This window comes from Hyaena hyaena, unplaced genomic scaffold (genome assembly GCF_003009895.1).
Source record: "Hyaena hyaena isolate Hyena2069 unplaced genomic scaffold, ASM300989v1 scaffold_0, whole genome shotgun sequence".
In the NCBI taxonomy this organism is placed as follows: domain Eukaryota; kingdom Metazoa; phylum Chordata; class Mammalia; order Carnivora; family Hyaenidae; genus Hyaena; species Hyaena hyaena.
In genome coordinates, this window is record NW_024080632.1 from 9672068 (window position 1) to 9931968 (window position 259901).

Genomic DNA, 259901 nt, shown 5'->3' on the forward strand with positions numbered 1-259901 from the left:
AAAAAAAAGAAAAAAAAAGAGAGAGAGAGAGAGAGAGAGAGAAGGAAGGAAGGAAGGAAGGAAGGAAGGAAGGAAGGAAGGAAGGAAGGAAGGAAGGAAGGAAGGAAGGGAGAGAGGAAGGAAGGAAGGAAGAAAATAGAAGGAAAATGCATTGAAAGGATTTGGGGGAGACACAGAATAGAAGTAATAGCCAAAGAATAGTTCTTGGAAGAGACAGAGACCAGAGAAGTTCTGGAGACCCAGGGGAACTAAGAGATAGTCTCTTTAGGGCTTAGACTCCGGGATGAATGAGCTCCAACCCTGTGGAGAGCTTTAAGATTCAAATTTCTGGGACAATATGTCTGGCATGGCCACAGTCCTGAGCTTACCTCTTGGCCGGAGGAGGGCAAGATGCCCTGATTAATGATACTACCAAGATAATACCCAGTGAGGGACGCTAGGTCACCAAAACAAAACTGAGTCACTCTTGACAGAAGTAAGGAGAATGGCCGCGAGGCAGGCAAAAACAGCAGGCACATTACACAACATTTAGCAAAGAACAAAATCCTTTAAGTAGGATAGGCTTTCATACTCAGAGCCTTGTGGTTTCTTTTTGATATTTAACCCCTAAATGGCAGAGCTGTCTTCTTTCCCCCCGACATCCGTGCCTTCCCCTGCGACACAGGAAGACCTTCCCCATGGTGGTTCCACTTTATGGACAGCATATAGGAATACGAACTCTGCATCAGGCCAGAAACACTGGTTTAGGGATCACTGGGAAGAGAGTCTCTGAGTCTCTGCCAGTGTTCAAGGCAGGCTTCCAGCGAATAAAACGCACTTGGGGGTGAAAGGCAAGCAAGGACCTGTGTCCTGGGAACAGAGCAAGAAAGGAAACATGTCCATTCCCCTTCCTGTACTTATAACCACCCGCAGTTGGCAACTCCTTGCCTGAAAGAGAACGTTTTGTGTTTCAAGAGTGAGCCTGTGGTGGCTGCAGGCTAGTTTATTGAGCGGCTTAGTTCAACCAGACGTATGGACAACTGCATCAACAGGTAAGGGAACCAGATGTTCTGTGCATAGATTGTTCTGAGGAAATTCTGTTACCCCCGCTCTGCCTGGAGGCTAATCAGATACGTGTGTGTGTGTCTGTGTGTACGTGCATGTGTGTGTGTACGTGCATGTGTGTGCGTGTGTACGTGCATGCGTGTGTGTGTGTTACTTCTACAAAACTCATCACCTGAAGTCCCTAAAGTTTCCACAAACATTACTTTCCTGTAGAATCATACCCATTTTAGAGATGGAAAATCTGAGGCATAGTATGTGGAACTATGAGTCAGTGGTAAAACCAAAAAACACGTTCGTGACTACAGGGTAAAGCTCTCCTGATGCGCCTTGAGGATGATGTGAAAACATGAGGGGGGGGGGAACAGAGTGAGGGAGGGAGAAAGAAAAAGAGGAAAACAAGTCTTCAAAGATGCCCGGGTTTGGGGGGGAGGGGGACTTAGGTGCTGAGAGGTGCCATTTATACACAATTGAGATTTAGACTGAAGTCACGGTCATCTCACCTCACACCACAAGCACCTTGCGTCACACAGTAAGTTTTCTCTCCAGCTTTGTGTTTTAGCTATAGGTCCTTCCTCCGGTTCAACCTAGAAGTTTCTTCATTCCTTGTGGGGCTTTTTCTTTCAAGAACAAAATCGCGATACTTCCGTGTAGTTTGAGAAGAGGCCTGATGAGGTTATACAATCACTTCCGGGAGGGGTTTTTAGGGCCTTGGGTCCTGTCTGACTGCTCTCATCGTAGGGGCTGCAGGGAGAGACGATACATTCAAAATGCTCAGAGGAAGAAGGGTAGACTTTGGAGCTCGTCTTCCAGGACAGTGGGAGAGATCTGGGAGTTAGGACAGCCTTCTGGGGAAGTGTCTAGAGCCTGTGAAATCTGTAAAGGGACAAATAATCTTATTCACAATGCCTGATGCATAGTAGGTGTTCAGTAAATGATTTGTTGAAGGAAAGAATACTTAAGTGAGTGGCTGTGAATCCCGTCGCTTCTACCCGACAGACTCCAACGCTTCCTTACCTTTGTGCATTTTTCTACCCTTTGCTGTCTGGCAACTGTGTGTGTGTGTGTGTGTGTTTTAATGTTTATTTATTTTTGAGAGACAGAGAGACAGAGCACGAGCTGGGGAGGGGTGGAGAGAGAGGGACACACAGAATCTGAAGCAGGCTCCAGGCTCTGAGCTGTCAGCACAGAGCCCAATGCGGGGCTTGAACTCACGAACCGTGAGATCATGGCCTGAGCAGAAGTTGGCACTTAACAACCAACTGAGCCACCCAGGCGCCCGATGGCAACTGTCTTTTAAGGCAATGGATCTTAATCTTTTGTGCGCTATGAACCCTTCTGAGAATCTGACAAGAGCAATGGATCCCCTTCTCAGAAAAGGCACAGACTCATACACACAGTCCTGCACATCTTTTCAAGTTGTAAGCCAATGCCCAGGACCTCGCCCATAGCTTCAGCTCCCTGATGGTCCCTTTCTTGCTCTTCTCTCCAGACTTCCTCTCCCTCTTCCCCACAAGCTTCACTGGGTTCCCACAGCACTTTTTTTGTTGTGTTTTAGTTCAGAACTAGAGATAGTTTGGGTCCACATTTTTGTCTGGGCAGGGATTAGAGGCGCCCTCTCCGTTCCACTCAGTGTTGCCGGGGCCAGAATCATCTGAATAATTGCTCACACACCTGGCTGGAGGTTGACACTGTTAAGACCTGAACAGCTGGGGAGCTGACCCCCCAAAGTTAGGGGTCTTTGGGCAGCTCTGCCTGCCTCGATTGGCCTCTCTCCTCAATCTCTCTGGCATATCCAGAGAACGTTAAACATACTTCATTGTTACTTAACACACAACACTACAGTGGTTATTCATGCCCATTGATGGTGGTAATTGTAACTGTTTCACCAGCAACACGTAAGGGCCAGAGCCTATTTATCTCTCTGTTTCCCCAGGATCCGGTGCCTTGAACATAGTAGGCATTTTACTATATGCAAATTAGAATAAAACTCAACACTCAAAAAACCCCATTTAATCCGATTAAAAAATGGGCAGAAGACATGAGCAGAAATTTCTTCAAAGAAGACATCCAGATGGCCAACAGACACATGAGAGGCTGCTCAACATCACTCATCATTGGGAAAATGAAAATCAAAACCACAAAGAGATATCACCTCACAGCTGTCAGAGCGGCTAAAATCAACCACACAAGAAACAACAGGTGTTGGCGAGGATGTGGAGAAAGGGGAACCCTCGTGCACTGTTGGTGGGAATGCAAACTGGTGCAGCCACTGTGGAAGACAGTATGGAGGCTCCCCGAAAATTTAAAAATAGAACTACCCTATGATCCAGTATTCACACTATTAGGCATTTAACCAAAGAATACAAAAACACTAACTCAAAGGAATATATGCACTGCTATGTTTATAGCGGCATTGTTTACAATAGCCAAATTATGGAAGCAGCCCAAGTGTCCATTGATCAGTGAATGGATAAAGAAGATGTGGTATATATACATATAGTGGAATATGATTCAGCCATAAAAAAGAATAAAACCTTGCATTTGCAACAACATGGCTGGAGCCACAGAGTATAATGCTAAGCGAAATAAGTCAGTCACAGAAAGACAAAAAGACAAATACCATATGATTTCACTCATATGTGCAAGTTAGGAAACAAAACAATTGAGCAAAGGGGAAAAAGAGAGAGAGAGGCAAACCAAGAAACAGACTTCACTATAGAGAACAAACTGATGGTTACCAGAGGGGCGGTGGGATGCGGATGGGTGAAATGGGTGATGGGGATTGAGGAATGCGCCTCTGATGAGCATTAAGTTATTAAAATAAAAACTTATACGTATATACACACACATGTATATGCTAGATAGAGACGCATGTAGGCATGTACTTGTTTGCTATTACATCCCACTACATTTCAAAAATAGGATTAGAAAGTGGCTTATTTACATATATCAATTCAACAAAATAAAAAATTTTAAACTAGGAAACGAAGACTAAGTGGGGAAAAAAAAAGGTAAGAAGGTGTGTTGAAATAAAGGACGAGACCGGTACCTGAAATGCACTTACCATTGGTGGTCCAGAAATCTGCTCAAGTATCCTGGTGATAAAAGCAAAGAGTTATAACCAGTTACACAATGCATGGTGTTAGACACAAACAAACTGACTGCTTAGGAAAGCACAACTTTCATTAGCAACAGACTACACAAAATTACAACCTCCTTGGGACACCTGGGTGGCTCAGTTGGAGAAGCATCCAACTCCTGATTTCAGCTCGGGTCATGATCTTACAGTTCAGGGATTCGAGCCCTGTATCTGGCTCTGCACTGACAGTGTGGAGCCTGCTTCGGATTCTCTGTCTCTCTCCCTCTCTCTGCCTCTCCCCTGCTCTCTCTCTCTCACTCTCTCTATTTCTCTCTCTCTAAAAATAAATAATATAAATAAACATTAAAAATAATCTAAAAGTACAGCCTCCTTGCGGTAAAAATTATAGCAGGTTTATACAATGAATTCCGTATAATGTCCCCCACTGCAGGTTAAGGGAAGTTCAACACAAGCAAATCCGTAAGTGGCCAAAGAAAAGGGTGCAGTTCTCTAAGAGTCTGGTTTTATCTAAGGAAAACACGTAAAACTATCTATCTAGCCCAGCCCTTTTCTAAAGGGTAGACCATGGAATACTGACCATTACTGGAGAGGTTGTGCCCATGAGGGTTTCTGTGGTCAGGAGAAGTTTGGAAACTCAACCATGGCTTCTTGGAACCTCACCGTGAACGCTGGCTTTATAAAGGCTCTGAGAAGTCCCGCAGTAAAGAATCCAGCATTTCCCAAGCTTCTTGGGCCACTGTTGTGCAAGAACCTAGCCCCAGTCTCCAAATGGCACCTAGGCTCACTGCTCCTACATGTCGTTTTTGTTTCTCATAAAAGCATATAGGATTACCAGATTGCTGTTCTTAAACAAGTTATGCCAGTATCTCTTTCCTTTGTCTTTTCTTGAAAGGACTTAGGAAAGAAAGAAATATCTGCAAACCTCCTGCTTAAATCACCTTTGTTTAAAGTCCGTTCTATTTGTTCTTCGTTACAGGCAGGACTCAAAAAAAAAAAAAAGATTAGGGAGAAATGTGTCCTCCCAAACACCGTCTAAGGCAGAAGACAGGGGTGCTTGAATGTCACCAAAAGCCCACAGTTTCTGCCCCTTGGAAAATAAAAAGGGGTCAGGACACACCTGTCCCTTGCCGATCCCGTCGGTTCTCCATAAGCCTGATCGCTAAGTGAGCAATGCTCGCTCAGAAAACTCGAGGAGCACTTTCAGCAGATGGCCGGGAGCAGCCAGGGCGGTAGCTGTTTGTTTTGGCGTCGCGTGTGAAGACAGAAAAAGGGTGTGTGCCGCCCTCTGTCCAGTTCCTGTCTCTTGGTGTGCTGGCATTTCCATCTCAAAAGAATCAAAGTGTGATCTGGTTCAAACAGGGAAGGCAGGTCTCCTTTTGGCAGGCCACAGAACTGTCCCAGAGCCTTTCCTTCACAAAGCACTTGTTAATATCCTACTTAAGATTCCGTAGAACACACTGGAGAAAACTGATGAAATGGATGGAGGGGCTGCAGAGCCTCCAGGCCAACGATTCTCAAACTGGGTTCCGTGGAGCACTAGCGCTTCTCGCGGCGTCTCAGAGAAACGAGGCAAGAGAGGAACCGAGGAGGCCCTCTGCATGCAGACTGCTGAGCCCCCAAACCCAAGTTTCTCTCTTATCTGCCTAATCATGGGTTTGGTGGGGGGAAGTGAGGGATCGGGGGATGGGGAGGGTCTGTTACTTAAAATTAGAAAATGTTGGAGAAGCCCTGCTTTAAACAAAGCACCACACATACTACTTCTCACAGCTGAGATTCTGATAAGAATTAAAAGGCAAACCGTTTTTAGTTGTGCGCTTAGCAAGAACCTGGGGACAGAAATTTAGTTTTTTTTTTTAATCAAAAGCAGAGCCACGGAAAAACATACAATAAACAAAGAAGAGATCTGCCGCCATAGAATTAACAAAGAGTTAATATTCTTAATTTATAAAATGACCCTCCACATTAATAAGAAAAAGACCAATAACCCAGGAGAAGCATGGGCCAAGGCTACAGAATTCACAGAGGCAGAAATGCAAATGGCCAATAAACATATGAAAAGATTCGCGGACTCTCTTGTCAGGGAAATGCAAATGAGAACAATGAGGTACTATTTTTTACCCATCAGATTGGCAAAAATGGAAAATATGTGTAACATCCAGAGCTGGCAAAGGGGGAAGGAATCCAGTTCTCTCAAACACCATCAGGGGAGAGGCTGTAAATTATTATAGCGTCGTGGAAAATCAACTGTTGGTATTTTTGAAAATTTCAACTGTGGCCTGGCACTCTCGCTTCTGGGAATATATCCACCAGAAATGAAAATGCCAGTCTATAAAGACATAAATATATGAAGAAGTTCATTGAAGCATCGTTTGTGATAGTTTAAAAAAAAAAACAAAAAAACACCTGGAAACAATCTGAATTAATAGGAAGATGGTGGAACAAATCATGATGTATTTATATTAAGGAATACAGTGTAGGTATTAAACATCATAAAATAAAATTATACATATTGACCGAGAGATATGCCTGTAATACTTTGCTAGATAGAATAAAAGCAAGTGTGATCCTATTTTCATTAAAAATAAAATAAAAAGACCAAAAAAAGTCACACGCTCTAAGTAGGTTTTTATATGTTTTTATAAATGCAGGAAACAGTAGGGAAACATTCAGACCAAATTGTTAACAGTGATTGCATCAGGGAGCTGGATTGGAGAGGTGCAGAGAGACTATTAATTCTATTTCAGATGTTTCTTTGTTGTTTGAATTGTTACAAAAGATATGTATTACTTTCATAATTCAAAGGATCAGAATTTTTAAAAGCAGAATTAGGAAAGAGAATTCAAAGCAAATCAAATTACTTTGAGAATCACCGGAAGGCAGGGTGGGGCTGGCCTCCTGGTATGGAATTTTAAATCTCTGAACCCAAGGGGTGTTCAGCTAATATAACACCTCCCAACTATGCATGAAGGTGAGCCTTTTAATAGGGCCGAGATCTTCCCTGAGAAACAGTCCTGACTCCTCTCTAATATACACGGAAAGATTCAATGAGGCCCCCCAAATAATATGCTATAGTACAGGAGTCAGCAAATTTTTCCAGTAGAAGACTACACAGTGCATATGTTAGGGCTCCTGGGCCAGCCTCCCTCTGTCACACCTATTCAACTCTGTTGTTGTGGTGCATCAACAGCCATAGACAACATGTATAAGGATTTATGTGAATGTGGCTGTGTCCCAATAAAACTTTATTTATAAAACAGGCAGTGGGCTGTATTTGACCCAGGGGCTAATAGTTTGCTGACCTCTGCTATAGGCCATGGGCATAACTATCTTTTAAAAGGAAACTTTTTCACTGCAGTATGAATAATATGTGTGTTACAAACATATACAAATCTGGTCAATTTTTACAAAGGGAACACAACATGTCATAATTACCACCGAGATTAAGATGTAGAACATTACCGACTCCCCAAAAGTGTTCCTCGTGCCCTCCCCAGTTATACTCATCCCCCTATCACCAAAGATAGCCACTAATTTTGCTTTTCTCCTCATAATGTGTTTTGCTTGGCTGTAAATCTAATGCAAATGGAGTCTTATGGCATTGTCTTTCACTCAGTGACATATGAGTGAGGTCCCTCCATGCTATTGTGTGGATTTGTCCAAAGTCGTTGCTATGTGTGTTCCATATACAGAATTGCAATCATAACATTGTAAGGATATGCCACACTTTATGTATCTGTTATACTATTGATGATATTTGGGTTGTTTCCAATCTGGGGCTTGCTATAGACTGAATGTTTGTGTCTCTCTAAAACTCTTATGTTCAAACCTAGTCACGAGTGTGCTGGTATTAGGAGTTGTGGCCCTTGGGAGGTGAGGGTGGAGCCCTTATGGCTGGGATTGGTGCCCTTATAATCCCTAGAGAGATCTCTGTCCCTTCCACTGGGGAGGGCACAGCAATAAGATGGTACCTATGAACCAGAAGGCAGGTCTTCACCAGACACCGAATCTAGAAGCACCCCAATCTTGGACTCCCAGTCTCTGGAACTGTGAGAAATTGATTTCTGTTTTTTATAAGGAAATCAGTCTGCGGTATTCTGCTATAGCAGCCTGAACAAACCGAGACGGCTATCACAAATGATACCTCTATGAACATTCTTGGCCATGTCTTTTGGTGCATGTATTTACACATTGCTATTGAGCATATTCATAGAGTAGATGTACTACATTTAGCTTTAGTAAATACTGCTAAATAATTTTCCAAAGTGTCTGTCGTAATTTGTACTCCTATCTTCAGTATGTGAGAGTTCTAGCTGCCCCAAGCATTGTCAACACATTAGCATCAGCAGGTTTCTTTTTTGTAATTTTAGCCATTCTTGTAGGTGTCTGTGTAAAATTCATATACAGTAAAGTCCAAAAGTGTTAGGTGTCCACCTGAAAATTTTAACATATATAATTCTCATTGTGGTTTGGGTTAAATTCCCTTAGTCACTAATGCCATTGACTCTCTTTTGATAGGCTGATTGGCCAACTGGATTTCTCTTTTGTGAAAAGCTTATTCATGTCTTTTGCTCATTTAAAAAAAAAAACAACACAACACTGGGTTGTTTGTCTTTTCCTTATTGCTTTATAGGAGGTCTTTAAATATTCTGAATGTGAGCCCTTTGTTGGTATCTTTATTCCAACCATCTTCTCCCATTATGTGGTTTGCATTTTCACTGTCTTAATGGAGTCTTTTGATGAACAGAAGTTATACTAAAGTCCATTTGGTCCGTTATTTTCTTTATGGGGGTGTGTGTGTGTGTGTGTGTGTGTGTGTGTCCTGTTTCAGAAATATGTGCTAAAGAAAAACTTTCTCTACTCACAACACTTCTGACACCAAACGTGTGGGTCCCCTCCCTCCCCACAATTCCAACCAATTCTCCAACTTTTGGGACACCAGCTGGGTATCCTAGAATTCACTTCTGACAATAACTACACACAGTTAGCATCAGACCCAAGATCCATTCCACAGGAAGTCACCCCCTCTGATGCCTGTCACAGGTAAATGGGTGCCCATGGTACCCACACTTCTGAGTTGGCTACAAAGTCAGGAGTTGCCACAACACGTCCACTAGCCCCAACCTTGGGTTTGATAATTTGCTAGGACAGCTCACAAAATTCAGGGACGCATTTATGTTTGTTTACTAACTTCTTATAAAGAATATAGATGAACCATCAGATGAAGAAGTATATGGGGCAAGACCTGGAAGTGTCCCAAGCATAGGACCTTCTGTCCCCATGGAGCCACTCTCCAAACTATGGGTGTGTTCACCTCCCCAGAAGCTATCCAAGCCCCACCATCTAGGGATTTGTATGGAGGTTTCATCATATAGGCATGGCCGACTTTTAACTCAGTCTGTAGCCCCGCTCCTCTCCCTAGAGGATGGGGGAGGGGCTCAAAGTTCTAAGCCGCTAATCCAGGTTTAATTTGTCTGGTGACCACCCCCATCCTGAATCTATTCAGGAGCCCACCGAGAGTGGGCCTCCTGAGAAGATGCTCCTATCACCCAGGAAATTCCAAGGGATTTAAGAGCTCTGTGTGAAATGATCCTATTGCACCCATCACTCAGGAAATCGTAAGGGATTTAGCAGCTTTGTGTCAGGAACCAGACGGCAGAGGCCAATAGATTATTTCTTACCCTGTCACATTTGCTTATCCAAAAGTCATGAAGATATTCTTCCATGCTATCCTCTAGAAGCTATATTACTTGCCTTGGCACATTTGAGTCCACAACCATCTTAATAATCTCAACCAGGAATGTTTAGAAGTAGGCATTACCCACTGCAATGTTTCAGTCCCTTGTAGTCTTCTAGAACCTTGCCACTTGCCATCAAGAGGTGGAGTCTACTTCTTCCTTCAACTGGGGCTGGACCCTGAGACTGCTCCGAGCAACAGAACGCAGAGTGACAGCAACAGGTAACAGACTTCCAAGGACAGGTAACAGAAAGTGCTATGGCTTCCATCTGGCTCACTCGCTCGCTCTATCTCTCTCAGGACACCTGCTTTGGTGCCTTGACCACCGTGTAAGAAGTTTAGCTGCCCTGAAGCCGCCATGCTGGAGAGACTTTGCGCAGAGACCACGCTGAGATAAAATGTGCACCCAAGGAGCCCGGCTGTCCCAGCCCTCAGCTGTACAAGCCTCCCCAATCCAGATGAGCGTGAAGGAGCCTTCCAGAGGACTCCCACCCCAGCCACATGAGATACCTGAACTGGAACTGCCTGGCCACATTGCTTCTGAATCCCTAGCTTGCAGACACCATGAAGGGTAATTAGTGCCAGTTGCTTTAAGCCACAGTGGCTAGGACTCATTACACAGCAGTGGTAACTGGACCGGCCAAGAAGGAAGCTTTCCATCTTTCCAGGCTCTGCTTTAGCATTAGTCTCACTGGGAGACCCATACCCTGTGGACCGAGGAAGGCTGGGTTCCACTCCCACTGCTTATCTGAGAGGTGTGTCTTCAACCACCTAAGGCTTTGACCTTCCTTTTTCAAGCCTCGTTTTAATCTACTCAGTGTCTATGCAAATGGAAGAGCACATTCATAAAAAGGGAAGACTCCTGGAGATTCAACAGATGGGAAAGAGAAGTGCCCCTGGGAGACTCGTGAAGAGTAGTGAAGTCTTGGTGCTCGTCCCGGCAGTAGCTGGGGATTACTTCACGAGCTGCGGTCACAAAGAAAAGACACAAAGTGGGGCTGGGGGAACCCCTGCCCCGTGCACAAGACAAAACAAGGTCAGGTTCACAAAGGGATCTCCCAGCTCTGCAGTCCCTGTCACTTAGCTTCCCTTTGGGGCCATCTAACAGCTCAGGTTAGGGAAAAGGCTCCTCCCGGCTAGGCTCCAGGTCTAACCAGGCCTCTCTGATCCATCCTCAAGGGAAGTGGCTCATTCTGCTTCCTGGAGGACCTGGAAGAACCCACAAATCAGGGTGGCGGGTTAGTTAACGGGACCGCACTTTGCGCTTTTGAAAAATGCGCTTGATATGCTAATAATGGCAATAACACCCACCTCTATCCACACAGTATTTCCCTGACTACCTGTTTACTCCCCACTACACATGGTCACAGCCCTGGGTCCTCTGGCTCCTGGCATCTCCCCTGCACCTAGCCCAGCGGCTGGCACAGAGCAAGGCTCTGAATTATTTCCTCAATGAATGGATGAATGAAGGAAGAGTGTGAATCAACGACAACGGCGACCCTTGATAGATACCTACTCCGTGGGGGCACCACCCACTGTTTCCCCTTCCTCTTCAGCTTCCCTTGAGGAAGGAGTGGTTTTCTTGGTCTTCATAGAGGTAGGAAACTTGCTCACCAATCTCAGAGTCACTAAGGGGCAGAATCGGGTTTCAAACCCAGCCCATCTGACTCACAGGCCTATGCTCTTTGACACTAAGCCTGCTCTAGGCCACCACGAGGCCTGGGGGAGGACCGCCCACCCTTTTTTCTTTTTTGAGATAAAAGTGGTTTCACAAGGGCCTCGGAGACTTGGAGGCCAGAGACCGGAGCTCTTCCAGAGCTAGCTCCGTGCAGCTCCGCTGGTGTGGACCAGGCCTCGCAGCCTCACGCAGGGCCTCCGGCTTGGGCCGGGGGGTTCCATCCCACATCTGTGGCCTGGGAACTCAGGGAAAGGGCAATTAAATTAAAGAGGTCACAGAAAGAGGAGGAGGGTGGGACACTGGTGGCCGAACCCAGAAAGGGCAGATTTCAATTTGCATAATAATTTTGTTAGCAACAATGGGTATCCAGGACATCTATTTAAAGGCTGTAATGTTAATTTAATGGGAAAAAAGCTAATACAATTCCCCCAGAATTTTTCAATTAAATTAACGTGATGGGCTTTAATGGATAGCTTAAGTAGAGAGCGCGAATAGGAAAAATATTGCATAAATTATACATACATTTATATACACATGCTGCCTGTATATATAATCTCTCTGCTCTAAGGTTTTGACCTTATGCTTAAATCTGGTAACCAGTTATAAATCTGGCAACCAGTTATAACTCTATTTCAATTAAAGTGACCCTTTTATCATCCAAAGAAGGGAAAGGCTCCTCCCTGTTCAGTTTATGCACACTCCCTCCCTCGACAACACCCTGGCTGATTCGGGTCTTAAAGAAACAGAGGACACACAGAACAATAAGCCACAAGGATACACGTGTGTGCAAAACGTCAATGATATCAGAAGTCCAGCAATGCAAAGTTCTGTTCCTTGGTCCGTGTCCCCTACAGATATCTAATGGAGCAGTCGGTAAAATGGACTGAGTTTCAAGGGCCACTTTTTTTCTGGAGCAAGTTTCCATCCATGCACATATCTCGTTCAGCAAGTGTTTGCTGGACACCCTCTAAATGCTGAGCACCTGTCTCAGGTGCTTCCCCAGGAATACTGTAGGCAAACAATCAGACATGATCCCTTCATCATGAAAAGCCCCGGATACATTCAGGTGAGATCCTCACGAGTCTGTTTTACTGCTTGTAAAATAAAGATAATGACGTGGTAGCCCTAAGTCAGCGTCCAAGATGGCCTCCAATAATCTCGCCACCTGGGGCTCCCACCTTTGTGTAGGAGTCTTCCCCCTGAATAGTGGTACCTGTAGAATGTTGCAGAAATGGAGGAGGGGGGCTGCTAAGGCAAGGTCACAAAAGACGCTGCAGCCCCTTTTTGCTCGCTTGCTCTCTCTCTCTCTGGGTTCGTTAGCTCTAAGGACAGTCAGCCACTGTGTTGTCAGGACACTCAAGGAGCCCTATGGGCAGGTCCACGTGGTGAGGGATGGAGGCCTCCTGCCAGTGGCCAGCGTCATCTTGCCGAAGCCACTGAGTGAGTCATCCCGGAGCACATCTTCCAGCCCCAGCCAAGCCTTCAGATAAGACTGCAGCTCAGGGGCGCCTGGGTGGCTTAGTCGGTTAAGCGTCCGACTTTCGCTTTGGTCATGATCCCGCGGTTTGTGGGTTCGAGCCCCGCGTCGGGCTCTGTGCTGACTGCCAGCTCAGAGCCTGGAGCCTGTTTCAGAGTCTGTGACTCCCTCTCCCTCTGACCCTCCCCTGCTCACGCTATCTCTCTCTCTCTCCTAGAAATAAATAAAACATTAAAAAAAATAATTAAAAAAAAAATAGACTGCAGCTCAGCCAGCCCTACAGACCCAGTGGTGGAACTACCTAGCTAAGTCATTCTCAGCTTCCTGATCCACAGAAACTGTGTGATAGAATAAATGGTGATTGTTGCTTTAAGCTTCTAGGCGTCAGAGTGGCCTGAAATGCACCACTGAATAGCAGACTCAATAGTCTCCCCTTGCAGCTGGCTTTGGGTGGGGCTGTGATAGAGGCAAAGTGGGTCCCCCCTTTTAGGGCCCATATCTGCTTCCAGGGTCACCTTTGTGCATCCCGGGGCTCCTTTGCTAAGCTTTTAGCTGATGCATAGGCTCAAGGATTATTATGACCGCTCTCAGAGGTACTGTCATTTTAATTAAGGTCTTTTGAAAATCAAAAAAGATTTCAGACCCAAAGAAATGAAAGACTCCAGGTGAAATCTTGGGGAAGAGAGGAGCTGTTAGGTGAGGGGAACATTCAGGGACCCTTGGATCACATCTCCAAGGGCCCCAGGCTTTCTACTCGACCCCAGCAGCCAACACAGAAAGGGCACACGTGTGCTAACACTGACTCATTTCTAGTTTTTAGCATCAATCTTGGTTTCCGTAGGCTGTTTCTTCCCTCATAGACTATTACAGTTCACGAATTGCTGATAGAGAAAATAAAACGTTAAGTGAGGTTTCCATTGATTAAACTCCAACACGGAGCAGCAGTGAGCATCAGTGAAGTCCCAGCCATGCCAGTCTGTGGAGGCAGCTGCGAATTCGCAGGGAGCCCCGGGTTTGAATCTTGGCTCCGCCGCTCACTGGCTGCACGAGCATGAGTGAGTCCCCCGACCTCACCATCTGAGCCTCATTTTCTCTTCCATGGAGTGGGGATATTAATAGGCGTCTCACGAGGGTGGGAGGGAGCCTGGCGCGTCCGGGAGTTGCACGCACGTTCCCGGCTGTTTGTCTACGGCGCCCCATGGAGCGTGTGGCAGAAAGTGGGAATGAGCCTTTCTGCTCAGCATCCAGCAAACTATCTAACTGAACCTCGAAAGAGCTGAGGCCTAAGGGAGATGATGGACCTTCAGGGCGCGTTGTGAGCGCTCTGTCCGGCGGGCCCTGCGCCCAGCTGTCAGTAACCACTGCTCGCCAGCACAGGTGGGTCCTCGGGGCTGTTTCCTGGGAGGGCTTCCCTCTGACACTGACCGCTAGGACAACAACAAGGGAATAAGGAAGCCAGATCTCCTTAGGGGAAGAGTGCAACGCTTTCCCCGGTGGGATCAACTCCCATCTGAATTGAGGTCAGGCTAAGAGCCGGAGTTTCCAAGAGCAGCACATGTAGGGAAGTCATGCTACACCACCTCCAGGGCATCGTACCCAGGTCTCCTGGGTTCTCCTGGCTTCTAAACGCCAGGGTAAGAGAGCTGCCTCTATCCACAGAGCCGGAAGGATGGGACTTGAGGGTTACCCCGGCTGTCTTCACGACTGCGGGTAAGGTCTGTCTGCAGGAAGAGAGAGAGGGGCACACAGCTCCTGCTTCTTAACCGTTTCCTTCTCTTTCTGAACAGACACCTGGCCCCCTTCTCCTCTGTGGCATGGTTTGCCACTGTCCTCAATGATAAACAGCAGAATCAGAATGGAGTTCACTAGGCAAGTGAGCATTAACTCCCTGACATTATAAAAGAAAGTGAGTAGCTTGTGTGACAGAAATCAGATAGCCAGGCAATGAAAGAATCCGTGAGCTACATTTCCCCTTGATCATTTGCCCTTGATCGTAGTGGCTCTTTGCATAGGAGACTGTGACTGAGTGTTGATCACGATAGCATCTATCAACTCACCCCTCCACCCATGCTTTTATCCATCAAATCATCTACCTATCCATCAAATCATCTACCTATCCATCAAATCATCTACCTATCCATCCATGCATCCATCCATGCATCCATCCATGCATCCATCCATGCATCCATGCATCCATCCATGCATCCACCCATCAATCCACTGTTCCATTGATTCATCTATCCACCCATTCATGCAACTACATCCATTCATGCAACTATCCACCCATGTCTCCATCCATCCATCCATCTATCCATCCAACCATCCATCCATCCAACCATCCATCCATCCAGTCATTTGTTCATTCATTCAGCAAAATTTTACAGTGTACTTACCACATCCTTGACCTTATGAGAGATTCCCAATTCAATGGACGTTTATTAAGAGACTACTTGTGGCCCACAGTGCTAGATGCTGGTTTGCAAAGGGGAACGAGCCAGGGTCCCAGAAGGAGTTTACAGTCTGGTTGTGGGTGGGGGATAGAAAAGTAAACATCCAGTAGTGTGAAGGAAGGACTACAGAAACCCAGAGGAAGCCAAACGGTCCTTGGCTCAAAAAGGCCCACTGCAGTGGGGAGGGGCTGTCCAAGGCTTTGCAGTCTTCTCACCCAGTCACCACTGTTTGTACCTGCAGAGTTGGAGAGGGGTCAGCGAAGAGGGACAGAGCTAACTCACTGCAGGGGACACATGAATTTCATTTGACCTTCTAGTGGGGCCAGTGCTCCCCCATTTTCAGTTGTTATGGTTTGGGTGGAGTTGAGTCCACTCACTGCTCCAGGTCGGGCCAAGCAGAAAACCAAAGACTTCCGGCTATAGGCATGGGTTCTGGGACATGGCCAGCAAGCCGTCCTTGGGACGTCGGCTGGAGCCTGGGGAAAGGGCAGGCTCTCCTACGAGTGCTGATGAGCCCCGCCCCAGGCTTCCGCTGTGTGGCGAGGGCGCTTCAGGAGGATGCCAATACACAGAGAAGCAGGACGGAGAGCAGGGGAGAGGGGTGGACCAGGGCTCCTGGATCTGGCTGTGCCTCTCCCAACACATGAGCCAACAGGTCTCCCTGCACTGGTTTCTGTCACCTGCAACCCAGAGTCCCCGAGAGCACGCTTGGGGACATTCAGAAATAATGTGTGTCTGTCGGAGCAGGGACTGATTTGCCAGGTAAGTCTGCTTGCTTGTTGGGAGGTAACGGGAGCACTCGGTGGATGGATGAGCTGAAGGATCCCCTCCTGATCACCAGCCAGTCAGCCGGGGCCTCCCATACAAAGAGCAGCTCCCATTAAGGACACACGGGGCTCACGGATTTAGTTTCGGCCCTGCCTCTAATCTGCTATGTGATCCTGGACTAATGACTGTCCGTCTCTGGGCCTCAGACCCTTCAACTGTAAAGTGACGATATTATGTGAGAGTCACATTTCTTGAAGCATAATCAGTACAACGGTAGGGTTGTTTGTTTGTTTTTAATGAAACGGAAAAAACGATTTACATATGTGTGTGTGCTTAGGGGTCATCGAGTTGAATTATGTCCTCCCCCCAAAAGATATAGTGAAGCCTGCTCAATACCTCAGAATGTGACCTTATTTGGAAATAGAATAATTGTAATTAGCTCACTTAGGATGAGGTCACTGTGGAGCAGAGTGGGCCTTTTATCCAACACGCCTGGTGTCCTTGTAAGCACAGGGCCATGTGAAAACACACACCCAGGGACAAGGTCATGTGGTGATGGAGGCAGAGATGGAAGGGATGGAACTGCAAGCCAAGGAATGCCCAAGACTGCCAGAAACTTCCGGAAGCCGGAAGGAGCAAGGAAGGATTCTTCCCTAGAGCCTTCAGAGAGAGCAAGGCCCTGCTGACCAACACCTTGATTTTGGCCCTCTAGCCTCCAGAGCTGTGAGAAAGGAGATTTCAGTTGTTCTAAGCTACCCAGTGTGTGGTCCTTTGTTATGGCAGCCCTAGGATACGAATAACGGAGCCAAGGACATCTACAATTCTGTTTACCGGGTCCCCTCCGAGATGTACCACACACACGCGTGCAGTAAAGGCTCTAAGAGGCCCTCCAGTGAAGGCCCATTTGGATGCATCTAAGTCAGCACCTCCAAAGTCCCTGTGATGCCTCCTAAGCTTTGATCTCTAAGAGCTGTTCCAACTGAGACCTGGTGGAATCTAATCATCTCAGAGGGAGAAGGCACGGAAGGCCAGAAACGTGGGTGGGTGTGGTCAAACTTCCAGACTTTTCTTACTTATTTATGTATATTTTAAGAACACACATATGTGTATGTGGTCTAGGGGCCGCCTGGGTGGCCCAGTCGGTTAAGCATCCGACTCTCAGTTTCGGCTCAGGTCATGATCTCAGGGTCATGAGATCCGGCCCCACCATGGGCTCCATGCTGACTGTGGAGCCTGCTTGGGATCCTCTCTCTCTGCCCCTCCCTGGCTCTCTCTCTCTCTCTCTCTCTCTCAAAATAAATAAACATTGGGGGGAAGAAAAAGAATACACGTATGTGGTCTAAAAATATTCAAACAGTAAAAAAAGCCGGGTAGTGAAAATAAATTCCTCCTCCGCACCTCTCCAGGCCCTCATAAGGCACGGCCCCCACTCTCTTACATGCTCCTCCAGAGATAACGCTGTGCACAGAGATGGACACACCCCGTGCCTTCCATAAATGGCAGCCTACTGTACTTACTGCTTTCCACAATGCCTTTTTTTTTTTTTTAGAACTTAACAAATCTTAAAGACGTCCGTATCAGCAGATGCAGATCAGGGTTCCGCAGTCTGGGTACTGCTGACGTTTTGGGTTGCAGAATTCTACGTGTGTGGGGGGGGGGCGGGGGGTGTGCTGTGCTGTGTGTTAGTTCCCCTCCCCCCTCAACTGTGACAACTGAATGTCCCTAGACATTGCCAAATGTCCTCTGTGGAGGGGAGAGGGGAGAGGTTGCCCTGAGTGAGGTCTGCTGATACACATCTAACTCATCCTTCGGAAGGGCTGTCTGGTCTTCCGTTGTGTAATCTACTTAACCAGTGCCTTGTCGCTGGCCACTTAAGTCGCTTCCAGGCTTTGGTCGGCATACACAGTGTTGAAGGGAATATTCTTGCACATGTGTCTTTGGTACATAAACACAAGTTTGCCTGTAGGCTAAATCTGTAGGACACTGTCTTGTTCACCACTCAGTAAACACTGGCTAAGTAAGTATGTTTACTTAGATAGCGACAGAAGGGAAGAATGTCAACCCAAAGCTCCCAATTCCTGGCTTTTCCACCGAGTCGGGGGAATTCTGGCCACAGCTGGGAAGAAATGAGGCCAATACAGAGACAGAAATAGCACCAAGAGACAGAGTTCTTATTTAAGCACCTTGATCCAGTCGTGCCTGAAGCCCACCAGTTATTCCTAGATTTGTGTATTCCATGAGCCAATGGATTCTCTTCATGGCTTCAGCCTGTTTTATAGTTGGGGTTTGGTAACCCACAGCTTAAGGAGGACCGAATGCCAGCAGAAGCAGTAAGTACTCCTCCAAGAAGCCGGTCCTGACCCACACCACTTCTCCAAGCTCCCACAGAACCTCCCTAATACTTCCCTCATGAGTCAGTGTCCCCTCATGGGTCTCCTCAGCCCTAGACCCAGAGCACCTGGCTCAGGCTGGATGCTCAAAAGGATCTGCTGCATGAATGGGTGTGAGCACGATACAACTCAGCCCCAGGCCTCTGCTATGCGGGGACTCGATAAATCCCTGCAAGGAGCCTTCTGGCAGCGGGAGGCTCCTCTTAACTTGATTCAGGAAGTTCTGCCAAAGGAGAAAAACAATACTGCTCCAGGGCCCGGGGCTGCGAGGGGAGGGAGGGGTTCCTAGGAGGGGCCGCCTTCCAGGAATCTCTGCTGACCTGAGCCACTAGCCGGACGTCACTGGGCAAATGGCCCAATGGCCCCTGACGGCTCTGACTGTGCTTAGCTTTCCACCAGGCTTGGCTTCACTGGGAACCATCTTGCTTCAGCAAATCATGCCCCACCTGCCACGAACAAAGTACACCATTTACGTCATTCGTGTTTATGAAGTGCTCTGAGTGTCTTGGATAAGAGCCTCCACGCGAGTACAAGGCCGGCAGAAGGGACGAGAATCTCATTGAGTGGCTTCCAATCTGTAAAGTGGCCCAGATCCATGCCAGTTCACACAAGAGGATCCCAAAAGATGAGGGAGGGAGGGAAAGCAACTCGCACCCGGGGCATCTAAGCCCTGGGCACTTTCGCATTCATCCCATTCTGTTAGATGAGGACCTACTAGGTGCCAGGCACTGTTCTAGGCACTGAGTGCTCAGAAGCTCTCATTCCTAGCAGAGGGAGGTGGACAGAGAAAGAAATGAGTCACTCCAAATGCAAATAGGGGTCACAAAGAAAAGAGAACTTGAACGTGGGATAAAGAGGGACTTGGAAGAAGTGCTACTCGAGGCTGGGAAATCGCTTTGTCACCTGCTCAATCCCCACAATGACTGGATGTCACTGTCTCCATTTTATGGGAGAGGAGGCCGCGGGTAAGGGAGCACAGTGAGCTGTGACTGTCACTCAGACAGAAAGTGCAGATTGCCGTAAGGGCACCTAGATTCGTTTTAATCAGGTGTGTAAGACACTCAGACAGGGAAGTGATGGTCATGAAGGAAGAAGGTTCTTTATGCTCACAGGTCCTAGAAACTGGGGACACAGCCCACCGTGCAGGGTCACTCAAGGAAGCACTAGGGTCAGTCGGGGGGCACAGGAAGCAGAGGAGAACATGGGTAAGAACCTTTATTGTGGTTTTTACAGGAAGGGGAGCGGGAGGGTGAGCAGGCTCATTTGAATAATTTCGGTGAGCTCTTAGGCAAAGGGGCTGCCCCTAGTTGTGAGCCCTTGGGGTGGTTAGGACAGGTGGTAAGTGGCCTGGAGTGTGAGGGCCCCTCAGAGGAGATGGTTGGAGATCTGAGCCTGGATTGGTTGGTCCGCATTTGAAAAGCACATTTCCTGGCACGCGGTTCGCTCTCTCCAGGACCTGCTAACCCTGGGAGGGGCAATCGCTTTGAAGAGCCCTCAAAGCATCTGAATGCAGAAAATGAAGGCACAGTTAACGCACAGCCTCGGCCAGGGACTCATGCTGCCCCCTGGCCGCCCACAGCCAATGCAGGGACCAAGACCCTGGCTGAGAGGGATTCCCCACCTGCGAGGGGAACACAGTAGTTTGGCTTCAGCCACAGATGGAAAGGGTTTCTTTGCCCTTACGTACTTATGACACTATCTTGGCCCTCATCAGTCTGACAAGCCTGCGCACAGAGGCTAAGATGAGGTACAGAGAGGGACTTAAATTGTGACGCGGATGAGAAGGAAAACAAGCGTGTGTTGGAATACCCAAGAATTGCTTGATTTTCTTATAAATTCTGCCCCATTTCAATTCAGAGCTTGTTGTCGAGGGCAGGGGACAAGGGTGGTGTCCTTGATTAAAACAACAGAAATACTGTTTTCAAAAATGTAGCTGGCTGGTGCCCATGTTGTTTTAATTTGCTGGGACCAGATTGTCCAGCCCTCATGTTGTTGATCCCAGGCAGGCTCGTTTCACTTACTCAGAGAAAAACTCTGTTTTCAGCCACAAACTGTACCCCTCATCCCGGCCAAATATGTTGCAATCCTCATGGAAGGTCCCAACAGCTGTTGTCCAGGAATCCTAAGACCACCTTCTGGATCCCATCTCCAAATGGTACTCGCATGCCCTCCACATGCCTGTGGTCCCAGGAGGGGACTACAGAGCTGGTTTAGGCTTAGCTTCAGACTAAAACGAGACAAGGTACACGTATATGGTAGGTACTCCATAACTGTCTGCTGAATGAATGAATGAATGAATGAATGAATGAATGAACGAACAATTGGACAGATGGATGGATGGACGGACGGACAGATGGATGGGTAAGTGGATGGATGGGTGGATGGGCAAATGGGTGGCTGGACTGGTGGATGGGTTGATTGATTGGTGGATGGGTGGATGGGTGGGTGGATGGTGGATGGGTGGATGGATGATGGATGGGCGGATGGATGGATTGATAGATGCGTGGATGGATGTGTACATTTTCTCTAGACATTTATCCATCGATGTCGCTCTGGGCTTTGGACTTGGCTCAAGTCCTACTGGGCTGGTAAAAAGAGTTTTGTCTTTTCCAATGACGTTTCCATCCCCGTTATTAACTAGCACAGCTCTCTTCTTTTTAAAGGGGCCACCTCCTTCCTCAGAAAAGTTAAAAATACAACTACCATTCGATGCAGCCATCCCACTTCTGGGTGTATCTCCAAAGGAAATGAAATCGTTATGTCAAAGAGATACCTGCACTTCCGTGATCAATGAAACATTATTTACAATAGCCAAGACCTGGGAAGAACTTAAGTGTCCAGCGGACAGATGAATGGACAAGGAACATGTGGTGTATACACACAATGGAATGTTAGTCAGCCATAAAAAAGAAGGAAATCCTGCCATTTGCAACAACAACAAAAAAAACCCTGGAGGACATCATGCGAAGTGACATAAGCCAGACACAGAAAGGCATCACTGCAGAGTATCACTTGTATGTGGAATTTTAAAAAGTCGGTCCTGCAGAAGCCGAGGGTAGCATGGTGCTTTCCAGGAGCTAGGCGGGGAGGAGAGACGGGGATGGGTTGGTGGAAGAGTTCAAACTTTCAGAGAGAAGGTGAGTAAGTTCTGGGGATCTCCCGCACAGCACGCTGACTGTAGCTAAGAATCCCACATTGCACACTTGATATTCACGAAAAGGGTAGATCTTGAGTCTTCTCACCACAAACACACGCACACACGTAACTATGAAAAGTAAAAATGAGAGGTCCGCCTCTGTCTCTTTCATTTTATTCTTTTTCTCTTACTTTGTGACTCAAAACAAGTCAGGCAGCGCGGCGTGCACAGGGAGATCACAAACAGAGTCTCTCCTTTGAAAAAAGACCACGATCTTGCTCCTCTTCCCACCCAGCGGAAGCTGGAGCACAGCTCGAGGAGACCTGCTGTCACAGGATCCTGCTTACGGCCACAAAAGCCGGGAATTTCGGAGCCAATCTGGGCCAGGGGAGGCCGGGGCTCCGAGCGGGGCCGAAATGATTCTTCCAGACTGCAGAGAGGCGAGCGGCCTGCCTGCCGGCCAGCCTGCCCAGCAGCAAACAGGAAATCCCAGAATTTATAGATGACCCCGTTACAAGGCAAATGTTTTGGAACAAATTGTTCTTCTTTTAAATCCTTGTTTTCCACTAGTTTTTCTTTCTGGACTCCCCCCTCCTTTCCACCTTCCCGCCGCCCTTGTTAAACCGGGGCCACAGCGCCACCTGCTGCCCATCGTGGGCAGCGGGACTGGGGCCAGTCCGGGGTTCTCTCCCCACCTCCCGGGACTTACGGTGGGTGGGAGAGTGGCTTTCTGGCTCCTGTCCGGAGAGTCTGTGCTTAAGATCACGTGCCCAGCCGCACGAGAGCTGCTCCTGTGGTTTTCGTGTGACCTGAGGCCTCACGGCCAGCTCTCTCCCTATCGCCCGCCCTCTGGGACAGCCATGGCTGTCTGGGGGGAGAAAGCCAGTGGTCGACCTTGCCATCCAAGGCTGGGTCTCCACTCCCGGGCGCCAGCCGTGCCAGCTTTGGCCAACCCCACCAATGCAACAGGCGTCAACTTCTTCCCCAACTACGGCTCCTTTGCCAGGGGGCACGGAAAACGTACGTGACAGGCCTGTCCCATAGAAGATGCTTCGGCAACATGGACCTGGTTTTCTCCTGTCGAGAACGAGGCGCACTGGACATGAGCAGCTTGGCGAGTCTTAGAGGCAGAGGTGCGGACCTCAGACACACGGTCTGGTCCGTTTCTCTTCCTGCAAGAGCAGCGCCCCACCGGGGCAGACCACACAGCTCACAGGACGAGGCTCAGCGAAGGCCCCACGGAGGAGCTGAGCGACCTTGAGAGCACTGCTTTTCCCTCCTGTGTCGGTTACTCACCTCTACCTGGGGACAGTAATAGGAACCATCCCCCAGTGGGTTGCCATGAGCCCTAAGATGAGGGCACGTACAGAACTTAGTAGAGGGACTTGCAGGCTGTAATCTAGCTGTGATCACTACGAGGTGAACATGCTGCCTGACAGATAATATTCAATAAAAATCCGAGTGAACGAATGAGCAAACGAATGAACGAATGAATGAAAACATCAGAAAACATAGGTCAGGAGACTCTGATTGGTTGCCGTCCAGCCACCGATGTGTCATGAGACATTAACCACTAGTGCACCTGCCCCTCCTTGTTCAGAAAACGTTCTTTATTGTGTATAGTGTCCTCTGCCTGGGACCTCAGTTTTGTGCCTGTCAGACAGGCATGACGCCTGTCTTACCTACTGATCAGAGATGCAGAGGGGATCTACCAAGTCACGAACGTCCAGCTGCTCTGAAAAGCTTAAGCGCTAAAGGAAGGAAGGAAGGAGTCTTTATTTTCAGTTGAGGTGGTTTTCTTTATCTGGTGGCTTTGCCCTCCAAGGGCTCCGGGGCTCTCTGGGACAAAGTGGGGTCCCTCCTGGCATAAAGTGGTAGCCTTCTCCCAAGCCCCAACCCACGGGGGGGAGTCAGATGAGTTTTACAATATAAACGGTATGCTAATTAACTCTTTTGCTACTGACTGACGCAAGTTGAACACCCTCTAATACCCTTCCAGGAAAGCTCCTTCTCTAACCCAGGGAGAGAGAATAGCACTTGTTGGGTCTCCAGGATGGCAAAGTTGATGTAACACCTGGCAGGAGAGTGGGGGATCAGGTGACATCAAGAAGCAAAGCTAGGGCCACCCTGAAACCGTAAGGAGACCTCATCCATCCAGTGGGCTCTGGGGAGCCATGGAAGGTTCCTAAGCAAGGGAGGAACATGTCCAGAAAGAGAATTCGGGCAACCGCGTGAGGGGCACATCCCAGCAAGGACTACACAGTTCCCCCCATGCCACATGCCCTAGAGTTAAGTGACCCACCACTCTGGTGTGCCCCGAGCCAGTGGGAGCTCCTGGAACGTATGATCTTCATGTCAGTATCTCAGAATGCCCCAGCACAAGTTGGTCACCCGAATTTCGAGGACACGGCACCTTCTGGAGCTGTGTAGGACAGTCTGACTCCTGCCCCGAACCTCCTCGCCTGCTCTCAAAAAAAACCCTCTCTCCTGCCCCATCCCCGCTCAGCTCCATTCTGCTGAGCAACAAATTTAGCAAGTTAACACATCCGCACCGGGCTGCATGCTTCTCCCTTCTAGGCAGTATCTGTGCATTTAAACAAAGCCCTCCTGGAGATAATACTTCAATGCGATGGAGTGACTGATAGTAAAAATCTTTAGCCCTGGGAGAGAGACAGGGACTATTTTAGGGGGTAAGCGGGGAGCTGCCGCGTCACCCGCATCACATGCTGTCGGCAGCGATCTGTTTTGCCTTGCACGGGGCCGGTTCTGGCTTCCTGGCTCTCGGCTCCCAGCCGGTCCTGCCAAGCCAGCCTGCAGGAGCCTGGGCTGCTTAAATATTCTGTAAATAATGCTGACTGCAGAAGTTTATAGATAGACTCACAGAGTCACGGCAACAGAATCACAGGATGTCAGGGCAGAAGCAGATGCTAGACATCATAGTGTCCAGGGTCAGAAAATACACTGCACCCGCGCCGCCATTTCCCCCTGCCATGCCCACGGCAGACATCACTAATCAATCATGACACTGTCTCGCTGAGCTCGTTCGCAGCCCGAGAATCCTTCGAGGCATTGCCAGGAAGCGACTACCAATTATCTTGGATCTACTAATAATAGTAAGGTTTACTGAATACGCTTACTGTATTATTCCTTTCTCCACACCCTTTTCCGTTATTACCATTCTAACCCCCAACTGTTTGCCAGGCCCTTTATATTAGGGTGAGATTTCTCAACCTTGGCACCAGTGACATTTGGGCCAGACAATTCTTGATTGTGGAGGGCTGCTCTGTGTGGCAGAGGATGACGCCCGTGGCAGCGCCCCCTCCCCGCCCCTGTGTGACTACAGATGTGGCCATCTGTCCCCTGGGGGGGTAAGGATGGGGGCCGGAGCATTTGTTTATATATTTTTTTCTAGTCTTTGTCACACGCCGCTGAAAAGTGGACACTGGATTTGTCTTTCACAGATGAAGGGACGGTGGCTAAGGGGGAACCCAGGACGCGCTGGCGACAGAAGCGGGATGCGGGCCCCAAGTCCCCCCTCTGCTCCCCGCTCTTCTGCCTCCGGCCAGGAAATTCCGTTGGGTTCATTGTCTTTGGCCGTGAAGTCCCCAGGGGGAGCAACGAAAACTCCAAAACTCGTGAGGCTGAGAAAAGCCAGATGCCAAATGGATGGTCCCTGCAGTGGACCAGGGTGCGGGAGGGGGCGCGGCCTAGGGTGGCGCGGAGAACGTTCCAGGCCCTCTCCCATCCTGAAAATGGCTCTGGGTGTGGACACAGCCCAGGGAAGAGGCTGTGCACGAAGCCTGTTAGAGCCGCTGTGGCAGCGCTGCTAATAAGACACCCCCCCTTGCCAACACTGACAGGCCTTTCCCCCCACTCCCTGGGAAGCGCGTGAAGACTGGCCTTGCCCCCAGAGATTCGGGATTGAGAACCTGACAGTTTGGACATACAGCCCGTGGGCAATGTTTCCCTTCTCCCGGGCCTGTGTCTGTGCCAAGAATTCCTAACAAAGGTGGGGGGGGAGATTAATTAATTTTAAAAACCCGTAAAAAATGCTCATGAAACTGACTGGTAAGAAACTGTCCATTTTTCTCCTTGGTAGCGATCAAAATGTCGCGAGTTTCTACACACATATTTTACAGACGTTGCATAAATCTTCTCGTTCTGCTTCCTCCCCATAAGTAGGGTCCCTTGGGAAGTCATTGCGTTTCCTCACTACAAGTATTCAAGAGAAAATTGGATGTAACACTTAGAGAAGGCTGCGGCCGGGGAGGGGGAGGCAGGCAGGAGGCAGGGCGACCGAGGAGAAGCCAGGCTTCAAGTTCAGTGCCAAGGACAGGGAGATCCCTTGTCTTGGAAATTCCTGAAATTTCCAAACCGTCTTTTGCTTCTAGTGCACAAATAATCTCTTTGTGCTATTTATTCTTTTTATTTCTTTCTGACCACAAAGTAAAAAAAAAAAATTTTTTTTTTTTTGCACAAAATCTGTATGGGTAGAGGAAATAAGAGAAAGAAACAAAATAGGACAGGAAAAAAAAAAACCCACCTCGAATCCCAAGGTTTCTTGTTTCGTTTTGTTTTGAAGATTTTCCTGGGCAGTTTGACGGCACCATTTCAGCAACGGGGGGCCCAACTTCTGTGTGCACGACAGGCACCCAGGGAGCTTGTTAAAACTGCAGAATTCCCAAGTCTGCGCCCCTGAGAGTGGGCGTCTGTAGGTCGGGGGCGAAGGGGGGGAAACTGGCCCCACGGATCTGTGTTTTTAATAAAGCCCCTGGGGGGCTCTGATGTGGGCAGTCACTGGACCACACTTTGAGAAATAATGAGTTTCAGGTTTTTCAAGACCCTCGGCAAATCAAGAGATGTGAAAATCCAGATTTAAAACAAAAATTGGGGGGTAATGATTTGTTTTCTGGAAGGGCTCGGCTTAAACAGGCATTTCCCTTAGTGCTGTTAACATATGATTCCGTTCACACTCGGTGATTCAGCGACGCAGCCACGACTTCATCTGTAGCACTCTGGGCCAATACGGCATACCGCCACCTTTTTACAGAGCAGCGTTGACACCCATCTGCTCAAATAAATTAACGTTTCCATCTCAAATAACTCATTTGGCTGGATCATCAAGGTTACACGCCAACTCACAGAGAGAGGGGAGGCGGCGGTACTGGGGATGGGGAGGGAAGGAGGGGCGTTGTGCGATGTATACGTCGTAAGTGACACCCACCGCTGCATTTTTGTCACCAAAAGGAGGGGTGGGTAGATGAACGCAGCCATAGTGCAAGTCACATGTCTGCTGTTACCGTCTCCTTCCGTGATTCCTACCAACACTTTGGGACAGGTCACAGGCAGAGTCGTATTAGCTGCTGGGTGCGGCGATGGTCCCTGTGCAAAGGCACTGTGTAGAATTTGTGTGAGTGTGCGTGTGTGTGCATATGTGTTGGGGGTGGGGACAGTAGTGAGAAGTGCACAAGAAGGTCAAAAAGTTCAGTGACAGGTACCGACTATATAGCGGAAAGGGGAGGTGGTTTTTTTTTTTTAACTTTTCATTTTGAAATAATTTTAGATTACAGAAAAGGTGTAAAAATAGTACAGAGATTTCCTGCACAGGCCTCATCCAGCTTTCTCTAATGCCAACATCTTACATAACTATTGTACAACGATCGAAACCAGGAAACGAACATTGGTACGTGCCCAGTAACTAAAATACAGGTCCTATTCCGACTTCACTAGTTGGTTTTTCTTTCTTCCCTACTGATGTCTTTTTTCTGGAGAACACGCGCTTTCATGCCAGCGAGATCCGGGTATGAATCCCAGTTCTGCCACCAAAACTGGCCGTCCACACTGCCAGCTCTCTGGGCCCTAGCTCCTTCTCTGTCCGATGGGTGCTGACCGCATCTAAGTACAGTCTTTGTGAAGATGACGGGCAAAAACGTGCATCCGGAGCCTGGCACACAAGTGGGCACGGATGGTGGCTTTTATCTTCCCAGCCTCTTTGAGCGGAGACTGCTCCAAACTCAAGGGCGAACAGGCATTTGCATAAATTCCTCTTGGGCCAGCTTGACTTATCCTCAGCGGCTGGATCAAGTGGCAAGGAGATTAATTAGGAAACCCTTCCGACAACCTGGGGAGGCTGGATCTGCACTGTGGCCGCGGAGAGGGAAGGGGAGGAAAGGGTTCATAAACATTTCAAGTGTGGACTGAAAAGAAGCCCGATGGATGTGGGGGGTGGAGACAGGAGGAGCCAGCAGCGAGCAGATTATATTTTTGAATGACTGGTAATCCCTTTGACTGAGATGAGCCAGAGGAACCGGCTCCAGGGCGGAGAGAGGCGAGAAGCGCAATAACCCTTCTGGGTGCTTCTTAGTGCCTGCTGCTGGCCGGCCCTCGCACTGTGCTTGGTGCTTTCCCAGCACGATGCCCCTGGATGCTCCTAATCACCCCAGAACATGGTGACACGGAGAACTTAAGTCACTTGCCCCCATGCTTTTTTTTTTTGAAAGTACTGAAGTCCAAGGTCCCTGCAGGCAGGTTGGGCTACAGGACATGCAGAGCTCCCTGCAAAGTGGAAATGACACCCCCTTGGTCAAACTTTATTAAGGATTTCACGACTGGGACAGCCGCACGGCGAACCAAGCAGGGGGGGCCTCTTTGGGGCCTCGGGAGGTAGAGCCGGCTCCGCTGCAGGAACTCCCTATGAAGGTACAAAGCCAGACCCTGGGAAGGCCGGAGAAGACCACTGAGGTAGAGGGCTGGCGACAGGCCTGTACGGAGGGCCACACTCACTGCAAGCCGAGGAAGAAACTCACGGTGGGTAGTTAGTGGGTGGGAGATGGAGTCGGAAGATGCAGTCAGAGCCATGGAGTGGGTGGAAGTCACAGGAAAGAGGGTCAGGAACGTGGGATGAAGGTGCCCCTCTGCGTGCAGAGTAGGGCACTGCTGTAGGCCTTGGAGCCCAGGGTTTCGGGAGTAGAGGAGGCGAAAGCCGGGCGGCGCTATACGGCGGACTGCACGGAGGCGGAGGTGAGGGGACGACAAAGCAGCCCCGGCCCTCTTAGCTCCAAAGGCTCTTCCGTTGTCAGGATGAGAGGGTGAGTTTGTGTCCGTTTGGAAGTGATTTTTTTTTTAAAGAAAAAATCAAACCGCGTAAAGACTGCTTCTCATTTGGGTCCCAGGGGCACAAAGAAATGCCTTCCTCCTTCTGCCCTTTCTCGTCCCACTTAGCCTCACAGATGGCTGGCTGGGTCTCTCCTTCCATTGCGGCCGGGGACGGGAGCTGAAAACGCCGTGGCGGACCCCCTGGAAGGCAACCACGAACGTCTCTTCTTGGAGCCTCAAATGCTGCCGAGGCCTCAGAGCGGTCAGGGGGGCTTGGACCCCGGAACGGGCTGCGGTCCTTTGCTGGGACAATTGCAACCAGGAGGGACAGATCATCGCAGGCTGTTTATTTATAGATATTGGCTGGGCTGCTGGTCTCCTTCTGAATAAAGACACTAAAAGGAAAAGAGGCAGCTCCCAGCTCATACAGACCCAGCTTCACAAAAATAAACTTGCCCTTGATCCCACAGACTTCTGTCTTCGGTGCTATCCTCTGGAAGGCATTTACTCCCTTTTCCTTTATGCCCAGAGACCCCAGACTACGGGGAGGCCTCCAACCGGGTTTCCACTCAAGTATGCAGGTCCACCACCAACACTGGCACCGAGCATCTAGACTTTTCACGACTGGGTAATTCCTGAGTGTAATAATCTGTGTTTTCAGGAATGTTTATGTTTCTGGAGTCTTAGGAATGGTCCATACCACAGCCAAAGTTTAATACATATATACATACATACATACATACATACACTTCAGGGGCGCCTGGGTGGCTCAGTCGGTTAAGTGTCCAACTTCCGCTCGGGTCATGATCTCACAGATTGTGGGTTCGAGCCTCGCGCTGTGCTCTCTGCTGACAGTGTGGAGCCTGCTCGACACTGTCTCTCTCTCCCTCTTTCTCTGTCCTTTCGCTGCTCTCTCAAAAATAAATAAGCTTAAAAAACACACTTCAGGGGCACCTGGGTGGCTCAGTCGGTTAAGCGTCCGACTTCAGCTCAGGTCATGATCTCACGGTTCATGGGTTCGAGTCCTGCGTAGGGCTCTGTGCTCACAGCTAGCTCAGAGCCTGCAGCATGTTTCGGATTCTGTGTCTCCCTCTCTCTCTGACCCTCCCCCGCTCACACTGTCTCTCTCTCTCTCTCTCAGAAATAAATAAAATGTTTTTTAAAAACTTATTTAAAAAACACACTTCATTTTTTTAGAGCAGTTTTAGATTCACAGCAAAACTGAGTGGCAGGTACAGAGTTCCCCACACACAGCCTCCTCCACTGTCAACATTCCCTCCCCGGCCCCGAGTAGGACCCTTATTACAATCGATGAAACTACACTGACATGTCATCGTCACCCAAAGCCCATAGTTTACATGTGGGCTCGTTCTTGATATCGAACATTCTATGCCTTTGAACAAATGTATAATGATGTGTATTTACCATTAGCCACCGTGTCATACAGACTAGTTTCATGGCCCTAAAAGTGGTAATCTCTCCCCACCCCACCACCACCCCATCACCCTCACTGATCTTTTTACTGTCTCCATAGTTTTGCCTTTCCCAGAATACCCTGAAGTCGGGGTTATATAATATGCAGGCTTTTCAGAAAAAAGTTTAATGTTTAGTCTACTTTTCTATCTCAAAATACACAAATAAATAGGAACACACTTCTTTTAGAAAAACCCAGCTGCGCAGAAGCATATGCCACCTCCAGTGTGAACCCATCTGGGTAGCTGGGCTCTGCTGCGTAACAAACATGCCCTGGAGTCTAAGCCATAAAACGTCCATCTCTCACTCACACCCGGTCTGACACTAGACAGTGGTGCCTCCCCCCAACGGCTCCTGGAGTCGCCGCAGCCAGGGAAGGCAGAGGAGAAGACTCCCACTTTTGAATAACCTCTGTCCCCAAGGGCCACATAGGTGTGCTCGCTCCTGTGGTGAGACTGCTCCTCAGCCCCAAAGTAACACCTGGAGATGAGGAAATGAGTGGGCATGGCTGCCTCTGCCACAGACTTCAGGCCACCTCCGTGCCCCGATCTCACTCTGTACTTGTACCGCACTCCTGTTAACTGCTTGGTCACTATCCTTCCAGACAGTCCTCCTAATATATGCATATTTATGTACGTGGCTCATAACTTACTCTGCTGTACGCTCATGTGTAACGCACCAAAGTTCCTTTGAGAAAAGGGGACCAAGCTTTGCGTGCCCTCTTGCAATACCAGTATGTCCTGGACACCCGTTCCAGTAGAGATGAGCTAAAATGTTGTTTAATAGTAAAATGGTGACATTAAGCTGGGTGCTCTCGGATGCCCTCTGCTCTGGCCGTGAGCTCCCAGGCCACAGGAACAGCACCCCCTCACTGCACCACTCGCTGGGACTTTGCTGGTTACCAGGCATGATGCTAAGCGACTGACCCCACTCCTGACAATGCCATGAGGTTAATACCATTATTATCTCTCGCTGGTGTTCAGACGATGTCCCTGGAGCTCAGAGAGGCGAAGAAATATCCTATCCAAGGTCCACGTACTGGTAGATATACTACCCAGTTGGTAAGTGTCTGGAGGCCATCTATGGGATTCCTTGGGCTTGGTACGTCAGAGGTGCTGCATAGTATTTACTGGATAAATGGCTAGGATGTGCTCTTTGAGTGGAACCCCCAAAGTATACAGAAATGGCCATAGGCAGCTGTAATACTTACTGCCAATACCTGCCATCAGGCTCTTAAATAGAATTTATCCTGTGTTCGTCTTCTGATGGTACTGAAGTCCCTTAAAACCCAAACCGTGTGTTTCCTGCTGAGCCCCCCGACTCCAACCGACACACAAACACTGGCAGGGTGTCCGGCGTGTAGTAGGTAAACAACTGTGTACTACTATAGGAGTTCTCCAGCTCCTGCCTCCCGCATCGCGCCTAGAGGCGCCTGCGGCCCCCCCACCCCGGCCCCTGCTCCCCCTTGCCCGCCAGAGACTGTTCTCCACCAGCGGCCAGAGGGGACCTTCAAAAGGTCAGCGAGAGGGTCACGGTCCTGTGGGGAGCCCTGGCTCCGACGCACCCCTGCAGAGATCCTCAGGCAACCTGAGCGTATGTCCCGAGGGCGTGCGCCTGCCTCACCTCTGCACCTGTCCCCTCTGCCCACAGGCGTCCTTCACTGTCCCAGCTCCCTGCTCAGATGTCCTTCCCTAGAGGCCCCCCCGGCCCCCCCCCCCCCTTGAAGAGCACACCTCCGTCCTCTGTGGGCCAGGCGTCCTCAGCCTTGCCCTAGTGACATTTGGGGCAGGTCGACTATGGTGGGGGGCTGTCCTAGGTGTCATCGGATGGGGAGCAGCATCCCTCCCCCCCCAGATCACAGTGGCACATCCCCCCCCACCCAACTGCGACAATGAAAAATGTCTCCAGACACTGCCAGTGTCCTCTGAGCCCCCCCCCCCGCCCCCACGGAGAACTCCTGCCCTAAGTGGTTAGCGTGTACACAGCTAGTCTCCTAAAAAGGTTAAAAGGATGAATCTATTCCAAAAGGCTACAATAGCCTCTAAAGATGCATTTCTCCGAGCCCTTCTGGAAGTGACCCAGACCACGAACCACGGCGGCCCTAGGAAGGACCAGTCTTCTGCTCAAACAGAATTAGATCTTCTGAGCGAAGGTCTTCTGTGAAACAGACTTGCTGGGATACGGGCGGGGGGAGGGGGGAGGGGGGGAGGGAAGTGCATGTTTTCTCTTTGCTTCCTTGCCACAGAAGGGGAAATGGATACAGGAAAGGACGGTCATTTTTCGTTGTGGCATCTGAGAATTCCTACCTGGGGCTCTCACTCAGAAACCAGGGACAGACTGCTGAGGGGACAGCTGGCCAGGACGTGGGAAGCCCCTGGCTGGCTTAAAACTCCTTCGGGGTCTGCCCTGCCCCAGAGTAAGCGGGGCTGACGCGAGCCTATCTCTGTATGTGTAACCATCACAAGACTGTGGGGAAGGAAACAGGTTCCGAAGGAGCTTACCTACAAATGGGATATACATGCTGTAAATGGTGACAGCTGGGCCAGAAGCAACAAGATGCATTCATCTGGGACACCCTCCCCCGGGTTTCTGGCTTTGCCTGGACAATCTAAAGCCGTGCTTCAGACCCTGTCATTCTTCCATGGCTATGACCCCGAGGCAGGACATGCCACGAACCAACCAGGAAGCCCCTACACGTGCTCTTAGTTTGGGCCTGGCTGCTCTAAGATGTATATTCAGCCCTCAACAGGGTAGCATGTAACTATTTTACTTTTGGGGGTGATTTTCGGATTCATTCTTCATTCAAACATTCTTCAACTGTGGACTCGATCTTTCCTGTGTTCCTGGTGGTGTATGATCTAGTGGGTAAGTGTGTCATTGGCTCTGAAAACAGACAGCTCACTTAAATGAGCTGTCACTCACACGCTGTGTGACCTTGGGAAAGTTACTCCACTTCTCTGAGCCTAAGTTTACTCATATGTAAAAGAGGGATAAAAACACCCACTCCTGAGGCAGCAATGATTAAATGAGATAATGCATGTAAAGTGCTTAGCAGAGCAGCACCAAATGGGAAGAAGACGTTGGTGCATTATTATTATTATTATTCTATTATTTGGAAAAATTTAGACAGCCCTGTAACCCCTGGACACAGTGCAAAGGGATGGTGGTAAACAACAACACCAGTTGGTAGGTAGGACAGTATCAATTTCTAACTTAGAGACTATAGAGAAGCATCAATTTCAGGCAGCAAGGAGTATTCGTGATTATTCGGCCCAACGCACTTACTTTACAAGTACGGAAATAGAGTTCAAGTATGAGGATGTGGGGTGAAGTGACTTGTCCAAGGTCACAGAGAAAGTTAAGGGCAGGCCTGGGCCAGCACTCAGACTTCCTGCCACCCAGAAGCTACTTTTCCATTGCCTTATCTATCACTGATGAGTGGACGGAAGGGAAGTATCTCCTCCCTCAGTGTAAACCAAGTCCATGGTCCCAGACAGATGTTCCAGAAACATTACTGATGGAAACTTCAAGTTGATGTATAGTATTTTTAAGGAATGTTTCCATAGAGATGCACAAATAACTGGAAACAATAATCTCTTGTGTCGACAGAAGAGAACCATTCATCCGAACAGGACACGTAGGGGGAGTGAGGGTGGCAAGCCTGTGGAGTGGTGGGCAGAGGCCAGGCTGCGACGGAGGAGATCTGGGTTTGGAGGCCAGCGTTTCTGGAAGTGGGGGCTGGAGTCTCTGCCAGCCCCGTACCTCGATGACACAGAACCTGCATGTCTCCCTAGAACAGACAGGGGCTGGTACCTTCTGGAAGCTCGGCTCTGGTTCAGGTGCTGACCCCACGACGTGAGCCCCGCTCTCGAAAAGCATTTCCACCTGCATGAGTGTGCTCTTGCTGCTGTTACATATACCTAGAGGCCCCAAACAACGTCAAGTTACTGTCCCACAGGCCACAGAAGCCTAAAATCAAGAAGGCCTGGTCCCTTCTGGAGACTTCTTTGACATCTCCCACTTCTAGAGGCTGCCCACGTTTCTTGACCTGTGGCCCCTTCCTAGAATCGCTATGGTCTCGTTTCCGTCATCACATCTCCGGCTACTGATGAAAACCCAAGCATAGGTGTGTACTCGCTGAGGCGCCGCTAGAGAGTTACTTAACTTCTCTGAGCCTGCTTCCTCATCAGAAAGATGGGGGTGATGGGAACGCGTCAAATGAAGGATGTGTAAATTCTGAGCAGTGCACCTGGCACATAGAAGGACCAAGGAAGGCTGCAGCCTCCCTCACAGCGATGCTCACTGTTAACACCACCGGTGTCACCTGACACTCACTTCCATGACAGAGCTCGGGGGACACAGATGGAGAGGTGCGATGTCCGCCTAGGGTGTCAGGAAAGACTTCGCACATCTTCTCAGAAGATGTGACCCCTGAGCTGGCCCTGATCGGATGACTCTGAAGGAATGTGACCAATGGACAGGAGGAATTGGGGTGTTCTGGACAGGGAAGCCTGCACGATGAAAGGGTGTCACAAAGTATCCGGGGGCGTTTGCAGAATTCGGGAGGGGTGAGTGCCAGGACGCAGGACGGATGGCAAGGGGCTCGGTTAGGTCTTTGGGTTCAAGACGGGCTTGGGTTCAAGTCCCATGGGCAACCCTTAAGAGATCTGTGACCTGGGGCACCTTGTTTGTCCCCTCCTACCCCCTTCATAAAAAGTGGATGGTAATAGCACCTACCTCCCGGGGTTATAGCAATTAAAGGCCACTATGGTTTCGGAGAGGCTCCAGAGGCCTCTTAGAAAGGGCTCTGAAGACCAGCTCAGGAGTTTGGATTCCGCATAATCACCCTCTCTTCCCACCTCCCCTTCATGCGCTCTCTCTCTTTCCCTCAGCCAACGGGAAGTCTGAGCCCTGACCTTCCTAATCTGACATTGCTGTCCCGGTTCTCCCGGACTTAAAAATAATAGGTTTCTCACAGGTGGAAAAGTTGTTACGAGACCTTTGCTCATCTATAAAATGTGGGTAATGATAGCACCGACCTTATATGGTTGCTCTGAGGATTCAGAGCGAACGTGCAGAAGGTGTTTGCTATTGTACTGTGGGGCGTTAGTAGCTTAGGCTCCAGGGTCGCAAGGGTTGAGCCCAAATTCTGGCTGTGTCGCTCGCTAGTCCTGTGACTGCGGGCAACTGACTTACGTTTCTTGGTTATAATTCCTCATCTGCAAAAGAAGGATAATGCCAACCACAGAGGTCCTTTTGGGGGGATACCAAGAGAATGTCTAGGATATACTCATTAATTATTAGTATACTCTTTCCATTGACACGCGAGGAGAGTCAGGCTCAGAGAGGGAAAGTGTCATGCCCAAGGTCACAAAGCAAGCAGGCACACAGGCAGCTTCCTGTAGGATCCGGGGTCCAGGCGATTTCCCGGCGTGAGTTCCAGGAACTGGAAGCTGAGACCGTGCAAAGTGCGCCCCCACTGTAGGCTGTCTTCCTGTGTGAAGGGCAAGGTGGCACCCCCCCACCTGCAGTCCACCGCCCCACCTTGGTGGCCGCTGCGTCCCAGGACTGCGAGCAGCCCTGCCTGCTGAGGAATCAGATGGCACCGGCAGACGGCCTCTCCATGCTACTGGAGCCCGCACCGCTCCCATCATTTATTTTGGACAGGACACAAGACGGGATATCAAAGGAATCAGCTGCTGGTCAGAGGAAACAGCAAAGGGGCCAGACCCCCTCCCGGGGGCTTCTAGGAGCGGAGTAAGCACCCCGTGCACATCGGAGGTCGGCTCCTCCGTTTAAACCCCACTTTGTGGCCTGAAATCACATCGATTCAAAGATATAAGAGGCAAACCCTCTTCTTGGTCTGAAGCTTTTAACAAAAATAAAGTTGCATATACATTTGTTTTTTTCTGGGGGTAGAGGTAAGCCTGGAGAGCCTCAAGCAACAGTTAAAGCCAATGAGAGAGTCGGGACTCCTGGGTCCCTACCTTCAAAGAAGCCAAAGGATGACCTTAAACACATCTACTCCGGGTTTTATTTTTTCCATCACGCTCTCCAGAATAATGGAGCTTTTCAGATCCCCCTGGACCAGATGCTGGTGTGAATGTAGCCTTCCTTTGCTCACGGCACAACACTGACATCCCCTAATGTCCAGCCAATGAACCCACAAGATTCCAGCCATTATCCAAGCCTACGGGCACCACTGCAGTGAAGAGATGATGGTCCCCAACCTGCTTTGACAGTAAGAGTGCTTAAGGAGGAGTTTCTGGGTCAGTGGCTCGTAAGGGCCATGGATGTCAGAGTTGGCTGGCTCCCATCCTGGGTGCGAGAGACCAGGTCAGGGATGGGTTGATACTGACATTTTTCTTGGTAGGACGGCACAGTGGAAAGAACATTGACTTCACGGTCAGGAGACCAGGGGTCAGATCCCAGCTGCCCGACCAAGTCTGGCCTCAGTTTCCCCGATAGGCATCTTCAGGAGCCCCTCCTCCAAGTTTTTGTTTGGTTTTTAATGGACTTCGGTTCTTAGAGCAGATTCAGCGTCTCAGAAACGCTGAGCAGAAGGTACGGAGATTTGCCATGTAATACCCTCTTCCCTCCTCCACACAGAGCCTCCCCACTACCAACATCCCTCACCAGATGGTACCTTTGTTACAATCGAGGAGCCCACACTGACACATCATTATCACCCAAAGGCCATTGTGAACATTCGGGCTCATCCTTGGTGGTTGGTGCACATTCCAAGGGTTTGGAGAAATGCATAATGACGCCATCAGATGGTAGCATATGGAATAGTTACACTGCCCTGAGAGTCCTCGGCATTCCTGTCTGCTCATCTCTCCCTGCACCTGCCCCCGGCCACCGCCAGTCTGCTGTATACTGTCTGCATGGTTTTGCTTTCTCCAGAATGTCCCATAGTTGGGATCCTACAGCATGTAGCCTTTTCGGATCGGCCTCTTTCACTTAGTAATGTGCATTTCGGCTCTTTCCGCGTCTTTTACGGCTTGCTAGCTCGTTTCCGCTTGGCACTGAGTACTATTCCATTGTGTGGATGGCTCCATGGATGGACCGATAAATAAGGGGAGCTTATTTCTCCACTCCCCTAGTGAAGGGCATCCTGGTTACTTCCAAGCTTTGAGAATTATGAATGAGGCTGCTTTAAACATCCATGAGCAGGCTTTTGTGTGGACACAAGTTTTCAACTCTCCAAGTTTCAAGCCAAACTGGCTGTGTCTCCGTCGTACAGCATCCTTCTGACTCTGGGCAAGGCTGAGGGAATCTCCTCTGCTGGGGAGGTCCCACTGGCCACTGCAATCACAGCGAACACCAGGGAAAGGGCTGGAGTGGAGGTCAGAGGGAGTGAACTGTCTTTACGCCTATGGGAAAGAGCAACCTTTTGTTCAACCGGTTTTTCATAGCAAAACCCAAAGGTTATCAAGGAACCCCCACTTCCAATCAATTACTATTGTTAGGTGAGTAACAATAGAATTGCCCTCCACTCCAGCTTGTCTGGGATTCAAAAGTGCTTTTTGAATGCTAATCCATTCATCTTCCCAGTAACCCTGGAAGCGTTCCATTAGGCAAAAATCTGTATTATTTTTACCAAGACAAAACATGTAGTGCCATTCTCTTGATGGAAAAAATAATCAAGCTATGATCTGAAAAGAATAATGGAGAGAAAATGCTGGAGGTGGTCCGAGCTCACACTGACAGCCTGAATAACTCCCACACCTGAGTGCTGCCCCGGACCTCTGCCTTGGCGGGAAATGTTGCCTTTGAAGGGTCACAGCCCTGGAAACACCGTCTGACAGCCTGAGTGCCATGGGGCCCTGGGAAGCTCTCAGGTTCACTGAGCCTGAGTCTCCTGAAATAATATTATTTTATTATTCTTGGCTATGCAACTGGCTTCCTTGCTGGGTGACTTTAGGGAATCGTGTAACTTCTCTGCTTTCCTCGCTTGTAAATGGGTTCATTGTGTTTGCCCACCTCACGCACACCCACCTCCTGACCAGCAATCGCCAGCTGGTGACCGACTTTGCAAACAGCAGATGAGTGCCCAAGGCTGGGGGGGAGGGGGGGTACCTGTGGCAATGCAGATCTGGGGTAAATGCGCGAGCTTCTGAGTCAGGAGGACCTGAACTCAAATCCCAGCCCTGCCACTTGATGACTGTGTGACCTTGAGTAAGTCAACCTGCCTCTCTGAGCCTCCATTTCTTGTTCCATGAACTTGGAAAACCTGGCTCTTAAGGTTGCTATAAGGACTAAATGAAGCATCTGGCATTAAGCAGGTGCCTGACGTAGGCAGCTATACTGAGGACCCGTCACTTCCCATCAGGTCTTACACACTTCATGCAGTGTTTCCAAAATGTGCAGTTACTTGTACCTCTCAAGGGAAACAAGAAGAGAATTTTAGTGCATGCACAAAAAATTCTCAATGTATGGAATGAAAAATAAATAGCAGAGGCGCACCGAACTTGTGACTTTATGACTGTGGCTGATTAGAATGGGGTGAAGTTTTTAGAAGGTGGATCGATTTTAAAATGATAGTAAATCAACAATTGTACAGCTGTGCACGGATAGAGTGAAACAGTTTTACGGCGGTGTAAACCCCACAAATGGCTGACGGCACAGGAAGAAGGGCTCTGGGCGAGGAGCGGGTTCTGACCTTGGGTTTGCACTCATCGGTCATAGGCCTGTAGTCGGGCTCCCAAGTCTCTCTGAGCCTCAAACTCTCTGTGTGTCAAATGGGATAGTAATACCTAGGAAGGTAAAAAGGAAGTAAACAAAAACAAAAGCTCCTGGAAAATGGCAAAAACGCAGCCCGGTATAAGTGGTTTGTTTATTATCCTGAACGTGCGTGCAGTTCGACAGAGAAGCAGCTCTTATGGATGGTTTCAGTCCTGGGCGTGCCGTCCACCTGCCCGCGGCCTTGGGCGACTTATTAGTCTCTGGGCTTCTTTGTCTTCCTCCATAATTCAACTCAAAAGGCTGAAAGGGCCAACATGCTCCCTACCCCCACCCCACCCCGCAAAAGCAGCAGGCAAAGTATGTGACATACAGCCCACCAGAAATGAAATATACAGACAGCTCTGGAACATATAAACATATTCTCTATCTCACTCAGGAGAAACATGCTGATTCAAACCACCCCGAGTATGATTTTTTTATTCTATCGTCAAATTGGCAAAGATCATCTTGACAAGGTTGTACAGGTAAGGGATGCGGAAGGGGTAGACCCTTCTACTGCAGTGAGGAGGTGAATTGTCACACGTCCTATGAACGGCAATTTAAGCTTTGAGGGAGGCTGAATTGTGGGGTCCGCATCCTAATCCCTGGCATGTGGGGATGTTACCTTACATGGCAAAAAGGATGGTGGATTCAATTAGGCTGAGAATCCGGACCTGGTAAGATTATCCCAGTTTATCCAGGAGGGAGGCAGGAGGTCAGACGCGAGAAGGCGGCGGGCTGACAGAGCAGAGATCAGAGCAATGTCTTTTGAAAACGGACTGAGGGGCTGCAAGCCAAGGAATGCAAGAGGCCACCAGAAGCTGCAAAAAACCAAGGGGACGGATTCTTCTAGAGCCTGCAGAATCAACCTGACCTGCCAATGCCTTGATGTTAGCCCAGTGAAGCGGATTTTGGACTTCCAGCCTCCAGAACAGTGAGAGCGTAAGGCTGTGTTTCCCAAAGTCACTCGTGGCTAAGCGGCCGCAGGAAACGACTACAGCCTTTGGGTCGGCAGCTGCTCTCCCGGGCTGGGCGCTACGGGCACAGGTACACAATGACTGTGCCCAGGGTTATTCACTGATACCTGCAGGTCTGCGGTCCTGTATATATCGGGGCTCGGGCTGTGATTTCATGCTGTCTGTGGGGCCTGAGTCAAACCAAGGCACGCCTGGTCTTCCCTGCTATACGGGAACCGGCCGGGGGATGCCTCTGCCAGGCACTTTCCTTCTGCCAAAACCGCATCCAGCATTTACATTACTGGCAGATCGCCACTGCGGCAGACTTCCAGCCGATGCCCCCAGGGTTAAGCACTGGGGCAAGTCCCTAATTACGGAGTCCTGAGAAGCCCACGGGGTGAGCCCAAACGGAGCTCTTCCCCTTCAACGAACATAACACACACGGTCCTTTGTCTTCGCTGCAGAAGCCGATCTTCTTCCTGACACATGAGAAATACTCCTGCATGATGCATTAAAATCCCTCAAAGAGGGAGTAAGAGGAAGGTAAAATAAATGTATTTCCATGACTTCAAGTACAAATCCCTGTGCAATCCTCGGAGCTGGGCTAGAGCTATTTTAAAACTAATGTTGTGCATGAGACAAACCTACTCGATTGAAAAATCTTCTGTTACAGGGTAGAGATGGGCGAGAAATCAGTGCTGCAGCGCTCGGAGTGCTTGATTGTGGTTATAAACATTACCGGCTGCATCAGCAAAGCTGCCGAGAGTCGACCGTAAACCTTTTGCCAGGGGGACTCGGGAGGCAGGGCTGACAAGGCAAGTTCAAAACCTGAGCCCGTTTTACTCCGAGTCTTCCCAGGCTGCTAAAAATACCCAGGGGTCGGCCCGAAGCGGGGGCAAGCTGGGGAAACCTTCGGCTCCCTGTCCCCTGAGAGAAAAGGGGGCAGAGAAGGAGGTGGGGATGGTGGGGTAGGAGGTGCATTCAACACATGCAAGGGGCAGTGGTTCCTGGCAGACCTGGCACCACGTGCCAGGGACGCAGAGGGGTCGTCCCTGTGTTGAAGGGGCTTACGTGGATGGGGAGAGCACAGCATGGGCTTTAGAGCCAGAGGGGTCTGAGTTCAGATCCCAGCTCTTCCACTTATACTCATTTGTATGGTCCTTTGGCCAAAACATGTGACTTTGTAAACCTCAGTTTTCCCATCTGTAAAGTGGAGCTAATAATAGCGACCTGTGGAGGCAAACCAAAAACCAGACTCTTAACTACAGAGAACAAACAGATGGTTACCAGAGGGGAGGTGGGGGGTGGGAGGGGATGGGTGAAATAGTTGAAGGGGATTAAGACTAGAGCTTTAGAGCCAGCTTTAGAGAGAATGAATGGCAAGCCTTTGGCACAGAGTGGCCCCTTTACATACGGTTATTATCAGTATAGCCGTCTAGCCGAGAAAGATCCTTAGAGGCAATGGGAAGGAAAACATGGAAGAAAAGCACACACAGTCACAGGGCTGTATATGCTGGACGACGAGCGTCAGGAAAATTTTCAGGAAGGAAAGGCTCCTGCTAAGGCCTCACTGAACTTCCAGTCCATAGAAAGCTCTCCTGTGCCTCCAGAGCCAGATCAAGGCTAGACTTGGCCAGGCCGGCCCGCATTCGCCAGGGCCTCGTCTTTGCTGTGTTGGGGCCAGTGCAGTGTCCGTCCCTCGGGGGCTCGGGCAGTGGGGCAGCATCATTCCCCTGGGACCCCCAGGTAGGTGGAAAATGGCAAGTGTGTGATAAGAGATCGGAGCATTTGGGGGGACACTGGGGAATGCCCTGGGTGGAGAGGGCAGGGGGCTGCCAGCAGGCAAAGCATGGCTATCAGTCGGGGTTCAGTCAGAGAGGCTGGGCCACCGTCTGTGCCTGCACACGTACACGCATGTGTACATGGAAATCTGACCCCACGTAGTCTGTGGGAGCTGGTCAGCAGTCTCTGTAAGGCCACTGTCTTCATGTCTGATGCTGGAGTGTGACGTCCTCAGGGCAGGCGTCAGGAAAGCTAAGAAGGATGTTCATCTGGTATCAACACGGGTCAGATTGCCCCGCACTTCAGACGCCAGCCGCGAGGGGGTCCCCGGGCCACCGGTGCACCTGATCAACTGGCCGCAAAACCACGGGGGTTCCCACAACACCTTTAGGTCCCGGAACTGATTAGAATGACCCATAAAGCTCCAGCAAATGCTATATGAGTGATCACAGTTTATCGCAAAGGGAAAGACACACAGAAGGAGGCCTTGGGGGGGCGAGGGGGAGCCCTGACCATGGGGTTTCCAGGCTCTCTCCCTTTGCGATCAGGGCATCATCTGTGTGCTCTGCCATCAGTGTGGATCCTGGTCTGTCGATGTATCACCATCTAGGAAGGTCCGCTGGGCTTCGGAGGGCACAGAGTTTCAACTGGGATTTGACCTCAAAGCCATGATCTACTGCATCATCAGCCACGGAGTCTCCACCCCACGCCCTCCCCAGAGGTCAGGCCAGCTCCGGGTTCCAGCCTGCTCACCAGGTAGTGGGTCTTTCTAGATGACCAGCCCTGTCCTGGTCAGACGGCCCCACCATGAGTCCTCTCACTGCTTTGCCTCAGCTCAGGTATGATCCAAGCAGCGCGTGAATGAACAAAGACACTCCTCTTACATGGGAAATTCCAAGGATTTCAATCTCGGTCCTAGAAACCAGAGATAAACACAGAGGTAAAGTGGGGGAGGTTCCATGCTGGAACACCAGGAAGGTGGACTGAAGCCCATGACTGTTTTTGCCACCCCTGGTATCAGTGGTAGGGGTATTCTGAGGAAGCAGGGCCTGGGGCGCCTGGGCGGCTCAGTCATTTGAGCGTCAGACTCTTGATTTTGGCTCAGGTCATGATTCCAGGGTCGTGGGATCAAGCCCCGTGTTGGGCTCTGTGAGGAGCACGGAACCAGCTTGAGATGTTCTCTCTCTAATAACATAAATTTTAAAAATGAGACAATATTATAAAAAAAGAAAAAGAAACAGGGAGCAGGGCCCTCCATTACAGCGCTGAACATACACACCTGGCCCAGGAGATGTCATCTCTGGAAGAGGACCCAGGAGGTGATGGGGCACCCGGCCCGGTCCCTGCCTCCAGCCAGCAAGGTGAGGCAGCAGATGAGCCACACTGCGTGCGAGCTGCAAAACGGCTACCTGCACCACTTGCACCCTCCACACCCCCTGGGGACCCCTCTGGTGGCCCCTCTCATCAGAAATATACAGGGGAGGGAACTCTCAGCCACGGTGGCGGGTAATAAAGCCATGGTGTATATGTGGGAACAGTGAGAAGCCACCACCAAAGCAAGGCCAACCCCAGTGGTAGTGGTGGAGCGCACTGATCTCCACGGTGTGAGTTAAGGAGTGGTAAGAAAGATGTTTCTAGAACAACCACAGGACCCCATTACACTGGGGTAACTCTGCCCGGTCCTTTGGTCTTTTTTAAAGATTGCAGACGCCTTATGAGGAGAAATCAAGATGCAAACCACAGAGACGGGGTGGGGGTGGGGTTCTGGCCCTTTCTCTGCGTCTACCTTGGTTTCCCATCCTTGCCTGATTCCAACTTCCAAGGCAGCAAGGCAGACTTTGATGGCTCGTGGTCCACAGAATTGAGTTATTTTTTGGGCTGTGTTTCTATATGAGCCAAAGGCAGACCCAGAAGCTCTGCATCTCCCTCACTGAATCCAGCCACCATCCCCATCACGAGCCGGGGACCACTGGCCAGGTGTAGCCCGAGACAGTCTGGTGCCTCCTTCAGGCACGGGGTGGGGGGTGGAGGGTGGGGGATGATGGGGACTCTCCCGCCGCCACCTCCCGGCAGCCTCTGCCTCTCAGCCATTTCACAGCCTGTTAGCACTTCTGTCAGAGAGGAGCGGAAACTCAAAATAGAAGCTTAGAGGGAAGGATAGAGGGGTGATGGGAGACAGGAAACTGAAATGACTCCTGTTTATCAGACCCTTTCAGCTACTCATTCCAAGTGTACCTGGGAATAATTAAGATCTATAAGGAAAGGGAAAGTCGAGGCAGAGGGATTTCTGGATAACCGATAAGCTAGGGAACAGGTAGGTGGATCCTACGTAGCCTCAGTTTTGCAGTAATTGTTTAATTTCAAAATTCCAGCCTGTTGCTGGGTAAAATATCTTTTTTTTTTTTTTTTTTTTTGCTTAAAAAAAATATGGTCGAACTATCTATAGCCTGGAAGCCAACAACTCAGCAGTCATCTGGATTCTTCTCTCCCGCTCCGCCCCCCTCCCTGCCCCCATCTAAGCCATGGGCAAGTCCTAGCTACAGGCTCTACCTCCGGGTCACACCTCAAGCCTGCTTGCGGCCCCTCCTGTACTCTCACAGCACCCGGCCAGTCCAGACTCCATCAGCTCTGGCCCGTGCGATTCTAATGGCTTCCCAACTGGTCCCGCGTATGGTTTCCCCTGCTATCGCGGTCTTGGAACATGACAGATTCTTGGCTGCCTTCTTGGAATAAAGAATTTCCATCTTTCGAGCCCACCTCCTCCATGTTTTAGGAGTCTGGATGCAAATTCCCAGGCTCTGTGTGGGCCCAGGGCCCAGTGCGTCGGCCAAGCCCCGCTACATGCTGCGTCTAGAAGGTCTGCCTTTACCGGGGCCGGCGGCAGCAGAGACTCCCGACCGCCTGTGGCCACAAGAGCAGTGGCCCACAGGTCGCCAAGCCACGATGGGACATGGGTGCCGGGGCAGTAGCGGCTGTGGGAAGCTGTGCGCCAGGCCCCGGCTCAGGAGCCGCTGCGGGGCTCAGGCACCAGGCACTTTGCAGGCACTGCTTCAGGGAGCTGCTCTTGCAAGCGAAAAGTCCATGTGTGGTTCTTTCCAGTAACTTTGCAAGAGTGACTTCATATCCTTTAATAAATAAATCTCTCTTCTGCCTAAACCAGCCAGAGCGGATTCCGTTGTTTACCCCCAAGAACTACTACAGCCTCTTCAATCTGCCCTCCAGTTGGCAGTCTAGACGATCTCCTAAAAACTGAGTCCAATTGCACCGCTTGCCTCCTTTACGAGGCCCTGCGCGGCGGGGATGCAGCTCGGTACTAATGCACGTACTTCTCTACCTCCGGGGTCCGCACCAGCCCCGCCCTCTTCATGGCAAGGTTTCCCTTCAGCTCCACACATGCTCGAGCCCTGAGTCGCCCCTGCAGTGTCACCTCTACAGGAAAGTTTGCCTGGACCACCCTGCAGCCCAGTGCATGGCCCTTTGCCACGTTCCATCTCACCACGCTGTGTGTTTCCTCCAGAGGACGCACCCCACTCTGTGCTTCTGTACTCTTCATTGACCATCTCCTCAGCCCATAGACTCTATGAGGACAGAGATCATGTTTTGTCATTAACACAAGGTCCCCAGACCTAGCACAATGCCTGATCCATTGTACGAATTCAACAGAGCTTAGGAGAATGAAAGAGTTATAATGAAAGTTAGCATTTATTGAGCAACTATGTGCTACAACTGTTTTAAGTGCTTTATATGTGTATTAATGCGTTAATACAGTCACCTTTTTCTTCCTATTTTACAGATGAGAAGATTGAGCACAGAAAGGTTAAGTGATTTGCCCAAGGGCACACAGCTAATAAGTGGGAGAGTGGAGTTTGTACCCAGATAGTCTAGTTCCAAGAGGTGCCTCAAAGAAAGGGAGGGAGAGAAGAAGGGGAGGGAGGAAGGGAGGGAGGAAATGAGTGAGTGAACGAGCACAAAGTACCACGTTAGTCCGGTATTTCCAGAAGCAGGATTACCTCTAGAGACTGCCTTGAGTCCTAGGGCTCCATTATTTGGCTGGGCAGAGGCTGGCCGGCGCTGCTGTGCTTAATGAGAATTTGCACTCATGGGGTGTTTGGGTGTTTTACCAATCCCTCTGCCAGATACTGGTAAATATTAGTACATCCATGTCTCACAAGGGAATTGGGGCTTCAAACTGTGAGTCATGGATCTTTTACTGCGTGCTGAATCACAGAGCGTCCCGTGGAGCTAGGAGATCCCCAGGGTGAGAAAAGTTCAAGCTCCCCAATCTAAACCCTGCAGGAGTAACTGGGCGGGCCCAAAGGTCTAGACTGAGGCTAAGGACAGCCCTCGAAGACACCTAACGTGTCACCTCAACACGGTCAAATGCACGCACTCAGCCAAGGATGCTCTTAGCACCCGCCCACCCCGGCCCTGCCAACACTTTTTGGAATGAATGCTGAACAAGCCCAAATGCGTGTATCTTTAGCAATGGTAGCAAACACCAAGATGTCATCAGATTATGTTCTCAATAGCAGACTCTCAGTGTTTGAGTCTCTTCCGGCTTTCCAGAACCATCATGTGAAGACACGGTGGAGACCACAGCTTTCCTCTCTCCAGGCCGTTAACGAGAGAATGAATGGAATAGACACTGGCCGGAAGACTTGCGACTTCACTGTTCTGAAGATGAACAAAGCGCCTGCACAAAAATACGGACGGTGGTTTCCATGAGGGCCGCGGCTCAAAGCCATCTCCGCTTGGCTCTCTGTCTTTATGTCCTATGTATTTCTGTCCCCTTTATATTTTTCTGCATTTCCTGAGTTTGTCGGTGTTCTTTGCTGGGGAGCACATTCTAGTTGCTTTCATAGAAAAAAAAAATAAACCTATTTTCGAACAAGCAACCAAAGGAAGGGGTTTAATAGCTAATACGGGCATCCATCACTGGGGTAATAGTGCCATTCAGTGAGGTCCATGGAGTCTCGAGGCTGAAAGGTGGGGTGGGGGGGACTCGGAACACTGTTGAATAGAGTTGGGGGGGCTTGGGCAGATGCCTGCAGACCAAAGGACCCAGGGCATGCAAAGAATGGGCCAAGCGGCTTCAGGGCTCAGGCAGGGCACAAGGGCCCCTCCCCTTCGTAGCGCTGAAAATCCCGTGTCTGGGGAAAGCCTGGGTCTGGGCCACACGGGGACAGTTGGTTACCCCACCAGGGGTGCACAGAGACAGCAAACCTACGAGGCAGCTGTTGCCGCCCTGCGACTTTGATCTGTCACCTTGGTGGACGTTCAGAGCCCTTTAATAAAATGGCCTGTCCAAGAGGCCGGGCTTTTCCCAGGGCCCGAGAGGCCCCCTTCATTTCCTGAGAGATGACTTTATTCTCCATTTGTTTTCACAGTGGTCTCTTTAAAGCCCCAGCTGTTCTGGGGAGAGTAAATAGGTTTTAAAATTAATTATCAATTACAGGGAGGTTAATTGGCACCAGGCTCGTCATCTATTTTGTCCGTAACTGAGGCAGCCCCCAACCCCTGCTCCTCAGAACCCGAGGGCCCGCGCCGGGGCTGGTGGTCCTCACAGCACAGGCTGTCCGTGTGTGAACGAGGAATTAATGAAAATAAGTCTTGGTGTTTACGCGGTAACTTTCCCCCATTGGAAGGTGAATTCTGTGGTCATTTTTGATTTTCCAGGCCATCAGTATGTAAGCCAGCCCTCCAGGTGGGCTTACCAAATTAAAAAAAAAAAAAGTGGCTTGCGAATATTTTTATTGGCATAACGATTTTTCACCAGTCCTGCTGCACTTAGGGAAATTAGCAGGATAGAGTAAATGAAAGTAGCAAGGCCCTAAAGGAACTGCACCTTCGCCACGGGGCGGGAATTTCCCCCTGTAATTAACATCCCGCTCATCTTCTCCTGTCCTGACTTCATTTAAACTCAATCGGATTTCTTCGAAACTCTCGAAAGGTGATCCTGTGCCTTCCTTGCTCCTAGGGGGAGGCAAATGTTCCCTCCAGGAGAGGAAAAGGCTGTGGTTTGGGTTAATACTGATCCTTTGCTGAATTCGTCATCTGACCTCACCGTTAATGAATATTTATGGGGAGCTGGCTGGGAGTGTCTGGAGTTCAGACCAGACAGGTGAGCACATGCGAGCAAGACAATTACGTCATCCGGTGTTACGATGTGCATGCATATTAAAATAGATCAAATTGCAAACAGGACCCAAGGGGACAGGGGCCAGCCCTTCTCTGCATTCTGTCACTAACCCAGAATGCCTTAAGATGCAGAAAACGGGACTTGAAAAAGCCAGGCGTCATTTGTGTCTTCTGGGAATATCAGCTGATGGTCTGAAACATGGCAACTCTCTCGGGAGTGCGTGCTGTGTAAGAGACGCCACTACTGGGCAAAGACACACTTGGGAACCACCCTATGGCATGGCCACGCTTGCTCCCTGCTCTCTCACGTCACGGCCCGCGGCCAGGCCCGGATGGGTAGACCTACGCACCAGTGCTGGTGAGGGATCACATCCTTGGGGCACCTCGTGAGGTCTCTCTCAGCCACCGTGTCGGGCACAGGAGGCTGATGTCAGCCCCACTGAGTGGAGGGGAAAGGGACGAAGTGGCTTGGGTAGGGGGAGCAGGCCCAGTGGAGAGAGGCAAAGCCACGGTCTTCTCCCGACTCCCGGTTGCAGTTCGGCCTGCGGCGACCTACAGTGTGCACATGCTATGGTCTCTCCTCTCCATCCGCAGTCCTCCCTTTGCCCCTCCGGTCCTCTCTTCTGCCTTGCATCCCTTAAACCGGGCTTTTCCAACCACAGCACTCTTGACACATAGGACAGGTAATTCTTCGTCATCAGAGGGTGTCCTGTGCAACCTAGAGTGTTCGGCAGGTGTCTGGTCTCCGCCCACTAGATGCTGGTGGCACAAGCTGTGACAACCACACGTCTCCAGACACTGCCACATGTGCCCTGGGGGAACCCCCCCCCGCCTCGGCTGGGAATCTCTGTGTTAGAATGACCAGTGACACTGACAGGTGTTAGTTCAGCATCCTGGCGACCCTCGCGCCTGCCGCTCCTCACCCCTCGGTTGTCCTCAGACCCCGAAGCGACACGTGTGGGTCCTAATCGCCCCCCCAAGTCTCTCCGGGAGGCACCCACTGTGTTCTCCAGTTTCACCTCCTCCTCAGCGGACGCCAGTTTACAGCCTTCTCCACAAACAAGGTGTCCCTGTAATTTCTTGTCCAAACCGGGATCCTTCTAAGAGTGAAAGTGTGTGGTGTGGATAATTACCCCGGGGTGGCAGGTGTACCGCCGAGACTGTGCTGGTCAAATGGGGATGTACGGTCACCAGAACATAAGCCTCTTCTTCTAAAGGGAAGGATGCACTTCTTCTTGCATCTAAAGTCTGACAAGGAGACTTCCCGAGTTCACGTTCAACTTCCACGTCTCCACCTGAGTCGGGTGCTCACCGTCACCGAAAGGTGGACCCAGCCCAGGATCCACTGACGGGTGAGTAGATAGCAAGACAAGGACATAGGCACGATGGGGTATCATTCAGGCATTGAAAGGAAGGAAATTCTGGCACCTGCTACCACAAGGATGAACCCTGAAGACATGCGAAGTGAAATAAGCCAGACACGAAACGGCAAACACTGGATGATTCCACTCATGTGCAGGTACCTTGCATCTAAAGTCTGACAAGGAGACTTCCCGAGTTCACGTTCAACTTCCACGTCTCCACCTGAGTCGGGTACTCACCGTCACCGAAAGGTGGACCCAGCCCAGGATCCACTGACGGGTGAGTAGATAGCAAGACAAGGACATAGGCACGATGGGGTATCATTCAGGCATTGAAAGGAAGGAAATTCTGGCACCTGCTACCACAAGGATGAACCCTGAAGACATGCGAAGTGAAATAAGCCAGACACGAAACGGCAAACACTGGATGATTCCACTCATGTGCAGGTACCTAATGGACTCAAAATCACAGAGACCAAATGTAGAGCGGAGGTTAGTGGCCAGGAGCTGGTGGTGAGTTAGTGTTTACTGGGTATGGGGTTTCAGTTCTGCAAATCAGAAAGTTCTGGAGGTCGATGGTAGTTGCACGACACTGTGAATGTACTTAATGCTACCAAACTGTACACTTAAATTTGTTTTTAATGTTTTATTTATTTCTGAGAGAGAGAGAGACAGACAGACAGCATGAGCAGGGGAGGGTCAGAGAGAGAGGGAGACACAGAATCAGAAGCAGGCTCCAGGCTCTGAGCTGTCAGCACAGAGCCCGACGCGGGGCTCGAACCCACGCACCATGAGATCATGACCTGAGCCGAAGTCTGATGCTTAACCGACTGAGCCACCCGGGCGCCCCTGAACTGTACACTTAAAAATGGTTAAGATGGTGGGGTGCCCGGGAGGCTCAGTCGGTTACGTGTCCGACTTCGGCTCAGGGCATGATCTCGTGGTTTGTGAGTTTGAGCTCCATGTCAGGGTCTGTGCTGACAGCTCAGAGCCTGGAGCCTCCTTCAGAGTCTGTGTCTCCCTCTCTCTCAAAAATAAATAAACATTAAACAACAAAAATTTTTTAAGGGTTAAGATGGTAAATTTTATGTTACGCATATTTACCACAATTAAAAATAATAACAGAAGTGATTCCAAAAAAGTCTAATAGGAATGAGGACTGTGTTCAACAGGGAAATGCCAAGGACGCGACAGAAGCACTGGGGTTGGGCCCTTGGATTCCTGTCTCATTATTCTTGTTGCTGTCCAGCCCAGGGCGGGTGGGGGGGGCAAGCATACGCCCATAGCTGCACCTGTCCTTGGAGACCAGCTCTGCTGTCTTGGGCTTGAGAGCCCCCGGACACCAGCAAGAGCCTTGGATGGCACTCTCTGTTTCTCAAATCCTACCGCTCACCCCCCAACCCCCTGTGCCCCATTGAAAAAAAAAATCACTCATCGTCCTGACCCAAGCAGCTAGCAGAAATAGCAACATCCTCCTTGAATGTTTCTGTGTTGCATCCCCGTGGTCTCCTGTTTGCAGCGATTTTCTTGAGGCACTATTTTTAAATCCCTGTTAGCAAAAATGGTGGACCACCTCTGCAGGGCCGGTACCCTCCCCACTCCGCCCAGCCCAACCCACGGACTCTTCCAAATATGAAAAACGGAGAGCAATTTGTTCCGATCTGCCACTGAGAGTTATTAGAGGGAGGCCCGGCTGTCACCTTCTCAGTGGGCTTTATGCAAAGTGCTCCCTCCAAGCCTGTGCCGCTCAGTGGCCAGACTGGCTTCGCCAGGGCTCGGCGTGGAATTTGCTGTAAATGGGGTTAATCTATATGATCCAGAAGATGAATACCGAAGGACTCGTAAAAGCGACGGAGTGCAAGATTGGAAAACCTTGACGCTCTGGTGTGCTCCAAGTGAAGCTGGCCCTGGTCAGTGATTAGGAGACGCTCTGAAGCAACCTTGAGGGGCAGAGTGTAATGGGTCATGAAGTGTGTACACAGTGGGATCAATTAAGAGGGTGGAGAGACTTTCCAGATTGCTTTAGCACTCTTTATTTACCCTGCAGAAGGAGCTATGAGTGAAATGGACAGCTGATGGTTCTGAATGGGGACATCTATTTTTGTGTGTGTGTGTGTGTGTGTGTGTGTGTGTGTGTGTGTGTAAGAGTCCAGAGTCAACTTAAGATTTCAGGCAGAAGTGAGACTCCCTGTTGCTATATCTGCCAAGCCATGAAAGTCTGTCTCAAACAACTGAAGGTCAGAGCTGGTGAGTCTGGGTAACAAATATTGGCATAGCTTTTATTTCGAGCAAAGTCAGGCTATTTCATCTTCCACCATGCTCCTTGGGAAAATATTTTCCAGGAGCCGAACTATTTCCAGACACAAAACAAAACCTGCTCGTCTCACTGGGAGTTAAAAATGGGGAAGATGGGAGTTTAGCATGTTTCCGCAAATATTCATTAATTCAGCAAAATGACCCTCTGGCAAGGCAGAGTGCTAGAGAGCTCTGCGGATATCAAGATAAGAGCATTGCAAAATGACGTATGTTTAAGAAAAAAATACCTCGTGTTTAAACACCAACTGTCTTTCCCTATTTAGGACAGAGAGTAGCTAAAGGCCCAGTGTGGCAAGTGGGAACGTAACTTTCCTTGGGTGACGGGAAGAGCTTTTTTTTTTTTCTGTTTGATGTTACTTCTGCTAACTGCGGCTCTCAGAGCGAAAGTAAACATGGTGGCCATGGGAGTTTCACAAATATTTGTTCTTTGGTTAATATTAATGTATGTTCATGTTTACTCAAATTTCAAGTATACTCTGAATTGGTACTCATTGGCCATAAATGAACTAGTAGTAGTAGTCTAACAGGTAAGAGAAGGAGAGGACAGGTGTGCATTTCTTCAAGTCCATTTTCAGAGCCCCCAAAAGGTGTCCAAGTATTTCTTTTTGTTTTTCATCTTTATCGCCAGTATTGTTCCAACTGTTAAGGACGAAGACAAGTTCAGTTACTAAGCACTCCTATGTAAGTGTTTTAAATTTGTGTCCAATTTCATAACCTTATTTTGTGCTCAGCCAGCCTCTCTGAGAGGAATTTATCATTCCTATTTTACAGACTGAGGAAATGGGCACAAAATGAAGTCAAACGTCAAATGTTTTGAGCCTGAGCGTGTCTGGCTCTGAAGCTCCCCGTGTCCGTTCAAATCAATGAAAAGATACGTTTACAAATACTTTATGAAGCATAGAACGATGGAAAAGAAATCAGAAACCAGAGTTAGTTTTCCCTGATGCATTGTAAAAGTTTGTTTTTCAGATCGCTCGTCGCTTGATAGAAAATTGGGAAGGGATGGCGAAACTGGCAACTCAAGTACCCCAAATCACTGTCGGCCAAAGAGGAAGCGTGGCTGAAATCATGAGGCTGATCGGTGGGACCATACAGGTCTGTTGGAAATGTTTGGTCTACACCCAGCTTTCAGTAAACTACTCACTGTGGCATAAATTACAATAGATCAGCAACAAGGGCAGAGAGGCAAAGGGTGTACTGAGAGGAGGAGGGGCTCTCGAGTCAGATGATCACGTTCCTGGATCCAAATGCCCTCTGCTATTAAGCTGTGTGACCTGAGGCAAACTGCTTACACTCTCTGAGTTTCAGTGTCCTCATTTATGAACTGAAAGTAACTAAGACTCACTTCAGCAGGGTTACTATGAACAGGATAAAGCAGGGGTACCTGGGTGGCTTAGTCAGTTAAGCATCTGACTTTGGCTCAGGTCCTGATCTCCGTGTTCCGTGAGTTCAAGCCCCATGCCAGGCTCTATGCTGACAGCTCGGAGCCTGGAGCCTGCTTCAGATTCTGTGTCTCTCTCTCCCCCTGCCCCTCCCCTGTTTGTGTTCCGTCTCTCTCTCAAAAATAAATAAACATTAAAATAAATAGGATAAAGCACACACACACAAAGTACCCACCTTCGTTGGGGGTAATCAATAAGTATTAATTGCCTTCTCTTCTCCAGCCACTAGATGTGTGCAATTGTTACTGAAGTGTAGGAGGCTACTCCCGAGCCTAGATTGGGAATGGTATTAATAGACTATGAAGGGTTTAGGAGACAATCCCACTGAGAAATTTATTTGAGGCAGAAAAATTGCTGTCCATTAGTCTGACCAATATATGTGCATCTGTGGCCCATATACACATACTTGTGACCCAAATGGAGATATGTCCATTTCTGGGTTTGTGTAACAAATACGCCAGCAGATATAGGTCTGCCTTCCCAAGTCAAAGAATTTGCTCCACAGAGTCCTTTCCAAAGTGTGTTGCGTAAAGCTCTCATCTCATAAATATGTCCTAAACCAAACGAGCATTCAATTGAACCTCTAGGTTTGGAAATCACCACATGCTGCATCGCTCCCCAGGAGATTTTCATACACTTAACGGGCAAGCCTATCTGACTGACCACAGAGCCCTTTTCTACCTGACACTTAACGATTCATCTTATGAAATCAGTGTCCCAATGACACACACTGGAAATGCTGGCTTTAGACCAGCTGAAACCTATTGCATTTCAACAATATGAAAAGAAAGAGATAAAAACTTCTAGTCACTTCTGACTTGACCTCTGCAATATGGGAACTAGCTCCCACTGGCTTTCTCTTTCAAAGGCGTTTCTGCTTTCACATGTGCTCACTTTAGTTTATTCTACTTAACGTAACAAGAGGCAATTCATTCCTGTTTCAGAACACGAGAGCCGGATGATTGTGCAGCGGAGGGAAGGGACACTGTCAAGAACAAGGAGCATTTCTGAACCCTAACGTCCACCATAAGGAACAAACAAAAGACTGTGCTTGCGTCCATATGGGTAGATATTCACTTTCTGTGCTTAACATTCCTTAAAAGCTCAATTGTCCATGTTTCGCACATCAAAGAGGATTTTACTGGGCACATCAGAAGAGTATTCCTTTCAAAAGAGCCACAGAATCAAACAAGGACATAAAAGTGCAATTTATCACTCTGTCAAGGTTCATCAAGGTCCTGGTCCACATGTTAGGAGCTCCTGAAGCCAAGGGGAACCATCAATTCAATAATCAATGACAAGAGTCCGTATGAGCAGTGTCAATGAATTTACAGAATGCTGTCAGACGTTCAACAGCTGTTGGCCAATGTCAGCCATAAAGCTGGAACTTTGTGCGTGGCGGCTGCATTAAAACATTTTGAAGCCGTCTCAGCAAAAGACTCATTCTCATGTTCGTGTCAAAAGCCTGGTGAGAAACAGAACTCTAAGTTGCTCCCACCCACCTGAGATTCCCAGCTCCTGCCATCCCTACACCTTTCCCAATTACACGATCAAAAACACTAGTCTAGGTACTGCTAAGTAAAGATTCTGCACACAGATGTAATTAAGGTCCCAAATCAGTTGACCTTTAGAGACAGAGATTATCTAGGGTGGGCCTCACCTAATCACATGAGCCCTGTGAAGCTGGGTCCAAACATCAGAGACAGAAAAGTGAGAGGTTCAAAGGATGAGGATGGATATGCCACTGCTGGCTGGAAGATGGAGGGGGCCATGGGGCAAGGAATGTGGGCGGCCTCTTGGAGCTGAGGGTGCTCCCCTCAGTTCTAACACCCACTGAAGACGCTGAATTCCACCACCACCAAGAATGATCATGGACACAGAATTTTCCCCAGGCCATCTAGATGGCAACTCAAGCCAGGGGACACTTTGATTCCAGACTGGTGATAGCCTGAGCAGAGAGCCCAGCTCCCCCAGTGTGTGAACTAAGAAGTCAGTGGTTATACTGAGCCACCAAGCTTGTGTAACTCGTTACACAGTAACAGAAAACACAGCGACCACTCGGCTTCATCTGAAGAACAGAAGGAGGCAACTCTTAAGTGTGGGCGGGTTCCAACTGCTTTCAGGAGCCTCTACTGCTTTCTAGGTCCAGTATCTCAGCTGACCGTTGGCCATCGGAATTAAGACAAAAAGATGGAAGGGGCGGAAATGTGAGTCAAGATCACGATATGTCACGTCATACCCATTGGGATGGCTATGAAAGAACAAGAATAACAAGTGTTGGTGAGGATGTAGGGAAATGGGGATCCTCTTACATGCTGGTGGGAAGGTAAAAAGGTACAGCCCCTTTGGAAGAGAGTCTGGCAGGTCCTCAAAAGGTTAACCACAGAGTTACCATAGGACCCAGCCATTTTACTCCTACATATATATCCAAGAGAACTTAAAACATGTCTGCACGAAGGCTTGAGCACAAGTGCTCTTGGCGGCATTATTCGTAAGAGCCGAAAAGCAGCAACAACCCAAGCACCCGTCAGCGGGTGAAAGGGTAAACAAGATGTTACGTATCTACACAGTGGAGTATGAGTCAAGCACAAAAAGGTGTGAAGTTCTCACACCTGCTACGGTGTGGATGAACCTTGCAAACGTTATGCCGAGTGAAAGACGCCAAACACAGAGGTCGTATAACTGAATCCATTTATACGAAACATCCAGAACAGGCAAATCCACGGGGGCAGCAAGTAAATGAAGGGCTGGGGGAAGGTGAGATAGAGACTTAATTGCGAATGGGTCTGGGGCTCCTTATGGGGTGATGGAAGTGTTCCGGAATCAGACAGTGGTAATGTTTGCACAACATAGCAGGAATACTAAAAGCTAATGAAACGTACACTTTAAAAGGGTGCATTTTATGCTCTGTGAGTGACATTTCAATAAAAATTCAAAGAATAAAAACAGAAGTGACAAAGAGCTCACAAATGGTTTTTTCCCCAAATACATCCACTCACTGTTTTATTCCACCCCCAGCTTTTCATTGTAAAAAGCTTCAAAGGCGCAGTACAGTAGAGAGTGGATTCCTGACACCTCCAGCCCATGTTCGACAACTGCTAACATCGCGCCGGATTCGCTTCTCTGCCCCTGCGCGCACGCGTGGTTTGGTTTCTTTCCTGCACTGGGGGCCACGTGTGCGTGTGTTGCCCACACCGCGGCTACAGGTCTTTGAGGGTAAATAACCTCCTTTGCGCTCCTCGGACCTCACACTGGCGCACCGTCTCGCGCACCTTCCAGCGCTCTGCAAGCCACAGACCCCTTCCTCTGACAGACGTCTTGCTCAGATGAGCTTCCGCTACTTAGAAAGCAGACACTCCTGAAGATTCAACGTAGGGGAGTTTGGCACCCAGTGGGCCATCAGTTCATGGTACTGCTGGGTTGCCAATAAACCAGGAATGTGTAAAATAGCAAGCGAGCAGCCTGAGCGTGGGTGTAAACAACAGGTCAGAAAGTCTTTGGAAGTAAGTTAATGGACGCAGTAGAATTCATATCCTATGCTTATCATCGGGAGCAGAGGTGACAGGTAGCTCGTCTGCTGACTCGGAAGGGCTGCCTGGAGCTCTGGGTGGCTATGATTGACTAGTGGTGTCTGCCATGGCACCGCACGTGGTCTCCTCTGAGTGGACATGCTTTTCGTGTGGGATCTAGAATAAAGACACAGCATGGAAAAAGCTCAGAGCAGAGGTCTTTCCGAAAGGTCACAAATCAATTTTGATAAAGATGTCTAGGTTCTTCCTAAGCGTTTTTCATGGTGTCTGACTTTCTCTTGCTGGTGCCATCTCGCTGCTTACCTACGCAAGGTCCCATGCCCCTGCCCACCCACTCTCTTCTCCTCCATCCTTTCTCTAGGACACTGGTGACCAAAACTTCGGAAACTTAACAGACGAAAACAGCACATGGTGCGACTGCAATCAAATTCTAACATCCCCATTATGCACACCTCAATGCGTGGAGGGAAGGGTAAGAGTCGTCAAGAGTAAAACTCACCTTCCCGGGCACCTGGGTGGTTCAGTTGGTTAAACGTCTGATTTTGGCTCAGGTCATGATCTCAATGGTCCCCGAGTGAGAGCCCCATGTCGGGCTCTGTGTTCACAGCTCAGAGCCTGGAGCCTGCTTCGGATTCTGTGTCTCCCTCTCTCTCTGCCCCTCTCCTGCTCAAACTCTGTCTCTCTCTCTCAAAAATAAATAAAACATTCAAAAAAACTTAGTGGCACCTGGGTGGTTCAGTCAGTTAAGCATCCGACTTTGACTCAGGTCATGATCTCACAGTTTGTGAGTTCGAGCCCTGTGTCACGCTCCGGGCTGACAGCTCAGAGCCTGGAGCCTGCTTTGGATTCTGTGTCTCCTTCTCTCTCTGCCCCTCCCCTGCTCACACTCTGTCTCTCTCTCTCTCTCTCTCTCTCTCTCTCAAAAACAAAATAAACATTAAAAAATAATTTAAAAACCTCACTTCTGTCCCCCTCTCAACTTGAAATAATTCAGTATCTCCTGCCATCCCCCTTTGGGAAGTGGCTTCCAGGTACAATTCTTCAAAGGGGAAGATTTTTAAATGTCTCTACCTCAGAACTTTAGTCACTATCCTAAGGGAAGACTCAGCACTCCAAGCCAGGGTGGTGATTTCTATAAATATTTTGGCATTTCCTTCACAACGCTCAGCCAAGTCGTCTCTCTTCTCATACGTGAAGACTTTTTTACGAACCCGCTCTGGATAAGAATAACTTTTTGCATCGATGTAGCGTAGTATTTTTCAAAGAATGTTCACAAAAACGGTCCAATTTCTTCCGACCTAGATCAGGAAGGGTATGTCACGATTCCCATTTTACAGATGAAAACACTGACGTGTCCAAGAAACCAAGAGAGCTCCCGAAATCACGTACGGTGGTAAAGCCAGCCCCACATGTCTTCACCAGCATTCTTTGGGGTTGTCGCAGAAGCCTGTCCCACTTAGCGGCTGCGTGAGAGATACAGGCAAGATAGTCAGCGTCTCTGAGACTCAGACTTCCTCATCTGTCAAACTGCAGATGGGTGGCCAGCTGCCAGGCTCGATGCGCGAGGGGAAAGAAGTGCAGGGTGCCCATCCCCTTGCGGCATGCTGAAAAACGGCCCTCCAAAGATACGTTTAGTTCCTAATCCCTGGAATCTGTGCGTGTAATTCAACATGGCAGAAGGTGTGATGGAGTTACAAGTCTTGAGATAGGAAGGCCATCCTGGATTGTCCACGCCGGCCCGATGTATAACTGCAGGTATGTGTCAGAGGGGGGCAAAGGGACATCTGCTTCAGACACGCGGAGGGGAGCACGTGGAGCGACGCGAAGACAGACGCAGAGGCTGGAGCGAGGCAACCATGGCCAAGAAGTGCCAGCAGCGACCAGATCCTAGAAGGGGCAAGGAACGGATTCTGCCTCGAGCGAGTGGAGAGCACAGGGCCCTGCCGATGCACACGTATGCATCACACGTGCACACAAACACACCACAGAAACACACACACACACGCTAAGGGAGGCGATGGTGCTGGTCTGCTAGGGTCGCCAGGAGAATTAAATGAGATGATGTCTGCCTCCCGGGTCTGGTGCAGGTCTGGGCACCTCATTACCACTCAGGAGCTGCGAACTATTTTTACGATAGGCAGAAGCCACCAAGTAAAAGTCAGACTTGAGGCCAAAATCCGGACGAGTTTCCTAGGGCTGCTGAGAAAATGACCACAAACTGAGCAGTTGAAGGCACCGCAGGTGTGTTGCCTCACAGTTCTGGTGATGGAAGGTCTGCGGTTGGTCAGCAGGGCTGCGCTCCTTCGGAGGCTCGAGAGGAGGGTCCGCTTCGCTGTCGTTTCCAGCTTCGAGAAGTCCCTCGTGTTCCCTGGTCTTTCCCTCGTATCTATCACACTCGACTCACACTCTGGGGGTTATATCTTCCCTGACCTTCCTGCCTCCCTCTTATTCTTTGCCTTTTCTTTTTTTCTTTTTTAATTGAACATAGTGGGGAAAGACAGTAATCTGCATTTAAATACAATATTTTGGGGATGCCCGGGTGGCTTAGTGGGTTGAGCACCCAACTTTGGCTTAGGCCATGATCTCTCAGTTCATGGGTTCGAGCCCCACGTCGGGCTCTGTGCCGACAGCTCGGAGCCTGGGGCCTGCTTTGAATTCTGTGTCCCCCTCTCTCTCTCTGCCCCTCCCTGGTTTGTGCTCTGTGTGTGTGTGTCTCTCTCTCTCAAAAATAGATAAACATTAAATTTTTTTTTTAATTTTAAACATAGTATTTTTACCCAGCAGTCACCTTTCCATGCTCAGGAGCCCAGTAAGTGAGGAGCCCTGGGATCTGATAGGCAGACCGCGTGGCTCCCACACACAGCAACCGGGGATGGCCGAAGGGACAGTGCTCCTGACTTTCCTTGAGCACCTCAGGGGAGGACCGGGGACCCGTCACTCAGCAACACCCCTCTGCTGCCTGTCAGCTCACGGGACCCACGGGAACGTCCATTCTCCCAGTGTTCCCAGCCCCTCTCATTTCCATGACATCAGTGTTTCTTTTGATAGAAAAGAACCCAGCAAACTTTCCCAGAGGAATACGCTTTGGCTCGCTCTTTATTTCTCTGCACCTCCTACTTTCTTTCTACGAATCTTGAGCCAGACAGTCCCAACTTCACACAGAACTGCTGCCTCTTTTTTTTTTTTAATGTTTCATTTATTTTTGAGAGAGAGAGAGAGACAGCGTGAGCAGGGGAGGGTCAGAGAGAGAGGGAGATACAGAATCTGAAACAGGCTCCAGGCTCTGAGCTGTCAGCACAGAGCCCGACACAGGGCTCGAGCCCACAAACTATGAGATCATGACCTGAGCCGAAGTCGGACGCTTAGCCGACTGAGCCACCCAGGCGCCCCAGAACTGCTGCCTCTTTGCCCTGCAGGGTCCATCCCTCCCTCCTCCCTCCCTTCCTGCCTCTGACATCCCTTCCCCTCTCATTCGCTGCCTGGAAACACCTTCTCACTAACACGGATGTGCAAGCCTGACGTGCAGCGGGGACACGGTGTCTAGTGCTCATAGTACTTAAGACTCAGTCAAAGAAAGTAGATTGGTGGCTGCCAAGGGCAGGACCGGGGGGGGGGGGGGGACAAGAACGGGAAGTGGCTGCTGATAGATAACACGGCCATTTTGGGGATGGTGGCACAGCTTTGTGAACATAATAAAACCCGCTGAACTGTATATTTTCAGTGGGGAAGTTACATCTTGATAAGGCTATTTAAACAAGCAAAGAAACAAACAAAACAAGCAAAGACTCTGTCTCACTGACATCGTGAATAAGGATAGGCCTGGTTTCCTCAAGAAGTATACCTATTTTCAGGAATTTTCTCTTTTTTTTTAAAGCTTTTATTTATTTTTGAGAGAGGGGGGAGACAGAGAGCGAGAGAGAGAGCACGTGCACAAGTGGGAGAGGGGCAACAGAGAGGGGGCCGAGGATTTAAAGCAGGCCCTGCACAGACAGCAGAGGCTCTGATGCGGGGTCCATGTCACTCATGACCTGAGCCAAAGGCAGACCTAGGCGCCCCAGGGATTTTCTTTTCCTGGAAATCCAAAAGGCCATATACACTTATTTTAATGTAAATAAATCCTAGTGGTTTAATGAGTGATACTAATAAGAACTGTGTTTCACTTCAAACCTCCTGTGAATCTCATGCAGCCTCTTTGCTCAGGGGTTCACTTACTGGTGGGGCGCTGGGGCTACAGAGATGGCCATCTGGGCGCCCTCGCTAGGAGCTCTGTGTCTACGGGAGGAGGCCGTCGGGTTAACGGCCTGTGACGTGGTGACGTGATGAAGGCTGGGACAAGGACCCGCGAAGGAGCCTCGGGAACACAAGCGGAGCCGGCAGCCCTGGAATGGATTTCGGGTCCCTGTCCCGCCGAAGGCCAGGAAGCACCCGCCCCCTAGTAATACTGTCCCTGGTACCCCAACACCCCTCACAAGGCCACCCTGCCCCACCACACTGTGTCTCCACTGGCCCACCTGCCCCCCAGCGCCCGGGCTGCTGAGTGCCTTCCCCATCTCTCCGTCTACCCGCACCCCTACCTCGCTCCTCCGCCTAAGCCGACCTGAGGCCCAGCTGAAAGACCAGATGTGCCGTCCTAGGGAAATCTTCCCAGCAAACGGTGACACTTCACCCTGGTCTTGAAGGATGAGTAAGGCGCAGGCAGGTGAAGAAGAACCGAAGAAAGTGCTCCCAGCTGAGGACGTGCGTGTGCAAAGGCACGGGGGCTGGAACCACACTGAGTCTAATTCCAGCGATTCTAAGGCGCTGTGCGTGGCCAGGCCCTAAGGAGAGCGCACCCCGTGGCGGGGGAGGGAAGGGCCTCAGGGTGAGTGGCATGCTGAGAAGGCCAGACGTCATGCTGAGGGCTACAGACGCCCCTCAGCCGCATGGGACAGACACAAACCTTCACGGCAACTCTGTGCACAACAGCCAAGGGCGGAGGTGACCCGAGTGTGCACAGACAGAGAAAGACACGACCAGACCGGGAGGCGTCCTCACACTGGGACATCACCCAGACATGCGAAGGAAGGAAGTACTGACGCCCGCTACACCCCAGGTGAGCTTCCAAGACACGATGCTACGCGAAAGCACCCACATTCAATCAACAACCACTGTGTGGGTCCCTCGTGTGAATTATCGTGCTCATCAGCCACCCTCATCGAGTCAGATAGTACACTGCAGCTGGGCCCGGGGGGCTAGGAGGCTACTGCCTCACGGGTACGGGCTCTCCTTCGGGGGTGACAGAAAAGGTTTGGAGGCGGACTGTGGTGACGCCTGCACAACCCCGTGAACGTACAAGGGTCACTGGACTGCACGCTTCTGAATGGCTAAAATGGCAGCTGGTTACGGGTGTACATTTTACAGATTTGTGTAAGTATGAGAAACACAAATGTTTCTGCGCAAAAGCCAAGAGGCAGAAGTAACCCCAGTGTCGCTCAACATATGAGGGCACAGACTCAGCGAGGTCCCTCTTCTCGGCAGAGTATCATTCGGCCATAGGAAGGGGTGAAGGACTCAGGCCTGTGAGAAACATGGACGCCACTCCCATACACACACCGAGTGTCAAGAGCCAGGCACAAAAAGCCACATAGAGTATCTTCCGTCTCTGTGAAATGTCCAAAATAAGCAAACCTGCAGAGACAGGAAGTAGACTCGTGGTTGCCAGGGGCCGGGGGAGGGGAGAATGGGAGCCACTGCTCCAGGTGCTTGGGGATTCCGTGGGGATGGTGAACATGTTTCCAAGACTGATGAGGTGATGTCACCCAACACTGTGGGCGTGGTAAACACAAGCGGATTAAATACTCCCAATGGTTCCGTTTATATTACGTGAACCTTACGTCATTGGTTAAAATGGATGAGAAAGAGCTTCCTGGTTCAGCAAATTATGTGTCCTACGGTGGGCAGGGTTTACGTCCCAGAGCAGACCCTGAAACCTAAGGCAGGGCTTCCAGTCCGAGGCAATCTCTCCCAGTTCCACGGGGGACCTTTGCACACCACCCTCGATGGCAGCGAGGTGGCTCCCAAGCTGAAACTTGAGATCAGAGTCTGAGGGAAGCAGGCAGATTCTAGGCCACTTCTACCCAGTCAGTGTGCCGGCCCCCTTCCTCCAGCCATGGGTGCATGTGTGAACCCCTGAAAGGGTCCCGGCCGGGTCTGCCCCCCCAAAACAAGGGCTGTGTCCCCTCTGACCACATGTGGGAGCTGCGGCCAGGACATAGCTCTGGGTCTGGAGAGCTTGGGGCCACCGCCAAAGCCACCTGAGTCTTCCCTTCCACATACTGTTTCTTTCCCCCGGATGACTTCCACCCCTGGTTTTTGATCTTTCTTCTAAAACCACAGTCTCATTCCTTCTAGTTCAGTGACTCCAGGAAGAACTCAGCAAGGGCTCTGGAAGATTCTGGGGCATCGAGAATGAAGGGAGCACGGCTCTGCATGCCTGAGCACTGGCTTGGTTTCTCTCGATCTTCGAGTCCTTGAGGCTTTATGATAAGCAGGGGCATTAATTTTTCCCTCTGCATGAACGAGCCCCCCCACCGGCTCCAGATGTACTGAGGCAGAAGCAAGGAAGAGCCTAGTTGTGCGGGCACGTGCAGTGCCAGCAGTCTCAGAGCGGCCTCACGAGTCAAGGGGAGTGTTAACAAGAAAGCCAAGTGAGGAGAAACGGGGATGACTTTTTTACAACTTTCACATTCAGATTTTCAATTGTCTTAGGAGATTCTACAGTGGCCCTCAACAGTGACTGTGGGGGTGAGGCTGCCCACCCCACCCCCCCTGCCAGGAATGCTTGGCAATGTGACATTTTTGCTTGTCACATGGGAGAGGGTTGCTACCGGCATCTACCAGATAGAGGTCAAGGCGTCATTCAACATCCTACAATACACAGGACAGCCCTCCTGCAACGAAAATAACCCAGCCCAGAATATCAATAGTGCCAAGGCTAAGAGACTGAGTTACGTTGTATTTAGGTTATTTTATCTTACGTTTCAAACATAAGATAGTCAAACAGAACGACTAATGTTACATAAGAAGATAGATAGGACCCCCAAATGTTATCCAGAGTATTTCCTAATGACAAAATTCCTAAAATAGAAAATTAAACAACACAGAATCCCAAAAGCTTCCTCATCTTTTTTGTTAATCTACAAATCTACAGGTTAAAGACTGTCTGAGCACATGCCCGAAATGCCCATGGTTGGAATGGCTGCTCCACAGAGAAGGTGTATGTGGGATTCTGGGACCCAGAGGTCTATTTCCAGATGCATAAGGTGGCTTCTGCCCTCAGGTTGTACACAGTGTGATAGATGGCCTAACGGAAACGCAAAAATGCTGTAAAGATAGGAAAGGAAGTGATTCATTTCTTCTGGAGTATTCAGGAAAAATAACTGAGAAGGTGAGTTTTGAACTGGGTCCTCCAAGTAACTCTTCAAGAGAAAATAAGGAAGAAGGATATTTGAGACAAGGCGGTGTTATGTTTTGAACTGAGTCCCCCACCCCCAAAGATATGCTGAAGTCCTAATCTCCACTACTGGAGAATGGGACCTTATTTGGAAATAGGGTCATTGCAGATGCAGTTAGTTAAGATGAGGTCATACTGGAGTATGTGAGCCGTCGATCCAGCAGGACTGGTGCCTTCACATGAAGACGAGAAGAAACACAGACACACGCCACGTGAATGCCATGTGAGGGAACAAGCCAAGGAATGCAAAGAATTGCTAAGAACCACCAGAAGGCAAGGAAGGATTCTCCCTATGGGTGTCAGAGGCAACATGGCCCTGCCTTGATTTTAGACCCCTAGCTTCTGAAACCACGAGGAAATAAATTTCTGTTGTTTTAAGCCACCCAGTTCATGGCACCTTGTTACAGTAGCCGTAGGAAATGAATGCAGGCATATAAGAGGTAAATAACATACAACCCTTCATTTTCAACCATCAGTTGGATAATGCTTTCAATCAATGTGGTGAGCACAGAAAGATTCAATGTCGAAAAGGTATCAGAGAATCTATCACATCTTTCTTGAAGGCTCGGTGGAGGAGGTGTGATTGTGGGATCTATGAAAAAAGAGGAAGGTGACAGAAAGAAGATGGCTTCAGGATGCCTGGGCGGCTCAGTCGGTTGAACGTCTGTCTCAGGTCATAATCTCATGGTTTGTGGGTTCGAGCCCCGCGTCGGGCTCTGTGCTGACAGCTCAGAGCCTGGAGCCTGCTTCCGATTCTGTGTCTCCCTCTCGCTCTGCCTCTCTCCTGCCCGTGCTCTGTCTCTCTCTGTCTCTCTCAAAAGTAAATAAACATTAAAAAATTTTTTAAAAAAAGAAAGAAGATGGCTTCCTGAGGTGAGAATTATGCCAAAAATTCTGAGATAAGAGGCAATACATAAGGTAGCACCAATGACAATTCTTGACCAGATCATCAATTAAGATCTTTTCCAACACTCGGGGCGCCTGGGTGGCTTAGTCGGTTAAGCGTCCGACTTTCGCTTGGGTCATGATCTCGCGGTTCGTGGGTTCGAGCCCGGCGTCAGGCTCTGTGCTGACTGCCAGCTCAGAGCCTGGAGCCTATTTCAGAGTCTGTGACTCCCTCTCTCTCTGACCCTCCCCTGTTCACGCTGTCTCTCTCTCTCTCCCAGAAATAAATAAAAATATTAAAAATATATATATATCTTTTCCAACACTAAATATGAGTAGTGTCAAGGACCAAAAGATGCATTTAAAACTTTAATGTCAGTTTATAACCAGGAAGAAGCAATAACTGAAAAAGAAGGAGGAAGAGCAGGAGCAGAAGGAGGAGACAGCAATGAACATTTGGAAGCAAATAAAAAATACAATTCCGTTCACAATACCAAAAACATGAAATACATTTTTTAAAGTGTGTATAAAACTTAAATAATGGAAACTACAAAACTACTGAAATTTTAAAAGACTAAAATAAACAGGACAATATACCATGTTCATGGATGGGAAGAACCAAATTAAGATGTTGATTCTCCCCAAATAGATCAATAGATTCAACATGACCCCAGCCGAAATTCCGGGGGAGTATCTACACAGAAACAAGCTCATCCTAAAATGTATGTGGAAATGCAAATGACCTGGAGTAGACAATTTTTAAATGTCAATTTATTTATTTTGAGAGAGAGAGAGAAAGAGAGGAGTGAGGGGCAGAAAAAGAGGGGGAGAGAGAGACACAAGCAGGCTCCACTCTGTGAGCACAAAGCCCGACACGGGGCTTGAACTCACGAACCATGAGATCATGACCTGAGCCGAAATCAAGAGTCAGACATTTGACCAACTGAGCCACCTAGGCGCCCTGACAAAGCAATTTTTTTAAAGAGAAGAACAAAGTTGGAGGACTTAACCTGATTATATGGCATTGACTGAAAAGTTAGACACACATCAACAGAAGAAGACAGAGAGTTCAGACATATACCCACGACTGATTTTTGATAAAGGCATCAAGGTAATTCAATAAGGACAAAAAACTTTTGCAAGCAAATGGCGATGGGACAACTGAATGCCTACACTGCAAAAATAAACATCAACCTTACTACAACACATACACAAAAATTAACTAGGAATGGATCACAGACATAACTGTAAAAGCTAAAAGTATAAAACCTCTCAAAGACGACAGAAAAAAAATCTCTACAGACCTGGAGTAGGCATAGATTTCTAAGACAAAAGAAACATAGACCATCAAAGAAACAATTGATAAATTAGAATTGATCGAAATTTAAAATTTTGCTCTGTGAAAGACAGGCTTAAGAAAGTGGGAGGAAGGGCACCTGGATGGTTCAGTTTGGTTAGGTGTCCGACTTCGGCTCAGGTCATGAACTTGTGGTTAATGAGTTCGAGCCCCACACTGGGCTCCATGCTGACAATGCAGAGGCTGCTTGGGATTCTCTTTCTCCTTCCCTCTCTACCCCTCCCCCACATGTGTGTGCATGTGTGCAAATTAAAAATAATTTTTAATTAATTAAAAAAAAAGAAAGAAAATGGGAGAAACAAAAGGCAATAGACTGAAAGAAAATACACACATTTGACAAAATATTGTAGTCAGAATCAGTCAAGAATCCTTACAACTTACTCATAAACCAAACAATCTCACTTTTCAAATGAGCAAAGGATTAGAAAAGGCCCCTCTGAAAGGAGGTATATGAATGACCAGTAAGCACATGGAGACTGTTTAACACCAGTCATCAAGGCAATGCAAACAGTGACCAAAGTGGGCCACCACGGCGAGCCCATCAGAAGGAATACAATGAAAAAGACTGACCACACCACGTGTTGGCTAGGACGTGGAGCCACTGGAACTCTTACCACTGTTGGTGGGAATGTAAAGATGGTGCATCTACTTTCAGAAAAGGCCCGGCAGCATCTTAGCAAGTAAATATATGCCTACCACACAAAGCAGCTACTGTTGGGGATCTGCCTGAGAGAAATGAAACCAGACATCCCCACAAAGACTTGTGCACAAGTGTTTATAACAGCTTTATTCATGATAAAGCCAAAACCTGGACACAGCCCAAATGTCCAACAGCAGGTGAACAGAGAAATGACTCGTCAATAAAAGGAAACAAACTACTGATATATGCAGGGGTGTGGCTGAATCTCAAACACCAGTAAAAGGAGCCAGACACAAGAGTACATACCGTCTGACTCCATTATTTGAAATTATAAAAATTGGAAAACCACAGTGACAGAAAGCAAGTCAGTGATTGTCTGAGGTCAGAGGTGAAATAGGGACTGACCTCAAAGAGGCTGGAAGGAATTCTGGTGATAGACAGAAATAGTCCACATTTTGACTGAGGCAATGGTGATCTGGGCATAGACATTGGTCAAGACATCAACATGTACACTTGAACTGGGCGCCGCTTACTGTAGGTAAACTATACCTCCGTAACGTTGATGAAACGAATAAGGCAGGCGGAGGTAGAGATCTCGCTGGTATTTCTGGAGCCTAAGGAGGCTGGGCTGGGTTGTGGCTTGATCCTGCTCTCTGTTTCGGCAAAGTGACATTATCCGGGCATCCTGCTGACAGGCAGCCAGAGACCAGGATTCTGAGTTTTTCTCTGCTGACTTATGCGTATGTCGTTCCAGCACTCAGTAAATGATGACAGTAAAAGGTTTGAGATCAATTCTCATCTCGTGTGCTCTGCGGCAGGAAACTCTGATTGTGATTCGCAACGTTCCCTCTGCCAGCCTCTCTGAAAACGCAGGGAGAGTGAAAAATTTGTCATTTACCTGAAAGAGGGAGGCTGGTTTTAGGTATCAGCCTGGATCAGGAGCCACTGGGCACGGCCTCCGATTGGAACCGGCTGATATACTCAGCACCTCGTTTGTTCATCTTCAAACCAGGAGCCTGGGGCGGGGGCGGGGAGGGGGAGGGGCTCACCTGGACCCGGTGTGAGGAATGTGACCTTTTGAGAGGGGACAGTCTCACTAATTCCCTACCTGAGCTGAGGTGACAGACTCATAGGGCCAGAGAGAACCATGAGAATCACTGGAAGGTTCTTCCTACTCTCAGGCCGCATGCTGTCGAAACCATCCCGGACAGGTAAGGTAGCCATTTGCTCTGAGCAACTGACTGCTGTGGTGACAGCGAGTGACTGTGTGAGGTGTGAAAGGAGCAGTGGACAAGCCAAGGGCCGGTGTCGATCCACCTGCCACCGCACAAGGGTCTAGATGAGCGGGGGCCTCAGCTGGTGCCCAGGACTGGTCACTGAGGTCAGGAGCCAGTCTACCCGGCACCACTGGAGGGAAGCAAAGGGATGAGGGAGCACATGGACTTCTGTCCTGACCGTCCACAGGCTCTGTCCCCCCACTCAGTTGCTACAAGGGCCAGGACAATGTCTCTAAAATGGAATGCCCTGCTTCTCTTTTCCGAGACCTCTAGTGGCCTCCGTTGCATTTAGGAAAAGATCCAAAAAGCCATCCGTGTGGACATCCTGTGCATAAAATAACCCCCTAGGGGCTTGCCCATAACGCGGGTTCCTAGTCTGAGAGGGACCCGAGCATCTGCACTGGCGACAAGGCCCTGAGGTCATCTTGCCGCAAGTGCCCCACGAATCCCGCTTCAGAAATTCTGTCCTCCACACCGGGCCTCCCCTGCCTCCTCCACCGCATGCTGCTCGCTCTACCTTGGCCCGTGACCTCCAGGCCCACGAGTTCCCTATCCTTCCTTTGTGGCGGGGCCCAAGCCCCTTCCCAGAGGCCGGGTGCAGGAGGGCCCCGCATGGGCTTTAGCCACCGGCCCCAACCTCCATGAGCAACTCTGTCAGGCAGCCTTCGGTTGAGGCCACTCTCATTTCCTCGGAGGCACATACAGTGCGATTTTAAATTTAGCTACAAGATGTGACATTAGTACATAGCTTTGGGGTAGAAAATTCTGGAGCCACCAGAGTTCTTTCCTATTTCCAGATGTTCTGATGGCCTGTATTCCTCGACCTAGAAAGTCAGTCGCTTCCCAATTCCACCCCATCCTGTTCTTTGAGTTCAGTGTCTAGCTCCCCACTGGACTGAAAGCCTACCGTGGGCAAGAGCCTGGTCTCTTTCCTTCTTTGCTTTATGCCAAGAGCCGGGCACACTGCCTGGCATACAGGTAATACTCAGGAAGTAGGTGCTGCATGGACACGGAAGAGTAGGCGCTTTCCGGGGGACCTCTGCATAGACAGAGTTAGTCTGAGATCTGGGGGCGGGCAGAGGAAGGCTAAAAGAAGGGAGCAGGTGAATAGGGCCTGGGCCCCAGGGGAGCAGCGGCCTGCCCCTCCCATGTTTCCTGCTGGGGGCAGTGCAAAGGCTTCCCCCTGCATGCGGGCAGGCAGGACAAGCCCCTGCACCAGCAGCAGAGAGGGGCTCACTGCTAATACCAATTACTGCTTGCAAATGGCCTCGGGGCTCTTCCCAGCCTTCCAATCCTATGTCAGATGCCAGAGCTCAGTTCTGGTCCAGGAACTATCTGCGCCAGTGGACCCTGGGCTCTCCTTGCCCCCCTCCCTCCCCAGGGGGCAGCAGCGGCATAGCAGGGTGTCCCAGGGTCCTGCGCCAGCCTCCCCGGGCCTCCCACTCCTCGGAGACCAGGTTCAATTCACCTGGAAAGCCAGGTTTCCTCATGGGTCTTTCATGGGGGTGGGGGGGTGGCGGAATTTCCAAAATAGATGCCCTAACGAACTTATTTCCTTTGGCTTAACAGTAGGACAGTTTTTGGTCATTTTAAGGATTCCTGCTCTGTTTAATGAAGTAAAAGCTTTGCCTGTTTGTATGCTTGTTTTCCCAGCAGGCATACACTAACAATTAATGGGGACCCCTGGATTCCCCCTGGGAGGCGCACGGCTTCAGTAGGTCATGAACCCCTTGCACATATTCGGTCTCCAGGTTTAAACGACTGAAAATCACTGGGGAAGGAGAAGCAGCAGCGAATCTCTGTAATCCAATTGCTGTGCCCAAGTCCCAGATCTGCGCCCTGTAGAGGCACCGTGGGCTGACCGTTCGCGTCCTGTGGAAGTTCGGCCAAGGGCTGTCGGAGGGTCATACTCAACTGCCTCCAGGAAAGCCCTCCTGGGCCACAAAGGTCTGAGTGCGCCCCAGCTCTCTGAGAGCCCCAGGCAGCCGAGTGCCCCACGCGATGGCCACCACCACGTCTTCTCACACGTAGCCATGCCTGGGGTCTCCTGGGGCTGTCCATCCTACAGATGAGGAAACTGAGGCCAACGCAGGTTACTGACCATCCCCGATCTATACCTGATAGGGGTGGAATCTGGGAAGTACAAGGAAAGAGGGAAAAAGGAAAGGAAAGAGAGAAAGGGGAAAAAAAAAAACAACCCACAAACCCAAAATCATGCTTCTTTGTTCGCCTGCTGGAAGGGAGTCTTCCAACGCTCTGGAGCGAGCATTACATCGGGTTCTGGAATGTTCTTCGAGACGAAGATAGCTTTCCCATCTTGTCGTGTTTGTCGCTCTCCTCTGATTCCCACCTGCTTGTTGCTGTCTGCTGGTGTCACACCTTCTGCACACTCGGAGCTCAGAGCAGAGTCGGGCTGGGTGAAACCGGGGCTCCATCTGCCCGCGTGCTCGCCGGGGGGACGTCTGAAGGTAACTCTGCGCCGGCACCCTTTGCCAGGAGGCTGCGAAGCCTTCTGCGGCGCCACCCGGCTCCCAGCCACTCCCGGCAGAGCGAGCCGGCACCAAATCCAGCCCCTGGTGCCGCTCAGCCAGATGGCAGGGGAAGCAAAACAAGAGTGACCTTGTTAGTGGAGTGTGTCTTCCCCGGGAGAAGCTATTTCTGTTGTGGTTGTGAACTGAAGTGTGTCTCAGCTGAATTTCTCCTTCCCTGCGAGGGCTGTGGAATGTTAATTTGTTCCAAAGTTCAGCGTTCTGATTAGAACCAGGAGTGCCAGATTTTGTCAGAAGCGTTTTGGAATGGGGTAGGCTCGTGCTCGCTCGCTCCTGCTCTCCCTCTCTCCCTCTCCCTTGGCCGCCGTACAAAGTAAATGTTGTTGCAGCAGCTGCTCTGGGGGAACAGCCCATCACAGATCAGAGCCGAGGGGTGAACCGGCTCCTCCCCGAATGTGGCCAGGACCTCAGTGTCACAGAGGCACCCAGACCGGGGGCAGCAGTGGGACCATAGCATTAGGACGCACCGTGGGTTTGCGTGGAAAGAGCGAAGAGCCCCGTACAGTGCCGGGAACATGCGGGTCCTTAGTGAACAAATGCACGTGGGCAAAAAAGCACAAGTTCCCCATGGGCTTGCTGCGTTCCGGCAGCCAAGAGGTCATGTTCAAGGTGGTTCTGGATTCCAAGGACCTTCCAACTCTCCTGAAGTTTGGTTTCCTTCCCTGACCCTGTTCACATTTCCCTCCTTCTTTAATGAGACGAGCCCAACTAACAGAACTATATTCTGCGCTACAAAATAAACACGGACAAGCAGAAAATGCCCCCAATCTCTCGCTCAGTCCTGGCCTCCAGTCCTTCCTAGAGGTAACTGCGTGTGGGTCACCACAGCCTCGTCAGGGCCTGATAGAACGAGCTCACTGTTTGTCAGTCTGTCTGTCCTGCAGCACGGCATAGTGGTTACAAGCATGGACTCTGAGCTCAGGTCGCCTGGGATTCGATCCTGGCCCTGTTGCAGCAGCAGCTGCAGTAACAGTAATACCAGTAGTAGTAGTAGTAGTAGTAGTAGTAGCAGCAGTAGCAGTTGCTACAGCGGTATGGACAAGTTATGCAACCTGGTGACATCTGTTTCATGGAGTGTCCAAGAGGAAGGATTCTAGGGGCACCTGGGTGGCTCAGTTGGTTGGGTGTCCGACTTCAGCTCAGGTCATGATCTGAGGGTTTGTGGGTTCGAGCCCTGTGTCGGGCTCTGTGCTGACAACTCGGAGCCTGGAACCTGCTTCAGATTCTGTCTCTCTCTCTCTCTCTGACCCTCCCCTGTTCATGCTGTTTCTGTCTCAATAACAATGTTTAAAAAAAAAAAAAAAAAGAGGAAGGATTCTAGTAGTCACGTCACAGAGTGGTTGGGATGGCTGAGGGACTCACACTGCAGAGCGCTCAGATGGGGGGGGGGGCTTTTATTGTCACTGCTATGATTCCCGGGTCACTCGTGACCTTGGGCACAGGCCCACCCGCTCTGCACTTTCCTTTTCAATTTAGTGTAGGTGGCTTCCCACCCTCCCCCAGGTCCCACCCTGAGGCTGAGAAAGAACTCTGGAGCAGTGAACTCTGAGCCTGGGCTCTGGCCCCTTGGGGGCGGCCCTGGGGCATCTCTATCCACCTCTTCAAGGTTCAGCCCAGCGTGGAGTGGCTTTTCTGCTGCTTCCCACTGGGACAACTAAGTCCCAAGCACAATGGGACTCCTCCAGGGACACAGAGGTCACTGAAGCAGAGCCAGGACTGGGACCCCACAAGGCAGCTCTCCCTCTCCCTCTCCAGGGTCATCCCCAACCAGCCAGCGGTCACTTCCCAAAGAGCCGGGCTGAGGAGGATTCTGAAGTCCATCCCACAGAGGTCCTGGGGAAAGGGCTGCTCTGCCTTGAGCACACGGGTTGGGGGTGGGGGGCGGCAGTGGTGCCTGCCATCCCCCTGCGCTCCCCACTCCCCTCCTCTCTCCCCCTCCCCTCCCCCAACCATTGCCATCCCCACTGCCTGCCGGGAATAAGCCTCCCCTGAGATAAGGAACAGAGCCTCAGCTGCACCCAGGCCACTCAGGGTGCATTCTTGGGCCTCTTTCTTCCTCCACCCGAGCTGCGGGGGCCCTGCCTTGGGGCTCTGCAGGGCCGAGCAGCCAGCCTGTGCGGCAATCCTCTGCAGGAGGAAATGCCGGGTGCCCTGGGCGGCCTTCTCCTCTGCTCAGCGGCCCACGTGAAGAGCCCGGCAGGCTCGGGTCGAGTGGGCATTCAGATACGCAGCAACACAGCGCCAGGCCGCCACTGTTCACAAGCACTAGCAAGCCTGCAGCCAGACCCGGCTCTCCAAGAGGACTACAGGCTCCTGGGCTCCGATCGATGCTTCGGAGGGGAGGAGTACTGCACAGACTACACGCACGGAGGCCGCCGCTGCTGTTCGCGACTGCGGCTCCAGAGGAGCCCGGCCGGCCTCTCCCCGCCTCTCCTCTCCCCTTGCCGGCCAGGGGTACCGCGGAGGCCGCCAACATCTGCGCTTGCTGCCCTCAGCTCAGACTAGTCTGTCCCTCCCTCCCCACCTCCCTCCAGCTGCCCCGAGATGGCCAGTGGCACGCGTGTGCCAACTGCAGGCAGATGTTCGGGAGGCTGCCCCGCCTGTCCAGGTGTGGGGCGGCCGGCACTGCCCCATCGCTACCTGGGCAGCTGGATCTGCAAGCCTCCAGACGGCTCACAGCTGGGCCCTGCCTTCAGAAAGCCCACTGAGACCGGAGGCCAGTGCTCGGAAAGAGGACACCTGTGGGCAAGGCATCTCTACCTTGTACAGTGGCCACTCTAACCAAGTTGAGGAGTTCTTTTCTCTGTTGGTCCTGGGCTTTTACCTGGAGGAAGATGCACTGGATGACCTAGGAACTTTTCCAACATCCACCCGGCCGGTCCCCATGTTTCCTACTCCCAGACAAACCAGATTGGGGGAGGGGAGTTAGTTGAAAGACGTCTCTAGGGCCCAGATAATGCTGAGAGATACCCTCCTTCACCACTACCATTTCTATCTTTGTGCTTTCAGCTTTGGTATAAAAACCAGTAATTGCCTACACAACGGGGGAAAGGGCAGTTTCTTCAACACTTGAGAAAATTGGATGTCCACATGCAAAAGAATGAAGTTCAACGCCTTACCTTATAAAAAGTTAACTTAACTTAACCATATAAAAAGTTAACTTAACTTAACCATATAAAAAGTTAACTCAACATGGAATAAAGAATAAGTGTAAGCCTCATAACTGTGAAACTATTAGAAGAGAACACAAGGGAAAAGTTTCAGGATACTGGATTTGGCAGCGACTTCATGGATAGGACATCAAAAGCACAGGCAACAAAACCAAATCTAGGCAAATGGGACTATATACAGCAAACTTAAAAACTTCTGTGTGTCTAGGGAACCAATCAAGAGAGTGAAAAGGCAACCTACAGAATGGGAGGAAATGTTTGTAGATTGTAAATCATAAATTGCCCCATTCGTAACTTAACCTGATGAGGGGTCCATAATCAGGATTTATAAGGAACCCTTACAACTCAACCACAACATAACCCAAATAACCAGATTTCAAAATGGGCAAAAGACATGAACAGACATTTCTCCAAAGAAGACATACAGATGGCCTACAGGCACATAAAAAGATGTTCAACATTGCTACATGAGAGAAATGCAAATCACAAGGTACCTCACACCCGGTAGGAGGGCTACTATCAGAGTAGAAAATAACAGGTGTTGGCAAGAATGCTGCTGGTGGGAATATAAAAATGGTGCGGCCATTATGAAAATGAAAAACCAGAATGGAGATTCCTCACAAAATTAAAAAGAGAACTACCATATAATCCAGCAATCCTACTTCTGGGTATATATCCAAAGAAATGGAAGCCAGGACCTCAAAGAGATAGCCACTTCTGTGCATGTCTGCATTACTAATGCATGTTTTTGTGGACTGCCCGTTTGTTCTTAAGGATGACCTAAACAGACATCCAGGGGCCAGGGGAATTCAACTGAGGCACGAGGCACTGTGTTATTATATTTTATAAACAAGGATACAGGTGTACATCTTAAGCTTGCAAGGCTTGAAAGACTAGTTCTGGAAGATGCCCTGAGAAACAAGGTCTCCATGGTCAAATGTGTTTGGGAAATTCCATATTAAAGAGAACTAAAGAGGTTTCTGAACATGAGATGTCTCTTAAATGCCAAAGTACATGGTCACTCTCAAAACATGGAAAGAGTATGGAGAATTCCTCAGACTCACTTAATGTGGCAACTCTTCTGGATCTTTCCTTTGAAGAAGATTTTGCAGAGAACACAGGTAAATGATGAGCTAGAAAAATGTTGCGTGAATTTAGCCTGGCTGGGATGAGAGAGAGCTGAAGGCTGGCAGGGTTACAGAGATGCTTGCTTTTCATTCATTCATTCATTCATTCATTCATTCGCTCATTCATTCATTCATTCATTCACTCACTCAGCCCACACCATTAAATGTATATTAAGGGCTAGGCATTGTTAAAGGCACTGATGATATGAAGATGGATGATAACAATGATCTGCACCCTCACCCTCACGTGGTCCAGGAAAATCTGAGTGCTAGAAGCCCCACCAAACTGACTCAAGTCAAAAAGTGGAAGTGGTGGGCTCCAATATTTGAAAAGTCTAGGGAATGGGTGGGAAGGTAAAATGAGAAATTATTACAAAGACCCAAGAAACAGATGACATGTGCCTGGGGCAGCAGAGGGAGGAAGGGATCCAAGAAATATTTCACCTATGAGATAACTGGATTTGTCTAATCAACCAACACATGACCTTAGAATGCTATTTTCTCCTAGGCCCGGCAGGGATACCGAACACATACAAGACACGGTCCTGAGCCTATAGGAGTTCACATATAGTGGATTCACTAATTATCAACTATCTTCTCAAGAAGGCTAAAGAATTTTGTCGGAAAATGAAAATGGCACTCAGACCCCGGTGTGCAGAATGTAGAAAGGAAAAGACTGGCCGGCTCCTTCTGTGCCAGTTCACAGGATGTGCTACCTTTGGGGACCCAGACAACCACTGGGAGACAGATTGAAATGCGGCACCTTTTTTTCCCACGATGACTGGAATAATCCCAGCTTAAGAGAGGAAGGAAATCGAACAAAACAGGAACGAGGGTGGGGTGGGATTAAAGAAGCCAAACAGAACAACAAATAATTATAAGACGCAGTAGCACTGCCAAGTTCCGCTGTGCCGAAGGGAAAGAATCTGCCCCAGGAATCAGGTGTGACCACGGACATTCAGAAGGATGAATGAATTCCTCAGCGTGCCTTAGGAACTGAGGCTCCCTAAAATAGCCTTCTGGGCCCCCCATCACTTCCTCACTATTCAAATTAAATAGAGGCCAACAATGATGTAAACGATGAGTGCAGGTCCAGGGTACGGACACTTGTAGAGGAAAGAAGTTGGAGTCAGGGGTGAAGTTCAAGGTTGATGTTTTATTAGTTTCTTCCTGGAGTTTGTGGGTCTTGGGGTTGCAAGCCAAGACCAAATGTTCCCTTTGAGCTTTCTGGGCTGTGTAATTATTATTTGCCTTTGTGTGGGGGTTGGGGAAAGCAGGCTGGCTGGAGAGTGTGTCCTTTCATTTGCAAGCATTTGGAGGCTTCTTCCAGGCAGCTCTGGAAACCCAGTCCCATGGACTGCAACCCTCCTTCCTACTGATATCTTCAGGAGGACTTCAATCGCCCTGCTTGATACCTATCAATGATTTCCCACCACTTTGGGGTAAAGGTTACAATGATTCTCCATGGCCGTATGGTCCTGCTTTCTCTCCAGCTTCACGTTATCCAGGCTTCTCCTTGTTCCCTGAACGACACCTCACTGATGCTCTTTTAAGCGCTAGTTCCTTCTACCACAGGGCCTTTGCATATGCTATTTCCATTGCCCAGACCTCATTTTACAGCTGGTTCACTGAACTAACTCCTGTTTATTCGTCAGATCTCCACTCAGTTGTCTCCTCCTCAGGGACGCCTTTTCCAGGGCTAATTCCTCCATTATATACAGTAGGTACTGTGCTTCAGGTCCACAGAAAAACTGTTTAATTTCTTTGAAAATAAGAACAAAGTGACTCTAATAATAACTACATAATGATGAATCACGTATATATAATGAATTTATACCAACACAGTTGGAAGAGGTAATTTTTTTGATGAGAAAAGGGCTCACGAAGGCCTTTGCTGGCCTCCTCCCAACCTCCCAGCAGCCCTGGCCAGGTCTCCCCATCAGATGCTCTCACTGTGCCCTGAACTGTCCCATCAAGGCACTTGTCGCCATGGTCATTATGCACATGTCCTCTAAACTACAAGCTCCATGAGAGCAGGGACCACATCAGACACGTCTCCGTATGCCACTGTAACACAGCGCCTGGCACGCTGCACCTGCTCAGCAGATACCCGCCGCAGGTGCGGCTCAGCCGGGGCCGTCCGCCTGCACGGCTCGGCCATGCTCCAAGCAAGGACACTCACTCGATCTGCTTTTAACCGTCTGGCTGGGTTGCAGGACGGGAAGCAAGAGGAAAGACTCACGGTGGACGTGGGGGAGCCGACAGGGCCAAACTTCTCCCCTGGGGGAGCAGCGTGGGAGGGGCGGCAGAGACGGAGCGTAAACAAACATTTCCTTGTCTCGTAGGTCATTTGGTAATTATGTGCAGGTCAAGCACTTTAGACGCCCGGAAGTCAGACAATATCTGCTTCCAGAGGCCATTAATGGTCAAGGGCCCCCGAGTGAAGAGGGACTTTCGTTAGAAGGCCTTGTCCTACTCAGGCAGGAAGCGTGCTAAGTGAAAAAGCAGGGCCGGCCACGGGAGGAGGGGGGGCGCTGACCGCAGAGCCCAGGGAAGAGCAGGGGGACAAGCACATACGAATGGGGGGTCGGCCGGGTGCGGTCTGAAGTCCTGGGCAAGGACGGCGGGGGGTAGCAATGGTTTTGACGCTATGCTCCTGGGCAGGGAAGTTGGCAAGGGGAATGGAGAAGTGCCCTCGCGTACAGGACGCTCTCCACGGAGGGCAAGTGTGAACGGCCGGCGAGAGAGGACAGCAGGACGCCGCTAAGAGGGAGCAGATGAGGCTGCTGGCAGCCCATGCGACCTGTCTTGGTCCCTGGGTGCCCTCCTTCACTCTCCCTCACAAAGACGGCAGGGGACTTTCAGCTCACCCTCGCGGCTGGGTTACAGTGTTCCGGGAGGGATGGGGTTGGAGGCTGAAGAGGGTCAAGGGGAGGCCCGACGGACAGCCAGGAAGAAAACTTAACCCCCACCCCCCCACACACACACACTCAAAACCCCCCAACGGGTAGCAAACAGGATGGGCAGGTGGCCGCATGCCAAGATCGTTTGGGCTCACATGTGACTCGGGGCTGGTGGCACACAGCCCCGGCTTCCCCTCGCAGGAACTGGGCAGATTATAGGAAGAGGCACCGGCATTCTTAAAATTCCCCGGTCCTCACGGACCTAAAATTAACATGACTGTTTCTAGCGCTGGGTATGGATTTGGAACATAATATTAGTAAATAACATAATGACGGTCCAGTGATCCATTATCTGAACCGCACTTATTTTTGCCTACGGCCACCGACTGCCAATGCATTCAACAGGTCGTAATCATCGTCACTGTCCTCTGGAGTCAAGGATTGACAGTGATGGATCGTGTCCCCGAAGGTGCAAAGACCACCAGATGAACGAATCACGTAAGCTTTCTCTTTAAACAGCTTTTTGAGATGCCATTCACAGGCGTACAATTCAGCGGCTTTCGGGTATATTCACGGGATTGCACAACCATCACCAGAGTCTAATTTTAGAGCATTTTTGTCTCCCCCTGAGAGAAACCCCCACACCAGGAGCAGTTAGGCCCAAGTTCCCCTCCCTCCCTCCCTCCCCTGGAAACCGCTAATCTCTTTTCTGCCTCTGTGGCTTTGCTCGTTCTGTGTATTTCCACAGAACCACACAATGTGGTCGTTTTGGAGTTGGCTGCTTTTGCTCGGCATGATGTTTTCCAGGCCCCGCTGCGCGGGAGCGTTGCTCGGTGCCACATCATTCGTTCCCATGCTAAATCATATTCTGTCGTCAGGACAGGCCACGGTTTGCTTATCCGTATCACTGGTGGACATCTGGGTGGCGTCCACCTTTCGGCTGTGGAGACTCGTGCTGGTGGGAACACGGTGCACGCGATCGGGTGACATCTACAGCTGATGTTGCATGGAGCCTCCGTGACTTCAGGCCCCACATACCTTTTTTGGACCTAAGAGTGTACAAAACATAGCAGTTTTGTGTGGAGGGACCATGGTTACCTATGGCATGGACAGGCGGACTTGGTGACGAGACAGTGCTTGAACAATTTGGAAAAATATGACTGCTGGGCTACAGGCAATACGGTTCCTGTGACGACTCTGCAGGGTGCATGAATCTGTACATACTATGTACTCTTACGGGACGGGCCAAATGCAGCGCTCGCAGACCTGGGGCCCACAGGCCAAACTCATCCCTGCAGGCAGGCTGTGTTGGGCCAGCATTATTACCTTCAAATTATCTTATCCGACATTAAAAAAGGATAAAAATGTCAAAAACAAAAAAATAAAGGATAAAAATTTGTGATTTCTGCCTTCTCCTGAAGGCGTACGTGTCCTCGGAGATGGGGTCACCCTCTCCCGGTTGCCCAGAACCCGCGGCCTCCTTCATGCCCCTGGTTCCGAGGCTCGGCTGTCACTTATCACCCGTGTGCACTGGCGTTTTCCTGATGACAGAGAACCAGTTCTCTGTAGCCAGGCCTCCACCAAACATGAGAAAGGCTAGCTGAGTAAGCTTTGAGACAAATGGAGAAAGCATATTTCTGTGTAGGGAAAAAAATGAACCCTTTCTGACTTAATATGCACAACCATGTACCCACTACCCACATACACAGTCTCCTGAATGATGCCCGGCTGCCCCCTCCCTACAAGTGTTGGGGTTTGCAGCCCTTGACCTATGGTCTTCCCACATGTGTTTGCAGCCTGTCTCTTATCAGCGTGGATCTACATGTCCTTTGAAGGCCATCCCTCTGAATTCTTCAGTAGCCCCAGCCCCTGGTTCCCACCTGCTCTGGGACTGTGGACCAGAGATGCCTTGATGGGTGACAGGCTGTTAATTCCAATGACACCTTTGAAGATGACAACAGGTACCTTTATTAAGCACCTGCTGTGTGCCTGGCTCTGTTCTAAGCTCCAACGTACTCAGGTTCTTGGGTTTTCACCTACCCCAGGAAGTGACAAGCAACGTAAGTAAGTTGTCCAAAGTCACCCAGCAAATGGTAGAGCTGGGGTTCGAAGTCAGACGGTCAGATTCTGAAACCCACCCTCTCAACCATGAGTTTACACGGCCGTTGTGTCTTTGGTGTAAGGTCTCTTTTGTAACCTAGTGGGAGAAACTGAGGCATGAAAGAGACCCAAGTCTCACCCAGGATCAAATAAAGCCTGAGTGCCCAGGGCTTTATTCCAAATGAATGAGCAGCGAATTTTCCCATCCGTTTTATGTAGGTACCTGCTGCTTCTTGACAAAGACCTTCCCATTCCAAGTCCATCTTTATTTTCCCAAGTTTTGGAGATTTGGGGATAGCAGTGAATAATAATGGGGGGGGGGATACAAGAACCTCACTCAGAAAACAATGTTTAGAAAGCTTCCTTTTCTCATATTACAAGTTATTAAAAAAACAGGAGTGCCTGGGTGGCTCAGTCAGTTTAAGTGTCCGACTTCAGCTCAGGTCATGATCTCGTGGTTTGTGAGTTCAAGTCTCACGTCAGGCTCGGGCTGACAGCTCAGAGCCTGGATCCTGCTTCAGATTCTGTGTCTCCCTTCCTCTCTGCCCCTCCCCTGTTTGTGCGTGCTCTCTCTCTCTCAAAAATAAATAAAACATTTTTAAAATTAAAAAAAACACAACTGTGTCCCGCAAGGAGATACACTGTAATTCTTTTTTTCTTTCAGTAATTTTTAAAGTTTTTATTTATTTATTTTGAGAAAAACAGAATGTGAGCCAGGGAGGAGGAGAGAGAGACAGACAGCAAGAGAGAGAGAGAAAGAGCAAGAGAGAATCCCAAGCAGTCTCTGCAGAGTCAGCACAGTGCCCAACACAGGGTTCGAACTCATGAAACCATGAGATCATGAGCTGAGCCGAAAACAAGAGTCAGATGCTTAAATGACTGATCCACCCAGGTGCCCCTATAAATTGTGACTCTTACAACCTAAATTAATTACAGGCTAGACACGTCTGAGACATAGCGACAGTAGCAAAGAGGTGGCTAACAGTTTCAACTTTCTACCCACAGCACTTTTTGGGGTTTGTCAAGTGCAAGTGCAATAGCACCCACTTCTCCCTTTACTCTAGAGACCTCTTGAAACAGCTCATGGAGGTAGGTATTGTGATCACAGATGGGGGCGGTGTGGCTCGGGGAGGTGAAGGAATGAGCTCAAGTTCCCAAAGTCACATGCGCGCAATTAGCAGCATGGCAGGGGTCAGAGTTAGCTCATTCCAGGTACCAGAAAATTAGCAGATCTGTGCTGGGGCCTAGGAGAGGCACTAGCAACATGGAGACAAATCAGATGTGGTGATCAGGGCTCTGTGCTTGGCTCTCCGCCCTGTACCCAGGAGCCCCAGGCTGGCTGCTCCAGGACCAGTCAGCTGTGGGGCTGACTCTCCCTTCCAGAACTGTCCTTACCAGCGCCCAATCTCCTGCCAGTGGCTGCCCCAGCACAGTGAAGCCTGGGCACCGAGGAGGCTAAACAGGTTCCCCTGAAAGCCAAAAAAAAAGAAGCTGGAGCCCTCTATCACTCCTGACACAAAAATAAATTCTACATGGATTAATGTTCAATTTAAAAATTAAAGCCATAAAAAGGCTAGGGAGGAAAAAATTGGTCATTAAAAATATATACAATCATGGAGAGGAAAAGGCAAACATAAAACCCAAAAGCCATAAAGAAAAGATTAATACATCCAACTGCACAGAAATTAAAATCTCCTATATGGCGAAAAAATATACAAATGCAAACAATAAACTGGAAAAATATCTGTAACACATTTCTTTAGTATTCAAAGGGCTCTTATATATCTCTATAAAGAAGACAAAGCTAAAACACAACACATACAAAGGACACGAAAAACCAGTTCATAAAAGAAATATAAGCAGCCAATAAACACATGGAAAAAATGCGCTCATAACACATGTGAATTAAAGTGAGCCAATTGTTCAGCAGGCAGAGTGGCAAAGATTAAACAGGTTGGTGATGCCCGGGATGGGTGAGGATGTGGGGTCAGCACTTCCGTGCGTTCCTGGGGAGGGCAAACCGGTGCACCGATCTGGAGTCTGGTTTCGCAGTCTCCAGTGAGATTTCAGTAGTCACCTACTCCCCAGAGCTGTTCGCGCCAGCGCTCCACAATGTACACGCAAGGATGCTTTGGCTACAGCAGCATTTGGAGATCAGACACAACCACACATTTACCAATAGGCAAATGATGAAGTAACTAAAATTAAATATTCTCCAGCTGCGTAAAAGAAGTAAGATGTCTGTAGGTGCTGATCTGGAAAGATCTCCAACATATGAAAAAACAAACAAACAACAAAAAACAAGCAACACCCAGAACAAGGTCAGACGAGACCTGCACACCAGCGGCGCCTCTGTCTCCTGCCTTATTCCAGCTGTAGTCCAAGGTCAAGGATAACTCACTCACTAAATGACCTTGGGTAAGTCACTCAGTCTTTCAGTGCCCGTTTCCTCCCCAGAGAATGAGACCATAACAGTGCCCCTGTCATAGGATACAATGGGATAGTGCACGGAAAGCACTTAGAAGAATTCATGGTACCTGGTAAGCACTACTAGGCTTTTTAAAAATACTATCATGAAATAAAAGAGCAAAGAAATAGAACAGTGTTAGATAGCATGCTATATAGCTTTTATTCTTCAGGGAGAGAGAAATAACACATGCGAGGATTAGTCTGCATGTGCATAAACTATCTGTGCCTGAACACAAGAAAATTGTGACTTTTGAAGGTAGCAGAGAGGCTGGGGGGCAGGAGTGGGAGAGATAATCGCCCTTCTGAACGTTGAGCCATTTTATATGTATATATTTATAACACAAAACTTCAGGAAAGCTGTACAAGAAATTGTTACCGTGGTTACACCTGGGAGTGAGGAGTTCCAAGAGTTTGCCTTTCATTTCTGTTTTCACGCCACTTAATTTTTTTTAATGTTTATTTTTGAGAGAGAGAGACAGAGTGTGAGCGGGAAGGGGTGGAGAGGGAGAGAGAGAGAGAGAGAGAGAGAGAGAGAGAGAGAGAATGTGAAGTTGGCTCCAGGCTCCGAGCTGTCAGCACAGAGCCCGAACCGGGGCTTGAACTCACGAACCGCGAGATCATGACCTGAGCTGAAGTCCAGACACTTAACCGACTGAGCCACCCAGGCGCCCCTCATGCCACTCAATTTTTAAAGCTTAAATGCCTATGTGAGCTTTATAGCAAAACAACAGAAAAGCATACTCTAGCTAAAAAAGATAAAAGACAAGAAAAAGGCCTTCTGTCCACCTCCCGTGTGAGGCTCCTCTTCCCCAATAATCTGTTCTTTCAGCTGAGCAGCCAGCCGTACTGGAAGCTGGGCGAGAAGGTGTGCAGCCCTTGAATCCGATGGGCAGTCGCGGTTCCGGGCTGCAGCCTGGCACTGGGTATTTCTCCGATCCATCTCCCGTCGGTAATGGAATCAATACCCACTTAAAAACCTCTGCTGGTTTCGCGCTGCCTGCAGGAGAAAGTCCAAACTCTGTGGCTCAGCACGCAAAGTCCTTTGCAGTCCCCGCGCCTCCGCGGCCCGTCCTGTACGGCAGAGTCATACGAAGCAGTGCGCGGCTGGGGGAAAGTGGGCGGTGGGGGCGGGGAGGAGAAGGAGCACCTGAGGGGAAATCTCGGTTCACCTGCTTGTTAGCCTTGACCTTGGCCAGCCAATGCAGTGTCTCCCAGCATCATCTGCAAAGGAAGGATAATACCACCTAGTGCTTGCAGGATGTTGGAGGATTCTGAGATGATGTGCGTTAGAGCAGTTAGCACACGGGCAGGTGATTACGCAGTGATGCTGCCCGGTGACTCCAGCAACGTGGCTGTCACGGTTTCTGATCCAGGTAGAAGCTCTTCCTTCTGCCCCTGAAGCTCCTTCCTCCTCTTCAGCCTGGCAAACTTCTCCTGAACCCTCTCCCGACTCCCTCTCTGCATTCCCATGGAGTTAACTCACTTGCCATGGTGACACCACTTTGCATTATAATCATGTTATGAGAGGGCGTGGGTGGTGTCTTATTTATCACTTACTTACAGATCTGGGCAGAGTAGGTGCCCAGTAAATGGTCTTTGAACAAATATGCCTGCTCGCCAACCCTCAGTGAACCTCTGGGCACAAACTTTATCATGTGCACCTAGAGAAGGGAGTTAACTGAGAAAAAAGAAAATATGCTTCCTATTCAAGGAAGCAGAAAAGGGCTACAGTCAGCTCCCGGAGGCTGGTCTTTTGTCTAAAGGATAGTCACACAGACCTTTGCCATTGGCTTCATAAAGCTTTGCCATTTCTCACTTAGGAGACTTCCCTTTAACGGGTACCTGTTTGCATACAATGTAACCCCTGGGCACAATAATGTTGCCTTGTCTTTCAAATGAAATGTTTATGATGAAATGGAGAGGCAACAGGAACCATTCTGCTTTCCAATTACCGATGCAGTAAGGCACCAGCACCTGAGAAATATCAGCCTTGTTCTCTTCCTGTCTGTGACCCCGGAAAATGTCAGAACAGATGTTTCCAAATTGTGTATGAGGGGAAAAAGAAAAAACAACCCAACATAAAGGGCTCCCTGCCCGGCCCCCATGTGCGCCTCGGCCTGGAGTGTGGTTGGATGGTGGTGGTGCGGAGCCCTGCAAATCAGGGGCCCACGTGGGTCTGGAACGGCCCAAATGGCAGGAGGGAGGAGTCCCAGGGCCCTGAGCCTGGGGGCCCGGACACTCTGCAGCCTGCCTCATTGGGAGTGAGGGAGAGAGGCAGGCATGGCTGGATCTGGGTCCCCAGCTGTCAACCAGTGGAAGAATGGGGGAGCCTGGGGAGGAAGGAAGAAGGGAAGGCACAGGGCAAGAAGGAAGCTGCATTGACTTAGCCAGTTCCCATGTGCCTAGTGCTGTGTGGAGGGCTTTTGCTACATGGTCTCGTTTCATCCCGACATCCACTGTGGGCGACCAGTGTTCCCACTTTGCAGACGAAACGGAGTCCAGAGAGTGGCAGTCAGAGGTCCACCCAGCTCTGTGGGGGCCTCGAACCCAGCCGTTTCGACATCTCCCCCAGCAGCAGACAGGGCAGGACTTCGCCCTATGCAAGGAGGGGGCACTCTTTGGCTGTTCAGGTGGCCTTTGCCCAGCACTGCTGGCCTTCCTGCAGGCCGGAGGAAAGCTGTTCCTAGAGAAGCCACATCCGAAGGCAGGAGGAGGCGGTACTGCCCCCTAGTGTCGGGCGGACCACACACACACAGCCCCTCCTTGTCTCAGGACAGCTCTCCCCCTTTCAGGCTGCCTTAGATATCCAATGTGGATCGGATTTCAACTTCCTAATAACGGAGAGGCACTCTGTCATTCACCCTGTCGCCTGCGCAGAATGTTGGGGGTGGCCCTGGCCCAGCGGTGCACATAATGAGGCCAAGTGTGGACGTGCCCAGGGAAGTCCTTATACATCCTGGGTTCTCAGACTTAGTACAACTAGATTCCAGCGCCCTCTTTCCTTTTTTTTTTCTTCTCTAAATACAACCATCTTTAGTAGAACAGAAGCTCTGATCCCAAGCACATCTACACAGTGACACAGCGTGCAGGGCAGGCCGACGCTGCCCCCACCCCATCTTTAAAGACAGAATGACTCACCTACATAAGCAGGGCAGGGACTCCATATTTGCTTGGGGCGGCGGGGGGGGGGGGGGGGGGGGGGGCAGCTTCTCTGGTGGGGAAAAAACTGAAGTTTATGTATAATTGATACAAGATGTCATTTTTTGGATCAGATAAAAGATTTTCTGGTCTTATCCTGCTAAAGAGACTTCCTATAAATTTCTTTTTCTGGAATAAGTGCACAGTAATCAGAAAAGAATCCCATTCCAGATAAGCCCCTGCTTTACAACAGCATCTTGGCACCCTCCTCTTCCTCAACAAGGGGTAGATCCCACTTTAGAACCCCCTGAACGCTCTGCAACCTTCTGGAAATTTCCCTGACCCTTGCTTGTTTGCTGCAGTTCCTCCTATCTGTAAAATGGAGCCATAGGCTACCTACCGCTCCTGAAGGAAGTTTTAGGCTCTTAACGAAGCTTTCAAACATCCTGGGCTTGGGATTCTCATTACGACAGCCTGCTTCACCTTCAAAGCACGCTGGCATTAACTAGATCTGCCTAATTACACTGCGGAGCGGTGGCTTGCATTCATGTTGCCGGCATGTGACGGAAATTGGGGTGGTCGTTTGTCAAAAAACGTTCCCGTGCTCAAGAGATAGATACATAAACTTTCAGTCTTATCTGATTATCGGTGAAGGCTGTGTGTGTGTGTGTGTGTATGTGTGTGTGTGGTGTTGTGTTTTAAAGGTCTGAATACCGGGTGCATGACAAAAGAATGGTTCCTCTTTGCAATATGCCGGCTGTCAGAGGCTTCCAGGCAAGATATTATCTCTGATAAATAGATATGGACAATAGATAATGTCTGTATTAATATCACTAAAACGTGGTCCTCTCCTGCAACTCACCCGAGACGAGGACAACGGTGTATAAAGAGGCAGGTGCCAGACAAGAGACTTTTTTCTCGTGACAGTCTGAGCTCCCCTGCCGCAATTAACTTTCTCTCTCCTCCTTCTCCTCCTTCATCTCGTGCAATGCAGTTCAGAAAAAGGGGGCCTGCATTTTCCTCCTGCTGATGGAAGTTGATTAGCAGTCAGGTGGAGTGATGCTCAGGGGACAACACAGCGGATTAATTAAATCACTTCTACTGGCTAAGTGGTGACACTTTGATTTATAGCAGAACTCACTCAACCAGACAGCAGCTTTTCTTGCGAGCCAAGGAAGGGGGCCAAAGTGGCCACTGGTTGGAGGCTGAGGGCTTTGCAAACTTTAAAGACAAGCATCCTAGTCATTAAAGCAGAGGCCCCCCGCTGGGCTCCTCTCTCTGGGGGCTGGAGGCCCCGAAGGCTCAGGAAAGGAACCAGAGTGAAGGGAGTGGCTGAGGCGGGCCCCTATGCTGACCAGAAGCCAGAGGACCCACACAGAACACCCCAAACTATTACACCCCCGCAGAAAAGCGGCCTTGAAATGGGTGGGCCCGGTTTTCCGATTTTCTCCGGGTCTGTCGGGGTTTTGTTGTTGTTGTTGTTTTAAAAGTCATCTCTATGCCCAACGCCCAGTGTGGGGCTCGAACTCATGATCCTGAGATCAAGAGTCTCACGCTCCACTGACTGAGCCGGCCAGGCACCTCCACCCCGACCCGGGTCTGTTTTCACTGAACCCTCCCCTGGTACCGCGCCCTGCTCGCCCTCAAGAAACAGCCCCGTGATGGTCCTATCGAATGAACTCAGGGGTGTGTGCGACTCGTTTCCACTACTGCACGGGGTCTTCCCAACGAGGAGCCAGCCCTCAGACCAAAACGCACGCAAGAGCTGCGCTTCTGGTGCGGCTGCACATTTTATGTGATGAGGTGGCTACAACTGTGGCTAATCCTATTTCACTCTTTGCTTTGGCTGCTAAGAAGCTCGGAGCTGACCATGCAGCCCAAACTCCATGCCCTCCCACACGCTCCATTTATGAACTCGACGGGTCCATGTGTTCATCTCTACCAACTCCGCTTTATCTGGAAAACTCCTGTTTCTCTGATCTTGATGTGTTTTGGCGGGGGACGAGGGTGGGGGGAGCTGTCTCCAATTCCCTTAGGGACGAAGATGAACAGGATAGCAGTCAACACCCTAGACTGTGGAACATACTGCGCAAGCTCTGGTTCTCTGCTAACCCATTCAGAGTTGAGTGCTTGTGAAGACACAAATTCCCGAATCCCACTCCAGACCTTCTGAACCAAAATAGCTCAAGACCAGGCCCAGCTATTTTCACTTTCAATAGATTCCCCTGAGCAATCCTGGAGCTCACCAACATTTGACACCCATCGTTTGTGGAGTCAGACAGCCCTAAAATCCAATCTCGGCTCCACTAATTAATAGCACATTAGGCGACACAATATTCCTCATCTCCCCAGAGTTCCTTTTCTCAACCATAAGACGGTGCTGGTGAGAGGGAGGCTGGATGTCTGTATGTAAGTAAACACCTAACAGCCTCTAAGGTTTAATACAGGGTGGACAGCCCGGATGTCCGGGTGGACGTGTGTGGGGTACCGTACGCCGGAGTGCCGTTCAGCCTCACGGCGAGGGACATTCTCACACGGGCTGTAGCATGGATGAACCCTGAGGACCTCATGCCGAGTGAAAGAAATCAGACACTGAAGGACGGATACTGTGATTCCAGTTGCGGGAGGTACCCCGGGTCATCAAATCCACGGAGACGGGAAGTAGAATGGTGCGTGCCTGGGGCTCTGGGGGCAGGGGGGGCACGGGGAGTCAGTGTTTCATGGGGACAGAGTTTGGGAAGACGAAAAGTTCTGGAGATGGATGGTGGGGACGACTGCACAGTGCTGTGAATGTGCTTATCGCCGCCGTTATGTGTAAAAATGGCTAAGATGGTCAATTATACGTTAAGCATAGTTTACCACAATAAGAAATAAAAATTAAATGAAAATAAAAACCACCATCACCTCCCGCTTGCTCTCTCTCTCTCTCAAATAAACAAAACATAAAATAAAATGAAATAAAGTAAAATAGTTTTGGGGTGCGTGGGTGACTCAGTCGGCTGAACGGCTGACTCTTGATCTTGGCTCAGGTCATGATCTCACGGTTCGGGGGTTCGAGCCCCAGATTGGGCTCTGCGCTGATGGTGCGGAGCCTGCTTGGGATTCTCTCTCTACCCCTCCCTCTCTGTTCCTCTCCCACTTGTGCTCTCTCTCCATCAAAACAAAGAAAGGAACTTAAAATAAGAAACCCACCACCACCAGCACCACCACCACCAGCACCATCACCACCACTGCGGGGAATTAAGTTTGGACATGCCGCCCCTTTCCCACTCGGCCCTTCAGGCCCCTCAATCCTCCAGAGTCCGTTTAGGACAGAGTGCGTGCCGAGGTGCAGGAGGAGGGGGCGGGGGCGAGGGAGGAGGGAGAAGGAACCGACAGGAGCTGGCCCTCCCCGGGCTCCTTCCTAACTCAGGAGTCCGAAAACTCCCCGCGGCGCCCCACGACGCTTATCCCAACTGTGAGGGAAGCTGACGGAACATCAAATATTAAAAGGGTAGAGCAACCGGCATAGTTTTCCATATAAATGACTCTACGAACATATATGAAGATTGCTTTTAAAATTCAAATATAATTATTTTTTAAAAGGCATCCCGCGCGCAGTCTCTCTCCCAACGCTGACACTTCTGGGCTGTTGTCACGCTCCAGTGAGGTGCCCGCTGGCAGCCGGCCCAAAGCACTTTGTAACATGCCCTCCAGATCCTAAGTGAAAACTGATCAAAGAATTGGCACCGGCAGAGACACGACTGAAATCAGCTCTCGAAGGGGTGGGGCTGGGCTATTGTCCCTCTTTGTGGGAACAGCTGCTTCCCGGGGAATTGGGGCGGCGTGATTATAATATGCATGCGGACTGCTCTGTTAGCCGAGCGGCTTAAAGGACTCCGGGGCCTCGCCTGGCGTTCTGGCAAAGGGCTCCGCGAGGGTGCTGTGTCAAACCTTTTTGAAAATGTCTCCTTGACACGCAGGGTGAGTAAGGGCGCCTGTGAATCTCATTACAGCCCCACGCCTCCCTCTGCCCTGTTCTTGGCCGCTGAGGGGGTGGCTCCGCGACGGTCATCCTGCCCCAGTTCAATCGGGACAGAGGCAATGCTCGCAAGGCACACGCGGCCGGCTCCCTGCGTGGACCCGGGGCCAGTCCCCGAGCCCTATGGGGAAGGACCACCTGATCATCCGCTGGTGTGCACACCCCCCGGGGGTCAGGGCAGGGCTTCACCCCAGCCCTCACGGGTGATACCACACCTCGGAGCCTAGCCGCCAGTCCTCCCTGTGCCTGCCGGGAGGAGCCCCGGGGACACACCTGACCTCCGGCTCCCTGGCCCAGGGCAGGGGAGGGAACCACCGAGGCCTCAGAGGCAGGGCCCTGCCCATTCCTTATCGGGCAAAACCCTTCGCCAGTGGAGGAAACTGCTCATCAGGAAGATTAAAGCAATTTCACCCAGGTCTCCGAGCCAGAAGGTGGGGAGGCTGGGGCCGGCCGGTCGGCCTCACTCTCTGGCCTTTTGTTTTGTGGGTTGGTGTTGTTTTTAACTGTACCCGCCCAAAGGAAACGGATGCGCTCCTTTTCCTTGGGGGAGAAGCTGGCGGCTCCGAAAGCCCAGCCCTGCCCCAGTGCAGGACGATTTTGTTGCCTCCTCTGTTGGTTGGCAGCTAAAAGGCCCCCTGGCCTCCATCTCTGCAGTGACTGTGAGTAGACACGCAGGGAGAGGGGGAGGAGGGAACAGCCTTAAAAATGAATATATGCATGTGTCTCTCCTGCTAATCACCGGAATGCATTTTCGGGAGAGGTGAGCAGAGGGATTAGCTGCAGGACTCCCATTAATGCTAACTTTATTTCAGTAATGAGGTGCCAAGGCCTGGAACAATCACGGTGGCTAATACGGTGTAATCACAGTGATGAGACGCGCATGCTGGGAAGGGAGGGAGAGGGGGTGAGCGTCGGGAAGCCTGATTCGGCAGAGGCAGCAGCAGGAGCCGAAGGCAGGCGAGCCACGCCAGGGGCCTGGCCGGCTAAATAGGGACTCGGATAAAGAGGGAATGACAACCTCAACTCCTCGTGAACACTGATAGCGGCCAGGCCAGGCGAGGAGCGCGGTTCATTTCATTTTAATCTTCCAAAGGAAACAGAGAGCTAGGTATTATCCCCATTGTACAGATCGGCAAACTGAGTTTTAGAAAAGTTAATCTGCCCAAAGTCGTGCAGTGAGGGGAGGGACCTGTCTGAAGTCAGATTTCTCCTACTCACTACTTTTTACAGTGGGTGCTCCACCTCCACTGGGAATGGGGGGGGGAGGGTTACATGCAATGTAAACACCAGGGGCTAGATCAGCAGCACGGGAGGGGACAAAAGCAGCTCTGCGGGCCCAGGCACTGTGTGTGCCCGTGTTCCCGGGGCTCCACCCACTGTGTCACGGCTGACCCTTTGGAGGTCTTAGTGACATGGGAGAGGGGAATGAGCTTGATTGTCTTCATCCATCAAGTGCGAGGTACGACTTGCAGCCAGAAAGGAAATCCTCAACGCACCCACGAACGAAGGTAGTGCGTTCTCTGAATCTCCAGACCAGCCGGCCCTTCGGCTTGCAAATGCCTACCGCCCAGGCGTAGTTCACCCTCAACAGGGCCTTGCGCCTCTCCAAGTGTGTTCTGCAGGCTCGTGTGGGCACCTGAGGGACCGGGGAGGGCCCTGGAGCTGCCCTTTACCAAGACCCCTGGCCAAGGTTTCCAGAAGGTTTCTCTGTGCTTTCAAGATGCGTTTGCTGGCATCCAAGGCACAGAATCTCGATGCCTGTGACCAGTAAAACACACTCTGTAGGTCCAGTCTTGCCCAAAAGCCATGACCCCATGTGCCCCATTGGTTGTTTAGAAATACGAAGTTCGTAACATTCAACACGTTTATTAAGTACCTACTGTGCACCAAGCTCTAGTCTATGCCCTGCAAATACGGCAGGGGACAAATCAAAGTCTCTGCTTTCATGAGGCTTGCCTTCCAGCGAAGACGACAAGTGGACTGGATGTCTTACCAGAGCGTGTGGTGGAGAAAAATAAAGCGGGGGGGGGGGTGCTCAACCAGGACGGTGTTGCCCCTCAGAGGACACTGGCAGTGTCAGTGTCTGGAGACATTTTTCGTTGTTGCAGTTGGCTGGGGGGGGGGGATGAGCCACTGATCTGGGGGGGGAGGGATGCTGCTCTCCATCCGACGACGCCCAGGACAGCCCCCCACCACAGTGGTCCTGCCCCAAATGTCACTAGGGCAAGGCTGAGGACGCCTGGCCCACAGAGGACGGAGGTGTGCTCTTCGGGGGGGGGGGTCGGGGGGGCCTCTAGGGAGGGACATCTGAGCAGGGAGCTGGGACAGTGAAGGACGCCTGTGGGCAGAGGGGACAGGTGCAGAGGTGAGGCAGGCGCACGCCCTCGGGGCACACCTAAGGCAGAGGAGGAACTCCGTGTAAGTGCCACGGCTCGGGGTTCCCAGCGGGACTGTGAGGCCGCTCACTGACACTTCCAAGGGCTCCGTCTGGCCGCTGGGTGGACGACGGTCTGTGGGGTGCAGGGGAGCAGGGCACCGGGGACGGCTAGTCATGCAAGCGTGTCTAGACAAGATGCGGGGGCCTGAACGAGAGTGGGAGAGGCTGGACGACAAGTGGTCATGTACAGCCTGCAGCCGAGGTAGGGCTGCGTCTGGGATCCGCTAATGGCCGACATGGGGGTGAGACGCAGGGCAGAGGCAGGAGTGGCACTTGGGGCCCGCTTTCCATCAGGTCCCTGCTCCAAGCATCTCCCTGAAAAACGGGACTCCTTAGCCCTCCCCTTAACGCAGGGCTTCTCAACGAGGGGCGATTATCCCCTCAGGGGACGTCAGGCCATGTCTGGAGACAGTTTTTGGTCGTCACCACTGGGAATGAGGACTGCCAGCACCTAGTGGGTAGAGGCCAGGGATGCTGGTCAGAATCCTACAAGGCACAGGGCAGCCCTCTCCCCCCACAACACACGCACACAGAACTAGCTGATCCCAAAAGTCAACAGTGCGGAGGCGGGGGACCCCTGCCCTGAGCCCCACCCCCACGCCCGGCTGCCTCCACTCACATGGGCCGGCCCCATCAGTTGGACAGGGACTTCATCAGGGTCTGGAGGTTCCAAATCAATGCACCTCAGTGGCTGAGGTCCATAGTAACTACATCTCGCTTGCATCTGACGGTGACACAGATCAGAGGCTGCTGCTGTGGCTGCTGCCACCACGAGACAGGAATGTTGGAACGCACATTCGCTCCCCAGCTGTTGAGAGCACACACACCTCTCTCCTGGACCAGGGTACCTGAGAGCCAGCCCCGCTCTGTGATGGAGTGACTGCCAGCCGCCTCCTCTCTGCAACCTTGACGCGCCAGGGTAGGGCCTCTGGGGCACAAGCCAAAAAATCCAAAAGGCAATGCTGGCAGCAACACATGGATGGGTTAATTTGTTTCATGTCCCCATTGCCACCGAGCTCTCTCGGAGGAAAAAAAAAAAAAAAAAAACCAAAAATCTCCATTTACAGGGTTTAATATCCCAGCTGCTAGGAACCAGATTAGGCAGAAGGAAGAAAACGTGACGTCGATGCAGAGATCCATTTATACTCAGCTATGTTTGCTGAAAAACCAGTTTTGATCTGCAGGTTATTCTGCTGGCTTGGACCTCGAGCAACAAAATATCACACTTCCAGGTGGTATCTTTAAGGAAAGCTAATTAGAATTCTTGGCACCTTGTAGCACGAAACATTTTACAATTTTCTTCAAAGCAATTTGCCAACATTAGCTAATTAAAACGCCCAGCCTTCCGTTGAGGGACAATGGGAAGACAGCAGAATCTTCATTTCTCAGCATCTGCCGTAGGTTTAAAACTCCAAATTCCTGTTGCTTCCACTCAGTTGAGGTCCTTCTCTCTGAAGGTGGCCTTTCACGGTTTTTAGTAACATTTCCGGGAGCACCGAGGGAAACATTCCAGCTTTTCCAGCACGTCATCTCTAAAATAAGAGACAACACGAAGAAAGGAGTTGGAGCAATTAAGGTGGTCCACTGAGCAAGAGGTAGGCAACCTAAGGCCCGCAGACTGAATCCGGTCCTCGATCTATGTCTGTAAACAAGGTTTTATTCTAACGCAGCCATGTTCATTGGTGTACATACTGTCTGCTACAACAGCAGAGTTTAAGCAGTTGGAACAGAGATCATACAACCTTCAAAGCTGAAGATATTTACTACCTGGTCCTTTACAGAAGCAGCTTGCTGACCACCGTACCAAACCATCTCTTCACATCTGCCAAACCATGACCTTCCGCCATGATGGTGCCTCTGTCCATCTCCAGGTGTCTACACCATCAATGGGACCTCGGTGAAGTCCTTGATTCAGCACTCTAGGCCAAAACACAAGAGCTCGCAAACCCACACAGGGAGGAAAACCTTCTGTGCACTTCCACAGCAGACTCAAGGGCAGTGTTCAGCAGTGACGTGCACACATCGTCAGTGAAAGGCTGGTGGGAGCCTGAGAAAAAGCACAGACTAACCTTCATCCTAAGTCACTTGAGGCCTGATACCACTCCATCATGGTTTGAGGGGCCACGTGGAAGAGGAGACGACGTAGGGGCTGGGGCCAGATCCCACTTCTCCATTCCTGGTTCTTTGCCCGGTGACTACTTCTCCCATAACCTCGTTATGGTTATGAGCATCTGACCCCAAATGAAGGCCTTTGAGTAAGTTTGACAGTAGAAAAGTTATTTAAGTTTATTTATTTGAGAGAGAGAGAGAGAGAGAGCGAGCGAGCGCGTGAGCATGAGTGGGGCAGGAGCAGAGAGAATCTCAAGCAGGCTCTGCAGGAGTCAGCACACAGAGTCTGACATGGGGCTCGAGCCCACAAGCCCTGAGATCACAACCTGAGGCGAAATCAAGAGCCAGATGCTTAACTGACCCCCCAGGCATCCCTGGAAAAGCTATCTTTTAATAAGCGAATCTGAATTTACTCCTCAGTGTAAAAGTGAGAATTGGGAAATGTCAAAACCCAATAGAATCTTTCTCCCTTTTTATTCCATCTTCCTAAGAATAGCAGGATGCGTCCACCCGCTGTAATTTACCCCACACATTTCTCCCTGCCCAGTTCCCGTGAGCCGACCCAAAGACTCCACGCTCAGAATCCACCCCTTCTATGGGGCGGCCGCACTGGGGGAGGCCTCTCCCTAAGGCAGGCGTTCTGAGGAAGAGCACACGCACAGGGCTCTCTCGTCACCCGGAGGCCTAGCATGGGGGTGGTGGGGGGCACGGTGGTGGTCACCAACAGGCCAATTTCGTCTGGGTCCTGAGGTGTCTGAGGGCAGGACCACTGGGACTTGCTGGTCTGGGGATGGCAGAGATGCTTCTAGATGCCCCTTGACATCTCTCCCCCGGCCTCGCTGGCATATTTGCCTTTACCCAACACACTGTCTATGTGGAGTAGCTTGAAGGGTCCTTACTCATCCAGGACTGAGTTGTGAAAGGGTGTGTGGGGGAAACTGTGACGTGTGCCACACTCCCAGCACCACCCTTGTCCTACGGCCACTCCGCAAACTGGTCCCTTGAGAAGTGAGCTGGGGACAGCGGGGCTGGGGGCAGCCGGCAGCGAACAGAAGTGCCCCTGCCCTGTCATTTGGGAATACAGTGGACGATGCACTGGCCCACGGACCCATAAATTGCCAGTCAGGATCAGGACTGTGCGGGGCGAATGGAGCAGACTCTGGCAGACATCGAAGGTAGAAAGGGCACCGAAACGAGGAAGCCACAGACTCCAAGCTGTTAGCTCAATCCAAACCCCTCATTTCACATTCTAAATCCACCCAGCCACACTGCCCGCTAGAAGCTTCCGAAGGCACAAGGCCTCTGTGGAGAGCCCCTTCACTGGCCGGAAAGCCACAGAATCACAGCAGCTCCAGGCTGGAGATGGCAATGACTATTTGTTGAACACTGCATGTGCAAGAAACTTTACATACGTTATCGATGTAATCACCCCCAGAAAAAAGCCTCCGAGGAGGGTATCATCATGTCTCTTGCAGGGAAGGAAATCAAACTTCAGAGGGACTAAGTATTCGTGTAAAATGATGCTACTGGACAGGGGCGGAACTGAGGTTTAAGCCCGGGGCCACCTGGTGAGCCCAGCTCTCCAGACGTGGTTCTGCCTCCTCTGTGAGGGTCCCAAGTACAACCGCCTACCCTCCTCACACCCCAGCCCTTTGCTACCCTTTCCTGTGCATGCGTTATAAAATGCAAACACATTTCAATGGTATTCTTCTAAGTTTTTTTTTGTTTTTTTTTTGACAGAGAGAGAGAAAGAGAGAGGGAGAGAGGGAGGGTGGGAAGGAGAGAGTGCAAACGGGGGGAGGAGCAGAAAGGAGACGGAGGATCCGATGTAGGATACAAAGCAGGCTCTGTGCTGCCAGTGTAGAGCCCAACATGGGGCTTGAATGCACAAACTGTGAGATCATGACCTGAGCTGAAGTTGAACACTTAACCAACCGAGCCACCCAGGTGCCCCTCAAGTGGCATTCTTAGTGTATTCATCCACTTGAGAATATCTTCATCGCCCCAAAAGAAACCCCACACCCCTGAGCAGACCCTCCTCATCTTCCCCCGTCCCCCCAGCAACCACTACTCTGCCTTTGGTCTCTACAGATTTGCTTACTCTGGACATTTCACATCAACAGAGGCGTACAGTATGTGGCCTTTTTGTGTCTGGCTACGTTCACGTAGCCCCAGGCATGTTTTTCCAGGCTCACCTGTACTGTGGCAGGTGTCAGAGCCTGGCTCCTCTTGGCAGCTGAATAGCATTCCATTGTGGGATGCAACACCTTTTGTTTATCCACTTACCTCCTGCTGGGCACTGGAGGGGGGGTTCCACTTCCTGGCTGTTATAAGCGGTGCCGATGTGAATATTCACATACGAGTTTTTCAGCACATTTATTTTTTTTACAAATCACATTTTATACTCTTTTTATTAAAGGGTGAAAGAAATCAGAAACACGTGGGCACCTGGGTGGCTCAAGCGGTTAAGCACCTGACTCTTGGTTTCGGCTCAGCTCATGATCTCATGGTTTATGAGTTTAAAACCCATGCTGGGCTCCATGCTGCTGGTGTGGAGCCTGCTTGAGATTCTCTCTGCCCCTCCCCTGCTTGCTCTCTCTCTATCTCTCAAAATAAAATAATAAATAAACATGTGTTCTCTCACTGAACAACATCACAAATACATCCTGAAATAACTGCAGCATTCAGGACACGGGAGGTAGCTCGGTGTGGTGAAAAGAAAGTGGGTCACGAGTTGGGATGTAAAGCTTTTTTTGTCATTCGTTCAATAAATACTTATTAAAACCGAGTATATGAAAACAGAGTGCTCCCGTTCATTTAACAAAATCAGGTTGCTGCCCATGCTGTTCCAGGAAACACGCAGAGGTCAGGTCTTCACGTTCCGTGGCCCCATTGTCGTCTAGCACGGCAGGCCCGGAAGGCCCAGTGAGAGCTGGCAGCGAGCGGCAGGTGTGCGGACACGCCCGGCCGGGTTCTGCAGCGGCGGACACTCGGCAAGCACAGTGATAACACTGCCCGTCGGGACAACAAATGGCTCCTACCCCGCTCTCTTCCCTCACCGGTGGTGCAGCACTGCTTCCTCCTCTGTGACGCCTTCATGCCCCAGGGAGCGCCCACGGGACAAGAGCCTCCCAAGCGTCCTTGCCTTGTAGAAAACAGATTCCGTTCAGCGAAGGGTTTCATATTTAGACACCACCCCCGGCGGTGGGGGAGACCTTCGAAGCAACAGGCGCAGGCCAGAGTAGAAGCAGTCGGCTGGGGGTCTTCGGCGATCTGCTGAGGAAGTGCCATCTTCCTCTTCCTGACATCGCACTTTCCCGCCTCTGCCAGCAGATGGCAGCATGTCCTGCAAGGTTGCGTTAGTTCGACTGTGGCCCAGGAAGGATGGGACAGGGACATGCATAGGTAATGCTGCCTGGAGATTGGAGCACTTCCTCAACTACTCTGCAGAGGTCTGAGCACAGCCGGACACACTGGTGGGGGAGGAAAAGCACGTGGAGCAATGAAGTGTTTCTAAAGGCTATGGGATGGGACAAAATGGCTGTGGTCTAACTGCCGCTCTCCACCTGCAGGGGAAGGGGATGCATTTAAAACAAATGACTTTATGCAAGTTAGAATCCAGTACTTATCCCCTTATGTTACGTCCATTCCAAGGAGTATGATCACGCACTAAAAAGCAAATGGTATTAGACAGGACACCAAGAACACAGGCAACAAAAGTTAAATTGCACTTCATCAAAATCAAACCTTTATGCTTCAAAGAACACAATCAAGAAAGTGAAATGACAAGCCACAGAATGAGAAAAATATTTGCAAATCACGTATCTGATAAGGGATTCACATCAAAACTATATAAAGAACTGTCAACTCAACACTTAAAAAGATGACCCACTTTAAGAATGGTAGGTTGTGGACAGACCTCTCTCCAAAGATGATATACCAATGGACATCATCATTAGCCATCGGGGACGTGCAAGTCAAACCACAGCAGGATACCACGTTATAACCACGGATGACCGTAATCAGTAAGATGAACAATACCAAGTGATGGAGAGGATGTGGCGACACTGAGATCCTAGTACACTGCAAGTGGGAATGCAAAATGGTACAGCTCTTTTGGAAGACAACTGGTAGTTGCTTAAAAGTTCCAGTCCTTGGGATATACCCAAAGGAAGTAAAAACATACATCCACATGAAACTTACACATGAATGTCCACAACGGCATTATTTGTAAGGGCCAAAAAGTGGAGACAACCCAAATGTCCATCAACTGAAAAATGAAGCAGCAAACATGGTCTTTCTATACAACGGAATATTACTTAGAATAATAAAGAAGGTGATGCACACTATGACACGTGCATGTATTCGCAAAAATTGCTGAGAGAAGCTAGTTACAAAAGACTACATGTTGCAGGATTCTGTTTATACGGAACCTCTAGAATGGGTCAATCCAGAGAGACAGAAAGTAGATAAATGTTGCCAGATGCTGGTGGAGAAAGAATGGGGTTTCTTTTGGGGGGGTCACAAAAGTGTCTACAATTAATGAGGGGTGCATAACTGTGAATATAATCAAATCACTGAGTTGTACACTTTAAAGGGGTGCAATGTATGGTAACTGAGTGCGTCTCAATTAAATTGTTACAAAAAAACAAGGACGTGGTAGACTAACATAGGAAACCACTTCTGTTACTTGGTAAGTGAAAAAAAAGTTACAGGGCTGCTGGGCTGTACAACTCCCAAGGGGGGGTGGGGCAACATTTCCTCTGTTACCATGGGAATGACGCCCCCCAGGACGAAACGTGGGGTCTCACCTATCTTCACGGATCCTGGCTCCCTAACCCCACAGCCAGCCTGCCATGCACATCACTCCCTCCGCTTGGTGACCTCGCAACTACTACTTCAAAGTCCCATTCAAGGGCCATTTATTTGGTTACAAAATGATAAAATAGGATCCCAATGAAAAAGAATTTCATTAAATATGTTAAAATATAAGTGTGTGCACATATAGATACGTATCTAAACAGACTGGTTATCTATAGCTAAAAGAATCATGAAAGCTTTTATTCTTTCTCATACCACTCTAATTTCTTATAATGCAGTGTATTATTACCGTATAACTAGAAAAACCACAAAGATGAGGGGGGAAAGTACGTATGTGTAAACAGGTCAGTTTACTCTCTAAGTCCGCCCTGTCAGCCTCACCCACGAGCAACACTCCCTCTATCCTCACATTTGATCCCATACGGCAGGTGTGACATACCTGTCTCTTCCACAAGACTGTATTACCTGAAAGCTGAGACCATTTCTACTTCGTCGTCCTATCCAACATCCAAATACGCCCGGGTTTGGTATGCTTGCTACCCACAGTATAGATCTAAATTATCAGTCAGCATCCTCTGCCAAAATCCTGTACAAAAGTCTCATTTTAGACTTTGCATCATGAAATTCTCTGCGTTAATAATCCTTTGCATTAACGTCAGGAATTATTTCTTTTTGCCCTTGCTGCCAAGAAACTCAACTGCATCACCTGTATTGTTCAACTGCACGTTTGCATTCTATTTTAAAGTCATTCTAATTTTACTTCTATTTTACTGATCAGTATTATATATAAACATGTATTTTCTCAAGTCCTTTTAGAAAACAATCAAGCTATGCAAGTGTCGGTCTGTGAATCAAATAGGACTAAAGACGTGGTGCCTGTGCTGTTCGAGCACAAAAACCCAAGGGACACTTTATTCTCAGGGTAAATCAATACCTAAGGAGGCTCAGGTACCACACTCCCCACACCAGAGGCTCAGGATCCTCTCGACCTTAAGTTTCAGAAGGCCATCTCCCAGTTCCATGTCCTCCCCAGCACCCAGGCCAGAGCTAGGCACCGAGCAGGCGCTAATAGCTGCAGAATGAATGTTCCGTCCGGTGCACTGTAGGATGCCGAACAGCATCCCTGGCATCTAGGAGAGGCCAAGAGCTCCTCCACATTCACACTGGAGACCATCAAGAATGTCCGGGGCAACGTCTTCCAGGGCGAAAAATCTCCCTCCAGCTAGACACCGCTGGTTCCACAGCCGTCTACAGGCCCTGGACCGGCGCCTAGAATCCTCCGAGGCCGGGTCTAAGGGGCCAGGAGGGAGGAGACGGGCGGAGCCAGAACGACTCCAGGGGTGCAGCCGCGCCGTGCCTGCCTCGGCTCTGCTACCAACTTCCTTCCGGCCGCAGCCGTCAGCGGGGGCTGCCACGGCCAAGCGGCACGGATCGGGCGGCTCCAACAACAGAATTGGTTTCTCCTGCAGTTGGGGAGGACAAGGTGTCTCCCGTGGTCTTTCTCTCCGTGGCTCACAGACGGCCACCTGCTTGCGTCACTGGTGTCTCCCCTTCTTACAAGGACACCAGTGCTACCAGATCACAATCCATCCTAATGGCCCCGTTTTCGTTCAGTCTCCTCTTTGAAGGCCTTATCTCCTCCCGAGCACAAGGGCCTCGGGCTTCTGCACATGAATTTGGGGGCGGGACACACAATTCAGCCCATTACAAGGACTCTGCTCGGTGGATATTAAGACACAGCCCTCTCAGCAATGCTGAAAGGGTAAGTTCCCCTTCTAGTACATTCTTTAAAAACCCTTTCTGGCAGGGACTAGCAGTGAAAAGGTGAAACGTTTTGTTTCAGTCAAGGATGATCCAATCCTGAGGCCAAAGTGCAAATTTCAGGGCAAACACCAACCAGCCCTCCCCTACCACCTGCCCCTCACTTCCGTGCTCGTGCTCGGAGCCCAGTGTGGCATGTACTACATCACAGGGGCTAAAACAGGATGATCTGGGTTCAGTCTCCATTTGGCTTAAACAACCAAGACAGCGTGCCCCCTATAAAGTATTCAGTCTTTGGGCCTGTTTCCTCTAAATGGGAATACAAAGCCCCCCCCCCCCCCCCATAGGAGTGGTTGTTAGGATTAAATAAGCCTCTAGCACCAGAAATGACTAGACGAGGGTTGGGGTCATCACAGTCCGCCCAGCCCGCGCCACGTTTTGGAGATCTTAAGAGCGTGTGCGGCCCCAGCGCCTCCCAGTGCGCCCTGGACAAGTTCACCTGCGCGTCCAAACTTCCTGTATAAAATGGAGACGAGAGCGCACCTGCTCAGGAGATGATGCGGACGCAGGACGGGGCACTGGGAGCGCTTCCCGAGCGTTGTCCTCTTCTGGGTAAGAGATCTACCGCCTCTGCTTCTCGGTGAACGGGGAGGAAAGAGAAGAGTGGGTGGCATGGGCGCCAGAGGCCGACCACAGGCTGCTCTCCCGGGTCCCCGTGCACAAAACCGACAGCCCCGACGATCCCTGGCGGCGGGGGACTCCCCACCTACAGAAACAGCTTCATTGTCTTAAGAAGAGGGAGACCACGCGGGCTCAGGGCCACGGTCGCCTGACTTGCAGTGTGCGGAGACAGAAAAGCCATGGAGTTGGTGCCACCAAGTGGCACACAGAGCAACTGTTGGCGTCTGTGCCACCGGCACCTCCTTCTCCCCTCTCCACCCCTCTTCCTTCCACCTCTCCATCCTCTCTCCCCCTCTGCCCTTGAAATGGCGCCCACGAGCAGCGTTTAACCAGGCAGCTGTCCCTGGGGCTCTGGGATCACATCTGACTTAACTCCACGGTTCCTCCCTGCGCTAAATCAGGTCAATGAGCTTATTTGTGTCGAATAAATGAGCCCAGCCGACTGCTGAGCTGCTGCAAGACTATTTATCCCCGGCTTCCGAGCTGGCACTTAGCAGGCCGCAGGCAAAGCAAGGGCGGGCGTGCGTGTCGGGGACTGAGCCCTGAGAGCACCCCTGAATTCTGCCTGGTGCAGAACTCCCGGGAGAAACAGTCCAGCCCACAGGGAGAGCGAGCACTCGGACCCCAGCTCCAAGCAGTGCCCGCCAGAAGGCTCCACGGAGGTCCCATCACACTGCTGCACGCTTGTCAGAGCAGAGCTGGAGCTTTGGGGGAGCTCTTCCTCCGAAAGGTCATCCTTCCTCCACACCAGACACCGAGGAAGACGCCCCGCGCGTCTCTACCCAACCTCTTCACGTAGCTTCCCCTTCCTCTCTGCCTCTGGGGATTCCCTGCCCTGAAAGGCCTGTGGAGGGGGCCTGGGGCGGGCCCTCCCCCAGCCTTCTCTCAGCTCGCTAGTGGAAGTCCACCGGGCCAGGCTTTGTCCCTGGCAGGCTTGGTGCAGGTCCACGCCGGACGAGTCACCGCCTAGGACTTCCGTGTGCAGAACACAGAGCCTTCTTTCTCCGCCGCATGGGAAGAGCAGTCCTGTGCGCAACTACAAAAGGGCTTTCGCCTCTGACCTGGCTTTACCTCAGAGGCCGGATCACGCAGACAAAACCGTGCACTTTGCTGCTCTACAATTAGCCATAATTGTGTTAAATCCATCTGAGAAGGACTGCTTATTTTAAAATATTACCTACAGGATTCTTCGTGATTGGCATACTACCACAGAGTAACATGTTTATGTACAAAATGCAGGCAAAACTTACATAAAAAATGATACGGTTATCTTTGGGGCCTAGGAGTCTAATTTGGCACAATTTAATGTCAACGTAGTTTCCTACACTTTTAAGGTTTCTGCTTTGTAATCACAAAAGAAATGAAAGGAGAACCTTTTACTAAGGATCACTACCTGAGCCCTTCTTTGGAATTCCAAGGTGCTCTGGGAAACTCAGGGCAAGCACACCTGAGTGACTTAGCACCAGGCTCAGGTACAGCTGCACACATGGCTCTGGGCGGCCCTGCCAAAAGCAGCTGTTTTTATGATGGAAAACACAACAGCTGTTTTCACAGGTGCAGAGCAGCAATGCATGAGAAGTCGGTCCCACCAGAGAAGATGCAGTATCTATTTAACATCTGAGGAAGAGGCAGAAAGCGGTGAGCCCCAGTTGAAATCGACGGCGGGGGGGAAAGGGGGAAGCCCTGGATTCAGGAGAACGGGCCTCAGATGGCTGGTCCGCTGGCCCTGTGAGGACCAGAGCCCAGGACCCAGCAGCTGGGAGGCACAAGTTCTGGTCTTGCTCTCACAAGTGGCAGCATCACTGGCTGGTCCCAAACATCAGAATTTCCTTCCTGCAAGATAACGTAGCTATCGCCTTCGTTTCACCAATGAGGAAAGCAAAGCCGAAAGAGGTTACTTTACTCCCGGTCACTGATGCCTGTGCGCTTGCTGATGTAACTGGGCGGCGAGCCACATACCCCATACGGCTGGTGTTCTACTTACACACGCCCGCACCCTTAGTTAACAGTGGGTGTGCCCAACATGGTCTTCACATGAGCCAGTGCAACCTTTTCTTACTTAGACAACGTCAGTTTGGATTTTGTGACAACCCCGATGCAAGCTGACCAGGGCCTGCCTGCTCCAGTGTGCATAAAAAAGTCAACAAATTGGGGCACTTGGGTGGCTCAGCCAGTTGAGCATCCAACTTCGGCTCAGGTCATGATCTCACGGTTCATGAGTTCGAGCCCCCCATCGGGGTTGCTGCTGTCAGCCCGTCACAGCCTAGAGCCTGCTTCGGATCCTCTGGCCTCCTCTCCCCACCCTTCCCCAACTTGCCCTCTCCCAGAAATAAATATTAAAAAAAAAAAAAAAAAGTAAACGAATTAAAGAAGTCCAAAGCCAAAGGAACTATTCATCTTCTCAAAAGCATTTGTTTCTTTATTATAATATTAAAGGCTGGCCTTTCACTTTTAAATGTTTTTTTTTTAAATGTTTTATTTATTTCTAGGAGAGAGAGAGAGACAGCGTGAGCAGGGGAGGGTCAGAGAGAGAGGGAGTCACAGACTGAAACAGGCTCCAGGCTCTGAGCTGGCAGTCAGCACAGAGCCCGACGCGGGGCTCGAACCCACGAACCGCGAGATCATGACCCAAGCGAAAGTCGGACGCTTAACCAACTACGCCACCCGGGCGCCCCTGGCCTTTCACTTTTAGAAAGTGCGGCAGTTCAGCTCTTTCATCGGACACAGTCAGGTTGATCACACAAAGTAACTGACGAGGTCCCCTGGGACAAGTCCTCAGCGTCCCGCCAGCTGACTCCTCCCGGCGCCTGCTAAAGCCAACTGGTCAAGGAACCTGGCCGAGGCGCGACTGTGCAGCAACGGAGAGACCAGCACCCACACTGCTCGCACGCCCTGACGATAAACTCTGCAAGACAAATCCACACAGAAGGGCCTGGAAGGCCACGCGCCACGTGGTCAGGAAAGCTCTCGTGTAGGAAAGAACTCTCATGATCCCCTGGTTTTCCCTCTTTTAAAAAAAATCATTACTCTCTACTTGTGCAGCACGTTTTAATAGCAGAATGACTACACAGAATGTGTGGCGGCATCTCCGGTCTCGCTCAAACACCCGCCCCATCACTCTCCATAAGGAGCTGAGGGGGGGAAGGGGGCAGAGGATAAATCTGTCATGGGGGGCGGGGGCTGTCTGTGAACCTGCAGGTCACTCCACAGCGAAGCGTGTGCTCTGGGGTCACAGTAGTGTGCTGAGGACATCACGGCAGAGTAATAATGCTGCTGGGGAGGTGCGCCAGGCCAGGAGAGGGAAGCAGCAGGTCCCCAGGGACCCAGGGTAATGTAATCAGCAGCACTCAGCTCGGCTGAAAGCAAGGGCAGGGAAATAATAAAGTCGGCTCCCAGCTCCTGGCAGCTTCTCTGTTCAACCTAACGGGGAAACGTGTCCTGAGGGGAGGGCCTCCACCTAGGCCCCCGGCTGACATCTGGAGCCAGGTCACTGTGCCGTGGGGGCCACTCCTGGGCGTGCTAGGATGTTTAGCAGCATCCCTGACCTCTGCCCACTAGATGCACCACCCTCCCCAGTTTTGACAAAAGTCTCCAGACCTTGTCAAAGGTCCCTTTGGGGATAAAAGTGCCCCCCACAACATAGCTGTCCGAGGTCAACTGGAAAAGGTAACCTTCATTTAAAAATGCTAAGATAATGAGAGAAAAGTTGGGGCACCTGGGGGGCTCAGTTACATGTCCGACTTCGGCTCAGGTCATGATCACAGAGTCCATGGGTTTGAGTCCCACATCCGGCTCTGTGCTGACAGCTTGGAGCCTGGAGCCTGTTTCTGATTCTGTGTCTCCCTTTCTCTCTGCCACTCCCCCATTCTCTCTCTCTCTCTGTCTCTCTCTCTCTCTCTCAAGAATAAATATTAACACTTTTTTTTAAATGCTAAGAAAAAGAGAAAAGTTGGCCAAGGTCAGGGACAGTTCACCATATTAGAAGAACTAATGGCCAATTAGTACATGGAAGAGTTAATGTCAGTAGCAATTAAATAAATACTAATTAGAGCACAGACATCCATCAGCAGAGCTGAAGGATAACCTGGGGTTCTCAGGGACACAACAAAAAAGATACTCCTGCAATTTTTAGGTGAGAGCAAAAAATGGTGAAAACAGTTATCAGATGAATATACAAATATGCGTGTAAAAGCACTATTATCAATGCATTGTTTGTAGCAGCAAAAAAAAGTTAATAAGCTAAGTGTCCTCAGCAGGTTAATAACATTATTGTAATCCATGAAATTGACACCATGTGGTCGTTAAAATTATTATAGGCCTATATGTAATATAGAAAGATGTCCATTACAGGATGGTTTTCAAGAGGAAAACAGGCGCTTGCTTCTGCCTGAAAAGTCATGAGAAAAGAAAAAATACTGGGCTGATCTCTGGGTTGTGGGATTTTAGGTTATTACTATTTACATCTTTATGTATTCCAGAAGTAGCTGAAATTCTTCATCGTGAGCAAGAGTTCTTTTAAAATTAGTAATAAATATGACACCGAGTATTCTGTAATTGCCACCTGAGGGGAGGCCCACGGACCCCTGCGTTGTGATTCCTAACGGATGATGTTGGACTCTGTGCGGAGCACTGGGCCCCCCTCCCGCTGACACCCCACATGGCTGATTCTACTTTGCGCTGAAGGGCCTGGGCCTCGGGGGAGGAGACTGCCCAAAGCCCGCGGTCAGCAAGCAGTCACTAACCGCGGGACAGAGTTCTCTCCCGCCCGCGAGGGAGCCACCCCACCACACAAGCAACCTCTCTGCACATTTACAATTTACCTGCAAATCCCAGCCACGGGAAAGGCCTCGCTCAGGGATTGGCAGGTGGTGCTGCCTGTGCCCAGTTCCTCTGAAGCCACACCAACTGAGGCACCTCCTGGGGGCCCGCAGTCTGCCCTGGGGAGCATGCGGACAGCTGGCGTCTCTGCTATAAAACCCTACCCCCGCTTTCCAAGGGGTGCCGAGCTCACCCTGACACCAGCCCCACTGCTGGATCCAGGGCCGCTGCGAGCGCCAGGCCCAGCGGAGGCGGCCCACCCCTCCTCCGTCCCCGACCGCCTCGGCCCCACTCTGCTGTTTCTCTCCCTGGTGGGATACGCCTTTGCGCTCCAGCAACAAGCAAGGCAATTAACATTCAGAACCAGGGGAAATGCTTTAAATTGTCCTCTTACCTTTCCCCGCAAGCACTCAGTAGTAATTTTTTTTTAACTAAAGGTATCTTTGTCTCTTCTTTCACGTTTCCCTAAAATCCCAGCATACATCATGCGCTTTGCTAAACTTCGGGCATGCACAACTAAGGTGAGATCCCTAATTCTAGAAACCCTCAGTCAAGGAAACAAGAAACAAACCACAGAGTGCAGAGTGGGGAGGGGCTCTGGACTGGGAGGCCGGGGAGGCCGATGTTCCAGGTCCTTCAAGGGCTTCATTATGTAGTCTGCAGCGTGGGGAGTTCCCAAACCGTGAACGTATGTTAAACAAACAAACAAAAAAACATATTCCAGGGCCAAATGAAAATGACCTTTGAATTACTGACCCAATTTGGCCTCTGAGACCCCCTTTCCTCTCTTTGGGCCTGGACACCTGAAATTTATACACTCTCGGGGCAGGGGGATGATCATGGAGAAGTCGGCAGAGGAGCCGGCGAGAGGTGACAGCTGACCTGAAGCCAGAGATGAAGTTCCCGTTCCGGTTCTGTGGTTAAATCTCAGTGGGGACTTGGGGAAGTCACTTAACCTGTTTCCTTAGCTATGGGATGGGAATGAATACAAGAGAGCCTAACTCTCTCACACAGCTGTAGGTACCGTTGTGAAAACGCAGAACGTGCTTGTCAGTAATTCAAGTATGAAGTAAAGAGGCACAGGCTGGTCTTCGCTACGAGCGGTTTTCACATTAAGTCTACGTTACATTGCTCACAAGTTCACATAAGCTCCAAGGAGAGACTGATACCAGTGACAACCCACGTGAGACAGACTCCCACACCAGACTGAGGTACCAAAAAGAGTGAGATGCCGAAACATCCCAGACACGCACAGGTCTTTCGCAAAGTCTGATTTAGCACCATGAACGCACAAAGAATCCACAAAGTCCAATGCAGATTAAATAGATTTTCTGGTGGAAAAACACATTAAAGAACAATTGCCAGACTGTTCGCCCCTTAGAAAGCTTATTTAGGGGGACAAACCACTTTGGGAAGATAAGTCTAAGAAGTAACGGAAGGAAGTTAAGGGAAACTTTAACTGCTACACACTGCAGGAACATACTGGAAGGCAAACATGGTCCAGTGAAAAGGCCCTGCTGGAAAAAATATATACATATCGGAAGTGGATTGTAGAACTAGTGCCCTGCTTCAAGGACAACTTGAACAACCAAAAAATGAAGAACACCTTGCCCAAGTGAGTGTCTCCAGGAAAGATCTGTGCGTTAACGTCTGCTGAGAGCAAAGAGCTGTACTACTTGAGGGGCAGGATGTCTTTGATCTGAGGTCCAAAGATCACAGACCTCGAGCCTGAGAGGTTCAGTGTCACACTAGAAACCTGGGGGGGGGTTGCCTCGAGCGTGTGGGCTGCAACTGCATGTCCAGCGTTCATGGACACGTCCCACTGAGGGGAGGAGTAACTCTCTCACAGAACCTTGATAGAAACCTGGGTTTTCTTCTTCTTTGCAAATCACAAGTGAAGGTCCAAATCTGTTCTGTGTTCCGAAGCTGAAAGCAGGAAGGTGACTCTCCCAGCCAGTCTCTCTGCTGGATGTGTCTCCACCTGGGAATCCCTTTAGTACCAGGTCCCCATGACTGAAGAGGCGCCCACGTACTGTGGCTGAGCGGAGCACGGTCACGTCCACAGTGGCGTAGGAAAGGAGAACAGAATCATCCCGAGCAGCAAGTCAGAACTTCTGGCTGTAACCGTGCTCACGCACAGCTATGCACGCACATTCGAATACCACTACGAAAACACCTGAGGGTACCTGGTGCCCCGGCCGGGAAGACAGTACAGAGAGCTGGAATGGAACAGTACCTTTGAGTTATTGACAGTTTTACATGTCAGGATACAGTGTTCAGAGCCCACTCCGGAAGATGCTGTTAAAAGAAAACTAAAAATAACTACCTTGAGAGAACATGCATGTTCAGAGAGGCCAACATCTTACCTGGGAGAAGGGATGACTTAGCTCACGAAACTCAAGAACACAAGAAAACAAGATCAACAATAATTTCCTTGAATATATTCGACTATCAAGGCAAGGCATCCTCTGCTATAAAACACCATCATCTTCCCACCACCCCAAAGAAACGCAATAAATAACTTTACAGTGAAGGGCTCCGCAAGGCTACAGCGGTAGAGGTGTCCCCAGGTGCCCACACCGCCACAAGCTGGCCTTTAGTCTGTTCCTGAACGTGGCTCACTGGCGTTTCCAAGCTGTTTTACGGAACAGTTTCACGGGGTGAAGCCCAGTGGAGAGTGAGGCCAAAGAGTACAACACAGGAAGTGGTCAAAGCCAAGGTCAAAGCATGAAGACCCTCTTCTTCCAAGCGGACTAGAGAGCACTGGAGCGTGGCTTCGGGCCACAGGTTCTTCGGTGGTGCCTGGTCGCCCTTGCGTCGTCTCCCATGGCTGTCACGCAGGGAAGAGCTCAGGAGGGCTCTCTCCGTAGCAATACTTGGCTATGGGGTCCCTATAGGTGTTCTCGTGCTGCACGCTCTGTTGGCAGAAGGGAAGACAAGAGCGCCATGAGAGAGAGCACAGTCTCACGTTTCTCCCTCACGGAGCAGTGGAGGCCGGAGCAGGACCGCGGGCAGTCACCCCCTGCAGGCACCTGGAGCAGGTCATCTCCAAATGCCACCAAAAGGCTCCAAGGCACTTGTTTGAAACAAAGGTGGACGCTCAACACAGAACGCCAACAAAGAGCATGGAAATGGGTAGAACTTCTCTATATGACTGTTCCTTTTTGTCAGCAGTGAGGTTTTTTTGCGGTTTCAGGTTTTTTTGTTTTATTTAAAAAAAATTTTTTTTTAACATTTATTTATTTTTGAGAGACAGAGAGAAACAGATCATGAGCAGGGGAGGGGCAGAGAGAGGGACACCCAGAATCAGAAGCAGGCTCCAGGCTCTGAGCTGTCAGCACAGAGCCCAATGTGGGGCTCGAACCCATGAACTGTGAGATCATGACCTGAGCCGAAGTCAGACACTCAACCAACTGAGCCACCTAGGCACCCCTGTTTTGTTTTGTTTGTTTGTTTTAAAGCAGCTTAGCTATGACCTGGGCAATTCAAGACAACCATTTTTTGGCAAATGATTTTAAGTTAGAGTAAGATCCAGTGGGTGCTTTGCTCTTGACTTCTGTGCTCCAAAGAAATGCAGGTCCTGGTCCTGGACCCTGCAGAGACGAAGGAGATGCCACCTCACATCGCTTTCGTGAAGATTTATGTACCTTGAGGTCTGGCACATGAGGCCAACCCCACAAAAGCCTCATCTGGCTGAGCAAATGGAAAGTGTGACTTAACACAGCCCATCATCTCTGATGGCTAATTTTGCAGCGATTTGTTCTCATCCAAGCAACTTGAGTTTTTAGCTAGTCTGGAGTTCATTAATTAGCCCGAGGCCAATGCTTAACACCTAAATTATAAGTATTATTCCAATTTATAGACATGCAGCAAATCTCTTTTTTGGGACACTACAATCAACTGGCCACTGGGAACTCTCCCTTTACAATAAAAGACAGAAAGGTTAGCATCTTCCCTTAAGACTGGAAATAGTGTCTGAGTTTTATCAGTTAAGGAAAGAAAATATTCCGCCTTTTCTACCATTTCTCAGAATGAGAGAGAATCTGAATCAAAATGAGTCATGTGTTCAACCTTCCTCCACACTTCCTTTAAAGCCCATTCAAGCAGAAAGCTCTTCCAGCAAAACAAGACCATCAGGAATTTCTTCGTGATTCTAAATGCTCATTATAATCCCTGAAATAGTTACCCCGTGATTGTGAATGCTCTAAGAGCAGAGCTGGACAAAGCAGCATAAAAATCAAAGGCAGTCTACAGGAATCTGCCGAGGGCACATGAGTCGCAGAGAAGGACAGACAAGTCCGCTGTCTCCGACGAAGCCAGTACAGTCTTGGAGACAGCAGAGAGAAGCCAGGAGAAGCGTGCTTGCACCACTCACACATCTGGTGACCTTGCGACCAGAGCCCCGACAACACCCACCACGAAAGCTGAGCGCCGAGGCTGTGGCGCGGCGCAAGGGCGAGACGCGCACACACATGCAGCGACGGGTGCGGCGCCCAAGGAGCAAAGCGTCTACTGACAGCACGCTGGTGAGTGCTGACAGCTCGACACCCACAGATTTACTTGTGTAGTTTTAAAGGCCCACCTGCCCCACCCCCCTGAATCCTAAAATAAACCACAACACTGTCGCAGAACAAACTACTGCTTGCTCTGAACAAGTGCTTGCTAGAAAGCCTTAGTCACATTTCAAAGGCGCGGGGGCGAGAACTGCTCTCAGGACCCGGGCTGCGAGGGCTCCGCCCACACCCCAACGTAATTTTAAGCTTCCCCTGGAAGTGCAGACATGCCCATCAGATAGGGGAGATGCAAGCCGATTATACCTTGTTTTAATATAAATATTTGACTTCCCTAACGTGCACAACCTCATGCCGACTTCCTAAATACCGTCACTCCACCGAACAGAGCTAGACACCGCGTCGCTTAAATCTCTTCTCCACTGCCACTCCACCAAGAGGCCCGAAGCGCATATTTTCGAGTCTTCTTCTAAACCCTGACTCCTGCTCGCCCGTCCCCCAGCTGGAGAGATCACCGCTTCTGACCTGGGACGAGGTTCTGCACTTGGCCAGACACAACTCAAAGTGATCTTCGACGGCCATGAAGAGGTTCTGGAATGCCACGGCTGCCCGGCTGAGGAAGCGCTCCAGGAGAAGTTGCTATGGAAACAAAAGTTAGCACCTGTAATACATTCCGGACTCAGCAGCACAAGGTAACCTTGGCTATTTCTCCTAAACTAAGAGACTGCTGATGGGGGGTGGGGGATAGGGGTGGGGCGCAGAGGGAGAGAGCAAGCTCAAACGAACCAGAAGCCTGCTACCCTATACTGTTAGGCATCTGACGAGCGACCCTGCACAAGTAACAGAACCACCTCCTTGCACCGTCACCATTCTTCACAGCAGCAATTTCTGATGTCTACAAAGTTCCCTCCTCAGCTCTTTTTGTTTTTTTAACGTTTATTTGAGTGAGAGAGTGAGTGAGAGAGTGAGTGAGAGAGAGAGAGAGAGAGTGAGAACGAGCGCGCTCGAACACGCACCCACGAGGAAGGGGCAGAGAGAGGGAGAGAGAGAATCCCAAGCAGGCTCCGCAACTGTCAGCCCAGAGCCCACTGCGGGGCTCCGTCCCATGATCCGGGAGATCAGGACCTGAGCTGAGGTCACGAGTTGGATGCTTCAGCAGCTGGGCCACCCAGGAGCCCCTCCCAGTTCTATCTTCGAAACGATGTCACGTGGAGACTCCCTGGCTCCAGAGGAAGGCACAGAAGGGCGGCGTGGGCCGGAGAGGCCCCATACCTTGCTGGGCTGCAGGCAGCAGGACACGCAGTACTCGTAAGCGCCGCAGCAGCCATTGGGCAGGCAGCCGTCGCAGCGGTACTGCTGCGCGCCGGGGACGTGGACGTTACAACAGCCGTTCACCAGCAAGTCCTTCCTTTCACAGATGTATCCTGGAAGTCAGAGACCCACCTGAGCACAAGCCGGCAGTTCTCCCCCCTCCCTAGTGGGGTGAGCACGAAGCGGCAAGAAGCCCGGAGACAGAATGTGTGGGCTCCGGAGCACCCCAAGCGCCAAAGAGCCAGGATGAGACACAAGGCGGTCGGCGCTTTCTACGTGCAGCTGTTTACAGGCAGCACGGGCTCCCGTGTCGGAAGCAGGCTACACGTTCCAACCTTCCTAAAATGACCTTTCGGTCTGCTGCCACGTGCTTGATTTCATCACTGTGTCAAGTCCCACCTAACCAATGTAAGCCACTCTTTCACCTGTGACTAAAGACAAATGGCAAGGTTTTTTGAAAAGAAAGAAAAGAGAAAAAAACGAAGGCATTCATTCCTGAAAGTCAGAGCCGCCTGGATTAAAAAACCAACCAACCCTCCCCCCACCCACTCTTTACAAATATCTTTTAAATGGTTGGCATTTATTTAGTAGTTTGGAAGATTTTTTTTTTTTAAAGTAGTCCCACTTAATCTTCATAAATTGATTTAGGCCGTTTTTAAGTATCCAGGCCAGGGATTCAACTACCCCTCAGCATTAGGGAAGGCCAATTCTCTACCACCCAAGGGAGAAACATCCTAACGCCCTCCACTCCTCATAAATCCCTTCATCTGTACACACGCCCTCCGACCCAGTCAAATCCACATTCAACTTGAAGGAAAATCTCCCTGAAAAAACTAATTTATTGTTCAGAGCTGCTAAACAGACATGTCCCTACAACGTTCTGGGAGTGGGACAGAAAAATGTAAGAATAAGTACACGAGGGACACCACATGGCCCTTGGGAAACTCCCAGGCGTGTGCACCAGCCCCCAGGTGCCCCCAGGTGCGGAGCAGCTGTCGCCAGCATCATTCCATTCCAAATGCCCCAGCTTTTTAATCCTCGGAGAATGAGACTCGGTGCAGTATAAGGTTGTTTTCAGAAACTGCTCTGGATAACAAAGTCTGTGCAGAGGCAGAAGGCACTGGTAAAAGAACAACGGAAGAGACTCGGAGGACCCTCACTTAACACCTAGAAAACCGGAACCTGGAAAGAACCAGACCCCAGTTACCTACGAACTGCGAACCTTTTGTTGTTGTTTTTTGACTATACCATTCTGTCTTCTAAAAATTAAAAGAAACAGACTCGAATGTCATGGTAAATGAGATTCTTAACTATTACTCATTTTCTTCACAGGGATTTATAAACAAACAAACAAAAGTCCAAACAGGCCAACACGTTTCACAAAATTCTGCCCCGAATGATAAGCACACTGCAACCTTCTCACCTCTGTGTCAGAAAGACGTAAAACATAATGTAACCTCGCCTCCATTTGTGACAAACACCTTTCTGCCCTTTTCTCTGTCCCGTACTGTAAAGCGTCAGCCCCACAGGGTGCCCTCCGCGCCCAGCGCTAGCCGCAGGTGCTTAGCCTTGAGACCCAGGGCCTCCTGACTTCTGGTGAAATAAAGCTCCTCAAGATTTCTCCCTTTGCATCGTAAATCTATTCATGCAAATGTCACTTCCAACAAGGAGTCCGGTAAGATCACAACCTCAGAGTATGTTGCTATTGACTGAGAAATGAACTCCTAACCTTGGAAAAGCTTGCCATTCTAACTGGTTGTCTTATTTAATAACTGTTAGCCTGGAAATATTTGCGGTGGCACCTGCCTGCTGAAAGACATAAATTCCTCCAGGTTTTATTTGTAGCTGTTTATTGCTTCTCACAGCTATTGTATCCGACAATACAAACCATGGCTCCTGTTTTTTTATTGACTGATTCTTGGAACTTTTTACTTAAGAATTCTGAGAGTCTTTGTCTCACGTGAATTAATCAGAGGAAAATTATTCGTTTGTTAGCTACAACAAAAATGGCGTCACTCATAACCTGATGTTAACTAGCAGACCCAGGGCGTTAAGACTTCGTGTTTTGCACTGGGTGTCATACCAACAAAACAGTCTCTAAGAGAAAAGACTGGACTCTGCATTCAGTCCTGCCAGGGTCTCCCGCAGGCTGGCCGTATCAGCCTATGGAAGTAAACTGCCTTGGCCAAACTTTGTTTAAAAAACAAAACACAAAAAGAGGCTATTTGCAGTACTCTCTGCCTTCTCAGTGTGATCGTAAAGGTACTGGCGCTGGCAGCACTGCCGGACTGTCAGTGTGTTTGTGCAGACCTGTCCAGTCCCCCTCCGTAGGTGCCTCGTGTTCCTCTGAGCCCTGCCTTCTATTCCAAATCATCTCATCTGCTCTGATGCCTTGGAGATCTTTTTAGAAAAGTTTTATTTAGTTTTTATTTTGCTGGGAATGCACGGCCGTTGTCACTTGAAAGGCCGCGCGCGTGCATTTTGGTCGGTCAGTGTGCACAGAGGAGCATTCTAATTCAAGGTTGCCCGGGTCAATTTCAGTACTGCCGTAGTCACAACCTACTTGTGCTCAGGTTCTTTGAAACAGAGCAAAACTTACTCTTGCAAACAGACCAACCACATCATCTCCAAACCACCAGCTGGAAAAAAACAAAAACCCTGTGAAACTAGCAGGGAGCTCTGAAAACCTGTCTGTGGATAGTGGACCTGAAGGGAAAGGGTTACTTTTTGGTGTGATAACGGTATCCTGATCACGGTTTGTACGAGAGTCCTTGCCCTTGTGGGCAAGTTCCTTAGCCCCTTGGTGCCTGGGTTGTCATCTATAAAGCGACAAGAGCAATGCCTACACATCCCAGGACTGTTGCAAACATCAGAGGAGATATTCAAGACAGGTTGTAGCCCAGGGCCCAGCTCATCTAACGCAGGCTGTGCATTCACGAGAGGCCCTCAGTGGGAAGGCTGGGCTAGCCTCCGCGTGGGGCGGCCTCGAGCGGCTAAGCCACCCACCTCAATGGCACAGGAATCACCTTCCTTACAGACTACAGGAGGCAAGGAAACTGTGGGAGAAAGCCCCCAGACAGACAGGCTGCCGTTTTCACCATAAGAGTAACACACGTGGAATATGTTTATAATTCGTGTGACAGCACCCAGCCAGTCAACAAGCACATTTCCTAAGTGCCAGAACCGTGTGGAGTATGCAGATGACCAAGGAGGAGCGCTGGTTACCGGGTTGAGGTCGCCACTTGGGGAGAAGGCTACACTGGCAAGATGCAAATGTCCTGGGGCCAGGACAAGACTGGCAGGAAGCAGCCCAGGGGCCGGTGCTAAAACCCCCAGGCACCAGGAGCTTCGGAGACAGAATTAGCTCCTGACAGTGAGGGGATCGTGAGTGGTGAGCAGGTGCAAGACACAGGGAGGTGAGGAACTCTGGGAAAGAGCAGGAAGGGGCGAGGCTACCCCGGGCCCATCGCTGGCTGCAGAGAGGACGGGGCCAGGCCTACCTAGCTCGTCTGTGATGAGGTGCTTCCCTTGAATGGAGTTCCGGCACTGGCTGCCCGGCCGACTGCTGTTGCCCAGGTGAAACTGCACTTTCCACGGAATGGGCTGGTCGTGGTCTTGAACCTGGAGGAGATTCCGATCCCTCACTGCCCTCTCCTCCTACAGAGACCACAAACAGAAAGGTTCGAGTACCGTTTCTTGCATTCTGCCAATTCTTCGCAGACACTACAGTAACAGGGCAGAAACAATATTAAAAAGCTCACACGACAGGAATCATCACCCCCATCCCCCACACGAGCAAGTCTGAGCCAAAGTCGTAACATACAATGCAAAGTAAACCTGCAGGAAAAGAAATAAGGCTATGCTTCAAAACTGGTATAATTACATTAATGGCCCTTGGATTACATGCACATTGTAAACACGGATGAAAGTGTTAATTCGATGCAAAACTTTGGAGGGAAAAAGTTTTAAATTCATTTTTCCGATGGCAAATCATTTAACGTATCTTTTTATATCAAAACAAACACACAAAATGTAAAATTTGAACACACTTTCAAAATAGAAGAAGACACGTCACAAAATTCTGCAATGGTCATTTCAGACAATACCTGGGCTCATCTGGAGCACAAGGCCACTTCCATTACGAGTACTTCAGGGGTAAACTCAGGGGACACGGAAGTGGGAGGCTGGTTTTAGGGGCAAGAAGAAGCATGTGACCTTGCAAATTTCTCCCATGAAAAGGCAGAGAGTATGCAACCCTTACAATATACCTTTGTTTACATGAGACACCCCTGCCAGCCAGCCCGGTACCCACCCGTGCACAGGGACACACCCCTCTAGAGGCGAGCACCCGCACCTTGTCTCCTAGCCTCCAGGCTGCAGCCGAGCTTTCAAGGCCGCTTCTCCTATCCTATGACAGACACTAAGGGGAAGGCGCCTGAGCACCAGAAGATGAGCCAAGCGTGAGACGGCCATCTTCCGAACCCTTTAACCTGCTGCTGGAAAACAAAACAATTATACAAGACTCCCTCACAAAGGCTCTTTATGTAAACATTCTACCTTTTAAATAGAATTCTGTGGCTTTTACCATTAAGAATGATCTGTCACATGTCACCAGCAAAAGGGACTAACCTTGAAAATTTGATGGCAAAGAATATATAAACAATGAAGCAGATCATTATAATTACTGAGATTTCTTTAGGAAAGCAATCTGGAAAAAGCTATTAATATTTAAAATATACATACCTACAGGGACACCTGGGTGGCTCAGTCGATTAAGTGTCTAACTTCAGCTCAGATCATGGTCTCACAGCTTGTGAGTTCCAGCCCCACATTGGGCTCTGTGCTGACAGCTCAGAACCTGGAGCCTGCTTCGAAGTCTGTGTGTCCCATTCTCTCTGTCCCTCCCCAACACACGAGCGAGCAAGCGAACGCGCACACATGCTCTCTCTCTCTCAAAAATAAACATTAAAAATTTTTTAAAAATCATACACATCCACATATACTTCTTTGGCACAACAAGCACATTTTTGAGCCTATAGAAAGTACCACTGTGTAAGGATGCCCCAGGATGCTTATGACTACAGCACTGTTTACGTGGCAGGAAAAACCTAGAAACCCAACAGTGAAATGACTGAAAAACACTGGTATAGCTATGGCCATTACAAAAAAATGCAGATGTGAATATGTATTTATCTAGACTAAGTTCTTAAATCTGAACTTGCACATTAAATTATGCAGGGACCTTAAAACAAATTCTGATTCCTGAGCCCAACTTCAGACTGAGTAAAAATCTCTGTGAATGGGACCTGGGAATCAGTATTGTTCAACCACCCAGCTGTTTTTAATACAGAAGAGCACTGTGTGTACACCATTGGATACCCACAATATATTAAGTGAAACCAGCAAGTCACAAAAGAATGTGCATATTATCACACACTATAACAATTATAAGAACACACACATAAAAATGTGTAAGAGCTGAGAAAGAAGTATGGAAAGATATGCTACAGACTATGGACAGGGAAGGGAAGGTGACTGTGAACACCTTTTATCATCTTTGGGATATCTTCACTTTAAAATAAAATGAAAGAAGCATAATTATCATTAATAAGAGAAGACACTGAGGGATCTAGATGAACTCTGTATTATCCTTCAATTTTTTTTAAATTTGTCATTGCTCCAAAATAAAAATTGTATTTTAAAAAAGCATGATTACCAACATTAAAGACAAAAATTGCCCACAATCCCATTGGCTAAACAAAGCTATATCAATTTTTATATATTAACTTTTAGCCTCTGACCCTGCTGTTTATACTACAAATGACAGTGCTTTGCATTCAACTCTTCTTGACATTAATTGGATGGTAAGCCATTCACATACCTACGTTATCTTGATAAAAACATTTTCAAGGCTATATAATAATAGATCATGTTGATGGGCCATAATTTAGTAAACACATCTCCTACAGAATAATATTTTTGTTATCAGAGGTAGCACTGCGGTAAAAAGTTATTTATTCTCTTCCATAACTTGTAGTAATAATTATCAAAACCAGTTAATGTATACAGTACCAAATAACTTCCCCAAAGTTATATACACCATTTGTAACATCACCCACATTTATATAACCGTGTTTACAATTTTACCACCACTGCACCAGTGCTGGTTTTGTTCTTTAATTTACTAAGCGTCAAACAGCTACACTTAGTGGCTAATTTCTATTCTGCCTCTCCCTTTTGTTTCATTTACAGGCAAAAATTGGCACCGGCAGAAACAGGATGGGTTATATAAAAACAACATCTGTACTCCTTGGTTGGTGCAGGAAGGGCTAAGTGCAGAAGCCTTGGGAATACAGGACAAATCACTTAGGTACATACGGCTTAACTACCTCTACATTTATGTTCCTCTGCTCTGCTGGGACCGTATCAGTTAACTACATACTCAAGCTATGTCCGAACGAAACGGAGCTTCAATTGCTGCCCTAGAAAACTTAATAGCCATAAGGACTAGTAAGTGGCTGGTCAAAGTACACTGGATCTCACAACAAGGTTAAAAGTACTCCTTACATTACTCTCAAACTATCCTGTTATTCTTCCGGAAAGAAAACAAGTGTTCACAGCCAAGTGCATCCCAGAAGGACCTCTTCCACATAACTACACTCCTAGTAAACAGGAAGGCAATTCTTCCAGTACTTAAACTTGTTCTCAAACATGAATATTCAAGACCTTGCCAAAAGGACCGGGTAAGAGTTGAACACTCAAAAACCAAACCAAAACAAAACCATACAAGAGATAGTTTAAGACACTGCAGCAAATGTAATGAATTAACATTTATCTTTCTGAGGGTCCAGTCTCACCAAGGGGGGGGTGGTGAAGGGGCACTGAAGGGATTCCTTTCATGGTTTCAACCCCCTACCAAACTGATCTACTCTACTAGGTTGTTTCAATTCTAGGCTTGTATACGTACACATGGGCACGCATCTGTGTGCGTGTATTTCCCCGCAAAGGGAACAAGTCCTTACAATGCACGAAGGATACAGAGACAAAGGCAGTCAGGCTCTCTATTCTCAAGGAGTCCCCAGAGCAGTCAATAAAGAAGTACACACAGAAATCAGTGCAATTAACCACAACAGTCGACCACACTGGGTACGCTAGGGGACAAAGAAAAGAGTGGAAACGAAAAGGAGCAAAACAAAGTAACAACTGAACTTTCTTCATAAATGGTAAGAAGTTACTGTGTTTTCACTACTAATATATGTTACTTAGCCTGGTTTAAGGAGTACTTCAAGAACTGTCCTATGTTTCAGAGGTTATAATGGTCAAATGAGACAAACGTCCCATGGTCACTGTTCTCCTCCTCTACCCTGTGCAGTACATGACAAACTTTCTGAAAAATATACCTATCTTGGTAATCGGCGACTAACAAAACAAAAACAGGTTAGCAACTCTCTTATGACGCAGGACAGTTCAGAAGTATCGAACTCACACTCTTCGTCTACTGCAACTTGCATACTTAATTACTTTAAAGCTAAAGATGTTAATTATTTTCAAAGAGTTATGCACACAGCCCTGAGACTTTCAGGACCAGCTCCACTTGAACATGAGGACATTTATTGACCGGGGCTGACCTCTAAGGACCCCACAGCTCAAATGCCCCACAGGGTCAGGCCCGCCTTGCCGCTCTATCACAACATCTTGTTTTTTTGTTTCCTTCATATCATAAACCTGAAACATTTCTGGTCATTTGCCATTTCTGCTCCCTTATTCCCTGGCAGAACACAGGCCCTCGGAGAAATAAGACCCTGTCTGCTTTGTGCTTCACTCCCCCCCCCCACCTCCATCACCTAGCAGACAGCACCTAGTGCACAGCTGGGGTTCAGTGAACATTTGTTAAATGCACCCAAGTCACTTGGCACCCAATCCTCTCCCCCCATGGCATCCCCACCATTGTCATTAATTTCGCCTGAGCTCCCATCTCTACAATTTAAACTTATCCCCCAAAGCATTAATTAACGTGAAAACCAAAGAAAAGAGGAATTCAAAGCAACAGAGGATAATCGGCTAGTCTCTGGGCAGACAGCAGCTGCACCTGCGCCGGGAGCGCAGAGTCTCTGAGGCAGAGCCCGGGACCACACCGAGCCTCACAATTCTTCGTGGCCCCCTCTCAATTCAGTGCCAGCACACGCGCCCGCTGCAGAGATTCAGTATGCCATGCCATGCCCGCCCCACAGGTGAGGACAGGGAGGAACCGGGCACACTGGCCTCAGGTCGCACGGAGGGCCAGGGCCGCAGCAGCGAGCAGCGCGGGTGCGGCAAACTCAAGGGCACTTAGGGCGCCATCAGCCGGAACAGGCTCCGAGGCCCCCTTCATATTCTCTATACGGAGAATCTCGATATGGTGGTCTATGAGGATCACGGCTATCGACATTTATCATACTGGAAATTAAAAAATAAGTTCTTAAATTACTTACTTAAATAAATTACCTATTCATTTAAAAATAACGAGCCTATTCTACGTCAACAGGTGTTGTTTTTTTTTTGTTTTGTTTTGTGTTAGCATTTATTGTTTTGAGAGACAGAGAATGAGCGGGGAAGGGGCAGAGAGAGAGGGAGACAGAATCCGAAACAGACTCTGCGCCATCAGCACAGAGCCCGATGTGGGGCTTGAACCAACAAACCATGAGATCGTGGCCTGAGCCGAAGTCGGACGCCCAACCAACTGAGCCACCCGGGCGACTCCGTCAACAGGTGTTTTTGTTTGTTTGTTTTTGAAAAAAACGCTCTTCCAAACAAAAAAGAAATTTGATAAGAAAATGCTTTTACATTTCTGCAAGTCCTCTTAACGTCTGGCTGAACGGACGATGCCTGGGTTGCCATCGCACCCCTGCAGTCAATCTGTTGCAATGTGTTGTCTGGTTTGGAGCAGATGAAGAGAATCTACCTCACGCAGATGTGTGGCTGGACACGGGCAGGGTATTTTATTGGCAGTTTCAAATAATCACAGATAATCTTCTTTGGTACTACATCAAAACTCGACAAGTGGAGTTTCTTAAAAGGACATTGCACGTGATGCAACCACTTTGGGAAACAGTTCGCAGCTCCTCAAGAAGGGAAACATGGAGTTACTGTGTGGCCCGTCAAGCCCACTCCTAGAAACGCACCTAAGAAAACCGAGAACGTATTTCCAAACAAGACGAGTATCTAAACTATGAATAACATTCCTTTGTATTCGGAACGGAACATTATTCACATATGAAAATGTAGCACCTAATGGATGCTACAACATAGATAAACCTTGAAAACGCTGGCTTCGAACTGAAAGAAGCCAGACACAGAAAAATACATGTTGTACAATTCCATTTACATGAAACGTCCAGAAGAGCAGATCCACAGATGTAGAAAGTTGACTAGTGTTTGCCAGGGGCTGATGGGCAGGGATAGAGAAAGGTGACCGCTGAAGTGTTCTTAGGCTGGGGTGGGGGGGTGGGGGGGGAGGAGCGAGGATCAGACCCTCAGAAATTTGCGAACAGTTTTAGGAGAATCACAATCATCCCCTTCCCAATCAATCATCGTCACAGATCACAGATTTTTTTTTTTTTTTTTTTTTTAAAAAAGACGCACTCTAATTTTAAAATAATATACTGGGCGCCCTGGAGGACCCAAAGGATGATTGTAGGGAAGGTCACAGAGAGTATCTGGGTCAAGAAATGAAGGGAAGGTCACAGAGAGTATCTGGGTCAAGAAATGAAAAATTAGCTGCAGAAGGAAGGGAAAGACATCCAAATTAAAAAGACGCACAACTCACTCATTTGTTCAACCCATATCTGAGTGCTCATTAAGTGCCTGGCAATTTTCTCAGGGGTAACATTTTATGAGCAACACAGTCAAGGTCCCTGTTCTCAAGAAAACTACCTTCTTGGGGCGCCTGAGTGGCTCAGTCGGTTGAGCGTCCGACTTCGGCTCAGGTCATGATCTCACGGTTCCTGGGTTCCTGTCTGTGCTGACAGCTTGCTCAGAGCCTGGAGCCTGTTTCAGATTCTGTGTCTCCTTCTCTCTCTGACCCTCCCCCGCTCCAGCTCTGTCTCCCTCTGTCTCTCAAAAAAATAAATAAATGTAAAAAAAAAAAAACACTACCTTCTAGAAGGAAGAGAGAGGGAAGACAGATAAGTAAAGGAACAAGAAATGTTCAGTTAGTGATTCCTACTACAAAGAAAATAAAGCAAATCTATGGGGAAGGAACTGTAATTTAAATTGTGTCACCTGGTATGGCCTGAGACAGTCTGGCCTGAAATGACAAAATAAACAAACAAACCCTGATTATGCACTGACCCTGGAATGGAGTCTGGAGTTTTACCTGAGTGCAACAGAAAGCCAAAGAAGAATCATACCCAAGAGAGTGCTGTGATTTCCCCCCCTCCCCCCCAGATTATCAACCCTATCACTGCTGGGTAGAGAAAGACCGTCAGACAAGACAGGAAGCAGACACCTGCTAGTGAGCTACTGCACTAGCTGCACAGTCCAGACAAGAGACGAAGGTAGCCTGACCTAGGGTGGCACCAGTGACCATCGTGAGAAAGGAACAGAATCAGGACACACTGTGGAGGCAAAGGCAATATTTTGGATGTGGGGAGTGAGGGGAAAAAGGGAAGTATTTGTGGTTTGACGACCTGGTGAAGAGTAATGCACTTCCTGAGCCTGGGAAGGCTGGAGAGGAAGTGTCGGTGGTGGAGAATCAATAGTTCTGTTTTGGCCAAGGATGAGAAGCCTCTGACACGTTCCAGACGATGTCAGGTAGGCAGGCGGATAGAAGAATTGAGGGTTTCTGGACAGGTCTAGGCAAAAGTTACAAAATGGGGTATCAAGAGCATACAGCTGGTGTTTAAACAATGGGTCAGATAGAGAGAAAGGCAGGGATCTGAGTCCAATCACTATCACACTCAGTGGTCATCAGACAGAGAAGGAAGAGCATGTGACCACGATAAGGTATCTGTGAGGTCGCAGAAAACACGAGTCCCTGAAACATGTAGTTCAGGCATGTCACCAACACATCCCGGTCAAGGTAAGCGGCTCACAGCATTCAGTCTCTCTGTTTGCCTAAGGTGGGGTACAGTTCTCTACCTCCGCTTTACGCACCAATCCCATTTAACTAAGGTGACCACACAGTTCCTTTATTTTCCATTCGTTAATATACTTACGAACTTGACCCTCGGGAATCAAAAAGGGAGCTTTTATTAATAATAACTACATCAGAGAAACGACATAAACCAGAATGCCCCTGATCCACTCTGAGGTATGCGCACCCGTTCTAAGACCCCAAACGCTCCATCCGGACTTCTACCAAACAAACTTCCAATTGCTTTGGCCGCATTTCTCACCCAAGCATCCTGCCTTTTCTCCCAGAAATTCTCACATGGGAAGAAAAACTAACGGGATGGGGTGGTAGAAAGAAAATTCCATCCGACCGAGTTATGCACGGAAGGGTACCTCCGTGGGTCCTGCTGAGTCTTGCCGGGTGGACCCCTGGGCCCTCAAAGTAAATGCAGGCCAGGCACGCAAGCTGTGGCCTCTCTGAGCCTCAGTTTCCCCCGCTGCAAAGTGGAGACACCCACCCTCCGCGACTGCCAGGAGAATGAAACCAGAAACGCACGCTCCCTCTAAGCCCCAGACCCCGCAGGTAAAAGGCACGCCGAGGGCAGGATGGGTGATAACCACCGCTGAGGGCCCACACACCTGGGTTCGAGTCTCACCTGTACCCCTGGCCTAGCAGCGCCTTCTCGCCCGCGCACCAACGAAACCAGCAGGTCCCTTCGTCCGTCCTCAGTCACAGCGCGCCGGACGCTCGGACGCACTGGCAGCGCGGCTGCAGAGGCGGTTCCCCCCAACCCAGGGAGAAACCAGGCGGCCGGGAGAGCAAAGGTGGGACGGCGGCGGGCAGCCACTGACCTGCTTGAAGGTGCTGCTGAGGAAGTAGACGAGCGAGAGCCCGAAGACCAGGGCGAGCACCCACCTCTTCCGGAGGAGCCGGCGCCACACCATAGCCGCCAGGTTCACCATGCCGACGCGGACGCGGGGCGCGGCGGCCGGGGCGCACAGCGGGGCAGGCCCGGGGCCCGGGCGGCATGGCCCCTATGCGACCGGCGGACCCATCAACCGCGGCGGGCGCCGGCCCCTCGGCGTCTGGCGCAGCCCGCTCCCGGCAGCCACCCCGCGTCGCCCCACGTGACCCCTCCCCCCGCCCCGCCTCCGCTGCGCTCGGGTGGTCAGCCGGCCTCGCTCGGCTCCTCGCTATTGGTCCCTGAGGAGCGACGTGCTCCAATTGGCTGAGTCCCGAAAAGGGGGCGGGCAATCGCGTGCGCACAGCAAGAGTAGCGGCGCGGCGGTCTTAGCGCCGGGCTAAGGCCACCTGAGAGAGAACCCAACAAGCGGCCGGAAGCACTCGGAAGTCACGTGCCACGCGGGCCGCGCGCGTGATTGGCTTGGAAGGACGTGAATGATGCCGCTGTGATTGCCGAATTGTCTGGGCAGGTAAGAAGAGAACGCGGTTTTTTTCTCCGGGGATGGTTCGTGTAGTCTCCCGCCCCTGTAGTCCTAGGGCGTTTTGTGCTCCACGTTGGTTGCAAAAATGGGAGACGCTCGCGGCTTTTTTCCCCAAAGTGCACCTGCCTGCTTCCAGTGCGTGTAACGCGGGAGATGCTCTCGCGTGCATTTCGGTGCCCGTAACGGCCCCAGGGGCTCAACTGAAAACAAAGCATGTATGGAAAAGTCTTAGGGTAATTGTTCATGAGGGTGTAGAACAGTGAATGGAACAGAGGGCCAAGAGACGTTTCATTCAGTCATTCAGATGCATCCCACGTGCAGAATTTTGTTCTGGAATTCAGTATAGGAATAATTACGTACGGCCTGGGTCCAGCAGAGAATCCGAAGCCCCTCATAAGCGAGCATCTCAAAGTGGAATCTTGCGCATGTGACTTTGGAGACTGTGTCAAATTCGCGGATGGAAACTTTGGGAGCTGTATTTTCCGCCCAAGGATTTGCAAGTGATGGGGGAGGGGGAGGGATCATTGGGAGAGGGCATTAAGGAGACATTGCAAGTTCTTGAAAATTATTTACATAAGGAGCTTTGCTTTGCTTTGTAGCTCGGATGGTGATACTGACCCACTTCTTAGCTGATTTTTCAAAAGAGGTTTAGCTGCTAAATTCTGCCTCTAATCAGGGGCCCTGCACCAACGCTGCCCCCTGAAGGAGGTGGTCAAGATTAGGAAATCATGCAAAACCAATTATGATGTCCTCAACCTACCATCTTTGGTCCTGGTACCAGATATATATATATATATATATATATATGTGTATGTGTACATATGTATACGTGCCTATGTATATATATATATATACGCATATGTGTATATGTATACGTGTCTACGTACATATACGCATATGTGTATATGTATACGTGTCTACGTACATATACGCATATGTGTATATGTATACGTGTCTACGTACATATACGCATATGTGTATATGTATACGTGTCTACGTACATATACGCATATGTGTATATGTATACGTGTCTACGTGTCTATATATACATATATGTATACGTACATATGTATACGTGTCTATATACACATGTATGTGTATATATATTTGAGGCTAAACCTACTCATGGAAAGTCTATGGCTTTTATTTCTCTAGGGAGGGAAAAGGGAGTGTACAAAAAAGTAACTTAGACCCATAGATAACTGTTGAATAAGTATTTGAATATTTATTGTATGCAACTCTGTGCTAGGCAATGTTCTGGATGCTGAGGTATAGGGATGAGCCAAACATAGGGTGCCTGCTTTTGTGGACTTTACATTCTAATGGAGGACAGATGACATAAGCAAACATGTAAGTAAATGGTTAAGTTCTATGAAGAAGATGAAACAGAGCAACATACCGTTGGGTCAGGAGGGTGAGAGGAGAAGGTGATGTTTGACCTGAGGAGCTAAACAGAAAGAAGAGCGTTCAAGGAAGAAAGAACAGCAAGAACAAAGGCCCTGAGGCAAGGACGAGCCAGCAAGTATGAGAAACAAGCTCATGGTGGTTAAAGGAAGAGTAGAAGGAAATGAGATTGGAAACAGGTGAGGTGGCATCAGGCCAAACTTGTAGGCTGTAAAGAGAGTTTGGATTTTATTCTGGTTGCAGTGGGAAGCCATCGGACGACCTTAAACAGATTTTCTGTGTTCCCCAATCAGGATCCTAGTTTGTCAATAGGGAAAAAGACATTAAGAAAACGTGCCCAGGAGCCCTGAAGAGGGATGGGTGAGAGGCTAACCAGAGATGTGCTCAGAGCTAAGACATTCTCAGGCTCAAGCCATCGCATGGACTATTCCCTGAAGTGTTCTGTTCCATCCAAGGTTTGGAGCTCTGGTGACCTGTGCATCCCTCTGCAGAGGAAGAGGAGGGAGAGGCTTGCTTTTTCTGGCCTCTAGCGATCACGTCCCAATCAGGAGCCCTGAAGGCCCACCGCAGGCGTCATCAGCATGGAGTTCTGAAGTCCATGTGGCTCCTCGCCGTGAACCAGGTGACCTGTCTCCGCAAGGATTCACGTCCTCACTACCACTTTATTAAACAGGGGGGTTGGGGGGACTAAAAGGAAGCTTTGGGTTTCAGCGTCTCCACACCCACACATACACCCTTCCCCCATTTAACTGATGGGGAATCTGAGGTCACAGAGAGGTTACTGATGATCCCAAGGTCACACAGCAAGTTATGAGCAGCATCGGTCCAGAAGCCATGTCTCTCTTTTTTTTTTTTTTTTTAACGTCTATTTATTCTTGAGAGAGAGAGAGACAGTGCAAGTGAGGGAGAGGCAGAGAGAGAGGGAGACACAGAATCCAAAGCAGGCTCCAGACTCTGAGCTGTCAGCACAGAGCCCAATATGGTGCTTGAACTCACAAACCGTGAGATCATGACCTGAGCCAAAGTCCGACACTTAACCGACTGAGCCCCCCAGGCGCCCTGGAAGCCGTGTCTTGTACTGCCAGTCCACTGCTTACTTCTTGTCATCCAACATCGGCCGCATTGTCCACTGCTTCCTCTCACATGAAGGCTCCCTCCACCCCTGGGTCTCAACATCCTCCTCTGTGAAATGGGGTGATAACAGTCTCCTCACTGGGATCGAATGTTGAGTTGAAGGCTGAATAACCCGAGAGATGCAGACAGGGTTTGCAGAATGTCAGAGAGCTGTGGGGGTGTGAGAGAGGGGTGACACCTGCTTATAGTTGCCTGGGCAATCCAACCAGCAACAGGAATGTTAAGACATGCCAGCTCACGCCATGTGTTGACTTTCAGGTCCTAAGGAAAATGCAGAGACGCCACAGCAGCAACACAGAGAACGGTCCACCTGAAAGGTAGGTAGACGTCTCCTGGCTTCGTTCCACTCAGAGGCTCTGGGCCCAGGGGGTCGGGGGCAATTCCAAATCTGGATCAAGCAACACCTGCTTCTCGGGTGACTTATTAGTTGACATGTGGTTGGAAACTGCTCTGCCCAGTGAGAGCTTATATTTCTCAGTGCAGTGCAGTTTGCTGTTGCTTTGATGGTCATCCCCAAAGCCTGTGTGACTGGTGACCCCCTTGTTCCCCAGGTTTTAACTTCTAGAGGTGATCAAGTGAGGACGTGGAGAGGCTAAGGTCTCAGGGAGGTTTCTGTTACGTACGCATCCTGAGAGAGGGGGACACATATCAGTAGGCAGGGCCACGCAGGGAAGCACCATCAGGAGACAGACAGAAGCAAAGAGTAAACGTAGGCCACAGCTTTCATTGTGTGGCAGGGTGGGGGTGGGGGGGTGACAGCTTGGGATTTGGCCAGCTTGAATAATGTCAGGCTCTGGGCTATAGGGGTGTTGTCTAGTTTTCTGATACCTGGCCCTGGGGGGTTTAGGGCAGGGGAAATATTGGCTGGGTGTGCCCGGCGTCCATAAGGAAGTGGGTGGGCATATAAACAACTTTGGCTGTTACCTCGGCCCTATGATTAACAGATGCCAAACAGACAAGGAGAAATTCTGAGAAAACACAGTTAAAAACATGCACTAGAATGACTGGCGAAGTCCAGGAGAGTTCACACCGCGCCGACTGGTCTCAGGTTGTGATGCTCTCCCCTGTGTGCTGGGCACGTGCGTCCGAGGAATTGGCCACTGAACTTCTCCTCCTTCACCTCCCATTCCGGGTCCCCGGCAGCCCCAAGGCTGAGCACAGAATCCCAAAGAACATTTACCAGTGCGTTTGGCATCAAGCCTGACCATTCTGCCAGGAAGACCACTGGCCTTAAGTCTGGTGACCCCCAGCCAGAACCCCAGCTTAGCCATTTTCCACCTCCGGTGCCTGTGGCAAGCAACTGTACCCCAAGCCTCAGTTTTCTTTCCCATCCATAAAATCTAGATAATAAAACTCAGGGTTGTTTCTGAATGAGTGAACGAGCCTGAAGGTGCACAAAGACGGTATCCAGCGTATACATGCGCTGCTTGGAGCTGCCCTAGCCTCTGAGGACAGAATTGCTGGCTGCCCTCCAGTGAACCATGAGGTCTTTGGGGGCAGAGACCGCAGCAGGAAAATAACGGCCACCGTGTATTGTGTGCTTACCCCGTGCCACCCTCACATTGGCCTGAGGAGGTCAGAACGATTTTTATAGGAAACTGAGGCTCAGAGAGGGGAAGTAAACTCCCAGAAGTCACACAGCCAGTAAGCAGCAGGCTGAGATTCAGGCCCCAGTCCATTGCCCCCCATAGTCTATGCTTTGAGTCACCACATTACGAGTCCCTCCTGTCTGGGTGGATCTACTCCTGGGCTGCCTCACATTCTGGCCCTTACGTGGTTAAGTTGGAAGCACAGCCTCTGTCCTCCAAGGAATATTCTTTCCCATTTAGGCTGAAATCTCTGCTGGATACCAGGGAGAGGCCCAGGGAACGGAGGCCAGCTATAAAAAGCTCCTTGGTGGGTTGAGTCCTCCCTGGTTGTACCAGAGGCCCCCTGAACCCTGTGAGCTCAGGGCTGGTGAGCTCAAAGGGGCCAGGAAGGCTTTCCAGGGCCCGATGGGGGACAAAGCTTGGCCCCTGTGTGGGTCAGCGTGGGCACCTGCCAGGCCTCCTGCTTTCTGAGCTCAGTTTCTTGAAGTGCAGAAAAAGCTCATGGCCCCTTGAGGGTCATAGCCATGGTGTCTGTTGTTGTTGTTGTTAATATTACTTTTATTGTTATTCTGTGCCCAAGGGAGTAGGACCATATGTCTCCTGGGTTTTTAGAGCCAGCAGGGATGGGCCATGGGGTGGGTTTATGATAACAGTCCCCCAGGTCAAGCTTATAGAGTTAGAGAAGCCAACCCTGAGATTTCTCTAGGCCAGCAGTTCCCCTGCTGGGTTTCACAGGTGTCCTGTAAGATGTTAATAGGTCAAAGAATTCAATGGTCAAATCAGGTTGGGAAACATGACGTTTCAACAAAATCAGTTTTTTAATGCAGTTGCAGGCCTCCTCAGAGCCTTTAGTAAGTTCATTCGGTCATTATTTCAAACAGGATTAATTGAGCGTGCTCTGTGTGCCAGGTGCACTGTGCTAGGCAGGAGAGAGACAGTAGGAAGAAACAATCACGATGTTTGACCTCTGGAGCAGGGCCCTGTCCACAGTGCTATTCTCGGTGCTGAGTGAACATTAGAATCACCTGGAGGGATCTCATGACCTAGCGATGTCAGGGCCCACCCCCAGAGGTTTTGATTCAGTTGGTTAACACTGGGTCTCAGACACCTGTATTTTTCAGAAGCTCCCTTGTGTGATTATCACGTGCAGCTAGGGCTGAGGGCCAGGTAAGCAGGGAAATGCTATCGGGGAGCAGTCCCATGCAGGGGGTTCGGCTGCAGTGAGGGTAAGAAGCAAGGAGACTGCTGTTGTCTAGGAGGGAGGGAGGGAGGGCTCCACCAGGCGAGAGGGATTTTAGTTGAAATCTGGTGGATGTGCACCGGTTACCTCAGTGGAATGGGCTGCGGTGGGGAAGACATCCTGGTGTCTATGCAAAGGCCCTGCGTAGGGAAAAGGCACATGATGACATTGGGATTTGGGGCCAGATGGCCCAGGGCATCCGGCAGTTCTGTCTCTCTGAGTGTGTTTCTTTATCCGTAAAAGAGGAATGATATTAGTCCCTGTCTATAGGTAGTGCTTACCTGAGCCTGCAGGAAGGAGTTTAGAATGGGAAGCCCTTTTGGCAGGAAATAATCACATGTGCTTTTTTTTTTTTTTTAAATGTTTTTTATTTATTTCTAAGAGAGAGAGAGAGAGAGACAGCGCGAGCAGGGGAGGATTAGAGAGAGAGGGAGTCACAGAATGAAACAGGCTCCAGGCTCTGAGCTGGCAGTCAGCACAGAGCCCGACGCGGGGCGCGAACCCACGAACCGCGAGACCATGACCCAAGCGAAAGTCGGATGTTTAACCGACTAAGCCACCCAGGCGCCCCTCACATGTGCTTTTTTAAAATGCATCCTGGTCTCTTGAGCAGACGGTAAGTTATACAGAGTCTGGTGTGATGTGCCTGGGTGATAGCTCGCACACCTTTACTAAGTACCTACCATGTACCCTGGGTTGTGGGGTCCAGAGGATGAATGGGACTCAGCTCTCACATTCACAAAGGTCATGGTATATTTTAAGTAGCATGGGGGTCTGAGAGGTGTCTTAGGGACCCTACTGCAGGGGGAGAGAAGGGAGGGAGAAGGAAGGATACTCTTCGCTCCTCCCCGACACACACACACGTAGCAAATCAGCTCCACTTGTATCTGTGGTGTAGACTGAACTTCTACATCATGGTCCCATTTGAGAAGACCAGCCCTAGACATGACATCCAGAAGTCCAGAGCCTCGTGTTCATGGAAAGTGTACCCAGTTCGGGGGCTCTCCATTCTTGGGGAGATAACTTTTCTGGGCTCCCTGCTCCTCCAGCAATGACGCTGAAAGAGCCCTAGAATCCTTTGCTGGATTCTAATACAAGAAGCTTGGTTTGGAACTAGAGTGGCCCATTGGCCCTGGGGCTCTTTCCATAGGGATTAGAGATAATCATCCCTACGTATTGAACACCTACTGTGTGTTGGAAGGATGTTCTAAATTTGATCCCACAGGAGTTCTATGTATGAATGGTGTTTATGCCAGTTTTCAGGTGAGGAAACAGTGCAGGGTTGGTAAGACCTCTAGGAAGGGTGAGAGGTGCCTGGGCGACTCAGTTGGTTCAGCGTCCACTTCAGCTCAGGTCATGATCTCACGGTTTGTGAATTCAAGCCCCGTGTTGGGCTCTCTGCTCTCAGCACAGAGTCCACTTCCACTTAGGATCCTCTGTCTCCCTCTCTCTGTGCCCCTCCCTCCCTCTCTCTCAAGAATAAAGAAACATTTAAATTTAAAAGGAAAAAAAATATTTTTAGGAAGGATAGAGCTAGAGTTTGAATGTGGGCTTCTCTGTTGAGTCTTCTTTACTTTACTTTTAATATGTCTGCTTCTCTCTAAATATCAGCCAGTGACCAAGGCTGGGCCCTCTTGGAAACTGGGAGTCATTGAAGATTATAGGGCCAGGGGTCCTAGTTCCTGAGGTTATTCTGGAATCATAGATTCTGTGCTAGCTTTTCTGTAAAGTATAGCGGTTAAGAAAGTGGGCTCTGGAGTTAGTTGAATCTCTCTTGCTCTGTCCCTTACCAGCTATGTGACTCAGGACATGTTACTTTCTCTATGCCTCAGTTTCTTGATCTGTTAGATGGGGGTACTATTAGTACCTAATTCACAGGGTTGATCGGAGGGTTTAGCGATGTAATCAATGGGGAGCCCTTAGAAAAGTGTCTGTCACACAATACATTTTTAAAAAAGATTATGACCCTATTGCTATTACTATTTGTATTAGTTTTCAGGGCAAGATACAGCACGCTGGGTGCCGTAAACAGCTGAGTTACTTGGGTGCCTGGGTGGCTCGGTTAGTTGAGCATTGGATTCTTGATTTCGGCTCAGGTCATGATTTCACAGTTTTATGAGTTCAAAGCCCAAGTTGGAGCTTGGGATTATCTCCGCCCTCTCTCTCTCCCCCTATTCCACTCATTCTCATTTTCTCTCTCTCTCTCTCTCTCTCTCTCTCTCTCTCTCTGAAAATAAATAAACTTAAAAAAATTAGCAATTTATTGTCTCACAGTTCTGGAGGCTGGAAGTTCCGAGATCAAGGTGTGGACAGGGCAGGTTTCTTCTGAAGCTCTGTTTTTGGCTTGTGGATGGCCTCCTCCTCCCTTTGTCCTCACGGGGTCTTCCCTGTGTCTGTGTCCTAATCTCTTGTAAAGGCACTAGTCCTGGGGCGCCTGGGGGGCTCAGTCAGTTGAGCATCCGACTTCGGCTCAGGTCATGATCTCACAGCTCATGAGCTCAAGCCTGATGTCGGGCTCTGTGCTAACAGCTAAGAGCCTGGAGCCTGCTTTGGATTCTGTTGTCTCCCTCTCTGCCCCTTCCCTGCTCGTGCTGTCTCTCTCTCCCCTTCAAAAATAAATAAACATTAAAAAAAAAAAAGACACTAGTCATATTGGATTAGGACCCACCCTAATAACATCATTTTAACTTAATCACCCCTGCAAGGACCTTATCTGAAAATACAGCCGCTTTCTGAGGTCCTGGACGTTAGGGCTTCAACAAGGACCCAGCTCAGCCTGTAACAAGGTTGGCACTATTGTTTGCCCCTCCCCCATCCTCCACTGGGGTGCTTCTCTTTCTCTCTGCCTGACTTGGTGGGGCTCTCTCTTCCCTCCTGGCCCAGAAATCGCAGCCAAGCGCTCAGCTCCGAGGCGAGCGTGGATGAAGGTGGCGTCTTTGAGAGTCTGAAGGCAGAGGCGGCCTCCCCACCTGCGCTCTTCTCCGGCCTCCCCGGCCTCCCGGCGGGCAGCCTGCCCACCGCCCCGTTCCCGTCCAGCCTGGTTCTGGGGGCGTCGGCCGGGGGCGGGGACGTGTTCATCCAGATGCCAGCGTCCAGGGAGGAGGGCGGGGGCCGGGGCGAGGGGGCCGCCTACCACCACCGCCAGCCCCTCCACCACTTCCACCATGGCGCCCACCGCGGGAGCTCGCTGCTGCAGCACGTGGGCGGGGACCACCGTGCTCACTCCGACGAGGGGGGCGACGAGCAGCCGGGGACGCCCGCCCCCGCCCTGTCCGAGCTGAAGGCCGTGGTCTGCTGGCTCCAGAAGGGCCTGCCCTTCATCCTGATCCTCCTGGCCAAAGTGTGCTTCCAGCACAAGCTTGGTGAGTCCTGGGGGTCACAGGGGTGTCAACCGGGGGCTTCACCTACGGGGGGCGGCTTCGCCCCAAGTGCCAGGGCAAGGCAGTAGAGGCCCCCATGGTGCACGGCGCTTAAGATTGTGGGGTTCTGAGTAAGACCTGGGTTCCGATCCTGGCCGACCAGCCATGTGACCTGGGACAAGTCACTCACCTTCTCTGAGCCTGTTTCCTCCTCCGTGCTGGGGAGGTTGGCATTCGTCCAGCAGAAACTTTGCTGCTTGGTTGGTCTAAAGCAATAGAGGGTAGTGACTTTTTAATGTGGCTCGCGGTCCCCAGTAAGCCAGGGCCAGGCCTGGTACGTCTGAGCGGGTGCTGTCGGACCCTTCTCTGTCCCGCAGGCATTGCCGTGTGCATCGGGATGGCCAGCACCTTTGCCTATGCCAACTCCACACTGCGAGAACAGGTCTCTCTGAAGGTGAGTCACCTGGCGGATTAGTCTCTGAGGCTGTTGGGGTGCGCGAGTGCAAACCCAGTGGCTGAACAATACGGATTTACTCCCGTGTGGTTCTGGGGGTCGGAAGTCTGAAGTGGGCCTCTGCGGGTGAGGACCAGGTGTCAGCACAAGTGTTCTTCCAGAGGGTTCAGAGGAGACCCCTGCCTTGCCTTTCCCACGTGCTAGGGGTCGCCCACATTCTCTGGCTCATGGCCCCTTTCCTCTTCCTTTGAGCCAGCAGCATTGCACCTCTGTGCCCACCTGCCTCTAGTCCTTTCTCCCTGGGACTCCCCCTTCTGTCTCCTCTTCCACTTCTAGGGACTCTAGTGACTACATCGGCCCCAGCTGGAAAATTCTGGAGTCTCTCCCCATCTCAGGGTTAGCTGGTTAGCAGCCTCACTTCCCCTTTGCCACGTGAGTGAACACATCCACAGGTTCCAGGGGTTGGGACGGGGTCTCTGTGGGAGGCTGTTCTGCCTGCCGCCCCTGGACAGATGGCCTGCCATGCCTCTCCCACACCTTTCCAACAGCAGGGTCTGCCCCGGCGTGCCCATGGCACCCATATCTGCCTGGCTGCTCTCGCAGTGAAGGCCATCCCGCTGGCGCTGTTGGGGGGCCGTACAGCTTCACCGCCGTCATCCCGGACCCACCTTTAGACCAGCAGGTTGATTAACACCATAGTGGGACACTTCTAGGGCTGCCTCTCTCTCGAATGCAGTAACATCCAAGTGGTGCCATGGCTTACATTTTAGGGGGCAAAAGAGTGCCTGTATCCATCGATAGGCATTCCAGGTAGGGACCCTTGAACCCTGTGAAGACAGGTGACGTTTTGCCCACCTGTACGTATTTTCTGTGAAAGCGATTCTCCATGACCCTTAGCAAGTTTAGACATCTCCACTTCCTGCTAGAGAACTCTCCCTTTTGTCCTTCAGAGTTTGGCTTCTCACGGCATTTTGCTAATTCTCTTTGTATTCCACCTCTGGCTTGGATTTGCGGGGGGATTAAGCTGGAATCCATTATTTATTGGAGTCAGAAGGGCTGCTGAATAGATTATTCACATTGATAAGAGCCATTGGATGGTGGGAGGTGGTTTCTAGGGTCATTAACCTTGACCACGCCTGGAATAATGGGTGGATGGAGATGCATTCATTTTGTCTACTCTGTGGAAATGTGCTTTGTAACCGTGCACGGAGCACTGATCTGTGTCTAGAGATGGTGGAGCATTTACCAAAACCGCAGGGAAGAGTACGCTGAGGAAATGATGACCTCATCTTATTCCAGCAATGCAGCCGCCCTGGTCCAGGAAAAGAGGAGCTTTTAAGACTCAGCAGCACAGGGGTCTGCGTGTGTGTCTTCTCAGAGTACAAGCACCCTGCTCTGCACCTTCTCCACAGATTGCCTGGGTTCGCTCTCAGGTGGGGAAGCTGCCAGGAAACAGGGTACCAGAAGCTTTTCCTTCTGGTCTTCCTGGGGACTAATCAGAAACGAGGCTAGAGAGGGGCGCCTGGGGGCCTCAGCCGGTTGAGTGTCTGACTTCGGCTAAGGTCATGATCTCGCGGCTCGTGAGTTCAAGGCCTGTGTTGGCTTCTGTGCTGACAGCCCAGAGCCTAGAGCCTGCTTTGGGGTCTGTGTTTCCCTCTCTCTGCCCTCCTCAACTCCTGCTTTGTCTCTCTCTCTCTCTCTCAAAATAAATAAACATGAAGAAAAAAAGAAATGAAGCCGGAGAGAGAAATAGGGATGACTTGAGCAAAGACTTTGATGGCCTCCAGTACAAGCTTGAATTTAACCCTATAACCGTGGCCGTATGTTGAATGGTCAGGCCAGGATAGTGGCCCAGAGGTCATGCTAGAAAAAGTGGGAGCAGAACTTGCCAGCCTGTAGGTCTGCATCTGCTGCTGGGTTGTAAAGTCTGAATAATAGGTCCTACGGTTCATCGAGCCTGAAACACAAACCCACGGCAGGCTGAATGTTTACCTTGAAACTGTACTTAACCCTTAGCAAAACTCTCATCCTCAAATGAGGGCACGGAGGGTTAGAACATGTGCCCCTGAGCAAGAGCTCTTTACCTTCTCTGGGCCTCAGTTCTTTACACAAAGCGTGAACTAACATTTACCATGTACAGCACTGTTCTAAGCATTCCGTGCACATCGATTCTCACGAGTCCATTATGGAGACACAGTATATACCCATTTTCCAGATGAGGAGAGGGAAATGCAGAGAGTTTCAGTAGCTTGCCCAGCCCTCTGATTACAGACTAAGGGTTTGAACCCAGGCCGTTCAGCTTCAGAAGCTGTGCTGCCAACTGTAATGCCTTCCTGCCATTTCACATAACAGGTTTCTACATTTGTGTGGGGGGGAGGGTGGAGAGACAAGAGACAGAGAGAGAGAATCTTAAGCAGGCTTCAGAGCCCGATCCATGAGATCCGTGATCCATGAGATCACGACCTGAGCCGAAATCAAGAGTCAGATGCTTAACCGACTGAGCCACCCAGGTGCCCCCACGTGTTTCCACATTATGTCACCTTCTCTGTGACCACCCCTTGGGTTCCAGTGGGATGGGAAGATGCCAGTGCCCTTCCCTTCACCATCAGCCCTGCTTCTTCCAAACCTTTGAGAAAGGGGAAAATTGGCACTTGTCAGAGAACATTCTGGAATGTTTTGCCATGTGCACCTTAGGCATTGCAGCAGCCCTACAGATCTCTTGCTTTGTCTCCAGGAGAAGAGGTCGGTGCTAGTCATCTTGTGGATCTTGGCCTTTCTGGCAGGAAACACCCTGTACGTGCTCTATACGTTCAGTTCCCAGCAGCTGTACAACAGGTGAGTAGGGGGTGGGGGCCTGACCCCTAGTGGGAAAGTGGGGGGTACTTTGCTGGGCTTGGGACACACAACTCCTACCCATGAGAACAGTGCACTGGCTCCGTGTCACTTACCTTTTAAATTCCACCCTCTTGTGCACATGCGTGCTAGAGCAGAGCCCTCTAGGAGAAATACACTGCAAGCCAACATGTGTGATTTTACATTTTCTAGTAACCACACTGTGGGGAGGTGGCGGAGGGTTGGCCAGTGAAGACCTGCAGGACTGGGTTGAAAGTCCAGCCAAGCTTTCAAATCATGCACATCGGTTTTACAAATGGACTTTGAGGAATGGGTAGTTTCCCCAGTTCCTGGGGCCACCCCATAAAAGCCCTTTGGAGAGTTAGTTCTAAGGCATCAACACGCATCGCACACAACGCATTCTTGTCTGGCCCAGAACATCAGGGTCCTGATGGGTGGAGGGTGGAGGAGGTGGAGTTTCCCAGAATCTTGGATGAATTTCCAGCTCATGCCATTCTCTGGGCATGATCACATTCACAGGCTCAGACCTCCATGCCCCCATCAAACCAGAGCTGAGTCAAACTGGCGGCAGAGAAAGGGGGGTGTGGGGAGAGAGAGAGAGAAGCTTAGGAGAAGAGCAACAAAGCTGAGCCCCCTTCTGTAATGACATCAGTGGTCTAGAGCGTCTTGTGGTACCCACAGCTGTCACCTTATTTTACCCTTGCAGTGACCTGGCAGGGTATTGATGGCCCCATTTCACAGGTGAGGAAACTGAGGCTTAATGAAGTTTTTCCTAACGAGCCTTCATCCTGCTAGGCGGCCCTTCACAGCAAGACTGAATCATCCTAGGATTTGAAATCTGATGACCTGCACTCTTCCACTTTCCTGCCTTTGCACTTCAGCAAATAATGAAACCTCCTTATGCCTCGCCCAGTTTCCTCATTTGTAGAACCTGGACCAGGTTATTGTTGCCTTATCCACCCGACAGACTAATTATCAGGAAGGTCAAATGCTACAGTGCATGAAAAATACTGAAACTGAAACACGATGTATCTTAATCCTTTCCTGATTGATACTATTCTTTTATAATAAATTACTATGCCTATTTGGGGTAGTGCCTAATGAGGAGCAAAACTGACAGTAAAATACATCAGTCCATTAAAGTTCATAGGGCACGTTAGAAATAAGTGGACTTAGTGATCAGACTGCAGAAACGCTTTGGCCCCATCCCTCCTTCAAAACCCACAACAGGAGAGACCCCCTAAGGTGGTGAACTGAAACCCAGATGGATGAGTCTAAGACCAGCCGGGGTCTCCGGGCTGAGTGGAAGGCAGATCTTAATGTATTGCCATCAGAGACGTGTAATAGAGAAGCAGAGCGTAGAAGTCAGCTACCCAGCCCCAGATCCTGGGGAGGGACAGGAGCAGAGACAAAGGTCACCTGGGGCTGCCGGACTCTCCCGGGATTGTAACACAGAGAGCCCCTCAAACCTGGAGACGGAAGGTATCAGGTTAGGTTGCCAAGATAGATTGTTTTCATTTATTTACTTTATTTTTTAATGTTTATTTATTTTTGAAAGAGAGACAGAGTGCGAGCAGGGGTGGGAGAGCAGAGAGAGAGAGAGAGGGAGACATAGAATCCGTAGCAGGCTCCAGGCTGCAAGCTGTCCGCACAGAGCCTAGTGCAGGGCTAACTCATAGACCTCGAGATCATGACCTGAGCCGAAGTCAGCTGCTTAACCGGGCGCCCCTGATTATTTCTCTTGATTTTGCCCTACTCTAGCTCCTTGAGAATCTTTGTTATAAATAGGAATGGATTTTTAAAAAATAAATAAAACCAGACCAGTTTGGGGTGCCTAGGTGGCTTAGTCGGTTAAACATCTGACTCTTAACTTCGGCTTAGGTGATGATCTCATGGTTCGTGGGATTGAGCCCTGTGTCCGGTTCAGCACTGACAGCGCGGAGCCTGCTTGAGATTCTCTGTCTCTTCTCTCTCTGCCCCTCCCTCACTCTCAAAATAAACAAATAAATTAAAAAAAAAACCACAAAAAACAGACCAGCTCATTCCTAGGAGGCTATAAGGGAGCCCTGTTTGCACTACTTCCTGCCAGCCCAGCAGAGCATGTCAGAAGCATTCAGAAAGCATCCACGCTGGGCTGCGTGCACTGTTCCTGCTTTACAGAGGACAGAGAGGACTTGGTATGGCCTTGGCTCAGAGCCTCCAATCTAGCAGGAGGAAAAGCAAGCAGACGAGCACAGTTTGGATGCTGGTTCCTGGTCTGGCTCCCATTCTAGCCCAGAGCCACAGGCAGGCAACTGTACCTCTTAGCGCCCCCGTTTCCCCAGCTCAGATTAGAACAATCACAGTGCCTACCTCCTAGACTCTTTGGAAAAATGAAATGAGTTAAGACATGTAAAAAGCGTAGAGGAGGCCAGCATGATGGAAGCAGCCAAGATGTTTTAGCTTTTAGGTTATTATGAATAACATCATCATCCTCTGGGGGTAGAAAGCAGTGCTACTCAAAGTGTGGTCCATGGACCGCTCGCAGTTTGAGAATGGCTTGATGTCCGTGTTTAACAAGGTAAGTACAGAAGCTGAGCGTGACGTTAACTTACCTGGTTCCAAATGGGTAGAATGGGATACGCACTCTGAGTAGCACTGCTGTGGAATAAAGATGGAAAGCACTGACTGTAGCCAGTATTCCCGAGTCTGAATCTATCTCTGTCCCTTAGTATTTGTAGGACTTGGTGCATGTTACTTTATCTTTTGGTGCCTCCGTTTCCTCACCTGTAAAATGCGGCAGATTAAATAGTGCCTACCTGTGGAGTTGCTGTTATTGTCACTGCCGCACCGCAGGGTCTGTAGTGTGTCTGTTATCTCATTGAATCCCACCTGAAGGAGGGAATGAGTCCCATTTTGCAGATGAAAACACTGAGCCTTAGATAACATTATTTGCCTAGGGTCCAATAAATGGAGAAAACCAGATTCAAATTGAGGTCTGATATTAATGCCCGTGTGCTTTTCATGCAGTGTGACCTTGGGCAACTTCCCCTCTCCAACTTCTGGGCCTCATTCATAAATTGGGAATGAGCAGTGTCCACTGTGCAGTACAAAGAGGTACAGTAAGTAAGTAGTTTAGCACAGTGTCTGCACACGAGTTTCTCTCCTCCCTGTACAGTGCTGGCCAGCCTACCTGCTCGCCTCCCTTTTGTTTCCTCTTGTGAAGCCTGTTTGTGAACTCCTAAAACTGGGGGAGACCTTAACTAACGATGCTCCTGGCCAATCTCATTGCATAGCCCTCAGGGGAACTGAGGCTGAGAGAGGTTAAGATACCCACCTGAGGGGGCGCCTGGGTGGCTTAGTCGGTTGAGCGTCCGACTTTCGCTTAGGTCATGATCTCGCGGTTCGTGGGTTCGGGCCCCGCGTCGGGCTCTGTGCTGACTGCCAGCTCAGAGCCTGGAGCCTGTTTCAGAGTCTGTTTCTCCCTCTCTCTCTGACCCTCCCCTGCTGACGCTGTCTCTATCTCTCCTAGAAATAAATAAATATATTTAAAAATAAAACCTGCTAACTTTTAAAAAAAAAAAAAAAAAAAAAGATACCCACCTGAGGTCACGCAGCATCTTAGTAGCAGATTCAGAAACAGGACACAGATATCTGGCTCCCAGGTCAGTGCTCTTTTCTGTAGGGTATATTTACAGAGCTCCCAGAGTGAGGAGAAGGAGCTTCTAGGGGCCCGGGATCCTAGGTGACCATCCTGACTCTCTGTAACCCCACCCCCCCGCCCAGCCTCATATTCCTGAAGCCCAACCTGGAGACGCTGGACTTCTTCGACCTGCTGTGGATCGTGGGCATCGCAGACTTCGTGCTGAAGTACGCCACCATCGCCCTCAAGTGCCTCGTCGTGGCCCTGCCCAAGATCATCCTGGCTGTCAAGTCCAAGGTAGGCACTGGCTGCGGCCACGAGGGAGCCCAGTCGCTCCCTCACGCCGGGGACTCGGGCACCTTCTGGGTCAGGAAAGAATAGACCCGGGCAGAACAAATGCCGGCGTATAAAATACACAGAGCCCGTCACCCACGTCTCACAATTCCCCGGGCCTGAGCCTGGCTTCTTCTTGTCCCCACCATCCTTTGCTCTCCAAGGACACTTCCTGTTTCCTTGTTCACAACTGCCCTTGGTGCAGTTTTCATCAGAGTCTCGCCTGAGGAAGGAAAAAAGCGTGTTGACGCATCCTGCTGCTCCCGGGAAGGGTGGCTTTCGTGGGTGTCCACTCTGTGGCCTCAGGAGTGTTTTCACGGGAAGGGTTCTGAGGCTCAGAAGAAATGAGCTCCGTGAGGGATTAGTGATGTCTGCCACGGACACAGGACCGGACACGGCACAGGTGCTTTGCCTGCAGGGGAAGGTGTGCCGACAGGTTGGGGTGGAGAGGTCTTGGGGGATAACTATGGTCATTCAGAGGACTGGGCGGAGCTAGGAGAAGGCAGCACCTCTGGGATGTATTGAACGCCTGGGCCTCAGCGGGAAGGCCTGTGGGGGGAATGTGGATAGAGGCGGACGTGCTGGAGACTGTCTGGAGACTCTTCCTTCGTATTACTATTCTGTAAGAGTAGCCATCTTTTCAACTTCAGAAAGCTCAGAATTTGGGGCACCTGGGTGGCTCAGTCGGTTAAGCATCCAACTCTTGATTTCAGCTCAGGCCAGGATCTCACGGTTGTGAGTTTGAGCCCCGCGTCAGGCTCTGCTCTGACAGCATGGAGCCTGCTAGGGATTCTCTCTCTCCCTCTCTCTTTGCCCCTCCCCTGCTCACAAACTGTCTGTGTCTTTCTCTCAAAAATAAATAAATAAACATAAAAAGAAAGAGAAAGAAAAGAAAGCTCAGAATTCACCCCAGGCGTTGGTTGGCAGGAGAGCAGGTTGGAATTGACCATCCATCTTGAGTGCGCCCAGAGCCCGATGCCAGGTGCATAGGAAAAACACTGCTGTGTCCCTTCCTTACTCGCGCGCTCAGTACTTCTGTCCCCAGGTGTGTGGGTTTCCCACACATCAGTTCTCCGACGCCAGCTGGGTGCCCTGCAGTTCAACTCACTTCTGACACTGTCCACCTGGAGATAGCGTCAGATCCCACAGGTTAAGAGCTCAGTCCCACACGACTGTCCCCACCCCACTTCTGACACTCATTGCTAGTCCAGATTGTCACTGGTGCTTCTGACCGACTGGTTAGAAATCAGGGTGTGCACGACCTACTCTTTGGGTTCAGTCATTTGCTGGAATAGCTCACGGAACTCAAGGGTAGTGCTTACTTTCGTTTACCCGCTTATCAGATAATAAAGGACATGGTAAAGGCTACCGGTGAACAGCCAGGTGAAGAGGCATGAAGGTGAGGTCTGGAAGGGTCCTGAGCACGGGAGCTTCTGTGCACCACCCTCCTGACCTGTAGACGTGTTCTCAGAAATCCTGCGCTATTGGGATTTTTGTGGACACTGCATCACACAGGCATGATGGGTCATAACTCCATTTCTAGCCCCTCTCCCCTCTCCTCTCTCCCCTTCCCCTTCCCCTCTCCCCTCTGCCCTCTCCCCTCTCTGGAATAAGGGAATTGGGGCTGAAAGTCCTAAGCTTCTGACCATGGCTTGGTTTTCCTGGTGACCAGCTCCCATCCAGGAGCCTACCAGGAGTCACCTCACTGGACCCAAAGATACTGCCGGAAACGCCAGAGGATTTAGGAACTCATTATCAGCAATCGGGGACAAAGCCGATAGATCTGTTTCTTATTATCTCAGACCAGGGCAGGCTGAGTCCGGTTCTGTCCCCCACATCGCACTCCCCTCCTCCCCACCACGTGGTTTACTCGGGTGAACCAAAACCCTCGGCTGTTGTGGCTTCCTCAGCTGCAGCCACAGCTCTGGGGCCAGAGGCTGCACCAGGAAGCCTAAAATGACATAAAGACAAAGAAGAGACAGGGAGAAGAAAGACAGAAGGGAAACAACGGACCTCAAGAAGTCCTGAGATGCCTCCCCACCCACCCCCCGGAGACCATTGTAACCATTACCATTTGCCCCCATCTCACGCCGCGTACCAAGTAGGCGGCAGGGACTTGACAGTGGGAAGCGGCGTGGCCCGATGGCTACACACGTGGACTTTGGCATTGGGCACATCTACATTCAGATCCCAGCTCCACGCCTTCTCAGCTGTGTGATCTTGGGCAGATGATGAAACCTCTCTGAGCCTTCATTTCCTCATCTGTCAACTGATAACAAGAATGCACCTTCCTCCTAAGTACTTAGAACTAAGTACTGTGGCTGGTAGGAAATGGGAAATGCTTTTCCCCAGGCCTGGCATGTAGTAAGCACTCAGTGATTCACAACACTTCTTGGTGTTGTCTAGTCATCACAACCAACAGCTGTGTGACCTTGGATGAGTTACTTAACCCCTCTGTGCCTCAGTTTCCTCATCCGTAAAATGGGGATAATTAATTGTGCTGGATGTCTTCCTCTTGCCCCTCTAGATACCCTGTCCACATTTCTTTCCCACCCTGCTGTCTACCCTGGAAGCTGGCCTGGGTGAACTGTGCCCACGGACTCCCATGGCCCCCAGCTTCCAGTTGGGTTCACCAGTGGAAAGCCTGAAAGGAGAGAGAGGCAGAGGCATTTATTCCTCTAGCGTATTCGTCTCCTACGGCAGCTGTTACAAACTGCCACGTAAATTTATTGTCCGGTGGTTCTGGAGGTCAGATTTCCAAAATGCGTTTCCCTGAGCTAAAGTCAAGGTGTTGTGTTCCTTCCTCCATCCCCAGAATCCGAGTCCTTCTCTCCTTTCTGTCCCTGCCCTCTGCTTCTGTCGTCACGTCTTCTCCTGCCTCTGTGTCCTGGACCCTCATGAGGATGTTGAACCCACCCAGAGAGTGCAGGACGATCTCCCCTCCCCGAGGCCCTTCACTTACACCCAGCTGCAGAGTCCTCTCTGCCACGGAAGGTAACGTGCCACAGCTTGTGGGGATCAGGATGTGGGCGTGTTCCAGGTCGGCGCGGTTCTAAGTGCTTTGTATGCAGTAGCTTGCTGGATCTGCACGACTCCATGAAGTAGGCAGTGTCATCACTACTGTCCCCTTCACAGTTGTGGGAAACAGTTCTGAACACACAGGTCCCATTGTGGGCAGCCCCCCACAGACAGCTTCCTGTCAAGGTCTAGTAACTACACTCTCCTCACCGCTTCCGAGCGAGGCGGGGGGGTAACAGCTCCCAACCCGTGGGAGCTTCTCCTCGCTGGCTACCTGCCCACACCTTTGTAAAGAGCAGACGTAGTCAGCTCTTACCCGATGAATAAATGGTCAGAAGATTTAAACACCCTTCCCCAAAGCAACTCTCCTGGTGGCGGCCACGCACAGGAAAAGATGTTCGGGCTCATTAGTGACAGTGAAAACGAGTGTGTGAGATGCTACACTCCTGCGTGGTGGTGGCCGCCACGGGGAGGCCGGACCGCACCACGTGTGGGCACGGCTGTGGAACAGCTGGAGCTCGCACACGAGTTCCAGGGACTGTAAGTGGCACATCCACTTTGGCAGCCAGTTTGGCAGTTTATCGAAAGGTTGAGCATAATGCGTGCCGTACAGTCCGGCCCTTCCACCCGTTGGTGCTCGCACAACAGCAGTGAAGCCACGTGTCCATGGAAAGACTTCTGTGTGAGCGCTGCTACGGCTTTATTTTAGCCACACACCAGAAATCATCCACAGTTCCATCAGTAGGCGAACTAAGCAGGGTGCCCAGGGGGCTCAGTCAGTTAGGTGTCTAAATTCAGCTCAGGTCATGATCTGGTGGTTTGTAGGTTCGAACCTCATCGGGCTCTGTGCTGATAGCTCGGAGCCCGGAGGCTGCTTCGGATCCTGTGTCTCTCTCTCTCTCTGGTGCTCCCCACTTGCACTGTCTGTCTGCTCTCTCTATCTTTCTCAAAAATAAATACAGGTTAAAAAATAGGCAGACAGATCAACGAATTTTGGTGTATCCATGTAACGAAATATAACCCAGCAATGTAAAAGGATGAACTCAAGTTGACTGTTGAACGACAAAAATTGAATCGCTCATACACGACCTTTTTCTGATAAATACAGCATGATACTGTCAATGTATTTTCCTCATTTTTTTTTTAATGTTAACTTATTTTAGAGAGAGAGAGCATGAGTAGGGGAGGGGCAGGCTCCAGGCTCCGAGCTGTCGGCACAGAGCCCAATGCAGGGCTCGAACCCACGAACTGCAAGATCATGGCCTGAGCCAGAGTCAGATGCTTAACTGACTGAGCCACCCAGACACCTCTCCCTATAATTTTCTTAATATTATTTTTTTCTCTTGTTTACTTTATTGCAAGAATACAGCGTATGATATAGACAACATACATGTAGCTGTCAGTCGACTTTATGTTATCAGTAAGCCTTGTGGTCCACAACTGTAGGCTGTTTGTAAAGTTTTCGGGGTGTCAAAAGTTATATGCAGACTTCTGCACAGAAGTCAGTATCCCTAGACCCCTGCATTGTGGAAGGGTCAAGTGTATTGATACAAACAACATTAAATGAATCTTAAAGTACTTAACAGTTATGCTAAGTGAAGGAAACCATGGCAGCAAAGAGTGTACCTTGTGATTCCACTTCTAAGTCTAGAAAACGTAAACTGACCTGTAGTGATGGAAAGCAGATCTGGGATTGGCTGAAGGGACCAGAGGGAAGATTGCCAAGGGGCACAGGGAACTTCTTGGGGTAACAGATACATTCACCGTCTGGATTGTGGGGACGGTTTTGCGGGTGTGTACATATAACAGACCTATCGAATCTCACACTCTAAGAGAAGGAGCCACTGCTACGTCTACGCTGCTTCTGTCCGAGCTCCTCCCCAGCATGGGCTGCTGTGGTTAGAGGCTCCTCCTTGGGGCCTCCACTCAAAACTCACTTCTAGGGGCGCTTGGCTGCCTCAGTCAGTAGAGAATATGAATCGATCTCAGGGTTGTGAGTTTGAACCCCACATTGGGTGCAGAGGTTACTTAAAAATAAAATCCTAAGGGGCGCTGGGTGGCTCAGTCAGCTGAGTGTCCAACTCTAGATTTCAGCTCAGTTCATTATCCTAGGGTCATGGGATCGAGCCCCACATTGGGCTCTGTGCAGGGCATGAAGCCTGCTTGAGAGTCTCTCGTTTCAATGTCCATTGAGGGCAAGACACATGAGCCCAGCCAAGTGAGGACGCTAGCTCAGCATTGACGGCCTGGAGTAATAAGAGTCTGCACCTATTGAGCACCAGCTGTGTGCCTGAAGGTTTGCTAAGAGCCCTTCATGTATGAATTACCTCACGTAGCCCCTTGCTGTTCCTCTTAGGTGGGTACCATTACTCATTGATTGATAGGAGATGGGAGGTTGAGGTGGCTTCTCTGAGTCCCACAGCTGTGACCATTTTGTGTTAGAGCTGGGGTCCCCGCTCAGGGTGTCACCTCTTCCAAGGCCCAAGCTCTGCCTCAAAATGGGTTTGGGAGAAGGATAAGGAAAACAGGCAGTTAATGGTTACTTAGCACCTATCACACTCTGGATCTTGCTACATTCTTTCCCGGGTCCTGACTTACTTCAGGCTCTCATCATCCCCGTGAGAGGGAATTTACTATCCATCTCCTTCTAGATGAAAAACTCAGCTTGAGCATCCTGTGGCTGCTGTAACAAATTACCCTGTGCCTGGTGCGTTTTCTCATAGTTCCGGAGGCCAGAAGTCCAAAGTCAGTGTCACTGGGCCAAAATCAGGGTGTCGGCAAGGCAGCACTCCCTCCAGATGTGACGAGAGGATCCAGTCCTTGCCTCTTCCAGCTTCTGGTGTTCGGCTGATGGCCTTAGCCACATCATTCCCATCTCTGCCTCCACGGCCATGTGGCCCTTTCTGTGCATGAAGTATCCCTTTCTTTGTCTTTTATAAGGATACAGGCGATTGCATTTGGGGCCCTGGATAATCCCCAATGTTCTCCTCATGCCAAGAGCCTTAACTTGATTGTGTCTTCAAAGACTCCTTTTCCAGCCATGGTCACATTTGCTGTTCTAGGGCTTAGGACCTGGTGTCGTTGAGTGGCCATTCTTTTACTTACACTACTGAGTCTGAACGAGGTATGAGCCACCCAGCCAGTCACTTTCAGAATCAGAATCCACGTCTTCCAACTCTCAAGGCCGTGGCCACTTCAGGAGATCACCTGCCAGGCACCGAGTGGACCACGTGCTGGAGCTGGGCCCCTCCTGACCCTGACCCATTTTCTAGCCATGGGGCCTTAGGGGAGTCACTTTGTGCTCCTGAACATGTTTCTAACTGCAGGAAGTTGAGATGTTCACAAAACTCTTTTCACGATGCTGCAAAGATAAAAAGACTTAACAGATATGGATGGAATGAGGGGCAGGTTGGTCATTGCCTGGAGAGGAGGCAGGCATGCATAGCTTTCTGCAGCCTCCCGCCGCCGTTCCCACCCACCCGTCCCCATGCTTCCCCATTGCACTTGCTTCTTCCTCCCCCCCTGCCCCTCACTCTATTCTCTGTGCTTCAGCCAGATCCTACTTCTTTCATTTCTTTACACATAGCAACTAGTACCATTCCGACACGTGGTGAATGCTCTCCTTAACCCGTTTTCTAGATGAGAAAACTGGGGCGCCTGGGTGGCTTAGTTGGTTAAGCGTCTGACTTTCACTTAGGTCATGATCTCGCGGTTTGTGGGTTCGAGCCCCGCGTCGGGCTCTGTGCTGACTGCCAGCTCAGAGCCTGGAGCCTGTTTCAGTCTGTGACTCCCTCTCTCTCTGACCCTCCCCTGCTCACGCTGTCTCTCTCTCTCTCCTAGAAATAAATAAAAAACATTAAAAAAATTTAAAAAAGAGTATATCTAGATGAGAAAACTGAGGTACTGAGATTCTGCATAACTAACTTGCACAGTTCCCAGAGTGGGTTATGTGGTATCCTGTCTCCTACCCACTGCACCTGCTGATCGTTCTGCCTCAAACACCCTTCCCCTACTTCATGTCATAACTGACTCCTGCTCCTTGGATCGGAGCCTCTTAGAAACTGTCCCTGCCCCCTTCAGGCTAGGGACGGTGCCCCTGATGAGGTCTCTGAGAGTACCCTACACTCCACTCTCCCTATCTGAGCACTCACCACCCTGATTTTAATTACTTGCTTACTTGTCTGCCTTCTCTGCTTGATTGTCACCTCTGTGATAGCAGAAATGAATGCATCTAGCTTCTTTGTTGATGGGTCACCAGCATCTGATATGCATTCGGAAGCATTTACTGTATGTAAGTATGTATGGGTAGATGTGTGGATGAATGTATGAGTGAATAGATATACAGGTAGGTGCATGAATATGATGGCTGGTTGGGAAAGTTGGTGGATATGTGGATAGGCAGTTAGGCAAGTGAATGGGTGGGTGGGTGGATGGATGGATGGATGGATATTCAGGTGGATGGGTGGATAGATTGATGGACAGGTAGATGGATGGATGAGTGAATGGATGGATGGGTGGATTGATGGACAGGTAGAAGGAAGGATAGGTGGATGGATAGATGGGTAAATGGATGGGTGAGTGAATGAGTGGATAGTCTAGCAGGCTGCACTGACTCTCATCACCTCCTCTTACAGCATCAGTGAGAACTTAAATTCCTCTCCCAACTCTGCTCAAACCTCTTGTATTTGGTAGCTGTCCAAATACCCCTGTCGTGAAGACACAGAAATCCACAGGACAAAGTAGTACTCACTTCTTTGCGCTGGAAAGGACCGTATAGAGAGCCTCAAAGATACCTAGAAGTCAAACCAATAGTAATAAATATGGCCAACCATCGCTGAGCACTAACCAGGAGCTAGGCAGTATGTTAAGTCTGTCATTGGTTCAGGAAATATTGACTGAATGCCAACTGCATGTCCAGCCCTACTGTAGGCACTGGGGGTATATCCATGAACAAAGTAGACAAAAATCCTGCACTCATGGAGTTTATAGTCATCTGAAGACCTTGTCTCATTCAGTCTTAATCCTTGAACGGTAGATGTCACTATCTCTTGTTACCGAGCGGAAAGTGTGTGACATCCCATTCCAAAGACTGCACACCTCATAGTCAACACTTAACAGGAGGAGGAGCAGCGCATGTGGATCCCACACTCAGGTGTTCGTTTCCTTCTGACATCTGTCTCCCAAAACAAGTGCTGTTGGGTTTTGTGTGTGTTATTTATTGAAGTCCCGTTCACACACTGTCAGATTAACCAGCAATCATTTTAAAGTATACGACTCGATGCCGTCTGCTTTCGGCATAGTCCTGGTTTATGCAGCTGTCACCACCTCTCTTTAGTTCCGGGACATCTTCATCACCCCTGATGGAACCCTCCCTGTTTGCAGCCAGTGCCTCCCGCACACCCCCAGCCTCGGGCAAGTGCTAATGTGCTTCCAATCGCTATGGATTTATCTGTTCCGGGCATTTCATAGAAGTGGAATCATGCGTTATGTGAGCCCATGCCTGGCTTCTCTCCCTCTCCAGTGTATAATGTGTTCAAGGGTCCTCCGTGTTGAAGCAGGCACACCTCCTTCCTTTTTATGGCTGAGTACTCTTCCATGGTGTGGGTACACCACCATTCGCTCAACCCATTCATCTGTTGATGTACATGTGGGTTTGATGGACACTTTTTGGCTGTTGTGACTAGTGCTGTGCCAGCCGTGTGTGTACAGGTATCTGTTGGAACACAGTCTTTATGGGTTCATAACTAGGAGCGGAATTGCTGGGTCATGTGGCAATCCTTTGACTTCTCAAAGAACTGCAACACTGTTTTCCACAGCGGCTGTGCCATTATACGCTCCTGACAGGTGCTGTTTCTATCCCTGTTTTCCAGAGAAAACAAGTGCAGGGAGAGGTTCAGGAGGAGCCCAAGGCCACACGGCTTGAAAGTGGTTGAGCAGGGATTTGAACTCAAGGAATCCGACTCTAGAACCCCCTGCTCTGAGCTTCTAGGCCGTATTCCCACCTATGTAAGTTCCCTGGATTTATTTGGGAAATTGCTCAGACTTGATTAAGGTGAGGGGTCCCCATATCTGTATAAAATTCCCCCAAGTTCAGACCATGGCTCCCTCACTTCCTTCTCCTTCAGACGGGCACTTCTGGGGGCCAGGGGGTGGGGATGCGACCCGGCACCCTTTCCCTGTGCCACTGAGGTGTGGGCGACAGTTATTAATGCGTCCCTGGCAACTGTCCAGCTCCCTTTTTCTGATTATTATTATTTTATTCGGCGAGATTAATGTGCCAGGTCACAGCATAATCCAGCCTGTAAAAAGTGATGTGAATAGTCTCCTCAAGATAAATTGCAGGCTTGGAAAAGGTTCACAGCCTTTCCTTGCCTGTCTGAGTGCTCTTCTGAAGCCTCATCAATCCTTGTCTGGGCAGAAGAAAAGGACGGGTCTTCATTTGCAGCTGGGGGGGGTGAGGGAGGGGAGAGCACATCTGTCAGGGACCCCTAATGGCTCACAGCGCAGATGCTCCGTCCCGCGCCTCCATGCCATCCACTGAGAGGGTGAGTTGGTTTTTAATATGATAATCGTTATACTGGAAGGGCTCTTGGCATTTGGATTTGCTTGATGGCTCTCTGGTCCCTGACGTGTGAGACCGAGTACACCACCAAGTCCCAGAGGCCTCGGGAAACCAGAAGGTCCGTTGGGAATCTACTCCCACCTGGGCCTCCCGGGACCACTGGGCTCATTGGCCAGCCGAGATGGGGATGGGGTTAAGGATGGCAGCCGCTGGTTGGCACACTCGACCCCAACTGTCACGCTGGCTGGGTGTCCAGAGCAGCCCTTCATACTGTCAATCCAGGTAACATAGGTAACCCGTGTGTCAGCTTCGCCCACCTGGCGGCCATCCACCTGTCTGACCTCATCACCAGTGACCGTCTGTCTCCCTTGCTCACTCTGGACCAGCCGCTGCTGGCCTTCTGTCTCAGGCTCTTTGCACTTACTGTTCTCTCCACCTGGGGCAGTTTTTTCCCCTAGGCCTCCATGACTGTCTCCTTCCCATCATTCTCGTTTTGCTCCAATGCCACTTAACTCTGAGACCATGTCACCTCCTTAACCACAATGTTAAAAGTGGTTGTCCTAAGCTGCCGTACTACACCCCCATTTTATTTCCTTCCTTGAGAACATAGAGTTCTTGGTGACTTCTTCCCCCTCTCAGTGCCCCCTGACATTATTTCAAGACCTGTTGGCTGACAGGGGCAATCCTAGACTGTGAGAATATAAAAATAAGTATGAAACCTGTTTTTATGGTAACCTAATCCAGACTTAGTTGAAAGGGTAAAAGTCTTGTCCCAGAAACATGTATGTCATACACTTGAACTCCTACTATTAAGTAACAACAATAACTAAAAATCTGTCTCGCATGCATTGCTCCTTCCTTTTACTAAAATGAAATAGTCTTGGTTCAGAATTCTAGCACTGCATCATCCACTAAGGCAGCCACAAGCCTCATGTGGCCATTTTTTTTTTTCCAAATAAAGATTTTATTTTTTTAAGTAATCTCTACACCCAACGTGGGGCTCGAACTTACAACCCTGAGATCAAGAATCACATGCTCTACAGACTGAGCCAGCCAGATACCTCCACATGTGACTATTTAAAATCAGTTAAATTTAAAAATTTTATTCCCCAGTTGCCCTGGCCATGTTTCCATTTCTCAGTAGTATGTTAGTTGGACAGCACTGTTCTAGAACATTCTGAAGTCAGGGCTTATTCAACCTCCCAGTGGTATGGGTAGCGGGAAGCTGCCATTCTGCCTATTTTTCAGATGGGAAAAGATAAAAGCGGGGGCTTGCCTAAGAACTCTTTGGCTCTAGTAAGTGGGGCAGCTCCACAGAACAGAAAACGCCAGCCTTGAGCAAAACTGGGTTCAAATCCTGGATCTGTGACATGTTCCCTATGCAACCTTGAGCAAGTGACTTCACTCTTTGGAGCCCTCAGCTTCCTCATCCCTAGAAGTGGTCATTTTTAGCCTCTTCAGATTCTCAGAAAGTAAAAGACAAGCATAGCTGCTGGGTAGTTGCTAGGGCCAGCTGCATCTACAACAAGGAAAACTGAACTGTTTTTTCCAAGGAACCCAGTATTTGACCAACTTTCTGTGCCTTTTCCGTAATAGGAGAGAACAAACCCTTCCTGGGTCCAAAATCCTCTTAGGCTGAACTTCCTGTTCGGCCTGCATAGCCACACCCCCTTGGACAAGAGGTTTCAATAGGGTGAGACTCCTGAGATGTCAGCCTCACTGGCTCACCTCCAAGTGCAGGGGTGGAGAGGGAGGGAGGGAGGCTGGACGGAAGTTAAGAAAGGTGGTTTCCTCTCATGTGAGAGCCCAGAGGATTCATGAGGCTTTTTGTCCCATTAAAAGCCCTCTATCTGGGCCCTGAACCCAGCACTTTTGCTCTCAGAAAGGTTCCCCATCGATTGAGTCTTCACCCCACCCCCACCCCTCCCTGGCTTGGAGGTCAAGCATTCTGCTCTCTGCTCTGCCCTCGCCTCCCCAGCAGACATCTGTCTCCTCCAGGGCCGCTCTGGGTGTCCTAGGCCTAGGCTCTAGTTCTTATAACACATCAATCCGTGTGTGCAAGTGCAGAACTTTGGAAGGGCCAGCTGCATTTGCCCCCAGATTCTTGTACAGGGGGTGCTAGAAGGGGCTAAACAAGTGGTTCCCAACTACGTGGTGGGGGGGACATCTGGCAATTTCTGGAGACATATTTGGCTGTCCCAATGGGTTTGGGAGGGCTTGCTATTGGTTTTTAGTGGAGAGAGGCTGGGGATGCTGGTAAACACCCTGCAGTGCACAGGACAGCCCCCCACCCCACAACCGAGAGTGATCCCATCCAAGTGTCAGCAGTGCCGGGGTTGAGAAACCCTAGGTTGAATGTTTTGTGGCCCCGAGTCCGCTCCCCTACTGTTCCAGGCTGAATTGTGCCCCCCATCCCCCACTCCCCGCAACCAAAATTCAGATGTTGAAATCCTAACACCTGGTACCTCAGAACGTGACTGTGTTTGGAGAAAGATCCTTTAATCAGGCAGTTACGTTGAAATGAAGTCATCAGGTTGGGCCCTGATCGGACTGGTGTCCTTACGGAAGGGGACATTTGTGCATGCACACACACCAAGGGAAGGCCACATGAGGACACAGGGAGAAGACGGGCCCCCGCTAACCGAGGAGAGACGGCCTCCAGAACTGGGAGGAAATACATTTCTGTTGCTTGAACCACCCCGTCTGGGGCACTTGGTACCGACGGCCCCTGAGAAAACGAATACACCCACAGGCCAGCGTCCCTACGGTCCTGTCCTCCCTTGAGAGTGCTTTTGCATTCTCTCAGTTGTGTCCCAACTTTCTGCCGCCCCTCTAATTGTTGGAGATATTTATTTTTTTGATAGGCTACACAGTCAGAGGATTTGGAAGTGAAAACACCAAAAAGCAGCCTCTAGTGAAAAAAACCCTTCACTCTCCTGCCCCCAGGCACCTATTTTACCTCCTAGGGGGTAATCATCACCCCTGGATCTTTTCACAACTGTTGTGTATATAGTCAAGCAAGTGCCCTTACGCTTCACCCTACCTGTCTTTATAGGGTCAGTCATGTTCTGCGTGCAGCTGCCACCTCACGTGTTGGAGATCAGTTCAGGGAAAGACACAGAGAGCACACAGCACGCTGGTTAAGAGCCAGACTGCCTGTGTTCAAATCCGGTTTGGGAAACCCTCTACCATGGACCCTCTGTGTGACCCTGAAACTTCACCTCTGCTTGCTCTCATTTCCTCATCCGTAAAATGAGATACTAATAGTGCCTACCGCTATGAGTTTTCTTTCTTTTTTTTTTTAAATTGATTTATTTTTGAGAGAGAGAGTAAGAGTGCAAGGGGAAGAGAAGGAGGGAAGGAGAATCTAACGCAGGCGCCACACTGTCCATGCAGAGCCCAGCATGAGGCTTGAACCCACAAACTGAGATCACCAGTGGAGCTGAAGCCAGATGCTTAAAGGACTGAGCCACCCAGGCGCCCCCGCTATTCGTTTTCAGTCACTGCCTAACAAATTACCACCAACTCAGCAGCTTCAAACAGCACTCATATGTTAGTTCACAGTTTTGTAGGTCAAAAGCCAGGTGGACTTGACCGTGTTCTCTTTGTAGGGTCTCACAAGGTCAAAATCAGAGCGTTGGTCATATCTGGCGGTTCTGGAGGAGAATCTACTTCTGGCCTCATTCAGGTTGTTGGCAGAATTCAGTTCTGTGTGGGCATAGGACTAAAGTCCCCATTTTGCTGAGTGTCAGCCGGGGGTCATTCTGAGCTTCTGGAGACCAGTCTCTGGTCTTTCCCTGTAGCCTCCTCTACCCTCAAGCTGGAAATGGCGTGTAGAATCCTTCTCCTTCCTGACTTCTTCCTCTTCTGCAGTTAAAGGTGTCGTGTGATTAGATTAGACCCACCCAGATAGTCTCCCTTCTGATGAACTCAGAGTCAACTGATGGGTAACCTTCATTAGATCTGCAAAATCCGTTTCCCCTGTAATATAACGGACTCCCGGTGAGATGGCCCATTTTAGTACAGTCCTGAGGGTCAAGGTGGGAAATTCAAGGGCCTCATAACACACGGGTGTTGTGAGGACTTGGCTCCGTCTCTCATGCCATGCAGTATTTAAAAGTTAGCTTTTTGGGGGTGGGCACCTGGATTTTTGTGTTGTAGAAATGGCTTAGATTTATTCAGGATTTTCAGAGATTCCCCTAAGGACACCTTGGACGGTTGTGAATTGCTTCGTCCTCTTTGACCTATTGATTCAGTGGTTCTCTAGGACTCAAGTTAAATATCAGTTTCCCAGGACCCCCCCCCCCCCCCATCCCCTTAGACAGTGGTAGCCGCCCTCGTTTGTTTTCCTTCTTCCCCTGGTCCCAGTACTTACTGCAAGGCTTGGTAGTTATCTGGGCCACTGGGGTGCCTGGGTGGCTCAGTTGGTTAAGCATCTGGCTCTCGATCTTGGCTCAGGTCATCATCTCACGGTTCACCAGATCAGAGCTCCTCAGAGGGGAATCTGCGCGGACAGGGTGGAACCTGCTTGGGATTCCCATCTCCCTCTCTCTCTGCCCCTCGCCCACTTGCTCTTCATCTCTCTCAAAATAAATATAAGTAAACTTTAAAAAAATATTTAAAAGAAGAACATCTAAGGCATATTCAGGATGCATGTGTTGGGCACTTTTAATCCACCAGCAGCCTTGGCAGAGAGGCAACCTCAGTGTGCCCATTTCACAGATGAGGAAACTGAAATAGTGAGGAAGCCGAACAGATATTACCTGTCCCAAATCACTCTTCTAGAAAGTGACAGACCCAAGGTTTGAACCCACACGGTATGGCCCACACCTCACTTGCTCTAAGCCACTCTGATGGCAGATCAGACTCACTAGGGTACCCAGAAGGCGGGGGGGGACATCTTTCAGTCAGTTCAGCAAAGACCTCCCTGCACCCCATCCTGGGGCCTTAGGGAGATGTTAATGGGCATTTTATAAAAAGGTGTTCTGTGATCGGATAACTTTGGGAAATGCTCTGAGCATTATCTACACCCCACCCCCTACCCTTCTTGCATGCTGACATAATAAAGGCTCTGAGAAATCCTACAATCAAGAAATTCATTTCACTTTGACATTTGCCAGTGTGATGGCCATGGAACCCTTTTACTGAGGACCACAGGATGCTGCAAAATCTAGTTTGGGGGTAGGCAAGCCCCCACCTGTGGACCCAGTGCTTATTTTGATAAAATTTTACTAGAACATAGCCATGCTCATGCAATTAAGTATTGGCTGTGGCTTCTTTCATGCTGCAAAGACAGAGTTGAGTAGTGGAAACAGAGTCTGTATGACCCACAAAACCTAAAATATTTAATGTCTGGACCTTTAAGAAAAAGTTAGCCAACCCTGATCAGGAGCTTGAATCTATTTATGTTCCTAATTCCTTCTAGTTTGGCCTTTGCAAGAAAGCTGTATATAAGGGGGAAACTCCATAGTCTACGGCAGACTTGAGAAATAGATGACTCCAAGGGATGAAGTATGGCCAGAGGCTCTGCTGGAGACCAGCGGAAGTGAGTTTGAGTGTCATTAAGGACTTGACTATTTGAAATGGCCAGGCTAATTTTTTTTTTTTAAGTTTATTCGTGTTTTCTTTTGAGAGAGAAAGAGCACGAGAGTGTGTGTGCATGCACGTGGGGGAGGGGCAGGGGGAGAAAGAGAGAGAATCCCAAGCTGACTCTGCACTGTCAGCACAGAGCCAGATGTGGAGGCTCAGACTCACAAACCACTGAGCCACACTCAGGAGCCTTACCCAGGCTAATTTTTAATTTTACCCTAAGGCAGCAAGTGGTCTGTAAGACTTCTTAGGATCACACTCATCCCTAAGATTTGTTCTTTTTATTTGCTCTGCTTGAAGAGAGCAAATAAATCGCTGGTACCCACTAATTGCTGGAGAAGTGCTGAAGTCCTGAGATAGCAAACAGCCTGAAAGCTCACCTTTCCCAGCCTGTGTCAGGCATCACTAATCTGTCATGGCCTTGCTTCACCCAGGTTCTTCTCTCTCAATGCAACAATTCAGACAGCCTCCACCAGTCAATGTCAGAACACAAGAGGAAGCCTAGGCCTTAAACTTCAGTTGTTCCTTGAAAAGAAAATGGAACATTCGGGCATCTGCAGACCTCTGTGTCCTCTCAGCTAATTGGATAAGGCCCACCCAGATTATTGAAGATAATCTCCTTTACTTAAAGTCAACTGATTGTAGATGCTAATCACATTTATGCAGTACCTCTGGCCGCAACCTCTAGATCAGCGTCTGATTGCATAACCAGATGCTAGAGCCTAAAACTAAAGCACAAAACTGTCCGTTGCAATCCCCCATTAAACACAATGCCCGTTTGGGGGCTGAGACCGGTGTTTATCGCATCAAGAGCCATCTAGTCTAATTTGTTAAAAAAAAAATTAATTTTATTTAATTTTGAGAGAGAGAGCATGCGTGAGAGTGGGGGGGAGGGGCAGAGAGGCAGACAGAATGTGAAGCAGGCTCCAGGCTCTGAGCTGTCAGCAGAGAGCACCATGTGGGACTCAAACTCACAAACTGTGGGATCATGACCTGAGCCGAAGTTGGACCCTCACCCGACTCAGCCACCCGGGCGCCCCTATTGAAATTTCTTAAAACTAGTTGTTGAACTTGATAAAAAAAAAAAATCATTTGATTTGCCTCATTGATCTGTTAGAAGGAAGAATGTATTATCGGGTATCCTGTTAAGCCTGCATCGTTGGAATGAACTGCATTTGATCAAGGTGTGTTCACTTACCAGGGTCACACAGCAGGTCTGTGGCAGAGTTATGACTTGAGGTGAGGTCTTCCGGATCCAAGAGACATGCCCTAAGGACCCAACAATCAGAATAAAATATCATAATATGATATTAAGTAACCGAGTCACCTAGTACTGTGTTAGGAGCCTCATAAACCTGAATTGATTCTCACAGCAGTCCTCTGAGGTTGATACTCCTCTAATCCCCAATTTGCAGATGAGGAAACTGAGGCACAGAGAGGGTAAGTTACTTGTCAGGAATCACACAGCTGGTAAATGGCAGGGCTGGGATTTGAACTCGGCAGTCTCCTTCCAGAACCCCAACCTTGAAGTGTCACACAGTCCCCCCTGCCTGTCTTTCACCGCCCCTAACCTCCTGACTCAATTCCCCCAGCACAGATGATACAGCAAAAATTCTGCGAGGCTGCAGACGGATCAGAATCACTTCCCAGCAATCCAGGCACCACACACCCTGTCTCCAGCCGCCACCAGCCGCTGGTCCATACCCTCCTCCCTCTGCCACCCTGCCCTCCTCTGTCTCTGAGGTCTGCACATCATTTTCTCTTGTTCTTTTGCTTTGTTTTTTCCTTCACTGTGATCCCTGGGAGACTCTCAGAGGCTACATTCTGCCGCCAGGGGACACAGGAGGGACAGGGCAGGCACCTGAGATCTCCCAAACCCGTGGTGCCACGCCGGAAGAGGGGAAGGAAGGAGGTGTAGGGTGGGTGTGCATTATTTATTTATTTATTTATCTAGCCCTGCTCTGCTCCACACCCCCCAAGCTGTTGTTCCTCACCGAGGAAGATGAAAAACGGCTTCAGACAATGGAGGACAAGGCTTGCCACATGGCCCCCGCAGTTTAATTTCCTTTAATTCATTTTACATTGAACCAAATGATACTGTTTGTTTTTAATGGCCAACACTCAGCGCGGAGGAGGGGCGGCCGGGCCTCCTCCTGGGGAAATTAGGAACACAGCTGCTATTTAAACTGTCCTACCACTCTGCTCCCCCGCACCCCCCTGCACTGGGCCTCTGGAAATCACTTTCCAGGTTGAAAGATGATACCTTTCACCGGCTCAGACGGTCACTGTGGCGAGAGCTGGCCCGGCACTGCCCCAGCTGCAGCCAACCCCCCCTCCCCCAGGGTGGCCGCCCCGTCCCAAGGCCCACCCTTCTCCCGCACAGGAATGGGGACCAGGGTCATGGCTGTTCACCTCCAGCAGCACCCCTACCACCCTGCCCATCACTGAAAATCCTGCACCGGCACCCAGCCCAAGCAGGGCCCATCCGGTGCCCTGTGCCAGGAGCAATATAGAAGTTGGGTGCGTTCATTCAGCACCTGGGCCAGTCTGCCGTCTAACCGGACCCCCAGGCAGTCCGTGTATATGTGAAACGTGCCCGTCGAGAGGAGAGGTCCTTCCACCCGGACTGTGATGGCCTGGTGGTCCAGTGCCCCTCTGAAGCCTGAGATAAGCCAGAATCCCTCCAAAGTCCCTTATTTGCTTAGGTGAGCCAGAGCTGGCCTCAGCTCCTGCAGGTACAGAGAACTCGATGGATACACCAGCCCCCTTGGCAGACGCTGGAGAGATGTACAAGGCTTTGACCTACTTGTGACTTTAGTAGGGGTCGATTATGATGATTGAGGCCCAATTTGGACATTCCAGAGGCCCCTCCGGTCCCTCACAGGCTGAATTACGCCCATGCCCTTGTCGTTCACAGACTGTTAGACCCAGAAAGACCTTACCGTACAGATGGGGAAGCCAAGGCCCCAGCGTTCCTGTTTCAGGTCACACGATTGATCTCATACATTCATTCTACAAATACTTATTGGGCATCAACAGAGCACTAGGCGTGGGGGCTACCCAGGCCCTGGACTTTCAAGCTCAAACCTCACAGTCTTATGGGGCAGCAGGCCAGGGAAGCAGTGACTAAACGGCTCTCTTAGAGAACAGAGAAAGAGCATCCGAACCAGCCCCCAGCAAAGTCCGCCTATAGAGTGACCTCAGACCTGAGGCTTAAAGAGGGGTGGGAGTTGGCCAGGCAAAGCCAAGCCAGAAGGACACGGCAGAGAGAGGGGGCAGCCAGAGCCATGGAGGGGAAGCAGGAAACAGTATGGCGTGTGCATTTGTCCTGGTAACTGCCGCACATCCCGTCCCCACTGGACTCGCAGCTCCAGGGGGCCCCCTGCCATTCTCACACTTAGACACGGTGACACACACTAGGTGTGCCTTGACTCTCGAGCGAACAGATGGGTGCACATAAATGCTTGGTGTGAAGATGCACTCAGGGTGAGGCAGGGAAGCCTGAGGCCCTGCCCTGCCTTTCCAAGCGGCATTCTGGGCATGCACGCGGCGGCAAGCCCGCTCTGGGGTGCTGCAGGGATTAATTAACCTGCTAAGTGGTGATTACTTTGCTCTTCCCCAGCTAAATGATTAGGGAGGCAGCCAGGCTCCCTGAGGCAGCTCCAGAGGCTCCCCTTCACCCCCTCCCCCCAGGTGGGGGCCTGCAGGTTTTCTGTCGGCTTCCAGTGCTATGGGGAGGGCTGTCCTGCCCTTCCATTTCCCCTAGACGCTCCTCCTTCCCTGGGGAGAAAGAAGGTCCCGGGAACCGAGATTTAGCCCAAGAGAGAGCCCACCACTTGTTTAACATTTCTCCACCCCATCGGCTTGTCCAGAAAGGTCCCAGGGTCCACAGGGAAGTGCTTGAGCCCTGGGGACAGGCAGATCCAAATTCAAACCGTGGCCCTGCCATTCCCACATGGAGCGCCTGGGGCCAGCCACCTCTCTGCTCTGTGCCTCAGTTTCCCTGTCCGTGCAAAAGGAGATGATGCTGTTTACCTCTCAGGGTTTTAGGGAAGAATTAAGGTGAGCTAGAAAGTAAGTTTTAAGTAAATAAGACACAAGTGGAGGTGTCTTCAGCAGTTTCTGACAGGTAGGAGGTGCTCGATGTGTGTACATGTTCTCTGTCACGACTGTCCTGGGCCAGGACTCCGCTGGAGGTTGGAGTTGGGAGGTAAAAAGCAGCCTTCTTGCTCAGAGGCTGAGAGCCCACTACAACTTGGCGGACCTCAGGGCCCAGGAGGGCCAAGGTCAGACCTTGAATGGCCCAATGAAGGAAAGAAGTGTTACATTTCCTAATTCCCTATTTTGCACCCAGCCCTGGACAGGATCTTGGAGCCGTCTGGGTTTGAATTTGGCTTTGTCACTGGGTGTGTACCAGGTGAGCAAGGTCACGGTTGTGAACTTCCATACCCACATCTGTGCATAGAACTGGTTGATAGTATTTCCCGCGTTGAGGAGGACCCCAGCGAGGAGCACACTAGGTCATGTATTGAGAAGGCTTAGCAGAGAGTTTTCAGAGAGGAGCCCCTTCCCTGCCTTCAAGAGGCTGACAGAGAGGTAGGGGAGACCCACACACACAAAAGAACAAGAATAAGGGGCCCCTGGGTGGCTTAGTCACTTGAGCATCCAACTTCGGCTCAGGTCATGATCTCACGGTTTGTGGGTTCGAGCCCCGCGTCGGGCTCCCTGCTGTCAGCAAAGTGCCTGCTTCAGATCTGTCCCCATCTCTCTCTGCCTCTTCCCCGCTCGCATTCTCTCTCTCAAAATTAAAGAAAAACGTTTAAAAAAATAAAAATAAAAATCTTTTTAAAAAGAATAAGAACAGGACAGAGAGAGGACCCCTCTCTTACTCCCTGCTGTGTGCACATTCAGGGTCCCTGGCACGTCATGGCCTTCCGCTGCTGATGGCAGCATGGGGTGGAGGGGAGCAGGGTCGCTGTGCCTGATCCCTGCTGGGCGTGGCCTTGACCGGCTTGCTGCGGGCCCTGGGGCCTGGCATTACTGAGAACACACTTGTCCCTTCCCAGGGGGAGACGGGGTTCCCTGCAGCCAGGACTCCTGTGTTAAGAGGGGGAGACCATCATCCCTACGGTTTCAGCACTTTGTCCATAATCCTGAGGCTGCTCAAAAGCAAGGGAGTCTTTTTGACCGCCTGGCCTTTGCCTCTTTCTGGCCTGACATCCACCCATCATTTGCCCGTTTTGGAGCTCTCTCGGTCCCTCCTCTCTCGTTCTGTCTCCTCATTCCCTCTGCCGGGAACACTGTCCCCTGACCCCAGCCACATCTGGCTGACCTCTAATCGCTCCCGGGTCTGTGTTTACAATTTCACTTCCCCTGGGAAGCCCGGACTTAACCTGGCCCCGGGAGCACTTGGTGACTCACCTGTGTGCCGTCACGGTGCCTGGGTTATTTCTGTCGTGCGTGCAGCATATGATGCTCTGATCGCTGGCTTGTCTCTCCCCAGCAGCTCACACACAAACACTTGAAGCCTGGTGAGAGCGGAAGCCAGGTATCTCGTGTTTCATTTTACCCCTAGCCTGGTGCATGGTACGTGGTAGGCACTCAAAACTGGGAGTGTGGTGAAGGCACATTTGCCCTGAAGCAGGCTGCCTGCAGGCAGTGCAGAGGGTCTTTTAGGAGTCAGACAAGCAGGTTCCATCCGGGCCACTCTATTTATTAGCCATGGGGCCTTGGGCGAGCCTCTTAAGCCTCAGTTTCATCATCTGTAAAATGGGGATAGTAATCATACTAGTGTGAAGATTTAACAAGATCATGCCTGTGAATGAAGCGTTCCAGTGCCTGCAGCTCAGTAAACAGTAGCCAAAGTTTATTTAAGGAAGAAACAAAGTCAGCAGAGGAGAGGGGGCCCTGGAAGGCATGATACCACCCCTCCCCCGCACCACCCCCTAGGAGTAAATGATAATGTTGTCATCGCAGCATCGCAGAAGCGAGTCACAGTGCACGTACTCCCTGCCAAGCATGGTCCTACTCTGTTTACATTCACCCGTTCCTTCATTCAAATGGGTTTTTTTTTTGACCACTTACTCTCTGCCAGGCCTTGTGCTAAGTCCTAGGGATTCAGCAGTGACTAAAACACAGTATCCACTTTCAAGGTACTTCTGTAAACAAGATGCTGAAATAAAGCAGCATGTGAGGTGGAAAAAAAGAAAATGGAATGCTGTGGCAGGGTGGTCAGGGAAGGCCTCATTGAGAAGTTGACATTCACGCAAAGACTTTGAAAGAATCAGGGGAGTGTGCCATGCATACATCTGGAGAAGAGTATTCCAGGCAAGGGAAATCGCATGTGCAGAGGCCCTGGGGTTGAAGCTTGTTTGGCCAGCTCAAGGAGCAGTAAGTCAGGATAGCTAGAGCAGCGTCAGGGGCAGGGCCAGCTTCCCGGGTGTGCAGCCTGTGCAGAGGGGCCCTGAGCTTGGTTTAATGCTCTGCTGCTGCTGTCTTGAAGTTCTTAATGGTTTAACAAGAGGCCCCACATTTTCATTTCCTACTGGGCATTACAAGTTATGGAGCTGGTGGTCAGAGATACGGTCAGAGGGGTGGGGGAGGGGGGGACAACACCAGAGGCCTCTTCTCTCTGTCCCAGCCCCAGGCCTGCATTCTGGCCTCCTCCCCTCCTGCCTCAGAGCCAGCCCTTCAGGGAGAGACCTTCAAATAAGGTTATCTGCACATTCCGTCCTGACACCATCTTTGTGATGGTGGGAATGATTCCCGGTATTAATTTCCTATTGCTGCTGTAACAAATTTAAGCCAGTTGAGAGGCTTAAACACATTATCTTAGGTTCTGGAGGTCACAGATCCAAAATCAGCCTCATGGGGCTAAAGTCCAAGTGTCCACGGGGCAGCGCCTTTTGGAGGCCCCAGGGAGACTGTTTCCTTGCTTTGTCCAGCCTGTAGAGGCCGCCTGCATTTCTTGGCTTGGATCTCTGTCCTCTGCCCCCTTTCCTCAGACCCTCCCCCTTCCCTCTGACAAGGACTTTTTCTGATTACATTGCCCCCCTTAATCCAGAATACTTTCCCCATCTCAGAACCCTTCACTTAATCACATCCGCACAGTCACAGACACAGTGCAGAATAATTTCCTCAGCTGCGAATCCTTCACTTAATCACATCCGCAGTTATTTTGCCTTGTAAGTTAATACTGCAGGTTCCAGGGATTACGATGTGGACATCTTGGAGGGGGCGGGGGGGGGGGCAGCATTCAGCTTATCACCCCTGCCACACACACACACACACACACACACACACACACACACACACACTTTGCAGATGAGAAAACCGTGGCTCAGAGAGGTGATGTCATCTTTGGGCAAAGACACCTTCCAGCAAAAGGAGAGACTTGCCGTTGGGGCCCATGTCCATCTAGTTCCAAGTCGTGGGCTGTAGACCACCAGGAAGGAGGCATCTTCTGCTTGTCTCTCTCCCTTCCACCTGACCCTCCCCCTCCACCTCCCACCCCCCACCCCCCGTGCTTTAGGTGGGAGACAAGCTTGGGCAGTTGAGTTGCAGCCCAGAGCATTCGCCCCGAAGACTGTAGATGACATGGGGACAGATAAGGACATCTATCCATCTGGGACCGGGGCAGAGGGAAGAGGCTGCCTTTCTGCAGCTAACAGGGTCCCAGGCCACTTCAGGCTTAATCATCAACACCTTATAATTGGGCCTCTCTTGGGTCCCAGGGAGCAGGGCCCTGTTTGTAAGGAAGCTACTGATGTGCACGTTGCTGGGACACGTAGCCTGAGCCCTTCCTGTTCATGGGGCCGAAGCTCTTAAATCAGGGGAACCGTAGCCAATGAGACTGGGCGCCTGCCTGTTGCTGTTGAGGGCAGAGTTCTCCTCCTACCCTGGTGACTCCTGCGGGCCCCAGCCAGGCCCCCGGGGCTCCTGTGCCGGCCCCTGGGGCCACGGCACCAGAGACCTACCCCAGCCTTTGGCATGCTTTCTGGCCTCTGCCTCATCCTGGGCGTAGAAGCCAGGAGAGGAGAGAGGACCTTTGTAGGAAATTGGGGGTGTGAGGGAGAAGGTGACGCATTTTCACCAGCTCGAGAGTCCAGTTGTCAGAAAGCAGGATGTGGTGGTGGAAAAGGTAGGGCATCCGTGCTGACATCGGACAGACTTGGACTCGGATCCCACGTCTGCCACTCATTAGCTCTGTGATCTTTGGCAAAATGGTGAACTTCTCTGAAACTGAGCCTCGGTGTCCCTGTCTACAAATTGAGGGTACGAATTTGCTCCCCGGCTCATGAGATTGTCACAGTCCCTTTAAAACGTGGGCAGACTTTCTGCTTGTGGCTTTCTTTAAACAACACAAGGTATAAAAAACAATAACAAATAACCGTGTTTTAAAAGTAGAAAATGAATAGCCCCTTAGAAACTCCCTGTGCACACGTCCTGACTTCCATCCATCTCCCTCGCTCCCTTTGCTCATAAGAAACCAGGGGGTTTTGTGGTTACCCCTCCCTCATTGTCCTTCTGTCTGCTTTTCTGTCTCCTTTCGTGCTGAGCTGTTATTAAAGAGCAGAGCAAGCATAGGCATGTATAGCCCCCCTGCCTTCCACACCTCAGTTCTTACCAGTCCCTCCTCTGCTCTCTCCTGCTACCAAGCAAGGACACTGCTGCTCGGGAGACCCAAACATCAAGTTTGTCGATACTGTAATAAACTTGGAATCAATAGGCTATGACGAGCACCAGAGCAGCTTTACAGTGCGGAAAGTACTTGTAACCAAGAACCTTCCTGGAAAGAATGCAGTAAGACCAAGCTTTTATACTCACACAAACCTGCGTTTGAATATCAGCACTGCCCGCCAGCTTGAGCCACCAATTCTTTGAGTTCACTCCAGGAATATTAAGTATCTGCTGTACGACAGGCAGTGTAGATGTAGGAATGCCACGAACCAGACAGGATCTCTGCTTTTATTTAGTCGGAGATCACCGTTAAACAAACACGCAGCCATAACACTTCAGATTGTGGTAAGCACTGGGGAGAAGATAAAGCCGAATTCATGGAGAGCCCATTTAGGGAAACGGGAAGGGCTTTCTTTGCACAAATGGTATTGAAATGGAAACTTGTACTTTCTAGTCATCGGACTTCGGTTAAAATAAATCCAGTTTTTCCATCTGCAAAAATGGAGCTGAAAATTGCCCCCTCACAGCTCTGCCCTTGGTAACAGGCTCTGACTCCATCCCTGTCGGGCTCATTACGGGGGCTCAGGGTCATTTGCCTTCCTCCCTGTCCCATGGCCACGTTATGTTGCTGAGGTCTGCTCAGGAGCTGTTAGCAGTTAGTGATGGAGAATCTGCTGCTAGGAACTGAACTGTGAAGCTTTCTAAGGGTCCGTGTTTGACCCTAGGGGTGGGAGAGAGAGAAGGTATATTGTCCACTGTCAACGGGAAATCTTCATCTTTTTTGGGGGGGGGGAGAAAGTGGCCTAGTAGAGTAATACAAAGGCAGTGCTGCCGAATCACATCCCAGCTCTGTCATTTCACCTCTCTGAGCCCCCTCTTCTCATCTGCTAACTAGTCCATATGACACTTCTCCGGTGGGTTTGTCACGGGGAATGGTGACCTCTCGTATCAAGTGTCCAGGTACATTGTGGGGCCCCCAGCAAGCGTGGCCTTTACCATTCACTGTTCCCACCCCAGCAGAGCAGGAACTAAGAGAAAGGGAGAGGCAAAACCCCATCCTGGTTCAGGTCCCTGCGCCGCCCTTTCCTAGCGGGGGAACCTTGGGACCCGCTGAGCCTCAATTCCCGCCTGAGAGCGAAGAACGGCACTTCCCTCCCCGGGCGGCTGTGAAATCAGGCAGCAGGGCGCCTGGCACCGCTCTTGACCCCAAGTACAGGGGAGCTGGTGCGGTCACACCCTGCTGGTACATGGGGGTTGCGAAGACGCGTGAAAGAATGGAAAATGCAGCTTTGCCCTTCGCAAACAGCGACGTCCTTTGTCCGCGGAGGTCGGGGAGCGGCCGGCTTGGGATTCGGTACCTGCGCGGGGCGCGCGGCCCGGAGCCGGCGGCTTGCAGACCCGGGCGGCCAGGGGCGCGGGGCTGTGACCTCATCGGCCGGCGCCGTCCCGCGGGGCCATGAGATCATGAGATGCCGGCGCTCGCCGAGGAGTCGATTTGTTGGGAGCGCGGGGACAGCCGGTCGCCCGCCGCGGTGATCTCATCCGGGCCCCGGGGAGGAGGAGGTAGGCGGCCCGGCCAGCCCGCTCCGCGCGGAGGGGGATTAATGGCCGCCGCCGGCGGGTGACGTCACCGGCAACGCCCGTTGCCGGGTAACGCGCGGCCTCTGGCCCCGCCCCCCACCCGCCGCGCTCTCAGCCCCAATCCGTCCTGGCTCGCTCCTCTCTTTGCTTTTTGCTTTTTTTTTTTTTTTTTTTGTATTGAGGCACAACTTACATACCGTAAAGTGATCTAATTATAAGTTTACAGGCTCGACGGATTTTTACATATTTATGTATCTATATGTAAAATATGTATATGTATGTCCATATGTTTCCAGATCTCAGCACTCCTAAATAGAAATGTAATACAAGCCACATAGATAGCTTCACGTTTCCTGGTAGTCACAATAAACAAGGAAAAAGGGAGCAGATGACATTAATTCTAATAATATATTTTCTTTGTCCCGGTATCGCCGAAGAATTATTGTTTCAACACGGAATCAGTGCAAAAACTTTAATGAGCTGTGTTATTTGCCTTTTTGTTACTTTTTCCTAAGACTTCAAAAATTTGTGTATTTTATGTGTGTATTTTATACTTTAGTCCATCTCCATTCGGATTTAGCCACATTTAAAATGCTCGGTAGCCACATGTGATGAGTGGCTACTATCCTGGGCAGCACAGGCATAAAACATTTCCAGCACTCAGAGGCCTCTCGTTCCTCCTTTCCTGGTCAGGACCCCTACCAAGGTACCCATCATTCTGACTTTTATCATCTCTCTTCAGTTCTCTCCCCCAACACAGACCTCGTATCTTTTCTTTCTCTCTCCCTATGTTTCACTTTAACTCTCAGGGTCTGCCTAGCAGTGGCTCAGAGCACGGTCTGCTGGATGGTCAGACTGGATTGGAGCCCTGGACCTACCCCTGTCTGGCACTCCGAGTTTGAGGGCAGCAGCAGGTCCTAAGTGCGTGGTAAAATCACAGAGAGATGTTACCACCCAGCCGTGAGCCAGCCTTACTTCTCTTTCTGCTGGTTTCTTTTCTCTTCCTTCTTGTCATTCTTCCTGTAGCTTAGTCTCCAGCACTCTGTTCCTCCCTGCCATGCCTCTGTTGAGCTTTCTCATCCGAGAAATGGGAATGGATCGTAACTAGCCACCAGGGGAGCAGTGGATGTGCAATTCCTGGCCCAAGGCGAGTGCTTGCTAATAAGATTACCTCCTTCTTGCCCTTCCTCCTTGGCCTCCTCCACTCCTCACATGGTCTCTGGGGCCTGGGTGTCCTTTTTCTTCTGTCTCTCCCCATTTCTTCCGCATTCGTTCCCTCCTCCCTCCCTGCGTTCGCCTCTAACCTTCCTTCTGCCCCCAGTCCTGTTGACACTTCCTTCTCCCACCGCTGCTGGCCACGCTGCTGTGAAGTCAGTTTCCAAGCTCTTCCCGTCCCGCAGCCTTCCCAACACGGAGAAGATGTAGCCTGGGCACGCCCACCCCTCCGCTGATGCCCCCCCCCCCCCCCCACTGTTCCCGGTCGCTGTTCTTCTGTTTTGTCCTGAAGGTCTCAGAGGTCCCCTGCAGCCTGCAGTCCTAACAGACCCGCTGGCCTCCTTCCCCGGAAAACAAGTTTTTGTTCTCAGCCCCTGGCGCGGGCCCAGCCCGCCCATTTCTGTGCAGGGAGTGTGTCCCTTCACAGGTGGCGATCAGAAGCTAAGCAGCAGTCCAGGGCAAGCAAAGCAAATGCAAGGAAACCGCAGGGGAGCCTGAGGGGACCCTTTGTTTCCCCCCACGGGAAAGGAGGGCTTTGCGAGGAGGACCCCATACTGGCCTGTGCTACTTAGGGAGGCCTGTGCTACTTAGGGACGCTTTCTGGCCTCCTTTCCCCCCTCCCCCCCCCCAGGCCCTCTTTCTATTTGGGGAGCCTCCGCTCCCTCTCCCTGAGATTCTAAGGAGGCTGTCCTCCCACGCCCACCCCTGACCATGTGACCGGTCTGACCAATCATAGGCGCCTGTGGCCTCCTTTGGCCTCTGAGCTTGGTTCCAAGGATGGAGGCTTCCCGTTCATTTTGGTGAATGGGCCCAGGGAGAAACAGGTCTCTCTTCATGTTGGAGTTGAAGCTTTAAGAGTGCTGGTCTGGGGCTGCCAATGGTCATCTCTCCTACTAGGTGTAGTTGAATCCAGCACTTTGTACCCGTGTCACCTGCGACTGGTTACCTATCCTTTCTGTGCCTCAGTTGGCTCATCTGTTTAGTGGGAGCATCAATAGCACTTCCCTCAAAGTGTTGGTGTACAGAGTGATGCCTAGCACATAGTTAGAGCTCAGAAACAGTAATAATTATAATCATCATCATCATCATGATTACCAGCTGGAGAGGGCCTTTCCTTGGCAGGAGTGCATGAAACTTACACATGAGAGCAGCAGAGACAAGCCGAGAGATATGGGAAAGAGGGGGAGAGATGGAGAGAACTATAGAAATAAAGAGAGATCTTTGACCACTTTGTTGGCCCTCCTGGACCCGGCTGTCCTGGAACCAGAGCCACCCCTGCCTTGGCAATGTTGTGACCCAATACATCACGATCTTTCTATAACCTCCTTCAAGTTAGCTTTCTGTCCCTTACAGCCAAAAGTGACACTATAATAGAAACTCTTAAACCAGTAGTTCTTGTAACAGTGCTTAGCAGTCTGGATGGTAGAGCTGGGTTAACACCCCATCACACAAAACAACACTGATGCCCAGAGAAGGAGAATAACTTGCCCAAAGCCACACAGCTTACAAAGGACGCACCCCCAGCCATCTGACTTCACATTTAGCACTTTTAACGCCGTTTTACGTTGTAAATGGTTACATGTGATGATCGTTTTTTTTTCCACCCTGCCTTCCTCATCCGCCGTCATCCTATTTAATCAGGCTTAGTTCATTCATTTTGTCTGAACGATGTTTTACACACGCCACACCGCTAGCAGGGGCAGCGGTACGTCCGTGTGCCAGGCACTGGACTCAACACTCCGCTTGCATTAGCTCATTTACCCTCCCAACAGCCCTGGGAGGTACAGATTACCTTTAGCCTCATTTTACCAATGAGAAAACTGAAGCATAGGAGGATGAAGTGGCTTAGCCTAGGTGTGCCGGCGGGAGACAGTCAGAATTCAAATCCAGGTCCTCAGACTCCAGAATCTTCACCATCATACTCACTCAGAGGCCAGGGCCTTAGCAGCTTGGAAGAGGCAGAGCTGGGACTCGCACTCATTACCATAGTCCTTTCCTTCCTTCTGCTCTGTGTGTCTTTCCCACACGTGCTCAATCCAGCTGTCCCTGGACAGCCCCCCTTCCTCCCAGCCTCACCATCTTATAAACCCCTCCATGTATGCAGACCCTCAGTTTCTAGCACCTTCAGCATTAGGGTTCTTTCTGAACCAAGCCACCCCGGTAAAATACCAGCCTGTTTGAACCACAGTCATTTAGCCCACCCATTCAGTTGTTCATTCATTCATTCATTCATTCATTCAACATTTGTTGATCACCTCCTAGATGCCAAGCCCTTTGTAGTTAGAATAAGCTAATAACAGCAAAGAACCCAAAATAACAGTGGCTTAAATGTAAAGAGAGTGTACTTCTTTCTCATGTAAAGCCCAATGGCAAGCAGCCCAAACTTGGTAATGTGACACCTTCCAGCTCAGTGCTTCACTAATCCTAGGGTGCGGGACTTCTCGTGGTCCAAAATGGCAACTAGAACACAAGCCATCATGTCCAAGCTCCAGACAGCAGGATGGAGGAAAGGGAGAAGGATAAGGTTCAAGGTTCTCTGAAGTCCCATGACACATATACTGTATCTTAGTGACCAAAGTGGCATCTGGATGCAAAGGAAGCTGGAAGATACAGTCTTTGTTCGGGGTAGCTGTACCTCCAGTTACAGATTTGAGGACTCGAGGACTAAGGTGAGAAAGGCTAGGGTGACAGCCAGCCACTAGAGACCTACCCTGACGAGGCATAGGGGCAAGACGCTGGACAAGATAGGATCCTCTGCACTCGTGAAGCTCACAGCCTAGTCCAAGAAACACGTAGCAGTCAGTGACTGAACACTCTGTGCCAGCTGCTTCTTGGGGGTCCTCAAATGTTTTAGATACAGGTCCTCTTGACACATTTAAAAAAAGTATTGAGGACCCTAAGCAGCTTCTGTTTGTGTAAGTTATAGCCATCCACATTCACTGTCCTAGAAATTAAAACTGTGACCTTTTTGGGGGTACCTGGCTTGCTCAAGTCAGAAGAGCATGTGACTCTTGATCTCAGAGTGGTGAGTTTGACCCCCTGTGGGGTGTAGACATTACTTAAACTTTTTTTTTTTTAAGAGAGAGTGTGTGTGTGCAAGCGGAGGAAGAGAGAGAATATTAAGCAGGCTCCATGCTCAATGCAGAGCCTGACTCGGGCTCGATCCCACGGCCCTGGGATCATGACCTGATCCAAACCCAAGAGTCCAGTGCTTAACTGACTGAGCCACCCAGGCGCCCGGTTCCTGCTTTTTCTCATTTGTTGTAAATCACATGTCATGAGCCTTAGGAAAAGCTCCTTTCAACACTTGGCAGAGAGCCACAAAGTGTCAAATAATGTATTGGTACGATTAGGAAAGTGGTGTTGACCTCACAGACGGCCCGGGCCCAAAGCAGAATAGATGTGGGGTCGGGAGTTCTGTCAGGGCATGCCAGGGACTGCTGGTGTCCTCATGGTGTCTGCTGGGCCCGGACCATCCGAGATGGCTTCTTCACCCACAGGTGTGATGCGCCGGCTGCAGTGGCTGGAATGATCAATGCGCCCAGGGTCCTGCACCCAAGATCTGAGTTCTCACCTTTGGCCGGGGTCCTTGCTTCTTGCTCATGCCTGTACTCTCAGAGCCTCTCCCTCTTTATAGGACCTCTTCTCATAACCTCTCCTTGGAGCTTGGGTTTCTCACAACACATGGCTGCAAGAGGAAGGCCACGGACACTGCCGTGTATCATGAGACACCAGTTCCCCTCATTCAAGTGTCCCTTAGTTCTTCGGAACCTGACAGTTCTCATCTCCCAGAGAAGCTGACATTAATAATGCCCATATCCTCAGATGATCCTGACATTCATTGCCAGCTCCTGTCACACACACAGCCCTTCCTGGGTGCCTGTACGTTAGGCTCATTTGCTGATGTAATCCTCATGGTCACCTTTGGTGTCCTGGAACCAGGTGGCACCTAGCAAGAGTTAAATTTTCAGGAAACTTCCAATCAGTTGTTAAACCCTTGGTAGCTTGAAAATTAGCCTTGTGGGACTATTTACACCACAGAAATTGACAAGCACACAAATCAGGGCCCTATTTTGCTGTTTTCGTAGAGACCCGGCTTGCCAGCACACCACTGCATGGTCGTGTGTGTGTGTGTGTGTTTATATATGTTCAGCCCCATTTACAGATGAAGAAACTGAGGCTCAGAGGTTAAAGTACTGTCTAAAATCAATTTAGTGGGTGGCAGACCTGACTTTGGAGCTCCAGATCCCATTCCCTTAGCTGCTGTGCTGTCCTGCTTCTCTGCAGCTGAGACAAGGACATAGGAAAGAAAAACAGGCAAGGCTGTGGAAATATTCGTTATGAATTTTGATGCAGAAAAAAATCTTTCATCCCTGTCCGTCCGTTCTTTATACATTAACGCTGCTAACGACTATCTGATTATATGTCTCCCCTCCCTCCTCACCCCCTAAAGTTCTTCAAATCCTCTTCCCCACCTAGGTGCTCTCTCAAAAATCCCCCTTCTCTGTTCATTTCTTCTGCTTCTCAGCAGCCCGCTCTCCTGCATTTACCAGCCCTGCCCCCCCAACCGAGCCCTCTGTTTTCTTGTTTCCCGTTTCACTTTTTGTCCCCCCCCACCCCCCGCCCATCCTGGCAGTAAGGAAGTCAGCAGAGAATCCGCCTTCCCATCTCCACCGCTCCCACCCCCCTTTATCAGAATCCCAGCAGAGAAGTCTGCTCCTGTTCTCCCTGCTCTCCCTCGTGGGTGCAGGGGGGCCAGACGGCTCACAATCTGATCGCCTTCCTTGTTCCCTGACACCCCAGAGAAACCACACATCCCATTTGGTGGTCGTCAGAAATAACATGCTTCAGAAACCTGGAATTACAAGGCTGCTTAATTAGAGAGCGATGGTTTCACAGGGACATGCCCAGTTTTCCCCGCTGGTTGTACCTCCTTCTCCAAGTGGCCCACCCCTCAGCGGCTAATTGCTACCTTGGGCATGGGTGCCACGCAGGCGCTCACTCCCTTTATTTTCTTTTCTGTGACATCGGTGCTTGCTTCTAAAGAGAAGTTCTCTCTCCCACCTCTCCTTCTCCATCAGTGAACTCGAGAAGCTGACGTGAGTAATGAGGGCGGAATCTTGAGCTTCAGAAAGGTCCCCAGCTATTAAGCGAGCAACTACTATGTGCTAGATGCCAGGAACATGACCTCCGGGAGCCAAATCATCTTTGTGCTTCTGGGGCTCACAGTCCAGTGAGAGAGACAGACACTAATGTAGTTTCTTAGATATTGTGAAAAGTGCTCAGGAGGGATTTAGTGGGTGTGACAGGAGCACCTGATTTAACGAAGGAGTCAGGGAAGTCTTTCCGTAGCACGTGACAGTTAGCTGACCCAGAAGATGAACAGATGTTAGCTCACTCCCTAAAGAGTAGGGGACAGTAGTACTCCGTCTGCACAGGAAGTGCATGGTCTACATAGTAAAGTAACAGAAGGTAGGGCTAAGAAGCTGGTATCTGAGAATGCTGTGAAATTTGGGGGGGGGGTGTTAGGGTCCACGCCATGGTTTGACTTATCTGGCTTCTGACATTTTGTTTATTTTTATTTTCTTAAGTTTATTTATTTATTTTGGAGGGTAGGGAGGGGGAGAGGGGGCAAAGAATCTCAAGCAGGCTCTATGCTGTCAGCAGCAGAGCCCATCACAGGGCTCGATCTCCCGAATTGTCAAATCCTGACCTGAGCCGAAATCGAGAGTGGAACGCTTCACTGACCGAGCCACGCAGGTGCCCCCTGGATTCTGACAATTTTAGACCAAGGTCAGCAGGCCACAAGCCGCAGGACAGATATGCCCTGACACCTGTTTTCATTAATAGAAGCGTTCTTGGAACACAGCCATGCCTGTGTGTTTACCTGCTGTCTGTAGCTGATTTTGTGCGACAAAAGCAGAGGGGAATAGTCGTGACAGAGACCGTATGACCTGCAAAGCCAAAGTGTTCACAGTCTGGGCCTTTGCGGAAAAGTGTTGCTAGCCTCTGATCCAGACCCACTCGTGAGCAGGTGGGAAGCTTGGGGTCTGGACCAGGGAACCAGCCCATGGCCAACAGAGCCTGGGCATTGGGGATCCGAAGACAATGACCAAGGCTGGCTCACAGCAGTATGAGAAGGCGGTGGTGACAGGATCTGACCCCAGGCTGTCTGGCTTCCAAGGCAGCAATCCTACCAAGCCAGGCTGGTCGTGCAAGATTTGCCAGAGAGGAGACAGCTGAGCCTGTCCCCAGAGCCAGCCAGATGCCACCCTGCGGGGGTTCCAGAGACACAGGGACACAGGACCTTTCACGAGGTGGCTGTGTCCTCACCCACTATGAGGCCAGGCCGACAGAGCAGGAGGCTGCCCACCGAGATGGCACGGGGTGGGGGTGGGGGTGGGGGGGGGGGCACCGACTGTCCTTTCTGTCACCTCAGGGCTTCCAGAACACCTGTTGTCCCTCATCCTCCTCACATTTCCTTCATCATTCTGCTTCTTATCCAATTAATGGTGCTTTTCAAACTTGATGTGCACATAGATCACCTGGGAAACTTTTAAAATGGAGATTGTGTGTCAACAGGTCTGGGGTGAGGTCTGCGATTCTGCATTTCTTTCTTTTGTTTTTTTTAATGTTTGTTTATTTTTGAGAGATAGAGACAGAGCAAGAGAGGGGGAGGGGCAGAGTGAGAGGGAGACACAGAATCTGAAGCAGGCTCCAGGCTCTGAGCTGTCAGCACAGAGCCTGACGTGGGGCTTGAACCCATGAACCGTGAGATCATGACCTGAGCTGAAGTCAGAAGCTTAACCAACTGAGCCACTGAGGCACCCCTGCATTTCTAACAAGCTCTCAGACAGTGCTGATGCTGTCTGTTGAGGGACCACGCTTTGGGTAGCAAGGCTTTCAAGATCAGCTTAAATGAACTTTTTTGTTTAATGTTTATTTTTGAGAGAGAGAGAGAGAAAGCAGGGGAGGAGCAGAGAGAGAGGGAAACACAGAATTCGATGCAGGCTCCAGGCTCTGAGCTGTCAGCACAGAGCCCAACGTGGGGCTCGAACCCACATTGGTAAGATCATGACCTGACCCGAAGCCACACGCTTAACTGAATGAGCCACCCAGATGCCCCGTGATCAGCTTAGATGATAGCTTCTCTTAGAAGACTTACCTAATCACATCTCCACCCCCACTCCCACCCCCATACCTCAATTCCGGGGTCCTCTCGTGCTCAGCTCTAGAAGACTTATACCACACTATATTATAATAATTTGCCTAGTGTCTATCTTACTCTTTAGGTAATGCGCTCCCCAAGGACAGGGACAAGGCCTTAGTCATTTTAGTATCACCAGAGTCTAGTGCTGTGTCTAGGACATAGTGGGTGTCCAGTAATGGAAGGCAGGGGGAGAGAATCCGTGAATGGAAGGGAAAGAAGGAAGGAGGGAAGGAAGAACGGAAAGGTGGATGGATACATCGATGGATGCATGGATGGGAGAGGAGGCGAGGAAGAAAGGAAAGGAGAGTTCTCCAGAGGTTCACTGAGGTCAAGGAGGAGTGGTAAGAGCAAGTTAGGGTTAGATGTTGGGAGAGGCTGCAGTGTTGGCCCAGAATGAGATGGAACATTCAAGAGTTGAGAGGCCCTGAGTGAGAGCAATTAGAAGCAATGAGGGAAGCATGGGGCAGCTGAGGCTGAGGCGGTGCAGGAAATCAAAGCTCATGACACACATGGGTGTTCAGCAGAGCCTGGGGCTTCTGTCAGGACATGGATAGAGCCTCATAGCCCTGGCCATCCGCCAAGCTGCTGTACCATCATTCCCTCTGCCAGCATGCCATTGGCATGTAAAACAAACATGGTGGCCATCACCCACATCTCTGCTCCCCAGTCACCTCCACCTTCCCAAAGGCTACAGAGGGAACCAGCGTTCCCCAGAAGGGAACGTATCCGTGGGTCGGGCTGGTGGGAGCCTAGAGGGGGTAGAGGGCCCTCACAAGAAGGACTGAGCCAAACATTCACAAAGGTTAGGCATTGGGCTGAATGGACAACTGGATGCCCTTCCTTGGTCCTTGGCAGATGTGGGCACATCTGCTTCAGAAGGTCCCTTTCCTAGGCCCAGCAAGATGGACTATAGCAAGATGGACACAAAGTTTCTACCTCATCCCAGACGTCATCCATTTGATGGATACACAACGTGTTTTCATAACCTTTTTTCCTCTTTAATGTAAACATAATCAGATGCTTAGTACAAAAAAAAATTGGAAAAGACAGGAAAACCCAAAGGAAATAAGTGTTTCTGCATTCTGTATCCTCTCCACTCGGAACTATAATGTGAACATTTCCTTGAGTTAATAGATATTCTTCACCAGGATGACTTTTTACCTTTTAATTTTGAAAGTTTAAGCTTCAAGAAAAGTTGTACTTAAAAAATAGTACCGAGAGTTCCCACATACCCTTCACCCAGCTCCCCCTAACATTAACATCTAGTATGACCACAGCACAATTAGCAAAGCCAAGAAATTAACATCATTGCCATTACTATGAACTGAACTACAGACCTTATCAGATTTTGCCAGTTTGTCTTGCTGGTATCTTTTTTGCAGTCTAAGAGTAGTGAATCCAAGATCCCATATTGCATCCATGTGCCCTCTCCAGTCTGACAATGCCTTGATCTTGTCTTTGTCTTTTGTGACCTTGATGCTTTTGAAGCATGCTGGACATTTCTTTGGTAGAATGCCTGTCGATTTAGGGCACCTGGGTGGCTCAGTCGGTTAAGCATCCAACTCTTGATTTCAGCTCAGGTCATGCTGTCAGTTTGTGAGATTGAGCCCCCACTGTCCCCGCCTCACCCCTCCTGTTGGGCCCTGCGCTGACAGCATGGAGCCTGCTTGGGATTCTCTCAGATCGCTCTCTGCCCCTCCCCCACCCGTGTTTGCTCTCTCTCTCTCTAAAATAAATTAATTTGAAACAATAATTTAAAAAGAGAATGCCCCTCAATTTGGATGTGTCTCTTGTTCATGACTCCATCGAGGTTTTATAAATTGTTGTAGAATAACCACGAAAGTGGTACTATGTTCTTCTCAGACCTGGGGGGGGGGGGGCGGGGGGCGGTTACAGGCTGTCAATATAACTTACTGCTGGCATAAACCTTGGTCCCTTGGGGTATTATGTGCTGCATTTCTTCACAGTCAAGTTGCTCTTTTTCAGGATAATATTTGAATGGCGGTTCAGGTTTCCATTATAGATCTCTATCATAACCAGACTCTGTCGCTGTGCATTCAGTTTGCTACCTGTTTCTGTTTGTACTGTCACAAAGAACCAAAGACCGCTACAATGACTGTTCCCGCTGGCACATCTCAACACCCATTCCTGATTATTTTGTTAGAATAAATTCCTAAAAATAGGATCACTGGAGCAAATACTGTTCACCTTTTTAAGGCTGCGCGTGCCTGGGGCAGGGTTGGTTGCTGCTTTCTATGTTTCTTTGTCTTAATCATTTACTGTGGTGTAATTTAAATACAAAATGTGCAGATTTGAGGCATATATTTCAGTGAGTTTTGGCAAGCACATACCCTTGTGTGACCCCATCCCAATCGCGATGCTAAATAGCTCTCTCACTCCCCCAAATTCCTTGATGCCCCTCGCAGTCCCCTCCTCCGTATGCCAGGCAACCCCTGATCTGATTTCTGTCACTACAGGTTAGTGTTAACCTGTTCCAGGATTTCATAGAAACGAGAACTGTACAATATGTTTTCTGCTATAAACTGCCTCCTTCAACTGGACGTAACGCATGAGGGATTCATCCACGCTGTTGTGTGTAGCAGTCACTTACTCATGTTTAGTGCTGCATGGCATTCTGTCATATAGATATACCACAATCGTTTGTCCACCCTTCCACTGAAGGGCATTTGGGCTGTTTCCAGTTTGGGGGTATGATGAATAGAGCTGCTATAGGAACCTTTGTGTACAAGCAGGCATATATTTTCATCTCTCTCGGGTACATACCTGCAAGCAAAGGTGCTGGGTCATAAGCAGGTGTGTGTTTAACTTTATCAGCCCCAACAGGGTGGGGTTATTTTCATCCTATTTCAGAGCACAGGCCACAGAGAGCTTGAAGGACTTATCCATGGGCAAGGGGAAACAGGGAAATAGGATTTGGGGAGTACTGCCCCATGCCAGGCACAGGCCTAGGTGCTTTTCCCGTTTCTCTGCGGGAACCTTCAGCGCAGCCCTGTGAGCTAGGAGTCGTGGCTCCCGTTCTGTTGATGAGGAAGCTGGGGCTCGCGATCTGACAGCAACGAAAGCTTCAAACCCAGCCCCATCTGAATCCCAAGTGCGTCCTCTTTGCCCAGAAGCCTTCCTGCTCCTTGAGGACAGTGGGTGGTGGAGTGGGAAGGAGAGCACCCGCCCCTCCTCTAGGCCTGCCCTTACTGCGCCCCGCGGTCCGTCCTGCCTGCGCCCCTGCAAGCGGGCACCATGATGCCCGAGTCAGCCCTCGAGACCAGGGCAGCCTGTGTGCAGGGCCAGGGGCTATGCCCCCACAGCCACAGCAGGCACCAGGGAGTGACCCACACTGCAACCCTCCGTCAAAAGTCTCCAGTTTCTCCCTCCATGAAATGAGATCCGTGGAGCTTTGATCCTCAGGGCTGGTGGGCAGCGGGTGAGGCCGGCGGGCAGGGGCCACGTCTCCCCGGCCACATCGCAAACCCATTAGGAGCCAGTGTGAGTGCTTTCCAAAGCTGATTAATGGCCTGCTCGTGACCTGGAACGTCATTACTGCCCAGGCTGGGGGACCCCCGTGGCCGCCTCCTTTGGGTCTTTACAGCTAATCATAATTGATGCTTTCTGTGCGGTTGCAGGGCAAGTTCTATCTGGTCATCGAGGAGTTGAGCCAGCTGTTCCGATCGCTTGTCCCCATCCAGCTGTGGTACAAATACATCATGGGGGACGACTCTTCCAACAGCTACTTTCTAGGAGGGGTCCTGATTGTTCTCTACAGCCTGTGCAAGGTGAGGTGGGCCTGGGGGGCAGGAGGGCTGGCCTGAAGAGGGTCCATGCATTTGCTGGGCCTGGCGGTGGGGGCAAGTAGGGACCATCCTACAGTGTATAGTGACATTGAGCCAGTTCACAGGGCTCTACCCCCTCCACATCTATCTAGACCTAGATAGGTAGAAATGAGGAGCTCCAGGTGGCACAGAGTGAAAATTTGGGGACATTTTCATCACCCCAAAAAGAAACCCTGTACCCATTAAGCCGTCCCTCCCTGTTCCTGCCCACTCCCCTCCCCCAGCCACTGGCAACGAGCAGTCTGCTGTCCATCTCTGTGGACTCGCTTATTGTGGACACTTCATATAAATGGAATCCTACACTCTGTGGTCTTCTGTGTCTGGCTTCTCTCACTTAGCATCATGTTTCCGAGGCTCATCCACGTTGTGGCATATATCGATAACTTCATTCCTTTCTGCGGTTAAATCCTCCCTAATTTCTTGCCCATAAAGCTCACCATATGCTCTCCCTTCACGTATTTCCATTATGACTCCTATGTTATGGGCGAGGAGATGGGGGCTCAGAGAGCAGCCACTTGGTCAGTGTCACTCAGCCCAAGATCACAGAGTGAGTGTTGAACCCGGGCAGTCAGCCTCCAAAGCCTGGAGCTCTGACCCACAGATGTGCCCCTGAACTTGCTTCCCTTCCTCTTTGGTCACACACCCTCATGCCTACACTCAGGATACAGTGCTTCTCTTTCCATCATGGGTACAAATCAGGCTCCCCCTTCCCCCCCACCCCAACCATAAATACATCCTCCTCTTTCTTCTTCTGTCTCTATTTCTGGCTCTGGAGAACCCTGGGGAAGCCACGTGTTCTTGCCTTCCCTTCCTCCCAGCAGGGCGAGCCAGCCAGTCCCTGCCCCGTCAGCCACGGGGGCTTCTGTTGCCTGCTGACCCCGATCGACTGGCAGTGGCTGGCCACAGTGCTGGCCGGCTTGGAGGAAGAGTGCTGTGATCGATTAGCAGTGCCTGTGCTGGGCTTGGCAGAGGGGAAAGGCTGTATGCGCGCCATGTACTCACTGTCCTGGTCCAGGTAGCAAGGGAGACTGTTGACGTAAGTCAGCAAGACAAATGCCACGCAAAACAGGTAGAAATGAGGAGCTCCAGGTGGCACAGAGTGCCCTGGAAATGTTCAGAGTCAAAGAGGAGGGGTCTGTGGGGATGGCTCAGGAGGGGTGAGACGGGCCCTGAACAACCCTTGGTGGGACTTTTCAGCCATCACTCTGCTCTCTTTTCAGTCATTCGACATCTGTGGCCGTGTGGGTGGAGTCAGGAAAGCCCTGAAGCTTCTGTGCACCTCTCAGGTGAGTTCACCTCAAATGGTCCCAACTGAAGACAGAGGAGCCAGGGGCTAGAAACAGCTCTCAGTGCTTCTGAGGGAATCCAGTGAGGGTCCACAGCTGGGTGTCTCTCTCTCTCCCTCCCTCTTCAAACAGAATTATGGAGTCCGGGCCACCGGGCAGCAGTGCACAGAAGCCGGTGATATCTGTGCCATCTGCCAGGCTGAGTTCCGGGAGCCTCTGGTCCTTATGTGCCAGGTAAGCAGAGCTGGGCGCAGCCACTGGGGACTGAGGCCGGGGGACCTCTGGGGCCCTTTCCCACGCAGAAGCCCCATATCGCAGTCCCATGACCAGACCTCAAGGCTCTGGGATGGGTCTCTGGGAAATAGTGGGTTCAAGGCTAGAGTCAGTCAGACCTGGGTTCAGACGTCAGGTCTGCCTCTTACGAGGCAGGCGGCCTTGGGTAAGTTGCTTCACCTCGCTGAGCCTTGGTTTTATCAGTCAAATATCGACAGTGAAAACGTCGATGTGGCGTAGTGTCAGAATGTCCTGAGTGAGAGTCCCAGCCCCACTGTGGGCCCTGCAGGAGAGGAGCACTCTGTCCTTGGTTTTTTTCTCGTTTATACGATGAGTGTCTTGTTACAAATTAACGAGATCATCTGTGAAAGAGTCAAATTTGAATTACCCACCCATAAAAATTGCTCGTGTTATAATTATTATCGTCGTTGTAATTTACTATTACTGTTTGCTCTCATTTCAAGTAGTGGGTCACCAACCCGTAGCAACCCATGCTGAACTCCCTAAACACGCCCCTCCTTCTCCTCCTCCTGACATCAGGGGCTAAGATGTCAATTCAGCAAGCATATGTGAGTCAGAGCATCCTATCGGGTACCGGAGAGGGGAGACGGAGGGCACACAGACCCTGTTCCCTCCTCTGGAAGCTCGCGGTCCTTGGGGAGACGGACACATACATAAATAACTATGAAACAAGGCAGGCAGTGATAAGTGCTGTGTAAGAGAGATTCCTGCAGCTTCCCCGGGGACCAGGACAGAGAGCAATGAGTTCCAGCTCAGGAAGGCTTTTTGCGGGAGGCCCAGCCCACCCTCTGGAAGAAATGAGAGCACAGATGCTCCCCACCCCTGTAGCCTCCACGACCTACCTTCCGGGGGTGAGAGGGCAGGAGGTGAAGGTTTTGGCATCAGCCAAACTTATTATTATTTTGGGGATGTTAGGAAGGTTTTCTTTTCCTTTCATTGTATTTACTTTTAAATGGAGAATGTGTTTGCATGATTCAAATTTCAGACTGAGGAATTCATGAGTAAGGATATCACGGGAAGTTAATGCAGCAGGTTGGATTCTGGCACAGACAGAGGGCGTGAACAGGGAAACTGGCTTGACGGAATCCAGACCAAGCCCGGAGTTCTGTGGTTGGTCATGAATCCACAGGGGGCTACTTGGCATTCAAAATGCACCACATTGGGGCACCTGGGTGGCTCAGTCGGTTGAGCGTCTGACTTCAGCTCAGGTCACAATCTCAGTTCGTGAGTTCAAGCCCCGCATCGGGCTCTGTGCTGACAGCTCAGAGCCTGGAGCCTGCTTTGAATTCAGTATCTCCCTCTCTCTTCACCTCCCCCGCTCATACTCTGCCTCTCTCTCTCTTAAACATAAATTAAAACATTTTAAAAATTAAAAAAAAAGAGAAAAGAAAATGCACCACAGTAATGCAAGATGATGGGGGGGACTGAAACTTGGTGGGTAGCTGTATGAGGACTCGCTGCATCATCTCAGCAACTGTTATGCGAGTCTTAAATTACACCAAAGTTAAAGGTTTATTTATTTTATTTTTTAAGTTTATTTATTTTGAGAGGGGGAGAAAGAGAACAAGCAGGGAAGGGGCAGAGGGAGAGGAGCGAGGGCAGAGGTTCCAAAGTGGGGTTTGTGCTAACCATAAGAGACTCTTAAATACACAGAACAATCTGGGGGTGGATGGGGAGCGGGGGAGAGGGGGAAAGGGGTGATGGGCATGGAGGAGGGCATTGTTGGGATGAGCATTGGGCATTGTATGGAAGCAATGAGCCCCGGGAATCTACCCCAAAATCCAAGAGCACACTGTACACACTGTATGTTAGCCTATTTGACAATAAATTATGTATTTTTTTAAAAAGTGGGGTTTGTGCTGACAGTAGACAGCCCTACACGGAGCTCATACTCCTGAACCACAAGATCATGACCTGAGCTGAAGTCGGACGCTTAACCGACTGAGCCCCCCAAGTGCCGCCAAACTTTTTTAAAAAATATTTTAAAGATACAGGAGGCATCTGGGGGGCTCAGTCGGTTAAGCATCCGGCTTCGGCTCAGGTCATGATCTCCAGATCTGTGGGTTTGAACCTCACGTCCGGCTCTGTGCTGATAGTTCAGAGCCTGGAGCCTGCTTCAGATTGTGTCTCCACCTCTCTGCCCCTCCTCTGCTTGCACTCAGTTCCTCCCTCCTTTGCGCGCGCTCTCTCTAAAATAAACATTAAAAATTTTTTAATTAAAAAATAAAGACACAGAAAGGAAAACAGGGACCAGCCTCCTACCCCTCCCCCAGATCCCCTTTATATCTTTGTAGAGATGCTTTATAGAATTAAAACACACGCACGCACACACACACACGTCTTTTTCTAAAAGACCTATGTTGGGGCACCTGGGTGGCTCAGTCGGTTAAGCGTCCGACTCTTGATCTCAGCTCAGGCCTCAATCTCAGGGTCCAAGTTCAAGCCCCATGTTGAGCTCTGCACTGGGCATGAAGCCTAGTTAAAAAAAAAATTAAAAAGAGCTACATTGTAATATATTCTACCCAAGCTGTGTTCTGCATCTTTCCTGTTTGACTTGAAACTCTTCAGAGATTGGTTCTTTGCAGATCATCCCATTTTGTGGATGGGCCACCCTTTGATTTCTCTTTCTCCTATGGATGGGCATTTAGCAGCTTGTAAGCTTTTGTTATTAACAATGATGGCAGCCATGAGGGGTCAGAAGTGGAGAGATCTGTAGTCTCTACCTGGGCCCATCGTGTTGAATGAATGAGTTAATTCAAGCATCTAGGACTATGTCCTGGCATGTGGTCAGGGTTCAATTAACTATCTGCTCTTATTGGCACACATCCCACCTCACACATGTGTGAGTTCTTGGTAGAATAAATTCCTAGTGGTGGAATTAGTAGGTCAGAGGGTATCCAGTTTTGACAGATATTGCTAAATTGCCCTTCATAAAGAGTGTATCCATTTACACTCCCAGTGCGGAGCGTGACGTGACCTCTCGTGCCCCTCGTTTACCAACACACTGCGCTATCAAGCCTTTTCCAAGCCTTACCGATCCGTCAGGTGACAAACACTATCTCGGTGCAGTTTTTCTTTGCATTTCCCTGACTGCGAGCACCTTTCTTACATGGTTCAGAGCCCATCTGTAGAGCCTTCTCAGTGGCGGTGATCATTTGAACATGACTTCAAGGTGAAAGTCTTACTTCTTCCTTTCTGGCAATCTCTCCCAGCCTTCGCATGTTTGTTTCTCTCTCATTCTTCTCCTGGTGCCATGATGTCTTCCCAAAGCTTGATTCGAATTCTTGGGAGGGTTGTCCCAGATCTAGCAGCACCAGCCACATGCAGTGGCGGTTGGAGCCCACAGTCCTGGCCAAGCCAGTCTCTCTCTGCTGCCGTGAGCTGGGCCTGGGAGACGATTTCCACAGGCAAAGGGGCCTCCCTCGTTCATTCCTAAGTGCTTTGAATGAATGAATGAGTCAAGTGCTTCTTCCTCAGTCAGTCTTCCCCGACTCTGCTTCTCCAGACCAGCTGGTGCTCCCAGTGGTATGGTCCCAAAGATCCTTGTGTTTTTCCTTATAACAGTTATCCCAGCTGTCAGCTAGTTATCTGGCCAACTGGTTGTGTGAGGGCTGTCTCCTCTTTGCTAGAGAATAGGCCATGTGAGAGTGGTGACCATGTCTTCCGTCTTGTTAGCAACAGAATCACAGTACTGACTCAGTATATATTGGATGGATGGATGGATGGATGGTTGGTTGGGATGGAGATGGATGGGAGCCAGGTGGAGGGGTGGGTAGATGAGTACAAAGGTGAGTGGATAGAAGTTTAAGTGTGTAGGTGACTGAGTGGATGGACAAATGGGCAGGTAAATAGGTGGGTAGATGGGGCAATGGATGGGTGGGTGGATGGATGGATGGATGGATGGATGGATGGATGGATGGATGGGATGGAGATGTATGGGAGCCAGGTGGAGGGGTGGATAGATGAGTACAGAGATGAGTGGATAGAAGTTTAAGTGTGTAGGTGACTGAGTGGATGGACAAATGGGTAGGTAAATAGGTAAATAGGTGGGTAGATGGGGCAATGGATGGGTAGATGGATGGATGGATAGATGGATGGATGGATAGTTGGAGACAGATGGATGGATGGATCAATGGATGGATGGACAAGACAGATGAATGAGTGGTTGGATGAAGAGCCTGCTAGGCTAAAGGAATAATCCTATCTCTCCTTCAAAGAGGCATCATATTAAACAGTGTGTCACTCAAACACACGCCCTGCTTACGCCCTCCCCCAGCCAATCAGAGCCCGGGAAGCGAATTGTCACTCTAAGCTAGTCAGGCAGACACGGAGCATGCCCAGAGGCTAGAACTCTGCTCAGACGGAATACGCTTGTCCGGTTAGTCACTCCACAAGTGTTGTGGCGTGCCTCCTGCCAGGCTGGGGGGCGGGGGGATCAAGGGAAGGGTGTTTTGAACGAAAAGTCAGAAACCTGGCTTATTTAAAGGATTTCTTCTCAAAGAGAAAAGTCGAAGTGCAGTTAGTTCTTGGTCACTATTTGGTTTGGTTTGGCTTGGCTTTTGAGTATTGATAATATAAAGGAAAGAGAGCAAGAGAACAGTGACCCGTATGGATTTGGGGCTTACAGCTGCCGCCCACGTAATGCATTATATCAGGCCTTACCCGTTTCCATCCTTACAGACACCTTATGGGAGAAACAGTGACCCTATTTTACAGAGAATGGGGTGGGCTCGGCAAGGTGAAAGCACAGACTTGCCTGAGACCCCCATGCCCCTCAGCAGCGGAGCCGGATTCCAGCCCAGGGCCCCTGATTCCAGAGGCCAGGACTTTCCACCAGATACGGCCTCTCGCTTTGACATGTCCTCAGGGCTGCATTAGAAGACTAGAGACCTTTTCCTGGAAATAAGAGCGTGCTGTGCCCTGTGCAGCTAAGCCTGTGCACGTCACATCCAGGGAAATGGAGGAACAGCTGAGCTGGGATCGGACTTAGCACCTGTGCAGACCCCTCCCTTCGTGCATTTCCGCAGCAGGTACTTTCTGAGCACTGACAGCATCCTGCCCTAACTTTGCAACCCCACGCAACACATGTCATAGTAGCACTGACCCTCCGTGTCCTTTGTCACCCAGGAATGAAAATGCTTACCCTGAGCAGCTTGCAGGCTTTTCAGTACAGTCAAATGAGGTGACACGTATATCTGTGTGTGGGTTTTGAAAAGCATAGCGTGTTATGCCAGTATTCTGTGTAAGTGTTTAATTCTCAGTCTGGACCAAGCTGGCTGGGTGTGTGTGATGAAGGAAGGTCTGTGGGGGCACCTGGGGGGCTCAGTGGGTTCAGCATCCGACTCTGTTTTAGCTCAGGTCATGATCTCACGGTTCATGATTTCGAAACTCTGCATCAGGCTCTGTGCTGATGGCGTGGAGCCTGCATGGGATTCTCTCTCTTGTTCTCTCTCTGACCCTCCCCCACCTCTCAAAAAAAATACTTAAAAAAAGAGGATCTGTGGTTAGGGTAGTCTGTGTGTGTGTGTGTGTGTGTGTGTGTGTGTGTGTGAGAGAGAGAGAGAGAGAGAGAGAGAGAGACCCTTGTCTGGTAGGGTCTCTACCTACTTTCGTAATGTCATTTTTTCACAAGTACTACAAACACCCCTTCCCGCATTCTCCATGTGTGACCAGTATCCATCATAGAAGGGAGTGGTCATAAGTCTTTGCCATGGAGTCAGACACCTCTTGTATTAGTGTCCATTGCTGCATAACAATTACCCCAAAACTTCACAGCTTTATGCAACAAGCGTCTGTCATCTCATGGTCTCCACGAGTCAGGAATCCGGGACAGCAGAGCTGGGTCCTCTGCTTCAGAGTCTCTCCCAGGCTGCATTCAAGGTACCAGCCAGGGTCACGGTCGTCCTGTGGCTCCCCTGGGGAAGGATCAGCTTCCAGGCTCAGAGTCAAGCAGTGGTGGTGGCTCGATTCGGTTCCTTGTGGGCTGTGGGGCCAAGGGCTTCAGTTCCTCTCTGGAAGCTACCCCAGCTTCCTTGTCTCACTGGCTTTATCAGAGCGAGCAGGTGAGAAGCACGAGATAGAATGCAGGTGAGACGGAAGGCACGGTCTTCTGGAGCCTAATCTCAGAAGTGACATCCCATCATCTTTACTGTATTCTGTTGGTCTGAAGCGAATCACGGAGTACAGCTGCCCCCCAACGAGAGGGAACTGACTACACAGGTGTGAATCCCAGGAGAAGGTCACTGGGACTCATAACAGAAGTCAGCCTACCACATCCCTGAAGTTCAATTCCAGCCTCACTGCTTAGCAGCTGTGTGCCCTTGGGCTGGTGGCTCTCCCTGGTCCGTGAGCTGTCATGAGACCTGTACGTAAAGCACATCAGCAGTGCCCGGCACAGCATTTGTGCGCAGTGAGGGATCGCTGCCTGTACTCCCCACCTGAATACATCCACCTAGACTTGGCCTGGCTGCTTCCTTTTTCCACAGCTCACGCTGAACACCAAGTGCTGGGCTAAGAGATGCCCTCTCCCATCCAGAGCCGCCTCTACCACGTGCAGGTTAGCGGCTGTGGTTGTGGGAGCCCTTGTCCCTGCCCTCCCTCTTCCCACCTGCTCTGAGTCTTGGAGCAGGACTTGGGAAGGCTGGATGGAGCTCAGGGGGAGGGGAGGGCAGCCCATCCGGCCCCAAGGGCTCCAACGGTTAGTGACCCGGCGCCACCTGCCTTCCCCACTGACCATAAACCCACTGCCCAGCCCAGAAGGAGCCCCTCCTTGCCCTCCCTCTGCAGGGGCTCACCCTTCTCTCCAGATGCCGGAAGCAGGCCCAGGATTATGACCTCCTCCAGCTAGTTCTCTGGGCTAACGTGTGTCCTTTGTACCTCTTTATTTGGCACTAGGTTCCATCCGCCTAGTTCTTTGAGGGGTAGAGTGCGGACTCCTGGAGGGCAGGGGCCAGGTCTTCACCATCCTGGTATCTCCAGAATCTTCCACGTGACCTGGGAAGGCGTTCCTTGGTCAGCTGCATTTATAGAGTCCCTACTCTGTGCAGGCTTTAGGGCTGGGCCGTGGGAACACAACAACAGTTGCTGCCCTCATAACGTTTACCACCCAGAGGGCAGGGCAAATGGTAATGAGCAGAAGAGTAGTTCTCAAAGTGGGGCCCAGGGAACCCCTGGTGTTCCCTTTCATTTTCTTCTGCTTTCAATTTCTGATACACTAACCGTAAACAGATTTGACCTGCGATCTACAGAAGCTCTTTGAGATCCTGAGTGAGTTTTAAGACCATACAGGGGTCTTGACCAAATGAGAATTACTGACGTGGGAGTGCCTCGGTAAATGTTTTTTGAACGAAGAATTGAAAAGCTGCTCATTTCCTGTTCGCCTGACTCAAGTCTTGAGCTTCACGCAAACAGGGATCGTATTGCTTTCTGCCTAAGTTCCTCCTTTTTCTGGGGGACACAGAGAAGTCTCGTTCATTTGTTGAGCGGACCTTTACTAAGCATCTGCCAGCCACAGGCTCAGAACCGTGTTGGGATCGTGGCCCCCTGCGCCTCCAGAAGCCCCTTCATCCGGTGAACAAGACAGAGGGGTTTGCAGATCATCCCAGCGGCGTGAGTGCGGGCCGCGAGAGAGGTCGTCCCCCAGAGGGACCAGGAAGGAGGATGCAGGAGCACGTAGCTATGCAGGAGACGTAGTGAAGGGGTGGAGGACAGGGAGCGTCGCACAGGGGAGGTGGGATTGCTTGGGTTGAGTCTTCCGTAGGAAGTGGGTGTCCACCAGCTGATAGGGATGGGGAGGGCCTCCCAGACGGACATCACGGCTTGCCCAGAGGCTTAGCAATATGAATAAACTCTGCATTGCAGGTCAGCCAGTGTGTCAGCGACATTGGGTCCCCGGGGCTGGGGAGTGACGGGGATGAAGGAGGGAAGGCACTCCCTGGGTGGGAGTCTAGAGAAGCTGCTGGACGCGCTGAGCCCTAGGTCCTGCCCTTCTGACCATGTTGAGAGTCCAGGCACAGCCTTCAAGGCTCTGTGTGGTCTGCTCACCTCCCGCCACCCACCCCCCTGCACTCTTCCACTGTAGCCACATTGGCCGCCCTCCAGGGCCTCAGTGCCTTCCCACCTCAGGAGCTTTACGCGGCTGTTCCCTTCACCTGGAACGTTCTATCCCCACCCCCCTCTCTTCACCCAGGCAACTCCTAAACATCCTTCAGTCCTTAACACCAGTGTGCCCACCTCCAGGAAGCCTTCCTGGACTACCCCGTGGATCAGACCAGTGCCCGTTGCATAGAGCATCATGGAGCTCCTCTTTAGAGCACTGTTCACAGTTCAGCACCTAAGGATGCTATGTGCTAGGAATGGGTTTGCAAGACGCTTAAGCCTGGCATGGAGAGACAGATAATAAACAGTAAACAGTTCTAGTGTAAGAATAACCATTACTGTGTACTAGCCACCACTTATAGAACACTTACTGTTTGTTAGGCATTGTTCTAAGTACCTTTTTTTTTTTTTAATTTTTTAATGTTTGTTTTTGAGAGAGAGAGACAGCAGGGGAGGGGCAGAGAGAAAGGGAGACACAGAATCCAAAGCAGCCTCCAGGCTCTGTACTGTCAGCACAGAGCCCGACGCGGGGCTTGAGCCCACAAGTCTGAGATCATGGCTGGAGCGAGGTCGGACACTCAACAAACTGAGCTACCCAGGTGCCTCGCCTTTTTTTTTTTTTTTTAAGTTTATTTATTTGTTTTGAGAGAGAGAGCAAGCAGGGGAGGGGCAGAGAGAGAGAGAGAGAGAATCCCAAGCAGGCTCCTCACTGTCAGCGCAGAGCCTGATGCGGGTTTCAACACAAAACTCAAACTCACAAACCGTGAGATCATGACCTGAGCTGAGATCAAGAGTCAGATGCTCAACCAACTGAGCTACCCAGGGGCCCCCGTAAGTGCCTTTTCAATTAAAAATTTTTTAAATGTTCATTTATTTTTGAGAGAGAGGAAGCACATGCATGAGTTGGGGAGGGGCAGAGAGAACAAGGGACAGAAGATCTGAAGGGAGTTCTGCACTGACAGCACAGAGCCCGATGCGGGGCTCAAACCCACGAACCGTGAGATTATGACCTGAGCTGAAGTCAGACACTTAACCAGCTGAGCCACTCAGGTGCCCCTAATTTAAATTTTTTTAGCTTTTTAAGAAACACTGTATCTGGATTTTCATATTACCATTTTTAAATTATTTTATTTTAAAATTTTAAAATTGATTTTAAATCAATTTTATTTTGAAAATTTTCAAACTATTAAACTGAAGGACAGTAGAATGAACAACCTTATTACCACATTTGCCTTGATATAAATTTATTCCCCTTAACCAGTTGAGAATAATTTGGTGACATTTTGATTCTTCATCCCAAAACATTTCGGTGATCATCTTTGAAAAACAAGGATGTTCTTTCCCATAACTAATTCCACCATCACACCCAGGAGATTTAAAATTGATGTAAAATATTATCTAACATAAAGTATATATTCAGATTTCTTCAGTTGTCTTCAAAATATCCCGCATAGCTACAGTTCACCCCTCATCCAAGCTCCGGTTGAGTTGTGTATACTGCCTTCAGTTGTTACGTCTGAGCATTTTTAATGTTAATCAGTCTTCCTATGCGTGGACTGATGTTAGGCCCATTTTACAGACGAGAAAACTGAAGCATTGGGAGGTGAAGTCATTTGTCCAAGTTGTATGGCCAGAAAGTGATGGAACTCATTGATATTTCCAGTCTCCCTGCCTTTCTGTTAACGCCTGAACTCTGTTCTTACCCAGTGGCTAAAGAGATCTTTTAAAAATGCAAATCCTGGGGCGTCTGGCTGGCTCAGTCAGTGGAGTGTACGACTCTTGATCTCAGGGTTGTGGGTTTGAACCCCACATTGGGTGGAGATTGCTTAAAAATAAAATCTTACCAAAAAAAAAAAAAAATAGTAAGTCTTGTTCAGGTCACTCTTCTGCTCAAAGCCCTAGCATGGCTCCCTATTCCTCTCTGAATAAAAGGCAAAGGCCTCATGATGCCCACAGAGCCCTGTGCATTCTGCGTACCCCCCACCCCTGTAGCCTCTCTGACCTCCTCGTTCTCCCTTCCACCCTCCACTCCCAGTGCAGCGCAGCAGGCACTCCTGCCTCAGGACCTTTGTACATGCCATTTCCTCTGCAGGTCGCACTCTTTTCCCAGACATCCTCAGGGCTCAGTCTTCATCTTCCTTCAGGTTTTACCCAAATGGCGGTATTCAGTGAGGGCGCCTCGGCCCACCACACCCAGCACAGCAGCCCTTCCGCGCGCTCTACCCCCCACTCCCGGCCTCTTCATCCCGGCCCTTACCGCTGCCATGCTCTACATTTTGGGGTTCCTTTGGCCAGTTGTCCCCCTCACCAGAGTGCCAGCCCCCCCGGGGCAGGAGTTGCCCGGTTTGCTCACTGCTGTGTCGCCAGCTCCTAGGCCCGAGGCAGGCACTCCGTGGACGCTCGGCGAAGTGTCCCCAGCCGTACCCATTGCTGTCCCCGCAGCACGTGTTCTGTGAGGAGTGCGTCTGCCTCTGGCTGGACCGGGAGCGCACCTGCCCACTCTGCCGCTCCGTGGCCGTGGACACCCTCCGCTGCTGGAAGGACGGGGCCACTTCCGCGCACTTCCAGGTGTATTAGGGCTGAAGACTGAGGCTGCAGCTGACGGATGGCCAGCGTCGCCGGGTCCGGCTCTGGGGACTTCCTGGAACACTGGCCTCGAGCGCTGCCGATCGTGCCTCTCGCCTTTCTCCACCTCTCCCCCCGGAGCCAGGCCCCTGTCCCGCACCTCACCTTCCTCTCCTGTTCTGGGGCTGAGTGCGGGCCTTCTCCCCCTTGGACCCTCCTGACTCAGAGCTGGCCTCCTCCCGGCAGGGTCTCCTGCCCCCTCCAAGTGAAGGAACTGGGATACACAGGTCCTGCCTGTTGTTATTTCTAATTTATGGTGTCCTAATACCTGATGCTGCCAGCTGGGAGGGGCCTGGCGATCCCTGCCCCCCCACCCCCTCCGTGGCTCAGTTCTGCAGATAAGAACCCCTGTGGACCATTTCCCAGATGCGGGCGCTGGGCCCCACCTTATACCTGCAGTAACTCAGTGTACCAGGCACTTCCTGTGAGCTCAGCGTCTGCTCGGATGACCTTGTAACCCTCCCAAAGCCCTGGGGCGGGAGGTACTGTCATTTCCCCTGTTTTACAGATGAGGAAACTGAGGCACAGAGCTCCACGTGGTAACTTTCCCAGGGTCACCCAGCCAGCGATGGCGGACCAAGTTTCCATCCAGGCCTGTCTGGCTTCAGAGCCCACGCTCGCAGCCACCATGCTCACCCGCTCAACGCTGCAGGCGTGGCGCCCAGCAGACGTGGGCTTTTGGGTTTTGTTTTTTAAAGCACCAGAGGTGATTTTGATGCCCATCAGTGGCCCAGGTGCACAGCCCGCTTGACCTGGGCCCCACTGAGGATGCCAACAGTGAGCACTGGCTCTGGAAATCTAGCTGTGGCCGCGTGCATGGAAAGAGTTGGTCTTGAAAATTGCTAATTCGCTGGGCTCTGGCTGGGGCGCTCAGTCACATTTGGGTAACAGGAATGCCTGGCTTTGGTCCCGATGCGGAGATCACTGGGTCTCTACCCCCGTCTTCATTTCTCTCCTCCTCCTTCTGTTCTCACCCTGCCTGTCACTTAAGTCTCTGCTCGTCAACAGCACCCGTGGCCATTGCTTTCTCCCCTAGTAGCCTGCAGAGCAAAATGGTGATCCGTGTTACAGATTTTTCCACAAGCCAGGGTGGTGGCATGGAGCGCCACAGCACTCAGTGCTTCCGGAATCTCTCTACCAGAGCTACTAATCTCTGTAAGAGAACAGCTTCTCCACCTCTGAGACCCTCCCTGCTTTGACTCTGGAAGGAGACGGCACAGGTGATCACTTCGAAGCTACTGGAATCCTGCCTGCCCTTCCCCTCTCCCCACTCTGTTCACTCACCGTCAACCTCAGCACAATGGGCTGGTGCCAGTGGCGTTACGGAGAAATCAGTCTTGTGGCTCGTGAGCAGGTTAGTAACAAAGCCCCGGCAGACATGCTGGGAGACTTTGCTGCCACCTCGCTCTCAGCCAGTAATAAGCCCAGCCCATTGCTCAGAGTCTCAGGACATTTGTCCCCGAGCGCTATCAAGCCAGGACCTCTTCCTGCGCCTGACATCCCTGGCTCTTTCCTGGTTCCCAGCAAGACGTCCCTTCCAGGGCAGCGTGGCATCTTTCAAGCTCTGTTACTATGGCGATGGCTGTGCTGTTACAATCCCACTTGCCTGGATAATCAAGTCGGAAGGGGAAGCGGAGGGAAGCCGGGCTGGGGGGCGGGGGCGGGGATGCGGCTGCTCTGCTCCCCCTGCCTTGAGGAAGAACCAAAGGGAAGCAACAGGAGCTTCTGCGACTGGTTTTTATCAGAAAGCTCACCCTGGCTGCAGATGCCATCAAAGAGACACAAGAAATTGGAGCTGGAGAAGGTTTATTAATGTGCCAGCTTGTGACAGAGCAGGCAGAGCAGAATCCTGATTCCAGACTTGCCATGACTGTGGGAAGTCACCTCGGCCCCCAGTAGCCGTCTCCAGGAGGAAAAAACCTCGTGCGCTTTCTGCTGGCTCTGCGGAAACTAACAATGTTGGACACTGGTGGAGGTGCCAGTGGTTTTGTCAGTTACACTCATGCCACCGAAAGAAAAGAAAAAAGAAAGCCCCACACATCTCTAAATACTGTTCTCCAAATAATGAGCCAGGCCTCTGACCTTATAAACAGGGTCACTTGGGGAGGATGTCAGGGGCAGGTGGAATGATGTAGTTTAGGGTTTTACTTCTTCATTCCCCACCCTCTGGGGAAAAGTTCTCTTCTGGAGGTTTGGTTTGGTTTTTAATTTTTTTTTTTAATGTCTGTTCATTTCAGAGAGACAGAGAGCAAGCGGGGGAGGGGCAGAGAGGGAGGGAGACACAGAATCCGAAGCGGGCTCCAGGCTCTGAGCTGTCAGCACAGAGCCCAACGCGGGGCTCGGACTCACGAACTGCAAGATCATGACCTGAGCCGAAGTCAGATGCTTAACGGGCTGAGCCCCCCAGGCGCCCCTGGAGGTTTTCTTTTGGATGGGAGGATCTAGTTTCTTCCCTAAGGAGAAACAGCAGCCAGTGGAGAGTTTTCCAAACATCAGGCTGCATATGTTCCCCTCCATGGGGTAAAAGCAGCCAAGAGTCGTTGAGAAAGAACGGCTCCATTCTCCATGGCCCATCATGGCTCTGCACTCGTTTGTTAGAAGCAGGGTTAATCGAGTAGCGGGTGGGAGTATCCTGCTCTTAATATTTTATGACTCACTGACTCAGGTTTCTGACACTCTTGGAAATGGCCTTCTTAATGTAAAAGATCTTGAGCATAATAAATGCGAGAATGAGAAGGCAAGCTTTGGACCTGGATGTAACAGGTTCATTACCTTCCTGACAAGAGGATGTGCGCCACACTTGCAGACACCAGGCAACTAAGACTTCAGGTTGGAAAGAAGAAATGTAAAGTGAGTCCCAGAATCTCTTAGTAATTTTGTTCTGGGCTGAACAGAGCCACCTTCAGTGTTTTTAATGTCCCCTTAAGTTCCCTTCTGCCAATAAATATCATCTGTCGATGAAACTTAGGTTCGTGGTCTTGAGTCTCCCAGTTGCCTCTCGAACCCAAGTGGAACTGTTTTGGTGAGAAATGCAGAGAAGCAGTTCATGCAGGGGGTGGTTGTCTTGTGTTGGTTTTTCCCCAAAGCAAATCCGTTGAGTGGCACATGATTTATTAAGGAAGCGCTCCCGGGAGAGACCAGTAATGGAGGGGGAAGAAGCCAAACAAGAGGGTGGCTCTCAGAGAAGCCCCAACTCAGGGTGGCCCCATGGAGTTCTAGAGAATTCAGCTACATTTCGGAGACTGTCCCACTGTGAGTTTGTTTTCTGGCACACTGTCAATCCTTGGCTATGGGTTGTTGGGGTGGGTGCCTGTCAGGGATTCAGGCTCTCCCTTGAGGAGGCCCCAAGCTCCTGAAGGTGTCCGGTGTCACAGGGCACACAAAGGTGCAGGATAGGACACAGGACTGGTAGAAGGGGTCAGAAGGGATCTGGGCAGGGCACCTCCAGGACCCACCACCGTGGTTAACCAGAGGACGGACCCAGAACGTATGAGCTGATGATTCAAGAAGAGTTTGCCTGGGTGCCAGGTTATGATGGGTATTTAAAATGTCAATTAATAGCTTAACCAACTGAGCCACCCAGGCACCCTGTAAATTAATATCATTAGGTGACAATTCATGCTTCTCAGGACATTATGAAACCAGTCACAAAACATCATCAGGCAGAGCTTTTTGGCTGCAGTCATTTGAAAGCCAACTCAAATAGGGCTTAAATAAGAGGCTTTATTTGATTCATGTAACCATATAGGCCTCAGGTATAGCTAGATTCAAGGGCTCCAGTGATATTAGAATCCTGTCTTTCCATCCCTCAATTCTGTTTTCCTCTGAGACAGTTTGATTTTCAGACAGATCCCATGCGGCAGTAAGATGGCCTCCAGAAGCTATGTATATATTTGTGTATATGTGTGTGTGTATATATATATATACACATATATATACGTATATGCATGTGTATGTATGTATACGTATACATATATGTATATGCATATGTATGTATATGCATATGTATACATACAAATATATGCCTATGTTCTACCAGCTTAACAGCCCCAGCAAAGAGCTTCTGCTCCCCCAAAACTCTAGCAGGAATCCTGACTTGTTAATTTGTCCCCAAGCCAATCCCTTTAGCCTTTGGGACTTGGAACACTGCTGGCCAGGCCTAAAAGGGGTGTTGAGCCCTAGCTGTGGGGGCACAGGTGGATGGAAGGATAGTGTCAACTCCTCTGAGTCACACGGCCTGAGGGTGGGGAAGGGGTGGTCCCCCAGGGGCAATGAAAGCATCTATTGTCTGCAAAGACAACCTGTCCTCACCCCACCATTCTTAGGAAGAGACACAACCTGATTGCTCAGAGCATCTTAGACCAGGTAAATGTAGGTGAAAGTAACCCAGAGAGACCCACGTGCCCATAGTAGGAGACATCAGTCTGCACAGCTGTTAGCTTGTCTGCATGGTGCCATTGATCTTGAACCGTCAAGCAAGTTACCTCAACGTCTTGCCCACCCCAAGGGTGCTGTTTGGGCCAGCCCTCCCCTGGGGAGTTCTCAGAAACACAGCAGAGAAGGGAGACATGTGGCCTTCTGCCCCAGGGAAGGTTGGGGTGCGCAGCCAGACCCGCCCATAATCTTTGGGGACCAAACTTTTCACTTAACCGACTGAGCCACCCAGGTGTCTTGAGACCAAACTTTTCAAAAGGAAATGAAAACGCAAAGGACTTTGACTGGAAGTGCACAAACAGTTTTTTAATAAAGTCATTACAAATATGTACAAAGCGTCTCCAAGGTATGAAATTCCTCTTACAAAAGAGCACAACAAACCAGCAAGGTTAGAACCCAGAACGGAATGCTCCCAAGCCTGTTGCCTCTCTGGCTGTGCCCGAGGCCTCACTGAGGGTCCACACACCCCCATGACCATCCCTGCCCCACACACGCACAGGCTCCTGGGCACCTGGGAGGCGGAACTTAAGGGCTCAGGCAGGCAAGGTAAGAAAAGCTTCCCATGTCCCAGGAAGTCAGCTGAACAGGCCGTGTTTGCCAGTGAGATGCTTCTCCCAAGGGCCTAAAGATATTAAGGACAGAAAAGGCAGGAAACAAATATGTAAAACCCCCAACTCAACCATCCCGCCTGGCTTGGAGCATCCCCAAACGTAACACCTCTTACAGTGGACTTAAGTCAGGCTCCCTTGCTCCCTGCTGGACCCCAGGCTGTGCTTGTCTTTGAACTCGAACTCGTAAAGCCAGCTCAGGAGGGAATCCAGTGTGGCAGAGCAATTAGCTTATGGCCTTTGGGGGCGGGGCGAGGGGGGGAGGGAGGATGGAGGAGCAGTCACACAGACCTGAGTCCAGATCTTGGCTCAGCCACCTCATGCTTTGTGTGTGGCCTTAGGCTAAGTTGCAAAACTTCCCTGAGTCTCAGCTTCCTCCGCTGTAAAATGGGAATCGTAACCGCTGTCTTCCAGAGTGGGTGTGAGGAATGACTTAGGGGAAACACGTAAAGCACTCCGCGCGGTGCTCGGGGGTGGTGAGCACGCCATAGATAGTGGCTTTCATTACTGTGTGAAGCAGCAAGCAGCAGCCTTTACATCCTGGGAGTGAGTTAAGATCACAGGCTTCATGATTGCATGATGCCCAGTAAACATAAGTACTATAGAACAATCTGCCAGCAAGGCTTGGGGTCACGGGGATGACCTGACAAATCTGAACCAGACTGGAAAGGGACAGTGAACATTGTCTGGTTCCAAGCAGGGCTGCCCCTCCATGCTCCACACCGAGGTTTCTTCCCAGATCGGATTCTACAACCTGGCACGTCGCAGGTGCTCAATAAGTAGGTACTGAATGGACAAATTAATATTTTAAAAAGAACCTTTTGGTTTGAGCTTTAAAATGATACTTTTGACATCAGCATCCTCCCTCCGCTCCTATGGGACTAGGCCAGGGTGTCTCACCTGTCCCCCATCACCTCCCAAGCAGCTTCGGACTCTGATTGGCCCAGGCTGACTTAAGGAAAGATTCAGAAAAAGAACTGGTATCGACATAGAAGAACAAAACCTGTGTTCTGGTCACTGCAGCTTCTGACATCAGGTGGACACTCAAAACGCCCACAGTGGCTAACCAGTGTCCCCAAAAGATACTTGTGCGGGACCAGAAGAAGACTCCCCCTATTTCCCAACTAGGGGAAGTAATATTTTATCACTGTCAGAAACGTGATAATAGTACATGAGATCAGCTACATAAATTATGAAACCAGTCACAGCTCCATCGTTCTGTGACAGTCTTGTTTAAAATAACCATTTTCTCGTTAAAATAGAAAAGAACTTCTTAAATGAGACACTGGAAGAAGAGGAAAAGAAGTCTCCAGTATCTCAGTGAAGGGGGCCAGGGTGGAGACTGGGTTCCAGGAGATGCTCGTGGCCTAGGACCATGGACAGCAGCTAGAGAGACAACTGGGCTCCCCCCAGAAGCCTGTTACTCAGGCTACATCTATGCCAGAAGGAATGTGAAGTGGAACCCTAAAGTCGAAATGGGGAAAAGAGATCATATTTGCTTACAGGGTCTGGGGCCGGAGAGAGAAGCTTCCAGAAGGGAATGGCTCTCATTTGGAATGGGAATGCTGAAGTCCCAGGAGGCTCCAATCCCTGTGGCTCCTGGACCCCCCACCCTGAGAGCAAACCAGCACCATCAGGAAGGAGGGCCTTCTGTTTGCTCCTCACCTCATTATTCAGCAACCTACCTAAACGATGATCTCAGAGGCCTCCCTCTGCTTTGCACGGACACACATTTGCGCGTGTGTGTGCGCGCGCACACACACACACACTCTGCTGTCTGCTGAAACCCGATATGAGGTCTTTTTTAAAATTTATTTCAAAGTCTCCCTCCCTCTCCCTCTCTTCACAGACGCTCTGCAGTGAAGCTAATCAAAATCAATGACTCCTTGGCAGCCGGAGAAAAGCGGGGGAGAGAGGGAGGGATGGTGCCAGCACTTTGCACACTGTGGAAATATTTAAAAAAAAAATACACCACCCTGCTATCTCATGCAATCCAAGTAATGCAGCCTCAGAGACGGTGGAGACAATATATACATATATATCATGCTTCAATTTCCTAATACAAATGTCCATCAAGAAGTCAAATCTCATATAAAAACAAGCATTAAAAACAACCCCTTGTCAAAAATGGGGGCAGTCGAGAAGTGCACTCAAATTAATGATGTGCAAGAAAAAGCCAGGATTAGATAAATACACAGTTTCTATTAATACAAGAGAATATGTACAAGGGACTTGGCTGTAAAGCTCTATTAGGAGGGTCACAGGCGCCCAGTTCTCTCAGCAGTGCGGCTTCATTGAAATCAAATTTGCCCCAAATACCAACCCCACCATTTGGAGTTTGGATCCTCCAGCAGAAATGTCATAAGCCCGTAGGCAAGTCAGGGTTGAAAAAGGGATCCTCTGACCTTCCCCCTTTCCCCTGTGTCTAGACGGTCAGCATGGCCCCACTGCCGTGTGGAAGGTACAGGCTTCCAGCAGCAGAGAGCCGTGACCACATGCCATTATAGGAACGGAAACCCCCTCCCCAGAAAATGGGGTGAGCTGGAAAGACTCCAGTGTCTGGCTTGGAAAGCGATGATACAGAAGCAGAGACCGTGGTTCATATCATCCTGATGGATTTGCCTTCTCTAAGTTCATGGCTTGGTGGGGATGTGGCGCGCTGCCCTGGGCACACCCCACCTGCACTCCCACACTCTGCAAACACAATTGTGGGGAGGGAAACACAACCATGAGGAGAAGAAGCAAGCTCTCCGTCAACAAGCTTTCCTTCTCAACAAGCTGTCTGGGGGTGGGCTTGGGGGGGACTGCTCTCCCCTTCAGCTGCTTTGGGTTACATTTTTCTTTAAAGGGCCATTTAGGAAAACATAAGGCATGGATAAAAGACAGACAGACAGACAGCTCCCAGCTTGCAACAGCACTAAAAGGTCCTGCATTCTAAAGGACCTGGTAATTTTCAACAAAGCCTCTGGGGAATAATTCAGCCCCACGTCAACTTTAACAACAGCTAATCCCCCTGCTGGCTTCTTGAACTGCAAAGGTGTCTGCTAAGCAGCCCAGTGGACGCCCTCTCTGCAGGCACTGGGTGGTGACCATCTCAGCTCTGCACACAGCAGTCTAGGAGACCCAGCACAGAGGAATAATACCTGGGGGTGGGGTGGGGTGCATTTTTTTAAATGAAAGCAAAAAAAAAAAATAATAATCATCGCTCCCTGAAGAGTCTTTGCAGCCAAGTCTCAGTCCAGCACACATCTTTTTTTAGCCCTTCTAGAAACTTCTGAAAATAGTAGCTTATTCTGGAAAAAAAAAATCAGATCCTCTGTCAGTCACTGAGATGCTGGTGCATTTCGTTTCAACGACCCGCTCCCTCCCCCAGCACCTCTTGCTTATAAATCACCCTTGACCAGAACGTAGCCATTTCTTGGCTCTTTAATCCATAAAACCTAAGCCCTGAAATCCCCCTGGGGAGTGGGGGAGGCTGTGGGCTGAACTCCCAGGGTACTTTTGCGGGGCTAGAGGACAGAGCAAACAAGTCACATATGAGGTCAGCTTTCCACATCGGTAACCAGGGGGCGTAACCATCCCACCATCCCTTCCCTTCCTCCCTCCCGGACCCCAAGGTTTGCTCCAAAAAAAACCTCTGGGTTTTCATCCCCGCAGAGAAAGAGAAGAGACTCTCAAGTGGCACTTTTGCGACTTGTCCCTTTAAAAAAAAATGAATCCGAAACAGCAAAATAGAAATCTCTCCTGTCCCCTGGCCTTGCGGTCTGGCAACAGAACACCGCGGCAGTGCCAGCAAGAGCACGCTTAGCACCAGCAAAATTTAAGTGAAGCACCAGACACCAGATTGGTAGGAAATAAATCCCATCTGTCTTGATGGGCCAGCGGGACTGGCTATCTACCTGGGAAGGTACAGAGAGGCTGGGACTTGTCAAGACTTAGAAATGGAGGAATCCCAGACTCCTCTAACAGAACTGGCCCCTAGTCCACCTCGCTTTTCCTTTTTGCTTTCTGTTTTGCCTTTTGCAGTTTCCCCCTCATTCTGCCAGCATCCCTCCCCGGGTGGTTGGTCGACTCTGGGGCTGATTCCCACCAGTCTTTGCAGATTTTCCAGGCACACAGTACGCACCTCACTTCTGGTGCCCCAGACACGGAAGCATCAAAGTTCACACAGGAAGGCGCAGAAAAGGGAGGGGACCGTGTCCTCGACAAGACATGCACTGAATAGTAATATTCATATTTTCTTTTTTTATATATATAGAGAGAGCTGTATGTAAATAGCATTGGGGTGTCTGTTACTGCAGCTGGATATGCAAAGGGCTTCCCCAGTCCCTTTCTGCCGTTGCTACAATCGCTCCAGGCGCCTCTCCACTTCCTTCTCGAAGCGCCAACTGCGGCCTTTCAAGCTCTGGGCTCCCCCTCAGGAAAACGGGAACCAGCTTTCTCCAAGGACACAGGGTTTTCACCAACCTGCAGAAATAAAGATGTGTATTTCGGTCAGTAGGCACGTGCAGACAGCTGCTGGGGATGACGTCAGTGCCTTGGGCCTCTGCGCAGCCAGCCCTGGATGTCGGAAGGTGGAGGGGGATGGGAGAGAGCGGCGAGAGACAGAGCTGTGATTTGGAGGGGAGGTTCCCCAGAAGCTAGATTTAGCGCCCATCCCCACCCCCACCCCAGCCAAAGCCCTGTCCATACAGCAGCCTTCCCTAAACAAACATTTGAACATACACACACACCCATTTCTGTTTTCAGACATAAGCATCTTCTGTGACCAAAGAAGAGAATATAGGGGCGTTTGGGTGCGTCAGTCAGTTAAGCGCCTGACTTCAGCTCAGGTCATGATCTCACAGCTCATGAGTTCGAGCCCCATATCCAGCTCTGTGCTGACATCTCTGTCATCTGACATCTCTAAGGATTCTGCATCTCATTCTCCCTCTCTGCCTCTTCCCTGCTTATGCACGGTCTCTCTCTGTCTCAAAAAAAAAAAAAAAAAAAGAACATTAAAAAAAGAGAATATCGAATGATGCTGCCTTTTTGCCCTTTTAAATCAGGAACAGGCCCTTCATCTGTTCATTTCATAGATCCATATTCAAGGCAGGCTTTTAGGACAGTCTCTATTCTCATTCATTCATTTGTTCATTCTCATTCATTCATTCGTTCATTGCCAAACATACCAAGAACTACGCTCGGAGTTATAAATCCAGTGACATAGTTCTTGCCTTTCAGGGTCTCTGAAGGCAACAGAAAGAGATGAGAAGAAATTGATACCAATGACAAGTGTCATGTGAAGACCAGTCTGGATAAACATGAGCTAGGGGAGCCTACAAGGGAAAGCGGGAGTCAGAGAGAGCTCTTGAGAGCAGGAGGCAGAGACCCTTCCTGACACTGTAGGATGCTAGGGAATTACCCAGGATAAGATGAGGCATTCTGGGAAGGGCAGCAAAAATAGCACATACCCCAGGGAATCGAAAAACACATTCATCCAAAACCGGGGTGCCTGGGTGGCTCAGTCGGTTGAGCGTCCGACTTCGGCTCAGGTTATGATCTCACGGTTCGTGGGTTCGAGCCCCGCGTCAGGCTCTGTGCTGACAGCTCAGAGCCTGGAGCCTGTTTCAGATTCTGTATCTCCCTCTCTCTCTGACCCTCCCCTGCTCATGCTCTCTCTCTCTCTCTCTCTCTCAGAAATAAATAAAACATTTTTAAAATGTTTAAATAATAAATAATTAATTAAAAAAAAAAACCTTGGACATCAGTGCTCACAGCAGCAGCATCCATAATAGCCAAAAAGTGGAAACAACCCATGTGTCCATCAACTGACAAATACAACAAAGAGTTTCCATCCAGCAAAACATTATTAGGCCGTAAAAAGGAAGTACTGACTCACACGAGAACCTAGGTGAACTTTGAAGTCATTAAGCTCCAATGACTTCAAGCCAAGCCAGGCACAAAAGATCACAAGTTGTATGAGGCCAGGTACAGGACATGTCCACAAGGGACAAGTCTTTAGAGACAGAAGTGGATTAGAGGGTGTCCAGGGCTGTGAGGAGGGAATTGGGGCGTCACTGCTGATGGGGACAGGGTTTCCGTTGGGGAAACGAAAACATTCTAAAATTGATTGTGGGATTGGTCGCACAACTCTGGAAGTATAAAGTATCATAACCATGGCGTTGAGCCCTTCAAAAGGATGGATTTTTCTGGCAGGGGAATTTCATTGGAAGAAGGAGAAAGAGGGAGCAGAGGAAGGGGATGGAGAGGTGGCGAGCAAGAAGGGAAGAGGCAGGACAAGGGAGAGAACACGGCAGTAAAATACCCTGAGGTCAATCGAGGAGCCTGATGAGGTTTCAGCAAAGCCTGGCTGATGGGGCCGGGGAGGGGTGAGGCTGGAGAGTTAGCGGAGGCTGTAAGTTTGAGGAGGACAGCACATTACTCCAAAGCAGGTGGCAGAAGTGCCACGGTGAGCAGTGAGAGTCCAGCGGCGTAGGAGACAAAGTGGGAGAGAGATCACTTTCTCCGTCAGCAGAATCTGGCATGTTGATCTGTACAAACTGCACCAGCAGGTTTCCTTGGGGGGTCTAGTCCACAGAAGGGTCTAGTCCACGGAAGGGTCTAGTCTATGGAAGGGTCTAGTCCATAGAAAGGTCTAGTCTACAGAAGAGTCTAGTCCATAGAAGGGTCTAGTCCACAGAAGGGTCTAGTCCATAGAAGGGTCTAGTCCGAATGGGGTACAAGACCTGGGTACATATTCCCTGGCTCCCACTCTGTCATGGTCACAGCGCCTGCCAGGCTCAGCTCTCCGGCTGGGCTCCAGGTTCCTCTTCGGGCTCCCAGTCCTCCTCCCTCACCTCAGCCCTTCCGGCCAGGGCGGGATGGCTCTCCTCTGTGGCCAGCCCTGTGGCACTCGGTTTGCTAAACCCTGTCTACACTCCGTCACCAAACCTTCACTAACTACTTCTCTGGTTACCCCGCCTGGGCGTATTCCCTGCCTCCTACTTGGACTCTTACTCGATATATATGACGGCATGAATGAAGGGACTCCTAATCCCATGGACCCTACAGTCTACGTTGGCTGACAGTCATCCAAGTCAGTAACCTCAGTCCTTTTGCCCTGATCTGCTCAGGTGGAAGCAGAGGTGCCCTGTGACCCCGAACCTGCATTTCCCCTTCATCCCATGAGGGCAGAGCACAGCAGCACCTCTGCATTACTGCGTTGCCACCCCTCGTGTTCCTGGGGTGCTGAGTCGATCAGTCATCCACCAACTCAGTTTGACAAACATGCTCAATTTATAAAAACTCGCTTTGTTGGCTCCTGGTCACACCGATCTTCAAAAACTCGGTGGAACCATCCAGCATTAGCTTAAGAGGATGATGATGCCTTTAGCACGCGCAAAAAGGAAAGCTGGAGGCAGAGAAAGGAGCCGCATCTATGTGCGACCACGAGTGTTGACTTTATGCGAAGCATTGTTCTGGGCACTAGATGAGGCTGGTACCTGCCCTCGATTTGCCTCCTGTCTTTTTCTGGGAGACGGGGTACGTCAGAGGCTGAAACTATGGAAGATCATTGTCCACGGGTGTAGATGTAACTCAGAAGTCAGGGTGTGGCTGTGCTCACCGGGGAAGCTTCAGAGAGGAAGCAAGATTTGAACTGGACCTTTAAGATATGCATTCATGGGGCGCCTGGGTGGCTTAGTCAGTTAAGCGTCTGACTTTCACTTAGGTCGTGATCTCGCGGTTCGTGGGTTCGAGCCCCGCGTCGGGCTCTGTGCTGATGCCAGCTCAGAGCCTGGAGCCTGTTTCAGTCTGTGACTCCCTCCCTCTCTGACCCTCCCCTGCTCACGCTGTCTCTCTCTCTCTCTCTCTCTCTCTCTCCTAGAAATAAATAAAACATTAAAAAAAATATGCATTCATATTTTTTCAATATTTGGAAGAAGGAGGGGTTGCCCAGGTGGCTCAGTTGGTTAAGCGTCTGACTCTTGATTTCAGCTCAGGTCATGATCTCATGGTTTGGGGGTTTGAGCCCCACATTGGGCTCCTCTGCTGGGCATGAAGCCTGCCTAAGATTCTCTCTCCCTCTCCCTCTGCCCCTCCTCTGCTCAAGCTCTCTCTCTCAAAAACAATACTAATTGGGAAAAGGAAGGATCATGGACATGGAGAAAGGGCCAGAGTAGAGCACAATGGCAGAGACACATATGGCTCAATCCAGGGGACCTGCACCCCAAAGTTGTGCAGGGTGAGGCTGCGTTGACATGTCCACTGAAAGTGATGAAGGGCACATAAACATGGCATCAGGAGAGGTAAGAAAACCATTTTTACGGCACTAATCTGCTCCATCCACAGAAGGAATGGCATTTTCTTGCAAAACTAGGTAGGACCCAGCAAAGGATTTTCGCTTTTCCTACCTGTAAGTCATTAAGCCCATAACGTGTCTTCCTACGGGCCTCCCCGCACACTTAAGTGGACAGATTCCCACACCTGCCTACATACTGGTTGCAGGCTGGTGTCCGTAGTGACAGATGGACATCAGAAGGATGCCTCTGCACGGCCAGTGGTGCTGTGTCACCACGTCCCACCCTCCGAGAGGGGGCCCGTGCATACACTTCTGAGAACCTTAAAAGGGACATGATATGGCTAGGGCTCTAGCACACGGAAGTAGTCACCTAAATATGGTCAGGGGTGTTCCCTCCAGCTTGTTCCTAATAACAGCAGTTTGGAAACAACCCACATATCCATCAGTAGGAGACTGGATTAGCACATTAAGCTCCATGCAGACTAGAAGGAAGTAGATCGAAGTGTGTTACAATTCTTTTTTTAATTTTTTTTTTTTCAGTTTATTTATTTTTGAGAGAGACAGACACAGTGTGAGCAGGGGAGGGCCAGAGAGGGAGAGAGAGAGACAGAGAATCCCAAGCAGGGTCTACACTTTCAGCACAGAGCCTGGCGTGGGGCTCAAACTCACAAAACTGTGAGATTATGACCCAAGCCGAAACTGAAATCTGACAGTTAATGACACTTAACCAACTGAGGCACCCAGGCGCCCTGAAGTATGTTACGACTCTTTTTTTTTTTAATTTACATCGAAGTTAGTTAGCACTTAGTGCAACAATGATTTCAGGAGTAGATTCCTGAATGCCCCTCACCCATGTAGCCCATCCCCCCTCCCACAACCCCTCCAGCAACCCTCTGTTTGCTCTCCATATTTAAGTCTCTTATGTTTTGTCCCCCTCCCTGTTTTTATATTATTTTTGCTTCCTTTCCCTTATGTTCATCTGTTTTGTATCTTAAATTTCTCATATGAGTGAAGTCATATGATATTTGTCTTTCTCTGACTAATTTCACTTAGCATAATACCCTCTAGTTCTATCCACATAGTTGCAAATAGCAAGATTTCATTCGATTGCCAAGTAATACTCCATTGTATATATATACAATGTCCGTCGATGGACATTTGGGCTCTTTCCATACTTCAGCGATTGTTGATAGCGCTGCTATAAACACTGGGGTACGTGTGCCCCTTCGAAACAGCACACCTGTATCCCTTGGATAAATACCTCGTAGTGCAATTGCTGGGTCGTAGGATAGCTCTATTTTTAATATTTTGAGGAACCCCCATACTGTTTTCCAGAGTGGCTGCTCCAGTTTGCGTTCCCATGTTACAATTCTTAATTGAAAAGAGCAAACGGCCAGATAGCGTGATCCCAGATCTTTTGCCTTTAGCGACTATGTATACGTGTATGTGTCTGTACACACGTACAAAGATCTGTATATCTCTATCTATATATCCATATAAACAAGGTGTGCAGATATGCAAAGTAGCATAATGGCTAAGAGCACAGACTCTCGAGCCCAATGCCTGAGTCGGAATCCTGATTCACACACCTAAAAGCTGTGTGACTTTAGGCCAGTTATTAACCTCTCTGGGCCTGAGTTGCCCTATATGGAAGTGGGGGGAGGAACAGTGAATCTCACCGTGTCGATGTGAGGACTAAAAGTTATTAACACATGTGCGGCACTGACATCTGGCACATAGTAAGGTCTGCTATTATGATTGTTGTGATGTACCCCAGACTGAAAGTTACACGAGAGAGTGGCTTTGGGACAGAGTAAAAGAGCACATTCAGCACTTTATATGCCTCTGTATTGTTTGTTATTTTTCTATTTTTCCTTGCAAGGAACAAATAGTAATTACGTATTTAAAACCACAGTTGACCCTTGCAGGGGTTAGGGGCGCTGACCCCGTCCACCTCCCCACCCCACGTGGTTGAAAATCCCCACGTGACTTTTGACTCCCCGAAAACTTAACTCATATGTTGACTGGAAGCCTTGCTCATGACATACACAGTCAATTAGCACCTATTTTTGTGTGTTGTATTTGTTTTATTCTTAGAATAAAGTAATCTAGAGGAAGGAAAATATATTAAGAACATTGTAAGGAAGAGAAAATACATCGACAGCACTATACTGTATTTATCCAAAAATAAAACTGCATCTAACTGAGCCTGTGTAGTTCAAACCCATGTTATTCAAGAGTCAGCTGTATTTTTATTTTACTCTTTAAATGTTTATTCTGAGAGAGAGCGAGTGGGGGAGGGGCAGAGAAGGAGAGAATCCCAAGCAGGCTCCATGATGTCAGCACAGAACCCGATGCAGGGCTCGATCTCACAAGCCATGACATCACGACCTGAGCCGAAATCAAGAGTTGAACGCTTAACCGACTGAGCCACCCAGGCACCCCTCAGCTGTATTTTTAAAAAACAAAGTCCATCACCCCTCTGAGCCATGGTCCTACCCCCTGAGATGTTTTTCCTCAAACTTGGCTCAAAACACTTTCTCAAATGCTGACTCACAACCAAAGCTCACAGCTGCAGAGATTCATGAAACTTTGCCTTTTGATAAATGTCCCTGTTTCCACTTTGCACCCACCGTACGGAGGGAGCAGATGGGCAAGGGGAGGACACGGCCCCTCGGGGACCTGCCTCCCTGGGCCACGGTCCTGTCACCCCATTGTGGGTGTGAAGGGGGGAGGCTGTGAATGGCGAGGTCCACTGAGGCAGGAGGTCAAGCCAGAGGCTCACCCCCTTCTCCTATATCTGAGATGAAGACTCTTGACTTCCCTCCTAAGAGGTCCCAATGTTTTTAATCTTTAAAAACACCTTTTTTGCTCTTGCTGTTTGCACACGTTAAGTTACGAATTCAAACAGCGGAGAAGGATAAAGAAATAAAAGGAAACCCCCCTTCCCTGTGACCCTAAACCTCCCAGAATATTTTCTGTGCATTAACGGACACCGTGTGTCTCCCCTTCACCCCTGGGTCCCCAGAGCCCAGTGCAATGCCCGGCACAGACCGGGGGCCCCTTTCAGCCTGCTGGGTGACGGTGGGCACGTGAGCGAGTGAATAATGGCGGCGACATCCCCACTCTCCATCTTTGGTTTCGGGGCGTTGATTTTGACTGTGGAGCTCAGATGGTCCCAGTGGTTAGTCCCAGCACCTGAGTCATGGGGACAAAGGTCTCCGTACGAATCCTCCGAGAGGGAGGACTGCTCTGGCCTGTGTCGTGTCACTCTCCAGCCCTGGAGTTCATGCTGCCCGCTTAGGGAGGTGGGTGCCAAGCGGGGATCAGAAAGGCAGGAGGCTGGCTCTGAGGCACGTGAGAGAGGAGGCCGTCCGGCCGCTGCTGGAGGGGATGGTGGCTCCTCTGTGCCTGGCATTCTGCTACCAGCGACTAGTTATCATCAGTGCTACCAGGGAGTAGATATCACGGCTGTCAGAGGGTGGTAATCAGTGCTTCAGTGAGTGATTACCAGTGCTTTGGTGAGTCGTTATTGATTATTGATTATTGATTATGTAAAGTCTTGGGGGGGAGAGCAGAGAACCGAGAGCCTCAGACACTGAGTTACAGCAGGTGGACTTTGTGTGTTTTTTACATTTTTTTTTAACATTTATTTATTCTTGAAAGAAAGAGAGAGACAGAGCATGAGCAGGGGAGGGAGACACAGAATCCGAAGCAGCTCCAGGCTCCGAGCTGTCAGCACAGCACCCAGTGCGGGGCTCAAACTCACAAGCCGCGAGATCCTGACCTGAGCCGAACCCCGACGCTTAACCGACGAAGCCCCCCAGTCGTCCCCCCAGCAGGTGGACTCTGCGTGCTACCTGGACTTCCAGGCTGGTAGCACCGAGGGCAGGGAGCTAGCGACGCAGCAGAGAACTGACACCAAAATCAAGTGGGCAGACCCTCCTCAGAGCGTCTTGCAGGATATATCACATTATAACATGCACTTGCCTGGACCCTAATCATTTCACCACCTGGAACTTCACTTTTTTTTTTTTTTCCTTTGGCAAAACTGTCCAAACAAGAATATACCTCATGCCATCGGGAAATGAGAAACAGCACACATGTCCCTCGGGGGGCGGGTGACCAAGAAAGTGAATCATGGTTCGTCTAACAATGGAGCACCATACAGCCATTCAAAAGGGTGATGAAACCTTCCTTCGTTGACACAGGAAGAGCTCAGGAGTCTATTTTTAGTGGGGAAAGCAAGAGTACAGAGCAACACGAACAGATGATCTCACTTATTTAAAATAGGGTATGTGTGTGGGTGTGTGTATGCACCCAGGGACGTCTAGCAAGGTGGTCGCCAAAAGCAGGGCTTGCAAATTTAAATGCATGCGTGGGGCCAGCAAATGTGTCCGGGGCGGCTCGGGGTACCCCGAGAGTCTGTATCCCTCTAAAGGGCCTTCCGATATTCATCCACGCTTTTGCCGCCACATGGGAATACAGACTCAGTCTTGTGAGACCTTCCCATTTTTTCAAGAAAAACTGGGAATACAGGCTTCTGTAAGAAAGTGCCTGAGGTGCCTGGGTGGCTCAGTCGGACACGCTAAGTGTCCGACCTCGGCTCAGGTCATGATCTCACAGCTTGTGAGTTCGAGCCCTGCGTCAAGCTCTGTGCTGATGGCTCTGAGCCTGGAGCCTGCTTCGGATTCTGTGTGTCGCTCTCTCCCTGACCCTCCCCGGCTCACACTCTGTCCCTCTCTCCCTCAAAAATAAATAATAAAACTTTTTTTTTTAATTAAAAAAAAGAAAAGAAAAAGAAAGTGCCTGATTTTTCAGTGCTGGGGAGAGGGGAGGCGACATGGCAGTTAAAAAAAAAAAAAAAACAAAACCCCAACTATGGTCCAGATTCGGCCAGGAGACAACCAGGTTTGAACACCTGTTCAAACTCTTAGACAGGGTCAGCCGGCATTGACCTCATCTCAACCCTTGGCAGCTATCTTTGTGCCTCAGTGTCTCTGTCTGGAAAGCGAGGGAGTTGGGTCAGTTGGTCTTTAAAGGTCTTTAAAACTCTGGCTGTAGTTCTAGAATGGTGACCTTTTATGGTCCTAGATCTTTTGAGAATTGGATCAAAGCCTTGGTTTGTCCATCAAGTAGGGAGAGATGCAGGAGTATGAAGTCAGCCAATTTTATGTGGAATTTTGGAGGGTTCCCAAATTCCTTGAGGCATCCCCTCAATTCATTAATTTATCCACCCACCCATTCATCCACCCATTTATCTATCCATCCATCCATCCACCCACCCACCCATCCACCTACCCATGCATCCATCCATCCAGCCATCCACCCACCCATGCACCCATCCGTCCATCCAGCCACCCATCCAGCCACCCACCCACACATCCATCCATCCATCCATCCATCCATCCATCCATCCATCCATCCATCCATCCATCCACCCTTGCATGCATGCATCCATCCATCCACCCAGCCATCCACCCAGCCATCCACCCAGCCACGCATCCATCCATCCATCCATCCATCCATCCATCCACCCTTGCATGCATGCATCCATCCATCCACCCAGCCATCCACCCAGCCATCCACCCAGCCACGCATCCATCCATCCATCCATCCATCCATCCACCCACCCATGCATGCATCCGTCCATCCACCCATCCACCCACCCACCCATGCATCCATCCATCCATCCATTTATCCATCCATTCATTCAGTAGTTACTGGATGCCTGCTCTGTGCTAGTCACCATGCCGGGGGCTATGATACAATGGTGGGCAAAACAGACCTGATTGGCGCTCTTGGAGGACCTAGAAGCCCGTGTTGCCCAGGTTGCAGAGTCCTGTTCTGGAGGCTCTCCCAGCCCTGGCACGGTGGCTTACACAGGCTGCTGGTGAGCCACAGAGTGGGGGAGGGAAGACTGGCAACGGCTTTAAACAAAAGACTTGCAAAAGTTCCCTGAGATCCCACTGTACTGTGAATACGGACCCGGGGACTGGATTTTATCCCAAATAAGAACAACACATACCCCGCACTATCATGTACCATTCTCTACCATTCTCTGAACCTAGTGACATGCCTCATACTGCTCAGAAGGTAAAGGGACATTATGTAAATGGCAGATTCGGACCTGATCCAAAAGTCAGCCTGACTCCAAAGTTCATGTCACTTTCCACCAAGCTGTCCTGCCTCGGCATGAAATCTGAGTGGAGAGGATAAACAGTTACCAGCAGTTAAATTTTCAAAATCAAGACTTGGGCCCCACGGTGGGCCAACTAAAACATTTTAAATCTGGGCTGTCTTTGAAAGTGACCTCTCCTTAAATGCATCCCATTGCCCCTGACACATGCCCGCTCTCTGCAGACCTCCCCCTGCCAAAACTACGTTTCCCCATCATCAGCATATATTAGCTTCCTTCAATACTTATTAAGCACCATGTGCGAGACCCAAGAATCTCAGATGTACATGGTGCACGGCCGTACCAGGGTGATAGAGCCAGGGAGTGGGCAAGCTCTCTAAGCCCTTAGTGACATTGCTCACACTTGGAGCCCTTTCCCAACGTTGGGATGGACAGGCAAGGAGGCATCCCTACTCCTGGGCACTCCAACAGCAGCCAGAGGTGTGGGTCACGAAGAACGTGCCACAAGAAAACAGCATAGATTGAGCTGAGGAAGGTCACAGCCAACTCAGGAGCTGAGTTCAAACCCATCTTATACACAGAAGCCAGCGGCATGAATGAGATATGGGAACGAATGGCAATGTTTGTCTAGAAAACCCTTCTGGGCCTTTACCACAAGATTTTATCCCCCCAGGGGCACCTGTGTGGCTCAGTCGATTAACGTTGATCTGAGCTTAGGTCTTGATCTCAGGGCTATGAGTTCGAGCCCTGCATTGGGCTCTATGCTGAGCATGAAGCCTAGTTTTAAAAAAGGGGGGGCGCCTCAGTCGGTTAAGTGTCCAACTTTGGCTCCGGTCATGACCTCGTGGTTTGTGGGTTCAAGCCCCGCGTCCGGCTGTGTGCTGACAGCTCAGAGCCTGGAGCCTGCTTCGGATTCTATGTCTCCCTCTCTCTCTGACCCTCCCCTGCTCATGCTCTGTCTCTGTCTCTCTCAAAACTAATAAACATTAAAGGGAAAAAAAAAAAGGTTTTATACCCTTGAGACAACTGTTATAATGAAATAATGTTTACAGATGATTTGATATAAAAGGTCCACTTATAGGCATTTTTAAGAAAACATCTGGGATGTGCCCAAAGAGTTATATATAAGAATGCTTCAACATCATGTTGGAAACAACCTAAATGCCCAACAATAGTGGATTTCCCGGGAACATAAATAGCAGAACAGCAGAATGATGAAATAAGAAGCGACCTCTAAGTATGTCATAGAAAATATTATGAGGCACGGAGAGATGCCTATGCTAGGGTGGGAAAGTCAGGTTGCAGAGAATATATTTAGAGCGAATGATTCCCTTTGTTAAAGTCCCGATCAGTGTATTTTTGAAAATAGAAAGAAGTCTATCAAAAATATTAACGGGGGGGGGGGCACGCCTGGGTGGCTCAGTCAGCTAAGCATCCGACTTCAGCTCAGGTCATGATCTTGCAGTTCATGAGTTCGGGCCCTGCATCGGTGCCTGTGCTGACAGCTCAGAGCCTGGAGCCTGTTTCGGATTCTGTCTCCTTCTCTCTCTGCCCCTCCCCCACCTGCGCTCGGTCTCTGTCTCTCCAAAATGAATAAACATTAAAAAAAGAAAGAAAGAAAAAAGAAAACATTAACAGTGGGTAGTGAGATAGAAGTCATCGACAAAAAGTGTCTTTTATTCAGCATTTTCCAAATATTTGTTAATGAACATGTAATATTTTTTGTAATCAAGAAAAAGCTATTTTTAAGACTTTTTTTTAAGGTTATTTATTTTGAGAGAGAAAGAGAACGTGGAAGAAGGGGGGAGAGAGAGGGAAGGACAGAGAGAGAATTCCAAGCAGGTTCCACACTGTCGGCAGTCGGTGAGGAGCCTGACATGGGGCTCAAACTCATGGACTAGGAGAGACCTGAGCCAAAATCAATAGTGGGATGCTTAACCAGCTGAGCCACCCAGGCGCCCCAAGATAATTTTGAATAGGGCTATTACTTAAAGTTTCCCAAAAGAACTTCATTTCATGTTGCCCAAATCTGTGGCCTTTGGAGCAAAGGTTCAGTGATGGCAACACTCTGTGGGGGGAGCCAATTTTCTCTCCCCGGGAGGGGAAAGGAGATTTCTCGTCCCCTGGGCATCCGGCAGTAACAAAAGGATGCATCTCACTGATGTGGGTTAAAACAGAGATTCCCCCACCCATTAGCAGGGGCAGCAGTGTAGGGCAAGGAGACAGGAGATGATGCTGAGTTGATTGGTGACATTTCTTACATAACAGAAATCCAGGCAGGAGCCAGTGTTCTGAGGGCCCGGAAGGTTGGGCAGCTCTCAGAGCTCATCAGGACCTCTCAGACCCTGGTGGAAGGTGAACTAGCTCATTTCCACTGTGAGGCTGGGGTGAGAGTCAGAGCCAGCATCTCCAGCCCCTGAGGTCTAGGAGCATCCGAGGCCAGGAGCCAGGGCTCGTTCATCCCTGCATCCCAGTGTGCGCCTCGTAGCTGGTGATGGACTCACATCTTTTTCCCTTTTTCCTGCGTCACGTCTAATTCCCCGCCTTACAAGGCACCTGCCCGGGCACTCTCTGCACTTGTGAATCCCATTACTGATGAAAGCCCCTCCAAGCTTTGCTTTTTCTTACCCCCTCCTTCCTATTGACCTTCGAACCAAACTTGGCCGCCCTCCCATGGCCTGATTAGCCCTTCCCTACCTCTCAGACTTCTTCCCCAAGTTCATATGGCATTAGCCACACTACTCAGGTTTTGTTTCTTCCTCAAACACGCCGCGCAAAGACTCGCTTCCCAGGCCACTGGACTCACTGTTCTATTCCCAGAGCACCTTTCATGCAGGTCTTCACATGGCTGGCTGCTTCTGGTCATTCTCGTCACCGGTCCCCTGGCTCCTTCCAAAAATGGCCATCCCTAACCACCGCAGGTAAGGAGGGAGTCCCCCGGGCTCTCTATTACATGACCTTCCTGTAACACCATCAGAGTCCTTGGCACTTTCTGAAATTATCTCTGTGTTAGATTGCATAATCCAAAAATGGCCACCTTATCTCCTGTCTGCTTGCCACTCCCCTTGAATATGGGCTGCCCTGTGACTTCTAACTTTAAGTGACTTCTGAAGTTGGGTCAGAAAAGGCAAAGCAGCTTCCCCTGGGTCCCCTGGAAAACGTGATCCTGGAGCTCGGAGTCACCAGGTTGGCTGGCTCTGGAAAAGCCCAGGCCACACAGGAGGTGAAGTGAACATCCCCACTACCTCCATCCCGTGCCCACCACGATTCCAGCCCCCGACCAGCCTGGGGCAGAGACAGGTCACCCCCGCTATGCCATATCTGAACCCCTAGCCCACAGAATGTATAAGCATGGTCAGATCATTGTTTTAAGCCACTGAGCTTTGCAGTAATTCTTTGTACAGCAATAATAACCAGAACGATCTTTCTGAACTTATCATCTGCCTCTTCCCCCTAAAGGGCAGGGACTTCTTTGTCTCGGTCTTCCCTGTGTCCACAATGCCCTTCATGCAGTAGTAGGTACTCAATAACGAAGAATGACTATTCATCTCGAATAGTTTCGGATTGATTCATTTCTTCATCACACCGCGATTGTATACCGACTATGTGACAAGCAAGTCACATACTGTGGGGCATCCCATTGTTCCCATGAAATCCGATCACACATCACACTGGTGATGACCAGAGGGGAAAGAGAAGCCCCCACTTCACTCCCTCCACCCCCAGGGTAGGTCTGAAAAGCCTACTGTCAAAACCCAGAAACTGCCAACCCACCCAGCCCACATCTGGGGTGTAGTTCATTATCCCCGGCTACAGCTGTTTTTACACTGACAGTTCAGCCACTTGTGCCCTGGCCTCTCACTAGGCAAGCGGGTGACTCCAGACAGGACCCATGTGGTGGGAAGGCTGCTAAGGTCCTGCACATCTGGCCCCTTCCCGGGGGGTACCTCCCCAACAGCTGTCTCCTTCTCTTTGGATTGCTCCCTCCCCTGGCCTAGGCTTTCAAGCTCTAGAAGTAATCCTGGCAGGGGTTCGGTGGCTGGGTGGGAGGCTGGTGGGATGCGCCTCCAGGTTTAACCACTTAGTCCCCAAAGTACCTGCCAAGAACCAGTTAGCACTTCATTCTGGCAGGCCAGGCTGTCATTAATTCATTAAAGCGGGCTGCTGCTGGCCCATTATCTTCCCTGTCGCCCACCAGGTCGCCTCTTGGGCCTGCAGAGTCCTCTCTCTCTCCTTCTTCTTAGTCCCAAGGCAAGAGTCTGCCCCCGCTTTGGCCCTTTCTCCCAGCCAGACTCCCCAGCTGCTTTCTCTCTCCCTCCCGGTCCCCTCCCAAGGCACAGTTCTGCCTCCCTCCCCTCCCCCACCAGCCAGTGCTCACCAGAGAGCATCTTTTGTTCCCGCTCTCTGGAACCTTTTGCAGTGACTGCTTAAATCACACCCATCTCCTCTTGGCCTCCTCAGCCTCCAAGGAGCCTCCCCTGAGGCTCTCAGAGAAAGAGAATGTCGCTAGTGCAGGAATTCGTGACTCATCACACCCCTGTGCTTTCTGCCAGTGTCTTCTCCTCCGTGCCCCGCCCCAAGTCATCTGGGGGGTGGGAGGGGGGCTGTGTGCTCAGAGACAGAAACTCCCAATTCCATTTCTGATGTTGCTACCAGCCCTTTGGGACTCAGGTGAACTCTCTCTGCCTCCGTTTCCCCTTTGAAATAATAAGCATGGCACTGCCTGTTCCATAACAGCCTCTGATGAGTGAACTAAATGCCAGGCGCTGCTCTGGGTACTTTAGATGGATGCTCCCCTATTAACCTCCTTGACACTCTAGAAGAGATACAGCTCCCGTTTTCAGATAAAGGCTCAGAAAGGTTATGATTCCTGCCCAAGGTCACAGTGCCAGCAAGTTCCTGGGCTGCGACTTCGGTCCAGCCCCATCTGATCCCTAAACCCATGCTCTTTACCTTTGTACTGTCCTGGCCGCTCTGGCTCTGATTCCCCAAGAGAACATGTAGGGATGGTGGAAAATTGCCGACTAACAACAGAGTGTTGTCTGTTTGGGGGAAAGAAGGGTACTAAATGCGCAATCGTAAGCACGATGGCTTACCTTTATATCTGCTTCTTATGCCTCTGGCACTGTTCTAGAACTCTAGGTGAATTCATTTTACCCTCTTGACAATACCTTGCCATTAAGGGCTATTATTGTCCCCATTTTACATACGGGAAAACTGAGTCTGAGGTGTCTGTTTCATGATGACTTCGGAGAAAAGTACACCGTAGAGGCTCTAAATAAGCTTGTTGAAAGTGCTGTCCTGCGTATAGCCAAGTGCACCCTTAACGTCTAAAAGAACGGCCTCCCTCAGATACCTAAGGCATCCTGTGCGCATCCCCACTTCCCCTCTCGGGCAAGAAGGGCGGAGAGGACCACATGCGGAACTCAACAAATTGTCTTTCTCCGGTGGATTTTCTTTCACCTCTTCCTAACTCGCCGGAGAGGCCGGGAAAAGATGGGTGTCCCCCCAGGTAAGCCAAACGCACACGGAAGGTCCCGGGGTGCAGCTCGTAGGTGGCGGGCGGAGGACGCGAGTTTCTCGATAGAGACGGAGGCTGGGAGCCCCAGCCCGGCGAACCCCAGGCCACGCGAGGGAGCGAGGCGCGGCGCGGCGGGAACGAGGAACGCCGCGGGCATCCTGGGGTTAGGGCAGCGGAGGAGGGAGAGCTCGGGAGGGTGTGGCTGCCGGGGAGGCCGGGCGGGACTCGGGAGGGGAACGAAGAACCCAAGGATGGCCTGGAGTCGAGAAGCGGCCCGGAACTCTGGGGGCAGAAACGAGGTGAGGAGGGGGCGATATATTCCACACCGACAATTATGCGCCGCCGCCGCGCCCAGAAAGCTCCAGTCGGACCCCCTCCCCTGCTGCGTGGGCGCGGGTCTCCCAGCTCCAACCCCCGCCCCCCGTTCCCGGCCTGGGCGCACAGGCGCGCACTCCGTCCTCCCCGCGCGCGCTCTCGGAAGTCTCCCGCCACCTCCCGGCCGCCTCCACCCCGGGGCCCGGAGCACCCCAGCCCCGACGCGCACACGGCCTGTTCTCCGCCGCCCCCCCGGGGGTGGGCGCTCAGCATCCCGCACCGCCCCGTCCGGGGCCGGGAGCGCTCTCCGAGCCCCGCCTGGACCCCAAGGCCGCGGGAAGCGGCGTCCCGGCCCTCTGCCTGGGTTCCACTTGCTCGCGTCTTCCTTCTAATTCATATTCCCCAGTATGTTGCAGTTTGTCCTCCAAGCAGTCTCTCTTTTTTCTCCAGCTCCCCCGTGTTTTCTTCCCTGGTCTCGCCGCCCGCTTTTTATTTCCCTCTTTTTCCACTTTCTGTCCGCCTTTCCGTAAATTCCACGCTTTGGGCTTGGCGCCTCTCGCTCAACTCCCTTTTTCTGCCCCACCCCCATCCCGCGCGCCGCGTCCAAAAGGTGGTTCCTGCCTCTGGGATTCGACAGCCCCTGCCTGACCCCTTCCAGCGGAGGGCAGCCCCCCTCCCCAGATGGGGCCTCCAGGGGCCGGGCAGAGAGCGCCCCGAAGCACGCACCTCTCTTCGCCAGCGCCGATGCTGCGCCGGCCCACGCGACATCTGTCGCCCGCGCTCCCGGCTCACACCCTGCGCACCCCCGCAGCTCCCCTGGCGCTGTCACCCCCCACGCTCCGGCTGCCGCCTCTCTCCGCGGGCGCCGCGCCAGCTTCCCAGGGTGCCGGCGCACGGCGGGGCTCGGCCAGGACTCGGCCGCGGCCGAGCGCTCGGCATCTGCGCGGTCGTGGCACCCGGGGCCGCCGGCTTTCTCGGCCTCGACCTTCACCTTCCAGCCCTAGACCCACGTATGGTGGGCTCGCGCTGATCTTTCTCCCCTTCCCCATTCTCTGCAGCTCCGCTCTGTTCCAGAATCGGAGAAGTCAATCCCTTACACGTCTGCCCCCCTAGGCGCACAGCTGGTGCTCAATAAATCCCCAACCCCAAGGGCCTAGTGCACAGAAGATGCTCAGCGCCTTTCTCCCTCAGGTAGCAAACACCCTGGGGGTTCAATACGCCCCACGCCACCAGCTCGCAGTGCCTAGCGTACCGCAAGCTTTCAAACATTCCTTCCCGAAGCATTGTAGGGCCTAGCACTCAGAAGGAGCTCAATAAATGCTCTTCTATTAAGGTTTCCCCTTGGGGTTTCCCCAGCAGCCTCAGATCCCAGCCCACTTTGGGGGCACCTTCCGCTTCATCCCAGCTCCAACCTTCTGGTAAAGAAGAGGCCAAGCTCCTTACACGGGACACCTCGCTGCAGAAGGAGTAAAGAAGTTGGCAAAGCAGAGGAAAACTGCAAAGTGCGCGGGCCATAGAGGAAAGCGCCCCCGCGGAAACCTGGAGGGGGAGGCAATCCAGAGAGGCGCCCCCTGCGCCAGAGAACGAGGAACAGAAACGAGGGAAGTGCCACTGAGGACGAAGAGGGTTTGGGGACAGTGGCGACTTAGGACCAGCAGACGGCTTGGAATAGGACGGGAGACTTGCCTCGAACCCGCGATAGATGAGAATTCTGGGGCGGAGCGTGCAACCACGCACTCCGAGCAAGCACACTTTTTACTTGCATTGTGTTTACTTGCGGCGCCGGTGGGGGTGACGGAGGCCAAAGTCCCCCCGGAGCCATCCCACCGGAGAGCGTGGCAAGATGCGCTTAAGGAGTCGAGAGAGGAGGAAAGAAAGAGCCGACCTGACACTTGGAAGGAGAGATGGGGCCTGGAGGCGAGGGGCCCGGCGCTCCTGGCGCGAGAAGGGAGCCGAGGAAGAAGGGGACGGGAAGAGAGGAAAGCCAACTTGTCGCTCCCCGCTCCCGGCCTGCCTCTGCGTGCCCGGCCTCCAGCCACCGCGCCCTGGCGCGCGCTCGCGTACCTGTTGCTCGCTCCGGCTGGGTCTCGGCTCCGGCGCCACCAAGAAGCCCCGCGTTCCTACAAGTTCCGCCTGCCGAGCAGCCAGGCCGCCAGCGCCGCCACCTGCGCGGCCGCGCACAGCCAGGGCCAGTAGGTGGGGAGCGCGCCGGGCGCCGGCGCCCTCCGGCTCCGCGCGCGGCGCCGCCACATGGTGCGCTGGTGCAGCTCGTCGCCGAGCGCCTTGAGCCGAGCGGCCGTGAGCTGCGCCGCGGACGAGCGCAGACCCAGGCGGCCCGCGCTGCAGGCGCACACGGCCGGGGGGCCGCGGCCGCGGTGCAGGGGGCACGGGCACATGACCGCTCGCCGCTCTCCCTCCCCGCGCTCGGGCCGCCCCTCGCCTCCGCTCCCTCCGGCCTCTGCGCCTGCCTCCGCCGCGCTCCAGCCGCCGGGGGCCTCCCCTGGACACCAAGTTTCTCCTTGTGTTGTGCGTTTGTTGTGCTGACGGCGCTATTATTAATTAAAGTGTCACATGGTGGAGGGGGGCGGGGAGGGCGCGGGGAGGGGGGTTACATCATCCGGCCCCCGGGGGGGGGGGCTGCAGGCAGAAGAAACCGAGAGGTAACTTTTAACCCTAGCGGCGCCGGCAGCGAGAGGGCGCGCGTTGGGGAGAGGAGGAGCGCGGCGCGCGGGGTCGCGACGGGGCCCCCGCCGGGGAGGTCTCGAGCTTGGGGGGGGGGGTCGCGTGGGACCCCCCGCGGCGGCGGAGGGCGCGAGGGAAGGCCTCTCCTTCCCTTTTTCCCGAATAAAGCTGCGGTTCCGATTTGGCGAGGGAAGCAGGCTTGTTTGCCGTTTGGGATGGAGCTGGTATCGAATTCGGCTGCATTATTCAAAATATGCCGTGGCTATTGTGTTGTTTGGGGGAGGTGGGGGGAGTCAAAATCTCCCGGGAGAGCCAGATGCAACCCAACTTGCCCACTTTCAGGTCTGACTCGGCACCTATAGGCTTCGGATTTGAATACACCCAACACACGCCCCCACCTCACTCTGGGCGTCCCGGCCGGACCCTTAGGCGCCCCCCAGCGCCTCTCGAACGCTTGATGGAGGTGGGGTGTGGGGGGAGAGGGGTCGATCTTTACCCCCAGAGGGGCGCAGAGACGCGCGTTCGCGGCGCACCGCACCCGCACCCGAAGGACCCTCGCAAAGGGCTTTCTAGAAGGTAACTTACTTTTTTTTTGAGTATTGTTTTCCTGCCGGGGTTACAGTTCCTAGCGGCGATCCCGGTTTAATGGGCAGTGGAGACAGACCCCCTGGGGCCGACGAGGGGGAGGGGCTCAGGGGACTTTAGACTGGAGAGGCCGGAGTTGTCCCTGGTAGTGAAGATACAGATGGGCGAGGGACACTCAGGATTTGGGGGCGGAGAGAATGCGTCCTTCTTAAATTCAATGGGATTCAGATAACTTTGGGATTCAGAAAACTGGAGGTGCCAGAGATGGCTCCAAGCCGGCTCCCTGGGACCTGAAGAGAAAACTTCCTCTCCTTCCCTCGGGCAGAGCGCTGCCAAGGCCCGAGTCCTCGGGTCTCTTGGAAAAGATGCACAAGACTATGAACATCGTTTGGGTTTGCATTTCTCATGAGGCGACATTTCCCCTTGGCCTCCGGCCTGGGCATGGCCGCGGCTCAGATCCCAGCTCGGCAGTGCGGTTTCCTGCATTTAGTGAGGGTCAAAACCTACCTTCTGAGCACCTACCATGCAGGTTACTGGGCGTAGGTCCCTGCCTAGCTGCCCCAAGTAAATCCCCTAACACTTCTGCTCTTACTAGCCTACTCTGCAGGTGGAGAAACTGAGGCACAGGGAGGTGAGGCCTCCTGCCCAAGTTTGCAGAGTTAGTGAAGAGTCAACCTGGATCTAAATTAGGACAACATGCTGCAGGCTCTGAGCGCTTAACCATGGTTTTATACTGCCCCCTGTAATCTGGGAATAATACCACCTCCCTCCCAGGACTGGGGCAGAGATTAAACGAGAGGAATGTATGCCAAGCACCTGGCATGCAGTGGGCCCTGGATAAACCTTGGTTCCCTTTGCTTCTGGCCAGAATCACTTCCTCATTCTCTGGGGACTCACCTCCTTAATCCCCCTAGTCTGTGCAGAGGGGACCTGATCCACGGCCCGGTGTAGCGTTCCAAGAATGAAGATACAGTGTCTATTTGAAAAGCCCTTCGGATTTAAATTGAACACCCCCCCCCCCCCCCCCCGCTTTTTAATCTGCACGCTTTTAACGGCTCACTTCATGGACATTAATTTTAATGGGACGATGATTACCCTGTTTGGAAGCCTGCCCCTCGAAATGCTAGGCTCGCAAGGTGGCGCTGGGTTGGGGCCCAGCCGTTTGGATGTTTTCTGTAGCAAAGAGCGTGCAGTCTTGGCCGTGGGGATGTGTCACTCAACAGAGGGGGAGAAAGAAGGGTGCTAGAGAATGGGAGAAAAGAGAAGGCATGCACACCCCCATACCTGCATCTGACAGTCTCTAATGTGTTCATCCCGGAGTTGTGTGACCCTACCGCTCCATTCATTCACTAACTGGAGACCTTGGCCTTGAGGCTTTTTGGAGCCTCCGTTTCCTTATCTGTAAAGGAGAAATAGTAATAGTACCCACCTTACAGAATTAAATAAGACCGTACTGGTAATGCTCTGAGCACAGCATCCGGCACATCGTTAGCATTTAATAACTGCAGGTTAGGGGCGCCTGGGTGGCTCAGTCAGTTAAGCGTCTGACTTGAGCTCAGGTCACCATCTCGCGGTTTGTGGGTTCGAGCCCCGCCACGGGCTCTGTGCTGACAGCTAGCTCAGAGCCTGGAGCCTGCTTCGGATTCTGTGTCTCCCTCTTTCTCTGACCCTCCCCTGCTCACGCTGTCTCTCTCTCCCCCCCCATCTCAGAAATAAATTAAAAAAATAAAAAATAGGCTTTAAAAAAATAATAATATATGCAGGCTACTTGGGGCACTTGGGTGTCTCAGTTGGTTGAGCGCTGACTCTTAATCTCACTCAGCTCAGGTTTTGATCTCGAGATCATGAGTTCAAGCCCCACGTCAGACTCCATGCTGGGCATGAAGCCTACTCAAAAAAAAATGTTGACTGTTAGTATTTTAAACTAGATCTTGTAAGCTAAACAGTGTGCTTTGAAGAATGTTGGAGGGCCCGCACCCTCAATGATATATGACTCCTCTATTGTGATTTGGCTGTTCCATCACTGATGTGAAGTATTGTCCAGAAAAAGCAAAGTCTTTGGGAGAATAAATAACACCCTCTTAACAGTTTAGTAAAAGTGAGGGGTTTTTAAAAAAATTTTTTTAACATTTAATTATTTTTGAGAGACAGAGTGCGAATGAGGGAAGGGCAGGGGTGGGGGGAGACACAGAATCTGAAGCGGGCTCCGGGCTCTGAGTTGTCAGCACAGAGCCCGACGTGGGGCTCGAACCCACAAACCATGAGATCCTGACCCGAGCCAAAGTCGGACGCTCAACCGACTGAGCCACCCAGGTGCCTCTAGTAAAAATGAATTTTTAATGTTAACGTTTAATAAACACTTAGATAGTGCTTCCTTTGTACCAAGCATCGTTCTCAGACCTTAGACACGTTGACTCATTTAACCCTTCTAACAACCATACGTAGTAGGGTGAGTCTAATTATTAGTCCTTCCATTTTGGAAGAACAAATGTAGGCAGAGGATTTAAAGAGCTTCTCCAAGGTCACATGGCTGTCTGTGCTCATTAGCTTTATGTCCCTACTGGGTACTTGGGAAGAGGGAGAGAGGCTATTATGGGCTGAACTGTGTCTCCCCAAAATTCCTGTGTGGAAGCCCTAATCCCCAAGACCTCAGAAAGACTGTTAGGAGACAGGGTCTTTAAAGAGGTAATGAGGGATAAATTAGGTCATAAGGATGGGGCCCCAATCCAATATGAATAATGGCCTTATAAAAAGAGGGAGAGGGGAACCTGGGTGGCTCTGTCGGTCAAGCATCCAACTCTTGATTTCAGCTCAGGTCATGATCTCGCAGTTCGTGAGATGGAGCCCAAGTCCAGCTCCACAATAACGGGGTGGAAGCTGCTTGGGATTCTCTCTTCTCTCTCTCTCTCTCTCATTCTCTGCCCCTCCCCTGCTTGCATTCCCTCTCTCTCTCAAAATTAACAAACAAAAGTGGGGGAGACACCAGAGGTGCAAGGAGAGAGGCTTCTGCAACTCATCTGCAAGCCAAGGAGAGAGGCTTCAAGAGAAATCAACCCTTCCAGCTCCTCGAGAGATTTATTATTATCCGAGAAAATAAATTTCTGTTGTTTAAGCTACCGATGTGTAGCACTTTGTTATGACAGCCCTAGCAAGTGAGGACAGAGGCGATGAGTGGGAAAGCGTGTCCCAAAAGAGAAGGTAGAAGCAGATCCTTACCAGACTGTGGTCGCTCTGACTGCCGGGAAAGCACTTGCACTTTTCCCTGGCTCTTCGCGAAGGACTGAGTACACATTCCCTTCTTCTTCATCCTGTTGGAGGCCTTTAAGGGAAGACGGGTTTGAGGGGGTGATTTGAGAAATACTGCGTGAAATCCAGTTGATACGTTTCATCAGAGGACCCTTTCCCCACCGGCTGCAAAGATGTGCAAGCCGTCTCTCAGAATAAAGAAAGAAGACAGATTTTTCTTGTCTGTGGAAGTTTCCTATGGTGTCCCAGTGCTGAGAGCTGGGCTTAGCACATAATAGGTATTCAGTAAATATTCTTTGAAAGAGTGACTCCATGGATGAATGAATGGAGGGCATCCTGATCCTGATCTGTCTCTTTTTCAAACGTATGCAATATAGAATTATCATCAATAACATATGAAAATGTCTTGCTCCAAACCATTCCCTCAACTCCTACAGAAATCAATACTCAAGTCTTTTGAGCAGGAAAAGGAGGGATGTATTTTTTTTTCTTTAATTAAAGCAATAATTACCTATCCTGGTGTTTGAGACTGAGTGAGCCTTACCTTATGGTGTTTTAATTCGTGTGGCTTGGTGAAGTGGTACATGAATGAACAGCTGTTACCTCCTCCAAACAGCTGTGTTTCCTGCAGCCATGTATTAATGCCAGGGCCGGATTTGATGCCAGGAGTCGGCTTGGTGAGCAACAGAGTTCTTGAATCGAAGTCAGAGTTACAGAAGAGTGGTTTGACGCTCTGAGCCAGAGAGATCCAAGTTTGAACCCTAGCCTCACCATACAATAGCTAGGTACCCCGGACATATTTTTCACCTCTCTGAGCCTCTACTTTCCCACCTGTAAAATAGGAATAAGCACCATATCTACCTCATTGGGTTGCTGTGAAGATTCAAAGAGAGACGTATCGAGTATTTAGCAAAGTGTTTGGCACTCGGTAAGTATTCGTGAAGGTCCTGGTCTTTCTATCGGGATTATTAAGCATCCACTTAAGAAATAGAACTGGGACCCTGACCCAAACCCATTGGGAAAACAAGAGGGCTCAGATTTCAGTGAGTCCAATGTTCAATTACATTACAGTTATTCCCAGGAGAATTCCCTCCATTTAATAGACCCAGAGCAGGACGGATCTCATCTCTCACATTTATCCTATTTCACCCCCTGATACCTGAAAAGATGGGGTAACCCCTTCTCCAGGGAGCTCCTAATTATTCATTTGATACCTCTCCCTTAAGGATCTTTTTGTTGTGAGTAAAGAGGGAACAGCGACGGATGTCCACAGCAGGGGAGAAAAAAAATTAACCAGCCCATAATTATAGTCTCATCAATACTTTAAGTGTAAAGGGTAACCCTCACTTAAATAAAACCTAATGCCTTGATTACTGGAGTCACAAGAGATAGGGTTGATTAAAGCAGCATTCCTGCTGTGAAAATTCAGACATATTGTCCTTTGCTCAGGCAATAATCACTTTATTGAAGGCAACTGAGCTTAGTTTAAACAAGTGAATTGCTAGACTTGAAATTATACTGTTGAAAGGGTAAATGAGGATAAATGCTGGAGAGCAATTTGCCAAACTTGGAAGAGCTGAATGCGCACCTGCCCTGTGACCAGGTGATTCCATTTCTAGTTATTTCTACGTCGGTGCTTCTCAGCTAGGGACCGTTTTGCTCCCCAGGAGACATTTGGCAATGTCTAGAGACGTATTTTGGTTATCAAAACTAAAGAGTGCAATTGGGGCCCCCTGGGTGGCTCAGTGGGTTAAGTGTCCGACTCTTGATTTCAGTTGAGTCACGATCTCGAGGTTTGTGGATTCGAGCCCCGCATCGGACTCTGTGCTGGTGGCACAGAGTCTGCTTGGGATCCTGTCCCTTCCCTGCTTGTGCGCTCTCTCTCTCTCTCTCTCTCTCTCTCTCAAAACAAATAAATAGGGGCACTGAGTGGCTCAGTCGGTTGAGCGTCCAACTTCAGCTCAGGTCATGATCTCGTGCTTTGTGAGTTCAAGCCCCATGTCGGGCTCTGTGCTGTTAGCTCAGAACCTGGAGTCTGCTTCAGATTGTGTGTCTCTCTCGCTCTCTGCCTCACCCCGACTCATGCTCACTCACAATCTCTCTCTCTCTCAATCTCTCTCTCTCAAAAAATAAGTAAACTTAACATTTTTAAATAAATAAACGCTTAAAAAAAACCCTGAAGGGTGTTACTAGGATCTAATGCCTAAAAGCTAGGGATGTTACCTAACATCCAACAGTGCACAGACAACAAATACTTAATCTCTCCTAAAAGGTCAATAGTGCCGAGCGTGAGAAACCCTGCCCTCCATACATCAGTATGCATTTGGTACAAGTAACAGGAAATCTAACTGGTAGAGTCTTATCATAAGGCTTTTTATTCTTTGTTGATGAAAGTCCAGAGGAGGGCTTGGCAAACTATGGTATGTGGACCGATTGGCTCGCTGCCTGTCTCTGTAATAATTTTATTGAAACACAACCATGCTCATTTGTTTATGCATTATTTTTTGGCTGCTTTTGTGCTCTAACTGCAGAGTTAAATAGTTGCAACAGAAATTGTGTGGCATACAAAGTCTAAAATATTACCGTCTGGCCCTTTATAGAAAAAGTGTGTCAACCCCCGATCCAAAGAAAGGCAAGCTTAGGGTTGGGTTTATAGTGCAAATTTTCATTAAGGATTAGGCTATGCCTGTACTTCTGCTCCACCACCCTTAGAATGTTGATTTTAGTCCTCAGGCTTATTTGTCTCATGGCAGCAAGATGGCTGCCACAGCTCCAGATATCACATGTGTACTGCGTTAAATAGTGTCTTCTCAAGATCTCACAAGTTCATCTCCATCTAGAAGCTGTGAATTCAACTTTATTAGAAGATACGATCTATGCAAATATAAACAGGTTAAATAGAGGTCATACGGAAGTAGGGTGGGTCCTAATCCAGTGACTGGCTTCCTTTTAAAAAGATGGAGATTCAGGAAATAGCTATGTAAAAATGGAGGCAGAGACTGGAGTGATGCTGGCACAAATCAAGGAATACCAAGGAGTGCTGGAAACCACCAGAAGCTAGGAGAAAAGCAAGGAAAGATTCTTCCCTAGAGACTTTGGAGGCATAGCATACTGTCTCATGATCCAACATGGCCTCTTATTGACCAGAATAACAATCACGTGGCCACATCTAGCTATGTGGGATTCTGGGAAATGTAGTCTTTTAGCTAGGCAGCAATGTGCCTAGCTAATATAAGAGTTCTGTTACTAAAAGGGAAGGGGTGAACAGACGGTAGCTGAAGGTCCTTGCTGTAGACCAGAGGTTGGCAAACTACGGTCTACAGGCCAAGTTCACCCTTCCATCTGTTTTTCTTTTTTTAATGAAATGTGTATTGAATAATTACAGATTCATATGCAATTAGAGAAACAACATAGAGAAATCTCTTCTACGCTTTACCCAGTGTCCCCCAGTGGTGATAATATATGGCAAAATTCTAGTATACCATAACCAGGATATTGACATTGATATGATCCACTGATCTTATTCAGATTTCCCCTTTTACTTGAACTTGTGTGTTTGTATATGTGTGCACATAAGATCTGAATAATCTAATCACCTGTGCAGGTTCGTGTATCCCTCGTTACTGGAAAGATACTGATTCCATGGTATGGACGTGCCATAATTTGTTGAATTACTCACTCATCAAAGAATATCTGGGTTGTTTCCAGTTTGGGGCTCTGGGAAGTAAAACTATTATGAACATTTATGTACAGGTGTTTGTGTGAACATAAGTTTTCATTTTTCTGGGATACATGCCCAGGAATCCAATTATTGGGTCATACGATAGTTGCATATTTAGTTTTCTAAGAATCTACCAAACTGTTTCCAGTGTACATGTGCCATTTTACATTCCCACCAGCAGTGGATGAGTGATCTCAGTTTCTTTGCATCCTCTCCAGCATTTGGTGTTTTCACTATTTTGTATTTTAGCCATGCTGATAGGTGTGTAGTGATATCACATTGTGGTTTTAATTTGCTTTTGCCTAATGGCAAATGATGTTACCCATTTTTACATGTGCTTATTTGCTACTTGTATATCTTCATTGGTGACTTCAACTAATTTTGTAAATAAAGTTTTATTGGAACACACTCAACCATTTATATATCATCTGTGTCTGTTTTTACACACTAACAGCAGAATTGAGCACATGCGACAGAAGCTGTATGATCTGTGAGCCTAAAATATTGACTTTTTTGCCTTTTACAGGAAAATTTTGCCACACTCTGCCTTAGACAAATTATGATTTATTCCCTGTGGCTGGGCACAAAATATTCAAGCAAAATCAGGACTTTATTGGCAAGGAAGAAGGAAGAAATGATGGTATCTGCCACCCTAAAGAAGTCCACCAGTGGAGTTCAAAGATGTTCATGCAGCATTGTTTGAAATAAGCAAAATTTAGAAGAAACGAACATACCCCCAAAAGGAGAGTGGGTAAATGAAATGTGATAGATTCATACACATGGATATGGAATACTTATATGCACAAACTAGATGTATAGATAGAGGTTTGAAAAACAATGTTGAAAAACAACATTGTTTGAAAAACAATGTTGAGTATCACTCTCAACACTTAGGAAATGGCAACGGTTTGGGGAGCTGTGAGGCGCGAGCCATGGAGGAAGACCAAATATACATTAGAAATATATTTTGATCACTAAATGACCAACTACATATTTTTCTTATAAACCAGAATATCACAGGAGCGCCTGGGTGGCTCAGTTGGGTAAGGGTCCAACTTTGGCTCAGGTCATGATCTCATGGTTTGTGAGTTTGAGCCCCACATCAGGCTCTGTGCTGTCAGCACAGAGCCTGCTTCTGATTCTGTGACTCCCTCTTGCTCTGCCCCTCCCCCACTCATGCTCTGTCTCTGTATCTCTCTCAAAAAGTAAATAAACATTAAAAAATAAATCACAATGTCACAGTCATGGTGTATAATTCTTTTTATACATTGTTGGATTTGATTTGCTCACATTTTGTCGAGGGCTTTTTTCTCTGTGTTCATGAGAGATATTAATCTGTGGTTTTCTTTTCTGCTGGTGACTTTGTCTGCATTTGGTATTAGGGTAATGCTGGCCTCATAAAAAAATTTTTTAAAGGATTCCCTCTGCTTCTATCCTCTGAAATAGATTGGAGAGAAATGGTATAATTTATACCACAAGTGTATGGTAGAATTCACCGGTGATCCCATCTGGGTCTGGTGCTTTCTGTTCTAGAAGGTTATTAATTATTGATTCAATATCTTTAGTAGACCCAGGCCTATTCAGATCATCTATTTCTTCTTGTATGAGTTTTGGCAGATGGTACCTTTCAAACAATTGGTCCATCTCATGTATTATCAAATTTGTGGGCATGAAGTTACTCCTAATATTCCTTTCTATCTCCATGAGGTCTGTGGTGATATCCCTTCTTTCATTTTTGATATTAGTAATTCACATCTTCTCTTTTTTCTTAGTTTGCTTGGCTAGAGGCTTATCACTTTTACTGATCCTTTCAAAGCACCAGCTTTGGATATCATCAATTTTCTCTGTTGATTTCTTGTTTTCAATGTCACTGATTTCTGTCCTAATTCTTATTTGTTTTCTTCTGCTTACTTAATTTAATTTGCTCTTCTTTTTCTAGTTTCCTAAAGTGGAAACTTAGATTATGGATGTGATAACTTTTCTTTTCTCATCTATGCATTCAATGCTATTAATTTTCCTCTAAGCACTGTTTTCCCTGCATCCCACAAATGTTCGAAACATTTTAAAATTTCTCTTGAGATTTCTTCTTCATGTGTTAGTGAGAAGCGTGTTTGATCTTCATGTATATGGGGGATTGTCCAACTATCTTTCTGTCACTGATTTTATTTTAATTCCATTTAATTTTCTTTCCACTGTTGTCTGAAAACAGATATTGTATAATTTCTATTCTTTAAAATTTTAAAGGTTTTTTTTATGGCCCAGAGTGTGGTCTGTCTTGGTGTAAGTTCCATGTAAGGTTGAGAAGGATGTGAATTCTGCTGTTGTTGGATGCAATTGTCTATAAATGTCAACTGCATCCAGTTGACTGATGGTGTTGTTGGGTTCGGCTGTGTGCTTCCTGATTTTATGCCTGCTGGATGTGTCCATTTCTAATAGAGGCGTGTTGAAGTTTCCACCTATGATAGTGAATTCATCTATTTCTTCTTGCCATTCTATTGATTTTTGCCGCTCATAGTTTGAGTCTTTCAAATACAAGGCCTCTACAAGTTAAGGATTGTTACTCTCGGGGCGCCTGGGTGGCTTAGCCGGTTAAGCGTCCGACTTTCGCTTAGGTCATGATCTCGCGGTTCGTGGGTTCGAGCCCCGCGTCGGGCTCTGTGCTGACTGCCAGCTCAGAGCCTGGAGCCTGTTTCAGTCTGTGACTCCCTCTCTCTCTAACCCTCCTCTGCTCACGCCGTCTCTCTTTCTCTCTCCTAGAAATAAATAAAACATTTAAAAAAAAAAAAAAGAAATTGTCCATAATTAAAACGTTTAAAATAAGAAGACCCCAGAAAGCAAGAACTGGTATTTATAAGACAGTTCAGAGCCTCTTGGGGCAGTACATGCCAGAAGCTGGCCATTGAAAATAAAAGCAATGCAGTTTTTCCTAGTGTTGAATTTTTAAATGTTGGACTTGTGTTTTCATCTCCTTCAGTTATTTACAGGGCCGACTGAGTGTCCGGTGCCACTCTGTGCCCGGTTAAGTAGGGTGTGTTCCAGATGGTGATGAGCACTCTGGAGAACCCGGTGCCCACAGAGATGATGTGGGAGCTGCCCTTGTAAGTGGCCAGGGAAGGCTTCACAGAGAAGGTGACCTTTGGGCAGAGACCTGAAGGAGAGAAGAAGGGTGCTGTGCAGGTCTCTGGCAGAGGCCTTGAGGTGCGCATCTGTTATGCTAGCGAACAGCGGGAAGGTCAGAGCGGGTAGGAGGTGGGAGATGGAATAAAGCCCCTTCCCCGAGATGTCTGCCTCCTGATCCTCAGAACCTGTGAATATGTTACCTCTTAGGGTGCGGGCCTTTGCAGATGTGAGGAAGTTAAGGATCTTGGGATGGCGTGGTTATTTTGGATGATCTAGGAGGGCTCTCTCCAGGAGCGAGGCTGAGGTCAGAGAGCAGAGAAGATGTTGTGTTGCTGGCTTTGAAAATGGAGGAAGGGGCCACAAAGCTGAGGAATAGAAGGCAGCCTTTAGGAAGCTGGTAAAAAGAAGGAAACAGAGATTTCCCCAAGGCCTCCAGAAGAAATGGAGCCCTGCTGCCTATACTTAGATTTTGGGCTTCTGGCCTCCAGAACCAAAAAGGATAAATTTGTATTGTTTTTAGACACTAGGCTTGTGGTAATTTGTTAGAGCATCAACAAGAAACTAATAATGGGTGAGAGTATAATGAGCAGATGGGGATAAGAAGAAATAGTCAAAATGTCAAAGGCACTTAAATCCATTAAAATAACTTGAACATTTATATAGAATGAGGCGGGAGTGTTCTGAGCCGAGGAGTAACAAGGTGTGACTTCCCTTTTGAGCTGGATCCTGTCGGTTGCTATGTGGAGACCAGACTGAAGGGGGACAAGGATACAGCAGCGAGACACACGAGTCAGCTACGGAAATAGCCCAGACGAGAGAAGACGGTGGCTTGGAGCGTGCGGTACCAGTAGAAGTGGGTGAAGTCGGGACTGCCGAAGGCGCTGGAGGGGGAGAGAAAGAGGAGTGAGCAGGGACTCCAGGGCGTTTGGCCTAAACAGCCGCGTGGACGCGATTGTTGTTACCACCCAGGGGAAGACCGTGAGATGACCAAGTTTTGGGGGAGGATCAGTAGTGGGATGTGAGGCTGGAGAGAGGAATTCGGGAGCTGTGCACGCGTCGTCGATATTTAAGGCCAGGAAACTGGACGAGGTCATCAGGGAAGTGAGCGTAGGGAGTCGGGGGTTCAGGGATTGAGCCCTGTGGTCACAGCACAGCGGTGAGAGGCCAAGATGAGGCAGCGGAGGAGGCAGTCCCTGGGATGTGGGAAGGAGCCCGGAGCACACGGTTCCCTGAAACCAGGGCCCGCCTTTTCAAGGAGGAGAGAGCCCCGGGAGGTGTTACGTGCAGCTGTTAGTCAAGCCAGAGGGTGACTGAGAAATAGCCATTGGGTTTAGCTATTGGGAGGTCACCGGCAACCTCGACCAGAATCTGCGGCACAGTGTGCACGGGGTGAATCCGGGGTGAGAGAGAGCAGGCTTGAGAGCGAATGGGGGAAAGGAGATCAGGAAACGGAGAGAAGGAGTGTCTGTAGAACTCTATAGGTTATGTCTTCCCCGAATAGGCTTGATTCGCGAACACGTGGCTAGAACAGTGACGCCCTTCCCTGTCGTGGGCCTCGCTGGTAGCCCTAATCCAGGCCGAGTTAATAAAGCTAGTTTTTGAGCCAAGGGTTTTTTTTCTTTCTTTCTTCTCCCCCCCCCTCCCGCCCCCCGCCCCATGCTGCAATTCACAGTGGTGCTATAAAGCACAATGCTGGAGATGCTTTTATTAGCAAATTCTCACAGCTGAGGCTCACTCAGTTGGGCTTTTACTGGGCAGGGCCTTTCCAGTCCTGGCGTATTAAAGAAAGGCCATCAGGCCTTTGGAAAATTCAGCCTTATAAACTTGCAAGATTTAATATGATGTAAGAAATTTAAACGATTAGCTAGCTTTCTTTTTGGTGAGACTCTTTAAAATTGTGAAAGTTCAGGTCTTGGTTTTTCTGTGGTTTTGTTGTTTGTTTGTTTCCTTTCAGGATTAAAAGACATTCTTAAAACCTGTCATTTTGGTGCTCCTTTAAAAGAAGAGAAAAAACGGGGTGCCTGGGTGGCTCAGTCAGTTAAATGCCGACTTCGGCTCAGGTCATGATCTCGTGATTCATGGGTTCGAGCCCTGTGTCGGGCTCTGTGCTGACAGCTCAGAGCCTGGAGCCTGTTTCAGTCTGTGACTCCCTCTCTCTCTGACCCTCCCCTGCTCACGCTGTCTCTCTCTCTCTCTCTCCTAGAAATAAATAAAACATTAAAAAAATTTAAAAAAAAAAGTAACCCTAATTCCTCCTTCCCATCTTTGTATCATTGTCATTCATTCCACTTATATATAAGCATACAAGGTATATATGCATAAGGTATATGCATAAGCATTGATACATAATTGAATACGTTATTGCTGTTATTTTGAACAAACTGTTATCTGTTAGATCAATTAAGAATAAGAAAAATAGCTTTTGTTTTTTAAAAAAAATTTATTGTTTATTTATTTTAGAGAGAGACAGAGTCTGAGAAGGGGAGGCACAGAGAGAGGGAGACACAGAATTCTAGGCTGACGGATCTTTTTTTCTCTCAGCACATTCGATATTCTGCTTTTTCTATCACTCAATGCAGTCTACTTCCTTCTTGTTTGCATAGTTTCTGAGAAGTCAGATGTAATTCTTATCTTTGTTACTTTCTAGGTAAGGTATATTTTTCTCCTCTTCTGGCTTCTTTCAGGATTTTTTCCCCTTTAGTTTTGATTTTCTGTAGTTTGAGAATGATACCTCTAGGTATAGATGTTGGGGCGTTTTTTTTTTTTTCCTACTTGGAGTTCTCTGAGCTTCCTGGAGCTGTGGTTTGGTGTCTGATGTTAATTGGGGGAAACAGTCAGCATTGTTTCAAATATTTCTCCCATTCCTTACTCTTCTCATTCCTCCTGGTATTCCCATGATGCATAGGTCACAGTTGCCCCACAGTCTTTTGATCTTCTGTGTTTTCTGTCTTTGTTTTCTTTCCTTTTCAGTTCTGGGGGTTTCTGTCCGGAGACACCCCCCTCCCCAGCTCAGAGGTTCTTTCTGCAGCTGCACCCCATCTACTAATAAGCCCATCAAAGACATGCTTCGTTTCTGTTAGTTTTTGATCTCTAGCAGTTTTTCCTCGTCCTTTCTTCGGTTTTCCATCTCACTGCGTACATTGCCCATCTGCTCTTGCATGCCGTCTACTTCATCCATGAGAGCTTTTAGCATGTTAACCATTGCTGTTTAAGTTCCCGGTCTGTGTCATGTCTGGTTCCGATGCCTGTTCAAATTGTGTGTGCACGTGTCTCTCACTTAGTGTGCTTTCTAATGTGCTTTCTCCTTGATCGCCTAACATACTATATCGAGTTCAAGGAACTGCTATAAATAGATCTTTAGTAATCTGGTGGTGAAGTGTGGGAGGTGGGAGCACTCCATTGTCCTATGATCAGGTCTGTCTTTAAGTGAACCTGTGCCTATATGATGTGAATTTCGTGTGTTTCTCGGTTTTCTCTCTCCCCTTCAGTGAGACAGGATGGCTGGAGTGGGCTGGAATTCCCTTCTCCCATGTGGAAGGCTGGAGCTAACTGGACCTGGGGATTTCCCTTCCCCAGATCAATTAGGCTCTGCCAATACTCCGGCAGGACTGTCTCTCTCTCTCTCTCTTTTTCTTTAAATATGTATCTTTTTTTAAATGTTTTATTTATTTCTGAGAGAGAGACAGACAGACAGACAGACAGACAACGTGAGCAGGGGAGGGTCAGAGAGAGAGGGAGATACAGAATCTGAAACAGGCTTCAGGCTCTGAGCTGGCTGTCAGCACAGAGCCCGATGCGGGGCTCGAACCCACGAACCGTGAGATTGTGACCTGAGCCGAAGGCGGATGCTTAACTGACTGAGCCCCCCAGGTGCCCCCCAGCAGGAGTTTCTCTTGAGGGCACGCACATCTCCTTAAGAAGAATAGAGTACTCCGCTGTGTTGCAAAATGGTTCTTTCCCTCCTCCCCGGAGGAAGCAAGAGGAGATTTTCCTCCCTATCTGTTGTGAGAACTGGATCAAACTCCTGGAGGAAAAACTCCAGAGTATGAGTCCCTTCCGTGACTGCGTCCCTCTGGGGCTTTTAACGCTCAGCTTTGCCCTCACTGAGCCTCCGGCAATTCGTCAGTTGCAGCTCAGGATTTCCTGCCCGGGCAATGGCTTCAACTTGTGAGTCTGCTTTGGTAAGCTGAGACTCCCTGTATTCCCGTTTTCCATTCTTGGGGCCAGTTTTCTCTGCGTCCTCCCCTCTCCTACAAATCCAAGAGGAGTTGATGATTTTTGAGTCTGTTCAGTTGTGTGTGTGTGTGTGTGTGTGTGTGTGTGTGTGTGTGTTTTATTTCATGTTATGATAGAGGGGAGTCTTCCAAGCTCCTAACACGCAGACACGAAAGTCAACCTAAAAAACCTTTAGGAATACAGAACCTAACTCAGCCTGGAGAAGAAAGAAGGAAAGGAAGGCTTCTCGGAGGAAGTGTCCTCTCAAACGAAACCTCCTAGCAGGAGTTAGGCACGTGTTGGCGCCGGGGGATGAGAGTTTCAGGGCAATGGGCACCACAAGGCACCGGAAGGCTGGTCCAGCCTGAGATGGTCAGGGCTTAGAGACGGAAGGGAAAGTGTCCAGAGATCAGGCTGCAGAGGCGGGCTAGAGCCAGACTGCAAGAGGTCTTCCGTGGCATTGGCCTTGGAGAAATCCTGTGAACACAGACATTAAGATTCACAGCAATGACACATCTGCAAAGAACTCGGGCATGTCATAGGCATTCCCTGACTTCACCCTCCTGACAGCCCCTGAGACGTCCATCTGCAAAGTGCTTTGAAGGAATCTGAGTGGCTTGGGGCACTTTGCTGCTGCTAAGTGCTCATATAAATCGTAACTTATTGGCTCAAATGTTTGATTTCCTATTTTTCTTTCCATTTGTGTGTCACCTGTAATTAGAGTTCCAAAGTGCTCAGCGCACCAAAGTGCTCAGAGTGATTTTTCTATTAAAACAGAGGGGAGAGGAGACTCATCTCTTTAGCAGAGTGGAAAGTGGAATAGACCAGGCTGCTCCTTCTGTCTCCTGTATGAGCACTTGGGGCGAGATTTATGAGGCTTACAGTGACATCTCTCACTTCCTTCTTCCATCTTTCTCTCTGCTACTCTGGGTGTGTGTGTGTGCGTGCGCGCACACGTGCGCGTGCACGCTTGCACATCTTTATTACTTGTAGCCTCATCAGTAACACAAATATTTATTGAGCATTTACTATGTGTGGTTACGAACCTCAGAAATACCTTCTGCCCTCTCTTAGCTCCATCATTCATAGGTTCATTTGTTTTTTCATTCATTCATTCAACCAATGAACCAATATTAAAAAAATGTTTTTTAATGTTTATTTGTTTTTGAGAGAGAGACAGAGCATGAGTAGGAGAGGGACAGAGAGAGACGGAGACACAGAAACCGAAGCAGGATCCAGGCTCTGAGCTGTCAGCACAGAGCCCGATGTGGGGCCTGAACCCCCGAACTGTGAGATCCTGACCTGAGCCGAAGTCGGAAGCTTAGTCAACTGAGCCCCCCAGGCGCCCCATGAACCAACTATTATTGAACATGGCCTAGAAACCTGTTCTAGGGCTGAGAACACAGGAATGAACAAGCTGGACATGGTTCCCACTCTCAAGGAGCCTGTATTCTAATGGGAGGGATGCACAAACATGTAAATAATAAAACAATTTACCCATCAAGGTAAGGGCCAATTTCAGGGATAGAGAAACTTGCGTGTGGATGTTACTTAGATAAGGCACATAGGGACGGCTTGTCTGAGGTCACTTTCAGCTGAGAGCTGAAGGGCAAAGGTGGGCAGCCACACGGAAAAGTGAAGTGGCATGAGTATTTGAGAAGACAGAAGTATGTGCAAAGGCCCTGGGGGTGGAAACAGGCTTACCTTCTTCAGACCACAGAGGTTTAAATGGGAAGGTGTAAAATACACAGCAAAGCCTCATACACTATGGGGAGGGATGTAAAGAAGTACATCCACTTTGAAAAGGCCATATGGCAGTTTCTCAAATGATTAAGGGCGCCTGGCTGGCTTAGTCGGAGGAGCATGCTACTCTTGATCTAGAAGTCGTGAGTTCAAGCTGCACATTGGGTATAGAGATTACTTAAAATGAATAAATAAATTAAAACTTAAAAATTTTTAAATGACTTAACAGTCCAAGTGTATAACCAAGAAAGATGAAAACACATGTCTACACGAACACTGTAATGAATGTTCATAGCAGCATATTCACAATCACCAAAGGGTAGAAACAACCCAAATGTCCATCAGTGGATGGATGAATAAATAAAATGTGGTCTATGCCTACAATGGAATATTATTCCACCATAAAAAGGAACAGAGTGCTAATAGATGTTACAACATGGTTTAACCTCAAAAACATGATGCTCTGAAAGAAACCAGTCAGAAAGGACCACATATAATACGATTCCATTTATACGAAATGTCCAGAAGAGAGAAATCTATATAGAAAATGGAATTATGCTTGCCTAGGAAAAGATTAGGGGTGCTGGCCAAAGAAAGTAGTTTTTTTTTTTTCTGGCATGGTGAAAATGTTCTAAAATGTAGCATTGGGGGTGCCTGGCTGGCTCAGTCAGCACAGCATGCGACTCTTGATCTTTAGGTTGTGAGTTCGAGCCCCACATTGGGTGTAGGGATTACTTAAAAATAAAAATCTTTAAAAACTCAAATGTAGTGATGGTTATATCTGTGAATATTCTAAAAGCCACTGAATTGCATACTTCAAATGGGTGAATTGTACAGCATGTGGATTGTATCTCAATAAAGCTGTTTTCAAAAAGGATCTTATTTGTTATTTCAAGTACATGGAGGCACCTTAAGGTGTTTTAAATGGGGCTGTCCTGATTTGATTCACTTTTACAAAAGTGGCAGCTGTGTGATTCATTGCTAGGATCAAGAACGGAGGTGGGGAGGGGCACCTGGGTGACTGAGGGGCCTCAGTCAGTTGAAGGTTGGACTGCAACTCAGGTCATGATCTCACAGTTTGTGAGTTCAAGCCCTGCATTGATTGGGCTTGCTGCTGTCGGGGAAGAGCCCACTGTCCTCCTTGCTCTCTGCCCCTCCCCCATTCATTCTCTCTCTCTCTCTCTCCCTCTCTCTCTCTCTCCCCCTCTTAAAAATGAATAAACATTAAAAAAAAAAAAAAAAGAGGGGTTCCTGGGTGGCTCAGTCGGTTAAGCATCCGACTTCGGCTCAGGTCATGATTTCACGGTTCGTGGGTTCGAGCCCCGCGTTGGGCTCTGTGCTGACAGCTCAGAGCCTGGACCTGCTTCGGATTCTGTGTCTCCCTCTCTCTCTGCCCCTTCTCCGCTTGTGCTCTCTCTCTCTCTCAAATATAACTAAATATTTTTAAAAAAAATTTTAAAGATCGGGGTGGGGAGACCAGTTAGGAGTAACTTCGGTGGCCGACGTACGATGTCAGTGTCTTAGACTTAGGGCTGCGAGATTTAGTGAATTACAGTGCAGAACACCTAGTGAAAATTTGAATTTCAGATAAGCAAAGAATTATTTTTAGTATAAGTATGCCCCTCCCCGCCAAATACTGCATGGGGCATATTCATAATAAAATGTTCTTTGCTTATCCCCAATTCAAATTTAGCGCAGTCATACACAAAATTTTGTTGTCTGGACGATTCCAGATATACTGTGAAGGGATGCTTGTCAGGATTTGCTGATGTGAGAACCAGGTTCCTGGTTCTAAAGCCCTGGGGTAGGAGTGTAGTTGGCCGAGATAGGAAAAACTTGACTGGAGTTGCAAAGAAACAAGTTGGGAGAAATGACTTAGAATTAAAGAATAATTTTAAGGTGCTTCTTTCCCTGGAGGAGTCAAGGTCAAGGTCAAGCTAAGAACAAGACTATCTTCGTGTGCGTCCAATGTGTGGCGGCTCTAGGAAAAACTCATGCTTTGTCTTAGCGTGCTGTTTCTTTTCTTTTCTTCTTCTTTTTTTTTTTCCTATTTCTGAGAGAGAGAGAGAGATGGGGCGTGGTGTCCATATACGACAACTTCCTTTTGAATGACTAAGTCTGTAGCTAGCAGCTGACACTGAGTCCCGTCTCTGCAGCCTTTTAAAGAAAGAATTATTGATGGGGGAATTCTCAAGAACAAGCCAATTGTTTCTTGCTACCGGTTGCTTTTCTTTTTTTTAAAGACCCGAGTTTTATTTTTCTCCCACAGAATTTTATATGTTGTTGATTACGAGGGCCTAAAATAGCAATAAAGGGCAATCGTGCCTAGAGCGACACATCAGGGTCATTGTTGATATTCAAAGTGGCTGCATTTCTGATGTTTTTTGTTGATGTGTCTAAACAATACATTTTGAAATCATGACCATTTCCTTGTATTACTTTTCATATTAATCTCCTGGTGTTCCGCACACATTAATGATCCCAAATGAGGTGTGATTCTCCAGTCCTGCTCACAAGAGCTAAGCAGGTATCTTAATGTAAGTTAAAGGGAGTTCTGTCCTAACTCATGGATTGTTCAAGAATGAACTGCATCTCGGCTTGAAGCCTACCGAATGCAATTTATGCTTTTAGCGAAAATCTTTTTTCTTTACGAAAGTGGAATGTGTTGCTAATAATTAAAAAATCAAGATATGTATTGTCAGACTGTCTGAACTAAGACCCCAGAAGGTGGGTGGAGCAGAGTACTGTCTAGATGGGCACCCATGCTCCTGCTTGGGACAGTCTACACCTGGCTCACCTGCCTCATTTTTGTTTCCCGGAGTCACCTGTAGGCATTTGAGTCAGTGGTCGCCGAAGGCTTTCCGCAGTAGGCCGAATAATGGCCCCCAAAGATATCCAGGTCCATGGGGCGCCTGGGTGGCCTAGTCGGTTAAGCATCTGACTTTCGCTTAGGCCATGATCTCATGGTTCGTGGGTTCGAGCCCCGCGTCGGGCTCTGTGCTGACTGCCAGCTCAGAGCTGTTTCAGAGCCTGGAGCCTGTTTCAGAGTCTGTGACTCCCTCTCTCTCTGACCCTCCCCTGCTCACGCTGTCTCTCTCTCTCTCTCCTAGAAATAAATAAAACATTAAAAAAAAAAGATATCCAGGTCCTAATCCCTGAAATCTGTGAATGTTACCATAGATAGTGGAAAAGATTTTGCAGCTGTGTCCAATTTAAGGCTCTTGAGAAGAGGATCCTGGGTTATCCAGATGAGACTTATGTAATCACAAGTATCCTTATAAGAGGGAGGCGGGGGAGCTTGAGCCCAAGGACAGAGAAGGTAGGCAGTGACTGAAGCAAGAATGCTACACTGCTGGCTTTCGAAGGTGGAGACGGGAACCACAAGCCCAGGATCGCAGCTCTAGAAGCTAGAAAGAGCAACAAAACAGAGTCTCCAATGGAGGAGGCATGATCCTGCCCATAGCTTGGTTTCAGTGCAGTGAAACTGCTTTTGGACTTCTGGCCTCCGGAACCATAAAAGAATAGTTGTGTGTTGTTGTGAACCCCTTAGCCTGTCACAGCAGCAATAGGAAATGATCCACCTTCTTATCTCGTACCTGAGAACAAATTAATAATCTATGCACCTGCTCCCCACCCTCTCTGGTTTTCTGAGACCTCAAGTAAAGCGGTCCTTGCACCTGGGCAGTCCGGTGTGTGACTGGTGTGAGGAGGGCAAACGAGACCGGACGTACTTGGGGGAAAGATGGTGGCTGTTTTTCCACCATCTTTCTTTTTTTTTTTTTTAATTTTTTAAGGTTTTTATTTATTTCTAGGAGAGACAGAGAGACAGCGTGAGCAGGGGAGGGTCAGAGAGAGAGGGAGTCACAGACTGAAACAGGCTCCAGGCTCTGAGCTGTCAGTCAGCACAGAGCCCGACGCGGGGCTCGAACCCACGAACCGCGAGATCACGACGTAAGCGAAAGTCGGACGCTTAACCGACTAAGCCACCCAGGCACCCCTCCACCATCTTTCTTTGGCTCAGGCAGACCTGAGCTTGGGTTTCAAGGGGGGTCACACAGCACATCGCCAGTGGGCAGTAAGAGACTCTGAAGGCATGGGAGACGTGAAGACTGAATTCCTAGAGTCCCCCTTCTGTGATCGTACTCTAGATTTTTGGTCTGGCCCAGTATCCCTGCCTACTTGTTCTGTTTTGGGGAACTTGGCCTCCCCATTTCATGTAGTCCTGGAAACGGAACCATGGAGACCCCCCAGCCCTCCCAGGGCCAGGAACTAGACCATTCTGATGAATACTGGTTCTCAAACCGGATTGTGCATCAGAAGCACTGAGAGGGATTGTTAAAACATGTTGTTGGGGTTGTACCCCCAGAAGTTTCTGACTCACCAGTCTGGGCGGAGAATTTGCCTTCCTAACAAGTTCCCAGGTGATGCTGGTCCAGGGATCACACTGAGACCCCTTGCTCTTGGAATTTGAGTCCTAGACGGCAGAAAACAGGTGATGAGATCACCCGAAACGGGCGGTTCATGACTTCTTACAATGAAACTCCTGAAACTCATCTGATCTGATTCTGGGCATTTTGAGGATCTGCTTATTTTGTTGTTAATAATTTTTCTAAATGTCTGTTTATTTTTGAGAGAGACAGAGTGAATGGTGGAGGGGCAGAGAGAGAGGGAGACACAGAATCTGTAGCAGGCTCCAGGCTCCGAGCCGTCAGCACAGAGCCTGATGTGGGACTCAAACCCACAAACTGTGAGATCGTGACCTGAGCTGAAGTTGGATGCTTAACCGACTGAGCCACCCAGGTGCCCCAAATGCACTTTAGTGCTGGGGTCATACTGTATTATGTTTATCCTGGCTTTCTTCCCCTTGCTAGGTTATATTTTCAGGGGATTAATTTTTCTCCATGTAATATTTAATAGCTTCACAGTATTTCATCGATGCATTATTTATAGAGCAGCTACTATGTCCCGGGCACGGTTTTGAGTGCTGAAGACTTAGCAGTGAACAAAGGTCTCTGCTCTTCGTGGAGCTGACATTCTAGTTAGGATCCTTCTTACATCTTAATGGGGTGAAATTTAACCAACGGCCTATTGTCAGTTACTTAGATTGCTTCTGATTTTCAGTATTCTAGAACAATGCTTTGGTGCACATCCTTGAATGTATTCTTTGAATGCATCCTCCATTTTCTTCTCTTAGGATAAACTCCTAGAAATGGAGTTGCTGGAAGAAAGCAGATGTGAGTAAATGAGGTGCTGAGATTCCCACCTAGATGTGTCTGATTCTGAGGCTGTTAATTACCATGCTGTTAATATCCCTGCATTGAAACATCATGGTAATTAAAGTAGCCAATGGTTCCTAGCTGGCTTATGATTTAACGGGGTTGGTCTGGAGGGGGAAAAAATGTGTGTGTGTGTGTGTATGCATGTATATACACACACATGCACAGCTTCTATATAAAAATTTACATAATTAGAATCCTGGGTCTGCACGTCACCAGGTGTGTGTAAAGCCAGGGCAATAGTTCCCATCTAAAGGGGTTGTTAGTAAATATTTTTTGAATGCCTATTACTCTCCAGACTCCAAGCTAAGAATGGGCAGTCCAGTAGGAAAGGGAGATATTAATAATTTCACAGGGGCGTCTGGGGGGCTGAGTCGGTTGGGTGTCTATTTGATTTCTGCTTAGGCTCTGATCTCCGGGTTGGTGGGATGGAGCCTCACCTCAGGCTCTAAGCGCTGACAGCTGAGAGCCTGGTTGACTCTGCCTCTGCCCCTCCACCGTGCTTGTGTATTCCTTCTCCCCCCACCTCTCTTATAAACCAAAAATATTTTTACACAAATACCAAATACACCCTGTGCCTTATTTTGCTACCTTTATTTTCTTAACAGTTACCACTGATTCAAACCTTCCTGTTCATTTGTCGAACGTCTCTTCCCTCCCCTCACCCACCCTCCCCAACTTGAAACCCCAAGAGGGGAGGGGTATTTGCAGGGTTTTAGGATTTAAATGCTGAATCCGCAGCGCCTGGTATCTAGTAGTTGCTCAATCGCACGTTTGATGAGTGAACAAACGGTGCTTGGGGCCCAGTCCGCGCTTGACAGAAGCCGCAGGCGGGAAAGTGGAGAGGCTGGGCGCCCCGGGCCCCGTCGCGAACCCCCGGCCTGGGACAGCGCGAGCCACCAGGGCCGGGGGCCGCGTGGGCGGGGGCGCGCGCCGGGGGCGGGGCCACCCGCCCGGAACTCGGGTGCGGCGGCGGCGCGGGTTTCCGGCGGCGGCGGACACTTCCCGCGGAGGGACTGTCCCGTGGCCGCCGGCGGGGCGAGAAGGACGCCGAGCGCCGGGGACGGCGGCGGCGACGATGGACGACCGCAGCCTGGACGAGTTCCGCCGGCGCTGGCAGGAGGAGCTGGCGCAGGCCCAGGCGCTCAGGAAGCGGCGGCGGCCCGACGCTGCGGAGCGGCGGCCGCGGCGGCCCGAGGCGGCTCTGGGGCGCGGCGAGCAGGCCTCGGGGTACCTGGCGCTGGCCCAGGGCCTCCTGGAGGGAGCGGGGCGGCCCCCGGCTCCGCGGGCGACCCGGGCCGAGAGGCAGGACGCGGCGAGCCGCTCCCGCTCCCCTCCTGCCCGCGAGGGCGCCGGGGGCGGGGAGCAGCTGGTGGACCAGCTCATCCGCGACCTGGTGAGTGGCTTCAGCCTCCTGCCCGGCTCCGCGCCTGCCCCGGCCACACACCCCTGCAACGAAGTGGACAGCAACTGAGCCACCCCGGGTCTGTGCATGCAGAGAGTAGCTCTGCAAGTGGTAGTTTTCCCACCCTGGGGTGACTTTGTTTCCCCATCTTGGCAGGAGCACCTGCAGACCTATTTTGGATACCACCACGGGGTTGGGGACGTTGCGATCGAATCTAATTCGATTGGAAGTCAGGGATCCTCTCGAACATGCGGCCGTGCATAGACAGCGCCCAGAAATAAATGATCCAGCCCACAATGTCAGTAGCCGCTTGAGAACTGCTTTTCAGGAACGCCTGTAACTTAACGCCTACAACTTAACTTTTCCCTTTAGGGAGGGAAGAGATCTGGGGACGGATAGGAAGCTATTATTTTTATTCTGTAGAATGTTTGTATTACTCAGTCCCCCCCCCCCCCAATTGTACATGTATTCAAAAACAAAGCAGGAGGGGCGCCTGGGTGGCTCAATCGGTTGAGCGTCCTACTTCAGCTCAGGTCATGATCTGGCGGCTCAGGAGATCAAGCCCCACATCAGGCTCTCTGCTGCCAGCTCAGAGTCTGGAGCCTGCTTCAGATTCTGTGCCCCGCCCCTTCCAAGCTTGGGTTCTGTCTGTCTCTCAACAATAAACATTAAAAAAAAAAAAAACCCAGGAAAAGAAAAATCCTTTGGGCACTACCATTAGCATGGGGGTTCTTATCACTCTGTGTGCATGGATCCTTTATGAGGATCTGAAGAGAAGCTGGGGGCCCTTTACAAAGTTGGCATGGTCAGGATCACCTGAAACACCTCCATGGTTAAGGGTTAGGACAGTACAACAGGGGTTAGTGGTTCAACTTAAATTAGGCTTAAAGGTTTTACAGCTTCCCAATTTAGAGTAATTCTGTAATTGGCAAGCTGTTTTGAGAAATAATGGCGTATTTAACATGTAGTTCTAGTTACATAATCTTAATAGCTATAGGAGTTTTCACCAAGTTTCTGGCCCTGTGCTCTGCCTATCTCTAAGTTGAGAGAAGGTGTGTGTGTGTGTGTGTGTGTGTGGTGTGTTTTACAGGCTCTCAGACAATTTTATTTTTTTTTGAGAGCATGAGTGGGGGAAGGGCAGCGACAGAGGGAGATGCAGAATCTGAAGCAGGCTCTAGGCTCAGAGCTGTCAGCACAGAGCCTGATGGGGGGTGGGTGGGGGGCTCGAACCCACGAACCGTGAGATCATGACCTGAGCCCAAGTCGGACGCTTAACCCACTGAGCCACCCAGGTGCCCCTAATGTGACAATTCTTGTATATCTGAACATTCTTGCTGGTGTCCCTTCTGCTTCTGGGAGAAGTGGGTCGTCACTGAGGAAGTCTGGCAGATGTAAAAATCTTTGAATGCCTTGGGAAGGCGGTTTTGCCCCAGAGAAGCTGGTCAGGCCAGTCCAGGTCTATACAGAAGTTATTCCCAGGGAAGTAGATTTGCAGACGAAGGCCAGACCAGCTCATGGAGGTAGAGAGAAACAGGAAGATGGATTGTTAGGACGGAGGTACAGTTGGGGGCCTGCCAGTTAAAATCCAACCTAGTGAATGCGGCAGTGTCTTCAGGCTTCATAAGCAGTGCTAGGATGCACATACTATTAGTCTCCTTTATGAATGAGGATCTTCAAAGAGGTTTTCTGTAACTGCCTCAGGGGTACCTGGATGATAAGTTCTGGGGATTGAATTTAGATCCAGGTGTGTCAGACACTAAATTTCACCAGCCAGGAGTTTTGCACACCTGACTGGGTGTAAGAATCCCCTTTGCCTTATTAAAAGATAGGTTCTGGTCTGTCCCTAGAACTGCCTAACCAATATCCAGAGGAGGCTTCTGGAAATGGGATGGTTGGAAGGGTCAGGCAATTTTGAGACCCTGTTCTCTGCTATACAGCTTCCCTTGGTTTAAACTGTCTTGACTCTTAAAGGCTTTCTGACCCCAATACTTCTGAGGGCTAGGCATTGATACCAAAAATATGGAGCCCTAAATGAAGTATTCTAGAAATGGAAGAGGCCTGCTTACTGTAGGATCCAAGGGGCACACTGGCATCAGAGTTAAAAAAAAAAAAAAAAAAAAAACCTGCCCTGGAATGCATGCCCATGATCCCTTATGTCTGCAGAATCCCCACATTAGGTACCGCTGGGCTCTGCAGCCTATGAGCACGCAACCTTCAGGGCACTTTTTTTTTTTTTAAGTACTTTACAGTCATCATGGCTATAAGTAAAATCTCTTGCTTTCTCCTTGGTACCGCTTCGCTTTAAGGGTTTAAAGACCTTCCGTTCTCCCAACAACCCTCTTGCAGGGCTTTATTAGCCCCATTTGTCATATGGGCATTAAGAAGGTATTCAGGGGCAGTCAACCCACCCAGTATCTTAATGTGAGAAATGATGGTAACCTCTATGGAAAAGGCTTGGATTCCTAGATCAGTGGTTGTAAGCCCCAAAGCCCGGAGGTCAGGCAGATAATGCAAACGAGCAAGGTAGACTAGGTATGGCTCGTTCCATCCTGTTTCCTAGTTCATCAGGCGTCTTGTTATGTATATTTTTTCCACATTCTGGTCACACACCTGTAATGCTTTGATTGCTGATGGCTAGCTTTTTTCTTTTCTTTTTTTTTTTTTAACTACCCAACTTGGGGCTCAAACTCACAACCCCAAGACCAAGAGTCACATGCTCCACCAACTGAGCCAGCCACACATGTGTGTGTGAGTTCATTACAGGTTTCCTCATCCAACAGTGAGCCCTGGGTGGCTTTCTCAGAGTTACCAGAGCAAGAGGAAGGCCTGCTGTAGTGCCTGCGTGCCTCCAGAGCCTTTGCCCAGGTCACCCTTGTTGTCATGTTGGCCCGAGCAGGCCATGTGGCCAAGTCCGAATTCAGGTGGAGTCGCCCAGCCTGCATACAGGGAGGAACGAATGAGGCAGGGGCCATTAATACCATCTATCACTTGGATTCTTCCCATTTGTAACTGTTGGTAATGAACACAAAAACAATTTTCAGTACTAACACTGTGGGTTAACTGAAACCTGCGGGCCGGGTCTGCCTTGGGTTAGGAGCTCGTGATCTTTGCCTTTATTTTCTAAAGAATCCTTATTTGACCCACACCGGACTCCTGGAAAGGACGATTTAGTTCCATTTGAGACTGTGCAGAAACTGACAGGTTGATCCAGTTGACACGAAAGAGAAATAAAAATCTGGTACCACCTCATCACATCGCCTCTCTTTAGGCCTTAACCGCCTCCCCCCGCCACCTTCGGTGCGCTCTGTTGTGCCGGTGCACCCCGTCGTGCTGCATCTGATGCAGCCCCTTCCACTTCAGAGTGTTGTCCGTATGCTCACTAAGTGAGAGCCCGCCAGTGAGTTAGGAGTCGAGAGTTCCTTTGCCTTTTGAGGAGTTAGGTGAACAGCGCTGCCTTCACAGCGTCGTCTGGCTCGCTGCTGGCCAGACCTTCGATGCACAAGCACAGCTGAGCTCACAACTCAGAAGTGAGTCCTCTTGAGCCCTATCTTCTCTTGTGAAGCTTTAAGTAACATAATGGCCTGAGAAGCCATGTGCTTTTAGGTTGCTGAATGGGAGTATATAACCTGTCTGTTTAGTGTAGGGTTTTTTAACTGGCCAAAGAAATGCTACAGCCCTGGACAGGATCTCAAAGGCAGTAGGCACTTTCTTCTCTTCCGTTTCCCTCTCTCCATAAACTCCAGCTTCTCTGAGGTCATGGAGCACTTGAGCATAATTGCAAGTATGCTTCTTTCTTGTTATTTTTGATGTCTAGTTGCTTGGTCCCGTTTTTATTTAGGTGATGTGTCTGGCTTGGAGCTATAAGAAGTCAGCACCAAACTCAAAGTGGTTTAAGAAACCCAAACTGGAATCTACTGACTCAGATGACCGAAAATTCCAGATGCCTGAAAATTCTTGGTCTGGGTGCTTAGACAGTGCACCTCGAAACCTCTGTGGTCCTGCTTTCCTTGTTTGTTTGTTTATTTAGAAAGAGTACGCGTGAGTGGGGGAGAGGGCCAGAAAGAGGGAGAGAGAATCCCAAGCAGACTCCACCCTGCGCTTGGAGCCTAACACAGGGTTCGATCTTACAACCGGGAGATCATGACATGAGTTGAAATCAAGAGTCGGACGCTTAACCGACTCAGCCACCCAGGCGCCCCCTCCTTTTGTTGTCTCTATTCGCAGGAAGATTCTCCCCTCCTTGAGCTAAAATGACTACCAGCAGCTCCAGATTTCCCTTCTACCTGCTTCTAACCAGGAGAAAGGAAGCGTCTGTTTTCTGTAGAAGTTATGAACGTAAATTCCCATTGGTCCAGACTGGGTCATGTGTTCCTCCTCGGGCCTATCACGGGCTGACTCAAGTTGGTCAGTCTTGTATCAACGGCCCACACCCCTGATGATCAGGGTGGCGGGGTCAGCCTCACTGAACCATGTGGTCCAAGCGTGGGAGTGGGGTGGCTTCCTAAAGAAGAGGGAGTGGCTATTGGGCAAGAAACAGCAGAAACAACAGATGTCCATCTTAGGTGGGTGCTGGGAGCAGCCGTAGCTATAAGAATGTATGTGTTTTCTAATCACCAAATGTATTTGTTGATCAGCTGGGGGCTGAGGAATCAGTAGTTAACAGAATGGACACAGTCTCTGACCCGAGAAGCCCATAGTCTTGCTTCTTTTAACTAAAAGCATAACATTAATGAAAGCAATAGGCCTGGTTACAAGTCTAGGCTCTGGAGTTAGACCCAAGTTCAAATTCAGACTCTGCTAACTACCTTTTTGACCTTGGGCAAGTTAACTTACCCTGCCTTACTTATCAAATGAGGATCATGCTAATGCCTGTCTTGTGAAGAGTCTATGAAACAAAACCTGGAATGTTCTAGCACAAAGCCTAGCATACAGTGAGCAACCAGCAAATTCAAGCTGGTCCTATTATTTAAAAATTTTTTAAATGTTTATTTTTGAGAAAGAAAGACACAGAATCTGAAGCAGGCTCCAGGCTCTGAGCTGGCAGCACAGAGCCCCATGCAGGGCTCAAACTCATGAACCACGAGATTATGACCTGAGCCAAAGTGGGGCATTTAACCGACTGAGCCACCCGGGCACCCCAAAGCTGGTCCTGTTAGGATCATTAGTATTGCAGGAGAGCTCACTGCTCACTTCCTCTCTGCTAAGACTTCTCACTGTTCAGCCCCTTGCTGCCCTCCTCCTTGGATTGGAAGTCCCTGAGGGGCGGGGTCTCCGTCTTACTCCTGTGCCCTCACCTGTAGTGCTCAGTGTGTAGGGGTCCCACCGATATCTGCTGCACTGAAATAACATGGGCCGAATTCCTGTCTCCAACAGCAGTGTTACAAAGAGGCTCTAGGGTTAGGACCCCTGTGAACATTCAAACATTCTTCAAGTTAAGATTGGGGTTTTCAGGCCTGATACAGGTTTATTAGTGCTGGCCAACCTGTATTGTCCCCCATGTTGATAGTCTGTTTGTCATAACCGACAGCTGAGCTATCAGCAAGGTCAGTTTGATGGCTTAGCTTCCTTCTGGTTTTGAGTTAGAAATGAGTGAGGAGACTTTCAGTAAGGCAAACAGAATACAGTGTAAGCTCCTGAGCTGACTTAGCTGGGACAGCTTCCTTTCCTCTTTGCTGTCCTCTGCCTTGTCTTCAATGTTCATGTGTTAATTCCTCCCTGATCCCTCCGGCCCCGATTCCTCTTCCTTCTTCCTTTCCCTCAATGGAAAAGTTCTTACTGTCACTGTGATTCTTTTTTTTTTTTCTTTTCCATGTTACAAATTAGCAGGTGTCTGCTTGGGCACTTTGAAATGGCCTCTGTGTATATGAGAACAACTTGTAACTTAGGCCATCTCTTCACTGGAAGATTCTGCTGGTGGAAGCAACTTGGGCTTCATTTAGTCCACAAATATTTACCAAATGGCTTCTCAGTACTAGGCACAGTTCTAGGCATTGAGGATACAGCCACCAACAAGATGGAAAAGATCCATACCTTTACACAACTTACACTCTGGAGAGAGGTAGACAATGAACAGATACTTGTCAGGTAGTGGTCTGGAGAAAAATTAAGCAGGTAGGAGGAATAGAATGTGTAAGTTTTGGGGGAGAGGCTATAGTTGTAAATAGCACTGTTGAAGAAGGCCTTCCTGGAAGGCTCACACTTTGTGGAAGGAGATGAGGGAGCAAGCGTGAAGAGATCTGGGGGAGGGGGTTCTAGGCAGAGAACAGCAAATGTGGAGGTTTGTGGTGGCCAAGGCCAGCTGGCCTTGTGGCCTGTGTGACCTATGGGATTTAAAATTCTTAATCATTTTGGGGGCACCTGAGTGGCTCAGTCGGTTAAGTGTCTGACTTTGGCTGATGTCATGATCTCCTGGTTCATGAGTTTGAGGCCTGCATCAGACTCTCTGCTGTCACATGAAGCCAGCTTCAGACCTTCTGTCCCCCTCCCCCACCCTTCTCCAGCTCATTCTCTCTCTCTTTCTCTTTCAAAATAAACTTTAAGGATTTTATTTTTTAAATCATTTTCAAACAAGGGCCTCCCCTGTTTGGTTTTACGTGGGGCTCTAGACAATACAGCCGAACCTGGTGGTAGGCATGGCCTTGGAGTGGTTAGGACCCTTGAAGTGAAACTATTTGCTCTTGTTACAAATAAATCCATGTGCACACTGGTCCAGGCTTCTGGCTAGGGAGCTCCTCCTTCACCTACCTTACCTCCTTTCTGGGTCCTTAAGCCCTGATCCCAGTTTATTTTATGTTATTTTTTTAATTTGTATTTATTTTAAGAGAGAATGAGCAGGGGAGGGGCAGAGAAGGAGAGAGGGTGAGAATCCCAAGCCGGCTCCATGCCCATCGTGGAGCCTGATGCGGGGCTTAAACTCACAAACCATGAGATCATGACCTGAGCCAAAATCTCAAGTGGGATGCTTAACTGACGGAGCCCCCCAGGCACCCCAGCTCCCAGTTTAAACTCCCCCTTGGAGGCAGAGGCCCCGCCTCTTCCTCCTCACACCCACTTCTTTCACTGCCATGCCCAGCACTCACTGCCCATCCTTTAGGTTGGCACCTTCTGCTTCCATCCCTTGCCAAAGTGCCCGGCCGAATCCTACCAGTAGGTGGTGAATGAGAATCGTCCTTGAAGTTGGAAAGCCTGTTTAAAAAACAACAACCACCTCACGGACCTTAATCGTGCGTCTGCTGTGTGCCGGGCACTGCTGCGTGCCAGGCACTGCCACTTGGCCTGTGCAGGGTCGTGGTTGAGTTCTGCCCCCGCGCGTGCGGTCAACAGAAACCTAAACCTTTTTCGCTCTTTCTCCTTGCGAGGCATGGGCATTAGGTTAGAGGTGAAGACAGAACTTGGCCTTTGGGGACTCCTCCTGGCACGGCTTTTTGGAGAAACGGTCTTCAAGCTCTACATAGCTGACTTCTAATGGACTCTGGAGTACCTCGGGGGACCGTGTGTGCCTCCCTTCATAGGCTCCTTCCTGATTTTCAGCTGTTATGTGACGATGACTTCTCTCTCAAAAAGGTTTGAGCCGCGTGAGTGTGGACATCCTTTCTTAGCACCTCCTCTGCCCCCAGCCCCTGGGATGACCCTGATTTCAGATAGTGTTTTGAACACCACACCCCTTATTTCAGAAGTGTATTGCTTTCCTGTGTCTGTGAAAGTATCACAAAGTCACTGCAAAATCCTTGGAGATTTCCGAAGAGAAAGAAAACAAATCTTGTGATGCGGTGGTTTGGAAGCTCCTGCTGCTGTTAACGTTGGGTGTGCTTTGGCCGGTTTCCTTTTTTTTTTTTTTATATAAATAAGAATACATATTTCAAAACCAGTGAGGGATTGTGAATGCCTGCCTATTTCCCTGCACAGTGTTTTAGACTCCCCCGCCCCCAACCGGTTTTCTTCTTTTGCTGAAAGAAGGCCCAGGTGACCCCAGCAAGCCTCTGTCCTGGTGCGCGTTGCTGCTGCCGCCGGATCCGCCTTCACACAAGGCACAGAAGGGAGAGAACTTCCTCTAGGAAAGTGTCCTGTCAGCGGCGGACGGAACCGAAATACTGTTATGTCTGTTGTGTGTCTGAGAGGCTCCTCTCCGATCCTTCAGACACCACCTAGAGAGATCTTGCGCGTTCTGTTTGCCCCGGAGATGTCCACTGGGGACAAACCTTGAGTCCATTTCTTCACTTCTCACTGATTTGGGCGCTTAATAATTATCCCTTCTTCTTCTAAACCAGAGAAGACCGATTACATTTCTAACGGTAAGGCACAAAACCAGCCCACTTACAGAATTAGTCTTACGTTAGCACATAGGAGTACAAATCAGCCTCCCTGGGGGTGGATCCATTTGCAGTTTCTTTTAGCGTTTTTGGAGGAAGGCCAGTAGACTTTGGGAAGATCTACTATTCACTGACTTTGAATTAACAAAGTAACATGAACCCTTTGTGGGGTTTATATGGGGTTTTTTTTCTTTTTTTTCTCTTTTCTTTCTTTCTTTTTTTTTTTTTTTGCCTGATTTGGAAAGGATGGTTTTTAATCCACCTATGATTCAGGGTTGTGGCTCTCAGCTTCTAGTGTGCATGAGGACCTTTGAGGAGGAGCCACTCGAGCCTCACCCTTGGAAATTTGGGGTAACAGGCAATCTGGGGCATTTTTTAAAACTCCACAGATGGTCTTGACATGTAATAAAGGACAGGAGTCACCGTAGTGGTAAAGAATCGATATTTGAGCCATTAAAGAGTTAAAAGCCCGGTTGTATTTTCTCAACATGATTTTCCTCCAATCTGAAGCCATGTTAATACATCAACGTATTAGTTTTCTGTAGCATTATTGGCCATTGTCACATTGCTTGGGCTATAAAGTTAATGGAAAGTGATTCTCTAAACATTGTAGTCCTGTGGTCCCTTTTTATAATGTGACCAGTTTTCCATGTTAATATTGCCAGTGTCTTTAGTCTCTTCATCCTTGGGATATCTTTGTTTCTGAAATGCCAAGTTGTCGTTTCCATGTTTTAAAGTCCAAACAGATACAAAATTGGTTCATGTGGCCTGTAACTTCTCAGAGGGCTGTGTGGTTCACAAAGTCCTAGATGGAAATCTCATAGCATCCTTTGTACTCTAAGGTGTTTCTCTGCATACTGGTAGCAGCTAGTGGTTTTTACTTCTGTTGATGAACTGTGGGAGGTACCAGATGGGAGCGCATAAGTCCTGGTAGGCCGTGCGTAGTTCCTGGGCTGGTACTTCAGTCTCGGGAGTGGCTCCACATCCTTGTCAGATCCTGGGTCCCTGGAAGAGAACTACGCTTTCAACCACAGGGTCAAACATGCTTCTAACTCTCCATCTTTTGTAAGGTGTTTCTCAAGTGATGGATTACTAACAATTACAAAGCGACATTTATGAACGACTTCCTGAACCTTGAATCTATTCTAGTTTGTTTTGTCTTTTGGTGTAATAATGTCCCTCTAACTCCGCCCACTTCCTTGAGTGGAGGAAAGGGAAGTAGGTTAGCTGGATTCCTGTCTCCACAGTAGTGCACCAGAGCCTCTGGGAATGTGTTCAGTACGGGACCCTCCTGGATCATGTCTGCTGCTTTGGGAAAACAGGTTGGATTTTTCGTGAAACAGATTCTGGGATGGAGATCTGCTTATGGGCAGTTCAGCAGGTTGGCCTTCCCAAGAAGACCCAAATGGAGGCAAGGGGGACCAGCCTTTGTACCTAGGGATTGATGAGTCACTGAATGAAGGCTCTGGGAGGGGATGTGACCTTGGACAAGGCAGCTTGTTTGACCAGGGGGTAGTGCCTAGGAAGGGACTCCACCGTCAGGCTGAGCTGGTGAGCCATGAGCAGGCAGCATTCTGCCCACGTTGGGGAACAAGTGTTGTGGACCCGGAGGGAGAGAGTGAGAGACCCCTTGCGGCATCTACTATAAGGACCAGTGATAAATACCTTGCCAAAAAGATTTCAAGTGTGCAGCCTGAAACTTCAGCCTTTGATCTCCTGGCCTGTGGGTCTACTTAGGCCTCAAGATGTGGCTCTGTGGTGTTTGTGTTTGCATAATTATAATTCAGTGCTTTGAAGTTAAATAAATTCTCGAGACCCGTCATCACTGGTACATTGACAGCGAGGCCAGCATATTGGTGTGGGGGACACAACACCCCCGACTGGTCATCTGCTCGCTGGTGGCTACATCATCATCTACCACTTACACAAGTGGTATACTCAATAACACCACAAGTTATTGAGGTGTCGGAACGATGGGAGTGTCCGCACAATAGGTCTTTTTCGAGAGAAACTTGCCAAGAGAATCACCCGTTTTCAAAGGCATGGAATGTGGACCTCCTCAGCAGATACTTGTGGAAGGGGAAAACGAGAGCTGGGTGCCACTCCAGGAAAGAAGACGGAAGTATTAATCAGTTACTGCAGGCTTTGCTCTGGTCCTGGGCCGCCTGTGCCCTTCCTGTGTACTGTTTCACTTTATTCTTGTAACTCCCCCGAGTAGGCGCGTTCTCCTTTGGAGACGAGGCTCCGATGCAGTTGGCATAGTCCAGGGTTGGTTGGGTGGCAGAGCCAAGGTTCTCCGTTTGAAGCTCGGTTCTGAAGCTCCATCCCAGAGGTCAGGGTGGTTAGGATCAAGGAGGAAGGCGGCAGGGCTGCGGCTCTGAGAGGGCGGAGGCGCTGATCTCCACGAGGAGAACAGAGGACTGGCTCTCCGAATGGGCGGAAAAGGGGGCAGGTGCCCGCCCCCCGAAGTGTGCTTTTCTGCCCCGGGATAACTCAAAGCAAAGGTGATTCCTCCTGCTTCATCATGGCAGTGTCACATCCAGAAAGCAGTTGATAGTCCCGAAGGGGGGACCGGTGGGAGAAGGCGAGGCCCAGCGTCTCTAACCGTGAGAAGCTAAATAGGAGTTCACGCGGCACGAGTGCGGGCTTCTGTTGGCCTTTGTTCTTCTCGTATGACAACAAGGAGCATCTTTCTTGTTTCTCTACCGAGGAGATAAAGTAGCTCCTTCACCTTATCGTAGTCAAATAGCCCAAGAGAAAGAGGGAACCCCAGGGTCACAAATGACAGGCTGGTGTGTGGCTCTGATCGGCGGGCAGTGGGTGCCCCTCCTCTTCCCCCCCCGGGTTGTGTGAAGGAGTCTCTGGTTCTTTCTGGAGCAAGCGAGAAGGAGCTGCCTCTTCTCCTCACAAGTGAAGCCGATTAGCTATAAGAGGGGACCTGGCCTGACATCAGACTAATGACTTTGCATTATTTTTTTAAGCAGGGACCCCTTTGCCTTCGGATTACACTTGCAGATTTTTTTTCCGTTTTGTTTTTCTAGTTCCCCCTGCATGGCCCACATTTCTCTGCCGCCTTAACATTCTGTACTGTGTGTGCCCACAGAGAACTGTCCACTCCTCTCGTTCCCTCCAGAGATCCTTTTTGGCCCTCGTACTTAGCTCTGCGCTGGCTTTGCAAGTGGAATACATTTCCTTCTTAGGCCTTTGCATTATCTTTTAGCTCTGAGACTCCTAGATGAATGGAAGCATGGTTCCAGAAAAATCTCTACCCTGGATCTTGGTCGGGTCAAAGTCAGTGCTCACATTCCCTTAAAAATGCCGAGACGACTTAAGTTTTCAGGCCACAGCCTTGCGGTGTAGGACTGTTGTATTTGGTGAATTAATGATTTGCTGGCAGCCTAGAAGTCACTGATGTCAGCCAGAGCTTATTAAAAATGAATTTTATTAAGTAGGCTCCATTGAGACCAGCAGCCTGCTTTCCCTGGCTTTGCAGAGATCCATGCAAAGTGGGCTTTCGCAGGTGGGTTTGGGAACAGGCGGAGGGTACACGTCCGCTCGTGGCTTGCTTTCTGTTTCACCCTCCCTTCCTTTGTGCTTCGAGGATCGTCCTGACAGCCTTATCTCTCAAATAAAGCCTGTTACCTCATCCCTAATTGCTTCTCCAAAGGCAGGCGAGCTCTCATTTCTCCACATTAATAAATGACACCGAAGAGCCGCTTTGTTTGCACTGGCTCCCTCAGGTTCACCGGTGCGGCCCCTGAGCTCATCAGGAAACCCCGTGCTTCTCCAGCGGCGGAGGCGAGGCCGTGCTCACCTCCTTCAGGAGCAGCATTGCGTTCGTGTGCGTCCGGCGCCCGTGCCCGGCCTGGTTCTCCTGACCGAGGCCCTTCAGTGACCTACCTAGGTCCGCACTGCTCCGGCTGGGCGTGCCCGCTGCCCTCCAGGATGGGTGCAGTGAGACTTGTCCTGGGGGCACCGGTGGCTCGTCTGATTTCCAAGCCCACCTTCTTGGCTACAGACCACTCAGCTTCCCTTAGAGGCCAAGAGCTTCCCGCAGCCTGTGCACGATCCCCGATCCCCGAGGCGGACCCCCTCTGCCCCAGGCTGCCAGCCGGTGCCCTGGCTTCTCCTTTTTGAAGCCTTTCAGGAAATGGCCTTGTGGATTTTACAAGTGAAAGTGAGGAGGCTGGGTGTGTGGCCATCCGGCTGTGAGTCCCTTCTGTGAGAAGGTGTGGCTCCCCCCCCCCTGCCCCCCCCCCCACCAGACAACAGCGCCTCTCCTTCCCACCTAACAGTATCTCCTGTCACTGGAAGGAGCATTTGCGTACCTCCCGGTCCTAAGCTGCTTTCCCTTTTCTTCTCCCCAGAATGAAATGGACGACGTGCCCTTCTTTGATATCCAACTGCCTTACGAACTGGCAATCAATATATTTCAGTATCTGGACAGGAAAGACCTGGGAAGGTGTGCACAGGTAAGCAGCCATGAAACCGACCTTCGAGATCGACTCCCACGCGTGACAAAAGTATAGGAAGCTCCTGGGTAATGGAAATGGACTTCCCAGAACCGCAGACTGGAAAGAATTAGCGACTCAAGGAGCCACTTTGCTTGAAGGAGAGCAGCCCCGAACTTAGAGGCTGCGCTCCGCATCTCCGGGCGGTGTTGACCTCTTTGTGCCCTTCTGCTCCAGAGCTCTGTTGTTCCTGCCGTCCCAGCTACGGCTGACTGGGGCAGTGTGTGGGTGACCGACGGCGTGGTGCCCGGGCCAGCCTGAGCTGTTCTGTCCTCACTGTTTTTAATGCAAAGATGCCGGCCCTTGGTCACATCAAGCCGGTTGTCAGTCGGGAGCTGAGGGTCAGCCTGGGGACAAAGCCATGAAGTCAGGTTTTAGGCGTAGAGTCCAAGCTTTAAACACTGGACTCCCGCTCAGTGAGGTGCGAGGCACCTGAGAACTGACACCCACTGAGGGAATTGCAAATCCGTGTCCCCGGTCTCCTGCCTGTTGTGGGGCGTATGCCCGTGGGGTGGCATGGTGGCAGACACCGTCCTCGCCACGCTTCACTGTGTACGAGTCACGGGATTTTTTTTTTAATTTTCTTTTTAATGTTTTATTTATTTCTGAGAGAGAGAGAGACCATGTGAGCAGGGGAGGGTCAGAGAGAGAGGGAGACACAGAATCTGAAGCAGGCTCCAGGCTCTGAGCTGTCAGCACGGAGCCCGATGCGGGGCTCGAACCCACGAACTGTGAGATCATGACCTGAGCTGAAGTCGGACGCTTAACCTTAACTGACTGAGCCACCCAGGCGCCCCACAGGGGATCTTGATAAAATGCAAATCCAGACTCAGGAGGCCCGGGGCGGAGCCTGAGATTCTGCATTTCCAACCAGGTGATGCCCGCCTGGCTTTTGCCACACTTCCAGAGGCAAAGGTTTATGCCATTAACTTAGGTCTCTTGACTTCTTTTTGGCAAAGAGTATAACTTCTCATTAGTCAAATGTATGCGTGCTGACCATTCGGCTTTCATGGATAACTGTGTTCCCCAGAAGAAACTAGAATATCCATTGTCCATAACTCCCAAAGAATTAATTTGTCTAATGGTTACCATTTCCTACCCCTGGATTCTGGACTGCATTTTACACAAGCGTCTACACCTTTAAAAGAAAGGGCTCAGTAAAATGGAGTGATACTAAAAATCCAGGGATGCCTGGCAGGCTCAGTTGGAAGAGCATGCAGCACAATCTCGATTGCGGGGTCGTAAGTTCAAGCCCCACATTAGGTGCAGAGATGACTGAAATAAATAACTGAGCTTTAAAAAAATGTTAAAAAAAAAAAAAAGAAAACCGAAAGCACCAAGAATGTGAAGTTAAAAACATGAAGGCAGCTTGCAAGGTGTGAACTGTAGTGACCAGGTATAGACTCTGGGGGTGGCCGTCTCTGGCACTTCAGTGAAGTACAGGGCAGTTTTCAAGTTTCTGCTTTATACTATTTCTTTAGGAAGCAGTTTGCTTAAAAATTTTCTACCTAGATATGAATTTCAAAAAGTTTACAGTATTCCTGACCGTCACGATATTAAGTGGGGGTGTTTGCAACTATCCTTTTTGATGCAGAGCCTGGAATCTTCAGGAAATGATGGGAGAAATTATTACAGGGCTGAAATTCACCAAGCAAAAACGTACTGAAATGTAAACCGTGCTCGGAGCCTATCAACTGCACTAAGCAAGAGTACCTATATTGTCTTCCTCTTTCCCTTGGAAATTGGATTTGTTCTAACTTTACACTTTGGCCCTGTTCCCAAGAGTTGGAAACAAGGGTGTCGCTAAATGAGTCCACCTCCTGGATTTCAGCCTGATGCTGTTAGCCGGAGGCTTGGAACAGGCCCTAATAGCTCGCTGCTTTCCACAAAGTCCGCATTAGACGATAAAATCTTCACTCGTGATAGGGAGCTGCTGTTCAAGGAATCACTTCTTTTAATGTTGCTTTTTGCTCCCCCGCTTTGTAGAGGGCCATGTGGCTTTCACATCTGCTGCTGGTTTTCTCATCCAAAGAGTTTATCGGAGAAAGATAGGATCTGGTGGAAGAAGAGATCCCCCTTTTGGTACAAGGGGGCTGCATTTCAGGATAGATTGGTTAGGCTGGTGTGATGATTCTGCAGGTGTGAACGGTTTAATTTGCAACACAGTGGTCCAATTGTCCACCCGAATTCCCTCTCTGGCCAGTTGGATTTGTTTTTTGTTTCTCGTTTCAATCTCATTTTTGGAGCACATGCAGACAAATAGAGAAGATCCTTAAGCAGAACCCTTCAGGTGGTGCTGGTCTGGTCTATGAAGCCAGGATTTTTTTTTTTTTTTTTTAATAGCGCCCTTTCACGAGGATGGCCACAGACGGCCAATGATGTTTAGAATTGGCTTTGTTTTTTCAAGCATTAAAATACAACCGCAAAGTAATAAAGATGAGTAGCATTTTTATTTGTTTCTTGGGGTGTTTTTATTTGTGAAACCAGGAAAAAGTCCTTCTGTTGAGTGGAACATCCTGCTGTTTTATGATTCGATTTTAGAGGGGGCCTGCTCTGTTTGTCCCTCTCTGTCTCTTTTCTCTTTTAATCAAGCCGCCTTGGGATTTTAGGGAAATTGGGCCAGTTGTAGGGAATTGGCACCACGAACTATATGTGTGCCCTTGGAGAAAACCTGTTTGCTTAGATCTTCATGCCAAGTTGGTAACTGACTAACAGTAAGGAACCCAGATTGGGAAGGACTTTTTGAGATTTAATTATGCCACGAACTGTGCTGGAGAAGTGATTTTTGCCTTGACTTTGTCTCCTTTCTGTGGCCTCTTTTTCTGCATCACAGGCTTTGTGCTTTCAGAAAGAAAGGCCTACTACATTAGTTTGTGATCCTTGTATACCTCTGATGCTGACCTTTCTAGCTCCTTGCCATCCATAACTGTCCCTCAAGGGATTTGATGTCCTTGTGGGAGTGTTCCATGCCGAAATGTCTCGAGAACAGTGTGGCTCTTATTTTTTATTTATTGATTGATTTTTAGAGATTTCCTAGTAAACATATTTATTTATTCATTTTTCTTTTATAGTTTATTGTCAAGTTGGTTTCCATACAACACCCAGTGCTCATCCCCACAAGTGCCCTCCTCCATGCCCATCACCCCCCTTCCCCTCCCCCCACCCCATCAGTCCTCAGTTTGTTCTCAGCATTCAAGAGTCTCTCGTGGTTTGCCTCCCTCCCTCTCCTCAACTATTTTTCCCCTTCCCCTCCCCCATGGTCGTCTGTTAAGTTTCTCCTGTTCCACATATGAGTGCAAACATATGGTATTTGTCCTTCTCTGCCTGACTTATTTCATTTAGCATGACACCCTCAAGTTCCATTCACGTTGTCACAAATGGCCAGATTTCATCCTTTCTCATTGCCATGTAATATTTCATTGTATAGATAAATCACATCTTCTTGATCCATTCATCAGCTGATGGACACTTAGGCTCTTTCCATGTTTTGGCTATTGTTGAGAGTGCTGCTATGAACATTGGGGGTACATGGGCCCCTGTGCAACAGCACTCCTGTATCCCTTGGGTAAATTTCTAGCTGTGCTATTGCTGGGTCATAGGGGAGTTCTGTTGTTTTTTGAGGAACCTCCACACTGTTTTCCAGAGGGGCTGCACCAGCTTACATTCCCACCAGCAGTGTAGGAGGGTGCCCATTTCTCCACATCCTCGCCAGCATCAAGACTCTCCTGATTTGTTCGTTTTAGAACAGTGTGGCTTTTAGTAAGCAAAGTTATGCACTGGGCAATTCATTGAATGGCTTTATCGTTTTGCTACTTATAATTTTATGGGTGTGTATGTGTGTGCCCACAAGATTCCTGGCACTTTAAAAATAATATTTTTTAAATGGGTAACAATTACAAAACTGAGTTCAAAATTACAAAAAGTTTTTTTTTTATGGGAAGAGTAAGTCTCCTGTTATATTACAATATGAATAATTCTGAGGAGTAATGGTTTTAGGATTTACTAACCTTCATTTTTAAAACTTTAAAAAATAGGGGCGCCTGAGTGGCTCAGTCAGTTAAGCGTCCGACTTCAGCTTAGGTCATGATCTCACGGTTCGTGGGTTCGAGCCCCGCGTCGGGCTCTGTGCTGACAGCTAGCTCAGAGCCTGGAGCCTATTTCAGAGTCTGTATCTTCCTCTCTCTCTGACCCTCCCCTGCTCACGCTGTCTCTCTCTCTCTCAGAAATAAATAAAACACTAAAAAAAAATAAAACTTTAAAAAATAATCATAAGTTCATGGGTGGTTGCAAAAGATAGCATGGCGAGGTCTCACATTCTCTCCCCCAGTTTCCTTCTCTGGCAGTGTCTTGTGTGAGGACAGAGTAATATCAAAGCCGGGAACCCAACCTCCGTACAGCCCACAGAGCTTGCTCATATTTTCTCAGTTACGTGTACTCTTGTGAGTGGTTTTGTTCTCTGCAGACTCGTCACAGGTGTGGGTTTGTGTGGGCACGCAGTAAAGGTACACAGCATGATCACAGGGATCTTTTGTGCTCCCTTTCCCGGACTGGCCACCTCTGCCCCCTCCCCATCCGTGACCCCCCCCCCCCCCAACCCTAATCTGTTTTCATCTCTGTAATTTGGTCTTTTTTAAATTTGCATTTTTATCACACTTTATTTATGTGCATTTCCTAAAGTGTAATTTTAGAAATCTAGCCACATAGGTAGTGATGTTGCATTTTTCAAGTAAAAAGTAGAAAAATGTGCATGAAGGAAGCAATAAAGAAAACAAGGGAAGAGATGGAGGTTAACAACTTAACTAAAATTGGCAAGCAAGAAGCAGGCCTTATCAGAATAAATAAATCAGGAGCTAAAGCCCACCATACTAGATTATGATATTTCAAGCTTTTTTTTTTTCTTTTTTCTTTTTTCTTTTTTATTTCTAGGAGAGAGAGAGAGAGAGCGTGAGCAGGGGAGGGTCAGAGAGAGAGGGAGTCACAGACTGAAACAGGCTCCAGGCTCTGAGCTGGCAGTCAGCACAGAGCCCGACGCGGGGCTCGAACCCACGAACCGCGAGATCATGACCTAAGCGAAAGTCGGACGCTTAACC

General features: G+C 49.8%; 4 protein-coding genes and 1 long non-coding RNA gene across 8 annotated transcripts in view; 2 read left to right on the plus strand and 3 right to left on the minus strand.

Moving 5' to 3' along the window:
- Positions 1-650: 650 nt before the first annotated feature.
- On the minus strand, positions 651-4803 carry LOC120244925. The gene is made up of 3 exons (XR_005531667.1): positions 4722-4803; positions 4109-4139; positions 651-1917 (listed from the first exon to the last, which is right to left on the minus strand). It is a non-coding gene; the product is annotated as an uncharacterized LOC120244925 (long non-coding RNA).
- Positions 4804-107437: 102634 nt separating this feature from the next.
- SPRING1 (SREBF pathway regulator in golgi 1) lies at positions 107438-124378 on the minus strand. Of its 3 annotated transcripts, XR_005530866.1 has the most exons (6): positions 124118-124378; positions 115675-115831; positions 112136-112287; positions 111389-111502; positions 108880-109269; positions 107438-108650 (listed from the first exon to the last, which is right to left on the minus strand). XR_005530866.1 is itself a non-coding variant. In XM_039246289.1 (5 exons), the coding sequence occupies exons 1-5, from the start codon at positions 124226-124228 to the stop codon at positions 109186-109188; spliced, it is 618 nt and encodes a 205-aa protein (XP_039102220.1). In that variant the 5' UTR covers positions 124229-124378; the 3' UTR covers positions 107446-109185. The 3 variants fall into 3 exon arrangements, 2 of the variants coding, with proteins under 2 accessions (XP_039102220.1, XP_039102327.1); XM_039246289.1 differs by having other exon boundaries at positions 107446-109269; XM_039246396.1 differs by lacking the exon at positions 115675-115831 and having other exon boundaries at positions 107446-109269.
- Positions 124379-124639: 261 nt separating this feature from the next.
- Positions 124640-191000, plus strand: RNFT2 (ring finger protein, transmembrane 2). 2 transcript variants are annotated; one of them, XM_039239662.1, is made up of 11 exons: positions 124640-124699; positions 126571-126737; positions 127508-127566; positions 132962-133440; positions 133815-133891; positions 136626-136726; positions 140510-140663; positions 178192-178341; positions 179619-179684; positions 179817-179918; positions 190518-191000. In XM_039239662.1, exons 2-11 carry the CDS (start codon positions 126714-126716, stop codon positions 190650-190652), a joined length of 1347 nt encoding a protein of 448 aa, XP_039095593.1. In that variant the 5' UTR covers positions 124640-124699; positions 126571-126713; the 3' UTR covers positions 190653-191000. The 2 variants fall into 2 exon arrangements, with proteins under 2 accessions (XP_039095593.1, XP_039096327.1); XM_039240396.1 differs by lacking the exon at positions 190518-191000 and adding an exon at positions 180964-181032.
- An 8916-nt stretch (positions 191001-199916) lies between these two features.
- Positions 199917-218400, minus strand: HRK (harakiri, BCL2 interacting protein). The gene is made up of 2 exons (XM_039255486.1): positions 218063-218400; positions 199917-200209 (listed from the first exon to the last, which is right to left on the minus strand). The coding sequence occupies exon 1, from the start codon at positions 218392-218394 to the stop codon at positions 218119-218121; it is 276 nt and encodes a 91-aa protein (XP_039111417.1). The 5' UTR covers positions 218395-218400; the 3' UTR covers positions 199917-200209; positions 218063-218118.
- A 23186-nt stretch (positions 218401-241586) lies between these two features.
- FBXW8 (F-box and WD repeat domain containing 8) overlaps positions 241587-259901 on the plus strand; it is a 117496-nt gene continuing 99181 nt past the window's right edge. The window contains exons 1-2 of the mRNA XM_039216412.1: positions 241587-241982; positions 254668-254772. Coding sequence (XP_039072343.1) covers positions 241665-241982; positions 254668-254772 — 423 coding nt within the window. The 5' untranslated portion in view covers positions 241587-241664. The remainder of the gene's footprint in view (positions 241983-254667; positions 254773-259901) is intronic.

Bases quoted from the DNA above. Each gene is read 5' to 3' on its own strand.
- SPRING1 (XM_039246289.1), bottom strand. From the start codon at position 124,228: ATGGTGAACCTGGCGGCTATGGTGTGGCGCCGGCTCCTCCGGAAGAGG. The intron at 115,832-124,117 runs GTCAGTGGCTGC...TGGTCTCTGTAG, and splicing joins TCAGCAGCACCTTCAAGCAG to GAGGAGAGGGCAGTGAGGGA. The intron at 112,288-115,674 runs GTAGGCCTGGCC...TCTGACTTCCAG, and splicing joins CCTCATCACAGACGAGCTAG to GATACATCTGTGAAAGGAAG.
- RNFT2 (XM_039239662.1), top strand. From the start codon at position 126,714: ATGTGGCTCCTCGCCGTGAACCAG. The intron at 133,892-136,625 runs GTGAGTCACCTG...CTTTGTCTCCAG, and splicing joins GAGAACAGGTCTCTCTGAAG to GAGAAGAGGTCGGTGCTAGT. The intron at 140,664-178,191 runs GTAGGCACTGGC...GTGCGGTTGCAG, and splicing joins TCCTGGCTGTCAAGTCCAAG to GGCAAGTTCTATCTGGTCAT.
- HRK (XM_039255486.1), bottom strand. From the start codon at position 218,394: ATGTGCCCGTGCCCCCTGCACCGCGGCCGCGGCCCCCCGGCCGTGTGC.